This window comes from Glandiceps talaboti, chromosome 20 (genome assembly GCF_964340395.1).
Source record: "Glandiceps talaboti chromosome 20, keGlaTala1.1, whole genome shotgun sequence".
Classification (NCBI taxonomy): Eukaryota; Metazoa; Hemichordata; class Enteropneusta; family Spengelidae; genus Glandiceps; species Glandiceps talaboti.
In genome coordinates this window covers 17,241,348-17,496,775 of record NC_135568.1, presented here as the reverse complement: position 1 = coordinate 17,496,775, position 255,428 = coordinate 17,241,348, and the positions used below count along the sequence as shown (strand labels likewise).

The following is a 255,428-nucleotide window of genomic DNA, read 5'->3' as shown; positions in this document are numbered from 1 at the left end:
TTGTGTTGTGTTCTGTTGTGGTGTGTCGTGTCGTGTCGTGTCGTGTCGTGATGTGATGTGATGTGTTGTGTTGTGTTGTGTTGTGTTGTGTTTTGTTGTGTTGTGTTGTGTTGTGTTGAGGTGCGATGCGGTGCGGTGCGTTGCGATGCCTTGTGTTGTGTTACGATTTACTTTGTTGTATTGTATTGTATTGTGTTGTGTTGTGTTTTGCTGTGCTGTGGTGTGCTGTCATGTTTGTGTTGCGGTGAGTTGCGTTGTATTGTGTTGTGTTGGGATGTATTGTGATGTAAATTGCTGTTATATATATTGTTTATGTTATAACATCTATATCACATTGCTTCACTTCTTGGAAGCTGTTTCTAAAATCACCAATATCATTCATTTAGTGTTGTATTTTTAATTGTTTATTGAAAATAAACATTAGCATACCTTTGACTTGTCATTGTAAAATATGTTAATTGTTGTATGTTGTTCTTTTTTTGTGTTATTTTTATTGATTACTTTTTCGTTCCCTTGTTTGGCATGTGGGTATATTATATGTATACAGTTTGTATCCCGAATGTTTTAGTAACATGCCATGGACATAATTTATTCATAATTATGTTACTATCCTGGTTTATTTTTAGGAAAAAGAATAATTGTATGAGTTTAAGTAATATGTAGAATCTCGGATGTTTTGAAGGATGTTAAGTTTTATCAGGCACACCTTCAAAACATTTTAATCACAGAGCTGTACGTCTCTGCTGTCAGAAGCCAAACCGATTGTCTATCTGGGCTCCACATCAAACTATAATATCTGATTCAGAAACTGGAAAGAGTTCAGCAGAAGTTTATTAATCACCTGTGCTTTCATTCGTGAATAGATTACTCGAGGAAACTGTATCATGAGCGTTGTTGAGATTTCTGTTTCCTTCTCTTGAGAGCCGTCAAAAATCCCTCGACCTATTCTTTCTTTATGAAATTCTGAAATCAATGGCTGACATAATTTGCGTGTGTCAATTTTTTGCGTCCCCTCTATCAATCACCGTTGTGGTCAACTCTTTCGACCCACTTTCTGCTCGAACAAATACCTTAATATTTTCGTTTTTATCCACAATTCAGTCATTAATAACTCCCTGGGCAATTCTCAGAAGGGTGACCTGTTTTTTGAATTTTAATATTTTTATAACGGTTTTATAGAATTTGACAGTATTGTTGTTGTCCCTGTCCTACTTTTGTATTATTTTGATAATGTCAACAGTTGTTAAATTAAATCGTTTTACGAAACTGTAATTGTGGCAACCTGTTGGTTCGTACGTACGTACATACATACATACATACATACATACATACATACATACATACATACATACACACACACACACATACAGACTGACAGACAGACATTTCTGAATTCACAGCCCTTAGCATATAGACAAATCTTTATATTGCATATTTAAAGCAATAGTATGAATGGAAGTGATCACCTCTGCCTTATTCTGAGATTGAATCTAGTAGCCAATCATAATCCCGGTTACGTCTGATTGTTGGAAATACTCACGTGTCCACCATTTGCCAACCGACGTCAAGAAGCCATTCATTCTGCAGGAGACCTACTTTGGTGTTTAATAAATGGGGAAATACACTCCAGAACTCAAAGAGCTCGTTGTTGCTTTTCTGTTGAAATTTACAGTATACATGGTATCTGTCTCACGTACACATACGTGTACTCAATATGTTGAGTTGATTCATTACACGTGTGCATCCCTACCGAATGGATTAACAAAATATTCAATACAAGGACATTAATGACGATCTCCTGGGATCAAGATAATGTAAAGTTCAGATTGACAACAAATTAAGAACAGACAAGGTGATGTTGCATGTAGCTTTCATAAATCCTCCTTTTTCTCTCCTTATTCTAATCGTACTTGTCTGTTTAGTCAATCCTGGGTTTATTTTAAGGCTGACAGCCAGCATGCCGGCAACCTTACTAAAATGGCAGGTGAATAAGTATACGTCAGGACGCACATCAGACGAGAAACACAGACGGATAGAAAGTCAGCCATTGTGTCTGTCCTGTCCTGTCCTGTCTGTCTGTCTGTCTGTCTGTCTGTCTGTCTGTCTGTCTGTCTGTCTGTCTGTCTGTCTGTCTGTCTGTCTGTCTGTCTGTCTGTCTGTGCATATGTCTATCTGCCTTACGTTATATACCTGCTTTCGTGCCTGCCTGCTTCCCTGTCCGCTATACTGTCTGTCTGTCTGTCTGTCTGTCTGTCTGTCTGTATGTGTGTATGTATGTATGTATGTATGTATGTATGTACGTTCATTGTAACCTGTTCGTGTACCCATCATATAGTTCTCTTTACTGTATATCCTCCATCTCCTTGTTTCCTCTTACAATCCAACAAGAAACCTTTATTTCCATTGCATTGATATGTTGAATGTCCCCATTTTTTTCCGAGTTGAAATGGAGTGTATGAATTGACTTGTTTCAATTCGTCACGTTTTACAACCACTGTGTGAATAAAACACGACACGTATCATAGAGCAATAATGCTGAAATTTCTCCATATAATATTAGTATTATTATTTTTAAACTCTTTAAATTGATGGCGTGGTTTGATTTGCAAAATATGCTGGTTTTCTCAACACCGCGTCCTTTATTTATACTAAATTATTCTAAATTAGCATATCAATTTAATTTTATGAGGATGGAAGGTTATGACAAGGTCACATTTGAATTATTGTAACAAGTGTCCTCACAATAAAGCAATTAAGCACATGACTGTAAGCTGTTAAGGTCGAGCACGTCATTTTGATCGCAGCATGATTACAACATAGAGATTTAGGTGTTCTTATCTAGATACGAGGTCCTTTCAAATAATCGAAAGAAAACTGACAGCATGGCGATCACGTATTTGTCCTTCAGCTCTGTCTGTAATAATGCAAGTACGTCCATCGCTATTCAATGTTACTATGTGATCTGCGATGTCAATAGTTGAAAAAAGTTGTATGCCTAAAGGCAATGCAGACGGATTTTGTACCTTAGCGATGCAAAGTGCGTAGAAAGATACTCTTGTCAAATCATCACCATATTCTGTGTGGAAGTATATCTTCAATGTTATTTATTTTTTAGATATTTTATTTCATTATCCCCAATTACTTGAATACACATATTGATAAGCATCACCTCCTGCAATGTAATGTTATGTTGTCATACATATAATATTCCTTGCATATGAATAATATAGTTATTGGGATCTTAATTGATGTATTTAAAACCGACCTTTGACAATATTGTTTTTGGTTATGTGTTGAACAAATCATCACAGAAAGGTCATTTGGTTGTTTGAACCTCAAGTGGCTTTTTACACAAAAGGTCATGGCAACTGAATAAAGTAAGCATGGCTAAAACTCTCAAATATACATTAACACATGACTTACCGTACCGTACACACTGATCCTAAACAAAATAGCAAAATGACTTTGACGCACCAATGATCATCTGCAGACTTTAATTAAACATTACAAACCTTTCATGTTAAATACTTAATTTCCACTAGATTAACAATTGTACAACTGAAACTATAAAAAAAATGAGTGCAAAAAACAAAATAAATTTGTCAATGAGCAGGCGTAGAAATGAGGACAAAAATAGTTGACAAAACAAGTAATCAAGTTTGACCTCACTCAATGAAGAAAATTAGACAATATATACAAAGTTATAACAAGAGAAACTTACAAATAATAATAAAAAAATGACCAGGATACAGAAGTTATAATGTATGATGAAAAATAGTGAAATAATATTAAATAGAAATGGCATCCATTATTACTTTAGGAGGTAGTTTCTCACTTCGAGTGTCTATGTACTATAACAGTCCTCTTATGGTATATATATATATATATATATATATATATATAGTTTTGTACTTAATTTCCACTAGATATAATTATTACGCTCTGCCACTGCGGTATAGAGCACTGTCTTAGCAGATTGATACTCACCGAGTTATATATATATATATATATATATATATATATATATATATATATATATATATATATATATATATATATATATATATATGTGTGTGTGTGTGTGTGTGTGTGTGTGTGTGTGTGTGTGTGTGTGTGTGTGTGCGTGTGTCTGTGTCTGTCTGTGTCTGTGTCTGTGTGTATGTGTCTGTGTGTCTGTGTGTCTGTGTGTGTCTGTGTGTCTGCCTGTCTGTGTCTGTCTGTCTGTCTGTCTGTCTGTCTGTCTGTGTCTGTGTCTGTATATATCTGTGTCTGTGTCTGTGTCTGTGTCTGTGTCTGTGTCTGTGCCTGCGTCTGTGTCTACGTCTTTGTCTGTTTTATAATTCGAATTTTAAAAATAAGTTGACAGAAGGGTTACTACTTTTTTAATTACACGCAAGCCTTCTTGCTCACTTTCCATGTCGACTTTGTTTAGTTTACACAATGCCAATCTCATTGATGCAAGCTCACTGGGTTATTTGTTTAGGTTATCTTATTAACATAGAACTGGATATCTAATGAAAGAAAATTGGAAGCTATCGTCCACACCTGTAGATTTAATAGGTCACGTGACCCATAACTTAAATATATGCGACAAAAGAATGACCTACACCCTTATTGAGATAAGCTTTTAGACTTTATCACATGATGCCAATGATGTGTCACGTGACCAGCCAATAACTTTAGACGAGTGAATATGTCGATAGCTTCAGTTTTGCTTTCTCTAAAATATAATGTGTAGTGTTTCAAAAGTGTATGTTCTATGCTAATATATATATATATATTGGAGCCACAAGTCAGTAATTGGTTCTTATTGCGCTCTGCCACTGCGGTATAGAGCACTGTCTTAGCAGATTGATACTCACCGAGTATATATATATATATATATATATATATATATATATATATATATATATATATATATATATATATATATATATATATCGGTCTATCTGTCGATCTGTCTATCTGCCTGTCATATTGATGTGTGTGACTGAGTGTGAAAATGTATGTGTATGTGTATATGTGTGTGTGTGTGTGTGTGTGTGTATGTGTGTGTTTTGTGGGGGGGGGGGGTGGCGGGAACGGAGCGTGCATGTGCTAGCACGTGTCATTGAATTATGTTATCTTGTCCTCTGTACCATTCGTTTCATTTGTCTGTGAGGCCAGCGAACTATCTTGGGTGATACAATTGCTAATCTAGTCACTTATTAGACGTTACTTTGAGGAGGAATCTACTACAAACCATATCAAGGGCCCAAGGACTTAAAGGTTGGAGCCACAAGTCAGTAATTGGTTCTTAAAATAAATCCAATATGACGACAAGAACTGACATGGGGGTTCATTTTTTTCCCGACAGTTAGCGCAAATACGACAAGAGATGCTGACATTGATACAATTGACCTCAAAAACAGGGCAATGTTCCTCGAAATTTTAAGAGTTTGTTTACATCGTTAAGATATTTTTACGGCTTCACTTAGGTAGAGATATTTTTAGATTTTCTTGTAGGCAATGGACGAACCCCCAGGAGAGTCCTCTATCACGTCATTTGTCAAGGTGACGGTGCCACAATTACTGTATATAACTTATAAGAATATTTCGAAGGCGCACGCTGTCGCCTTGAATATAAAGCGGACGTGTAAAACGTGAAACTGTTTTCGTGTCTTCGCAGGAAAGAGGAACCATGTTTGCTGACAACCATACAGGGATATATACTCCATACAGCGTATCTATTGCCTCAAGCTGTTGAATCACCTACTTTCGGAAATTAGATTTCGAAGTTTAAATGTTGATTTAGTTTCCAGCTTTGCCTGCTTAATTAAACGTTGACCGTGCTTTAGATAGCGTAGTATGCGAAGCGGAACGTGTTCAAATATATGGTCGTGTAGAAAAGAAGAAATTCGTGCTTATTAATATTGCCAGTTTACACCCGACCTACTTGGATACTACTTAGTGACTAAGTTGACACCTGTCTCTACAAATATCAAGTTTTCCGCAGTAGAGGTGAATAACATACACGATTGTAGAAACAACTATCTTTCGCTATCCTTCATTTTACACATGATAGTTATGACTGTTTTCATTGGAGGGTTACTTGGTTTAACACACTTATAGATAGTGTATGTATGTATGTATGTATGTATGTATGTATGTATGTATGTATGTATGTATGTATGTATGTATGTGTGTGTGTATGTGTGTATGTGTGTATGTATGTATGTATGTATGTATGTATGTATGTATGTATGTATGTGTGTGTGTGTGTGTGTACATGTATGTATGTAGGCTGAAGTCTTTGTTTTTATATAACCTCTACAGAAAGTAAAAGCCATATCACGACCTTCTTGTTTTGTTGTCTTCGCGTTGCAATAAAACATTATCCAGTGTATTGTAGCTGAGTGTTTAATTAAACCTAAAAGTGATGATTTACTGTCATTAATGATTAATGATATACTGATTAGAAATGTCAACATTCCAGAGTTTTAGTCTATATTTATATAGTGTAATGGGTGCTGATTCAATGATGCGTGAATTGCGAAATGTCATTCAAGTAGCAGAAATGAGTTATGAAGTAGGACGAGGACGTGTAGGAGACAATATTGCCTTTGTAGTCATCTGGACGGTCGACCTTGTAAGTGTTCCCTCCACTCGTAAGGCTAGCAAGGTCGATCATCCAGCCTTATACCTCAGACCTGGTTGTCTAAGCTTATATGGAGAACTAGAGTCATAGTATACTGTGCAATGAGGGAATTATAATATACAGCTGTGTCAGCGCATTTCATTCTCTTCTCAGCATGTTCGATTCAATAACTGTAACAATAAAAGGCGCACCTAAAAAGAACACTGGACTCGACCAACCTTAAAATTTGAACAATATCACACTGTACTGGCTAAAGCCTCTAACAACCTTTGTATAAAACTCAACCCCGTGTTCTGATATCCTTACCCCAGCCGTTCATTTTCTAAAACGGGCTGTGGTATACACAGTACATATATTGGGTCCAGCGTTCATCAGTAATACCCAACAAACATTCGCTGCAAGAGGAAAATTAACACTATAGGTATTTAATCTATCAATTTGAAAAGTATTGCGATTTAGTCTTTGACTTGTTCATGGCATTCTGGGATGAAATTTAGAAGAAGAATGCTAAGATTATATCCTTACGTTTGTTCCATTGTATACTCTGTGCAAGTTATATTCATAGGCATGACCTTCTTGTGGGTCGACCATCGCATGCAGTAACTGTTGTTTTCACAATTTCGCGTTATTTGCTGCATAGGTATATATACAGAACCTTTTATTATTAACGTTACATTTCGTTTACGTATAACTAGTTACATTTACGGAAGGCTATGTACTCTGGCTTGATGTCCGTGTGTAAACAGTACGATGCAAGGTATACTTTACCGATTTGTCAACAGTATGGGTTACGGATTGGATTCTATAGTAGGCCACTATATATGTTTCAATGAATACAACAACATTAAGGAGCGAGATTTGTGATCAATGTCGGATAAAAAACCACATTCTTTTAGTTAGGCCTCAGACCCCCTAACTAAATTGGCCAAAATTGAAATGTTTCGGACAGCACAATCAATTTCAAATCAATATGTAGTAGTATGTAGTGCTATGAATACAAAAGTCGGTATGTAGTTTAAAAAATCGTTCTTTCGTTGACTCTTCATTACTTTATTTTAGTGCCATACATTTTTAATTTTACTGTAGCGAAACTTCTTCCATTTCTCAATTAGACATGCTTTTAGAAATATGGACATTTACGAATACAAACCGATCCATTCAAAGTAAAATCGATTTTGTAGGATGAGATCTGAAATGGCTCAACCTCCCTCCCCACCCCCATCCCCAAAGTAAAATAATTTAGTTTTTCATCCATTACATTGAACTATGTATCACGCCCCTAAGTACGTTAAAAAGAATGACAAAACAGTTTTTGTTGAAGGAAATAAATAAGAATAGCAGTCCCAGGAGGGATTTAAAACTATTTCAGGCCACGATAATAACGACTATAACATTATGTAGACAGATGGACGGACAGACAGACGGACAGACAGACAGATAGATAGACAGACAGACAGACAGACAGACAGACAGACAGACAGACAGACAGACAGACAGACAGACAGACAGACGCGTCGACAGACAGACATTGGTATGGCAAAAGCTTTCCCTACAGTTGGTGAATAGTTTTCAAGGAATTAGTCACGGTCTAACGGCTAATAAGACTATTTATCACGATAACCTAGGGAGGTAAACAACAAAATTAATGTAAAGGTTCACAGCGTGTTTTTCTCGAAATAACGTCGACCTAAATTGTCGGTAAATTAGAATGTTCAGTCCACTGTGTAAAGTACTAGTCTTGTGAATGCCAAAACTAATTAAGCAAAAAACTCCCTTGCGTCTTTGAAGACATTTTCTTGGAACGCTTCAAACTATTATATTCAAGGGTTGACGATTTGCCACTGAAATATGATACTGAACGCAGGTGGATGGGCGAAGTGGGGTGTAGAAAATTATCAAGCTTTATTTGCATGTTATTAATTTAATTTACGCCGGGTTACAAGTAGACTGGGGATTTTGATGAATAACACTGAACAATGGTCGAGGAAAATTTGTTACCTTACCAAGTCACACACAGCTTAAGATTTGAGTGGGCAAAGTATAACATAGGCGACGGGTTACAATTTGTTTGAAGTCGTTGTCATCATAAACGCGACATTTCGATGCATACGAACCATGTGGCCTAAATCTTTATTAGGTTATGTAAACTCACATACAAAAAATGTATATGTGTATCTCACTAACTTGATATATACAATAACTTTAAAGCTAAGTTATTGCTTCATTTGGTACGTTTTGTTAGGTACAATAACTTACTCCTCATACCGTACACCCTAAACAGTATTGCATCACCTGTGGGTAAACATATTTTTTGTAGCTGTATGTACGACAAAATCAAATCAAAATAATTTAGGTCCGCTCCCAAAATCGACACCCTCAATGGCAATCACGGTTCAAACCAGTTTCTATACTACTTATTGACAATATAGACCCCTGATTACTACAGTGTATACTTATTGGTATTTTAACAATTCTCAGTGAATATGTTGAGGTTGTCTGAACGATATTCCAGTAACAAGATTCAACATTTAAACCTGCTACTACACTACCTACAGATAATATTGACATCTAATTAACATATTTGGTGTCTTTTTAAGAAAATAATTGACCAATTTCAGTGAACCCCACCTAGTTTTTCACTGCCAACCTTAAATTGTTTTACGTACACGTATTCGAGAAAACAAATAAAATCGCGAAGATTGTGTGAAGTCTCGCGAGAAACAGTGGACGCGGAAACTGACATCACGTTTACCTTAAAAAGACAATAAAAATGTTCTTCCAATCTGTAATGGTTGTTTGTACGTCTGATGATAAGAAACCAATAACACAGAGACAATATGGAAAACAACGGAAAACATAACTACCTGAACTAGATACTAACACGTGAAAAGCAAACAAATCTACCTACCCCACCTATGCTATAATTGAGCGTAATCGGAACCACACAGTTTGTTTTAGGCCTAAGACACGTGTTACAATGAGCAGTACTTATTATCCAACATTTCTCACCCATGCATATGTCTAGCTAAACACTACATTTATAATTTATTTTGTAACTCCTTCCGCGAGAAATTTGAACTTTTAGAACTGCAATGTACATTTCAAAAATTATTCACTCCTACGTAGCAGTGAGGAAAATATACAACGTTACGTGATTGCAATGAAACTGACAACCAGTTTTGATTGAGCAGTATTTTTTCCGCTTATTCTTGCACGCATAGATAATCCTTCCATGACAACACTGACCTTTAAGGACTGCGCATGTGCTATGTGTGAAATACACACGATTTACACCTGTGTATTACAAATTTGATAAAACTATAGACTGCGTCTATACATTTCATTGTAAGCGTATTTTATTATAATACTAGTTTTGACAAAAGCTTAGCTTTAAGGATTTCATACATGTTACATTTCACACACGATTTACACCTGTGTTACAAATTTGATAAACAACAGAAGACTGCGTAATACATTTTATTTTTGGTGTAATTGAACACTTGTTTTCACAGAGCTGTATTTCTTACTTCTCTCCTTAGACACATAGCCAACAACTCCTTAAACCGTACTTCCCCCGGCAACACTTAACTAAGGATTGCCTACATGTTACATTTCACACATGATGTACACCTGTATAATAAATTTTATAAAAAGATAGACTGCGTAATAGATCTGATTGTTGGTTGTAATTGACAACTACTTCTTACACAGCTGTATTTTCTTCCGTCTCTTCTCGGAAGCATGGCTAACCCTTCCATAACAACATTAAAGTTATGATTGCGTATGTACATTTCAAACATTATCTACACCTGTGTAACAACTTTGACGAAAAGTAGACTACATAATACATTTCATTGTTGATGTAATTGACAACCCGTACTGACTGGATAATCAATCATCGAGTGAAACTATTTCTAATTTGATCCTCCCCTACCAGGAAATGAACAATACCTGACTATTTGTGATCAAACTATAGTCACTTCTGGCACCTAAAGTTAATTTGAAAAGATGATAAATTACAGTAATATTTGATTAAATTTGACTGTTAAATGCAATAGAAGAAGGCAAACAACAATGTCTATAAGAGAACGGCCGATTAATAAGTCACAAGTTTCCGTTTTCGCTGCGGTGGGTGTAGGTGTATTTGCACGTTAATAATAAGTGCGCCATATATTAATTGTGGATGTAAACCAACCGTTGTGACATACTTGGTTCTGAATCTAGTTATTAATTCAACTGATGTACCTACCACACTACCATCTCTTGAGCTTGTTTTCGCCGTCATAATTCTACTCATACAACCAGCGAAAAAACACCGGTGCGTTTGCTTGAATTAAGTGAGATAAGGATAGACTTCACACACGAACAAAATTGATATTATGTAAAAACAACAATACAACTGATACAAAAACAACATGGAGTGCCTTTGATGTAAGTTCATGCTTGTATCAGTTTGTTTACATCTGTTGAACTTATAATGTAACAGTGAGTTCTTGTCACTCGTCATAATATGTAGCATTTTATCAGTAAACAGAGTTAGAATCCTGGTACATGTGGTTTTTATGCTTTGATAAGTTACCAATACTAATAAGACTGTTTATTTTTGCATAAAACTTGACTCATTTTGTTTACGACAAGCAGGCAAACGCACCGGTGTTTTTCGCGGGTTGTAAATTTCTACCATTAATTCCGACTTTTTTTTTTATCAATATGGCTATACTTTTAACAAAACTATCTTTACAATGTCAACTTTTGTTCATAAAGTTTCGACCTAAGTCAATCCATGCCAATGTCATCACCATTTTTACGTTTTTATCAAAAACCACAAGACGTGTTACAACATATTTTGATACTTTATAGGATAAAACAAGACCATTATTAAAATGACAACGAAAAACCATAAAGTAATAGACCGTATCCATTGTGTGGCTAACATAGATAATAACTTTACTAAGGCCAAAAAAAAAGAATTGTTTCTAATGAAAGACAATGAAAAGGAGAATACCAAACAGTCTGTTTACATAGAAACCTTATCATGACGGCGGCCATTAGAGGAAACATGCACGGCGGCCCGGGGAATGGAGGAGTATTTTGGTGATAATAACAGGCCAACGGGAAGACAAGGACAGACGTGCGGGCATACCAACCTACATACATACCTACCTACCTAACTAACCACTCACCCATATACATACATACATACATACATACATACATACATACACACACGGACGGACGGACGAACAGACAGACAGACAGACAGACAGACAGACAGACAGACAGACAGACAGACAGACAGACAGACAGACATTTCACGTGACATGCCCATAACTCTAATTCTCCTTAGATGTACAGATAGCATTATGTCAACTTGGTATTCAGCCTTAAATATATAATATTACAAATTATCGATTCTTTACGTGCATGTCGCAATACAATGATTTATTGTGCATACTTTCATTATGCAAACATTGCTAGAATATTTGAAGTCGTTTATATCTGATTGAACCTTGCATTTAATGTACAATTAAGATGACTAAGTAAGTATATGCAGAATCAGAGCTTACGTCTCTTTGTTAAATGAACCATCCTGAGTTACCTTCGTCACTCTAAGGCAATAAATGTTTTAAAATGACGAAGATTCATACAAAGGTTAAACGCTCAATTCAGGTGAAAATGTCAAACGAGTAAAGCGTTTAAAGGCTGAAAAATAAGATGTTAAATTGTTCAGAAGTAATCGTCCATGTTTAAAAGAATGAACCAAAATTGGCCAATCCGACGAAAGCACATGAAAATACAACAATTTACAATTAACGGTTTATACATAGCCAACGGTCTGTTTATCTGTTTAGTGCCACACGATTGGGCTACACCCGTGACATTCTGAAGTGTTGATAATAGCCTGTGACAGTGCTGTGAGACCAGGAACGGAAGAGTAGAGAAATAAGGCAACGCACGCGCTGTAGTGTGTGCTGACAGTGAAGTAGTTACGGGAGGAGAGAGAGAGAGAGAGAGAGAGAGAGAGAGAGAGAGAGAGAGAGAGAGAGAGAGAGAGAGAGAGAGAGAGAGAGAGAGAGAGAGAGAGAGAGAGAGAGACAGAGACAGACAGACAGACAGACAGACAGACAGACAGACAGACAGACAAGTAAGAATAGTCAATTTTCCAGTTCCAAGATGCATTGCGCGAGATGACGTCACTTGTACTGTTACATTTAGTATTCTCGTATGTTTAGTATGTTTGAAATAACATTTTCATCAGGAAATGGTGGAAAGACATGCTGACCTCCTTGAGAATGAGTGATTTTATAGAACAATGACTATACCGTATACGTCGTCAATGACGGACATTTATTTCACAGGTGAACCCAGGGTACGGTCAGGTGACATCCATCCCCTGATAGCGCGTGCAAACCCCTCAGCGCGAACACAATACATGCCATTGTATGGAGAGACGCGCAATGCATCTTGAAACCGGCAACAGGTCTATTGAGATACTTTGAAAATTTAAGAATGGGCTTTCAGTGAACTGTCGTTACATATATCGAACAAACTGAAAGTCACTGGGGAAACGTGCACGTGTAAACAATAAAAAAGTTGAAATAAAACAAAAAAAAACTGTAACAAACAATAAACGAACGCTTCAATCTTTGGAATGGCAGTTGTAAGAAAAGTGAGTGGTACTAACTAATTACAACGACAAATTAAGGAACAGAAAGTAATGATCACTCTAGAGAGTGTAAACAAAGGCCTACATTGTGACTTTTGGATATCACATTGAAAGTATTATACTGTCAATTGGTTCTTGGTTCACCCTTATGTATTTTGTCTTTACTCTACACACAATGACTCTATTTGCATAATTTTCACACTTATCAATTAATTCCACACTTTTATGTATTTTAACTGCATCACTCCCACTTTGATTTCATTCTTTGACATTCGAAGATAGAGGCTACATTGCTCATGTATGTATGTATGTATGTATGTATGTATGTATGTATGTATGTACGTACGTACTTGTGTGTTTGCATGCGTGCGTGCATGCGTGTGTGTGTGTTTGTATGTATGTATGTATGTATGTATGTATGTATGTATGTATGTAACACCACTATACCTGAATGTTTTCTTTACACGTAGAATGAAATAAAGCAGTTGTCCCCAAGATTAATTTATTTCTCAAATGGAACAAAAGGAAATTCAAATAGTATGAAATAATGACAGCTTTGTGATGACAATATTATCCCATCCAATATTAGGTTTTGGGTAGTGGCGTCAAGGACGAAATTACAATGAAATTGTTTTTGAAATGTCTCTTGTCTTGATGGTTTGATCGATGACACATTATTTCTGCTACATAGTTTGTCTGTGTATAGAATTAAATTACAATGATACAAATGTATCGGATCGAAATCCCAAGTTCAGAATAGAAGTGCGTTCACCCGAAAAGCAAATTGATATACTAGTGACGCACACACGTATTTAACGTCTCCTAATAGTTTACGCAATATTCGAGTCATTGAGTCTGATACTTGTCATCTGTGAGGTGAAATTGGACAACAATATCAAAAAAGAAATCTACAATACATGTCAATTTCACAAGGGATTGCCGCAACTGCTGTAACCTGAGACGGAAACGCCTGACAATAATCCAGTCGATTTATGAACATGTAAATAGAAGGAATTTTCATTTCTATCCTGTTTTTTACCTACGCACTATGAAAGTATTAGCTTGAATTAGATTGATGATTCTGAGTGTTAAAATCTCCAATAAAATCAACATATCAGAACAACAAATATATTTTTTACAACCATTTTTACATGACCATGATACTAGATGAAATACTGACCATATCAAAACAAGTGACTTAATTGTTTGATAATTTCTCACAACACTGCCATTTTTTCCCTTGATAATTTGCACATTTCGTGTGAAACAATTGTCATATATTGTATGTATACGGTTGTAACACGATCAATATTGACAAGCTTACACAATAGTCATTTGAATGTAAATAACACCGTTATTACCGATCCTAGATGTTTCACAATTTTAATAACAAGGTTCAGATAAAGAGTTCATGTCAAATTACACCCAAAATCCTATTTCACTTGTTTCCACAGACACATTTTTTAAATGATAAATTCAGAGACATTATTTTCTCGGCAACATTCTTTCTCGAATATTCTCCAGCTCGGCCCCACGACAGAAAATGGTTCCTCACTTTAAAATTGTTATGCATATGCGTTAAAAAGTCCCACTTAAATTTCAAATATCACGTTTATTTGTTGGTTTGCCTTGACGTCGCATTCCTCCACTTTCACCGTTATTGATTTAGATTATGAGCCTTTATTCGCTAGTTTAATGTTAAATGTAATGTCTATGGTATTTTTTTATGTTTCCTGTTTCTCGCTGTGTTATTCATACTACATCATATAGCCAACCAATTTGAGCACCCTGGGGAGCCTTTCCCATTCTATATCCAATTTCCGTTTTATCCATGGATGTCTCCGTGTTATTACGCCTGGACAGTAAAAAAATCAATCGCATAAAATACACGTCACGATATCAAAATCTCTAACCTCTCATCAAACTGTCTTTACATTTCTCTTGTGACACGTGACATGTTCAAATATTATCACTCACATTCCAGCCACCCTTTTCAAGTTTCTTGATGAGATAAAAATTATGTTATCGGTCAAGGAAAAAAAAAAATAGCTAACGTTCGGGATTAAAATTACAAACCTTCAAAGATAAAAAAACCGTAAAGTCTTCACGCTTATTGAGTGCAAAGCTAAACCCCTCAGACAACTGTACAAAAAATGGTAAAATTCACGGTAAATTCACTTCTAAAAGTGTGTGGGATATGCAAGTTGCAACCGTCGTATACGTGAGAGTTTCCCCAATGCAATGTAAAACTAAGTTAAGGAGATAGTGCGCTGACAGAAGCCCCAGTTCGTGTAATACATTGAGGCAAGGTACAATCCAGTGAAATTATCAATAATATCCAATTTAAAAATAAAATATTCATGATGTGGGTGAAGTCAATATTGCGCATGTTCAGAGTGACTATTCACCCTTCCATATTTTTCACGGTAACTTATAAATCTTACTATGAACATTTATGATAAATGATTGCAGTAATGTGATGGTGGCCACGTTAAAAACGATAGTTCCCTTTTCATTCCATTACCGGGTGTTCACCTCTCTTATCAATTAAAAAAATATTGCCCTCGGCTCAGCCTTCGACTTTTGATTAAATTATCCGATAGGTTTTAGATATGGCTTTCCACGCTTTTAAGTGGCTTGCGTCAGTACTCATTATAAATGGCCTTTTCGATCGTAGGTTATCACCGTTGCTTTTAAAGTTTTAATTAAATCATTGTTTGTGACGATCTCTTTCGTGGTTTATTGTATTTCAAAACGTAATTGCCTGCTTAAAAGCCACAATAACATGAAGTGATCTGGAATGACATAGCATGACCGTATGTGATGAACGTGTGTACAAAGACTGCCTATCCCCGTCTCCCGTCTGTCTGTCTGTCTGTCTGTCTGTCTGTCTGTCTGTCTGTCTGTCTGTCTGTCTGTCTGTCTCTATCTATCTATCTATCTATCTATCTATCTATCTATCTATCTATCTATGTGTAGTTATGTGTAGCTGTATCTTCGTTCCTCCCTCGTCTGTCCGTCCGTCACGCCCCTCTGTATCTGACCGTCTGTCTGTCTATCTATCTGTCTGCCTGTCTGTCTGTCTCTCTCTAACAACAACAACAACAACAACAAGATATGAAATGGACACAAATGCGCATACAATAATAAGCAATAATAACAAAATGTCGTTGTCCTTGGTCTAACACAAACTGGTGAAGTTAATGAATTTTGGCATTACAAAATACCACGGGAAATTAGTAAACGTCTCTGCTGAATATTTTCCCCTGGGTTAAACCTGTAGATCGTTATTTCTAAAATATAGGCATTCACCTTTGAAATTATTACTACTCTGAGCACAGGTTTTTTTCATATCAACGGATTATCCTGAAATGGCAAATTCATGTTCTTCTCCTTATCTCAAAATAATAGTATTTATCATGTCAAGTCTGAGAAAATGGAAATCGTCCATGGAATACTCTATGGCTGATGTGCGATGATAATCTAAGCTGTCCAAACAATAGTCTGTCGAGAATTGAAATGCATCTATAGAAAGTCGTGACAGGCAAATCCATAAAAAATGACAAACTTCTTAAAAGCGCAAGGTATATCAATACTGGTAATAAATGAAGTGTTCATTCGTTTCTATTTTTCAACTTCCCAATTTGTTGAGCCGGGCGATTCGTAAAATCTATTACAGAACAATTCAGGATGTGCCCACCAGTCACGTGATTCAAATCTTGCAAAACTTCGCCACAGGAAAGGTTATTCCTGGTCCTTTCGAAAAAAGGCAAAGAAATGGAGAGTTGTCCATCTAGTTTTCATAGATGCCAACATTCTTTTAGTTTCCATTAGAGCCGACATAGTATGCCCGGGGAAATTTTGGATTCTGTTTTGAATTTTCAGATCTACTTTATAAATTGGCATCGTCGTGACCTCCCTTGATTTGTATTCTTGATTTAAACTGACATTGAATTAGAGTCTTCTGGTAAAACAAGTCAAAGTTTTTGGCTTATTTCTGAGGTGCATACTGCTTTAAAGGTATTGTAACTTGGCTGATAAGTCACTACATGTTCCAATTGGTAGTAACGCCATACAGCTCATACACAGGGTGTGGAGAGAGAGAGAGAGAGAGAGAGAGAGAGAGAGAGAGAGAGAGAGAGAGAGAGAGAGAGAGAGAGAGAGAGAGAGAGAGAGAGAGAGAGAGAGAGAGAGAGAGAGAGACAGACAGACAGACAGACAGACAGACAGACAGACAGACAGACAGACAGACAGACAGACAGAGAGACAGAGACAGACAGACAGACAGAGACAGACAGACAGACAGACAGACAGACAGACAGACAGACAGACAGGGACAGAGAGAGACAGCGAGACTGCCCTACAACAAGTACAATGAATAGTTTTACCAAGTCTACCATGTGTCTTTTGTAATAGATGAGTAGTGTGCCTACTGCTACTGTTTCCATCATTAACAAAATAAGGAGACCACACAGTGTAAGTGGTGTTTGTTTGTTATCTTTATGGTGTCTATCTCAACATGAAACCTTGAGATCCGTCCCATTGATCTCGATAGTTCATTTAATAGCTTTGGCTCGCTTCTGGGAAAAGAACTGTAAAGTCTACCATATTCCATCGTTCCCATTATGTCGTTCCGTGCATTTCACCCTGACTGACACCAGCGAAGACAACTTGAAGGAAAGTGGTTCCAAGACGGACGACGGACAGCTATGCTGTCACATGAGAGTTCCTCTGTCGATATGTTGACAGGATACGATGTTTTGATCTATGCAGTAATAAAAATCATTGCTGGTGGTCTAATTAAATTGTTTTCGATTTTCAATTTTTTGATATCGTTATTCTTATGAATAACATGTTATTAAGATCAGAAAAACAGGACATTAACACAGTTGTTTGAATCTGTTTTTAAAAATATGGATCGAAATAGTAAACATTTCCTTGCTATCATCATGATCAACATAAGAAAAGTCGAGCAGCTAGGCAATTTGCTCACGTGATATACACGTGACAGGATGTGTAGAAGGGATATAAATTGTCCAATTCATTTTCTGAGTAAACAAACCCATTATCACAACTAACAATACTATCACCAGAGTCCTCAAAGCCGAAGAATTCGCTAAAATTCACGTTCATGAACTGTACGACAATATTGTAAACTCTCCATCAAACTATCCCAAAGGGACATCAATATAGCCAGTGTATGTATGTATGTATGTATGTATGTATGTATGTATGTATGTACATTTATGCATGCTTATATGGGTATGCATGCATGCATGCATACATACATACATACATACATACATACATACATACATACATACATACATACATACATACATGTATGATGTATACATACATACATACATACATACATACATACATACATACATACATGTATGATGTATACATACATACATACATACATACATACATACATACATACATACATACATACATACATGTATATATATACATACATACATACATACATACATACATACATACATGTGGTATACAAGTTGAATAATGCTGTGAGTAAACAACGTCACTCAGCTGTGTTGTCAAATTACACTTACTAGAGGTTACTTGTGTGTCTTTAGTTATAAACGTTTTACCGCTATCTAAAAGATTTGATGCGAGTAAAGTTATCTGTTTTATGACTTATGACAAATTACCATGACAAAAACCGATGGTATATCATTGGCAGATCTTTAACGGTGAAACATGTCTTTAATATTGAAGTCTCAGTAAAAACTCTTTGATGGAATTGGTTTTGAAAATCTACTGGTTTATCTCACCGTTACTCGTTATACCATCTGTGCATAATCTACTACAGTAGTAGTATGCAGTCAATATTAGCCTTCCCGGTTTTTATAAAGTTGGATTAGCTGTACTGACTAAACCATTTTCTTGAAACTGTATTGTTTGACAAAATGACTTACAAAAATGTACACCTTGATGTGTAAAATCAATGCCTCCATCGACCAGAATATATTAATTTGCGCACACAACGTGATCATTCATTAATCAAGGGACCTCCACACTGTGAAAGAATACGTGGCGATCACTGCAAAATATATCCGGGCCAAGCTTGTGCCGCCATATTGAATATTTAATGAGCGCTACTATATATGGGTATCGAGGCAAGTCGTACTTAGATGGACCGGGTAAAGAACGAAGCTTTCACTCAAGATTGATACCTGTCACTACACTACAATCAAAACAAAAATTAAAAAGCTGAGGTCCAATGTCTTTTTAATAAATACGTTGTACAATTGTTAGAGAATATGTCTTTGGTTTCGGGATGTCAAAAAGATGTCCCATGTTGCAGCCAGTGCAGATTGCAATGTTAACAAACAATAATCTCCAATTTTCAGGGTATCTCTACAAAAAATCGATTAAGTCCGTAAAGACGTGAGCTACATTTATGAAAATACAATATGACAAACCAGGAAATCCGACTGCGGATACACCCGTTTTTCTGACATACAATTTCCAAGTATTAATGATTAACATAAAGATGAAACTTCGCCAACACCTGCGTCCGTACTACCCATTTTAATATAAAAGGACAACACTTCTCTTCTTTTTCTATACAGTATTTTGCGTTTTATGATATGACCTATTTGTTGAATAGCTATATAGTATATGTATACATTGAATTCAATAGAGTCTTAATATCTGTTTTAATTTCCTAACTTATTCACTAAGCTTGTTGCCGGTGTAGGTGTACATCTTTCATTTTCAATATAATAGAAAGCAGGTGTTAATATTCAAAAGAAAATGTATGTTGAACTGAAAGTTGTATTACATGAGGCTGACTGATTAATGACACGAGGATGGTGATCATTGTCATATAAAATTTGAATACAGCAACAATTTGCAGTTATATCATCAGTATTGGTATGATTAGACTCGCATTGCTTACTAACTGTTGAGAGAAAGTGTGACTTTGACATGTTACACACGAATGCAATTAACATAAATACATACTAATTAATCTCGCACTGTACATTAGGTGATAGAAAATATGACTTTCATTCTTAGATCTAATTAACATAAATGCATACTAATTATTCTCACATTGTACAATAGCTGATGGTAGAAAGTGTGACTTAAATTCATGAATGTAATTAACATGAATAAGTACAACTGCAGACGTGGACAACTTTAAATGGAACCTTATACAAACATAGAAAGTGAAGAATAGAATGGGATAAATAACACTTGGCTCAGCATTTTGGAACAGTATAGACTTATGTGTTCACACCATGGTTAGATAAGAATAGTTTTATGGCCTCTTTATGTGTACATGAAATGCCAGGTGAACTTGAAATGTGTTTGTGAACATGAACTATCATTGAAAATGGCCATGAAACTGTTCTTATCAAATTATGGAATGTAATAAAAGTCTCTGTACTTCCAACATGCTGTGCCAACATGCTGTGCCAAGTGTTATTAATCCAATTCATTTGTTTACTTTCTCTGTTTGTAACAGGTTCCGTTTGTCCACAGTCTGATTTCTGCAGTTGTACTACTAATTATTGGACACTGGCTGAAGGTGTTACTTTCATCAATGTAGTTAGCATGAATAACTAATTAACCCCACGCTGTGTATTATGTCAGACATATTTAGTTGTCTGAGGTAATAATATGTAGGGCATAGGTTCCAGTCAAATCGAATGGTCAATGTGATTTGCATATTCTCTATCTGGCATAGCGTGTCAGGTTTTTTTTTTTTTTTAGATTTACTTGTCTGACGTGGCAAATTTTACTCTCAGCATTATTTGACATTAAGTAATTATTGATGATTTTTCATTTGATTTACTGCATACCAATGGTGTCTGCTTTCATCTAGTAATTTACTGCAATATGTGTTAAAATGCCAATCGTATAACAACTTCTATCTCTGACGTCACAAGACAAATGAATATCCTATCGCATCGCATGCACAATCACAATGTTATGATTAAACAGTGGAATCTAAATGTCATGCTGGGGACTAACTTTCCTTGCAAATAGTCCCCAGTCGTGTTAGTGCATACGACCACTGAGGCTAAGCATCAAAACATATATCGGAGAAGGATTCAAATATGAGTTTTATATTTCCATTGCATATGTCGGGAGGGTGTGTGTGGGGGGGGGGGGCTCCGCACAACCTTCCTAACCCAAAGTGTTGTTTTACCGCATTTTACGAAAGAAGACCCTTGTTCATACCAAAGCCTAACGTCTGGTATATCCTGTCATGGTTTTGAACTTACTGTTGGTTGTGCCACAGACAAAAGACTTGCCTGTGGTTGTGCTATATAGTTTTGGCACTCTGCAGGCAAACATTGTTAAAGTAACTTTGACTACGTACACCCTAAAGCAAAAAATCTGCTGTAATCTATCAGACCTCACGGCAGTAAAAAAAGTACCTCTCCGCGTGGACCCCACCCCCATTTTTTCATATGTCGGCCGTGCCTTTGATGTCGATATACCGGGTATCAATTTAGCGCTATAAAAACCCCATCATTACTCTCCTCCCCTCTGCGACAATCCATTTATGGTCAATTTATATGTACTCTCTACGACGTCTACGGTTCGAGCTAAGGACAAATGAACTCGACTAAGTTTTGAATATTGCACTTTGTAGAGGTAGGTGGGTAGGTAGTTAGGTAGGTAGGCAGGTTGATAAGTAGGATAGATAGGTAGGTTTTTGACGTTTACGTATGTTCTTGTGTGGTGCGCTTTCAAGAATGCGTTTACTTGTGCCTATAAATATGCGGTGATTTTCGCAAATGTTACTTAAATGTCATGTGGGCCTGCTAGTATAAATGACAATGTTATTCGCGGCATATATAAGCGTATTAATAGGAGTACAAACTGAGTATGGAAGGTTTTTTTGGGTTAATTTCTGTTGCCTAAGAGATGCAATATATTTCTCCATACTTTCTGAAACATGCTAAAATTGTTTGATATTAGCAGAACCCACATCCGGTATTTAGGTAAAATGATCCATTGACGTATATTTGGTACGTACTAGCACCCCCCCCCCCCCACGTTGACCTGAGAACCAAATAAACGCGTACAAACAAAACTATATCAATACGAAAAAGTCATATTTGACCATGTCTTTCCACCAGGGTAAATCTTGGGTAGAGGATGTGTAAATGTGGTGAGTATGAGACGAAGTACCAACTTTGACTTAATTTACCCCCCGGTGATCTCTCCCCTGGGGTTTGTAGACAGTCAAAAACGGTGATACTGCGTCCCGTACTACCCCTGGATTGAGATGGTGGTTAGGTGGGTAACTGGTCGTGTAAAGGTGGTGAATAAATTAGACTTTTCGTGTAGTGATGTATATAGAAGCATTGACAATCGGTCTATTTTATTTATTATTCGAGGTTGCATTTCTAAATACCATCAAAATATACATTTCTGTTATTTACAAAATCGACAGGTGGGGAATGTTGTATTGCTTTTAAACTACTTGCTTGGCCAAGTCATTATAAATAAATGCCAATGTTAGTGGCGCTTCTTTATTTTAATCAAACCTATTACATGCTGCAAGTGGGAAACAATTTTATTTCAAAGTGTACCATAATGATGCCTTCAATTCACCGCACTTCAACACCTTGCTATCAATTAGTAATTACAGCAAATTTAACGATTGATGGTGGCTAAGACAAGAAGCTTGGTTGTGGTACAGGGATGCATGCTTCATTGCGTTTATTTGTCTCAACACACTCATTCATGTATGACATCTCTAGTTCTTCACGCATCGCTTTCCATGTTCATTTTTATCGATGTTGACGCTTCCCTTTGTTGTTGACAGTTTGTCAAATGCTATGGCGTATTGTTCAGACAAATCGCACCCTATCGACCTTCGTAGTTATGTTACTTTACAATTACCTCAAAAGAACATGTAACGTCATCTATACAAACGACTAAGATCATACTACTTACCTTGCGATAAATGAGTAATTCAAAGTGAAGGGACATTCAGTGTATTAACTTCGGCACAAATTGATCTCTGTGTTTGCGAAACATAAAGTTTAAATCACGTGTCTCGCTAAGTTTAATTTTCACTGCCCGCAGACGTACTACTAGTGTTTACAAAATCTGGCTCAATCCAGAAATCAACCTTGTTAACTACTAGTAAACGCAATGACCGTAATATAAAACATTGGTCTATATCGGTACACAACATAAATTACAGGGTTCATAATAATAGCAAATCCTAAACACGAGGCCGAGTAACAACTTCGCTATGACGTCATCCTCTGGCTGGGCAATTGACTTCTGAATGAAGAAAATGAGGACAGGCACTAGGCGATCTAAATTACCCATTCATTACTCGAATTTCGTCATCCATGTGAATATACGCCGTGAGGAAAATACTCGACTCAAAAACACAGCGAAGGCAGGGAAATATTCACCACCTTCAACATGTCCACGGACTATATGCAGTACACATCACAAATATCGTAGAATTGTAGGTACACAATATATTTTTTTTTAAATCGCATCGTACAAAGATAGAGGATGAAAAAATATCTGAAACGAATTTTTCACATCAAACGAAACAGAAAATGAAATTGGTCTTGATTTATCATTTACGACGAATTAATTAGCATGATTTATTGCAAGATATTTGGACTAGCAGTTGGCAGAAATGATAAACCGAATAAGCCAGTTTAATACGAACTTATATTATAATAAAACACAATATTAAAATCTCTGACGCTATGGGGCGTCCATGCAAATCATAGTGACTAATACCATAAAGTCGTATAGGAGATTATAAGTCATTATATTATAACCGTACTGCATGTTATCATACGCACATAACATACTGCCAAATCATCAAAGCACACGTTTCTGTTTTTCTAATGTACTCCCGGCACATTTGCTTTGAGACAAGTCTTCATTCTCAACGACTCCACGTATACACGGTAACATATCTGTCGAATCAAGACAGACACACAGGTTATCGCTTATCTAGTCTTACGGATATGAATATACCGTTGATCGCCATATTCATACGTATGTGCTACTATTGTCCAAATGCGCGTAATTTGAAGTTGAACAGTTTACCATATGTATACTGATTATAATAGTGTTCTCGTTTCTTTTGTATACTACACGTTTACCTATTTCGCAGGTCGTGCGATTGTTTAGACTAGAACAATTGCAAAAAAAAAATCTACCAAAAAATAACTTAAAATTGTTAGCGGGTGGCATACACTACCTATAGAGGTTTCTACCTCCATGCACTACCATATGCATATAAACTATGCATAAACTAAAGCACACACCCTATACAACAAGCATCGTAACTGAGCGCCTGAATGTGTGAGTAATACGTGTGTAGTGTGTGTGCATATATATATATATATATATATATATATATATATATATATATATATATATATATATACATTTATATATGAGAGAGAATACGTGTTTGTGCGTATATATATGAGATATGTATATATATGAGATAGTTATAGTTATATATACATTTATAAAAGAGAGAGAGAGAGAGAGAGAGAGAGAGAGAGAGAGAGAGAGAGAGAGAGAAAGAGAGAGAGAGAGAGAGAGAGAGAGAGAGAGAGAGAGAGAGAGAGAGAGAGAGAGAGAGAGAGAGAGAGAGAGAGAGAGAGAGAGAGAGAGAGAGAGAGATTACCACCTCTCTATATTCACAGAGCTGAAGGGTTTCATATTATCAGCGCTTTGAAGAGGGATCCTATTATCGCTGTTCCATTACACTACTAGGGGTGTGATTGTTAACGCAATATCATATTACCCATGCACCTTTACCTGACAAACGGTAAACTATTAAAAAGGAGCCAAAGCCAGACGATCATACGATCTGTCATTAGCAAAATATTAGTATTGAATAACCCTTTCAAGGTTTAGAAAAAATACGGGTTACATCCTTTTCAATAATCAATTATCCCCCTATTTATATTAAACCGTCTTAAATTTGCATATGAAAACGGCACACTTTTCTGTGTTGACTCTCGCGTTTGGCAATACTAGGCGAACGGTAAAAAACACACCAGAGTGTCTCACACGCGTCGCGAATTATCTTTCCCGCAAGCAGTTGTCGTCCGATACTTTGAGCGGATTTCTCGATATCTCTTCACTGGCCACGATTGCACATGGAGTAGAAAAGATCGTGGATTTGCACCTTATCTTTGCCGTATATGTTGCAGCTATTGACAACATGATGCTCGTATGGCTGGGATACAACACGGCATGATCGCTTGGCACTGCATCATCGCACAGGTTGGCTATAATAATGGAAATGTAGTAATAGTTCAAGAGCAGCGAACATCATTTTCCCCTAAACAAGATGCCAGCCCGGAAAGGACTATTAGCGCCACAGAACACTTTTCTCGATACCATTGCGACTAGGTTTGACGGAACACGTAAGTACCCGTCTCCCTGCCCTAGTTTTGAAGTGAAAACATTTTTGCATAAAAAAGGAAACAGATGAACAACACGCGCGTCGCATTTTGTTCATGATCGCGTACCGTGACAACAAGCAAAATGTCAACAAAGTACCCACATATAAAAGTATGCAAACTCTATCACTGCAGCTCAAAATATAATGGAAATATCTCGATCAATTATTTTGCAAAGTTGGAACTGTCTGTCCATATTTATCAAAATAGAGATGTATATTATCAGTGGATAGTGAACACAAGATGGATTTCCTTTTTTCAGTTTTCGATAAAGATGTATGGATTTATTTTTCGCTTCAGTTCACAAATTAGTTGGGTGAAAGCACGCCAAAAGCCCCAACGTAATCTGTCTTTCCGCTGCAGATGCAGATTTTTATATTAACATTAGTTATTTATTTGTTTAAACTAAGAACGAAATGTTCATCTTTTGTTTCCGTTGTGTTTTCCGGAAAAGTTATGTTTCTGGAAAAAATTGAGGTAAGCGATGATCTGTAGCCTATTTCCTGACCAATGTTTTATTTGAGTCAGAGCTATACACGCGATAACGATATGACACGCGAACTGTCTGGAAAACTTTATCTTTTCCAGATTAATTTCATGTAATACAGGCAAGCAAGCGTAAAGGTGCAAAGCGAAAACTTGTCTTCGCTTTGGAAATTTGCATGAGGCGTGAAATTGTAGCGAGACGGTGGCGCAAGTTCGCTAAGCAGATTGACGCGCCTTTGGAAATTATCAACTGCTAACGTAGTACTGTACTAGGAAGTAGGACTTGTGCAAATAGGCGAAGTAGCGGTCGACACTCACAACTGTGCATCGCGAAGCTGCTGTATTCCTTCAAATCGTGTAAACCCATAGTAGTTTAGTCAGCAATACTCTATGCAGAGATTAAATCGACTGAAGTTTTCAAACTACAATTTTTGTGTCGAGCAAGGGTTACAACAATCAATCAAACATATTCTTATCGAATTTTAAAAAAACAATTGATTGAGAACAATTAACTGGGACTGAATGATTTGGTCTCTTGACCCCATATCGATTTATATCGACTGGTACGACATAAAATGAAAAAAGTCATTTTCAAAGACAAATACATGTGACTTGTCAGAAAGAAAATGATAGCAAATTTGCATAATAATGGCTGACACATCATATAACTGTAACTGCTTGAGAAATCTGTGACCATTAGATTTTTAAAAGCCAGGACGTTATTTTAAAATTATGATATTAATGCTAATCAGATTATGCAATGACATTTTTGTTTACTTGATGTGTTTTAACTAGCAGCATAGCTATCACCTTTCATTTGAAAAACAAAGTGTCAATGTATTGGTGATGTGAAAGTGTTGGCAGGGACATGACAATCCGATAAACTGACAATTTATGTTTAAAAAAGAAACTTTTATAGAGAAAAATATATATAAAGTTAAGGTACTTTAATTTGGAATTGGAAAATAACATAGGGAATGTACTGAGTACATACAGTCTAAGGGATCAACACTTCTAAAGAGATCAGATGGGGTGCTTACATTTGTAAAGCAATCACAGGTTATTGTTACAGCTTTCACACATTTAGTCAGTGTCATTCATGTACAGAAAAAGATGTGATAATTTGGCACATTCACACATTGTGCCTAACTGCTGTGAATGATTTCCCACTTGTTATGTGTTGCTAGTCACTATCATAGTACATATAATAACCTTACTAGTATATACGGATGCAAATCATTAGTTTCAGATCAAGATTTCCACAGAGAGAGAGAGAGAGAGAGAGAGAGAGAGAGTAGATAGATATGTTACGTAAAAACATTCATAGTGCAATTACCCTATTAACTGTTTCCAATTAATGATTCTAATTAATCCCATGACATTTTACATTGTCTAATTAACTAGAAAATACCAACCTTTGCAAACTTGAGTGTATCCATCTTTTCTCTTGATTGGTTCAGCTTGAAATATTACCACAGTAATTAATTAGAGAAGGTACCAGAGGTAAACTGCATTAGTATATTTTATCTAAGGTTTAATTGCTATTGAGTGTGACCTGAGATTGATCATATGGATAATCCCCTAATGGCCTGAACTTTAGTTTGCAGATTGCAGCAATCACAAATGATGATGATGTCATAAGTATGCTAATGGGTGTCTTGAAAGTGAGTATCTTGTGAAATTTCATAGAAAATGATGTACTTAAAATACTTGATTGCCATAACCGGAACAGGGTAGGGTTGACATCATGTGGCAGTGAGGTTTCAAATGAATTTTTTATTTTTCTAATATTTTTGTCTTACGCTGTCTGCATATGTGGAAAAGTATTTTTGCTTAAAACTGCACCAACTGTAACAGGAGTATGGTATTCTTGATAAGACAACCAACATCCACTGAAAATTGGTTAAATACTAGTAATAAGACATGAAACACGATAATTACGAAAATGTAGAGGTTTCGGGCACTGATTTTAAGGTGCGGACCCTAAAATAAGTTTGATTGAATTTATTGTACCATATATTATGTGTACAGTTACACAAATACCCACATATGGTTCAATGTTGCCCAGAGTGTACAATATCAAGAGTAAGTCATTATCTAACAAAATAGTTCCAACAAATGCTCCAGTTGTACATCTATTGCAGGTTTATAATAACTAGTTAAATATGTACTCAGGAATTTAGTGTTTTATTGATTTTCACACAATATATTATTAGACCCACGCTGACAGATCAAAACTTGAATTTCATCGACTTTGTATGAAAATATGATGGTACATGTGTAGACTGATTGCATAGCTTTAACATTCCTAAATTTAACAAGTTCAGATTGTTAAGGATATTGCCTACAAGCTGTAAATTTTTTTTTTGAATAATGTGTTCCTGTTTTTTAAATTAAAATTTACATTCATTTTTATCACATATAGCTGAAAATGTTGGTAACTTTATGGTTACAGTATATTACAGAGTATATAAATACACACACAATGACAAATCTATAATGTCTGATGTGGTGTAATGTTTCCAAAAGTATAGCTGTTGTGAACCAAGAGGAGCTTCTGTGTTGGAGAACTTATGAAATATTCTACCAAATTTTCCCATATTTTTGTACGTATTCGAGAAAAAAACAAAGAAAATCATGAAAATTGTGAAATCTTGCAAGAAATAGTGGATGTGGAAACTGAGAACAACTTAATAACAATATAAAAATGTTCTTCCAATTTGTAATGGCTGTACATCTGATGGGAAGAAACCAATAACACAGAGACCATATGGAAAACAATGGAAAACATAACTACCAATAGCAAAATATGCAAAATCTACCTGTCCCACCTATTCAAAAACTGAGTGTAATGGAAACCACAGTTTTTGTAATTTTTTTAGAATGGAGATAGCGACTCAATAACAATAAATAAATATTAAATATTATTTACTAGGTTTTGAATTTATGAACGAAGAGAACATTTTGGTAAAACTCATTATATCATGCAAATGTTAACTATAATTTGGGAGAGGTTCAGGTAAAATCACTGGGAAATTCAGGAATTTTGGGAATTTTGACATACAGAAACCTCTCATATCTCTACTGGGACGTTTAAATGTCAAACATCCGTAAATTAGAAATACATGTATATTTTTTTCAGTTTTTTTGTGTCTAAATAAGGTGTAATAAATATCCCATGAAATTGATGGATTTGTCTATTAAAAGGGTAGTACACTACATGTAAAATCTATAAATATAATAATAATTTACAATATCGGAATTAAGCTATGGAACAATGTGTTGTTTGATCGTATTTGTTGATGACTTTCTTTCTACCAGCAACTTATCAACTGGAAAAACACGATATTATAAAATGTCAACTGGCTATTTTAAAATAAATGTTTTTTTTAAAATAGGTATGCAGTGGAGCATACAGACGCATATTTAAACAAAAATTTCAAAACAGAATGTAATGATACATTTGGAAAGAACAAAATGAAAAATTAAATTGAACAACAGAATATGAGGGAATTTAGCATACTGCAACTACATTATAACAACGTTAATTTGACATCTGTGACCCATTACGTCACAACATCAGTGTTCTCCCTGAACAAGGTAACAGGGGCGCCGCGCCCTCTTGTAAATTCTTGGCGCCCCCTTGTAAGTTTTGACGAAAAAAAAATGAATTGAATATTTTTTCAACAAACGGGGCAAAACGATTTACTTCTCTCGCGGTTTCGCTACGATCTCATGGTCGCCATTTTGGAAAGTCAAATATCTCGGTAAAGAGGCTACTGTCACTGATGTCAAACTTCGTGCGAATCACATTCACGCATACTTTCATCAAACTTGTCATTCATTCTATAGCTTTCAAACAGTCAACATGTCTTTCCTCCATCATTTAGCTCAATGAAGATCAGGAGGTACACGGAATATTTTACACGTCGGCCCTTTTCAGGGCGAACTTGAACTCAGATCGTGGGATTGTTTGCATGTAAACACACACTTTCTCGAGTTTACGGTACAAAAACAAAATGAAATGCGAAACTTTGAAAGGCATGTGTTGTTCACCGACACTACTTAGATGATACTAAATAATATGTCACTAAAATGAACAAAATGGTACATTCTAGTTCCTTAACTATTTATTGAATTGTAATCGAAACGAAAATGGGCTAATATTTTCGTACCCATCGAACCACGATCGAACTTACGGAGTTATCGGGTGAGATGCGATGGCCTCAACACAGATAAACACGTGGTGTCAATGTGGGCGATTCCATTGTTCATGGATAGGTGGGCCGTGACAAAAGTCTCGGAACGGTCTGTTTTTACGTGTACACTAAATGTACTACAAAATCTATGGTTTTCAGAGTCGCTGTGTCTATGAATTGCTTCTCTTAATATAAAAACACGCAAGTAAGATTTTCCATGGCTACGTCAGTATTGAAGTTGAACGCTAAGTTCCCCTCTGTCCCTTCCCTTTAGTTTAATAGTTCGGACGTTGCATGTGTCGTCATAGTACAATCTTTGACCTTTCAAAATCTTAGTGAGTCGTCGTAGCAGAAAGTTTTGTCGGATACCTGTCCCACTTGAAAACTATGTATTCCGATTCGTTTTATTTCATTTTCTTTTGATTGACTTCATTACCACCCATAGTGACACGAAGCGGTTTCGCCTTCTTTCAAAAAAGACCTGTGCTAACTGAAACTGCCATGCCGTATTGTCACCGACTATTTTTGTTTTCGTAAAAAAAACTGAACATGCTGAAGAGAACTATATCATGGCGAGGCATGTCTTACAGTGTGAGTTTTTTTTGACGTGGGAGCGTGACGTATTGAGTGTCCATTTGAACATGTGCAGCTGTGTTTGGCATGTACTATTAATTTTCCAGTTAGACACAACAATGGCAACAAAAATTGCAACATTAGTGTTGCGTCTTTTTTACATTGACTGTAACAGAGCCAGGGTACAAGTTCGTTAGTGGTCTATAATTATGTATCAAAATAAAAACAATCGACTCTCACTCAGTATAGTACGATCGTCAGTCGAGGGGTATGGCAAATGTAACAAAATTCGTTGCGTATAGGATACGGATCGTTCGATCAAATATGCATAAAAAATTAATTTCCATTGCGTACGGTATAATACGCATGGTTTTGCGTCACCGCAAATACTGGTCCGTCATTCTGAGCAGTTCTCAAGTCCGGGAATTAAATGATAAATTTAATGAGAAGTCAACTAGAAAAGAGTACATTTAGACGAATTGAATCACTATGGGAATATCAATAGATGGACCAAATCTGACACCGTTTACTTTGAACAAGCAGTCACCAATGGGGAAATTACAAAGACAGGAGAATTCTCACAGAAGTGAGACAAGTTACTCAGCTGTTATGCATAAAGGCAAAGTTATCTTCACCCTTGTGTTTGACTTTTGTTTGTTTTGGTAGTGGTATGGTGATGATGCAATGAAGCTCTTGAAAATGGATTTCGTTTTGTAGTAAACACTACAACTGTCCTGAAACATCTTGAAATTTGCTGCAATTTTTTACAGAAAGTTGAAGATTTTGTTTTGTTACACTCTTTCAGCATTTGTGTTAAAATGAGCTATTTGAGTAACTATTTAGGACAAACTATTAAAAAACTATTTTTTTTGACACAGGTAAATTTGGCTAAATTCTGTCACTATTTAAACATTAAGATATCAAAACTCACTTTGACACTTTGACACTTCACATGATTGAAGTGGGTTAAAATGGCTAAATAAAGTGCCACCAAAAGCCACCATTTCAAGATGCAAATTGCAAAAGTTCCTAGGCAGGAGGGGGGACACCCCCCTCCTGACCACCCCCCAGCGTGCGCAAAGCGCACGCAGTGCTTCGCTTCGCTCAGCAACAATTCCCCCCTCTTGTGACAAAATCCTGGGGAGAACACTGCAACATAATACAACACAACAAAATATAAACCAAAACAATTCAACACAACGCTGTAGACAACACAATGTATGTATAACATCACAACACAACATAGCACAACATAATACAACACAACACAGCATAATAGAACACAACACAATACATACAACAAAACACAACACAACATCACAACCAATTTATCATTCCAAATTTAACTATATTGTACTATCATAATAATTACTTAATACATTGTATAACACAATATAATACAACACAATAAGCACATGGTAATACAACAATACAACGTCACAAGACAACGTAACAACATAAAACAGCAAAACATGTAAGATAAAATATCTGCACAACAAATTATCAGAAATCAAACAAACAAGAAAATTAGGGACAATTAAAATTAATAAAAATATAGTAGCAAAATGGAATAAGTACTGGGTTTTAGTTTGTAGGAAATTTTATACTCTTATACATAAGTAGATTTTCTTATTAACTGAATATTGTATGACAATCATACAGATCATTTCAGTTGGATGAAGGAAGGCAGAAAAAACCACAGGTAAGACTAAATTATTCAACTGCATTAATCTACTGGAAGTTGCATGAAATCAATTTGTCAACCATTTACAGCTTACCTAGGTGTGCCTTTAAGTGATGAACGTGATACTTGCCTCGTATGTACAGCAGACAAATAGTACGTGCAGATAATAATGCTTGCAGCTATATTTAATCCTTTAATATGAAATGTAAACTATCCAAATTATCACTTAAGCTTATAATACATGCAGTATTCATCTCATCTCAACAAACGATGAAGTAATACGAAGTAAGCAATTGCCATATGTTTATAAAATTAGGACAGCATTAGTTTTCAAGCCCCCTAAGTCTGGCAAGATAGATAAGAAATATCTTTCCTCTGGTGATTTTAAGTTGTTGAATATTACAGGAGGGTTACTGCATATTAAATTTTGCTTGATATTTTATTCAATATACATCTACAAATGCAGACTATAGAATGGAGTGCAATAACAAGGATGAAAGCTCATTGCACCAGGTTCGATGCTCACCAGGTTCAAAGCTCACCTCAAACACCATCTTTAAAAAATGATGTGTAACTGTCAGTCAGTCGGTTAGTTAAGACTAAAATTAAAAGTAAATAATAAATAAGAGCATAAATACACATTGCTTATACTTTAAATTCATAATACAGTAAATAGACTCTGAAAGAAACTATGACACATTGTCACAAATTGAATGACAATTCTCATTCAGGTATACACATGTTGGCACACTATACACAATCATGAGTCGCATAATGATTTTTCTACTCCTGCATGGTGTGAATAATTTTTTAAAATATTATTTTCACCAGATTTAAGAAATGTAGGGTCAGACGGGATGTGATTAACATAGAAGTAATGAGGGATGTCCTTGTAGATTTCATCAGATTTCTGTGTTGTTTAAAAGTTAATGAGTTCTAAATTCACTGCTAAAACAGATTAAAGTGTATTATAACTGTAATCACAGAAAAAAAGGAAAATAAAATATCAATAAACAACCCACAAAACCCCAAGTAATTAACAAACAATAAACTGCAATGTGATATAAAAACATTTGTTTTAAAGCAAATATAACAATTAAAGATAGGTGAATAAATATTCATAGCAGGGTGAATAAATCATTTTGTGAACTGGTGGTCTCCGTACCATTGCCTTAAAAAATCCAGTAGTCCTGTTGAAAGAATTAGTGTTCCAGGTCCCGCTAATGTGAAACATTAAATCTTACCTATGAATCTGTATATTCAGATGACTTTTTAACATAGTTATTAACAGTACGGTACTGGTCTGATGGACCAGACAAGGTAAAATTTTTGTGGTCCGCCCGTGACTAGTCCCTGACCCAGGATCAGTTGATTTGTTCACCCCTGCATAGGTTGGGATACATTTCATTTGGTGAAAAATTTAAATTTTTAGGTGAAATAAGAAGTTTTAAATAGAAATAATGATATTTCTAGTTGTTTTATAATGCCCACTTACAGTGGGGCGACAAGCAATTCGTCGCATGTGCCGAAACTAGTAACTACAACTGAGGTTGTAAGTAATGCAGCTATATTGCTTGGTAATTCACAAAGCAAATTGTTGCATATGAGTATACATATGAACTTATAAATGTTGTATATATCAAATTTATAAAGGTCAAGTCTTTTAGCGGCAAGAAATGTATAAGCAAAGTTATGAAATTGCTATGCCAATTAAATGACTGAACAATTTGGAGTTCGTTTATGGCGATGTTAATCTTTCCAACGTCACTACCTGCATTATATAGTTAGAAATAAAATGATATTTGGCAGAAACCAATTCATAAATGTTGTATACCCGTGATAAAATTAAGCGGTAATTGTGGTGATAAATCGAAATTATATCAAAAATATTTGCCAAATTAGTATATTATACTAAATATATGGTGGCCATAACATTGAAAGTCATTTGACCCATGGATATATAGTTTACTGCTTGCGATGTGAAGAGGTGGTTATAACATAGGGCAATTCATCAGGCAACTTGAGAAGCAACTTGCAATGAGTTGCAGAAAATCCAACATGTCAGATTCCTTGCGATGCACCTAGCAATGTCGCAGTGCCATGCAATTATGTTTGTACATTAGGCAATTTGTTGCATGCGATAAATTGCTTGGTGCGTTGCTTATCGAGTTGCATCATGTAACTGGGTCTTAATGCTGAGTTTATACATCTTTAGGTGTAGTGTCACATTTTAATACTGCATATTTAAAAAGGTACTTGCATTATTGTACATACTGAAGCATGTACACTTAACTACCACTTGCAATTGACTGAACTCAAACCTAGTATTAAGATATCACTCATTAAAGACCCGATGATGTAATTTATGATACATTAAAAAAATGTTCAGGAAATTCCTACTCTGCAGTAACTGTTCTAACAATGCCAGGAGACCATCATAATGTCATACAAGACAATGCACTGATTGACATTAACATTATACTGGAATGTGGTTATTTTAAAATATTCTCACTTGAGTAAAAATCTTATAAATTCAGCTTGTGCCACATTCAGTTGGGGTAACTGTTATATGACTTATCTTCAGGTGAAATGCCTGACATTGTGCTCAAAGTAATGGGCCTTAAAGCATGAAATGAGATATTCTCTCTGCTCAAAATTTACAGCAATTATGTTTTCACTGATATAACAGCATGTCAAGAAGTCTAGTACTAGACATATAGCCCAGAGGAAATGCTGGAAATCAAGTGTGGTAACGTCCTTTTGTCGGACAGAAGGCTCGTTTAGATAATCCTGAATGTCTGCGATTATACTTTAATGTAATTGTGCACACCAAATAGCTAACAAGGACAGACTTAGCAATAAAACATACACGTCAGCTTCGTTTCTATTGCCCAATCTATCGTACTTACATTCAACGGTGTAAAATACACACACAAGTGTATTTTATACTGCGTAAAGTCAATAGAGTCCCAAAAGCAAGGAAATAGGTTCATTTTCATTCTGCATAGACCACCATTTGCTGTGATGCATGTGAAAAGCCTGCGGGGGGAGTGATTGATTGTTACTTCTGTGATGTTTTCACATTCAAGTGATACCACCATTTCGTTGCATGTATACACATTTATGTAATGCTGCGCCACAGTTTTATTAGCTGTCGCATTTTTTCACTGCTGGCTTGCGAGGAGATTAATGCCGGAGTCACTATAAATACATTTTTAAGCCTATTAAAGTCTCATGGTGTGTGATTGGTAATATGATTGTTTGTAAGAAAATAGAAGTTGAAGATCACAAAAACAAGAAACAGTGGTCCCCCTTTTTTCTAATTGTCAAATTTACATAAGCAATCAGGGCAATGACTTGTACGTATGAAGGATGTTGGTAAAGGTGTATGAGCTGTATTAAAACACTTGAATTATTTATAGCAAATCATTAAAGGCAGACTGATTTTATCTTAGCTGCATTTCTTTAAGCTCAGTGGACAAGAAAGTAATTTTCAATAACCCTGATTTGCAAGACTTCCTAGCTGCAAGAATTAACAAATCTGAGTCAGAAAAGGCCTGCTGTACACAGGGATGAGGCATTATGGGTTCTTTAAACAATATTGAGGAGCTTCTTGTACTGCAGGCTTCTTTTCAGCCACGTTGTCAATTCTTAAAACTGTGATTCACAGAAGGTGAACTGTACACAGGGTTGATGTAAATTGCTTTCTGAGTCCCCTAAGCATAAAAGAAATGCAGCTAAGATAAAATCAACTTTGCTTTTGTTCCTTTTCATATCCTTTAGCATGTCGTAATCTTCAGATTTCGCCGATCAAACATAGAACGCAGTCATCATCAAACATACACATAGCGATCCTATTCTCAAACCTTATATACATATTGATATAGTACACTTTGACAATTTGCTAGTTTTCAAGCAAAAATCTTTTGTTAAACTCAGTAATCTTTCAATTACAGTATTTTTATGAATATCACAAACATTCTGTAAAATATTGCAAGGTCTTTTTTTTAGTTTCATTTTAATTCAAATGTAGTTTTGCCAAGAATCATGTAATTTTAAGTGCTTCTGATTTGCTGATGCTACCCACTTACTACATTAAGAATACAATTTACATATGGCAATGGTATGTTTGTCAGGCTTTTCCCCAGTAATCTTATCTTCTGTTCACATGACTGTCATCTCTCTTTCAGAAGAAAGACGCTAGGCAAACAGATTGCAGGTTATACTCTAAACTTTAGGTTTAAAATGCTGGGAAGTTTGTGGGATGAAATCTAGTAAAACTTGTAGTCTGAATTCCAAGTTATATATTAATGGGAGAGAAACTCATTCATCAACAGTGGTCCCATGAGCATTTCAAGGGAAGTTTTTCATTTGTCTAAAATAAGCTATTAGCAGATTTTTAAATCAAGGAAATTGGGATTGAGAAATGAGGGGTAGTTGAAATTTATTTTAAGACTAGAAAAAGTCTGAAGTAGAAATAAAGTATTACTGTACTGGCAATGGATTTCTCTAAAGATGGCATATAAACAACCAATGATTCATTTTAGTTTTAGATCATTGGACAAGTGTTGTACTTTGGGAATGTGTTATAACACTATGTTACTTAAAGTACCATGTATACATGCAACTGAGCCCAACTGTCATTTGAAATGATGGCATCATTTTACTGTTGAAAGGATGCAATTTGAGCTTGCATTTGTGCGAAGAACTTAATTTAGCTGAAAGGTTTCAATTTGCCTTTCTTGACATCGTCTAAATTGTTGGTCACAATATTCCATTTCCATCAAAATATTTCACTCAAAAATATCAAACTGTTGTAAGACTTTAAGCATGTGAGTTGACGTCAGTATGACAGATCTATATATTTGTTATTTGTGTAATAATCACAAAGTATGTACATTTAGGTGAAGGACTTCATGTGGTGCCATTTATGCTTACCATGTAATTTTCAACAAATGGAAAGGTAAAACTGCAGTCTTTGAAATATTTTCACCTTGAGAAGCTCACTTTCTTAAACTCACCCCCCCCCTCGCCTACCCATCCATCAATTAACGTAAGTTAAGTGGTAGTATTAAAACTAAGAAATAAATAATTGTTCTAATTTAGTATATAATTTATTCATAGACCTATATCCCATGACTGTGAAAGTTTTTCAAAATTTAATCTAAAAAAATGCTCAAGAGAATACGATATAATGTAAATTCTAAACATCCAAATTTGATTATATTATATTAGATAAATCTTTTGTTATCTTTACAATGTGCATAATTTAAAGTATGTCAAAGTAAAATTTAGGCAAAAACTTTGGGAAAATATATTTTGAAGTTAAATAGTTAAGGTATTAGACCATACAAAAGGTACTAACAGTTGCATTCCATTTGATATATTTACACCAAATACCTTAAGTTAACTATACACTTTAGAAAGCTTTTCTCTACTGTATACATTGATGCTATTTAAGTGTCAAATTATTCAAGTGTAGTCGCATGACCTGCAAATAACCGGAAATAGTCCATTTTGAATTTTCAGTCAAACGTTTTCTGCAAATGGTGCATTGTTTGGTATAAATGACATTGATATGCTAAAACATTCACTCTGATGACCAGAGTGTACTGATCCTTTCCTGTCTCTTTTCTTAGCTTCTTTTGTTGCTTATACAATGGCAACATTAGATTTTGCAGTTCTAAAAATACACTGGCTTTCAGTTCAGTGGCCCGAGTTATACTTTAACTGCAGACTTTAAAGTGAGATGGACGTCTTGACAAACATGGAGGACATTTTAACGATGTACTGATCACTATCATTTGAAATAGCAAGGCCTAGAATTAGCAAATCTAGTCAGCAGTATAAGTCCTCTGAGTGTGGCACACACATTTTATTTGTTTATTTAACTTTGACAAAAGTCAGGTAGTCCACACAGGTGACTAACACCTATAAACATGAACCAAAAAACAAATACTGTGTACACAGAAATAAAAGACAACCTGCATAAACTACATTTACAATACCCAATAAACAGAAAAAAATATAAAATGACATTAAATGACATTTTGTACAAAGACAGACTGACACCCAGGTACAGGGATATTCATGATCAAAATTGTTCACAAGTAGCTCATGGTAATGGTTTGCAATCAAAGTATTTGAATTCTTCAACTGCTTGATTTGAATGACAAGTGAAATATCAATATATTTGTATAAACTACTGGCTACCAAAAATAAGGTGATAGTCTGTTAAAAAACCAAAGGAAAACTGTACCTGAAATATTCACTTTTTATTATTCCAACTACAAAGTGTACAACACTTACATTATTGCGAGCCTTCAACTGGTTACATTCAGGGTCTGTGATAAATTTTTTAAACATTCAATACATATTTTAACTCAGTAATGTGAATTGACTGTCAATTTTATGAAAACAATATCAGCTTGGAGTGAAAATACTAGATTAGTATGACAGTTTAAAAAAAAAATCAAATATGTATTAATGCAATGGTGTAGGTTTGATTGTCAATATTTGGAAATGTTTTCAGCTGTCTGCTTGGAGCAAAAAGACAGGAGAATAGTGGCACTAAATTATCCTTTAATATAAATGAATCATACTTTTTTCGGAAGGTTTTGCAGGTATTTAGATAAAATATTTCCCAACAGGTATATTTTGTATTAAATTGTAAAATTGGGAACATAGAATGTCAATTGAAATATTTCCTTTAGGGACTGGCTCACTGATTAATTCTTTCGGTTTTGACCTGAATGTCAGCCTTGTAGGATTATGACTGATTTCACATTTAGCTATTATGATCACTTTGCATGCATTTCTCATCAAATTTAGATTTAAAAAAGACTTTTTGTGCTAAATTGAGGCATATGTTTGATCTATATGGGGATCAGAATGCTTTATGATTAGTTTGACCTTTGACCCGTACACAGCGCCATGTAGATTTAGACAAGTGGTGATGTGATGTTTTTTTCAACCAGATGATAATATTGAACTGATTTCCTCTACAAACATTTTACCAAACACTTTTCTTTATTAAAAAAAAGAGAAGAATTTTGTGTTCTAGTGCTTTTCTGATTCAGAGAACAGTTGAAAGGGTAAGCTTATGATTCATTATATTTAATTAAATAAAAATGAATGTTAAACAAGATAAAATGCATTGGTTTCATTTACTTTAACTTTATTAGTATGAAGTTGGTATCTATCCAAACTTGGGTAGCAATGAAGGCTTTGCTAGGAACTTGCAATAAACATATTCTTGGCTGCTTGTATTGTTTATAGTTTCATTCACTGAGTAGAATTCTCAACTTCTCAACAAAACTTAATTACATTCATTCATTCAGATCTATACCTACCATTGCTACTGGAGGAGACCCAGAAAACTGGTTCTAACCATAACACCACCTGAGGCTTGAGGTCATGACCTTTTTTAGGTCATTGCCTCATTCCCAGATGAAGATGGCTGTGAGTCGTCAAAATATTGGAAGACTCTGATATTTCGTTGCATTGTTGATTGGGAAATTAAGTCTTTTTGTATTGTTATATAAATACAATAACAATAAAAACATTCAACAACACATTTATTATGATTTAACGAAAGTTGCCTGGTAAGGTTGGTACGTCACTTCTGCATAAGTTCATATTGATGCCAGCTCTGAACTGATAACTGAAAGTGAATGAAACCAATACATTTGTTCTCAATCAAGTCGTGAATGTTGAACTCTATGATTTATGGAAATATTTATATATAGTACTTTTGAATCTGCACTAGCTGTAACTGACATTTTTTCACTAAATTACCAAAGATATATTCACTAACTGTTGGTCAGTTACTTATGAAAAGACACTTTGTCTGTTAATTAATGGTCAGTATTATTTGTAGGTAGTGTAGAGGCAAGTTTAAACTTAGTTTTTGCATATGTCGCTGTGTTAAAACTAAGTATGTAGTTGTAACTGGAGTCTAATTTTTCGACATGAACAACATTTCATTGAAAATTGTTAAAATAGAAGTAATTAAACATTGTACATGTTAATTAGTGGTTGATATTATCCATAAGTAGAACACAAACAGGTTGAAATCATTATCACCACTGATGAGGCTGATATTTGGGTGCGAACCCAAAAATCAAGGTGATTTTTATTAATCGTTTATACAGCTACAAAAAATATGTTTACCAACTGGTGATGCAGTACTATTCACGGTGTACAATATATTATGAGAGTTATTGCATCTTCACAAAAACACATTCCAATTGTAGATAGTGCAGCTTTAAAAGAAGTAATTTGATAATATGACCTAAGTGTCAGACAATGTTGTTCTTGTATTGCTTATAACATTATTCATTTTATGAGTGATGATTCTGGTGAATCATTCATCACCGAGAAACATGTCAACTTTTTTTTCTGCTCAGTTTCTTATCGTGAGTGAATGAAGTAATGAATTAACAAAAGGTGAGGACCTTTTATCAGGGTGCCCATACTTAAATCTATGTTTCTTATCATAACACCTTAAAAATTATGGGCTGGTCGGTCCAAAATAGAAAATAAAATAATAATAAAATAAATGTACAAGTACATGTTGGTCATATTTTTTATTCCTAATTGTACTTTAACAGTCTGAATGACAAGGAATATTTGAAGGAAATTTTTAGCAATTTGTTTGATTAAATTACTGAATTCCACCAATAAATAATTTATGCTCAGGTACTGACAATCAGTGATGCTGTGATTTTTTCTAATATTGTCGAGGGTGTCAATTAAAAAAAAAATTCAACCGAATTGAAGAAAACAAGGTCAGTTGTGCCATGGCATACATTGTCATACAAAATAAAGTGAAGTCTCTCTTACAAGTGGTTCCTTTAAGATAGACTACACCTTGGGGAAAAATTTGACAAAGTTCTTAAAATCTCCCCAAATTTCACCATGTGGTCAAGCGTCCTTTTTGTCTTCTTGAAAGAAAAAAAGAATAAATTTAGGAATCCACTGTCTTGTTTTCAAGAAAGTCATCAATCTTATCATATTCCCTAAGAATTAACTCTAAATATTCGGCACACATTATGATTCTAACATGGCTTAATCTTAATAACAATGTGTTTCAAAATTTTATAAGTGATCCCTGATTTTTTTTCCATGATTCAGAGAACGGTTTTACGTTTTCTTGAACAAAGTAACAGCAAAAGATGAAAAAGTTTGATTTTGAGGCACATTGCATGCTATTTTATAGTCCTACAGAATCATTTGACATTATTCCCTTATATTTTACTTCATTCAGCCAAGGAAAATACAAGTGACCTAGGGGAGCTTTGTCACTATGAGTCGCTAGGTCATGAGTATTTTCCGGCTGAATGAACAAAAATATTGGAGAGTAACATAATTATAGCAGCGCCAGTAATATCAAAGGAAAGTAGGGAAAAGTAGTGACAAATTTTTAATTTTTAACATGTATTTCGAACACAGCAGAACCAGTGATGTAGACATGCGTGTCTGGACATAGACGCGAGTTGTTGTGATATAGAACGACCAGAGTATATATTCCATATTTTTGTTCAACTTGGTTCATGCAGGGTATAAATAGTTTATTTAGAAGCAGTCAAATCTTACTGAAAACTGACTGAAGTATAGTTATATATATAGACTTGTTTTTTTAATTATTGCAAGGAATAATTTATGTAATATTTAATGTCTTGTTTATATCACACGCATATAGACTACCTCGCACTAGACCTGACTCAGTATTTTTTAATTACATATTTCAATTTGAAACAAAAGACCAGAATGTTACAAAATTAATGTACAATTCAAATAACATAAGATTATATTAAAAAAATGAGAAAAGTCTGTAAAGTTACAAAATATATAGACAATTGACACAATAATGTAAAAAAAATGAAATTGAACAAAAGTACATAATTTTACAAATTGAAAATTGATAAAATGACATCAGAATATTTTTAAATGAAAAAAAAGTCCATAGCAAATTTAACAATATATCTTAGTAGATATAATAACTTGAGAATTCAAAATGAAACAAAAGTCCATAAGTTACAGATTGGATGACATGCATACGCTTGAATATTTCACTATGAAACAAAAGTCTACAATAAATTACAAATTGATGATAAAATCTTTAAATTGATTGGTAGATATAATGACTTGAGAATATCTTAAAATGAAGCAAAGCATTAATTGAGTTCTAAATTGGAATATCATGTCCACTACACGTAGTTCAAAATGAAGCAAAACCCCTATATGTTTCATGTAAGTCCTCATTAAAGCAATTGTGGAATTGGAAGATTTAATGCACACATGGTGAAATAAATCTTGAATACTTGATCTTAAGATTAGTTGATAGTTCAAACCTCTAACCATTTAATATGACATGAATGGTTTTGCTTCAGTCAGGACCTATGATTAGACCCTAGGCTATGAGTGCTATTAGCTTGTTCTCATAAAATACAGTACATATTAAACGTGTACGTGCTACAACATGAGTGTTGGGCATTATTCATCACTCAACATTCACCATGAACTTTACGAGGTAAAATGTAAATTTGAAGATTAACGTGTAAAATGGGATAAAACTTTACTGGTCTGAATTGGAAGCGCTTCTAAGATTAATTGGATATAGATATTTGAGTAATATTAATGTGTTGTTTGAATTCAAAGAGACACCGCCTAGACGTTAGCACGTTTTTCATATGTACTTGTGAAGACACAGTGATGATCCTAGGTTCTGGTGCTTGCTATATCTGTTCCACAGGGTGTCATATTCCAAAAAGTTGTTGTACTTTGTATAATTCTGTATGAATTGAGCTACGCTTTGTTTATTCTGTACACAGAGGCTTCTGTCAGTAATTGTTTGGCAAGTATTACTTCACATAAAGTGGCCATTATGAATAAGAATTGGGTATGAATTTTGGATTTTTTAATTTAGAAAACTATTCTACTATGTTCTCTATTTGAAAATGTGAAACAACACATGCAAAGTACTAAATGTTTGTAACATAATTAATAATTGGCAAAAGGTAAGTAGGTAAAACGTTTGTTATAACAAATGCACTCTAGCTTCTTGACTATTTGTAATTTATACACTTACAAACACAGACTGGTCTTGTGTAGTTTTTGTTCATTTTGTGTAAGGTTCTTTAATGAATTGAAAATCAATAAAATGAACACCTGGGTTGTCATCTATATGGCCACTTAAGAAATATCACAACAAATATGATGACAAACAGTCCTTTTTATTAAATCTAAATTAGGCTTGCTATTTGGGCATGTTTGATGAAAAAATGATGACTAAATTATACAAGGACAGTGAATGTATACTTGCATAAGATTGATGCCATTTTTTCTGCAGTGGTTGAGTGGTTAGCTAGCACATCTGTTACCAGTGTAAGTCAGGGTTTGGACCCACCCAGGCTGGCTGGGTATAGTTAAAAACTCAATAGAATCTGTTTGCAAGAAGGGTGATACCAGATGATCTAACTGATATCAGTGCAAGTTTCCCTCAGGTTCTACGGTTTCATTCTTCTTTTGACACTAGGGCATTTTAATAGTTACTACACAAGGGGCAACCACGTTTAAATTTCCAAACTTGATTTGAATTAATAAAGTTTATATTATGTTTTATTATTGATAAAGGTTATTAGCTGGGATGTTGTTTGACCTTTCTCTCTCATTAAGATTGAAATAACATTTATTTAATTGACCACAGTGACTATGAGTCAGGTGAAAGACATGAAAACTATTACAAAATAACTTTATCATATAAAACAATGATTTCAAGACCTGCCTTATGAAACTATAAGATTGATGAACAATTCTAAATGTTTAACATTTGATAAGGATTGCCATCAGTGAGACGTGAATGTTCATGCTAAACCTGTAAATGTAGTCTCTGAGCAATTAATCATACCCTGTCAAGATCGAAAACAAATTAAAAGACTATTATCAGTCTTATCTATATCCTTCTACTGATTGACCATGGTAATAGCTTTAATAGTCTGACAAGGTTGTGGGATGGACGCTATGAGGTTTCAAGGACTTCCAGTATTTTTACACGACCTCATCTAAAATCTCTTTGTATGACAAGATCAATCAGTACAAGTTGTCCTGAGATGTGATATAATGATAGCATTAATGACAATGAGAGTGATATTTTTTAGGCATGATGAGATAGGGCTAGCCTAAATTTCATGAAAGTTTTGCACTTTTCAGAAACATGTTCCTGGATATGTGACTGATGGTGCTTTTATGTTGACCATGAAAAAGTGATTGATCATGTATGGTTTTGACTAGCTGACAATAAGTGATTATATTTGTTGTTTTTAAAATGTGGTTAATGTATGCTCAGGATGTCTATGTGACCATGAAACATATTCATTCATGGTCAAGTGGTGAAAGTTGAATAACTGTCCTAACATTGACCATGGAAGATGCGGCATATGGTCATTTATCAGGGTGTGTACCCATGGAGGAATATCGGCTCCTCAGTGTTCTCCCTACAATTTGTTGACAAGAGAGACCCCCTCTGACTTTGCTCACAAACACTTGCCTAGAATTGTTTATAAGGAAGCTGCAACTGCCAAATTTATTCCCAAACTCATTGCGCAGACAAGTACATGTAAATGGGATAGAACCCCCTGATCTGTGACTGTAGTGCAAGTGTGGAGTACTTTGGGTATCAAATACTTGTAGTATTGCTTGTGGCAACAGTACTTTCACAAGCACAACTGAAACAATACATTTCCATCAAAATCATACCGGGTGCATGTGATACAATTTCATCTTTCAGGATCAATCACACTCTTTTGCATATTATCATTTGTTACACATATTCAATGATATTTTATGTATTGCACTAATGCACACACAGTATTGCAAACTAATTTGTACATATCACCGGTATATTTAATACATGTAATGTACTGTCATCTGCTACGTGTACATATTAAGTTGCCATTTGGTGATTGACTCAAGCATGTGGATATATTTTTGTGTTTTGATACCATATTTTGCATTAATTATGTGATTTAAAAGTGGTCATATGGATGAGGATTGGGTATTTCTTTTGGTGGATATTTTAATTTGTAAAAAAGTTTTATCATGGCTTCCTACTTCATAAATTAATTGGACACAACATATGCCAAGTCTATGTTTGTAACTCAATAAATTGCAAAACGTTACTAAATGTGTAAAATGCATGTAATTATTGTACATATATACAATAACAAAACATTTTTACGTGTTTTTTGGCTTTTTGCAATGTATTAAGTTACAAACACACACTTAGACAATGTTGTTTCACATTAATTTTTCAAGTAGGAAGACATGTTGAAATTGTTTTATGAATTAAAAGTCCAAATTAAATACTGCAATTCTCATCCATATGGTAACTTTAACTCTTTCAATGTCCCAAGGCCGATTGATTGGCCAACCCATTCATATGTAAATTGCCACGGGCTGATACATCGGCCCATTGCAGGTATCATATTTTGAAAGGTATATTCTGATTTGCTCATTTTGCAAAATACCTTATCATATAAAAATGTCCAATCAGTGATTTTGTTAACAAATATTCTTATTTCGTCATACTTCCATTAAAATGAGACTTGCACAGTAAGTTCAAGCACAGTTCAAATTGCCAAAGGTTGATTTTGTGTTTGTACTCCAGCATGGCATCGAGCAGTAGTTGACCTGTTGCAAAGTTCTACATGTAGGTTCAATTTTGAGAGTTCATCCTCAGATTTTGAATCTGACAGTGATCAAAGTGTACCTGAAGATGAAAGTGAAGCAATTCCAGCACCATGGTTTTGGATTTTTCCCCCAGAGGAAGAATGCCAACCACAATTACCACCAACGTTATTATGATATACAATTTCCCAATAGCCTGTAGCATTTCTATGGTTTGTATGGGGCAGTGAAAAGTTAATTTTATCAAAAGAGTCTTTGGAAATTACAAGAGGAGGGCACATCCGTATATTGTTCATGGAGAATGGTACAAGTTATAGGACAAGATTCATGGCATTGATACAAGGGATCTAAGTATATTAGCACTTCCTATACTGAGCTGACAGACATTGGCAAAATGGTGCAATTCAATTGGTAAATTTGTACTGAATATACATCATGCATTCTAGCCAACATTCCTGTGAAGAAATATTATACCTTTGATTTTTATCAGTGATCAGTGTTTTTGTTGTGATGTTATAGCCAGTGTCAATAAAACATCACATTTACACACACGTACACACACACACCATTTTTATTTTAGATTTCAATGTCATATTGTAAGATGTTATGAAATCAATGCAGCTCAGCAGCTCAAATTAATACCTGTTTTCGATCAGTATGGCTGGCAAATGATACTTATGGAAACATGAAAGTAACAGAAAGAGTAAGAAAACTTGAGTAGAATCAACAAGACTGACAATTTGCAGTCAAAAGCTCCTAGTTTATCAAGTGTGTTGTGCATATGATAATTTTCTTATTCTTACAGTTTTGAATATGTTCATAATGTTAGAACATATCATGGTTAAGATAATGAACCAGAAGAATCATCAATAAGATGTTACTGATGAACATCATGTACTTCCTGACCTTAAGAACAATAGACTCGAGGGCCTAAGTTGCATCCCATTTTTTTGCATTTATTGTACTAAGTGAAATGCCCGAGGCTATGTTTGCAACATCATACAGGAAAGGAAGTGAATCGTTATTCTGTGCTTGGGATATTCTTAGCAATAATGAGTGGGACTTACCACTGGAATATCCTGCCTGGACTCTGATAAATAAGTCATACCATGACATTGCTTTCAGATGGTATCAACAACTGATAACATCATCAAATTCAGCATAATTTTATGCAGTCTCAGGGGAAGCACAAAGTCTTGCTGGATATTTTCTGAACTAGGGCAGTTTAATTCCCAAAGGAAGTAATATGGGTATGAGGAGGAACCTTAGTTGATGAGATAGCTGATGATGAATTATGTTCCGATGTCAATGTGAATTGTAACGATCGATTCGATGTTCCCTAATGTAAAGTTGTATCAGAACGATGATTAAGCATTTCAGAGGTTACATTTATCCCTGTCATCTCTACGGACCTGTCACATTTGGAACAACATAAATTTTAACACCTAATTTACAGGCATGCAATCAAATTTCCTGAATAATTTGTAGGCAGCGATGAGATGATGAGACTGTGTTATGTAAGATGAATCAGATTGCAGAAACAACATAGAAAACGGGAAAATGATCAAAGAAATGGATAAGGCGAAGCAGGAAAATATAATAGATTTATGCTAGTATATGATAAATTGGATGGAACTCATTGGATGGAATATTTTCTATGTTGATTGAAACAAATATACAAACAAATTAAGGCAAAGGAAACAAAATAATTCAAAATTGTCTAAATTAGTAACAATCATTTGATTTGATTATTTTAAAATTTGGTGATATGTACTAATATGTTTCTGGTTGGATTGTAAAAGCCCCCTAACTGATTGAAAATTGGTTAAGCTTCACTAACCATGTTAGAACATTAGAATTTAGTTTAATTTGGATACAAATCCTACTACTCACTGTGGGATTAACACTTATCGTAATCAGAAAATAGCTTTATAATGTACAAATAAGCTAAATAACACACACTTCTTGTATTTATTTATTTATACTTTCTTTTAATTAATTAGATAAAGCTTGTAAAAGTATATTTTTAGCTCCACTGTCAGTGAAAGCTGCATCTGTCGTCTGCCATCTGTTGTCCATCCATCAACTTTTTCTACTTTCATCTTCTCCTCTAAAACTGCATGGTCAATTGACCAGACATTTGGTGTGTAGGTGTCACTTGATGAGCAGATTTTAGTTTGTTCAAGACAAGATGATTGAGTTATTTTTATGCAAATTAGATCTAAAAATAGAATTTGGGTACAAATGCTTGAAAATCTTCTCCAAAACTACTGGGCCAATTGAGTTGAAATGTGTTGTGTAGGTGTCTTGGGATGAGCAGATATACGTGAGTATTCAAGACAAGTTGATTGGGTTAGTAAGACCAAAAATTACAATGTAAGGGTGAAAACAGTTTTCCTGAGCAATCATTTGGAATTAATGATTTGAAATTTGTGCAGAGTTTTAGAGTGTTTGTGGAGTAATTTCTAAAACAGATTTGTTGATTAAAAACTCAAGTTCTAATTTCAAATGTAATGAGTTAGTTAGCTGCACACACACACACACACACTTGCAATATGTACAATATATATAGTGTATATATATACACACACAGATATATGTATATATATAATTATATATTTATATAAATTATACATGGCATATATAACACACACACACATACACATATATATGATTTATATAAATATTGAGTTGAGATTTATTGAGCCCGCCAAGTTTTAATAATAAAAATATCATAAAACTAAATCAAGTAAACATCTTCATCTTTTCTTGAGAGAGTATTGTTGGAAGGAAAGAAGACACCAATCATATAAAAGTGAAGTTGTAGAATGATTTATTTATATTTGAAAAAAAATGTTGAGACATTAGTACTGTGATGGAAAGGGAATATGTTGAAATTATTAAGTTTAGAAATGTAGGAGGTGATGGTAACATTGGGAAATAAAAATCTGAAAACCCCCCAGCTTTGTGAAATTGACGTATTCAGTTAGTTGATATATGAAATGTTATGATATTGAAATGTAAAGATGTTAATATTGGTATTAATGCTACTTATAGTGCAAATATGACATAGAAGAGCAACTAGATGAAAACATATTAAAAATCTGATATGAAATGAACATTTCAATGCGGTATTTGTAAAATGATGGTATTAATATTAGAATGATTGGAAGTTGATATTGTGCTGTAGGGTGAACAGTTTGATACAGTAAGCAAAGTGAGAAATTGGATTATGAAGGGCAAAAACTAAATTGAAATGTTGGGAACTTAATATGTTATTGAAAAAGAGACAGTTTAATTTTGAAGGGAGCATCCTGAATGTAAAGTGCAAATGTTGGGAACTTAATATGTTATTGAAAAAGAGACAGTTTAATTTTGAAGGGAGCATCCTGAATGTAAAGTGCAAAAAATATGATGATAAAGTTTGGAAATACTGAAAATGAATTGTTAATAACATGTTGAAAGGAGACACTGAGGTAGTATTGTGTGCATGGTTACTGAAATATTGTCATTATATTAAGTATATAACATAGCAGGATAGAGTATTATGCATATTAGTGATTCCAGACAGAATAATATTTGCAAACCCCTGGTGCGACTGAATTCAGGTATATAAGTATTGTAGGGCTATGGTAGGAATTTACCAACTAAAGTATAACATAAAAGGATAGAGTAACGCATGTCTGTGTTTCTAGGCAAAATAACAGTTGTAAACCCCTGGCGTGTGTGGTTTTCTGATGAGCCTGATCCCTACTGTACATAGAAATATTGATCTAATAAAAAACTAGTAAATGTTTGCATTTTCTAATTAACGAATCCGATGAATGCCTCCGTATCCTACTCAATGCTAAGTCAATTAGGAAAAACCATTTACAAAGTAGTAATGTTTACATCCATACTGCTCCACTCTAATAAAAATCTCTAACAAACATATGTGATGTACATGCATGCAATTCAAAATTATTGCTTTTAAGATTAGTTTGTCCTTCTTGGCTGTTTCATTTGTAATCCTGCCTATGTGTACATTTTATTGCTTTTAGAGAATGGCAACACTGATAATAAACATACAGTAGAAGCTGCTCAACATTTAACACACGTGCAGGTACACGTATACAATATGTGTTCATCTTCCCACTATACAACAAGCACACTTGCCACCTATAAGACAACCATGCTTGGCAGGTTTCTGTAGTGTTTCAAAAGTGTTCTACCATCCTTGAAGTTTGGTATTCTGTGAATGACAATACATGTATTATCAGTGATACATTCACATGAAGAGAAATGCTTGTGAATATAATGTCCATGTATAATGTATGTATGTGTTAAATACATGCACACACATTGAGTATGCAAAAGATGACATTGATATGCAAATTAATATGCAAATTAAGCATCATCCTTGCAATCTTTTCTGTGAAGAACACATGGACTACATGTATGCTAAGAATATTGTCCATCAGTTTTCAACATGGTATCTGCATATCATTGGTGCATGCAAGGCTTTTAGATAATGCCTGGATACTAAGAGTCGATAGACGAGTTCTGACAAACCCTTAGGTTACAAGTATATTCCACCTGAGTGAACAAAAATGTTGGGGAATAATGTAATCCTTAATAAATCTCGTCAATCTTAATTTATATTTATGGTAATTTTGAATATTTTGACTGACATTTCAAGTACCAGAGTTCCGATAATGTAGACATGTACTTTGTTGTGATGCAGAACAACTAGGTATAAACCCATATTTTTTGTTTGAATATGTTCAACATGGCTTGCATGTTGCATATTGTAACTTTATATACTTTGAATATATTATTACCATACATTAAAAAATACATTGTGCTTTAGCTATTGAGAGTGACAGACATGTTGGTAAAGCCATCTCTGACAAAAAATATATTTTTGTGTGAAAATGTAGTTCTTAATGTTTTTGAAGATGAATTGCATGTTTTGTTATGTTGTCCTTTATACCAGTCTCATAGAAAGGAACTAATACCAAATTATTTTATACAGTACCTAACATGAAAAAAAGCAATAACCATACCTGTACTTTCGACAATAAATCAAGTTACAATTTTTCATTTCTCTAATTTTTTGTATTCAGAACTTCATTATTTGGAAGAGAAAACACTATTTAGTATTATCTTTGTAAAGTTGATACTTTTATTTGTTCCAAAAGTTACTGTGTTATTTATTCTCATTATTGTCAAATGATGGGTGGTGGCCCTTATGAAAGGAAATCAGAATATTTAAAAATGAGCAACAACTAAAAACACGCATTTGACTAGTAAAAAACTATGAAATTTGATCTTACTGGAAGCATCCACAAATAAGAGCAGTTATACCTGAACCATCTTCAGGCAATTAAACAGTGTGTGCAATTTCCAGCTTTAAATTTCACATGACTTTCCTACGGCAATTTCCAAGAAAACAAAATGCACTTACCAGAGGGTTTTTTTGCTTTCTGTCTCTCTCCAAAATCATATAGAAAATAGAAAATATTATGAGTAATTGACAATAATTCTTAGTCTGATGTTTAATGTACAAATTTATTTCTGATAAAAACATGAAATCCAGAATTGGCTTTGAATCAGCTGTATACAGACAACACGAGCAATGTGATAAAATATTACTATTGCAAAATATAATTATAATATAAAACAACCCTCCGGCTAAAGACTTCTGTTAATTTATTTTAGTGCAGGATTATGTTGGTAATGTCTAGGTACATCTGCATTATTTTTTTCCCATAGATTTGTAAAAAATATATATATATTGATTAATTTATAGCAAATTAATCATTGAATTCTAGGGAAATTGTAGAATATAATTTAGAGAAAGTCACAATTTTTAAAAAGTTTCACAGGAAAAAGAACAGTAACAATAATCTACCTAATGCATTTGTATATTAATTGCTAACATACACAAACATACACACATGAAGACATATACACATACATGCCTTACAGACATACATGGTACACACTCATTCACACATGCACACACACATACATATCATATATATTTACATGCTTGTATACTCATACAGGCTAAAGGATGTGTGTATACATGTACGTACACACATTCTCACATGGAATTTGTATGTATGCACACACATGCTAACTATATACATGTACACTGTACCATATATATATGCATGCAAGGATGCATGCACACACGACACATAATGTATTCAATTACCTTTTTATAATCTGTACATATTTTGTAAATGCATACATGCACACGCACACACACATGTAACACACGTTACATTTATACATGTGCACATACATGTACACAATTACATAATATGCACACACACATTACATTTCCAATACATGTATTTACCTCAGTCTCTGCCTCAGAACACAATACATGTATGCATATATGCTACACACATATACACACACAGACTTAAACAAATTTTCATGTCAATTACCCATTGTCTATATTATTGGATATATATCCGTGGTCAGGGCAATCATAATAAATTGTTGCATTCCTTGTAACCCATAGCACTGACTTTAACGATCTCCTTGAACTTGCATTTGATGTTTGCCATATAATATAATGACCAGCTAATTTACAGCATGCACGATATTATTTGAGAGAAAAAATATAATGAGAATCCTTTGACAACCTCCAGATGATGCCTCACAGAATAGCATAATAAATTTGCTATTAATTGCATTGAATTACCTTGGACAACAAAGAGGATTGTAGGGTAGTGCAGCAATACATTGTATGGTACACAGATTAATCAAGGGATTGTTTTACAGAATGATGTGATTTAATATTCATCAGTGGCCACAGATGTCAGACTACATTTAGATGCATTGATGTTGAAACTGAGATATTTTTACATTGTTTACAGTTCTTATTGTGGTAATTAATGCTCAAAACAACTGAAGCATTGCTGGTTGTACACTTGCATGCTGCAGAATTAGATGTTTGATGTGATTATACCTCATTCATGTATAGGTAGATATAATTTCCAACATATGCAACTGCAGCTTAATGTTCTATGTTTATGTATGGTATAGAATAGAAAAAGAATGTTTTTGGTAACAAACTTGGAAATCCAATTCATTTGTTAGTTCTCAACAATAATTAAGATGTAATAATACTTTCAGATTATGTGAAAATACAGTATAATGTGTACCATATTCACGATAAATTTACTTGAATGTTTGAAAATAAAAGACATGACACAATTTGAGATGACAATTCTGTCAGCACAACTTCAGATGGTAAAGACTTAATTAAGACTTCAAATTGCAAATATCAATTGAAGACATACCCTGAAATGGTGAGACCAAATAATTACATCAGTGTAAGTGACGACATACAAATTAGGAACAGGTCAGTTTCTTTGGAGTGGGGGGGGGGGGGGGGGGCCTCTCCCCATATCATATTCATTGTGGTATTTCATTGTGACTCGGTAAGTTTACTCTTTGACTACCATGTATGTCTTCTATATGTATATCAAATACTTTCCAAGACAGCACCATCCTATAAGAAACTAATCCTTCTACACAGAGTTATGCAAATTGCTCCCCCCCCCCCGCATCTGACGAAACTGACCAGACCCTTATTTTTATTTTCAATTTTTCTAAGCATAAAGCTCAATGAGATTTGATATATGGATTAATTGCCAACTATATCTTTTGTTTAGCTAGATAACAGTTGGTTCTTGTGAAAAGTTAATGTAACATCTGGCCAATTTAAGATTCCCATTTTCAATCAAGCACAGAAACATTTTATATTGATATAAAACTATAAAGTACATTGTTACTTTTGTGTTAAGAATCGTGTAGCGACATCATGAATTTTTATCGTGAAATATAAAAACAGTGGCAGATGTTTATGATAAAAAACATAAAAATGGAACGTTGCAATTGTAAAGCTTCTATATGCATATACTGTGCCATAAAATAGTAACTGTTATTACTTTCTTTTGCCATCAGCAGCAGGCATTTTATTTCATGCATTAAATTTTCAAAAATATAGATTTTAGGAATTAAAGTAGTCAAGGAGGTGTTTGTGCATAAACAAAATACATTATTTTGTTGGATAACTTTAAAGATTTGATCGACAAATTTCTTCATTTATAAATCATATGAGAAGCAATACATGTGTATTCACGAAGATTATTATTGGGCATACCTGTATATTCACCCTGTAAAAGTTATGTACGTATCACAGTTATGCATTAAATTTGCACATGTGTGGTCTCTTAAATGCTAAGAACTTATACAAGTTAGCAGTTACAATAATGAACTAAATGTTAAGAACTATATACCTAGCAGTTCCAATACATGGCTTTAACCGTTCAATTCTCAGATACCTGTATATCACGAACTGCTGGTATAATTTGCCATTCAACTTTTAGTACTAACATTTTACATGCGAACTGCCAAGCTAGCATTTCTGTTTTGTCAGGGGTTATATACTCTTTGACTGGTCAAATATGGCTGCTGCTGATGACACCAATACATATTGGTATCAATGCATAATTCACTATATGAGTGGGCTATACAATGTAGTTGATGTTTGATGGACAGGATCTCAACCTTGCACCAGATGGTAAAAGGGATTGGTCTGTGTCTTCTGGAAGCAGCTTGTGGACAACAGGTGGTGTGATTTTTAACATATAAAATAAAGCTTAGAGTAAACAAACAAAATAATAACCAGCCTCTTTATCAATTATCAAGATATCAATTTATAGAAAGGGAAGTTTAAACGTAGTGGTTAAAGACAATTTTTTTGATGGGATGAGTTTAGGCAAACTTTATTAGTTTCTTCTTTCTCTAATGAAGTATTGTTAGATTATAGAAATATTGCGATGAAAGCAAGCTCTGCTTAAATGTGTAATCGTGCATTGCATACATCAAATAAATGTGTATTTATAAATCAGTGCTCCCTATTATTTTATCTATGTTAAGCTTTATGTCACTGGATCTGTTGATGTCTTCAAAGCATCCTTCCAGCTGGACTAAATGCCTTCTCCCTTTGCTGACCATATATACAAGTTATCTAGTCATTTGACATAAATTATTTATTTAGATACAGATACGGAACCATTACTATTGGCAATGCTTAAATGCTGAGTTTATTTGTAGTAATCACTGTATCATGTCTAGTCTGACCATACATCTGTTACGTCCCTCCGAAATGTTACCATGCATAAATATCTCAGGAAGTGACAGCCATATACACATACTAGGCATGACATAGTAATTGGATCATTTGTGGTCACACAGTTTATTTAACATTCAATTTCAGCACGTATATTAAAAATATTTTCAAACCCTTTTTACTTCTTTGCAATTCATTGAGTTGTAAACACAGTCTAGGTGTGTGATGCACTGTTTTTTTAAAGGAAAAAAAAACATTAGTAGAGTTGTTTTTCTAATCAAAACTAAAAAAAAGAAATACCCATTTCCCTTTTAAAGATAAAGATAATATCTGATTTCGGAATATTTTATTGTTTGCATTATTATGTCCAGACATGTTTTATCATTTAATATTTGCACTATAACACAAATACTATTAGTAAAATTTGTTATTTTAGTTTTAGGTTTCCAGTGACATAAAAAACAAAATCAATATTGTTTAATAACAGAAGTGAAATACAATATCGTTGTTTTCCAATAAACTAAAATATCAGACCAACAGAATTGTTTCCAAATATGAATAAGGGAAATTTCAAAATTACTTCTAAACATGTTATGCAGTGAACATCAACGTAACATTATACTGTAACTTCAAGCTTAATAGCTGTAATAGTTGAAAACATGTTTAAATTGTAACTCTATTTGAGGAAACAAAGACATTTGTGGAAACATACAGGATCTGGAGAGCCATTTCATCACTCAACAATCTTTGTTTTACGGTATGGTATGGTACAAAACCTGAAAAACAAAAATGTAACATACAAAGCTCACGTTTGATCAAGAAGTAAACAAGCAACTTGCTGCATTGAGCTACTGGAGTGTCAGCACATAGCAGTGTTTATTTTAATGTACATCACCTACAATTACTTTTGATTTCAGAGAAACATCAAATCGATCTTGTGCCTTTATAGGGTATCTTTGCTTTGGACTGTTATTAATATATTCATAGTTGTTCAATGAATATTCATGAGATATGCTTTACATGGAAGGGAACAAGCACTTAGAAGTCTTGAATATTCCCCTTGAATGAAAACTTGTATGTTAGATGAGATAAAATGCTTTGGTTTCATTCACCTCGATCTGAACACAGGCAAAAATTAAGTAATATATGGGCCTTGCTAGGCAGCTTCCATTAAATGTATTGTTGACTGCTTATGTTGTTAAACAATTACACTAATAGTAACAGTCCACAACACATTTAATGGAAGTTGCCTAGCAAGGCCTGTATGTCACTTCTGCCTAATTTCAGATCAATGCCAGCTCTGTACTGATAAGTTAAAGTGAATGACTCCAACTATTTTATGTCATGTAATATCCATATAAGTGCTATTTTGTAAGTAAATTAAATACTGAATAAAACATGACGGTGCTTACGTGTAAAAATGTTTACTCACAGTTATCGGAAAGGTTAAAAATGTAAAAGAAAATCTAATTATAAGCCATGTTGGACATGTTATCTGATGAATCAGCAGGTGGTATTGGTGACTCTGTCTCCCCCCCCCCACCCATGAGAAGAAATGTGTAAGGAATGGGGTATTGCATCATTATGTGTTTCTAAATCTTCTATAGCTTTGGCAGCTAGTGGTCTAACACAGGAAGAATGGCGGAAAATTACAGTTTCCTCTACAGCTTTGATAAGAAGTAACTAATATCTCATTAAAACTTTAGGGAACATGTTCTTATTCCTACTGTTGGCAAATTATTGTTAGTGTTTTTGCTAAGGTTTGGAAACCCTGGTAACAGAGGGGATATCTAGTCCAATCTAGTAGCCTTTGCTATACTACATCTTATTTGTGATAAGAAACCCAGGTAATGTACTTAGGGATTTAACTCTATCTACTTATGCCCTTAAAAAACTCTTGGTGATTACTTGTGCTGAAAAAATGACTTTTCCCTTTCAATGCCTGTCAATGACCATTCATTTGTTGCTCTGATTCATGTTACTACCATAATGATATTTGTATAATCACCTAGATTACAAAAATATGTGAAAATACTGAAATTTACATAGATTACAAAAATATGTCAAAATACTGAAATTTGCATAAATTACAAAAATACTACTGAAATTTGTACCTAAAAGTGTTCATTAATCATGCTTTTACAAATGATAAACTTTGCATTTACACAGTCCTAACAATAAAAAAATATACAAATTCATTTATACATTGTAACTTGTCATAAACAGCCCATTCTTAAAATGCTGAAATTTAATTAATTAAGAAATAGTATGATGTCATAGTTACAAAGTTACATGCTTACATTCTATGTACCAATGTAATTATTATATTTGAAAATAATATGATGTCATACAATCTTTCATCAATTAGATTTGATGTAACATTTACACATGAATACTTTATATGTAACATACATGTAGATCACGTGTTGTGATTACCGCCTTTTGAAAAGAATCGTTAGATTCTGAGCTAGACAGGTTAGAGATCCCTGCATGTCTGTTAACTGGTAAAATAACAAGACTGATTCCTAGTATTTCACATGAAGTGTATATCAATTGTCCTTTTAAAACGTTTGCCTGGGTGAAGCAAAAGAGGTCTTCTCATCATTCACAAAAAGACTTTATAGCTTCAGAAAGCAATGACATATTACCATGGCAACCACTGGGATTAGTTTTTACGGTTCAGTACGCTACGCATATTTTGAAAATAGTTTGCGACATCATTATACTTACTTGTCACTTTAGAACATCATATGGAACACTTATTTCACAATGATGAACATGTCTGAAAAATATTGCATTTAATACTTTACGATGTCTAAAGTTGTTTTGTGAGTAACATGCATAGCAAATATTAAAATGATATGATTTTGTATTACAGAAGAGTCAAACTGAATATCTTTTACTGATTTTATTGCAAATGAAAGTCTAATTCTGTTTATCAATTTGTTTTCGTGTATAAATGAAAACATGCCAACACTTTTCATTTTGTTTCAAGTAATTGTAATTGTGTTAGGATTTCTGGCAGAGAAAAAATAATGTTGCTTACATGGAATGTGACACTTCAATCAATTTGGTAAATGTGTGTCTGAAGGCATACAGCCTAGCTAGTTCATTCCCAAAACATGAAAATCTGTTTCTAGTAAATGAATTTGCTGTCAATCTTATTTAGTTATTTGAGACTTATTTCAGTAGTAATTACTGATATCAATTGAAACATGTATGGATGATTAAATAAACCAGCACCTTGGTAACTTACCCAAATTTGAAATGTTGTCAACAGAGAAACCCTACTGTACTACTTGACAATGTGTTTGGCCAGTTTGGGGATTTCCTGCAAGGGTTTATGGGAAAACCCATACTGTACTACTTGACAATGTGTTTGGCCAGTTTGGGGATTTCCTGCAAGGGTTTATGGGAAAACCTACTGTACTACTTGACAATGTGTTTGGCCAGTTTGGGGATTTCCTGCAAGGGTTTATGGGAAACCCTACTGTACTTGACAATGTGTTTGGCCAGTTTTGGGATTTCCTACAAGGGTTTATGGGAATACCCTACAGTACTTGACAATGTGTTTGGCCAGTTTGGGGATTTCCTGCAAGGGTTCATGGGAAACTGTCTAGTGATAATAATAGTAGTTATAATAATAATGATGTTGGTTTTTATATATCACTTTCCCACTCTGTGCTCAGCCCTTTTATGATTTGTTATTCCTGGCATGGATCTATAGCGGCACAACATCCCATAATACTTCCTCAACTCTCTTGGGAGAATACAATCCATTGCAGCCTTTATATGCACCGTATTTAGCCAGATACTCTAATCGTTTTCTTGATACTCTTTGTATTTGTCAACTTATCATATAATAACTTGAAAGAAAGTCATTGAAATGAAATGAAAGAAGAATATTAAACTAAGAATTTTGAAGTGAATGCAAAAATTAAGTAGTAGTTAAGATCATGGACAGATGCAAAAACTTGTTATGGTGAAATGTTTGGGGTCCAGTATAGTAGAAAATAGCTGACGTTTCAGAAATAACCCTTCTAAGAGCTGAAAGCACACACTTTGTACTAACAGTATTGTAAAGACATAATTAACAAATGGCAAAGCTCAACAAATATAGATATTACTTTTTGCTAAAATTCAAATAAAATTGAAATTTTGTTTGTAATTGAAAAAAAATGTCTAGAAACAGTTCAATTCTTCTTATCTTCCACTACATGTAATGTGTAATGCCTGGTACACTGACTTGATGTCTGTGTGTAAACAGGATAAATAAGATTATTTCAGTTGTTCAACAACAAATTATGAATTTGTGACTGCTGATAGCTTTCACTCACTAGGTAATAATATATACTTTATACAGCAATACAGCTTTTTAAAAATAAGTAAAAAGTATGGACAAATATGTCAATGAATGAAATAGTTGTAGGTACAGATACTGGGGCTTCCTAAACCACGGTGGTACTCATTAGTGGTCTGACACATACTAGTGTTACCATGGAAATAGAACCAGAAACAGATGAGAGACTGAAACATATAATTACAAAAAGTGCAAAGAAGAAATGAAATGAAAATTGTAATAGCTAAAACTGTCAGGTAATAGATGTATGACAGCCTGTCATTGTGGTTTGAGAGAAAACAATTTAGTATTTTCTTTTCTTCTTCTCTGAGTCAAATTGTGTAATTTTCTACTTTACTATTATTATATTATGAAAATAGTGAATGGTAATTTACGAAAATGCGTCATAATTTGTAAATTGTCAAAAATGGGTGATTACCGAATGAAATAATACCTGTGTTGTCAATATATGAAATTTCTGACCTATTAAATTGCTGGTGGATTTTGATAGGGTTATAATTATGTAAAATCTATGAAGGTTATACTTCATTTGGGCTGGTAATTTACAAACTTGTGGTATCATATAGAGTTGAAAAATTGTAGTTCGAAAGACTCTTTGAGATCTGCCAGATTGGTAGATTTATTAGCTCCTGCCCCCCTCTCCCATGTTCTTTTCAGCCATAATTCTAAGTTTGTCTGGTCTCTGAATGCAGGACTAAATTACAATAGGCTTTTAAATCATGTCACCATTCATCAATGGCATTAAGTAAAGGATTTTAGGGGTCTGTGTCTTGTACAAAGATTTGTCAAAATTCTTCTATAAACTGTTGTTTTAGTTGTCGAATCAAGATAGGATCACCAAGTGACCAAGTCTGATTAATATCACATAACTTTATAATTTGTTGACAAACAAGAAAATGGTCTGTACGTCTTTCAAGATTGTTTAAATATGAACATCAAACTAGTGTACACATTGGCAAAACAACTGGTAAAGACATACTTCATTTAATCAAAACCATTGAACCATTTAGTGTAAATTTTATTTTTTGAAGGAAGAATTTACAGAAATTGTGAAAAGAATATAGTGACCGAGCCTGAGAACATGTTTAGTGTTTACTGCTGATTTTAACTAATTAGCATACTCCTATTAGCATGTTAATTTTCATATTTCTGACAATACTGATAATTTAATTAGTGTTATAATCAATTTTAACCACAGAAACATGCTTTTAGTACCAGCTTTAATAGTAATGAAGGCTGACATCATTGCTACCTTGCCAAAAAAGTAACGTAGAGTTCAGAACCAAAAATGAAAACAAAAGTGCTGTCACATGATGTTTGTGTCTAACATGAAAGTTGTCTGCTGACTCACAAATGTGTCTATCAGATGCTATCGTGTTTTATGAGGGACGATAAGGTAAAATCTACCTGGGTTCCACAGTCTGGTTACCAGGGTTTCCCCTTTATGTGTTTTTAAAAGCTGGGGCTGCAAGTTCATAAAGCTGAATTGTGGCAATCAATGTACATCAATATGTTGTCTATCAATAAAATGTGTAATGGGATCCAATAAAAACTGTCTGTACATTGTACAATATGGTAATGTTCAATAAGAATGGCTTTCATATCAAATGAAATTGCCCAGGCAATGGTGAAAACTCTAAATGTTTAGTGAGTGTGTATGTCAGTTGACAATGAAAAAGACTGTAAAAGTGTATTGGGTATCAGGTCACTACATTAATAAAAGTTTCCAGACGATTGACAATATTGTAACAGTTTACTGAAAATGGCTGTACATCAATAAATGTGTCCAGACAGTTTACTGAGAATGGCTGTACATCAAGAGAAGTGTCAAGACAATTTACAACATTGTAACAGTTTACTGAGAATAGCTGTACATCAATAAATGTGTCCAAACAGTTTACTGAGAATGGCTGTACATCAATAAATGTGTCCAAACAATTTACTGAGAATGGCTGTACATCAATAAATGTGTCCAAACAGTTTACTGAGAATGGCTGTACATCAATAAATGTGTCCAAACAGTTTACTGAGAATGGCTGTACATCAATAAATGTGTCCAAACAGTTTACTGAGAATAGCTGTACATCAATAAATGTGTCCAAACAGTTTACTGAGAATGGCTGTACATCAATAAATGTGTCCAAACAGTTTACTGAGAATGGCTGTACATCAATAAATGTGTCCAAACAGTTTACTGAGAATGGCTGTACATCAATAAATGTGTCCAAACAGTTTACTGAGAATAGCTGTACATCAATAAATGTGTCCAAACAATTTACAACATTGTAACAGTTTACTGAGAATAGCTGTACATCAATAAATGTGTCCAAACAGTTTACTGAGAATGGCTGTACATCAATAAATGTGTCCAAACAATTTACTGAGAATGGCTCTACATCAATGGAAGTGTCCAGATAATTTACAACATTGTAACAGTTTACTGAGAATGGCTGTACATGTACATCAATGAATGTGTCCAGACAATTGTAAATTGTATTCAGTTTATTTAGAATGTTTGTACATGTACACCATTAAATATGTTCAGTCAAATTACTGTAACAGTTTACTGAGAATGGTTGTACAAAATGTACATCAATAATAGTGTCCTATGTAATTAAGCTAAACTAATAATTAGTCTGGACTCTTGGTAGTAACGCTTCAGTGAAAATTATAATCAAGTGTCTGGTGATGCATTGCTCATCAACAAGTACATTCTTGGCAGGTCTTGGGGTAACGCCAATTAATATATCTTGTCTGTTAATTAATTGCAAAGCTATCCTGCTCTACCTTAGCACCTAAGCTTCTATTCCATATATTCAAAAGTTAAATTTTCAAATTGTTGAGATCTCTATTGAAAGTTATATATATTAAACTAAATATTATTTCAAGTGTTCCTAAAGATATATTTTCTATGAAAATAATAGTATTTGTTCAATAACAACTATTACAATTCTGCTATTAGTTAAATATTTACAAATTCTAACTTTTCATCTGTTTTTAAATAAAATGTTATTTTTTCATATCAAATGTCCCAGAATTGGTAACTTTTTTATGTGAATATTGTATTACTTTTACTAATTAATCTGGGATAGATTTGATATATCTACCATATGTTTTCTGAAAACAACCAAATTCTTCGTAAACTTTATTGATGATAATGCAGCTAGGAGGTAAAATGTCCAGATTGCATCCCCTGTGTATTCTGTACATCTTCAAGGGGAAAAGATATCTTGTGAATTCATATTATTTGATAAAAACTAGGGAGGAAGTGGCATATGAGACTTGGAAGGCAGCTTTGTCAACTGCTTAATTTTAATGCAATTACAACGCATTTAATATATTCATACGTCACTTCTGCATAAATTCGGCTTGATGCCAACTCGGTACTGATAAATAAAAGTGAATGATTAACCAATGCATTTTATCTTGTTTAACATACGTTCAACATCCAAGTTTTTATCAAACAATGTGAATCCATAAATTTAGTATCCTTCCCTTCTGAGTGATTAGGCCTACTAAAAAAAAATTGTGTGGTTCTGGTTATGCTAAATATTAGAATATGTGGCGTAGGTAGATTTCTTATCTTATTTTATTATATTTTTTGTGTGTGTGAGTGTCTAGTTCAGGTTTTCCATTGTTTTCCAATAGTCTCTGTGTTGTTCCTTTCTTCCTATCAGATGTAAAGCCATTACTAGTTTGGAAGAACAGTTTTAGAGTGTCTTTCTAAGTTGATGGTTGTTTCTGCACCCACTATTTCTTGTGAGACTTCACAATTTTCCCGATTTTATTTATTTTTTCTTGAATATGTAAAAAAAGTTTAGTGTCGGCAGTGAAACGCTAGGTGGGGTTGGGTAACCGGAACCAAACAATTATTTTTTTAGGCCTTATCATAGATATAAAATTTAACAAGAGTGGGTTATAACTATGTTTTTAATAACAACTGAACAGTATCATCACTAACAAATAATGAGTATGATGTGGTAATAGTGAAGTTACCTCATTTGCAATCTAGTTTCTGAAGTGACTGCGTAGTTTTGTTGTACGATATATTTTGTTTTTGATGTGACTGCATTACTTTTAATTAATATTATGCATTAATCTATATATAAATTAATGATGCAGGATTATTTTGTTATAATTTTCAAATTAATATTCATGAGCTTATTACTGAAAATGAATACACTATGCATGATATTGTTGTCAAATTACTACAAATTACATAACATTTAAATTTACTAGTAGGTGCAATAATGTTTAGATTTAATAAAGTGTCATAGCCCAAATCCTGTATAATCAAGCAGGTCAGCCATCTTTAATACTTGCAATGTGTTATTTGTTGATTGGAGATAATTAAATTTAAACTACAGAAGTGTGCATTATACGACTACATGTTTCAGAGAGAGAGAGAGAGAGAGAGAGAGAGAGAGAGAGAGAGAGAGAGAGAGAGAGAGAGAGAGAGAGAGAGAGAGAGAGAGAGAGAGAGAGAGAGAGATAATGGGGATGGCCCAATCCTATGTAATCAATTGGTCGTTTTTAGCCATCTTTAAAATGGCAATGTGTCATTTGTTGATGAGAGATAATAAATTTTAAACTATAGATGTGTGCATTGTATGACTATTGTAATTTCACAGGGACAGTAACATCATAAATAGATTACAGACAGTAGCTGTCAACTATAGTTCAGACTAACTATGGATGGAATATAGGAATTTGCCATCTGTTACGTCCATATTTCAAAATAATATTTCTAGTAATTCCTCACATAATCGCAAATGACCATTAAAAGTTTGACAGTTGTGAAGGATTTAGTTGGTATTAATCTGTGAATGTCACAACTATTCAGTAATACTATATCACCAGCAAGTATTCTGTAGATCTTTAAATGTCAGAAAGGCCTGGAAATTTGTAAAAAAAACTTATAATGCGATGATTTATGGATATAATGAATAGGAGTCATTTATGTTCTTTGAATGTATCAGTAAATTTCCTGGAAATTCCCCTAATTGAATATAACTCCTAAAAAGTCCATGGAAATCCATGAAAAGAATAATTGGATCCTGTATATTCCTGACGAAGAAATATATAAGATGATTTAGAAATTGTCTGACAAGTAAATATACCACCACTGAAGTGAGCTGTCTGCCACCAGAATTGAGTGGTTCTTGGGTAACTCGATGTAATCTGGAAGACGACACCATTTTAAGCATGTAACAACAAAATGGACGTGTAATCCTGAAAAATAACACCATCTGGGAAAATGAACAGTTAACGCCTAGAATTTGCTCACAGAAATTTAATTGAATTGTAAAAAGGTAATGTAAATTTACCAATATTCAGCACTATGTATGTACTTCTGACAACATACAGGCACATGGGTGTTTATCTTGTATTTTAGAATGAAGTGAACACATACAAGTCATAATATTGTGTGCCAATAGTATACTGCAAGAATTATGAACACAGTTTTTTTTTAAACTTTGATGCAAGATAGTTTTAATTTAGATTAAAATGGCAGACATAATTTTACTATTAAATTTATCAACAGTGAATGTTCAGAATGAAAACATGTAGACAAGTCATAATATTGTGAGCCGATTAATTTAGTATACTGCCAAAATTATGGTTTTTTTTTCAACTTTGAGTTGTTATGGCAGATGACAGTTTTTATTAATGAATTTACATCAAATGTTTAGAATGAACACATGCATACATGTACAAGTAATATTAATAAAGTTGTGCGCTGGTTAATTTAGTATACTGCCAGAACTATGGTTATAGTTCATTTTTTGACTTTGATGCATCATAGTTTTATTAAGATTAAAATGACAGACATTTTTTCAATTAATGAATCTATATGAAATGTTTAGAATGAACATATACATGCAAGTAATATTAATATTATTGTGTGCTGATTAATTTAGTATACTGCCAGAATCATTGACATTTAAAAAAAAAAATTATGTATTATAGTTTCCTTTTAGCTTAAAATGGCAGATATGGTTTTAAATAATGAATCTACATTAAATATTTAATTGAAAAATGATCTCATTTATAAATATTTAACATATGAGAAAAAAATATTTTTCATTTTAACATATTGCCTCTAAGCAAAGGTTTATTGTAAACCTAGTTATAAAGACTATGCAAAAATATACTATATCCGGTATGCATACATTTATACAAAATGTAATTTGTTAACTCAGAAATTACTCATATTTAGATTTGCAAAATACATTTCTAATGCAAATCAATAATACTTACTAATAGGCTGACTCCATAAAGTTATGATGTAATTACATAAAATTTATTGTCAAATATGAAAATCAATAATTAAAATGTGTAAAAATGCTATCATAGATATAACATCATATTTTAACGTATTTTTAGATAATATTGTTTACTCTGGCCTTGGTAGCAATTCCCCTAATAATAAAATCTATATTTAGAGTTGTATAGTGTTAGTTTGTACTTACTGTGGAAGTCTGTGATGTCCGAATAGTAGAAAAATGCTGAATCATAAAGGGAACATACAAAGTTATTGATCTGTAAATTCAAATGTTAACATGTACAGTACATATCAGAAGTGAACTGATCAGTTTATGCAGCTTGGTATTGGGACGCTTTCTAAAACTAATATAATTTTGTAAACTTCTTTGTTCACATACTAATTTGCACCTACAATCAAATACATTGTTTTGTCCATTTGAATATGGAAAATTCCTATTGCTCGAAGTGCTTCCATTTGGAATTATGCATTTTTGCACTTCTTCCTAATATATGTATGTCATTGATTGATGGCAGAAGTCTGGCTCAGCCAACTCTAATACTTTGATCAGTGCCAAATGTGACTGGATTTCTCTGATGAGGATAATCCAAGATAAAAAGTGTTGCAGAAATAAATTAATGCATATTTAATTATAAAGCAGGAAAACAAGCAACCAGAGAATTTTGGGTGGGTAGAATTTATGAATTTGATTTTGATTAATAATTAAAAAAATATACTGTTGTTATTAGTAGGCTTGTTGTTGTTATAAGGAGAAATCATTGGGAGCCAGTTTTACAGGAACCATGAGTGCCAGAAGCAATCCTCAAAATGACTTATACCATGAATAGCTTGTATTGTCCTACAGTATATGTGACCATTAATTTATACAGCGTGTAAAAGAAATGTAAACACATACTTCACCTTTGGTGCAAATCAGTGCCTGGGGTTATATACATACGCCTACGTGTAAACAAGAGTATTGAGTCATGTTTTTTTTATGCAAACAGTCAGTGAACGGTAAATCAAATTCTCATTTTTTTTCCCAATTTGAACAAACAAGTTGCCACATTTTGTATGCTGTATACATGTGTTAGTTTCTAATCTAATCAATGCACATGCAGGTATTAAAAATATTTTAAATTTATAATTTCTTTGTCCTTTTTAATTAAAATGTGGAGGAAAAAATGACTGCAGGAGTAAGATGAGTGATGGATGGGAATGAGGGGTGAGAGGATGAGATGATCAATGCAAGGGGTTGAGGCAGACGGGTGATATGAGGATTGGGTCACAGAGGTATGGGGTGGGACGAGGGAATATTGGAGATGAATTGTCAATTTTGAAGTTTGAGATTTGATATGAGAAAGATTCAAAAAATTTTTAAAAATATTTCCAATTATAATGACTATAAATGATCATTAATCTGATCAAGTTGTGCGTATTTTCAATTTGAACTCATGTGATGGTGATCTAGTAAACATTTCTAGTGTGGAGAGTACTATTACCAGATGTACATGTGTTTTCTGTTTTCATTCACCAACCTTTTGATGTCCACTTTACCATCATTAGCCTTGTAATGCATTTCTGATCAATACCTCAAAAAAAAAAAAAAATCTTTTGACCTGGCTCTCTAGACCAGGGTTTAATTGTGTCATATGATATTTCAACCAATACAATGAACCCTTTCTCCCTGGCTCTGTAAAGTGCGTTTGACGTATGTATACAGTTTCAATACATTCATTGTAATTGGTAATCTATAGACTTTTAAAGACATTGTGAAAGGGAAATGCCAACATTATATATTTTGTATAATTATCTACCAAAGGGGTCAGCATATAATAACACTTAAATGTAAATGTCAACATCAAAAGTGTAATTACAGTATAAGAAAACCTTTTTGAGCACTGTGGGTTCTGTATTGTTGGCCAGACTAATGATCATTTTCTACTCTATTTATATAAATCTGTCTACAGGTATTCATCTGCTCAAATTCACTTTGACGTTACCATCTTTGTATAATTGTAGAATCCAAATCTAAAGAGTTGGACAGATATGTATATTTTAAAAATGTACATATGAGCAAAATAAATTTAGCTTTACACAAATTAGTTTTAGTCTACTATAAGAGAGACAGTTACATCACAATTCTGGCACTACACAGAAAAGAATTTGATTTTGCCTATCTATCCATGTGTGTGTTCGACAGTGTGTATGCATGTACATTGTATGTGTGTTACAGCACCTGGCCAGCAAAATCTGTGACATATATAGCACAGCTGTATTTCTTTCAAATCTTGCACAAAGGTGGCATAAAATATGTTACAATTTACACTGCAGGAAACACATTTTTGTTTTGTTAATGGGTGTGTGTGGGGGGGGGGGGTGGATGAGGTGGAATCTGGCTGACATACATGTTCTAAAAACTAAGTCAATGATTTATATAAACTTAAGATTACTTTATCACAAGTAGGAAATGCTACCTTGTCCAAATATTTCGTCTCGACTCAATGGACTTCTTCAATGGACTGAATGTTTTCACCAGGTGTTAATGGTGTCACATGATTATTGACCAATGCTTGGAAAACATGAATATTTAGACATGGTAACATTTCCTGCTTTTACCTTTAAATAGATGTCATGAAACCAATCTTATGAATCTCTGGAGATCTAAGTCAAATGAATAATTGAGAGTTGTATATATTTATGGAGTAAACATTGCATTGCGTTAAGGATTAAATCCCTCCTAGCTTATTAGACAGATACACGAGAGAAATAATAGGTATTAATTTTGATAAATTGCCATCTACAGAAAACCTCCTGAGCTCCTGTCATTAACTTTACACTCATTTAATGTGGTTTAGTTATAAAGCAGACACAATTTCATAAAAAGTTTACTGATCAATTAATTACCCTCAAATGTTCAATTCTTAGTACCTGCAATAGCATTTTACTTCAGGCTAAACGGTCAAAATAGAACAAAAAGGTTGACTTATTCTCAGTACCTTCAATAGCATTTGACTGTATGCTAGAGGGTCAAAATAGAACAAGAAGGTTGACATATTCCCTGTACCTTCAATAGCATTTTACTGTATGCTAGAGGGTCAAAATAGAACAAGATGGTTGACTTATTCTCAGTACCTTCAATAGCATTTTACTGTATGCTAGAGGGTCAAAATAGAACAAGATGGTTGACTTAATATTCTCAGTACCTTCAATAGCATTTTACTGTATGCTAGAGGGTCAAAATAGAACAAGATGGTTGACTTAATATTCTCAGTACCTTCAATAGCATTTTACTGTATGCTAGAGGGTCAAAATAGAACAAGATGGTTGACTTATTCTCATGTGTGCTTATAATAACTATTGTATGTGAAGCCCATGGAGAAAAACTTGACCAAGAAATCGAATGTTCGTTATTTTTATGATGTGCCTATAGACAGTAATGTTCTATTACAGGTACTGAGAATTATAAAACCAATCATGGTAATTATTACAAAAATAAATGTACAACGTAGTGTAACACAGTTTAAGTAATATCATAAATAGGCAAAGCCCATAAGCTCACACAGGGTAGATTCATTTGTGAACGGCTGCCTGGACCAGGGTTCGTACACTTGATTTGGGTCATTTTCCAGGGGTGTTGACCATCAAAATTTATTTTATTGAATGACATCTAATTTTCTGACATGGACGAGATCGAAGTAAAGAAAGTCAACACTCTATGCAGTTGTTGGTTTCAAAAACCATCATAGCCATTAGATTAATATCGTTCATATTCAATTCAGCTGTGCTATGTCATCAATGGTCCATATCGCGTCAAACTTCCAAATAGTGTACCAATTTCTTCTAGGGGTACAGTGATGCCTCGATACTCGTTACAATGTTACGATAATCATGCCAACAGGCCTACTGTTACAATATTGCAATGTATGGCGATGATCTTGTCACCTATATGAAGATACGGTAGCTCATGGAGAATGCACATAGTATATGGAAGGCACATGCATAGTCACTGCGCGCCGCAATTCATCCCTGGGAGAACCACCAATTTTTTTCACATAGTATATACGACGCGAATACGTACTAGTGGTTGAGGCGCTACGCGGCAGCTTCGCTTCCTGCTGCGCGAGCTATTACATGACCCCTACCAAATTCTGTCTCCCCTTGTAACCTCCATGATAAGATATTGGAATGTAAAAATAACAAAGTTGTAGCACATTAATTAGCTCGCCATACTGGTTCCAGAATTATAGTCTAGAAAGAAATATTCGTCAGTGATCACTTCATTAATCCTACATGCATAAAAACTAACGAGCATATTGGTTTCCTGTCTAATTAACACACTATTGTTTAAAGTAATTGACTTTGTTAGTTGTCAATGAATTTATAATTATATACATTATACAATCATGGAGGTTTTGGTTTTAATTACATACCCAGTTTTAACTACAAATACAACAAGCTTGTCATTTCCAATCTCATTTTCCTCCAGTTAATTTTGTTGATGTTTCATGATAAATTTTTAAAGTCTGCATACTAATTTTGGGACTCATCAAAAGCCTTTAAATTGTGTTGAGTTTAATGTGCCCTCAAATTTTGCTTCATTGCTTTTAAATGCTGCTCAAAATTAGACAAAATCCAGACAAAAAAATTATTTCTGTCACCTGATAATTGACTTTTTAAGCTACAACCAACATGTCAGACATTAAATGATTTAAAGAATTAGTTATCTTAAGCTTCAAAGGAAGCAGTCTCTTTGGTTGAACAAACGTCTCGAAACAGTCTGACATTGGAACGTCTTTTACAAACGTGTATGATAACCATCACATCCTGGCCAAGAGACGGCGGTGATTTAAATAAATTATGCATACAATTAAAACACACCCAAAATAAAATTTAATAGACAAATTTGTTGAAGAATTCTGATGAAGCAAATGCCATATGTATGGAGTGGATTTTTGATACAGATATGTAAATAAAAGTGTTTATATAGGGTTTACAATGTACAAGCCACATTTGATCTGTTACATGGTTTAATTTTCTGGTTCACTTGTCAGTGACAATGTAACCATGATGTACTCTCATCTCCTATTGATTCTGTTCTTCAGTATTAAATCAATCTTGTACATGTACAGGGGAAACATGCCCATGGCATGAGACTAACAAAATTCATACACGATATCAGAAAGCCTCATTAAATACAGGTTGTACATGTTTACACTACTGCATGCTATTTGTAATTTATGACTATATTCATAGCGTATGTTTCGGCCCTCGTTTAACTACTGTTAATTGTATCACTTAAATAATAACATTTCTGTCACTAAGTTGTTTACTTTTAATTTCTTCTTCACAATTACTTCACATACAGACACAATAAGACTAATATAAGAAAGAGTATAACAATGATTTAATAAAGATTTTTATGTTAGTTCGCCGTTTTATAATTTCCATGTTTTCCTGTTCCTAATATCCGGGAATAAAAATGAGATCAGCTAATCTCAACTTGTAATTTTGCATAAACCGACAAATCCGCACACGTATTTATTTATACACCCATAATTTGAAAACTGCTGGTTAACGTTACCATAACAACTTGCGTACATGTTTGTGAATTTACATTTAATAAGGAAGATGATGAGGTAACAATCTATATATGTGTGAATTCAGCTGTCCCTAATAATTGTAGTGGAACAGCTGTGCCAATGTTTTGTTATTTTTTTTTTATTTAATAAAATTTATTATCACATGTTGTTTCCTGAATTGTAGTGGTAATAGAGGAGAAATTGATTATTAAAAGTAACACACATACACACATACACATGCATGTACATAACATACATACCGATACATACCGGTACATACATACATACATACATACATACATATTTACATACATTGTATATTATCCATTATATACTAACATTGTGATGTCGTAAAAGGGTTCACAGTGTGCAGATGCACCGAACACCTCTATGCAAATTAACTAGAAAATGTTGATTCTTATTTGTTTCCATTAGAGGAACATTAACATTTTTCTATCAGGATTTGAAATGGCTTTTCATTATTTACAATACATTAGAATGGAATAATTTATTAGTATTCTGCTTACATGTGCAATTTAGAAAAATTAGGACAATAATGTCAATGAATGCAAAAAGGTGGGGTCATTTTCCCCAGGAGTGGGGTTAATCAGTGTGTCTTTAGGTTTAGGTTATACTGTTAGTGATTGCTGTCTACACAAAGATACCGGGCACTGCACTAGGTGTTTTAGATTTCAGCCATAAAGTAAAGTATGTCTGAAGTCCCATCACAAAACCAGTGACTTAATAGACACAGGATTTGTGGCATAGAATGACCAAGGTATATAAAGTATGTACCCATCAAGTTCATGATTAAAAATGGAAAATGTTTTTATTCATGTGCATGTAGTAACCATGGAAATGTGAGAAAAAATCAGAGCATCACTTTTGAAATTTTTTCTAAAATTTACCCTGGGATGTATTTGTCAAGTTTCTTGTGTCTGTTCACTGAATTATCACATGAAAAGAAATAGCATATTCAAGTCACTGCTTTGAACATAACTTATAAAAAATAATGTAACCACCTGCGTCCATATTATCACTTTCAGTTGAAGTATTAATATTCATAAAGTTGAGATCAATCATATATTTAAAATGAGACTTTCTTATTAAAAGCATTAATATCATATCTTGTAATCCAACATTTTAATCTTAAAATTATTTTGATTTATTATGGGATTTAATTTCAATTTATTTACAATCATTCAAGAAAAACTGGCATAGTAATATCTGACAAAAAAAACCCCCATCCGTATAAATAATTGGCAAGCATCAAGAAGATGGATTTGAAGACATTTAATGAATTTCCGGTTACTTTTTTTTTTTGTATGTTTTTTTCCACTTTCTATTAATCATCCTTATAGGCACTTAAAAACAAACATTTATTTTTGTGTACATGTATATAGCCTGGGTGTACTTTCAAAAAACAAATTAGTCAAATTCTTGGCAAGTTAATATAGAAAGTGCCTCAGAAATAATATCTGTAAACACTTGCATTTACTTAATATTTAAATAAGTTCTAGAAAACCCAAATCTATTCTCGGGGAAAAAACTTTTGGGTCACCATACAAATGTTTGAATAGAGGTCAAAATGATGTCAAAATTTTGTCATTACAGAGTCCAATATGACCACCAAATACTGTATGAACTCTGGGAAAATAAAAGAGTTATTTGTTCCTGGGTGTATTTCTACATATAAGTCAAAATAGACCAGAGAATGGTCTTATGGTTTGAAGAGATTTGCCACTCTCAAATTCAAATCAAAATACCTAGAATCAAGTACACTCTAAATGTTACAGTGGAGAGTTAGTATTGCAATTGGAATCGCCCCTACCTTAGATTGCCAAAGTGAATAATTTTTGAAAAATACTGTCTTTTATAGTCTTGTTTAATAAATTAACTTATTGTTGTTATAATATATTGTAATTTAAAAGATTGCTTCCAACAAATTCAGTCGTCATTCTTATTAATTTGTACCACTGTAACACATGGAAATGATGAAGGCATCTTAGGGGCAGTGCTTGCACATTTGTCATTGAACAAAAATATATATCATTTACTTTTATTATTAATGACCTTTCCTAAGAAGGAAGTTCTAGAGATCACTTTCCATGCAAGCCGTATCAAGCAAGACATAGTTCTTCGTTGTCTGATCTCCTCGCCAGACTCGGAAATGATAGCAGTGTTTTCATCTGATCTGAGCATCACTTGGCAATTGAGATGCATTTCTTTGTTATTTAATGTATTTGCCAGACTTTGAAAGATGATGATGTTATATATCCGTGTTCTTTGGACTTTGAAATATGATGATGTTATATATCCATGTTCTTTGTAATAACGTTTGAATGAGAATAAAGTTATAGAGTCTGAGATAAGTTTCCATCTGATCTGAGCATCACTTGGCAGCATGCATTTCTTTGTTATATGATGTCTTTGCTAGACATGGAAAAAATTGATGATGCTAAAAGCATAGGTTTTAAATTAGTCACCAGGCAATACATCATTATGGTATTTCCTTGTTCTATGTAACAATGTCTGTGGAAGAATAAAGTTTTAGAATGTGATATAAGTTTCCATCCAAGCATCACTCAGCACCAACATGCATTTCTGTGTTGTTAGAATGTTTGCCAAACTTTAAAAATATTATGAACATAGGTCTTGACCTTAAAGTCATCAGGCAGTTTTGAACATTTTGACTCATATTTTGAACACAGCAGAACCAGTGATGAATATCCCTTTTAGTTATATATCCATTTTAGTTTGTGGTTTTCCGAATATTTTCCGAAAATCAATCAACCTGTGATGTAGACACGCGTTGTCGTGATGTAGAATGACCAGGGTATATATTCCTTAAGGCTTATGTATGGTATAATTGAGGGATATCCTTGTTTTTATACATGTAATGTAATAAAATAGTATTTGCTTGCTTGAGAATAAAGTTATACAATGTGAGATAGTTTATCATGTTTCCATCTAGGCAATATTGAATACAGTACACATTTCCTTGCTGTTGAAAATGCCTTTGCTATTATGGCAATATTGAAGTCTGTTGTAAAGATACTAAGTTTCTGCCTGAGAGTCATCAGCATTATTAGGGCAACACATATTTCCTTGTTTGATGACCTTGTGTGACAGTTTGAAATGATGAAGTCATAAATGTAAATACATAGATCAGGTGAAGTGATATCATTTAATGGTGCAGTCATAGCAGGGTCTATTCCATTTTAATAGCATTTCAGCTTTTAATGATCCTGTTATTCAGGCATGGCACAACGGTAATAACTATTTGATGGCTCTGTGCTAGATAGTGTTGAAGGGTCATAGCTGATGGCTATTTATGATATGGCCTGAGCAAGCAGCGATTTTTACTGCCAAAACCATAATACATCTAGCGCACAGGCCTGTATGCTGGAAAAAAACAGTATGAGGGAGGGCAACACTGTATTCTTCTTTGGTTTCTCTTGTGCAAAGGGTCTATAATTTATGGTTCATTTAAAGTGCATACATTTTTCTAGCCCACATCCTTACAGGAAACAGTTAAGAGTACATGTACATGTATGTCAGTTTTGGCCCATATTTGCCATATTTTTACTGCTGCAGTTTTAATTGCTTTTTTCTTACTGTTGGACTTGCTATAAACTAAATGCTATACTAACCAAGTGGTCAAATAATCTGTACATTTATACATGTATGCAGGCTACCCTAGCTCACTGCAGGTACATTTTATCAAAAATGTTGTTCCAAATGATTACTTGTATCAATGTGTGCACACCATTGTTATTTGCACTGCAGCAGAATTAATACAAAAAACATGAACATACGATCATTCCATGTATGTGAAATAATGTGTTTGATCAACATAAATGCATATAATAAGTGATACTATAGCATAAACCATGATGTATATATATACTTGTATGGCACATGCCGATGTGAGTATGGAATTTGAACTTCTCCCTGTGGTGTTTCCTGTACGTGATACATTTCCTTAACTTTTAAAAATGAGTGCAGCAGCAGAGAATGCTTTAATTTGCAAATACACCAATTATGCCACACTGGCAGTTATATGTATAGTCTGGCTGATATTACCATAGAAATTTAAACTCTGAAAACACACAATTGATAGTTGGTAAAAGCAAAAGTGATTTAAGTTTTGTCCACATTAGACAGATAAACAAGTCCACAGGTGTGGATTAAAGCTTCCATTTTGCTTTCACTAAATATAAATTGTGTGTCGTATGAAAAAAAACTTTAAAATTTCTATGATAGTACAGTTACGTTAGAGAGATAAGCATGCAGCAGTTGGGTCATATTGTACAAAAAATAATATCAGGTCTTAGAGCTTTTTCACATGGACACTTAAAACTACACTTGAGTGAAAACTTCTTTATTTGAATCCCAACGTTTCAACTGTGCACAGACAGTCTATTTTAAGAGCTATCAAAAACAGGAGAGCCAATAAAGAGTAAAAATACACATTGGAGATTAGGAACATTATTTTTTAGTTCTTTATTTATTCAGCAGGTAACAGTAGAGATTTATAAACCAATTAAATACTATTTTTAGGACTATTCTTCTGCATTGGGACCATTTAATTTCACTGGTAGGAAATGTTTGAATTTATCTAGGGCAATAAATGGTGTCACCCATGAGTGTTCCCCAGTTGCATGTCTGTCACTGATATGCAATGCAAATTTTCATTTCTATATTAGACAGTTGATAATGAATAATTTTGTGCAATATTTTCAGTTTAAGCTAAAAAGAATAAAATTAAAATTTGAAACTTTTGCTCTTATTTCATTCAAGAAAACGTCAACCTATATTTTACAAAAAATTAGAATAGAATTCAAAATGTTTGTCAAATAATGGATGGCAATGTATGGGAAATTTGAATATTCTTTAAACTCTTTGAAGACAAATTTTCAACCCCTGAATGTCTTGTATTAATACAAAAGAAACAGACAAAAACCTTCTTATAGCAGCAATATTTGTTGAATAACATTCAATTGTAGGGGATTTTTTCCTGAGGTGGAGAAGTTCAAAATGTTCAAATCTATAAAGTGCTGCCATATGCAATACAGTTTGACTTAATTTATCCGGTGTTTGTCATACACTATTCTTACAACCATATGAATATGAATAAATTTGTTGAAATTTTGGGGAGTATTGAAGAATGTTATCATATTTTGGAAAGTTGTGACATCTCCTTTTTTGTCCAGAATGGTTTGATCTTCAATGTCTCCTTAGATTCATTTTCTTAAAAAGATATTAACATTATGTTACGGATAATCATATAATGATAGCTTCAGGAGCTTTCCGCAATCGGAAATGTACGTGGGTTGTTATATCCGTGGTGGCATGCAACGTTGAACATATGCCTGGAGGTATATATGCATGTGTTTTCCCTTACATTTCTAAGTTATAGAAAAGTAAAAATGAAGAAAATTTAGAAACTTGCATTTTTAAAAATTTGAAATTCATTCATGGAAAAAAGAAAGAATGAGAATATTTCCATATTATACAAATGTAGTTAGAGATAGCAGATGATTAAAAATGACAATGATTTAGAAATAATTATTTTGAAAACATCAACTTTTAAAAATAAATCAATGGAAAAATAGAAATTATGGAGCAATTCCACATTAGAGTACTATAAATCATAGTTAGAGATAGATAAAATGATTAAAAAAATGAGAAATCTGTATTTTATAATGCACATAAGTAATATTTAATAACAGCCTCTTACTCTACTTGAAAGTACCTATGCTGTAATTGGTATTGTAAATACTGAGTTCACCGTAGGATATAGGGTGACATTCATTGATAAAACAAACACACTCTTTCTCAAAACGACAGAAAATGGCATATTGAATATATACATGATAAATTTCCAGTAGGAGCCTATTGGCAAATCTACTTGAACGTACTAGTCTAAGTAACTGAGGTAAATGCTGGTAGATATGTAGTAGGTATATAGCAACCATGACTGAGTGGTTGTGTAGATATGAATATAAGTGGTATGTACTGAATGGAATTCATAAATAGTTCTTGGCTGATAAAGCCTAGTGTATGGTATGTTTGGTATGCATGTTCCTTAGCAACTTCAATGTGTAGTGAATATACAGCATGCTATTAATCAAGAAATGGACCAAAACACACACACATCATCATCACCCTCACAAAATTGAATTGCCTCAATTTAGTTTTACTTTCTTTGCATTTAATTTTAGTGTGAATGTTCTCTGTTATGGCCTGTAAGTTTTTAATAAGACTCGGGAATGATGAAGAATATTAATGTAGCTATATTCTGAAAAGTGAAGCTGTAGGCGCAGACATACATTTAATATTGCCCCTGATGGGTGTCACAGTGATATAGATCTACATGTACTAACAAGACCCTATTCACAATTTCCTGAGGAATATAAAACCATGCAGCCATGATCCACAGATGATTGAAGTTGTCTAGTCTCCTACCAGGTAGCCAGCTTCATTACCTAGGGCATGATTGTTATTCAAATCAAGTGTTTGATAGTTCAACCACATTTTAATGTCAGAATAGTTGACTTTGTGAACTTATCAACAAACCAGCTGGCAATGATAGATTGTTAAATAACAACAAGTTTAATTTTCATGTACCTAAATTTAGTTTTCTTCATGGCCTTTCGTACTCATTGAACTTTGCACTTAAAAACACAGACATACTGAGAATGATAAATACATTCTATTATTCCTATCAGTAGTTTTCAATTACTAATCTCAACATGAAGTCAGTAGAATACTCAAAGTATAACATATACAGTTACAAATTCATCATTATACATTGTGTGTCTATGATTACCATGTTTTTGCATACCACTGGTTTCTCAGATTTTATATGTTATATACATGCTATGAATTATGCAATTTTTGCAGGTTAGTTATACTCAGTTATATTTTTTCATTTATACTCATTTGATTAGAGTGTAGACTATTGCAAATATATTAATTACTTTCTGAAAGTATACCAAAATAAGCTATTCATGTAGAACTTTTAAAAAAAATATTAACAATTATGATTCATAGAATTAAGGTAGAAACAACTTTTTTATATATTTTTACCATGTCTGTTTCCAGAGATTCTAAATTTTCCAGCAAAACTTGTAAAGCTCTAGAATTAATAATCTTAATTGCACAATTGACCTTAAATTTAACTACAGACATAATTATTCATGAGTTTGAAGGCTCTTTAATACTTGAATTTGATTGGATGAAAGTTAGAAGGTACAAATACATGAGCTTTGTACCGTTGTATTTCTCATCATCTTAAGGGTAATGCACCATCTGTTAAGAAAAGTCTAATTGCTTGTGAGCATAAATAACATTGATAAAAGGACAATCTATTTTTGTTCATTTCACTGGGGATTCCTACTAAGTAATCAAATATCTGTTCAGGTGCTTCACCGTCTTTTGCCCTGAGGTGGAACAAATTTGTCAAAGTTTATAAGTGTGTTCATTAGGCATAGCCAAACTATATTGTATAGTGTATACAGCAATATTAATGAAGTAATTTAGCTCAGTTAACCATTCAAAAAACTGTTTCTGTTAGATTATGATTAATGACATTGGTTCTCATGACAGGCAATAAAATGTCTATAATTCAACCCATCAGGTTAATTGTGGCATACAATATTGTGACAAATCTTTCCTTTTCCTGTCTTAAATAGGAACAACACTACAGCAAATAAAAGTATTTTCATAAACTTTGAGTTGTGAAGTTATTTCATGATTTTACATTACATAATGTTTGTGTGATTACAAATACACACCAAATTAAAATGCTGTTTCACCTTTACTGTTCTAGCAGTGTCCCACCATTGCCTCATCATGGGACTTAGTAGACATACATATTATGTATTAGATGATAGTCAAGACTTCCCCCCACTTCTCCTCTTTTATCTCTCCTTGATTCAGTCCAGCATTTATCTTCTTTGCAGAGCCAAAAAGAGGCAGTGTTTATTAAGAAAAAACAAACATTTTCTATATGTCTGCCAGACAACTGTTTTTGACATGTACTCCTAAGCAGAACTTTGTCTTTAAAATCTATTCTTGTTCACCCCAAAGTGCTACATGACTTTCTTGAACCCCTATCAACTTGTCATGCATGTCTGCACATTGCTGCTAGCTTATATCCACTGAAATTGGCATGCCAACCTAGATTGTCCTAAAACCCTAAGTCAAGATTGTAGGCCTGGGGACTAGAACGACTATATTTTGGCAAGTAGTAGTAATGTATGATAGTTGAAACTGAGTTTTCAGCTAACTATAGACACAAACTAAATCTATTGTTGTGTGATGTGTTACATATTACACACACATTTCTAATAAGCTGTGTTTTTAGACATCCTGTAATCCAGATAGTTTAAATATCAGAGGCCATTAAAAATGTGTACTGTAAGATTATGGAAGTCATCAGAAATGCCATCCCAGTGTGAGTACAATAACCCCTTCAATACTGAAAACATTCCCGCCAAAATTGTTTGGACAAAATTCTTGTTTTATGTAAGTTTTTGGCATATATCAACTTCATTTTAAACTGGAATTAAAGAAATGTTACTTCCTAATAAAGTAATCTTATTGTAATTATGAAAATAGTCATATAAATTGGATCCCCATATTATTTAAAACTCGTCTCTAGTCATGAAAGGGTTAAACCTACATGTATGTCCATTCAATAGTTTATATCAGCATGTCACAACAATAGTTTTAGTTTGTGTCTATCTTAGTTAGTTGAAAGCTCATGTCATATCAAATTGTGCAGACAGGTACATTACGGATTAGTTGTTGTTGTTTTTTGTTGAGTAGAAGAAGAGTTGATTCTGTGTCCCTGACATTAGAATCAACAGGTGTTTGTAGTCTTTTCGTTATTCATGGGCATTACAATCGTCATGTACTATTCAATTTGTTTGATAATTATTAAATTAAATTTTGTTGTGTCTGAGTCATTCATTCCACAGAACAACTCCAGTGTATTTACTTGCTTGTAGTAACCGTTATTAATGAGTATATCCGTGTGTTAAACAGCAAGATTGTGTATTAAGAGTGTGTTTGCTGTAGGCAGTTAGGAATAGGATATCAAATCAGTGTAAAGGTCCTGAGTCATATTTCACCCATGTTCTCAAATAGAATTATAATGTCCATTGTAGTTGAGTTTTTAAGAGATTTACACCTTCCTGTTATTAGGATTTGCAAAACCTATAAAATGACTGATTAATTAGCATATATAAGTACTACACTATGACACAAAGTAGCAAACATTATCCTCTCATGCTAATATTAGCATTCAGATTTATATTGTATAATATATAATTTCTAAGTAATAACAGACACCCCACAGTGTGCAAATTTTAAACCACATTTATTATCAATCATTTATAGTATAACAGGAGACTCAGTGCATATTTTAAAATATTGGACCTGGTGTACATTAATTATTAGGTGATTGTTTATTGAGGGCAGTATCCATGTCTTGTGTGTATTATGCAAACTGTCTGTCTATACAGAGGATTTACTTATCAATCAATACATTTTGGTAGTGAGAATGGTATTTAATTATTCTTCAACACAACACAACACAACACAACACAACACAACACAACACAACACCACACCACACCACACCACACAAAACACAACAACACAAATACAACGCAATGCAATGCAATGTAACGCAACACAACACAACATAATACAATGCAATACAATAAAATACAATACGACACAATGCAACACAATACAACACACTACAATATAATACAATAAAATACAATACAACACAATGCAACACAATATAATATAACACAACACAATACAATACAATACAATACAACGCAATGCAATACATTTAAAACTGTATTAATCCTTCACAGGAAATGTCTGTTTAGTAAAAAAATTAAAATGAGTACATAAAATGCAAAACTTTTACAAACATATACAGAATAAAAGAACAACAACAACAACAACAACAACAACAACAACTTAAAAGGCATGAGCATTAAAAAAAAGAGTGTACATAGCCTAAAACATTTTAAATTTTAAATTAATAATTATCATTATTGTTAACAATTACCAAAATGTTCTCTTTGTTCTAGTTGTACAGTCAGAAGAATTTGTTGCAATTATTATGGTATACTGAATTATATAATGATTAAAGAAGAAACAAGAGTAGTCAGATTGTTTAAGTATAAAAAATGTGGTTTTAAAAATTACCATATCTCCAAATTAAAAGTACGACAATGACAAATTTAAGGATTTCTGATTACAATCTCCAAAATTTGAATAATATATAAAAATATAGTTGAGTACTGAGATGTGTGGTAGATTCTCTGACTTTCATCCTAACTTTGTAAAATATTATTCCATCATCTTATATATTAGATAATAATTCCTTCCGTCTTTCGTTTGTGTGTTTAAAGACAAATTTTGTTTACAATAGTATTTTGGATTTTGGTGCTACACAAAGTTTGCCTTTATACTATCTGTATTCTATTCTTTGTTCTAAATATTTAACAGGGAGAAAAATTTTCGAATCAAATCAGTTGATCTTGTTGTGGTATTTTGACCCTGTGGTTTGAAGCAAAATGTGTTTACTAATACTAAGAATTGCATGAGATGATGTTGTATCCTGATGTACATATGTATGACAATTAAAGTACTCTCCACTCTAGTCTGACATGCATTTTCATCTAAACTGTGACATTTTCTGGAGAAAATGACATAATAATATAACAAGGACATTATTCTAGAGTAAGTATCCTAATTGCTATCCCGAGACTCGACATCTGAGACATTACTAAAATTGGATAAACCAGTTCATCTTAAATGCATTAAGAAGCAATTACATGCAAAAGTTCATATGAAATGAGGAAATGACTAACCGTAGCAAGAATTATTATAAGACATCATTTATATAATTATAATTGTTGTAATGTTTACACGTATCCTTACAAAAAGTAAATCTTTGAGGAGATTATAGATTAAAGGATTTGAACAATTTATATAAACCCCATTATGAAAATACATCGTGTGTGCGTGTGTGGGTGTGTGTGTATATATATATATATATATATATATATATATATATATATATATATATATATATATATATATATAATATAATATATACATGTATACACACACACACAAGACATTTGAGCTTTTAAAAGATACCAACATATGCTATGTACCTATACAAGGTCAAGCAAGAAATTGTACATTTGTATTTTGTTGGTGCAGTTTTCATGTCCAAAGCCATAACTCAGACATGCTTGAACAGGTCCCCCGCCCCCGGCCCATCCTTTATTGTTGAATGGTTTATTCCATCACGTCATCTTGAAGAGAAGGCTTGTCCCATGCCCAACGAAGAGACACAACATGAGTAGGCGTGTTCCATGTCCAACGAGCAGACACAACATATCTAAGTCTGTTTGATTTAGGTTCACAAGTGTTGTTCTGTTATCAGAGTAGTGATATCAAGAAAATGACAACATATACTGCCAGTTCCTTAAAACCTGATCATAGCGGGGCTATGTCATTCACAATGACTTGTTACTATTATATTGAAGATTCTGAATTTCGAGATTATATAAAATGGGTACATTCACTATCTGTATGGTCCTTGAGTTGGATTTTTTTCATATGGTAGTACCTTTTTTTATTCCAAATCTTAGTGATGAATCTTCTTTGTTCATAGTTGACCAGATTTGTTGTTATGCTATAATTGAGTAACAAGTTGAACAGTTTGTGTGAGAGTTGACAGATGAAAAGAAATGTTTTATAGAGTAACAAGTTGAACAGTTTGTGTGAGAGTTGACAGATAAAAAGAAATGTTTTATAGAGTAACAAGTTGAACAGTTTGTGTGAGAGTTGACAGATAAAAAGAAATGTTTTATAGAGTAACAAGTTGAACAGTTTGTGTGAGAGTTGACAGATGAAAAGAAATGTTTTATAGAGTAACAAGTTGAACAGTTTGTGTGAGAGTTGACAGATGAAAAGAAATGTTTTATAGAGTAACAAGTTGAACAGTTTGTGTGAGAGTTGACAGATGAAAAGAAATGTTTTATAGAGTAACAAGTTGAACAGTTTGTGTGAGAGTTGACAGATAAAAAGAAATGTTTTATAGAGTAACAAGTTGAACAGTTTGTGTGAGAGTTGACAGATGAAAAGAAATGTTTTATAGAGTAACAAGTTGAACAGTTTGTGTGAGAGTTGACAGATGAAAAGAAATGTTTTATAGAGTAACAAGTTGAACAGTTTGTGTGAGAGTTGACAGATGAAAAGAAATGTTTTATAGAGTAACAAGTTGAACAGTTTGTGTGAGAGTTGACAGATGAAAAGAAATGTTTTATAGAGTAACAAGTTGAACAGTTTGTGTGAGAGTTGACAGATGAAAAGAAATGTTTTATAGAGTAACAAGTTGAACAGTTTGTGTGAGAGTTGACAGATGAAAAGAAATGTTTTATAGAGTAACAAGTTGAACAGTTTGTGTGAGAGTTGACAGATGAAAAGAAATGTTTTATAGAGTAACAAGTTGAACAGTTTGTGTGAGAGTTGACAGATGAAAAGAAATGTTTTATAGAGTAACAAGTTGAACAGTTTGTGTGAGAGTTGACAGATGAAAAGAAATGTTTTATAGAGTAACAAGTTGAACAGTTTGTGTGAGAGTTGACAGATGAAAAGAAATGTTTTATAGAGTAACAAGTTGAACAGTTTGTGTGAGAGTTGACAGATAAAAAGAAATGTTTTATAGAGTAACAAGTTGAACAGTTTGTGTGAGAGTTGACAGATGAGAAGAAATGTTTTATTGAGTCATATATCAATAAATCTAGATTGATTTTGAACATGTGCATTTTATTATTAATATTTTGGTATAGTTCAATAAATAATATGTATTATTTATACAGAAGAGGGTTTAAATTCACCTTTGAAAGATTGAAACATATTTTATGTATTTTGTCATTCAAGTCATGTGAAATGTATCATCAAATAAACCGTACTTAAAGTGAGCAGTTGTCCAGAGCACATGGACTGCAAAACATCATATCTCGACTATCAAATATATAAGGTGGTAGTCTATCAGAGTAATGGAAATCAATAGAATATTGTGGCTGAAACAATGCACATGGCTGAATCTGAAAATTCGATTACCAGGAATAGAAGTTAAATTCAAGTCCTGTGAGCAGCTTTCTCTCATCTCATCTCACCTTGTCATGTCTATTTTTAGTAACCATCAGATGCAAGGTAGGGTAACCGTTGACTTTCATATCCGACAGGACACAAGATCTATACTGCCTAAAGACATAGATCACTATACAACTCCCAGATCTGTGATGATCCTTAATTTAAGGGGCCCTTTCCAGAATTTAAGGTTTTTCCTCAAAGAAGCATGTTTTCATGACAAAACTACAACATACACAGCACCATCAGGTTATGACATAAAACAGTTTTATCATAGCCTATATCTGTATTTATAATGTACCTGGTATTAATGGTAGACAAAGTCTATAGCAATTAAGTTTGCATGCCTCGATTGATAGAGAATTGTTTAAGTTTGAAGACAAGCATGCAGAACGTTCATGAATGACAGTCCAAAAAAGATATTTCCATCAAAAGTATGGAGTTTAGAAAAATAGGAAAACTAGACCCCTAAAATGAACACAAATTGTATCGTCAAGAATTAATAGCTGCAGTTTCTCACTTGCCAGTGTGCATGTACAGTGAAAACATCATGAACTATGTCTGTTTTGTGGACTGCAACCTTTACAAAACTTACTCATATATCAACCAAAATGTCTGTTCATATAACTTGTGTATATCATTTTGTTATTGACACCACTTGCATCAGACATTCAGGCTCATGATGGTGCATGTATATTGTATAAATATAAAAATAACAGACTATACATTATAACTGTCCCTAGGGGAAGTTCTAAGAACCATAATATGATCCTAGTGTCAAGTTAAATTAGATGAATGACATTGAACTCTGACCTTGAAGAATCTCTTCAAAGATGCTTTTTATCTTACAAGGAAAATTAAGCTGAATCTACATATATAGTGCTTTAGTTGCAGTCAGTTACGTATCTATTTTGTAAGACAAACCTCAAGTGTTATATATAGTGCAAATTGATGTATCTGTTCACAGGTGCACTATTGTATGAATGTTTGCTATCCTGAAATATTATTTCTGTAAAAGCAATATGTTATACCAGGTGGACAGGAAGCATTTCAACAAATCATTATCATCGAGTCAAATACAAATTTGTGTTTTAGAGTCCAGGATTTATGCGATTCCTAGATCCTTGCACCGGTAGATTTCAACTAATGTCTCATCAATAGATGCCAAGATTTTCAATATAATTTACTTGAATGAAATATCAATATCAACAAAATTCTTACTGGGTTTTAAATCTACCAGCTGTGTTAAATGACTTCACTGCATGATGACATCACGTGATCTGAATATTAATGCATCTATGTTGGTAGGCAGGATCAGCCAGTCAAAGTGGGACAGATTCATGATAGACTTGGATGTATCTAGTCTAATTATACTTTTAACATAAACCTAAGCATCTGTGGAGGGGGATATCAATATTATTCACAATTTGCCATTGTGGAAAAAAGTTTGGTGACTGCAATGAACTTTAGACATATTTGTAAATCTTAGATTAGCATAACTTCATCAACTGGTGGTTGCAGGCTGATGTAGCCCATACAAACCTTTTACAGTTGACATTTTCTATGATAAGTATTCAATCAAAGTCTGTACTTAAATTAAAAAATTGTAGACATGTCTGGCAATGAATGCAAAACGGAAGTAGTTCAGGAACATTTAGAAATCGTAACTGTAATTGTACTGACTAATGAGAGATTAGTGGTGACATTTTGACAAGTTAAACAATTCCATCATTTTCAAAGAAGGTTTAGAGGAATTCTTTGTGGCAAAAAGTAATTCAAAATTTTAAGTGCGTACTGAAATTGAAGTTGAAATGTAGTGAAATGTTTAAATGGTGAAGTATAATGTAAAGAAGAGTGAAAAAATACAACATTCTTGTATTTTTCACTACACGAACAGTCCAATTTACCCACCTTTACCCAACCTTTACCCTACTTGTGACCCACCTAACCACCATGGCTGTCCAGGGGTAGTACGAGATACAGTACCACTTTTGACTGTCTACAGCCCCCAGAGGAGAGATCACCCTTGGTAAATCAAAGGTGGAACTTCATCTCATACTCACCACATTTATACATTCTCTGTTCAAGATTTACCCCGGTGGAAAGACATGGTAAAATATGACTTTTTGTATAGTGTATAGTATAGTATAAGTGTCAGATTTAAGATTAATAACAGTGTTACATAGAAGTCAATGTGAGGATTTACTGACACACACCAATACATTGTCATGCACCAAGACTTTGCATTCCCCTATACCCTCACTCCCTTTGCCAATTACATGGAAACCAAGTTTTTTATCATTTTGAACTGCAACAAAAAAAATGTCTTTTTATACTAGAGGGCACACTGACTGACAAACAGTGTTAAAAATACTAAGTACCTACTCTCTTCTTTGAGCTCACCTGTTTAGTTGCAGTGAAAACTCTTAATGTAAGATGTTTTACCACTCAAATTGGATTTTGTCTTGAAGGAGCAATAGACACAGAGTCTTTCACATTCATTTCTGTTTTGATGAAATAGAACATGCAAGATAATTCCCTAAGGTTTGCCAATTGATGAGTAAGTACAAACAGAAGAGTACATGTGAATGTTAGGTGTGAAGCCTTCTAAATTGTTCATTAAATTTTCCTCCGAGAGAAGTCCAATATGAGTCACTTTTTAATTGTCAGGAAGGAGGGTTGGGATTAAGTCTACTGTCAGATATCAACCGTCTAAAGTGTGTGATACAAGGTATGCTCACAAGTCGAGTGTGAAAACGAAATGTTTAAAGTGGTGTACACTTGCAACAAGATTAAAGTCAGAGTAAATGATTTATTGGTGAGGTGTCAGGGATTAATGGAAAAAGTACGATGATTTAGCTTTGCGGTGCATTAAATCCATATGTTAGCTGTCCAAAAATCTCTTTGTAGAGGAAAGATGAAGGGACTGTGGATGAATATATTTATTGCTTAACTGATTGCAATTCAAATGTACATGATTTTTATGCTTTAACATTTTTAACTTGCAACGCAATGATAGGGTTCAAAGATTTTCTTTAAAAAGAAAAAAATCACTTGAACACAGTTGAAACATGACTAATTGTAAGTGTGACTGAGTTTGAAGTTAAGGGGTATAAACTGAGTTAATATAGTTTGTGGCATAATGTTTACTGCATATTCAAAAGGTACTCACAGTATTCTACTTCCTGAAGGATGCTTAACCATCACTTGCAATGAGGATTCACCTCAAGCTTGGTATTACGCAAAGTCTTTAATATGATACAATGACGTTAAGATGTTATTCCCCAATATATTTCATCGTTCATGTAAGGAAAATACGAGTGACTGAGGTGCTAGATGAGTAGTGACAACCCTCAGGTCATGAGTATTTTCCAGCTGAAGGAAGGAAAGTATTTGAGAAATTACCAGCGCAAGTACTATCAAAGAAAAATGGGGGAAAGTAATGGCAATACTAAATGTTTTCACTGATATTTTGAACACAGCAGAACCTGAGTGACATAGAACTACCAATATTTCATATTCTTTGTTCAACTTGGTTCATGGATGGTGTAACAAATTATTTTCCGAAAAATAACATGATTTGGAAAACACCTAGTATGCAATCACCTGTTCTGACAATCACAGAAGACAATTGTAATGCTATAGAAGGACTGGACATAATCATCCATCTAAACATTATACTAGGATAATTCAGTCAATGTTTTATATATAGTATTTTCACTTGAGTAAAAGTGAATAAGAAAAACTACAACAAATTCAGCTTGTACTACTTGAAGTTGACATTGCAATGTAAAATATAGCAATGCTCTTTGATACACAACCAAGTTGCTTTTATTCATATTTACATTGCCAATTATCAAAGAACATTATAATAATAATATTATTAGTTCCAACCTTATGAACCTGTTTACTGACATTATAATGTCTGTTTTTGATAAGATCGGATTTTTGAAAAAATAAATTCTAAATATGTGATCATATGCCTTAGGTGGATTGAACAAAAAGTTCATTAAAGGAATAATATATGACCATGGTATATTTAATTGTAGAAATTTCCTTGTTCTTTGTAAATACACTGAAACAATGTTTACATAAAAATAAATCTACTTATTGATAATTTTTATGTTCATTGTAAAACTTAAAGTTGAAGATAACAATAATTTACATCTGATATATCCATTTACAATTTCCTTTCTATCACAGATCAATGTGAATTTGTTGACTTAAAAAGCAAAATTAACATTAACATTTTCAAAAAATTCACAATGTTTTAGAATATGCAGAGAAATACATAGGCAAAGAATGTACACTTATTACTTTAGTTCAGGATTTGAACATGTAACAAGTTCATCTTAGATGATTATTTCTGCAACAAAATAAATGACTTGTCATATGCAGGTGATATTTAACCCTGATTGATTACTCTTCATAAGCTTAATGTTGCCTAAAGTCATGCACAGAAGTGATATGTGATGGATGGGATGAGTAATAATGGTTTTGATAACATATTGAATGACAAACTGCCAAGACACAGAGGAACCTCTGTAATAATTATATTAACATTTATATTGCATTTTCCCCACACAGCTCAAAGTGATTTACAATTAGTACACCTGGCATGGACCTATAGTGGCACAACAACCCTGTATACGTCTTCAAATCCATAGGTCACGTCCAATCAATATTGGCCTCTTAAGCACATAGGATTTCATTTAATTCAGTCACAAATTACAACCTGTAATTATACAGCTGAGCTGACAATCTGGGTTCAAACCTTGTTCGAGCTAGTCATTCAGAGCAAAAACAGCAACAGCGAGGCTTGACTCAATTCCAAATTGGTCACGCTAACCATTTAACAGACAACTGTTTGATGTCCATGTGGAATAACGCATGTGTCTATGTACAATGAAAGCCCAAGTGACTAAGGTCTGAGTTCATTAAATGACCAGCATCATATATTGTACACAAACCTGTACACGGACCCAATAGCAATATGATTATATCAAATTGTACGTACCCCAGGAAGTGTGTCAAACAAAATTTCAAGTTGTGGTGCCTATAGCATTGCAAGCAATTGAAAAACATTAATATACAGATACAAACTACTTTACTACCGAGTCAAAGAAAGGAAAGCAAAAAGTTAGAAAGATATTCATTTAAAAAGGGTATGTATATTGTGTATGTATGTGTGTATGTATGTATGTATGTATGTGTATGTATGTATGTATGTATGTATGTATGTATGTATGTAAATTATTTCTTACCTGTCTGCTCAATATTTAAACATTTTGAAAACTAACTTCCTAAAGTACACTGATTAAAAAAAATAAATTAAAGTGCATTGCCTGCTACAAACATTCAAATAAGGATTTTAAAGCCCTGACAAATGTAGTCACTTGAAACTGGTTTTCAATTAAAGTCTTATCCACGTATATGTGGTGTTGTTATGCCTTATGAAATAAGTGATAGTACAATTGGAGGTTATACTGTAATACTTTGTAATAATCAAAGTTAGAAATGTCATTGTAGGTCAAATATGATAGCTACAGCTCATATTTTACAGAAGTATCGGATGTCACTAGTAGAATTTGACATGTACATAACGGTATATATCATCAGTTTGGAAGTAGATCAATAAATATTCTGCAGCGTGTCAGGGTAACCTTTATTTGTTGCAATTTACACTATGGAGATTCCTGTAGGATCCTGCAGGCACTGAGACACCTGATAGATTCAAATATGTCTGTGCTGCATATGTAATACTATAGCAGTATTCTGTACTTTAAACGTAGTACAGCTAACTATTGTGTCAATGCTTGCATCTTGAGCAAAAATGTATAATATTCATTCTCGCAAGCGAACGCAATTATCTTATCCACTAATGCAATGAAAAGTGTATAATGCTACTGAAAACAAAACTATTGGTTTATGAAGATGTATAATATTATGCAGTGAGTGCATGAGTCACTAAATTTGCATATGAGAACAAGTATATCTATTATTTACATAAATTAATATTGATTGCTCTAAGATGTGTACAAGAGATTAAAAAAGCAAATAATGTAAATACATAGTGTGTGATCGTAGCCAAAGCATATCATTGCTAATGAGTTCAAGTATTATCATAGTTTTATATTTGTATATGAAACAACAATATTGTATATAATTAGCATAAGTGAATACTGATTGCCCTCAGACTGTGCTTAAGAGATGTACAAAGCAAAATGGTAAGATATTAAAGTATTACACATGATCTCAGGAGTGGCCAAGAGATGTGCAAAAGCAAATATGTAATACTACATGCAGTGCTGATCCAAGGAAATGCATAGTCTCAAATACTAATGAATCATTATCATTAAATTTGTATATGAAAATAATACTTATAAATATAATTAGCATAAATGAATCTTGATTGTCCTTTGCTTTGCAACCATGCAGGATATTTGATTGTACTATAATGTATAAATGTATGTATGCCATGGCAGACATTACAGTGCTAAGATCTGCCACTTGTATTAATTAAAGTCACGCCACACTCTACTTATTTCACTCTTGTATTGAACTGCAGACATCAAACTCAATCAGTTCTGACAGTATTTTGTCATTAATTACTCTTTTGAGAGAGATGTTGTAATTAAGACTGACAAACTATTGAGTGAATTAATAATTAATGTGTACCTTAGAGAGGGCTGATTTAAAGCACAACACATTACTCATATAAAGTCGACGTCTGCTGAGAACACTTCACTTTTCAGATTTCAATGTGTTGAACCAAATTAAGCTTTACACTAACTTTCTTGCCTTAAAGCTCACCACTTCTGTTTCAGTAAGATTGTTAGGTCTCCAAGACCTTGCTGTCTTCACATTTGGCAAGGATGTGATAGATTTAGAGTTATTTGTAATTTAAGTAATATATGTCACTGTCAGTTTGCCCTGCTGTGCATGAGTCCATATGACAAGATCTGGGTTTTTCATAATTACTGGTTAGAATGTCATTTGAAAAAAACCACTAAATATTGGTCTGTCACAATTAGACATTAATTTATTTCAATTGCACATCAAATTCACCTAGAGGGCACGGTCTAAGTCTGTGCAATCCACTCAGAATGTTTGTAGGGATTCGAATTCAGTACAAATTACTCTTTATACCTTTATCAGTTAAATTTGAAATTCCAAGTGTGATGCCTGCTTATGCCGGCTTCAAGTCAAGGTTTAATTATGAAAATTTAATGATACATTGTATAATCTCAGAAAACCTCAAATCCTTTTTCATGAGGGGATCATCGCCTTTACCAGCAAAGTGCAATACTTGCACTTTCTTATCAATCCTATCAGCTCATTACCATAACTTAGTGTTTGCTTTTTGTAATTACATCTGATAAGCCTGAGTCGTCGCTTGTACAGGTACTAGGTCAAGACTGAAATGCTGTGACCGAATGTGTGCAAGTACTATCCGCCGCAAGGCACAACTGGCTTGGGTGAAAGGTCATGATCCAATCGCGATCATTTATTTATTTATTTAATTTATTTATTCAGGTAAACCAACGGGCATAAAGCCCATTTACAGGCACCTTTAGAAACAAATAAGGAAAAACAACCAATAAAAAGATAAAAACAAGGGGTACCAATAACAGAAAGAAGTGACATGACATAAAAGGCAAACACAGGAATAAAAACAACAAAACAGGTAAAATTATTAAAAACACGCAGCCTGAAGCAAGCGCTGAAAGGTGGAAACAGGACTAAATAAATCTATGTTTGGATTTGCAATGTATCATAACATTAGGATACATCGTGCACCGTACATTGACGATGTGACATGTGGTATATGGACATCAGATATGAGAATTTGCTATTAAGTATCTCTGTGCTTAATTTTTCAAAAAATTATTGATAATAACTAACTATGGAACAAGAAAAACTAGTTCCGAGTGCAAGGTTACTTTCAAGGTGTGAATCGTTTTGAGTCAAGGGACGTTATCAGCTGTTAAAACTTTTATAATCCTATTACAGTTGACATTGCAAACAGATTTAGAGATTGTCAACAACCCGACTTGCCTATTGATGAACTTAGGTTATCCATAGTTTGGCTTTACCGAGGTGTTTCCGACATGTGTATGTTAAAAAAATGTTTCATTCTGAATCACACTTTATAAATTCTAAATCTGAAAACTGAAACAAAAGTGGTGAGTTGTAGTGCAAGAGAGTTAGTGTAAAGCTTAATTTGGTTCAACACATTGAAATCTGAAAAGTCTGTCAGTCTTAAAAAATCAAAGAAAGTGAAAATTAGTCATAACATATATTTTTCTTATTTAAGAATAGTCAAAAAATATTTTGGTGGGGGGAGCCCTTGTAAAATCATAGGCAACTCTCCAGGTATATTTAACATCCTTTAACATAAACGCCATGAATGAATGGTTCTTGGCACCAAAAACACTATTGATGTTATAGAATGGTTCTAGGCATCATACCATGGCATGTTTATATTTAGAACACGTTATTGAAAGTAGTGATCAGAAATAAAAATATTCGATACGTGAAAACTGAAGGCCTGTGCCCAACAGCCCATATGTTTAAAAATAATAAAATACAATTTTTTTTTCATAACCATATATTCTCTCTCATTTTTGAGAAGCACCATATTGTCAATATATCTGGAACAGTATGGGGGTACTTATTACATGCACAAACTTTGTAGACATGTATTTTATTAGTTTTTGCAGACAAGTTTAGACTGAAGCAGTCTTGAAAAGTTTATCATAAAAAGGCATACAAAATAATAGTTATGGTTGTAATGACAAATAATGTTAACAGGCCCATTTTATGTAAATTAGACTAAATGTACAATCCTATAAAATGTAATGTTGTGATTTATTGTTAAAGTTTTTTTCAAAATTTGATTTGATATCAGAATTTACAGCTAAAATTATGTAGGCTTGGTGTATCACTCATGTGACATGACATTTAATAGACACCCTCTGACAACTTCTAATCCAAAAGAAACAATTACATGTTAGGTGCTGTGCACAGTGGAGATGTAGAAGTAGTCAAGTTGAAATGTTTATTATCAGTTAGAAAATAAACAATTGCAGCCACAAAAAAGTCCTAAAAATGTAATGTCCCATCAGTGAAACACCAAGCCTACTTCATTTTATCTGTAATGTCCCATCAGTGAAACACCAAGCCTACTTCATTTTAGCCGTGTGAATAAAATCATTTACTTTTGAGTTCATATACAGTAAATGCACTTTAGGAAATCAACAAACAATTCAAAGTGCGTGAACAAATATTTTGTTTCAGGAATGATGTTTAGCTAATGAGAAGATCAACCCATTCACAGTTAACCAAACTGATGACTAGAAAATATATGGTGATACATAATTTTGCTGATGAACGGTCCTGGTGAAATTTGCACTGTGATATTTGCACTATACATAATATATAACTTTACACTGGGGGTTCTGTATATACATAATACCATGAACCATTCATTTCTAACCCAATTATTTGGAGGAGACAGTCTCCTTCAAATATTTGGATTAGAAAGATATGGTTCACATAATTCTTTTATATTATATTATACTACATAATAAACATTTTCATTAGTTTTCAATTTGTAATTATTTGTAATGTTGTAGCACAACATTGAAATTGGTTCTTTTTATAACTTTGCATTTTGAAATACTCAGCTTAAAAAAATTGAAAATATGAAGATTACTGGCATTACTATTTTTGAAACAAAATGACAGAACTCATTTGTATATTTGAGGTTCTGTCAACTTAAAGTAATATATGGTAGACATACTAATATATTGCCACTCTAATGAAAATGAAGCAAACATAGATTAAAATACTGCATTAATCTAACTTTGTAGTTAAAATTTGCAATGTCCAAAAATAACCAATACCAGCAAATATATTAGCTTTTGTGTACATACACAATACTTGTCATGTTAAAGTATTGACAAGTGTTGACAGTTTAAGTTAAATTCCTTCCTTACAAACCATAGTAGTAGTAGTAGTAGTAGTTTATTTATTATTGAGTTGCCAAGCGCAATGGACCTGTAAGTCACCAATAAATACACAGTATATAGTTACAGTAGCATATGTACATAACTATGGTTTATGTTGTATTGCATTTGATGTCAAATATTCATGCCTATGGTTGAGCAGTTGCTGAGTTTATAGTTTTTTAAAAGATCTCATTTTCATGACCATTTTAGTAGTAGTTACTGAACTTCAGTTCAATTTTTTTTTAACATGAAAGGATAACTAACAGTAATGAGTATGAGTTAACATTTTATTTTGAAATTGAAATACACATAATTATTATTTTGGTGGTTATATAACTGTATGAAAGGGAAATGCAAGCCTGGTAGGAACTTTACATGTTGATCTAGTATTTTTAAAACTACTACACTAAACCTTATCAACGCCTACTCAGCAGCTGGATGAGGATTCTACTGATGAAGCATACATCTATGTTCTATGATCCAGTGTGTAATAATAAGATTCAAAGAGTTATCTTGGTTCAATGACATGCTTGAATTGCAGTAATGGAATCGGGTAGTTCGTCATCGTCTTTAATAGATAAATTTTGCCCATTTATAACATTTCATAACCCTTATCAAAATGCACTCCTATGTATTACAAGACTTTTTTTGAGTATATGCCTGCACAATCATATATGAGCCTAGTAATAATTTATTGCAACAAATCATAATCAAAATATTGCTTATGTTCATTTTGTCTTTTTAAATTCAAAACTTGGTCTGATAACAGCATATGCAAAATTTTCTTTGATATTGCCAATCATAAGTGATTTGTTAGAAGTTATAAACTGTATTTTATTTATCCATGTGTAAATGCAACTCTCTAATTAAAAAGCAACACCCTTTGATTACCAAATGTCTGAATGATTTGCAAGAAGTTGTAAATTATTCTTTTAAATTGATTTTTCCATAACTCAGTATGATGGCTGTGATTAATGCATTTTATCAGAAACCTTGACAGGCTATAAATAGTGATACCCATAATGCACCAAGAGACGGTAACTGTGGGTAATATATTACAAGTCATAAAAATCAATCAAACCGTAAAATGTTAAAAATGAAACAGGTTTTAGAGAATTTCATGCAAGGGGAAACATTTCTCTTGAAATATTAAAATTCAAGTTAACGCGTCTGTGCTGCTTTTTTGAACACTTTTGCATGTCTATGAGTATGATATCAAACACTAATTTATAAAAATATACGGTTTAGGTTGAATTTAAACATTGGCTAATCAGAATTTTTTTCATTGTGTTTCGCTACTAAAACCTTTATTTTAATATATGAGAGTGAGGTAGCATTGTAGCTGCTACGGTATATTTAATTTCACTATATCTTTGTTCATTTTGCTCATAGAAAAACATGCCAAACATGACTGGAACAAAGTCAAACTTTCTAATTAGCAGAATTATTTTATGGGATGTCTGTGTTTACCAGCAAGTGTGATTTGGAGTGCTTCATTATCACTGGCTTATATCACTCTTCTGTGATTTTTGCTATATTTGCAACTGTGATAAGGCAATCTTTAATAACAGAGAGTCAACAATTGCAAAGGCTACCAGTCACACTACTTCTGGACATTCCTGAGAATTTTGAACACAAATTTCAAACAAGAAAGTTTGAGTTGAATTCTACTTAAGTCAAAATTTCATCATATTTATTGTAATAAAGAAAGCAGGTCCAGTATTGTATAGCATGATATACCTTTTATTTTCCTTTGATCACTGTAACCAAAAGCTTTAATTCCAAGGTTATTTTCGTGTGAATAGACAATACAGGTTTTTTTTTATCTCCAAAACTTAACACAATAAATTTGTAATGACCTGTCTAGAAGTTACTGATGGGAGTGGCTTGTCCTTGTGTAAACAATACAGATATATATTTACCATATTTGCTATTCAATTGTCAACACATTGTAAATTTATGCAATGCTGACAGTGTTTCCAGACTATGCACCTCAGTAAGTATAAGAACATAGCTTAAAAGTAAGAATAAAATAAAACAGATGTAAGCTCTAACTATACATGTATTGTTAAGTTTATTAAGTCGTGGAAACTTGTTTCTTTGCATATTGTGTATGGTTTAATTTAAAATCAGCTTGCAAGAGATATATTCTGGAATAAGTTATTGTTAAACAAAATTTCAAGAACACGTGTATGCATGCCATTGAGCTGTGAGTTAGTATCCAAAACTGAACTGAGCAGATTTGTTTTTGTGGAATATATCACTGGGTCAAGTGCAAAATAATCTAATCAGCTTTTAATTTATCATTGTAATCCCATTCAATTCAAATTACCATTTTGATCTAACTGTAATGTCATTTGTCAAATTTGAAAAAATCACTTTGAGAATCCCTATACTTTCTTTAAGGAGACTTGATGATAAATCTAATCAGCCTTGACCTTACAATGCATTATATGTATAAAAAATGCCATGCAAATTATAATTACAGTGAACATCAATAATCAAATTAGGAAATGCAGCTCTTGCTTGCTTTAATTTGATTTTATGCTCAAAAAGTGAGATTGCAGGTATAATTGCCTTTTAAAACATGTGATGTCAATTTTAGTAAAGCTAAAGAGTATTGGGTTAAGCTGGATAATATTTCCCTAAAGAATTTTAGCTTAATTGTCCAGGTCTCAATGTGAATTTGTAGAGGAATGTACATAGCAAATTAGATCACTGGTTCTAAAGTCAAAGACAACAAAATTAATGTACTTTTGTTAACATACATGTATATCTTCCTCACCTTGGCATCAGGCATCACTTTATGTTGTTTTGTAATCATCTTTTATAAGATGGTACATCTGGCAGCGTTTATGTTTCGTACAGTTAGGTTAATGTAGATGTGCTTGCGGTGACAATTTTGCTGAAAATCATAGTTCATAAAATTGTCCCAAACCTTGCCATATGGTAGTTTGTGCCTGGTCCTTTTCAAATAATGAAAAGATATTTTCAAATTTCTTCATATTTTATTTCCCCATAGAGTCAATGCAGTTGTTGCTGGCCATACTGAGTTCTTCCATATGTGAAATGAATGCCTTCCATAAGGACAAAGCCTTCAGATTTTTGTTCCTACACACACTAAATTTTTTAATGCAAAGTTCTTAGCTATAGATAATCTTACATGATATACCCCTTAATTGGCACATTAATTATCCCAAACTTTAGGATATTTGAAGCTTGCATACTTAAGATATTGCCCAATTACCAAAATCATTTATGCAAATAAGCCATTAAGATAGCTACATCAACAAGGACTATCACTTTGTTATGATCCATGTACATACCAAATTACCAGTATATAACATTTGATGCTTGCGTTCCTAAGATTAAGTCAAAAATCATTAATTATACAAATAACATATTAAAACTGAAAGCTACATCTAAATGCTTTGTAGGATGTGTGTGCTTTGTTATGGTTTCAGTTTGTGATAGTGTTCTTGTTAGAAGTTTTGTAGCGCGTAAATGCCATGGGTCCAAATGAAACGTATGTCGTCAATGAAACGGCACCATCTTGATGGTTTCAAATTTGTATTTTGAAGAATCGTTTTCTCTACTTTACCTATGGCAAGGTTGCCATATGACAGGGCTACCTTAGAACCCATGGCGGTGCCATGTTTCTGTAGAAAGAATTTGTCTTTGAAAGTGAAGAAATTGTAGTCTAAAATAAACTAGCATTTCTATGATAAGGTCGGCGTTGTCAATATTGTTGTCAGAGAGATATTCCATGACAACTGTGATACTAAAATCATGGGGGATATTAGTATAGAGGGCTTTGACATCCATGGTGACGAGAATGGCGTTGTCAGGGATGTCAATCGTGTTAATATCTTGGAGGTGGTGATTAGTGTCTTTTATGTACGAGGGAAGGGATTTCACTATCAGCTGTGACGAAATCAACAAATGTGGAAAGTGGTGTGGTTAAAGCCTGGCATTGGGGGATTATGGGACGAAGGGGGGTATCTTTTTTATTTAACATTCTACATTCAGTCTCATGCAATGACATAATGTTTACTGAGATACAAACCTTAATGATCAGAGTTTATTTTTTTTAAGTGTATACTCTATGCATACATATACATAGAATGGTAGTTATTTAGATTTCAATGTATACATGAATATTTTGTTATTTTTGACAAACATCAATATTTTGTTTCCCTGGGGTTTATCCATTTTATTGAAAGCAAGACAACAGATTTTGATGTTTAACAACACATTCATCTAACCCATCATAAATGTACCGTGATTGTTGTCAGTACATACATATGTACCATAGCGTACTGTATTCTTTATTTTGCTGAGCTCGTATTAAAGCCTTTGGAATAACACAACAAGTGTTTGACACAACAGTCTTAACAAAGAACAGATCATTTCACAAGGTAGAGTGTGTTGACTTTAATGTGTTCATGATATAAAAGAAGATCTCATGTGAATGGGTTTACAACTTAAAGCAGTACACCATATGTGTTTGGTTTAAAAATTCAATCATCCCCACACAGTGATGATCCGGTACCATGCACTTTGGCCTTCATTACAGCTCAACCTCCAAAACACAAAACCTGTATGTTGTAACACAAAAAGAGTGTAAAACTCATTAATTTTCAGAATGAAACTGGAATATCAAATATGTCAGTGCTCACTGCAATTATAAAGTTATTGTTGGACCAGTTTTATATTGCATATGCCCTTATCATTGAATCAAAACCCCCTGGGGCTGTACAGAAAATGTAATCTCATAGCTGGAAAGATTATTGCATTGATATACATACAATTATTTTTACATGGATCAGTACATTTATGTTACTGATTATCTTAATTTTGACACCTATATCTTCAAAATACTAGATAAATACTATATAAAATTATATATGCATGTGTATAAACCGGATGTAGTATTATTCAAATACATTGATACAGGTGAGATGGGAAGTGGTAAGTTAAGGCTTCCTACTTCTAAAAGCAAATTGTCACTCAACATGGACAATGTCTGCGTATGTAACTCAATACTGTTTAAAAAGCTAAACAAATCTGTACAAAGTTTGTTATTGTACATACAATAAAACTTTTTTTGCCATTTATTGAGTTACAAACAAGTACTTGGCATCAAGTAGGAAGCCATGATAAAATTGCCTTTGAATTAAAATCCAAAATATAAATACCCAATCCTCATCCATATGGCCAAGTTCTAAAATAACTTTACTTTATTCAAATTATTTTTTTTAAACCAATAAATACTAATATTCCAATAAAGTGTACTATTTGATCTCCAATGTGAATTTCAATTGTGTTATGAGTATTGCATAATTTATGCTAAATAAATAAATACATGTACATGCACAGACATGAATGGCTACCACCTTTATAGTCACGTACATACTTTCTTTATATCAAGCAAACGTGTGTGTCATGTGTACTTATGTGAAGTCTGGTTCCCCTGTATCAACTATATCCACTTACATTAACAAACAAAACATTTAGACACATGTATCTAAAAATTGCATTTCCCACTAGTATTTAACTTGATGGTAGAGACCTATAAATGTCAACACTTATGATACATAGGAGAAATTGTAAAAGTAGGTCAGGTATAGAATCTCATGCACAAAGAGATGTAAATTGAGCCATGGAAACTTTATAGTACTGTATGCAGAGATAATGACTTACAATGTAGATTGAATTATGTATTTTATCGTAAACCAGGTGATGATGATGATGATGATGATGATGATGATATATAATATATGTAATGTTAATATATATATTTATCAGATGTTTATCATAAGTGAAAATAAATTGGGGCTCCTCAATAAACGTGTCTGTGCATATTTTTGACATGAGTAATCTTTACACTTGTCAATTCATTGATCACATGTCTGTTTCTCAATCAGAAGTGTATCTTGTGATTGATCACAATGTTTTCAATTGCCTGTTACACTGCCAAGGGTTTTCCATCTGCATCCCAAATATCTCAGAAAGCATAGTAATTGCAAGGGCTTGAGCAATTTTATTTGGGGAGAACAATGTTAGATATCCCCATACACTACTGTGAACAAAAAAATCGATCACATTTTTATTATATGTCAAACAAATGTTTTACAGTTAGAAATGAATCATGAAAATCAATATCTAAGTACATTGTATGTGTTTGTTGGAATCAGAAATTATTGAATTTTTTCAAAACATGCATTAACAAAGTATGAAATGCAACCATAAAATGCCTCATACCAACTGCCTTTGAACACATATTGTTGGTGAAATTGATGTTTTATTGATTTTTAGTAAAAATCATGGAAATGACATTTCAAATGTAATTAAATGTTGATGCAGTCAAACTCAAATTAGCCTTGGTTTATACTGATAAATTGCATTTGTCAATAATTTCATTTTACCATTCTTTTAAATTTGCTCTGTGTAAAATGATGGAATTAAAAATATGCCAGGTAACTTGATTTGCTATAAATGTCTCCTTTCACAATTTTTCTCTCTCACAAATTGTAGTTATTAATAATTTTATTTTGCTGTCATTTTACTCTTTACAAAGTGACTGAATCAAAAAGATAATAAGTAACAATGTACACTTTAAAAGGCCTCTTTCACATAAACTTTCATTTCTGTACAATGTATTAAATAACAAAAACTGTTGGCATAGTTCATTTTATGGCGGTCACTGATATTGCTAGGCCTACTGTACATGCATGTATGCTAGTAGAAATAGCTCAAACAACATAATAAATGGAAGAGTAAAGACTATATTTGAAGTATACTAATTTCTACTGAAAGTATACTTTTGCAATTTCAAGTACATTCCAAAGTTATACTTAAACTGTACTCGACTGTGTGTTTAATGATGTTACATAAATCAACACAGTTCATACATTCTGAAAATGAAATTTGTAACCTGAATCAGATAAATGTTGAAAATTCACAGTGACTGAGTCAAAAAAGCTTTCTGTCATGATAAAAATAATGAAAACTGGAAAGTTAAACATTTTATTAAGGATAAAACAAGATTGATGTATTATATTGTACAGATGTCACTGACAGTTGAATAAGTTTCTGAAATGTATGATTTTTTGTGTCATGTTTTATGTGATTTACTGTTTCTATTATAGAAAGTATGTCAGTATAATAAGTTAATTATTCTTAATTTTGTCAATATCACAGTTCTAGGAATAATCGAAAATCTTACTGGATAGTTCTTTAAGCATTATACACACTTGTCGCCCCAAAGAAGTTCAGTCCATGGGTTTCGGAGTTAGTACAGGAGGAAACCAAAGTGCCCCAGAGAAAACTTGTGTAAGTTTGGTTGAGTCAAATAGAACAACAATTTTCTTACCTACAACATGGCAAAGTTTATCAAATCCTAACCAGGGGCAGGCTGCAGTGGTAAAGAGGCAAGAGTGGTTTAACCACTTGGCCACCGACAACCCTAGACACAAGGGTTTATGTAATACTCTATATCATAAAAGCCACTCGTTAATCACATGTAACAAATGATTTATTTTGTGGAATGTTATAAGAGTGTGTGTAGTACATGTGATTAAATACAGAGCATCAATTGTAGCATTTAATAGATGTGTTGAACAGTTTGATATGTGTTTGCATAAAAGATAGGACCATGAAGGTAAACACTCCACATGTACGGTAATCTCTATTTAGTCTGGCAATGTTGAAAACACTTTGCCAATGATTTACACTTTACACTATATGAGTTCTAACATGCCTGATTTTGTGATGTTGTCATGGTTTTTACATTTTCTGGATGAAGTGGAAACCATTTAAATACTGCTTTCTATTTGGATATAGATTGTTATTTAAACCTGATTTAAAAATAGCATACTTCATAAGTACTATAACTGGCAGTTTAAGTATTTTACAACATTTCTCATACCCATTTGATTTATATGCTTGATATATATGATTTCAAAAGAAAATAATTTATATCCCACATTAAATCTCAATCAGACTTTATGCCTTTAGTCCAGCTGCAATAACTTCAGTTATCAACCAATATTTTTGTTAAGGGTGGTAAATAGGTAAAATCTACCTGATTTCCTCAGGCATTTCACTGCATTTCCTCACCAAAATCATGGTACATTCGAGCTGTGCATGATTTTGCATGCATGCATCTTCACTCTTCTCTTGAAATTTTCGAGCTGTAGAAAAGTCTGAATATCACCACTCAATGAGGTTAGGTTATGATATGTAATGACCTACCCCATTTGAAATGCTCCAGCCATCCTTTATTTGAACGATTGATCCGTGACTTCTTACTAGTATTGGGCCATGATGGCGCTAATTCATCAGTAAAATCTGGCCAACTGGCCACCAAAGAAACGGCAGAGGATTTGTCTGATTTTTTGGTGCTGTGTCTTTATTTGTGAGAATCACAATTATAATGGTTTAGACCAATTAGAAATGAGTTTAACAGTTTGAACAAATTGTTATTGGATACATTTATCTGATATCTGAGTAGTCATGCTGTTGTTACTGTTGTTGTTGTTGTTGTTGTTGTTGTTGTTGTTGTTGCTGTTGCTGCTGTAAATATCTCATGAGGCTACATCAATATACATGGAACACGCCATTAATTGTTTACTGGTCTCCTGTATTATTCATATTTTTCAATGGTCTGGTATAGCCGTTGCAAAGTTTAATAGTTTAGGGAAACAATTAGGGGCACTGATGAATGTCGCCTCACTAGATTATGCAACCCTGGCTGATATAATTACATTGTCACCCAGTTAAAATGGAATCAGTGCGATAGATTGAAATTTTCACCAGCTGATTTCCTTGTTATGTGGTTCTCAGAGCAATGCCTTTTCACGTGAACTTTGACCCCCGAAATGTACCGGTAATTGTAGAGATAGAAGAAGCAGATAATGATAGCAGTTCTAATAATGATGCTGTTTATCATAGTACAGTTCTTTCAAGGTTCACCTTGTTTTCATCAACATAATGCAATTATAAGGTGTGAACAGTATACAATGAATGTTTGCATTTATTTCATCTTTAAAAAGATTGAGGATTAAGTTAATGTGTATTTATTTAGCGTTAAGTGAAATACTCCCATCATGAACAGGATGCATGATCAGATCAATACTTGTAATTTGAACAAGTGATTTTGGCAATTAAAATTAAACATAAATTATGGCATTAATTGATCATCAACATATATCCAAGTCAATGGCTCAGTACAAGAGGAAGAAGTAATTAACCATCCTTGAAAACTGTAGTTACATATGTTCCTCTACTGAGTCATGATGTAATTTTCAGAATATTTGTTATCTGAAAGGATAAAATTGACATCACAGAAAGCTCAATTTGTGGGAATGAATACATTCTAGGAATATATGATATTCCAAGGTTGTGCTGGGAAGAATGTTGAGTGCATTGTACATAGTATACAAGATGACATAGACTATAAATAGCCTTGAGGTGCCTACAAGCAGAGAACGTAGGTCAACCGGAAATTACTAACATCTGAGACTCATCGAAGGTAAGACACAAGTTATGTATTCAATATAATTCTAATTATTCTTCTCTCTGTGAAGTACAAATCAAAGAAGCCTGGCTTGCTTATTGTCTACAGTCTACCAAATGAAAAATAAATTTGAAATAAACAAGTGAACTTATTAACTTTGAAGCAAAACAAAATATTGTTAATAATGTTATAATTTCTTGTAATTTGATACTGAAAACATATTTTTGAGTTTTTTAATATACATTTTTTAGAATATTTCACTGTAATAGAAGGTATTTTCTATATATTTGAGAACAATCAAAATAGTTTGAAAATGACTTCTTAGAAAAGGAGAACGTAGAATGATTGATTTACAAAAAGAACCCTGCATTTTAGTATGATTAATATGCAAAAAAAGAAAACTTTGTTATTAATATTCATCTTTAATATCAGAAGGTACATAAAATATTTCATAATTTATGATATGCGCCTGAGTGAGTCATTTCCCTTTTAAAGTGCATTGAGTTTACAGCTTCTCTGGCTATGTGGTTCACACCTATGCACAGTAACATTAAACTAAAAGTGCAGTTATCAACACATTAAATGCATGAGAGCACACATACTGATGAAATAGAAATTTCCTATTCTAAGGTGAGGGATCATGTCTTTGGAATCACTCTGATAAAGCTTAACCTACTGTAAAAAGTCAGGTTACGATTGAAAGGAAGTACAATCTGTTAGATAGATGATGTACCTGTAATACAGATTTTAAGCTTATATATTTCATCGTACAGCATATTTGAAGTACATCTTAGTTCTTCAAGTTGAAGCTTATTAATAGTACATTAACTTTGTACTTCCACTTTTGTGGGTCTTACCCATATGACTATTAGATACTATTAGCTTTTTGTGAACATTTTGCATCCAGAATAGGTATTAGCCGTATCTGTCAAACTTAGTCTTGGTATATAAAGTATATAAGTCAATATTTCCTGATTTGACATAAATGGTGCCTAATGGGTATATTGGATTTTAATCCTAAATATTTTCCGTCTTTCAAACAAGGAAAATACAAGTGACCTAAGGGGCCTTGTTTCTACTCATGTAAAGACGATTAGTGACACAACTTTTAGGTCATGAGTAATTTTCTGGCTAAGTGAAGAAAAATATTAAGGAATAATGTCTAATTATCATGATGTAGTGGTTTTATAAATGACAGCAAAAAGATTATCGTTTTAAAGCAAATGCCTTATTTAGAGTAGAATTGTGATTTGAAAAGCAAGTCACATTGAAATCTTTTCAATAGTAAATGCCACATAGCATTATTTCTATGCATTAGTTAGTCACAAGGATCGAGTCCTGTTAGTTTGAGAGGTAAATGTTGTGATAGGCATGTTATTATCAAATACACTGTAACAATATATTCATATATTATCATAAGCAGGCAATATCTCTGGGGCAGCCTTAATACATAATTTTATATTCCTCATTGTAATGCTTGAAAAATGATTGGTTGATTAGTCAAGTTGCTTGGTTGGTTGGTTGGTTGGTTGGTTGGTTGGTTGAAAAAAAAAGTACAAAAGGAAATGATGATACTTGTAAAATCATAATTTATTGTACTTTGTCAGTCTGGATGACTTAGAAATGAAAATTACAGTTAGAAGTAAAATTTGTCAGTGCCACTTAGTCCACAATTTTAGCAATAAATGATTATTCCATTCAAACATGTGTGTGTGGGATCATCATCTTACAATCAGTGATGTGATCATTTTACATAATTTCATTTTTGTCACCCTTAGCTACTTCACTCAAGGTTTTACAGTGGTATTATGCTGTTACTTTTTCTTTCCTACACAGTGGTGTTCTAGTTCTGTTGGGATTTTTTACTGGGAATTTGCCTGTCAAATTTTAATTCAACAGAGCTATACTTTCAAATCAGTATATTGCCAGTATCTTTTCAAAGACATTTAAAATATGTTACATGTTCCTTCTGTTGGCAATAAAGGCACAGTGACGATACAATATGCATGGTTCATGTGTAACAGCAAATAGTATAACATCTCACCAAAGGATATATGCAAATTAGATTATATTTGACATGGAACAGGTTGTAGACTAAATTATCATTTGATAATGTCATAATATTTGAAATTTGAAATTGACCCTAATTATGATGACCCACATATTAGATTGAATGATATTAATCATATCATTTTACAAATTAAATTACGGCTGATATATATATTATTTCTTGATTACATACCTTTTTGTCCAGTATGTATATTCTACAATCTAAAATGTAAACCGCTTATTTTTAAATGCTCCAGAGATAGAGGTTTACATGTACACCATCACATACTAAAATATATGCAAACATGCCAAGTGGCAGGTAGATAGTTTGATAGATGTGTTCTAAAAATACTGCTTACATGATGAATCCGGATTGGCACTACAGACGTGCCCTGTCAATCCCATGATTTAAAACACAGGATGTAATTTACCTTAAATAGACCCACTGCAGTGAAAGGTGATCCACTAAGTCTTAACTCAGGGTCAAACTAATTATCTGGAAAGCATCCTTTTGTTCTTGCTTTGTATTTGTTCACTATATTTAATAGCATCATTAAAGTTTGATAAGTAGAGATCAGACTATTTATTTTTAAAGCTCCTTGTTCCAGAATTACTTGGAAAGTACGATGCTTGCATTTTCTCAGACCACTCAACAACACTTTCAATAGAATGATGTGTACCACTGACATGGTATGATATTACTAACCAGACAGAAAGACAGACAATAAGATTTGTCTAATTCGTCCAATTGTGGTGCATTATCTTAATTATGGCTTTCTACTGTCACAAAGTCAGTTTTTTATATGAAACATCAAGATTGGCTGCATGTTTTTACAAAACAGGTGTGGATGGATTTGTCCAGGCACGTGCATTTGATATTGATGTATCATAACTTCAGTGAAGTCTACCCTGTCCAGTGGTATTACAAGTTCTCGTCTTTCATATTCATGGAAAATTGTTGACTAATCAGATGTTGAACTCTCTGTCACTGCAGATTAGGTCATCAACCACTTGTACAACATATTTGTGAAACGATCAGAAAAAATTGAAAAGTATAGTAATACGTTTCTGCTGTCACCATTCGATAATGCTGATGAAAGGTTATTAGCCCGGTAGTTTGGCACACATTGTTGTGATAATTTCTCTATTACAAATTGAAATTGAAATGTCACAAATTTTGGTTTTATATTAATAGTACAGATGAGCCACGTGTTGTATGCATATTTAGGTTCTTTCAGCCACATTATATTTCTGTGATTAACGGAAATGAGAAATCCACAAACATAACTTGAGGCATATATGTAATATGCTTCTCACTATGTGTACCATGTATAGCAGAATACATGACAAAGGAAAATCTATGAACCATACTGTGCTCAGATGGCATAGCAAATGATATTCACATTTGTATACTTTGATATCAACATTTGACATAATTTTAAGAAAAATGGTCTCTGCAGCATGAAGGGAACAGCATAATTTTGCCATGTGCAGCGTATGTTGTATAGAATATTGCAAAGGTTATATATGAATAAACTGAATAACTTGATGCCAAAATTGATGAGTGTGTGCTTTGCTTGATATTGAGTTAATTAATCCCAAGCTTGCTGAAAAGCATTTTGAATCTTCTTTCTAATGTTATTTAATGAAAATGGGATGGTATTTTCATCAAGAAAAACAGCATTTGTCCATGCAAGTGACCTTTGGGTGATAGACAGATTCTTCATCAATGACATCATTATTAGCAATTTGATTACCTGTCGATGATCAGTCTCACACTGACTGAAAATTGATGAGCAGGGAATGTAGAGACACATCTACAAGATGTATCAAATTCCTGACTCATCAAGAATGAAAATGTCTCTCTGTCAGCCATTTTCATTTTTACCAATAGAAAATTAACCATAAATTAACAGAAAAATGTTAAACTATGTATATATTTTTTTCATATGAAATTATGGCGCTTTTGATATTTTTCGCTTGGTGGTGAGATCACACATTGAATGTGTTTATGTAAATTAATCATATTTCGGTTAAAATATTTATCACCATATTGAAGTAATGGCCATTCAAAGAGTGATCAGAAAGCATCATGTGATATTTTAGGATTAAAGAGATAAAATTGATAATAATTAAAGCTCCAGTAACTGCTTTTAAAGTGGTGTTGTATTCAATATATTGTAGTTAAAACATCCAAGACAATGTCACACTCATCCTAAATACTATTTACAACTTCTGAGATTTAAAGAATTCTGAAATTTATAAAGTTTAATAAAAGATGAAGCCAATTTCTTTATTGTGCTGACTTTCAGTTCAGACTTAGCCAAGGTACTGTATATAATTTGAAAGTGATTCAGGACTATTGGCTTTGAATATTCAGTTATTCTAGGACTTTGTTTTTGTATAATCTTCTGTGAATGGCTTAGATTGTATCACATGGTATGGACTAGTGACCAATAGTAACCTCAATATGAACAAGCCCTAGTTGTATTATTTTTCCCTAGGCCTATAGTCATGTAGCATAGGAGTCTTTTCAGTTAGAGAATAAGTGCCTGAGATTGTGAGAATATGATGTCTTATTAAATATTTATTGTCTGGCCTTAATCTGGCACTAGTAAACGTTACATTATACCTTGTGCTGTTACGTAGCAACTATTTCCCTCAGCCTTCAGCCTTTTAAAATAGTTGCTGAATATATGTCTATTTGTCTGTAGTAACAATAATTATGAAACTGTACCACAAACTGTATAAAAACTTACAAAACTCAATTTATGGGATACTAATAATTAATAATGCAAAAATATAAAAATATAATGTCTTTTCTCACCAAAGAACATTGCAATTGTAAAAGTCAGTGAATGTAATTTCTATGGATAGTAATCAATATAGATTCATGATTTAGACAGTAGATTGTATGAGAACACATGTTTTGTTAATGTAGCATAAATTCATATCAAACAGAAGTGTTTTGCTTTGAATATTAATGATGTTGATGTGATTAGTTTGAATATTAATGACTTTGCATGATTAAAGACTCATTGGATGCAGAATATGAAAGTAAAGGTGAGCCACACACAATGCAGTAGTTGTTGTACACTTTGTCTATTCATTCCTCAATGTGTGTTAAAATTGTAAAGTTCATCAAGATTCTATAATTGGTGTCTTGCTAAAAATCTGGAGTCCTTTGACCAAACGTTAGAGGTTTTACAGTGTTTCATATGGGCTGTAGGAATGAAAAATTATCCAAGTTTTCCAGAATTTGTGCTAGTCTCATCCCACCAAAAGGTTGCAATTTGATGCAATGTTTGGAATTCTGAGGAAGCTTTTATCTTTTCAAGGAAATGATGTAATTTAATGTGGTGTATTAAATTGATGATATATTAAGTGAGTAAAGTAATAAGCAAGGACATTTTTTTTAAAAGTTTGGAAATTGTTTTGTAAGTTATTTAAGAAAGGCAGTTTGTTTTAACCAAATGTTACAAATTAGGAAATTGCTTAAGTTATAGGTAAAATACTTAATATATATAAGTTTCGCTAATTTCTTAAATTAAGCAAATTGTTTAAGCAATACATTTGTACTTTAATTGAAAAAGTTGCTCAACTTAGTGAAGTTATTTTGGCGAGGGAATTTACTGAAGTTATGAAATTTGATTAGTTAAGGAAAATTGATAATGTTAGGAAAGTTCCTTGAGTTAAGCAAATACTTCAACATGAAAATTCAAATCAGTTACATTAAAATCAAATTCAGATGGAGTCAATAAGTTCTAGTTAACATTAGTAAATAAGAGTGCTTCAAATATGGTGTATGAATAACATCAAGTGTTAAAGAATTGTGGATGATCACAGAAAAAATATTAAAATGCACAGTATAATTATTATTGTAATAGTTATGATTTAATTTACTTATAGTTTGAGATGACTATATCACAGATAATTAATAGAAATTAATATCCTGAAATGGAACAGTTATAAAGATGCAATTGATCCATGTTTTTATGTGTGAATATGGTACAATATTGAATAGTATACCTCAGAGTTAGTCATGAAACCATTAGTTTAGAATTAATTTCAATTTGTTGATTTTATGTAGATTTAAAAATTATTCACTGGGATGACTGTTATTGAATAAATTTATTTTGAGTGTGAAATTATTCATTGGAGAAAAAACAACAACAATTTTGTCACAGTATAACAACATGTGTGTCAGAGTTGGCAAGAGTCTGTCAGTTATATCAACAGGACAGCTGTGACCACCATTAAATGCTTGCAGCAGAATTTATGATTTTAAATTTTATGCATCATGACATCCTTTTGTCAATATCAAAAGAAAGGGTCACTAGTGTTCCTAACAATACCCATAATTCCATAGTAACAATAATGGAGATTAATTGTTGTCATGATAACATATGGGTTTCTTTGTGTTAGATTAATTTCAATAGTAATTTTGATTAAACATACAAATATAATGTATAATGTACATTATGCGCAGATGGTGATTGTTGTCAATGATCTGTAGTTGTTACTTGGCTATATACAGATATGACAATAATGGCATTTAAAATAAAAGTGGCACAAGCTAAGCTTGTAAACCTTCATTACTAAACACCAAAATTAAACCTTAATTAGATATTCTACTATAAATATAGATCAATTAATTATGCAGAAGGGATTTCATTGACATATTTGATAAGTGTAAGAGATGTCAAAGAATTGTTTATAAGTTATATCTTAGTACTAGATTCAATGAAGTGCAAGTCATGGTTAAGCTTACAATAGCATGAGTACCTTTTGAATGTGCACCAACAGTTATGCCCAAATTGTATAAACTTCTCTTCAAACTCTTGAAATAATTAAAAGGAATTTTTAAGGAAATCATCCACCTTTTTTTCCCCATAGAGTTGATTTAATTTTGATATCATATGTGAAGTCTTGATGGGTGAATGGTAAAAGTGACTGGCTTGGGATCTGCCATTTGTTTCTGAATGGCTAAAGTCTGTGGGCAAGATTTGAACCATGATTGTGCCTCAGTCAACCCAGCTTTATAACTGGGGACCTGGTACAATAGAGGTTGGAATGTGAATGCTTTAATCCTATGTGCTTATATAGAGGCTGCTGTTGATTGTATGCACCCTAGGGAGTTGAGAAAGTAAAAGGGCTGTTGTGCCACTTTAGCGCTATATAAAAAACTAACATTATTATTGTTCATTATTATTTTGACCTCAATTTCAAACATTCATATAACAACCTTCCAGATTTTGTTGTTATAGTTTGGATTTTTCTTGAACAAAGTAACAGCAAAGTTTAAAAAGTTTATTTCTAAGGTGTATTCTACATGTACACACATTTAGGCTATTTGCACTAGCGCTTGCAGTGTTCTCTTGCCTGAACTTTCAAGAGCCTAATGAGCAAAATTACAGCACAAAGCAATGCAAGTATGAGTGCAAATACCCATGCGTTTCCACACTGACATGCACATGGTATGAGGTTCTGTTATTATGTACAACTCTTTATCTGAAAAAGCAAATTTCATTTTAAAAAATCAGACTATGCAACCCTGCACTTTCATGAACAAAGCGCTATTGCATGCAAATAAAAAATATTAATTGCATACATGTGTACTGCAGTGCAATTACTACTAGTTAAAAATTATATATATATGTGACTTAAAGCTATGATTAATGTCATTAATTCATTTTTTCAACATGTTTAATATTGCTGAAATCTATTTAGCACACTTAGTCACGTACAAGCATTTTGGTAATCATGTACATTGATTGTGTAAGGCATACAACCAACTATTAACATATTGTACATGAAGACATGTGTACTATGGTCGCTACATGTATCGACTCGTGATTTACAACGCAAATGAAGAAACTATTGGCTTATCTAATGTGAAATGGTATTCAGGGGGACTGAATGATAATTTATCTGTGAAGGTTTTTCTGTTTTGATATAAAGGTCATATAGCAATTTCTTAAATTTGAGATACATGTATTGATGTAAATGAACTTTTATTTGGTTCATAGTAGGTTACATTACAAGGATAAAAGTCAATTTTCAGCTACACTTTCAATCACAGATGGTGTTATATAGGAAAGGCAGTTTCTATATTCAATATATATTTATTACAAGTAAATTGTGCCCAATTTAAATGTAAATAGGTATGATAGTGTTAATTCTGTATGTAGTATTTATTGAACACACTTTATATACAATGAAGTGATTATTTGAATTATTACAGCTGCAGAGATTTAGAACAATATGACATGGCTTGTCTGAACTTTGGTTGAACTGATATTCTTGGACAGTCTGTGAATGTCTTCCCAATTATTCCTAGAAAGAAGGAAAATATAAATAATTCATGACAGTTCTTTGGATATTTAATGAACACAAAATTATGTATAAGGCAGAAAATGTTAAAAAGTCTCATATCCAACTGCAACAAGTTTACTGACTTCACCCAATGAGATACAACATTTGATTAATTTAGCAACAAACTAGCAATCGTTGATACAATGTTATGTATGGATTCAGTACTGAATACAAATATTGAGTACATTTGTCTTGTAGTATGAGCTTCATTTCACATTTTGTTAAACAAAAGGCAGTAAAGTGAAATGAAGCTCATACTCAAGCAACAGATTTCTCAATCAAAGCGTCCCATAAGATTTGTATAGACTTCTTTTACTCTCATTACTCATTGATGATTACCAGACAGACAATCATCATACAAGAGAATCACCAAGGGAAGGTAAAAGAAATACATAGTCCAAGGTGGTGATGATCATGAATAATTCAAAATATTCTGTTTTAGGTGTTCTTTTGTAGAAAACATCCTATAAAATATTGAAGAAAATTACCCAAAAATGATCAATTCATCCTACCCACTACATCTATATTGTGAAAAATTATTATATGTAATGCATGAACCATTCTGATCTTTGTAGGTGTATGGTATTGTCAATACAAAATATTCTTTTTAATATATTATCACAGAAATTTCCTATAGACATATAAAAAGGTTGCCCATGAATAAATTAATCCTGCCAACTTCCATGAGTATCATGAATGGTTTTCATGTGACTAGATATGGTCAATGTAATAAGTGTTTTCCATTCTGACCTTTGTACATGTATGCTACATGTATTATTAATCCAACATGTTCAGTTTTTAATGTTTATCATAGCAGACACTAATACCAAATCAGAAACTTTATAGACTTTCAATTAGGTGACATTATATTTTTTTACATCTCACACAATGTTTTTTGTTATGACTTATGCCAAATACATTGATAGCACACATGCACATAAACTGTAACATTTTTTCTCACTGTGAACAAAAAAATATCAGTTTTGTATTTGAACTTTCCTTGTATCATCCGACAGTGACATTGATTTGTGTTGAGAGAGGGAGAAAGAGAGAGAGAGAGAGAGAGAGAGAGAGAGAGAGAGAGAGAGTGTCATCTAGCCTTCACATTCATTTGTCATAGGAGCTGAGAATTTTTTAACATAACATGATGGACGAATTGAGGTCACACAGGCACTGCAACTACATTGATGAAACAACTTTCTGAAAATAAATGAAGTTTGACATATTAATAACTTGAGGTAACACTTTTGTAGTACAAGGTTTTAGTAAGTAGGTACATGTTCTCACCAGTTACAGGACTGAAGTAATTAAATCTCCTTTTCATGAAGGGCAGTCAAGATTTATTAACGTGATGGTGGCATTGAAACATGAATACTACTTTGAACTGTATTAGAATGAGTTTGTTCACCTTTGTGAAATATTGTGTTGTTTCACAGTATAGATTGAATTATGTCAATTAAACACTTTCACTCAGAATAACAAGTCGACTACTTTTACTTTCACCATTTTGCCAAATATACAATATAATCATTATGGCATGTCATTGGAACATATTCAAAAAGATGTTGGGCTAGATTTGTTTTTTATGCTTTAGATGAGTTATATTATTTATAAGCATTTCATAATTAATATATAATCATATATAATATAAATCAATAATGATGTATTGTGTAGGATTCTGTAGAATATGAATATATTTTAAACTATATTGTTTTGCTGAGAACGTCATCCTTAATTAAACAGTGACTTTCATTGGTGATCATTTTCACTAAAGTATTATCAAATCTTTTACAAGAATGTAGAAAAAGTATATTCAATTTGGCATTTTATGGGAATGTCTTGAAGGCTACTAGAAGTAAAATATTTTGTTTGAAATCAATGTATGAAATGCTGTCAAATTACATACAGAAAGTGATCAGGAATCAAAGATATTTTGATATTACAAAATATGTTGTAAAATTTGTTATAAAATGACCATATAATGGGTGAGGATTAGGTATTTATTTTGGATTTTTAATTTATATTAAACAATTTTATCATGGCATCCAACATGAAAAATCAATGTGAAACAACATTGTCCATGCCTATGTTTGCAACTTAATACAATGCAAAAAGCCCAAAATGTGTAAAAATGTTTATTATTGTTCGTACAATAATAAACATTTTACACATTTATTATGCTTTTTGCAATTCATTGAACTACAAACAAGGACTTGGCATATGTTGTGTCATGTTGATTATTCAAGTAGGAAGTGATGATAAAATTATTTTGTAAATTAAAAATCCAAAATAAATACCCAATCCCACTTTAATTTATGTATAAGATTCTGTATATACAACCTAACTTCCCTAACTTCGTGAATTGATAAGTAAACTTTAATTATAGGCAAATAAGACAGCTGTAGAGGATGCACTCATCTCAATATATACATGTATTCCCAGTCCTTGAATTAGGGAGCCCCAAAATTTAAATAACCTAACAGCTTCCCTAACTTGGTGAATTTATCAAGAAGTTAAAACTTTGATCATATGTAAATATGAACTTAAGAGGCCGCACTTCTCTCAATAACTATTCTTTGTCCTTGAATTAGGGAACCCCAAAATATAAATAACATAACAGCTTCCCTAACTTTGTGAATTTATCAAGAAGTTAAAACTTTGATTGCATGTATATGTGACTGCTTTGGATGACGCATGTCTGCCAATCCGTATTGTTTGTCTTTGTATGAGGGAACCACAAAGTTAAATAATCTAACAGCTTCCTTTGTGAATCTGTGTGAATTCAACATTTTTTTTCCATTAGATCCTGCTAAATATGACAGATGAAATTTCATTACATATTTGCCAGGTGAGAATTATTGCCTTGTACTTGTTGTTCTGTTGCTGCTTTGATTGATCACCTTTGTTGATGTCCTACTTCCCAAAGAAGTGGATGAATGATGGGTGTGATTGATTGTAGACAGTGAGTTGTTGGCGAGCTGTTCTTTCATTTCTCATGTGAGTAATCGTAAATTTACAAACAAGCTACATGCCATATACACTTTACCATTTCATCAGACATCAATTAAGTTTGACAGATTTGTACCATCTTGAGATTCTTTGCCGATACTCAATACTTTTCCATCCATGACCAGTTGTGTGACCTCATCATTTATCTTGAACATGCAATCTCATGAGTATTGAAAGTACTTCATTACAGCTATTATGTCAAACATGTTTTCTATTTCAGAAGAGTTTCTAGTGACTATAGTAAATGCTCAGCAGATCCATTAGGTCTATAGTAGACTAAACTTAATATCTCTTGTCATTTTGAGGATATTAAAAATGTCAGACAAAACACAGGGTAAACATTTGTAATCAGATTCTCGGTTAGAAGCAGCTAACTTAGAGGTTCAGCAAGTTGAAAGACTGACTTGCATTGTAAGAAGTTTTGAACAGTAAAATTGTTTTGAATGTTCTTTAGCACAACAGAACTGATAAGGTTCAGTAGTGCTATAGGCATGACAAAGTGTCTGTCTGTCTGTGTATGTGCGGATGTGTGTGTAAACAGCTTAAAAGTCAAAAACCACTGGACCAATTGCCATGGTAGTTGATGGATATATTACCTTGGGGGTCTAGTTAGGAAATTTTTCAAATCAAAATGATTTATACCATCAGTGTGTAATTTGGGTCAAAAAATATGATTTTTGGTTTTAAAAAACACTCAAAAACTACTGGGCCGATCGGTCGGAAACATTGGTGGGAACATTCTTAGTTGTGTTTAGAATAAGAGTTGTTCATGACATGATGATACCACGGGTGATATGCCAGTTACGTGTAAAAATGTATCCTTTTGGTAAAAAATCTATAATTCCAAAATTACTTAGTAGATTGGGTTGAAATTTGATGGGAACATTTCTAGATTAAGAATTGTTCATAACATGATGGTCCCATGCGATATGCAAATTTAGGTCTAAAAAATGAGTCATTTTAGTCAAAAATATATAATGCCAATACTACCAAGCCGATTGGGCAGGAATTTTGTGAGATGTGTAGATGAAGCTGTATTCACAACGTGATGATCCCATCAGCAGTATGCAAATTAAGTCTAAATATCTCAATTAAGGTAAAAAAAAAACTGATATCTTGAAAACTGCATGGTCAATGGGGTTGAAACTTGGTGCGGGTGTTTTTGGATGTGTTATTCTACAGTCATTGTTGGAAAAATGTTGACACAATTGGTCCAAGTAACCATGACTATGCCCTTAGCAACAGTGAAATGATGATGCATATTGCAAAGATAACAACAGGGATGGGTAGGTAAGTGAATAAAGTTTTACAAAATGTATGCAAATATGTCTAGCAACAAGACCACGCCCATACCAAGAGACAACTACAGTTGTGCTAGAGCACCATTGGTGGTATTTTTTGATAATCTTGTAGCAGTTTGAAGTATGCAGCCACGTGACATGCTTTGTGTATAGACTTTATTTCAAAGTCAGTGAAATTCAGTTCACATCAAAGGATGTCATAAACTGAACCTGCATGCAGTGCTACATGCTGCCCAGTGATATGGCTTATATGTTAGAGTTGATTTGAAGGACAGCGAAATTCCGTTCACGTCAGAGGACATCATAAACAGCACCAAACATGTAGTGATAAACTTGTCAATGCACATGATGATGAGTTTGTCTCTAATAGACCACAGTCTGAGCATGATAAATTGGATGTTAGTGAGAGGCATTGATGAAGTGCTAAGCTTTATTCTAGGGAACGCACTCTACGAAGCAGCTCACTTTTGAGAATAATAAGTCAGCAGTGTGTTTAAAAACTTGCGTAGGTGCCCATGGTTTTGCTTTAAGCAATTATTAGCCTTAATCTTTAGGTTGTGGATTCCAATGACAGCATTTCAATCTCAGGTTGTTCGATAGCTCTTTGAATCAGCTATCACATCAGTTATTTCCTTACTAAGGAGAGACATCAATGAGAAATCACAAAGAATTAAGAGAGTAATACAAATATTAGGAAAGATCATAGCTATTTTGTGTACTCTAGATGCAGATATCAAGACAAATGCACAACTTATGTACTGCAAATGAGAACGATAAATCACATACATTTTATGTGAAAAGAATTCAGAGACAGTGAACATATTGAAATGTTAGAATTTACATGTTTGTTTTATAAGGAAAACAGATCTATCTCCTCCAAAGACAAATGCAAAACTGATGTACTGCAAATCAGAATAATAAATCACATATGTTTATATGGAAAGAATTTCTGAGACCTTGAACACATTTAAATGTTAGTGTGTGCGTGCATAATTTGCAAATAGTAAGGTGTGATGTTTGTTCAACTTTGAGTTGTAAATGTTATCTTTGTTGTAAATCACTCAACAGACACATACATACATACATACATACATACATACATACATACATACATACATGGTGTGTTTCTATATATGTATTTATTAAATAAAGTTAACATTTCAAGATGTGCATATTAAAATTTGCACATGAATATTCACATGTTGCACATGAATATTCACATATTGTTTGTGTGTGACATGCCACTGTTGTTTTAGGCCTGGAGAATGAAATAAGCACTTATGATTTAATAGGCAGGTTCACATTAATGAAAGGCCAGGTTTGGCAGTGTTCTACTTTTACATGTGTGTTGCTGGTTAACTCACTATATTTCCAATACATTACTGAGGGGATAAATATGGTAGAATTTCAAGTTATTGCTAGATCTGTCTCCTTTAATGTTGCTGCAGTGTCGAAATACTGAAAACCATCTTTCCGCTTTGTATCTCATACTCTAGCAACATATGTATGCGTTGGTACACTTTAGTTATTCATTGTCAAACAATGTGTCTACTCTATCAAAATTGACAGTTTTATCATAACTCGTTATGAATTCCTGCTATTCCAAGAATCAATGACAGTACATAAAGAACATCTGTCACTTGTGTAATGGTCCATTCAGGGATGCAACTATGCAAGCTGTTTAAGCTTTTCATACCACCATGCATCAAAGAATAGAATTATGATTCCAGCCCTGTTATGAAAAAGTATTATAAGGAGGTATTGTGATGATATATGCTAATTTAACTTATGAATAGTCAGCAGCTGCAAATGTTTGTAAAGGAAACATTCACCATTTGTAAGCTTATCACTCCATAAAATAGCTTACTTTACAAAGTACTCTGACTGTATCAACATATATCTTACATTCAATCATTTTGGTATGGTATTTTGTATTTATTTTAGCAATCTTTCTGATGAGATGAGATGAGAATACTGATGATATTTGAAGTGATCTAGGGTTTACCTAGTACAAATGTATGTGTTGTGATATAGGTTGTTGAGTAGTACAGATATTGTAAGCAAAATACAAAAGCTGATCTAACTACATTGTATTTTTCTGATGAGATGTATATGGATTGTTGACATTTTACATTCTAGGGTGAAGTAGTGCTTGTGTGATTTTCAACACCAGCATTTAAAATGGGAATGATCTAAAATATAGCAGATATTTGATACAAAAACAGTTTTAAGTGTCAATGAGTCAGAGTGCAAACTATTTTGTACTCACTGCAGTTTCAAACATTTACAAATTAGTATTACATATTCATTTTCGCCTCATATTAGTTAAGCATGTTCTTGGATTCTGATTTGCTTAGCTACCAAGAAACTTCTGGTAAGTATATGATTTTACTAGATGTGAAGGTAGGTTGGATGTTTGCCCTGATGGGGTGGTGTGAATGTTAAAGATTTATGGCAACGCAATGTATGATAAGTATTGATTGTTATGGATGTTTACATGTATACTTTGATACACATGCACATATATATGTATGTGTATTTTATATAGAGACAGACAGATTAAAAAACAGACAGACAGACAGATATATGTACTTGATAAGTGTTGATTATATTTAACACAATATTGGATGGTCATAGCTTAAATGTGACATCATCCTTGTGTTTGTGTTTTTCCATAAATCAAAGTATCAATCATATCACAAGGCCTTGCCATTAAAAGTACCAACCCCCAAGTATCACTGTCTATTTTCTTGTTCAAGCAAAACAAGTGAGCTTTTGTAGACAAATCACAAATCCAATGTTTTGTCTTGCTCTAGTTTTATGTTGTTGAGTAACATTTTAATTCATATTTTTTATATAAGACTTAGGATATTATTGCTGGAAAGGTTTTTTTTTATTAGCCCCAGTTACATGTTGCACTTTTGAAACGTGATGGACAAAGGGTCTGTTATACATGTGCACCTTGGGACTTAGTAGCCAACAGTCCACAAGGGGGATGAGGCCATTCATTTGAGGGTTCGACTGTAGTGATTTTGATATCCATAATTCTGATTGATTGGGGATAACAATATCAGACCTATTTAAAATGTATTATGTACTCTTCCCCCATTTTGGCGGTATAACACCATGTTGCCCTTGACAACCGACCGGCTTGCAAGCATAACATATACACGGTTTGCTTCGAGTTTACCTTGATGGGAATGCTTGTCAGCCACTAACACACCCATTGCATAAAAGGCTTCTAGCCACTTGTAAATGCTGTTTGCCCTGTGCAGTGATGTTATTATTGACCAGCAGGAATGGATTCTTTAATACTTTTGAAAAGTGTATTTGTAGGACTTTGAATGTTATATGGGATGTTTCTAAGAAAACATTGTGGTTTGCCTATGTTTGCTGAAGTAAATGGTACCTTTCAGTTTATCATTGTATGGTGGTAGAAGGCTAAGGTGAAGTTTAGTTTGTTCTGTGTAACCTATGTGTAGTGTACATGTGTGAGGTAAATGTGTATGGAAATGTATAAGTAGTATATTTTGAAGTGTTTGAATAGATTTTGACATGGTTGAGAGGTCAAGAAAAGGGAAACGTCATAATTTATGTATGAATACTACAGTTTGGTCATGTATACAAGAACCAGTTTCCCCTTCCATAACCTTCCAAGTCTGTGTATGCATCTATGCAAAATAGTGCAGGTCATTAGTACCTTGACATTAATTAGATTCCAACTGCAGATATTGCAGGTTATAAAAAAAACATCACCAGTTGGGTCCCAGTGTTATTGTGAGAGCAGGTGTATAAGGAAGAATTATAGATCAGGGTGTAGCGATAGAACATGATCATTGTCAGGTAATCACCACTAATGTCATGTGGTGTTAGAACACCGTAGAGTGAGGTGTCGTATAAGTATGATATATAACTCGGCACTCACATGTTCATTTTTCAAAAAGCCCCCAACCCCTGCGCTTGTATAGCAGGCGCGCACGTGCGTAGCGTGCACTTCTCCCCATTGAAACTTACTGAAACCCCTAGGTTTACAATTATATTAACTGCATTTCTAATATTGTACTTTATAATTAGCTGAATTAATCTATAATGGTAATAGTTCACTCATTAAGAGATATCCTAGAACTTGGGGTTACTAAACCATGAATATTGTGCATGTCCATTAACAGACAATCATATGGGCCGTCGCAGGCAGAAAGGGCCCTTATGTCGAAAATTTTCGATTTTGACTTTTTTGCATTTTTAGATAGTTTATATGGCTAATTTTCAGTGTTTGAAAGGATTCTGCTGAAAACGGCCTAAAACTACCATTTTGGCCCATCCAAAGATGTGACCTCTGACCTTTGTATTTTGACAAAAGCTTTTGCTATTGCCTTGTGTAAGCACTGTATAGTGAATGTATAGGAGTGTCAACTGATGATAATACTACAAGTTGAAATCATTCTTATGGATTATTTTATTTACAATGAGAAATATGTGGGCTGATAATTATTGTTTTTGTCTTTGGGTCATTCCATTACTTTATGGGGGGGAAGGATTCACTAGCACACATAGGAATACCAAAAAATTAGTTTATTGAATAATTACTAACGAAAACTGCACAATGTTTCCACTTGAAATAAATCACACCACTCCTATGTCGCCATGGCAATTAAATTGTTGCCATGGTAACCATATACATTGCACCTGAGTTCAAACATGTAAAGGAAACCTTATTAATACATTCTAATCATTACTTTTGTGTGTACATGTACATTGTATCATAAGTTTAAAAAAAAATTCATATGTACAAGGAATCTTAAATTTCATAAACTGTCTCAAACAAAATAAATCTACAATTGAAATGGGAAATTTATCTCATGGCTATATATTTGTGTATTGCAGTCAACATATGAGAATAGGTTGAGGGGGAAAGGTTAAATGATGATGACAATAAAAGTAACCCTGTCGTATAAATATTGAACGTCAAAATTAGATATCCTACTAATATCGTTCCTCACTTTTCAATTGTAAATGAACTAAATGGCTATATGGATTGAAAGTGACAATATATATTGAATGTTTATAAATGCTATGACTGTAATACAGAGTATACTTCATTTCTGAATAGGAGAACCACATGTACCTTATACTATAATGACCTGATATAACAATATACGTGAATATGTCTTGCATTGGACCATCTGTCTACAAATTATATCAAATATGATCTTTGGATTGAAACTAGTTTTTTTTAATGAAATGTGACACTTTGAGAACATACCTTATGCAAATTGTAATGTAAGAAAGACATACTGACATAATTTTCTTGTCCCTTGCTTCCAATACTGTACTGATAAATCATATGGTACTCAAGTTATACTTCCTTTTTGACACTGTTTTTGACTAAAATATTTTACTCCTCGGGGCAGAATACTTGTCTGTATGGCTCTCTTACATATGGAACTATTTGCTTTAGCAACTCTCTCAGTCTAGCTAGACTCAACCCACCTGCTGCCATCACTTCAGGTTTACAATCTGGAGATGGTGGCCATGTAATGCCTCTCCTGACAAGACAGATCCTCTCCTCACTGTCTGTCACTGTCTTCCTGACATACACATAACCAGGATCTTCCTTTGTAAACCTGAAGTGATGGTACTGTCTAATTCCCTTCAGTGGTGTCATGTATCTATTTAGAAACCTATCCCATTCATACCACTGAAAAGTTGGTACTGTGCCCTGACACATATAACACTTAACACTATTAATCTTAGCACTTTTACTGACTACATTACTCAACTGACTGACTGTATCTACATCACTTCTACGATAAAGTTGGCGCATCTTTCCAAAACATGCATCACATATACACTTAGTATGGCCTGGCTCTAGAAAGTGGTAATTAATTTCATCATGCAAACCTATACTAGTGCGATAACAGAAATAATGAACAACAGTTTTATTCTTATTCTGACCCCCACAGTTATCAGCATGACAGTGACAAACCCTTTCTCCTAAACCATGGTGATCAAAATAGTCATCTAACATACTTACTACATTATTGGCTCCATGACATTTTCCATTATCTATTCCTATTGTTTGGGACTCATCAAATAAATAATTCATCTGTGATTTCAAACCATCATTACATATTCCAAAACAATTAACACGTAGTGGATTCAAAAAATAAAGCTGACTGACCTGTCTAGACTGATGAGGTAACATAAAACTCTGGGCAAAATCAAAAGTGTAGTGGATAGAAAATAAATCTTGTGAACATGGACTTACATGTACAGGTGACAAAACCTCTCTATCACTTAACTCATCTTGTGCATGTTTTATACAAATATTCAAAAATTCTCTCTCTTTCTGGGCCTTCAAAATATGCTCAGAAAATGCTAAACTTGCTCCTAATTTATCATTTTCAGTAACAGCAAACCTAATACTATTTCTATATTGTTCACACTTCGCGCATACATCAGTACATGGTTCCATCTTCTATATATGGGGGACACATGATTGCCAAATGTTCCTGAATAAAGTCTCACCAACACATTCTCTAATAGGTTCACAGTCTCTACACGCTTCAACATACTTGTTGTACACATCCATCTTAGACTCGCTTGAAGGTAAGTATACAGGGGCCCTCCCATCCCTTCCACGTGGTGCTGCCGGCATTGGTAAACCATTTTCTTCGCCATATCGGATTAAAAACTGAACTACATCTTGTATTACCTGGAATACTCAGAAGAATAAATACAATATATTAGTATTTCAGAGTGAAAATTAAAGAATAGGATCATCAATGGTACGGTGCACATAGTACATGGTCACCTTTTGAAGTTAATGCTTTCAAATATATTGTTTCGATACTTAGATTTTACCTACAACTTAACCAAACCAATATGTTGAATCTAAATACTGTATTTTTCAAATAGCACTTTGCACACACCCCCTTGTGTTCTTTACATAAAGGTATGGGAAAAGTCAAAACATTGTTATATTTTGCCTGTGAGGAAAACAACAATCTAAAAATGTACCCCTATGGTTACACTTTAGTTATATTTTTGATATATATATATATATATATATATATATATATATATATATATATATATATATATATATATATATATATATATATATATATATAGTTTTGCAATAGCCAAATGATTGTATCACATTGACCTTTAAACATACGGTATGTTATGTTATAAAATACAATTTCAGGTTTACAAAAATTTCCCTCTCAACGTGAACAAAATGACACATCAAAACAACCAGGGGAGATGGTTACTTTTACACGATGACAAAACTTATAAAGTATACATATAATATTAGAAATGGGATTGCTTTACCTAGCAACAAGTGTTATATATAGATAAACCCAGCAATACTAACTAATGACTTACCTCAAATGAATATGCATTAACTGGTCTCTTGCCTTTCAGACCATGATTTCTTGGGACAACACCATACATCTTGTAATGACTCTTTATATTCTTAAATCTTTTTTCTCCTAATAGCAATGAAGAAAAGAGTAACTGATGTCACAATATATCTTAAAATACTGATACTTACTTATTACTATTATTAATAATAAGTTTAATACAGAGGTTTAACGAATATCAAAGACTAGTTGTAATGACCTTAACAAAAAACAATTTTGACAAAATCGACAAAATCATGGCAATTGTATACAAGTGATAGGGCTAGGTGAATGACTCAAACTACATAAGTAATTATACAATTGTATAAATTTGTAGTGAATTATCAATACAATAACAATAGCTTGAATGGCACTGTATAAGTTTTAACGTTACATCATATTGTTTCAGTCAGCCCAGTCAAATCAAACTTCCAGTAAGCAGACTGTAGATACAAATTGTTTCAGGTACGTGTTGACGCTGTATGGGTAGTAGCACTATTTACACAATTTGACCTATGGCATATTTTGTACTCGTCGATTACATTCGATTACCATGAACAGTTGTACAAGTTTTACAAAATAATGTATTCTCTGAAAAACGTAACCATCCCATTTCTGCCATCAATAATGATTTTTCCTCCCCTGTCCATAAATCGTTCAGTTTACAACATCCAGCATGAAAGTACCACCATGATCCCAGTTTAATACCAGTACCGCTAAAATAAAGGCGAGGTCACCGCGCCGACCGGGCGTTCATTACAACTGACACAAATAAATATCGACTCCAGCGTCGCCATCCCCCCCCCCCCCCCCTCTTCTATGCTTCGGGTTTATTTGACATCGATGTTTAAGGTATGATCATGAACATCTATTATTACTACGTCGGGCCATAGACCCTCCACCAGGCTTTCAGACTTTCATTTAAAACTGCAATTAGTGAATTTTAAAAGCAGCGACGACATGTCGACATAGGGAAAATCAACAATTAATAAAAGTACGAAAACACAAAAATACTCACCTATACTATGAATGTAACGCCACGCTTTTTCACAGACAGATTGTCCAGCAAAGGTGTAGTTGAAGTATTGTCGCTCCCTCTTGCCTCCACGAATAGTATCACCTAAGACTTCACTCTGTTCTAACTTTGATAATATAAGTACATCTGACTGGTCCCTTGGAAATTCTGCTACATTTAAACGGTATTCCCATACTCGGTCGACACTCAAACTGGTAAAACACTCATTCTTACATCCACATCCGTCTTTCATCGCTAACTCTACTGCACTCTTGGCTAAATCATCCCGGGGCCCTTCGTCTGCTGATAAGTCGTCTGATATTGAAAATAATCTTGCTATTTCTTCTGGGTCGAGTTGGTGGTCTTCGTCTTCGGAATTACCTTCTGCTTCGGCTGAATCTCGTTGGACAATAATATTAGTAGTAGTGGTATTTTCATCTTGGGAAATCTGCGAGTTGGATGTCGATTGCGGTGGGCTAAAGGTTTCGGCGATGTCATCCTGACGATTTTCAAGTAACGCGCGTAGTTCCGGGTCTATTTCACGACAAATTGGGATTTCTAAGGACATTGTAGTAGGTTAATATAATAAGAGCTGTGAAGAGGTTTGCTTACGCTTTGAAATGTTGAGTTGATTTCGGAAGTTAGTGGTCACGTGTGAGATCTGGCGGGAATGTGCAGCACGGAACTTCGTTTGGAGTCGGAAAAATATCGTAGAAACGCTAAAACCTTTATCAATTTAATTATTTTTATTCATTTTCATCGAAAATGAGCAACATTTTTTCGAGAAGAAAGAAATATTAACCCAAAACGATCAAACATCATGCCGAGAGTCATCAAGGTCATTCGCACTTTCGAACTCACGGGTAACGAAAAGTGATACAATGTTTGAACGCGTCTAACTTTTAACCTAAAATGTAGCAAAAATCGACATAAGGGCCCTTTCTGCCTGCGACGGCCCATATACTTCTCATAGGGTTCCTGTCTAAAGAGCTTTATACATGTGAAGCAATGGATTTGGGATAGCAATTTACCAGATACATTTAAAATTACAAATGTAACAAGTAAAATTAACCAATAGATGCAATGTGATGTATTGTGCTTAATCTAGTGTGTCTTTTGCCAGAACAAGAAGAATGTTTCTTGTCAACAGATGTCAGGGAGGGAGGGGGGGGGGGGTCAGTGTGTGTTTTTTATATGTCAGTAGGGGGGGTTGGGTTATTTTATGGATGAATCGCAGGGGGGGGCGTTCACTATTTTTAAGTACAACACGAACAAGAAGTCACAGGCCCACCCCGGCCGTAAAAACTGATCGCTCCCTTATGGAGACTAAGTTTCAAATGCAACAAGCAATTGAATTTGCGTTATAAGCATGGAGACAGTAAACTGTCCATCCTTTCCATCCTCATCAAAGTCGTTTTTTCGTAGCTTGGAGTACCTAAACACACTATGTCCTTATTATTTGCGAATCGTATTTCGATGTACAAACGATTGGCAAATTGGCTTTCATGCTGAACGCAACTTTTAGTGTGATTATTGTGATTTAGTTGCACGAAACGTCTTTATGTTCTACATTTGAGAAACAGTCCTTTATTAGTACCTACTACATGTATAGTGCAAGGTGTCTTTTCAATGAGTTACATAATAGAACAGTATATAGCAATGATTGAACTAGTACCTGGAGTTATTTCAAGACTGCAATCCCATTAGACGACACCTAAATCCATATCAATTAACCCTGCAATGCATTTCATTTAATCCTAACTTCCCCTCAACTAGAGACGTTATGAAGAACAGTGCGCACTTCAAGTGGCACGAAGTATTTTGCACGTATTGTATATTGATAGAATACATTCAGTTAATCTGTAACTTCACCTGTCACGGAGTATAAAATGACGCGACTTTTTCATGGATCAGTGGTTCGGCTATATGTTTTCTCTGTCTTCTTTACAGAGCAATTCAATGATTTCAAATGAGAAAAAAGGTCTTTTTGTGGCTCTTGGGTTTCTTTAGAAATGGACTGACTTGTAATTGACAGCTGTTCCGGCATATATCTCAATTTAAGCTTTACATTGATTTGTGCAGCTGCCACTTCATCAGATATTTGTCACCGTGTAAAAACAAAAAAAAGAAAACCGCAGCAAATACAAGCTTTAGGTTTCAGTGAAGAATCAACTAAAATTCACGGAAGGACTTCAAACATTCAAAGATAGTATTCTACTAGCCAACATGTCGCCAATGTTACCCTTACATTTAATAATGACTTCCCCCAGAAATCATTCTCGTGTTGTAGACGTACTCTATTGTATAGTCAACGCTAATTTGTGGTTACAGTTTCAAATATTGCACTCAACAGCTATGGCAGAATATGAGGATTTGTACATGAAATAAATTCGTAAAAATAAGTACACCAACAGAAGTAAATTGACAACTCCTTTCTTTCAAAGAACGTATTAAGAACAAGGTAAGGCATCAGCAAAGCGAAACTCTAGAATGAAGGCATTTCAAAATAGGCCTAAAAAATAGCATGGCTCCGATTATGCTCAATTTTAGCATAGATGGGGGTGGGTGGATTTTTTGGTGTGATTTTATTTGATGTGTGAGTTTCTAGTTCAGGTAGTTATGTTTTCCGTTGTTTTCCATATGGTCTCTGTGTTTTGGTTTCTTCCCATCAGATGTACAGCCATTACAGATTGGAAGAACAGTTTCATATTATCTTTTTTAAGTGGATGTCGGTTTCCGCATCCATTATTTCTTGCCTGACGTCACAGTTTTCGCGATTTTGTTATTTTTGTTCTCGTTAGGGTCGGAAGTGAAAAACTAGGTGGGGTTGGATAACTAGAACCAAACAATCGTTATGCATTATATACTGTCAGTGAACGTGGGTTGAGTAGATGGGATTTTAAGAGTCACATAGGTGGAAATATTTAATTAATTTAATATTCATGTTTCATGCATACAGCAATTTGAATCTATAATACGATACACTATCAAAGTTGTGTAACCACAGGGGATTTACTTGTAAAAGTTTAAGTCTTGTGACGGGGCTAAGGTATCCTTAGCACAACATAAGCTATTTCTCTAGCTTATCTCGTCTACATCAATTAATGTGTGGGGAAATTCCAAAGACACAAAAGTCGAATAAAACAATTTTGAAATTCAGCGTGCCAGGATGATATTTTATGATGTCGTGCTGATGAAATGCTGAATGTCTTCCCTCTAATGGAACCTACATGAAGGAAATTAACGATCTCAAAAAGCTTCGACTACTACGACTTTGTGACTGATCAATTAGTGTGAATTATATTGTAAGGTTGGTCAGAATTTCAACTCGCGTACTTAAATCATTTTGAATGGTATGGCATGTTTTCTTCCGACTCTGTTTCTCGACTGTAAAATCCAGCAATGAGACATTTGTACAATAAAACGTGTAAATCATTATTGAAGTGTTTGAACTATTCTTTGAGTACTGGTGATAGGTTGTTAAACCGCAGGTGGCGTGAAAGACCGGTTTCATTTATTATGGCTTTGAAGTGTCGGAGAAATCACAGCTCATTTGACAAAGATCATTTACATGATTGATGCATCTGGATGGCCTTTCTATTTAAAGACGACAGTGCAAATACATTACGGCTGTCCTTTATTGATCCCTGAATGTGCCATCAGGAAGATACTCTTTCGTTCTAGATGTGTGCAATGATTGCTTTATCCGCTGCCTGATGAATAACCCTACAAAGGAAATCGTTCGCCAAAGATTTTGGACAAACTGCTAGACTGCGAGAGAATGTGACTGGCTCTTATTTTCAAATTATAGATAATCTTTGCATATACGTGACTAATTAAAGCATACTTTGTCAACTACTGAATGCAAAGAGTATGCCGGAACGTGGATGCGCACAACAAATATACAATGTTCTTTTCACTTTAACAGTTGTTATTATCTTTGATTTCCGACTTGTTCTATGAAAGGCCAGTTCATTAATGTGAAGGTCACCATACAAAGTTGTCTTCCTTCCTTTACGAAGTCTAGTTTGACCGACCACGAACTGAAGTTATATCTCTTTGTATGTTCAACCGTTTTGAATGATTGCTCTCGGCTATTACAATCAGTTATACAAATTTTAAATGGGTTTTTATTTATCTTGTAATACATTAATGTGTCTCCAATTGCTTTACTATGTTTAGTTCTGTATAAAGTGCATGACGAGAAAGCTAGTCCTTGTGATAAGTCCAAACAGCAAAAATGAAATTAGAGTTTACTAATGGGTAGGTTTTGAACATATTTAACAATGGTATTCAAATGGATCAATTGTTTGTGTTCTTTTTTATTCGCCAGTAACTTTTCATAAAATGATTGATGTATATGCTACACTATAGTTTGCAGCATTTGAGGTGTATGACAGTTCTTTCTGTCAAGAATTCGACTCAAAAGTTACTAATACTACAAAAGTTCATTGGCGATGACGTCATTGTTAGTCTGATGTATAAAGGACAAAGAGTATGCCCCGGATGTTAAAGAACATAAAGCAATACGTGAACATAAAGCAATACGTGAAGTGGCATATATTGTGATGGTATCTGACAGCTAAACGTTGTGTATGAAGTACTTAAAAATCCAACAAGCGTTCAATTTGTAATAAATTTCTCGTTTCAAACGAAATTCAAAAGTAGTAATGAAATGATATTCATAATAAATGTATTGAATACTGTTCATGATTGTGCATAAGTTTATTTGCAAAGGCATTTCTGTGGTTTATTTCATATTTGAGTTTGTATGGAACTGTAACATTTAACGAGATTGGCTCTGATAAATACAAAGAGAATGGCAGTGGTACGAATTGGTGTACAGGGATTTCTCGTTGTAAGATATTTATGACAAAATGTCAAATTAGTGATGAAGAAAAGTACATTCCAGTGTTTAGAGTGGGAAGCTTGCCTTAAACTATGTAAGGGTTTATTTCTTCCACTACAGTGATATTTCCTGTTGAATACATTGAATTGGAAGTAGTTCTTGGTGATAAGACATGTAATTATTAACAGAGACGCCATCAAAGTGTGTGTGCTGAGGCAAACTAAGAGAAGTAGAAATCCAGCAAATATCGTGATATCTTGTATGACTTAGGGCTCAAAACCTTTCAGATGTAAATCGGATACAATATTGGAATACTTGCATTTGAGAAGAGAAGTGCTACAGTACATCACACCAACATATAAAATGCACACACACACTCGAGTACAGTGACACATTCTAAAACATTCTTGTAGACAGAAATATATATATATATATATATATATATATATATATATATATATATATATATATATATATATATATATATATATAACTCGGTGAGTATCAATCTGCTAAGACAGTGCTCTATACCGCAGTGGCAGAGAGCAAATATATATATATATATATATATATATATATATATATATATATATATATATATAGATATATAGATATATAGATAGATAGATAGATATACATAGACAGTCTTCGACATTCCCATTTTTAAAAAACAATCTATATTTTTTGGAATATGGACAGGCCTGTCATAGGATTTAGATTAAAGTTATTCATATAATCTTTAGGAATATATACTTAGTAGAGCTAGTAGCTAGCTTAGTAGAGTTTTTCTGTAATATATAATAACATACGTACAAACATGGCAATACCTGTGCAGTGGCATGCACCAAAAATAAAAAAGACTCCAGCAGTACCTAGATTAATCAAACTAGGTATAGTAATATGGAAACTCATATCAGCTTAAAAGCTTCCCCTATTAATGTCCAAATCAATAAGTTGGTATAAAACTTTCTTTGAAACGTCTTTTGGCATAATACCTCAATTTTCGTCTTTTTCTAAGGAGATTTATACGTTTCTGGTGCTGGCTAATGAAAAGCTATTGTGTGCATATCTGATATGCATGTAGCAATTACAAGGAGTTATTTAATTCGATAATCTCAACGTCTCCTCCAAATGCAATTCATCGGAAATAAGTCAGATGAAGTAGAATAGTTTCTAAGATATGTTATTAGCTGTAACTCATTCTCATTTTCTTCATGTTGTCATTTAAAGGTATTAGTTTTTCGGTTTTCAAAGCGGGTCATAAGCTAAGGTAAATGAAATTGTATTCATACGCTTTTGGATTATGTAGCTGTAGTGTATACTTTCAGAACATTACCCCTTGAAGTTTTCAATACTCTAGCTTTTGGTTATAACTTGTCTCAGTGCGTTTCGTCTTGTTTCTTCAAGGATCAATTTTTCAAGATTTTGTATCTAAGCGTTTCATTGTAGTTTCTTCAGGCCCACGAAACTTTTCAGTGACATAAAAGTTTCATTGATATTGTGAACTGAATATGAGGTGCATATAGTGCTTTGCCAACATTTCGTTTTTTTTTAAGGAGGGCCTTCATTCATAATTGGATTTGTTCGTGCTCTTTTGTAACATTGCGTAGCTAAAAATTAAGCCCTCAAAGCGTGTACTATTTGCAATGTTCTGACTTCGAGTATCCAAATCTGTCTTTTATTTTTTCCCAAGCGTGGTGTTGTGATTTGCTCAGTTCAACAAAGTTTGTCCGTGACCGGACGATTACCTTGCCTTCCCGGTACATACAAACCACGATTCTGATTTTCATCTTGTAAAATTAAAGGTTTTCCTGTAGGTTTGGATATCATGCATCTGCACGATATGCTCTTTAAATTTATAACATATCCCTGAAGTTGTAGAGAATATATTTCTTCTGGCCTTTGATCTAGTAAGAATTTAGAACTTCGAATCACACTACTAAGATTGTTTAATGAACTTGTCTATGACTGAACGATTTCTGTGTATATTCCATTTCGTTTCAGGCGTATATATTCTTTGAATCTCAGACTACTAGTTGTATATATAATAAATAGTACAGTGGTGAAAACTTGAATAAAAACAAGGTTTCGGCATTTTCATAGTTTTACTTCCGTGTATGGATTTTAATAGCTGTTATACACCCACTTAAGTGTATTACTGTATGACAAAATACTGACTTATGGGCGAATACTGACTAATTATTTTTTATAACATGTTTTTAAATCCATGAAACACGACTTATCTATTAACTGGTAGTGCGTCTTTTCAATAGCTATTTTAGTGCTAATACTATGTCTGATTGCACGTATTTGCCGATAACAAGAAAGCAGTGACTTTCAATATAATTTTAAAAAAAATATTTTATGAAAAGTTTAATAAACTGTGATTCAGACTGTAGTTTGCTAACGTAATTGTTAATTGTCAAAAGTATGTTTATTGCTTATTTCACATATTGCTTAAAAGGCGAAAACCAATTTCTGTTGAAAATCTTTTTTAAAAAATCACTCGGTTGTTCAAACTGGAATATTCAAACATAATTGTCAATTGGTGGAATGGGAAATGTACAGTTAGTACCGCGAGATTCACAGTGTGCTAGCGAGATTTACAGTTAGTGCTAGCGAGATTCACTCACTGCTGACGTATTTTCCCACTTTGTATCATTTCCTAGCATTAAGGGAATTTGATAATGAAATCTGATAAAACGCGAAGCTCAGACAAACCTACTGCTTTTTTTAGATGTTTGCGAGAGCGTGTGATAAAACTCTATCATATTCATGTAGTTTTGGAAAGAAAACATCCACAAAAATGATTGATTCTAGCATATAAATTGCAAGATCACGAAAACGTCTTCCACAGTGTTTAACTTACTAATTACATTTGAATTGTTCATAGGCATGTTGATACATCGGGCTCAATGTTTGGAGATTGAGGTTAGGGCCATATATGGCGATATTAGCTTTTATGTTCTTAGTATTCAACTATAATTAGGCGTACATGGACCATAAGTACAGTTTTGATATATCTCAACACATATGACTGCCTTATTTGCAAAAAATAACATTTTTATAAATGTATCTTCATTCCCAGTAAAGTAGTGATTTATTTATGACGCACCGGTTTAATTTGACCCCTTAGCGTCATTACGAAAGCATAACGAAGAATATACCTTCCTCTCAGAATGCCATGTATTACTCTACGTAGCTCTCTGCTTGAGTGAATATGTAATGAGGCACGACTGTAAGGTATTACAAATGATAATACATGAACTGATGTCTTCATGGCCATTTCGATTTAAGTATGATAGGTCAGTGCAAGATGATCAATAGAAGGAGAAATATGATAGACTCTTATGCTATTAATGTTAGCTTATGTGCGTACTTCAGTGCCCGACAAAGGATTCCCAAAATGTATTGTTGGTAAGGTGCATCACGTTTAAGTCATTAGCACTGTGTGATCTCTTTCCTCACTAACGTGCTTCTCCCTGACAATTCACATACTTAGAAATATGATATTCTTTAATTACTCATCCCTCCTGTTAAATGCGAGTGAATGTCAAATCCAAGTGTAGGTACAGCTTATACATTCATTATTTTGTAATTGTTAAGCAATTATTTTGAAGAGCTAGTAATTTTTGTCTGGGTTGACCAATATAAGCGTGACTGAGGATAGATAAGTACATACGAATGATTAAGAGCAAACAACAATCCCAACTGACACCATTGATCTATTTTTCAACATTCTTAGTTATTTTGCCATCTTAGATAGAATCTTTTAAGCAAAGGCTAGCTAATGTGAACTAAGTGAGCTCGTTCTAGGAATTAACATATGCTTATTGCCTATCTATGAGGACACTAGTAGATGTATATTACTCCGAGGGATGTTCTCCCGCAACTATTTCCGAGCCGAGGGAAATCGTTAGTGCATAACAGCACACACTACACGAAAAGCCTAATGTACTCACCTTTACCCCAGGGTACCTATGACTCATCTAACCACCATCTCAGTCTAGGGGTAGTACAAGACGCAGTACCACCTTTGACTGTCTACACCCACACCCCTACCCCGGGTTAAATCGCCGTGGGTAAATTAAGTAAAAGCACATTTCCACATCCTCTGCCCAAGCTTTACCATGGTCAAATATGACTTTTCGTATAGTAAGAGGGATAATATGACGTCTACTAGTACCCGAATAAAGCCAGGCAATAAGTATCGTATATACTCAAAGCAAATCGCTGAGAAGACTCCCTGCTTCAAGAGTATTGCCCTAGGGAAAATGGAAAACGACTAGCGCAACGCTGTATGCAAATGTATTTCACGATGGGTCACTAGTCCGTACCACCTAACACGATCTAAGCCAATCACAATAGGCCTTGTATGTAATATGATGACAATTTTGTGACTTGTAGTAACTGTATTATTCTATTTTTGAAAGTAACATACGACCAGTCTCATAAGATAACCTGTCCACTCCCCATATGAACTCTTTGTTTACTAGTATGTAGAATATACAACCACTTCTCATCGGCAAATCAGATCTCAAATGTAAACCACATCTTCTAAGGCAAATTAATCAAATTAACTGTTTTACCGTAATGCAATGTAATGTAATGTAATGTAATGCATTGTAATCTATTCTAATCTAATCTAATCTAATCTAAGCTGATAGTAGGTGGATTATGCAATGTGTACCCTTTTTATCATGAAAAACATACAGTGTATTCAATTTTATTTGGTTGCTGGAAATTACATTTAAAATGCTAAATTATATTACACTGATACAATACAATGCAAATGTATTGACTAAATAATCAGCTGTAACTGAAATATAATATGTAATTGATTCAACATATATCGTAATTTGTGCTCTTTTAGTACGTTTTTAATCGGGTGTTCATTATATCCAAAAGTAGTTATAATGATCAGGTGTGTATGTAGTGTAAAATAAACAGCCTTAGGCGTGAAGGTGATATTGACCAAAGTTCTGGTCAACTTACCTTCGAAGAGAGTTACTCAGGAAATTAATCTGCTGACACTAAGATGTTTATATACTTCTTATAGGAGCCCTCTTGCTCTCATTTAGCCAAATGCGGATATATCTTTGCCATGTCTGTTACATGTTCCTACTTAGTTCTGTTCTTTTTGAATTACGTAAACATTTGTAAAGAATCATCAACTCAATCCGCCATTTTGCTTTTAAATTTTGCAATTAAATGCTTTTAAAAGAAATTCAATACCCGGACAGTAATTGTTAAACATTTCAAAGGAAGGAAAGTAGATCTTACATGAAACTACGTTTTCTGTTATTAACTTCATCTTACGTTTGATACCTTGCACGACATCTTTTCAAAGTACTTGGTTTCTAGTAGGGATGATTGTTCTGAAGGGTTTACATCTGTTTAAAGCACGGTGTGAAGTGAAAGACGAAATAATCTCCGACGATCGAATGACGTTGATCGCTTGAAAAAAAAAGATAAGCGTGATTGGCACTTTTTCCCTTGTGACAGCTTTAATTCCCTATGGGTATACATTGTCGTGTCGGGTGATGCGATATTTCAAAGAAATCAATTTTAGAAGATCTTCACTTTATTAGTTCCCGATATCCTCACATAGGATTCGGAATGTAAGATGTCTAAAACTTGAAATCCGACTTGTTGGTTCAGGGACGCAGTGGGGGATATCCTGATAAGTGAGAAGGAAACACGGTATCTCAAATACAATGAATATCAATTGAAGTCTCATTTCTCTACATTATCTTCATCAAAATCAATAAGGTTGCTCTCCATCACATATACAATTGAACCGTTTTGTCAATAGAGAGAGAACAAATATAAAACTAGTTTTTATTAATGGGATTCATGTTAAAATTGTGCATTCAAAGGTAGCGAATATATAAGAGTAATACATATTACAGCCTTGAGACAAATCCTTTCCTCTCTAGCTATCTTCAATATATTCATGTGTGCACATGTTTTAGCTAATAACCAATCATGACTGACAATCTTTCTTAAAGACTTCAAACAGATTATAGAATCTCTTTCCATTCAAAGAATTCAAGAATGCAATATGAAATATATTCGCAAATGAATTGATAGAGAATACTTATGTTTAGTTCTTTTAAAAAAGTTTGTTGCCATTCAATTTTAAGCCAAAAGCTGTTCCATAATATGATATTGATTACTAGTCAATAGTCGTATTAAAGTTACCTCTCCACGTCAGGTTTCGCAATTTTATTCAGTTCATGCTTATACTCTGTCCTTAAGTAACTCTTATACGTCATTCTTCAAGTTACTTTATGCACTATATATGTCTTCTTTTTCAACCATTGTACTTCATTGATTAAATTACAGAGTGGCTAGTAATTCAAATTACTTTTACATTTTCAGGTTGTAACTTGAAGGTATATTTTTCTGTCCTTTTATGGAAATTCGTGTTCTTTGGCATTTTTTCTATAAAGGGATTCGTTCAGATTTGAAGGCTTACCAATGATGTCTTTCTCAGAAGAAGGATATAGGTCGTATTAAAAAATAAGTGTGTGTGTGTGAGAGAGAGAGAGAGAGAGAGAGAGAGAGAGAGAGAGAGAGAGAGAGAGAGAGAGAGAGAGAGAGAGAGAGAGAGAGAGAGAGAGAGAGACAGAGAGAGACAGAGACAGAGAGAGAGAGAGAGAGACAGAGAGAGAGACAGACAGACAGACAGACAGACAGACAGACAGACAGAGAATACGTGTGTGTGTGTGTTAATTTGGTAACACTAAGAAGTATTACTCCAAGTTCATGTGTCTTCGTGACTGCGCAGCTGTCAAACGTATCAGTGTTTGCTCCTGGTGAAAATATTTTGATAACGGTCGTTTTCAAGAACATAATTTGCATTGTAATTTCTGATTGTGCTTAAAAGGCCAAAAGTGCAATATTGCTAGCTTCGTTTGTACTACCTGAACCAAAGTTCATTGAACATTTAATTGGAAAATGTCGTCAAGAATAAACTCATTACTGTGACATTGAGGCAATGATGAAGATGATAACGATTAGAAACGACACTCGTTAATTTGACATTAGATCTATGAACTTCTTTTCAAACATGAGTACTAATGCATGCAATGCCACAAATGTACAGACTCGACGCTAAAATGGAAATTGAAGTTTCATGTAGACATAGCCTCCAATTAACATTTCAAATTCAACGGATGTGTGCTATATAAAGTCTATTTTTGTCTCCCAGTAACTAGGGAGATTATAGAATAGAGTACAGCCATGCACACTGTCTAAATAATTGAACAAACCAGTGTGTAGTATAAACATGTATAATAAAGTTCAATTCTGTTGTTCAGAAAGATCACAGTTGCCGACAAATAACCTCAGCGGGTAGGAATATTCACCGGAATACCGAGATACTTTTAAACATCATAAAATGCATGACACTGACAATATTTACTATGGAAACGTTGTTTAATTTAGTTATTAGTATACTCAACACGATCTTGTTGACGTCCTTCAACATTTGTTTGTTTGTTTGTTTTGTTTGCCTTTAAGATGATTCATAAACAAAACACAGACACTGGTGACAGAAAGGCATATAACAAATTTTACATTTTATCGCACTTCGAAACAAAAATATCACGTGAACAGACAACTCAAAATGTACCATTTCATGTGTGCATAACCATCAGTTTTTTCCACTGTGTGCATGTAACATATGATAAAAATCATCATCAGAGATTATTTTAAAAGGCGTCAACCTCTCGTATTGATATTCTAATCCTACCACGATTCCACAGTTTATCCAGTCGACAACTTATGTTAACCAACAATAAATTTCAGTTGGATACCTCATAAAGAATAACTAAAATCATGTATAATTGCACTTGAAAGTATGCACACACTAAGTATGGTTGGTTGCGGCAGTATACTATGCGAAAAGTCATATTCAAAAGTGTATTTCCACCGGGGTAAATCTTGAGCAGAGGATGTGTAAATGTGGTGAGTATGACTATGAGACGAAGTTCAACTTTGACATAATTTACCCCCCCCCCCCGTGATCTCACCCCTGGGGTTTGTAGACAGTCAAAAGTGGTACTGCGTCTCGTACTACCCCTGGACAGAGATGGTGATTAGGTGGGTCACGGGTAAGGTAAAGGTTGGGTAAATTGGACTTGGTGATATATAAAAACAAAGAGTTGGACATAATCATTCAAGTTTGGATAATAGTAAGGTAATTCACATACGATACAAAGACAAACAGATATGATAGAATATTATTAACACTGGCGGTGTGCAGGACATATAAGATTCAAAATAATACATCTTCAATACATCGACGGCGGAAAGTTGTTTTTCCTCTCTAAAAGAAATAATTCCTTGGTCATTAGTTTTGATCTGCAGAAAAGAATATAGACGAATGACAGAAGTGCACTTTTACCAACGCTGTACACGCATCTGTGATTGCACATTTATATATATGCAATTGCAATAGCATTTCCGGTCACGAGACATATTCGTGTCGTGATAATACTTATTGGGGGACGAGTCCCTGTTACAAACATGCTGATCGTCCGATTGCATTTCTTCTCATCATTAGCAATGTTTTTCTTTTTTTAAACATGCCTCTACAGAATAAAATTTTAGGTCAAAGTACCAATGTGTGTACCAACGCTGGAGTTAATAATGCAAACTTAAGATACATTTCCAGTTGCGTTTGCGGCAACATACAGAATATGAGATCTGACTTGAGGACACGAACATGCTTATTTTATAGCTGTGAAAGTAATTATACGGTGTTTTATGCGCTTTTTAGAAGGAGATTCGAACGATATTACACAACCAATCACTGTAGCCTTCCGATTGCAAGTAGCTGAAGTAGATTGGATCCGTTTTATCACGTCAATAAAAGAAAACAACACATAAGACCAGCTAGATTTATTTTCATCCAGTCCACGACCTCAAATGATTCTTGAACATCCTACAATTCCCTGATATATCCACATTTGTGTTTTTCTAAGTATATTTTGTATATATGCGTGTAACGAATCATATATATTCTCAGATGATCCCAAGTTCAATAATTACAGATTCATTTAATTCAAAATGTAAAATAGCCAGTGTTTCCTTAATTCACCTCTTGGAATTGTAGGTATTACTCATAATATTCGAGATGGGACCACGCTTTTTATAGTGGATTCACTGCTACAAGTTTGGAATAAGAATGACGTAACAGGCTATTAACGCAAAGCCTCTGAAACAATTAGCCGGTTAGTGTTCATTTTTTCATATAGTTTTTTCGACGTTAGTAGATAGCATTAAACTCACCTTGGTTGAGAACACTGTCGTAAAACGGTAATAACTATAAATTGACCATGATCAAGAACGACGTCGTATAACTATATAACCACCCTCACCATGGTCTAGAGTACTGTCGTCACGTAGCATGATAGCTCTAATTTCTCCATTATCAGGATCTCGTTATATATAGATTGTGCTTTGGGGATAACTTTTCCTCGATCTCAAAGTTCTTCTGAACAATAGTCTTCAATCTTCGCCATATGAAAGCTTTTCCTAGGTCCTTTTGAAATGATAAATGACATTTAGGGGTTCACCGTTTTGTTTGCAAGAAAATCGTCGATCGTTTTCTTTCCCATAGAGTTAACACTATTTGGCGGCCGTATTGGATTCTAAAATGACTTAATGATAATATAATTTTCACCCCTATTTCAAACATTTCTACGGTCAACCCAGATATGTTATTGGTTTTTACTGAAAATAAGTTGGCGGTTTTTTTGTATAAAGTAATAGAAAATTTCTTGGGATTATTTTTGAGAAATATTGAATTTCCAAATTTGAAGTTAAAACAGTACATAATCAACTTTACCAGCGTCGGGAACACTGTCACAAAACGATACAAGCAATCCTTTCATATCTATTACTGAAATTCTTTATCATTATCGAATCTCAGACCTATCTCTACCTTGTAGATATTGAACTTAGGCATACAAAAGAATTGTTTGGTTCCGGTTACACCGACCCCACCTAGCTTTTCACTGCCAACCTTAAACTTTTTTTAACGCTTTTGGAGAAAAAAATAATAAAATCGCGAAAATTGTGAAGTCTCGAGAAATAGTGGATGCGGAAAACTGACATCAACTTAAAAAGACAAAATAATACTCTTCTTCCAATCTGTAATGGCTGTATATCTGATAGGAAGAAATAAACAACACAGAGACATTTGGAAAAACAATTGAAAACCTGAACTAGACACTCACACAGAAAACAAAAATATAAAAATATAAAATAAAAATTGATATTCTATTATTGAGCGTAATCGGAACCAGTCAATTTTTTATTAGGCCTTATATATGTTGGGGGGTCCTAATTTGAATTTCCAGTATTGTCATAATTACAAGCCATAGACCATTTGAATTTCCAAACAAAATGTGACAAAAACAGATAAAAGGTGCCTTTCATCATTGAAAGACAAAAACATATTTTGTTGTTGTAAACTCCTTAACATGAATCATCAGAACGTTATTCATTCTTATGTCGAGAAAACGGGCGTATAGTAAATGTACTGTTTGCCAGTAGAGATCTCGAACACGTATATGTATTCCGAATTGAAAGATAACCATTATTTCAAATAGAAACTATTAATAAGCTTACGATTAGAGACGAAAACTAATGTAAATGTACGACAGCATTATTCAAAATTAAGGAATGATAGTGAACAGTATCACTTTGAAAAGTTACGCACGTGCTACAACAGGTCAGGGAGCTATCCTGACATCGTTCGTTATGTACCAATTTTTCTAATAACCTTTCCGTAGTTAACATGTAGACCACGACTTTTTCACGTAGGTATTGCGTCAACGAGAACTTGTGTCAGATGCCTCCAGCGTTCATTGAACGATGTAGCAGTTGCTGACGAGAGTATGGCTTTATCGATGGAGTGATAATGGCATTACTTTGCTACATGAATAAAGAACTATGAAGGCCCTCGAGCAATATGAGCATATGGAATGAACGGCTTGATTTACTTAGAAGGGTTCAAAAATAGAAGAAGCGGCTACCACATACTACGTTGTGAAAACTTCGGTGTGAACGTAAACAGTACAGAACATTAGATGATTGCCAACGAATACATGGTGTGATTCAAAGTTCTATATGAGACGCCTACACTGAAAGTCAGAAATCCCGACAAAGGCTTTTGAAGTTTTGATATTGAGACATCAAAGAACTTACCGAAAAATAGTTACTTAAGGTTAACAAAGTCTATTGAATACAAAGTTTAATAGCCAGATGTAAACAATATATATTGTTTTTTACCTTACGCGTTCTGTTATATGATTTCAGCAGTCCCAAAAACGTATTGGTTTTATGGACAGCGGCCACTTCTTATAAATTGCATGCCATATCGTTATTTACTTGTATGTGTATGTCAATGCAATGATTACATCGGAATGTATACGCTCCTTTCCAGGGATAGAGTTATAGCTATGCACTAAAGCAAACCACTATCGATAGTTCATTGTATAAAACATCCTGATGATTGGTTTTATACGTACTGATTTACATAACATTTTCTATCAGACGTTTTCCCTATCAATACACCTAGCTAATCATCTATGATTGCGATTGTATTTTCAATAGAAAGACTTGGAAAGTAGACAGCCATCGTGATAGATCATCTTTATTTAAACTAAAACACTATCGGTGCATGGGAATCAAATCCATCATGCAGGCATTCAGGCACTCGCTTTATAGCTTGTATCCATTCTAATCGATCACAGCACACCTCATAGACTAAAGGAATTTAAATATCAGCATTCACGTCACACTATGTTGTAAATTCTTTGACCCAAGTATAGTACTCGATGCATTTGCCGCCGATTGTTCTTTCATGATTTCTTGCCTGTTACATTATAACGATGATAAATAACGATAAATAAGATGTGATACAGTGGCGACGGTGAGTAATAAGTATGCACTTGAATATACATGTATAGGCGGAGCTACTCTATTCTTCAAAACGCTAACTGTAACTATATAAACACTTTTATCCACGTTGTCCAAATGCAACTATAACCTTTTGTCCATTTCACTGGCTAACACTAGTTTGGATATAAATGCTTAATTTATCTCGCGAGTCGTCTTAAAAGAGTTTGTTTATAAAGTTCACATTATTAATGTACGATATACCATGAAATAAGTTATCGTTTACGAATGAGGAGGGTTTACGAAGATAACCACATGAAGTCATACATCTTTGTAAGTTTTTCTTCAATAATTGGGGCTGTCAAGGTATGAAGTAGCAAGACATTCTGTAAGTTAAAAAGTTCTGTTAGTACAGCTAACAAATTAACTGGGTCGATTTCTTTTTAAAATCCCGCTTGTTTTGCCCAGGAGATGATCCATCTATAGTAAGGTTGCAATACAAATGAAAATGTAAATGACCCACGATTTAAAAATATAATTTCCATGCATAAAGTAAAACCATACATGTACTAATGTATGTACTAATGTATGTATGTATGTATGTATGTATGTATGTATGTATGTATGTGTGTGTGTAGGTAGGTAGGTACGTACGTACGTAGGTAGGTAGGCAGGCAGGCAGATAGGTAGGTAGGTATCTTTGCATCAGATAATGCACTATTTGATGTCGACATTGTTTCGTATATAAATTTAATCCGGAAAGTATATTCAATTTAAACGTCGAAAAACCCTGTAGGGGTGCTAAACTACTTAAAAATTCAAGCCGTTTACTGCTGAGTAAGCATTTAAGCTGATATGACGACACTATCTGGAAATTGTAACCTTAAGCATCAATCCATGAATTTGTGAATCACATGAGGTAAAGTACGATAGACAATATTAGGTACGAATTTATACTGAGAGCATGGGCAACACTATGTGTAGTGAGGATACGATAGGTGTCAGTGGAATTTTTTTACTATTGATATTCCTGCAATCTATCACACAGTGAACGATATGCAAGACTAGTCCTGTCTAGGGAGTCGATAGTGGAGCAGTTTATTCTCTGGCTGTTTTTAATTTTAGTAGTGCCTTGTTCTGTCTTGGGACTGTTTGAACAAACATCACAATCACAGCCCGACGTTTGCCGCCTCTTACCTAACTTTTACCAGGGTTATGATTTATCACATGTGTATACATATATACTGTTTGGGACTCATATTTTCTCATTGTCATAAGAGAAGTTAAGGAAACCGACCAACTTATCAATTCCCCCCACAATGTCCATGTAGTATAAATTGTACACACCAAATTCAAAATGGAGTAATAGTAGAGCATAGATACATACGGTAAACGTGCACATATAATCATATAAAAGTTACAATAGACATCATGCCGGCCAAATGGGCTTTTATGTCGCCATAAATAGTATGGTACAACGATTAATCACACTAGCTCAGTGATGTGTACTGGTGTGATACAAGACGTTAAACAAGTAATAGACAAGTTTGGAATGTTAAATGAAATATTCATATTTCATAGTGCTCATATTACAGTCAACGTTCGTCTATTTGAGTGAAACCTAATACTATGAGATTTTCCTTGTGTTTGGACCAAACCTTAACTACATACCAAACGATTACCAATGTTCTGATCCTATTGTGTGGTGTAGAGCTACCATATTCGATTAATTGAAGCTAAATCTGATTGTTGTGTAATTCCTTGGTAGTACATGGATAACCCCAACACCCAACATAACACGCCATTGATAGTGGATCATAACGTATTATAGATATACAATGTACTTTATGTAGGATAGCTTGGTAAATTCAACACTTTTGGTATGACTATGGAAAAAATAAAATACTAATGAAATAGTGCATAAATAAATGAACTTGAATATCACTGTAGAAAATGTAAGAACAAGTGGGTGGAAAAGGGTAAATATCAGTTACTGCAATCGCCATTACCCTATATGTCTTTCAAATCAGAAGCGCTTCTTTCAGTTTAATTTTGTAGAGTGTTCATTGGTTCGATTTAGGCGCCAGGCTATACAAAGGTTTGGCAGATTTTATTATCAAAGTAATTTCAAGCAGATATTTCTATTTTCAGCATATAATCTTTTTAACCTAGATGTACTGCTTCATGTCATAAGACTTAATACAACGTTGATTAAGATGTGCCAAGCTTGGCAAGTAGATTATTGATTTCAAAGGGTTAATGCTGTGTTCATCGTTTTATCTACCACTAATAATGAACCATTCATATCACATATTGAACCATGATTGTTCATGTTTGTAAACTTTAACGTGTTTTGGACGATTATTGTGGACTTTTTTCATTTTTCATATACTCGTACTTTGCTCAGAATGTTCCTGGCAGTCACATATTCAAGGTAACATTCGTTCGAGGTTGTTAAATTTGTTTGACTGACACAGGTTGGGATAAAACATGATAAAACCTTTATTATATTGTGTGTCTGTGTGTCTGTGAAGTGCAATATATAAATAAATAAATACATACATACATACATACATACATACATACATACATGGGGTACACAAACTTTACCGCACATTCGCTAACCTTGATAGCATTTAACGTCTGTACTGTGTATATTGTATTCGCTGGGTATATAAATTATAGAATGGTTTGAAGGAAAAGTAGATATAGAACAGAATGTGCCTGTCTTAGTATTGATTAATCGATGAGCGCCTAAGAAATCACATGTACAATTTGTATCCCTGCCACGCCATGTGCATGATAAATGAAGGGGTTCCTCACAAGAAGGCAGTCGATAACGAGCATTTCCAAAATGATCGCATTCACTGTGGGTGTATGAACGATATCAGTTCTGTACGTTCGTACTTCACATCGTAAGGCCTAAACAAAATTGTTTTGTTACCCGACCCCATCCAGTTTTTCACTACCGACCATAAACATGTGTTTGTACGTATTCGTGAAAAAAATAATAAAATCGCGAACATTATGAAGTCTCGTCAACTTAAAAAGACAATATAAAACTGTGTCTTCTAATCTGTAATGTATGAAAATCTGATAGGAAGAAACCATCAACACAGAGACCGTATGAAAAACAACATAAGTACCTCTAAGTTAACTAGAGACTCAAACATGTGGCCTAGAAAAAATGATTGTTTAGTTCCGGTTACCCGACCCCACCTAGCGAGGCTGTTTACGTATTCGAGAAAAAAATAATAAAATAGCGAAAATTATGAAGTCTCGCCAGAAATAGTGGATATGGAAACTGACATCAACGAAAAAAGACAATATAAAACTGTTCTTCCAATCTGTAATGGCTATACATCTGATAGGAAGAAATAAATAAGACAGAGATCATTTGGAAAACAATGGAAAACTTGAACTTGACACTCACACATGAAAAAAATAAAATAAAAAATCTACCTATACCACCTGTTTAAAAATTGAATATAATCGGAACCACACAATTTTTTTATTAGGCCTGACATGTTTTAAATCTCCCCCCTCCCCCCCCCTATTGTAAACGTAATCGGAACCACACAATATTATTTAGGCCTAAACTATAGCGTAGGATTGATAATTACTATAACTAATACATCAATCTATTTCAGTATTTACTTAAACTTCAATTATTGCATTAAAATCAACATCTTTTGTCCAAACCTGGTTGATGTTTGATTGAAATATATTATAATGTTCAAAAATGTTTGAATTTCATTACACTATGGTATTTGCTTATGAAGCAGTAACTATTTGAAGAGTCGGGGTCATACATATGTATGTAATATTATGAATAAGCGTTGTGGATATATTTTGCCCAGGTATGCATTACTCACGCTACGGTGTTATAAAATTGTATTCATCACCTCTAGGGTCTTTAAGATCATCATTAAACACGAACACCGTGACTTTGATATCCATAGCTCTGAATTACGTTAGCAATGTGAAGAGGTTTGATCAATAGTAATGGTAATAGTTACTATAAAATGAAATGACCCCAGTTAAACATGATTTCATTAAGTTGGATATTTGAACCAAATGTAGTGCAAGCCTAGAACCTGAGCAAAGTTTTCAAACCACCACTCAGTTGAAATGTATATCTCCATGTCATGTTTATCAGGTTGTGGTTGTATACAACTTTGAAAGAAGGTGAAGATGGCATATGCCTTAAAATGAAATCAATGGGAAGCTCCACGTGTATTCACAGAGAGTTGTTGGTCATTACGTATGCGGATTTAACGCTTTGGAAAAGAAATTAACAGTGTTCCAAGCTACGCATTACCTATTGATTACTTTTTTTCTGCTCAATTCATGACGTGTGTACAATGCCCTTTTAAGGAGACAATTAAGAATGTCGTGGACCCAATCACATGTAATGAGGTAGTATATAGCTGCCATCACGGTCTAATAGGAGAAGCGAGATCGTGCTATATTTATCACCTTTATCATGGTGAACCGATGAAGAAATATCAAGATGTAATTTCCAAGTCTGATATTTTCCAGAAGTGTAATTTAGCTCAAGGAGGAAAACACCTTGTTTTAATAAAATCACACTTGTTACTTTCTAACAGTACAGAGACGCCACTTGAGTTTTAACAATTTTCAATAAAATGAACGTTTGTCCCTTTACCATGCGGGCCCTATTCTGCTTCTTGTTATTGTACTGTACATTTATTATATTTACAAGTGTGTTGAGGGCAATATTGTATTTCGTTATATCCATACAGAGGTACATGTGAAAACATCTCGCATTATACATAATCCGCACGACTTTCTATATTTTTGTGCACCCTATGTGAAAACTATTATCAAGATCTTTGTTCTCCCGTATACACCTATGAACTGTACAATAACGCAGGTCTAGATGTTACCAATTTGAACCAAATCCATGCATCTTCGTGCATCAATGCCACTGTATTTTACAAGTTATATAGCATAAAGTGTTTAACTTGAGAATGGGTATCAAAGCTTTACTAAACTGTGTATAAACACTCTCGAAAGATAAAATGGATATTGATGTACTTAGTTCTTGCGTTGTCTCTTGATTAATATTCATGTCACGTAATTAACGCCAGACTGACGTTCAGTCTTAATAATCAAGACGGCCAATTGACAATACCGTTCAGCATGAGGTACCGAAGAGGTGGTCGTACGTACATACATACATACATACATACATACACACACATTCGTACACATACATACATACATACATACATACATACATACATACATACATAGAGAGAGTCGTCAATACATTTCTCACTATATAGTAAGACACTGCTGCTTGTGTTGTTATCTCAGTCCTCACAAAACAAACTGTTACAACCCAGTTTTTAATAAAACAATATTGATAAAATAACTTTATTGATTTCGAATGTGTGATTGTGGGTATGTAAATCGACTGTTTCGAGTTGTCAGGCTATTCCCATTTGTGTAAATATAATGTTGTTACATTCTCGTTCCTTCATTTAATATGCATGACAAATGAGACGCAAACGTCAATGCAAATCTTTCGAAACACGTGGCATATGTCAGTGGATGATATTTGTTCATTTCCATCAAATCTGTGTCAGCCAGACATGGGATACCTTAGAAATCAGTTGGCTTAATCTATATGAAAATAACCCGTTGAGTAATTTTAACACACTGTGTGTAAATTCGTAGGTGAACGTGTTAGCATTTCTTTGACAAACAGATTTTCAAGGTGATGGAATTAATGAAAAATTGCCATCGTATATATTGCGAATGAATACTTTAAAACCTCTATACGTGATGAAGTATTTAAAATGCGTTCCGGTTTCAGGCAGCGTGATTAAATTTTAAAACAAAGCAAATAAATTAAACATTCGGCTTTTGCCGTTTTTATGTATTAATAATATATAAATTGCAGGTATAGTAGCATTGTAGAATAATGCAAGAATGTTGATTGATCATTTCCGTGTGGTCATAATGCAGTCTCGAAATATTGCTCTGGGTATATCTTGTCGTAAAAGGTCGTATATCGAAGACTTATTCATCCGTAAAATGGGAATACTATCTGTGCTATTGATTGCATTTATGTGGGGGTAGGGATATAATTGATATGTTGTGGGAGAACTCACTCAAAGTTGAAATCAGTCTATGACCTTTGTTTCTTCACATGACATATGCTTCGTGTCCTTCAATCTATAAAATCCTCTAAGGGAAGACGACATTGACAAAAAGTACATATGTATCAATAAATCGATTTCGATTTCGTGATATTTACCTAACCCAATATCTTCAGCACTTAACACATTTTATTCAAAGAATCTAACAGAATGTATTGTTGTAAATTTAATATGGTCTTTTAAAGTATTCGAATGTCAGGTGTAGACTTAATACACAGAATAGATTGAAGTACTTATTACTGTCAAAGGAAAATAACAGCTTGAGAGATGTCGATACATAAGTTTGATCTAGTGCCACCGAATTCACTTGCGATTGTATCAACTTTCAAAAGACGCAAAGAAACTTACCGCAAATCGTTTTGGAGATGAATGACTGACAGTTTTACAGGTAGTTACCTGTGATGCTGTTCTCTTTGTAAGTGCAGCTGAAATAAGGTTTTATTTGAATTGAAATTGACTGATATAACGAGTGCAACTTAAAAATACTGCCATATTTCGAAAGCTAGCTTGTTCACTATGACAGGTTAATGTCCCTTTAGTTAGCAAATTGCGTGCGCCACCAGTGATGATAATCGTGGCATTTGTCGTTTTTCATATCGGATATTTCTTTCATATAGATGGTAACATATATTATGGCAATATTTCTATGTTATGACAGTGTCGCTATATATATAAACATTACAAAAAGAGACATAGTGGATTTCAACTGCAAGTAAATGTTGTCAGTTGTAATTTGTACGAAAGAGCTGCAACATAACTGTAATTCGTGTGTACATTATTGAAAGAAGTTTTGTACAACATAGAAAATATGCATAATTCATTGCCATTATAAAATAAAAGGATAACATACCTGCACCATTAGGCCTAAAGAAAATAAATGTTTGGTTCCGGTTACCCGACCACCTAGTTTTTTTCACTGCCGACCCTAAAAAAAAAATAAAATCGCGAAAATTGTCTATTGATAACTAGTCCAATTGGTAATGGCAGAACATATGGTGGGAAGAAACCAATAACACAGTCCATTTGGAGAACAAAAGAACAAATAAGTACCTGTTCTAGACACTCACATTTCAAAAAAAAAATGATTAGGCCTTACCCCGATGATACTCAGCAAGGAAGTAGATAAGAGCCGGAGGCCGGCGAAAACAACCTGCTACTTTTACAGATGTTTGTGTAAAAATTCGCTGTTTCAACCATTATATTTCCACGCCACTGCTTGGCATATTCATGGGTCTCGTACATAGTCACTTTTAGTCCTTGAGTTTCACTGAAAAAAACCCGCTGGAGGCCATTTGTACCTGCTTTTTGAAATGAGTTATCATAGCCTTACGTTTTGTGTCTTTCCTTTATTCCTTTGCAGATAGTAACTTTGTCCTTGGTAATGCACAAGTCGCAAACGGTTATCCTATCGTATATTGCTCCGATGGCTTCTGTGAACTTACTGGATTTACACGTGCAGAGGTCATGCAGAAGAGCTGTGCCTGTAAATTTTTGTATGGGGCGGATACAGCGGATGATAAAAAGGGGGAGATTGAAAATGCTTTAGAACACAGACAAGAACTGAAAACGGAATTGATATTCCAAAAGAAAAGTAGTAAGTACCTAGGAATGTTTTCTCACAAACCTGTACCATATACTGTATATTGCACTGCCAGAATTGAAGCCAGTGAATATTCACCATGGCTCACACTTGAACATTACTCATGTAAACATAACTAAATATTATTTGCCTTCTGATTGTGTACTACATATTGTAGAAGTAAGTCTGCACTAGAGAGTACTTTTTAGGATATTGTAAAGTGTTGGATTATAGGCAAATGGAAAGTTTATTTTCATGATCACATGAATGTCCCATTCGCAATCTTTGTTGAATTTTACCCAATGGTCATCAGTAATACAAACATTGCGGATATCCCTCAATAACTTGTCACAAGAATGCATTCTGGGATTATCGTGTGTCACTGAAAACTTGAGAGAAAAGTTACATCACTTTGAATACTGCAATTGTCTATGGTTGCCAATGTATTCTGTTTATTTCCACAGAAACGCCATTTTGGTGCTTATTAGATATTGTGCCCATCAAAAATGAAAAAGGAGAAGTAGTACTATTCTTAGCGTCCTTCAAGGATATAACAAAGTCTAAAGTGACAAGCATGGAAGAAGATAAAAGTGATGGTATAATAATTCATTTGTTCCTGTTTGTGTGAGTAGTACTAGTGGTAGAGTAATGGTGTGTAATATTGCGACGTGCATTACTGTCACCTGTTGATCAGCACATCATGTACATGTATATAAACTACAAATAGAACAATACAACATTATATGGTTTTCAGTTACACTTTAGACCACTGATACCTTTGTTTATTAGTTTATGTGTTTGGCATGTTCCTTACCATATGCACTGGTTCATACTTAATGTTAAAAACATCTGCAACACATACTTGTCTGTAATTATAACTGAAGTTGTTCATTCTCTCACGGGCGGCACAACTATTATGATGTTTAAAACAAGCTATACAAAGTGTTCAAATGTGTGTAAGCACTTTTTGTTTTCTTTCTCAATGATATACACACAGATACACAGTGTTGTCACTAATGATATATCGACATGGCTCTGAATGGAAATGTGGATATAGTTTATATGAGCTAAAGTAATATCACATGATTTGATTACAAAAGTTTACAGTTAATCTGTTATGCCAAACCTACTTTCACAAGGGATCATATTTAGGCATGCGCAGATACTAATATTGTAATGTGACATCGCTACTACCCCTAACATCATCAACGGTTTGAAATTCGCATATGATAGCATGTTAGAGTTTGCAAGTCTTAAGTTGAAATGTTAAGCGGCAACCAAATAAATAGCTAATCCATTGGATTTTAATTCAATGTACAATGTTTTGACCATCTGTCGATGTAAAATGTAACCCCTCAAAAGTTTGTATCCTAGGAATTTGCATATGAAATGGTTGATGGGAATTTCTGATTTTCAAGTTAAATGAAATTAAATTAAATTCATACCCACTTAAGATTACGTAAAGTGAAATGAAACCAATGTTACAGAATATTATTTTATTTAGCATTCCAGTCACTTAACTGGTCATTTTGATCATTATTTAGTTGAATTTAGCGACGAAGAAGAAGAGGCAATAAGGCAAAGGTACCTACAAAGTCGTGGTGGGAAAACGCCAAATGGTTCAGGTCAACAGTTCAATTACCACAGGAGGAGAAGCAGAGCAGTATTGTATCACCTGTCAGGTCATCTTCAAAAACAAGAGAAGAAGAAGAGGAAATTGAATCTCAGTAATGTAAGATTATCTTAAACTTTTATCTTTTTGTTTTCAAACTTACAAAAAATCAGCAACATGAATGAAAATCTACTTTAAAGCAAGGTTATACGTGACAGACTAAGTTATTCATAAAACCTGTTTTCTGACTTGTTCTATATGGACTTCCTTCTCTATTGGTTTGTATGTAACACTGCTTTTACTTGCATGTACGTAGATTCACATTGCAAAGTTTATCAACTTGTAGATGTCTAGTTTGTCATTGTTGAATGTATACACTAACTATATTTTACATATGAATTGATTAAGCAATTACTAATTTCTTTATAAGGCACATTGAAGCAACATTTAAGCAAACATTGTTAATGTATATAAATCCTCTTAACAACCAGTCTAATTGCCTGGCTTCATATATTTCTTTCTTACAATACGTCACAGCGGCGCAAAGTACAACAGAAGGTACACGGTTTTTAGTATGATTAACCACTATGTTTTCAAACAATCTCAATATATTGTCCGACCCCTATTTCAATTAACCCGACCCCTATTTCGATCAGAGCATGTCGTTTGCCGTGAATTGCCAAACTAACACCAATAGTAAATAATTCTGACTCGGCATAACTTGGGCGTGTGTCATTACTTTTTCTGGGGAGCATGATGGAAGTCAGGAGGTGTGTGCAGTTGTAACCCATTTGCTCGACCCTCTGACATGGTATACGTAGCGCTGTCGATCTAAGGGGAGTGACTTGTTTTTATAAAATGCCATGTAGCTGTTTGTTCAATGTCACAAATTGCTGAAATATTTACGTCTTAATCTTAACTCTATTGAATTGAAACTGGTTTAGTTGCTCGTTTTAAGCCTTCAAAGATAGTGTGACAATAAACAGTCACGCTGATCCTATTATTACGGGTAAATACATCAGTCATATTTTCAGACGCTTTTCAAGATAGGCTGGTATGAAGTGGAAACGTGTTAAATATTCAGAAATATTTACTATTATTGAGAACACTCAGCAATGTTCAAGCACACTTCTCAAAACGGTTACAAGTTGACACAAAGGCAAAAGTATGGTCACTGTACTACATCATGCCGCCATTCTTTAAAAATACATTTTGTTAATTGTTTTCTTATAGACTGTCCACACATTAATTTTTTTTAAAGGTTAACAAACTTACTCATTCAAAATGCACGGATAACATCAGGTTGTTTTTAATTTACTTACTCATTCAAAATTCTGAAATATGTATAAAAGAGTAACATGGTTTACAAGTTTTATTAGTTGGCAGGACACCTTAAATTCTTCTTTAAATGATCCTCCATGTTGTCAGTTCGTGTGTAGATGGTGGTTTATACTTTTAACTTTGATTAATACGTTTGAGGGAAAAGACTATTAAAACTTTAAACGTACACGTAATTAACTTTAGACAAACACCCACACTGTCGCCAAGTGTGCCGTCATCCCGGATAACACAATTAATAATGAAAAGTCTATAATCAATCTAACATCTACAAAGCCAAGCTTGTTTTCCACATATATTTGCAGACGTATATCACCAATACACAAATGGATTACTGGCGCATGCTTCATCGGGCACTAGCACACACATCTTTTCAATACTTAATAACCAATAATAATACCTTAATGTGATCATGAATTATTAGTAAAATAATCTCAATCTCATTCCCACAGAACCTTCTGGCACCAACCAAGAGATCTACTCTGCCAGAGTACAAGCTAGCAACAGTTAAGAAGCCAAGGTTTATACTTTTACACTATAGTACTTTCAAAACTGTTTGGGACTGGCTAATGCTGTTAGCTATGTTTTATGTTGCCATAGTTGTGCCATATAACGTGTCTTTCTTCACAACCAAGGACCCAGACAGTACTGCACTTGTCACAGACCTTATAGTAGAGTTCCTTTTTATATTTGGTAAGTACTACAACAATGTATAAATGCTATTGGCGTAAATCTCAAGAATCCAACAAAGGGGGGGGGGGGGGGGGTAATCACGTAAGTTCCATCAGAGCATGCGTGGCGTCTGCGTTCAAATTCATGTAGCCTGAGTATTCTCGGCGACGTGCACATTAATTATAGTTGCCTGTCCCCAAAAACGACATAAATGCCCCCTTTTCGCACAAATTGTATTTATTTGGAGAAATCAATCACGATATAAAATGGTAAAGGTTCAAATTTGAAGTCCAAATGTATCGTTGGTACAAATTAAAGATTCTATTAAGAGTATTAAAATTTGCCTTAACTACAGTTTCAATCGGGAATTTGATATCCCAGTTGCAGGAAGGATTTATAGAAAAACATTTATATCGAGGAAACATCAAAGGTGAACACTTTTAAAGTGAACCAACGATTGCCATGGAATACGTACCCTAAAATGAAATACTGTCGTTTTGGTATACACCCGGGTAAAATCTAAACCACGATGAAGAAGAAGAAGAAGATGATGATGATGACGATGATGATGATGATGATGATGATGATGATGATAATGATGATAACATAGACGGTGGTTACTACAGCGATAATAGTGATGGTGATCGCCAATACTGAAATATGCATTGTATCATTGACAATATCACGTATATATAACTTAATATTTCTTTGCTTTTCTCCTCCAGATATCGCTCTGAATTTTCGCACAACGTATGTAAGTCAATCAGGTCAAGTTATTTATAAACCAAGAGAAATTGCCTTACACTATGTAAAAAGTTGGTTTTTTATCGATCTCTTAGCTGCAATACCACTGGACCTCTTGTATCTATTTAACGTTAATACGGTACGTATTAATCTGATTTCGTTATTGTGTGCGTGATTTACAAAAAGAAAAACATTTTTCTATGCGTCTGTTACCATATTTTCGAACATGGTGCATTGTTCTATTTACACATGTAATCGTTGCGCAGTGTGTTCACTGCTATCTTGTCTCGCCTTGTTTAAAAAGTTGTATTCGAAACGTAGGTGATTTTACGAACTGTATTATCTGCAACTGTTGCTTCCATACTATTCATCTTGACGATGTGAGTATGGGTTATGTGGGCCAAGCATACAATGTGGACGATCACGATCTATGGGACCCATGTGGACATTACAACCATGGCCCACAAACCCCATAGTAGAATCACAAAACGATGTATATAATAATATTGTGTATAACCATTGGTAACTACAAAAACAATGCATTGCATTGTGTCTTGGTGAATATCGAGACTTTTCGCTTATCTTTCACTCGAAAATATCGAAATATCATAAAATAGATCGAGTTGGCGTTTTTGAAAGTACAAAACTATTCATTTAAAAGTGTGTCCAAAAGGATACGAAACACATTTGCATTATATTTGGTATTGACTGTTTATTATGCCATTACAAGAGAATTCGTAGCTTTTATGAAAAGCTACAATATAAATTGTATATACAACTCTAAAGGGCAAATTTGATGTCTGTATATATTTATTTTAGGAACGAACAGCTGTCTTTAGTAGCATTCAGAGTTTATCCAGAGAACCAGTTGAATATTAAATAGCATATCCTTCAATGGTAGATTGGAGAATATATGCAGTATTATTAGGTCAAATAAAAAAATTTGGTTTCGGTTACCCGACTCTACCTAGTTTTTAACGCCGACCCTAAACTGTTTTTAAGTATTCGAGAAAAATAATAATAAAATCGCGAAAATCGTGAAGTGTCGCAAAAGTAGTGGGTGCGGAAACTGATATCAACTTATAAAGACAATATGAAACTATTCTTCCAATCTGTAATGGCTGTACATTAGATAGGAAGAAATAAACACAACAGAGACCATTCGGAAAACAATGGAAATCCTGAACTAGACACTCACACTTGAACAAAATAGAATAAAATAAAACATCTACCTACCCCACCTATTTTAAAATTGAATGTAATCGGAACCACAATTTTTTTCCGTTTTCGCCTTAACTAACAACATTTATCATTGGATCGTGCAATAAGGGCGTGGTTTTCCCATGATTTTCATCAGCAGGGTAATGGTGCTATGTATTTACTCAAGCTTGTTCGGTTACTACGGGTGGCAAGACTTCTTCAAAAGATGGAAAGGTATTCCAACTACAGCGCAGTCGTCATATCTTTCCTAATGTGCATGTTTGCTTTGGTTGCTCACTGGTTGGCTTGTATTTGGTATGTCATTGGAAAACAAGAATCGGATAATCAGGAAAACCATTTTACAGCAGGTAAATCATCTCTTTGTGTATTTAACAACCTCATTAGTTGGTGCTTACCGGTAACTAACGATGCATGTCTTTAATAGCTTCAAATTGGAAGGATTGTGCATTGATTGGTGTATAGATCTGGCTCGCCATACTACAAAACATTGATATTTGATACAGCAGAACTACTAATTAAGTACGAGAGGGACATATAGTTACATGTTTGTATGTGTTAATATCAAAACCTTCTAACGAGATGCTACTCTGAACGGAATTTTCTTTTTAAAATTCACACACATAGAAATTTTGTAAAATATCATTTTGATACCCTTTGCGCACACAATGCACTTGAAATGCCATCTATGGTTAGCTCGTCTTCTGGGTTTCATCCTGCCAATAATCGTGATAACAATTTTAATTTGGTCATTTTCCTTTATCTTTTAGTTAGTATATGATACAAAGTAAGGTTTCAATAATGCTTCTGATTTTATTGTTGTGTACCAGCCGAGTCAGGAATATCACCAGTGATAAAATCTAGAGATATTGATACAAATTATCCTTTCCAGTCTCGCTTTCGTTGGAGAATCTCTATATCTGTTGTATAGCCACAGCAGTACTCGCCCCTATACGCCCCTATTCATTTGAAGGACATAAGCGTAGATCACAGGTATTTAAAGAACATTCACTTTCGTATATTCCAGGCTGGCTTCACGAGTTATATCATGATCTTGACCTAGACTTTCAAAATTTAACAACAACAGACACAATGTACATTACTTCATTATACTACACATTAAGTACTATCACCAGCGTGGGGTTCGGAAATGTCTCAGCCAATACAAACAGTGAGAAGATATTTACCATCGTCATAATGCTCATTGGTGGTGAGTACACAGATTTTGTACCTATTTATATTATCAGAAGAAGCACTGTTATATCATAGTGTCCCACGATTTGCCTCGTACTCCGATGAACCTTGTGAGACGTGGGTGGAGGTCTCAAATGGCTTCACTATGGGATATATCTAGATTGAAGATACGTCAATATTTTGTCAGTGCCCGTGTTTTCGACTTCTGGGACAGTTGACAAGAAAGAGCTTATGCCACTACACCAAATAACCATTTTAAGGAGTGTATGTGTTACCCCTTCAGAACAGTAATAAAAGTCTTTAAAATAATAATAGCAAAGAGAAAGACGATTATTGTACCTTGGAAAGTACTGCAGATTGTAATGAATAATCTTTTACTGGTAAAATGTGAGGTAATGCCGAAATTGTGCATGACATTCGGGGTTTAAAGTAAAAAAGGATGTCTTCGAAATGACACTAACTGTACTCAATCTCGCTTTCTGTTTGTTTTCTTGTTATTGATTTGTGTGCAGTGGTTTATTTATTAAACTAACGCTATAAAAGGCATTAGATTTATTACTTGAAATAATTCCTAATTTGTTAAATACTCTTGCAGCTTTAATGCATGCTGTAATCTTTGGTAATGTGACCGCTATCATTCAAAGAATGTATTCAAGGAGGGCGTTGTACCAGGCTAGAGAACGGGATCTCAAAGAGTTTGTTAGATCGCATAACATTCCAAAACCTTTGAAGCAAAGGATCATGGAGTATTTCATGACGTCATGGTCCATGACGAATGGGATTGATACACATGATGTAAGTAAAATAAAAGTACAGAACCCCCTTCCTGTACACAAGCGCCCCCAGCGATGTTTTATGGTAATTATGTAAGATACTCTTCACTTCAAAGCAATATGTTTTCAACCTTACATGGAACGTAACTTATTAAAGTGGACCCTCACGATATATAGTCACCAACACCATGTCCAGTATTACCTATAGCGACAATATTTGCTGTCATGGCAATGTAGCTATAAAGACCCCTCATCTCGACATCATTTTCATATTAACATATTGACATTTTCTTATTTATTTTTAATAAGCATTACTATCATGATTTAATAACAAACGCCAGCAAATGCAAATTATGCAAACTAACTAACAAACTAACTTTTCAATTATTTGAGTATTGGATATTGGCAATATTTGTTAAAATGCAAATTGTGATCGTCTCAGGAAAGGAGAGAACAAGTGACAAATATAGCCTAGTAGCGCAATAATAGCATATATAGTTATGCCCGTGGGGTATTTGTAGACGTATGTGGGTGTGTCTCTGCGCGCCCATTTGTAATATGTGTGTGTTTAAACTTCACTTAACACTTACTCCAAATGTATAGTATATGTGTGCGTGTTTTAACTCCTCTTAGCATTTACTTCAAATATACATTTCTTTTCGTTTTTCCTCAATTACAAAAGATGCTGAAAGATTTCCCTGAAGAACTACGGGCGGATATCTGCATGCACCTTCATAAAGAGATTTTATCGTTAACAATATTTGAACTGGCAAGCGCTGGTTGCTTGCGCTCACTTTCGCTCCATATCAAAACAAGTTTCTGCGCTCCCGGGGAGTACCTGATTCATAAAGGCGACCCATTAAATGGACTTTGGTTTCTTCTTAACGGGTCTATGGAGGTCCGGAGAGATGGCATGGTTGTGGCCATACTTGGTAAGCAAACACTGCATCAGCTGTATCTGGAGTAATACTTTTTTCCATCTGACAACCAATTTTGTATTCAATGGAAATTGTTAAACCACCAATAACTATACATTTTACATGTTCAGTAGAGTTTGATATCATCCATAAGTAGTACCGACTGAATCATGTTCTTGTTAGAATTTGGAATCTAGGTTTAGGGTGCACAAAACCATTTGATTGGATTTACTCTACCATACCATGTGTAAAGCTACACAAATACGTTTAGACACAGGTTATTCAATACTATTCAGGGTGTATGATATTACGAGTAAGTATATTTATAATATAACAAATATTTTCAAAAAATGTTTCAGTTGCAGCAACTACGTGTAGTGCAGCTTTAAAATCATAATGGAATGGCATGTATGTTACGTCATCATCATACTATTGGTTCCTACCTTCTTCGAGAAAGTTGACATGAACACAAATTAAAAGAGAATTCACAAGTCATAACTTTAGATATCTTAGTTCTATCCTGTCATAAAAATTGCAAGGTGTCAAATATAACAAATATGTTTATCATTCTGTTATATTCTGTTCGTCTTCATTTAAGTTGCCTTTTAACAAAGAAATCGTTTTCCATTGCAGGTAAGGGTGATCTTTTTGGCTGTGACCTTTCTGCGGAAATGGATCAGGTTGTGCAGTCGAATGGTGACGTACATGCACTAACATACTGTGACCTTCAATCACTTAGCAGGTAAGACTACTGTGGCAAAAAATGAATATTGCAAAAAAGGTTGGTCACAATGTATGCTACCTAGCTACAAGTTTGATTATTATGTCAGTGTTATTCATATATTTACATAATGGATAACAAGCAATAGCTTATAAAGATAAGGCCACAGTAAGGAAATTTCCCCAATTTTTTGCACACGCTTTGATGTTAAAATTGGTGTTAATATGTAATATATCTCGCCAATAAACATATTACACTGAATTTAATGAAGATGCATAATATGTGCATGACTTACAGCAGGTATTATATATTCATGTGTTGTCCCCAATTATCAAATGCAAACTTTCTAGATTACGGTATACGCCATACATGTACATTGTATGTGTATTACAGCTACGCTTCTTCGGGCCTTCAGTCGTTTGTGAGTTGTTGCCCAACAGGTAATACACTGAGCAGTAAGCAAATTGTTCAAATAGAAATGCAAGCGCGGTAGTCCTTTTAAACATAGTATATTGTGCCATGATTAGTAGACTCGTGTGTGAAGCGGTTAAGATGTAGACAATTAAGGCAACTACTTATGTACGTTCGTTCGTTCGTTTGCTTGTATTATATAGGCGAGGATTGTGAGCTTAATATCGAGATAGCCATTGTAACATCTTCAGGCTGTCCTTGATTAGTTACGATTCTTGACCTATGATGGCGGCCAAAGGTGGTAACGCCTAAGCTTACAAACAAATCATGCTTCGCTCGTAAACACATCGTTATCGAACGAAGGAGGGTAATTACCGTTCAACAACATAACGATCCAGCTGCCCAATCAAGATGTCTTTCAAGTATATATATTCATGCGTATATGCTGAAGGTCATAGACATGAAGGATGCGAGAGGAGAGGGTTGTAGTACGCATGTCAGGGAAGTGTGCGGGAGTAGAAAAGCGTAATTATGTGAATGTTTTCAAATAGAAGATAGTCAAACAGTCTAGCAACAAACGGTGAACGACTGTGAAAATATTACAATAAATATACCATCGCAACAACTCGCACTGCAATAGTTGAAATGATTTATGGTACATCATAATACGGTGATATTATTTTGATGACTTTCTTACATATGTAGCTTTCTATTAAGTGACAAACGTATGACCCTATTAAGGAAGACTGTGCCTCGGGGATGAATTTTACTGAAAAATCAAAGCTCTTAAACCTGTAGTAGCGGCAAGTAGGTTCTTTATCAAATAACCAAAACGTAAATTAATCAATAACTTAAAAAATGGAAAGCTACTAAACCCAATATTATCTGTATGTAGTAGTTACAAGTTTAAATCTGTAACCATAAACTGTACCAGTTGTAACTGGAGTATTAATTTTCGATCAAATACCCACAAGAAATTCACTGAAAATTGTTAAAATACCATCAAGTAGACAATGAACATATTACTCAGTGAGTGGTTGATATTGTCTGTACGCTGAACAGAAACTGTGAAATCGTTTTGGGTGCAGACCCAAAAGTCAATTTTATTTGATTTATCATGTATACAGCTACAAAAAAATACCCTTAGCCACATGTGATACAATATTGTTCACGGTGTACGATATTATGAGTAAATTAATGAACCTAATAAACAAATAGAAAAACGTTTTAGTTGATTGCTAGTGCAGCTGTGAAACCTCTCCAAAATATCACCTTGTTAGTCCCCACCGGACGAAGTCCGAGACGGGGACTTATGGGTTGGGTTGTGTCCGTCCGTCTGGAGCCGTTTCATGGAGATGCCTGGACCTATTTTTTATAACTTGGTACAGGGGCAACATACTATGGCATACATATGCACGTCAATTTGATGATACGATCCAATATGGCTGCCTAGCAGCCATTTTGTTTGCGAATTTTCCCTGTCCAAAGCCATAACTCAGACATGCTTGAACAGATCTCATTCAAAGTTGGTATTAGGACAGTGTTCTATGAGATACATGTGCATATTGTTGTTGTGATACGATCCGATATGGTTGCCTGGTAGCCATTTTGTTTGCGAATTTTCCATGTCCAAAGCCATAACTCAGACATGCTTGAACAGGTCCCCCCCCCCATACCCGACCCGTCCTTTATTGTTGAATAGTTTATTCCATGACGTCATCTTGAAGAGTAGGCATGTTCCATGTCCAACGAGCAGACACACCATATCTAAGTCTGTTTGATTTATGTTCACAAGTGTTGTTGCATGATCAGAGTAGTGATATCAAAAACAACCATATGAGGCCAAACAACATTAACCAGGTTTGAAAATGACAACATAAACTGACAGTTACTTAAAACCCAATCATAGTGGACACTATGTCATTCTCAATGACTTGTGAAAGTTTGTTCTTGGTATATTTGAAATATCTAAAAAGATGTAATTTGGGTCATGTTTAGCTTTACAGAAAATCGAATGGATAAATTTGGTTATCATATTGACATCTTCAAAACATTTTATTCCATGATTTGAAACAGAAAAAAACATTAAACTGTGTATTTCCGAGGTGTATTTCACGTTAATAAATATTCAAACGTATTGCATATACTTGTGACTGTGTGATCCAAAGTCACAACATTATGTTGACATTTCAAAGGGTTTGATGTATGGAAGTTAAAAGTTCAGTTTGTTGTGCTGTATGCATTTACTTGAGTACTTTTCGTTATATCGTAGGTCCGGCCTGTTGGAAGTGTTGGGCAATTATCCCGAATATGCATCCAAATTTACCCAGGAAATTCTACATGACCTGACGTATAATTTACAGGAGGGTTCGGAAGTAGATGTGAGTTCATGGCCAATAGTTCATATTTTTGAAAGCTAAAGAAACGTTCATTGCTGCCAGACACATATTCTTACTAGAAATAAAAAGTACTACTAGCTGACAGTATTTGGTCTATGTCGAGTACTTTTTTCGTATTACCATAACCTCATTTCTTCATATTACTGAATGTGTTACTTGAATTGAAACCTGTGTGTTTGTTGAATGTCTTTCCTCCGCCGATCAAATCAAGTGGACAATATATGCATGGTGTCTGAATATTAAATATGCCAATGAACTAACAAAAATAATGCTGGCATTTACAGCTGTGTACGTATGCAAAATAAACCCCGTCCTGTAACCGTACAGCTAGCAGGCAGAGCTGTACGTGTGCCTTTGCTAGTCCATTAAATTCAATGCTTACTCTCTGATTTCTATCCCTATATTCGTGTGTACCCGCTTCTAACAGAGGGATGAGGAGGATAATGATGAAAAACCTAGCGTAAGTATATTTAACAATGGCAGTAAAATAACCGTGGTATAATGAATTAATACCCGTGTTAACAACGCCTTACATCCCCATTCTGCACTTCTTGCTTTCACCTTCTCTTATACTCGGCAGAGTTTGGTCTTTCCCTTCAAATATTGGTACTGTTTTTGTTTTTGCTTTTTGCAACCATAAGTACCTGCACTGTGTTTTCTTCCACTCTTCTTGAACAATTCTTGACAAATTATTGTGCTCTTTACTCCCCTAAACTTCACACAGAGACATTATCGCAAAAGAGTAAGTACCGAAGCGACTTCAGCAAAATTCTTGTGGATATTTTTATCTATCTTTTTTTTTTGAAATTGTTTTGCAGTGACTTGATAAGATTCACTTTTGAATACTTAAAGTTGTTGATACCATCCATTCACAACGGGTGCTACCATGCATGTATGATTGGAATTGATGTTGTACACATGTTGCATGAGTTTCAACATCGTGTCATGTCATCAAAAAAGTTAAACCCATCGCAGTTGACAAACTGTTGTCTGTTGTTTGCTTCACCTCATTTCATCCTTTTCAGGGACTGCATAGTATTTTTTCTACTTTTTGAAATATATATTTTGTATTTCTAAAAATAACTCCCTTATTTTTAATTACCAGTGGTATTTCAATTCTCATCAAAGTTGTTGTTTTGTCACTAACTGCATGCTAAACTAGTTTTCATATTTAAGGAATGCGTTTTATATTAATCAATTTTTAAAATTGGTAAAAAAAAATAATTCGTTTCTTGATCCAACCTTTCGTGAAATGTGACGTCTATCTAAATTCATATTTTTGGCATAGCAATTACTTAAGCCCCAAAGGCGACCTCCCAGAGTAAGTAGTTTTCCTATATAGTGGTTTTAGGGATTCTGACCCTTCCCTTCTTCATATCAATTCATTTGTTTATAAACAACGAGAGATTTATTATATATGTCCAGATGTAATAAAATCTTACACCACTAACACTATCTTCCTAGACGCACCTTCCGCGCCACACTTACCAGTACTTACCCAACTCATAAGCTCATGGCTGACGCAATTAAAAGCTATAAGATTTGCAAGAGCACTGATAAATCATAAAGTAATGCTGCGCCTATCGTTATGATTAGAGGGTTTTTTCTCCTACAGTTCTTTTGTCTTTCTTTAACTTTTTTTTTTCTTCAATATTTAGGTGATATTTGTAACCTTATAGGCAGTAACAAAGTATCGAACAACTTCACTAAACACCATTTGGGCTTTGCAAATCTAGAAACAATGATTTACATGCAGTGAGAATGAGCTGGATTGATATCAACATCTATATACATTTTTGTGATTTTCCGATGTTTACGACAAAAGCAAGTGCAGAAATGGATGTCTGTCGCATTTTGTATAAACTAATTACACTAATAGACTAAGTGAATTTTATCCGATTATTGGTTGCTATGACAATGATTATTACATGTACATAACATCTCAAAGGTATTCTAAATCTTCTTTCCTTCAGACTGAAGCAGAAAATAATAGCCTACCAGTACATTTACCTTCAATATCTGAAGATGAAGAATACGATGAAGATGACGAAACTGACGCTGAAGATGATGAAGACAATGCAAAAGATTGTGTGAAGTCACCAGATGCAAAGAAAAAACGACACCCAGTCGCAAGATTGGAAATTCCTAAAAGTCCTTTCACGCCGTCGTCAGCCGGCGGAGGGGACCTTAGTCCTAGGTAGATATGGTTACTCTATGCTTTTTGTATTATCCATACCAAATGTCAGATATAAAAATACATTTTGTTTTACCGCATTTTCAGCATTACTTTAAAGATTGCCGTGATGAGAGTTGCCGAAGTTTCATTTAAATTCCTGAAGTTACAGATTACAGTAATTTTGTTGTGTTCTGATTTGTAATATTCAAACTTTACGAAATATGCTGAATTCTTCTAATTATATATTCTTACTTTTGGAGTAAATGAGCTTTTTTCTGACAAATCGTTTGCAGTTCTTGATTATATTTGTAGGGGAAATAGTACATCTATTGAAGGCGAAAATACTAGACGTATTCAAGCTACATAGCGATAAGATTAGCATACATGGCAACAGGGGAATGTCCGGAAATATAAGAAGACATTTCTAGTACTAGTTTTCGTGTATGAGTATAAGTAATGGTGTTGAATACATTTCTAGTATTGGCTTTCGTGCATTTCTAGTACTAGTGTTGAACAAAAAATAGCTGTAATCGTTTATGTAGTTGTGACAGAGAGTGGTCATTGCTTACACGCATAGCATAGTTTTCAGGTTTAGTTCCACATTGTTTTCGTAATCTAAGATGTTAAATTGACATTGGCAGTGTCTATTTTTCGTATTGTTGTTTTTTAAATGTCTTCTTCGTCAGTGTCAATATCTTGTTTATAGATTCCACTTGTTGATTGATTGATTGCCTGTTTGCAATTCATTCATCGGTCTGGTGGTTTTGGTTGATATATGGATGAGTGAATCGATGGTTGGTTAGTTTGTTCGTTGATTGATTGGTTGACATAGGATTATTCATGAAGCTACTGTGTATCAATCCACATGCACAATATCAAGTATCGTTTGTACTAATTGAGTATTTGATTACTTTGGCATGTTTATCCAGAATGTGAATGACTAATCCACGCTGGCGCCGTAACAAAGTATATCAAAAGAGGGCGCCATCACATGCTGTGGCTTAACTTTTTTGAAATCACATACTTTGGTAGATATATGGACAGTCCAATGTCAGTTTAAACGTAATCACTTATAAACGAGAACGTCTACAAATATAAATCAATGTTCTAGAACGATCAAGACACATCATGTGATTAATCTGACAGTAGGTTGGACTTACTACCAAACAGAGTGTCTATAGAGAATCAATTAAGCTGTACAATGTTGTTAACTTATCGCACAATGTTTTAGATATAAAACAAAATACAGGCACTGCTAGTGTGCAAGCGAACACAATCATACCTTTTGTCTCTCTGTGAGCACAAATCAACATCATTGTCGGATGAAATAAGGAAGATTCAAACCCAAAATTGTCAATTTGTGTTCACAGTGAGATTAAATGTAACCGTTCATGTGCATGTGCGCTACCAGTGCCTGTATGTTGTTTGTGCAAATCAAAACAAAAACGTGCGCGTCGAAACAATACCACACCACCCAATTGAAACGCTATAGTCTTTGTGGTGTGGCAGTAACCTACTATGTTTAATTAACTACATGCAATTTAAGTAGTATTTAAATTGAAGTCCACGTATTTGTATTTTCAGATTCGTTGATGGTGTTGAAGATGACAATAACCACTACAAGAATATATCATTCGATTTTCCATCTCCTAAACAATTGTACAGTCGAAATCGTAGCCCAGTATTAAGCCGTAGAGCTAGGTTACTCAATAATTATCAAGACAGCAACATGAGAACGAGTCATACCTCACCTCAACTCGGTCAAGGTAAGGACATTGAACGAAACTCCTCCAAGCATGAATGAAAGCGAAACTATTTAAAATACTGAGTGAACATTTACTTTGTTTAGAAATTGACAAAGTGAGAAGATGTTTCAGGTGTACTTTATAATAAAACTCAATAATGTCTATTGAGGTTTTGTGCTATAATTTTTCATTTAAAGAAACATAGTTTATGCAATATACAGATCATACATTTTGGTATCCCAATAGCCTGTTATGCATATAAGGAAACATACCTTATTTAATTCTGATCCACTTTATTATCAAGATATTTATTGTGTACACACACACACATATACATACATACATACATACATACATACATACATACATACATACATACATACATAGAGTTTCATTTTACTTTCGCCAAGTAGAGTGCTCGATCACCTTGGAGAGCTATCATACATAAAAATGAAAGAAGACTAGTCTGATATTACATTATGGATTTACACTACGGACCGTTTCATCAGAACGATCCTTCTGGTGAAACGGTCCGTAGTGTAAATCCATAATGTAATATCAGACTCGTCTTCATATATATATAGTTAAAGAATTGTTTTACGATATACGTCTTTTTTACCCTACAGTTACAATAACACAGGCACTGTGTCTGCAATAACGTAATGGATATGTAGATGTGAATGTGTGTGCATATACATAATTATATATATATGTGTGTGTGTGTGTGTGTGTGTGTGTGTGTGTGTGTGTGTGACGTTTGCACATATTTTAAAATAGCACATCACATTATGACCATTGACAATCACTGTGCTTATTATTAGCAACTAAATGTTAACAGAAAGACATGCACATTCCCTTCCAGGAGCTAGGTCTGACTCCTCAGAATCGATAGGAGCATCTGATTTAAAACAAGAAGTAGAGTATACTAGAACTAGTGTTGAACGATTAGACAAACAGGTATGTGAAATAACATAAATTGAGATAATATGAACTACTAGACAAACGGGTAAGTGAAATGACATTAATTGTGATAGTGTGAACTACTAGAGAAACAGGTAAGTGAAGATACACCAATTTAAATAGTATATATTGTATATATTGTATGAATCACCTTACGTTTAGAAACTGGTTATGTTTTACATCGACTTACTCTCCAGATATATGCCATATTAAATATTTTATTGAACGACTTGAAAAGAATGATTAGATTATTCATCTATATGTCTTAAATACACTTAGGCTGCAGAGTGTTATGACAATTAAAATAGTTTTGGAATATTTCACAGAGATGCAAACTCTTGCTGTTGTGATACTGTTCTCATTGGTTTTCTGTGGTATGGTATATTCCTATATGTTCATTTATTGACCTCTTATAATGAGCAATCAGTGTTTTTTGGAACATAGTTATCGCACTTGTGTGCAATCTTGATACAAGATGCAGCCTCACATCCCATCATACATGTAGTACTTCACGTATAAGCATTTTGTCTTAGATACACTTGTTAGTTGTATTTTGGTATCTATAGTTTTAGTGGAAAGATGCAACTGCAACAGTTTTTGAACATGTTTTGTTAGGTACAATAACTTGCTCGTAATATCGTACGCATGACCAGTATTGAATTAGTTATTGGTAAATGTATATTTTGTAGTTATATACACGATAAATAAAAAATATATCGACCACTGATGAACATTACAATGTTAAATTATTTGTATTTTAACAATTTACAGTAAATATAGTGTGATTTTTCTGATCGAAAAATAAATGATACCCCAGTTCAAACTAGTACAGTTTTAATATGGTGACAGATTCAAAACCAAGGTTTTGCTGCAGGTTTCAACTTGCTTATACTACATACAGATAATATTGACCACTAACTGACAGATACAATGTACAATATCATTTCATATGTAGTTGACCAATGTTTAGTGAATAAATCTTTAGTTATTTGATGAACAAAAATCTCAATGGCAGCTAGTACAGTGTTCCGAAAAGCCTGGAACATTTCATTATATATTCACTGGGGTAGCAGATTAATTATAATATATTCTAATAATCACAATAGGGTTCCTTGTCTTTAAAGTAGCCATATTGATGAGGATTGGATATTTATTTTTGATTTGTTAATTAACAAAACTAAAATCAATGTGAAACAGCATAGACCAGGTCTGTCTTTGTGTTTGTATTTTGGTATCTAAAAAAATTACGTACAATAACACACATTTTACATATTTATTAATCTTTTGTAAGTTATTGAGTTACAAACAAGGTCTTGGCATATTCACATTGATTTTTCAAGTAGGAAGCCATGATGAAATTGCTTTATGAATTAATAATCCAAACTAAATAGCCAATCCTCTGGCCTCTCTTTAACAATGATGATCGGCCGTCCACTCATGATCACTACATGGTTATAAACTCTTAAATGTCTTACAATTTCAAAACACTTTCGAAAAGAACTTCAAAATTCCAGAAGTTAATTCTTTTGATTTAACATTTTGAATTCTCTGTTACAGGTTTCACATCTAAGTAATGATGTTGCAAGTCTCAGCCAAGACTTAAGATCAGTAATACGTTTACTTCAATTGTCAACATCTCCTCCAGTTGGAGCGAGTGCTAACGAAGTAAACAACGTGCCAAACCCACCAAGAAACGCAGGAAACATCTCACAGAGACCAAGTGCACTTCAAGAAACCTCATTTCCAATACGTTCCCCTTCGTCCGATGACATAGGCGGGGCTAATTTTCCTAAACCTAGACAGTTTGTTGTTAGTCATCCATTAGCAACAACAACAACACCGCCAACTACTTCACTGCCAAAAAATCCTTGGCAACGGAGGGACTCATATGAGATGGCAGGAAATACGAAGAAACAAGCACTTAACACACCCTTAAAACCTGTTAAAAGTACAAACTTAGATGACAAAATGGAAGATATTAACCCGGAAGAGCAAACGTTGATTAACATGGACAGCACGGAGTATGACTCTGACTGCAGTGGAACGGATTTGTAGATGGTACTATAATGAAATACTTACTGTGAACAAGCTAAGATACTACGAAACCAGAGTGACTATAGAGTTTCAATTAGGCACCGCTATGTTGTTATCCTCTCACACAACGTTTTTTTGGTTACAAATTACATAAAGCAAAACACAGGCACTGATAGCGCGCAAGTGTACAAATGATACATTTTATCCCACTGTGAACACAAATTAATAACACTGTCGGATGAAATAAGAAAGATTCAAACACAAAACGGTTAATTTGCGTTCACAGTGCGATAATTAAATGGAACATTTCATGTGCATGCATTCTATCAGTGTATGTATCGTGTGAGATGTACCTTATTGAAACTGTAGTCTTTCTGGTTTGGTATGACTTATTCACTTCATCCATTATTGCATTAATGGACAAAGCATAATTATTACACATTACTTGATTTTGTGGGGGAAAGCCTCTATCACATCCGATGTTACAGTAGTCAGTGTGGTGTAACTAAAAAACCCACACCACCCTATTCTGATCTGTGAAGCAGTCTTTATCATTAGTATGATGTCACTATTCTCAACAACAGAAGACTATATACAGTTGTACAGATCCCTTGCCCAGACCATAGACCCTACACCAACGTAGGGTCTATGCCCAGACCTATAACAGCACAACATTCCTATGCTTCCTGAACCCCAACAGACCATACAGTGGATTAATGTGAATCCACATCATGTATTGATAGTTTTATAAAGTTGATCCAGACTTATCCTTCAAGCTAGTTTACAGTAACGTTTTCACTGTAATATTTATCTCGAATTAAAATAGTTATATTATTTTCATTTACATGTACATGAAATTCTCAGACAACCGTTTCTTACTTTGATACTCTGTATTATTGAAATTATTATTCCTTTTAGGGGAACATAACATTTCTTCCCAATGAGAAGAAGAAAAACTTTAAAAACTGTTTTCAGGACTTGTTGAAACTTGGAAGCTTTAACAATAGTATTTATTGCTGTATAGCATAGGTGTAAATTTTCGTTTATATCATGTGGGACGATTTTACTATCAAATCTAAATTATTGAATATTTATAATATAAAGTTTTAAAATTTTGATATTTATTTGAATGTGTAAATAAATTCATCCCTTTTACGGCTTCTTTGTAAACAAAAGACGTTATTAACTTGACATGGACATAATGTATATATGGCTGTAACGATATTTGTGTGAAACACTTTTAAATATTTCACTCTCTTTCAACAAAATGTAAGATGTATTTTGCATGATATATTACTTATAAATAGAGCTCCCAGTGATTTTTCCCCATGTTTTATCCATAGTAGTTGTAGGATATAAAAGAATATTGTATCACATCGCAGTGACTGCATTCAAAGCAAGTTTTATTGCATTTTTCATGGGGCCAGTACATATTGTTTTTTCAATTCAATTGATGTCGCTTTGTGACGTTTTTAACGATCTTTCACGATTTCTTTTCACTCAACATTTACAGTTCGATGAATTGATTCACCATAAAGTTCGTTAATCGAACATTTATTTATTGTCAGTTTACCGTAACAACTCCTACACTCACTGTTGCAACTTCAACCAGCATGGGCTGAGTTTATACTTTATCATTAGTTGTTTGTTTGCACAGGCCAATGCACACAAAAAGCGGTACTATACTTCATTAAGTCTCAAGTAGGGAGAAGGAAGAGGATAATTTTAGCATATTAAATGGTACATGTAGAGTTCTACTATCTTTTAACCGTAATGCTATTGATTGAACTCATTCAGACATAATACATTAACAATTGATGACACATTTTACTATAGGTATCCTAACATGAAGAGAAACCCCCTTATTTTGCCACCTGGTTTGTGCACTCAACATTTTGCTAACAACGCTCAAAAGGCGATTGCTAATTCCATCGAAGTCATTTATCGACATTATCATTATACTGAAATAGTGAAATCAGGTTTTATGTGATTATTTTCCTCTAAGTACAGAAGTGTGTAAACTCAGCTTGTGCCATTTTAAGTTTATTGCACAGTTTACCGCATTTTGACACAATCAACCACCCAGGCAGTTTTCTATCATTATTTCTTCAATTCACAAATAGACAGTGTGGAATTCTGATATTTGATTAATGGACTATATTACCAAATCATTAACATAATAGAAATGTGACAACAATTGTAATCATAATTATGTTCCCCAAAAACATTTTAACAGCACCCTAAATATTGTCAATTGCACAAGGAACGTGAGCTTAATCATTCATTATTTCAATTATATATATATATATATATATATATATATATATATATATATATATATATATATATATATATATATATATATATATATATATATATATATATATATATTTCACCATTGATACAATTTAAAATCGTGTATATTGTTAGATATATAATGAAGAAAAACACATCAATCATTGGTTTTATTGTTATGGTTGATGCCACCATTGAGGAAATTTGATAATATTTTAAAACTTTCAAAATGATCGTGTTACCTATTTCCTACACCATATTTCAGAGGCACGTATTTTAAAATACAATTGTACGTATGTGAGGTGACCATAAAGGCCTCATATTGAGGAATATTTCCATTATTTCATGGCACAAATGAACGGATGACCCATTGTACTATAGGCATGGCAAAGTGCATGTCTGTCTGTCTGTCTGTCTGTCTGTCTATGTTCATATATATATGTGTGTGTGTGTGTGTGTGTGTGTGTGTGTGTGTGTCAATGACTAAAGGTAAAAGAATTCGCATTTGCTTGGTGGTACTACCTTTACGCCATTTAATAAACAAAGTGAGTATGCAGTGATTGTACTTATAGGTCAAAAGATTTAAGTTACAAAAATATAGGAATATTTTCATTGATATTGTTGAAATGTTCATCATGCAAAACATCTACAAATGTAAATTTTGATCACCTTACAATAAAAATCATACTTCGAATTAGTTTAACATTATTGTGGACATGTACAGAAGAGTCTAGATGACGAATTTTTAATAGAGGTGATGTCGTCATCAAATAGGCACATAATATGCACTGATATGCAAATTAGAAGAAAAGAAATGAGATTTTGATTCTTCTCCTGAATTATTAAAGACATGACCTGTTCAAGGTTGTGCATACATCGATAGTGTAAATGTAAATTGTGATCAACCTAAAACGAGCTTGTTAAGGTGGTAAGTGGATTCATTATGTTCAGTTGTGCTACGGCGCCATTCGTGCTGTTTATTTTTAAATATCTCGTCAGATATACATCAAGTGTGATCATTTTCTGAAAAATAAATGCACTCATATATGTAGTCTATGTTATTTGTACATACTATACAGAGGCTGTATGGTCGACCAGGCAAGCATTCCCTCCACGGAGTCTGCGAACTTTTGTAAATAATATTTAGTATTTTCATGTTAATATTTCGTGTATGATGCCTGTATAATGTTGATTAAGGGAGTCTTCAGTAATTACAAGGGATAGGGCGGGGAAATCGAGTTCAGTCCTGTGGCATTAAATGTGAACCCCCCCCCCCGATCCGTTGTGCTAGAAAGTGACCCTCCCTCAATTTCTTTTCTCTAAAATGTGACCTTCCCCATGTTCAAATGTTTCAGTGACAAACAATTTTAACACCACCTCCACGTGGCGTAGCTGTTAGAGCTCAAGATTATTAGTCAGGAGGTCCTTGGGTCGAATCCCACTGGATACAGTTATTTTTTTCACATTTGTTGTTTTCCACCCATTACTACCAGTGAATTTGCACTTGTAAATCAATGCCTGTGTTTGGATGGATTGGCTGAGTTGAAGGCCAGAACTCCCAAAGACTAGTTGAGCACATAACTGACAACCTCAACTCCTGGGTCATCATCTCCTCTCCACCTCATTATCCCCAATATCTTGCCACGCTGTTCCCCTTTACTACTGTGAGACCTGCTCCTCTCCTCACACCACAACTAACAGTTAATTCACTGCATTTCACTGATGTCTTACGATATTACTAACAATGGTGGCATGTGGTAGCAGTAAGATTTGAAACTCGTGGCAGTGGTGGGATCGATCATGCCAAAATCACAAATTAATGCAAAGTTTAAAAAAAAATGATCCAATGCAAAATGTGACCCTCCCCTAATTTCCATTTTGTAAAACATAAAAACATTTTCCTCCCCCAAGGACCGATTTGTAAAAAGTGTAACCACCCCATTCCCTCTGCCCTCTCCTCTTGTAATTAATGAAGGCTCTCTGACTATATGCTGAATTGTGTGGATTGTTACAAGTTCCTTAGATTTGTTGTTTTTACATTTTACTGTAATCTTTGTTCAAAATAATACCTCAAACTTCAACAGATGACATGCTAATTTACGCAAATTCTAAATATAAATTGCCGAGTTCAGAGGCTCTGTGGAGAGGAATATATACTTGCCATGCTTACTATCCGGCCATCTGCAGTGGCTAATTGCACCATGCAGTCTTCGGGCAATTTATTTCAATTACTGATTGCTTTTCTGTGTTTGCACAAATTATCGGATCATTCCATTTCACGTTATTAGCTTCAGAAGATGTACAGTACACTGTAATGAAAATGTAATTAGTTCTTGCTATGTATTGATGTCACTCTAAGTGGCTTATGAAGAATATTCGATTTCAGTTCTAAATACTGCTTTGTTTCTTTTGGCAGCTTTAAAATGTGCTTCTATTGGTTTTTTTTATATTGTTTTATTTTTTTCACTTCTATGAATGTAATTCTTGATTTAAGTTATTGTCTCTCTTTCTTTCATTATTTCCACTGTTTTCAGGACACCTGAATAATAAAGATCATATAAATGTGATTAAAATTCGGATTTGTGCGTTTGATGGTTTTGAAGTTGAAGGTGAGAGATGATTCGTATGTGTATACTTCTTATAGTAAAATTGTCATTGGTTAAATAAATGAACAAACTCCCCTCCTGCCCACACCCAAACACCATGCATCGTGTCATTAACGGCATAGGTCGGCTAATTGTTCAGTTGGTAGGTTCCATGCGTTTCTTCTGATGTGAACTTTTCTTTTCTTGTGGCAGGTGAGAAGTCAACTCATGAATTGCTTGCCTATTAACCAAAGGATCAAATTACAATTGATTGACATTGTCGCGAGCTCTGCATCCGGGTCGCCAGCTTTTGAACTTGTATTGCTAAAGTAATGATGTGTATGATAACACAGTCGTGTCAGACATACGGACAGACTGACGGACGCACACACACACACACACACACACACACACACACACACACACACACACACACACACATGTTATGTGATGAATTTACCCCGAATCTGTATAGTAGTTTGTCCGTTTTCCACAGGATTTTACGAAATCAACGACTTTCCTTGCTGAAATATCTTGATAACATATTATATTTAAAACTATCAGTACGTTCTTGACGAAATTTCGTCAAAATAATACGTATTCGTTTTAGCGCTATAGAATTGCCAAAATTCAAATACAAGTACCGTACACTGGCCATAAAAAATTTCTGAATGACCATTTTTAGCACAACTGCACTGAAGTCCAATAGTGCTATAGCATGGTGAAATATCTGTGTGTATGTATTTATGTATGTTTTTATGTGTGTATGCGTGTGTGTGTATGCATGTATGGATGTATGTATGTATGTATGTATGTATGTATGTATGTATGTATGTATGTGTGTGTGTATGTATGTATGTATGTATGTATGTATGTGTGTATGTATGTATGTATGTACGTACGTACGTACGTACGTACGTACGTACGTACGCACGCATATATGTATGCATGCCTGTCTGTCTGTCTGTATGTATGTATGTATGTCTGTGTATGTATATATATATGTGTGTGTGTGTGTGTGTGTGTGTGTAATAAACAACTGAGAAGTCAAAATCCGCCAGACTGATTGCCATGATATTTGGTGGGAATATTATATTGTACTTAGGGCGTGTAGATGGAATATTTTTTATTTGATGGGAACGTTCTGAGGGGTGTGTAGAGTAGTAACATGCAAATTGGGTATAAAATTGGGTCTAAAAATTGTGATAGGGACATATTCAGAGATGTGTACATGAAGAACTTATTAAGCATGCAATATATGTGAATTTGGTTAAAGACTTGTATTTCCAAAAGTACTGGGTCTAGGGGTGTGTGATGAGAAATGTTATTCTGCAGATGTTGTTCAAAACATTTTGACCCGGCCAATTGGCCTTATTAACCATGACCACACTCAAAAACCAAATGCTAGTATATTTTGCAAAAGTCTTGTTCTTAGAGATACCTAATATACAATCAAGAAATATATTTCGGTATCCATAACAACAAGATGATACGTGGGCCAACCAAGGTACTAATCGTTAGGTTTCGGTTCAACGTCACAACATTCCTAAGTGTTTTTTCGATCGCCAACCCATAGGTGGGGTGGTACAAAATGTTACGGTTGCCCTCTCAAAACAAGTGAACTATTGCAGACTCTCGTTGAGGGCGTCGCACAAGCATCAAACTGGACCAATTCATTGTTCTCCAAATCGACCTTCTCACGCCCAGTTCTATTGTTTGTTTTTGGTTTCAATACCACAGACTAGTACTCCTATTTCTCGAAAACGTTGATGTTTTTTTTACCAAGGTGTCGGTTCTAAATGATAGATTGTGAAGCTTCTTACTTGATTCTAGGTAAAAAATGTACATGTGACTTGTTTTTTGTGTCTGTGTATGCCTCCGCTCATTCGCCACTGTACACCCATGATCGTATATGTACTCTTCCGATACCAAGCTTATATCATGATATCATTGCGGACTTGTATGATAATATAGGTGGTAGTATTAATCAAGTAATTGAACCTAATTTCATATTTAATAACCTGATTTTTTTTGTATCACTTTAACAACAGTTGACGTCATAATTGACATAGAAACAAGGTTACAAGGCACCAAACACATCATAATAATTGTAATACAACACAGAGCGAGACATAAGGACAGACCCCACCCAAAATATAGTAAACTAAACAACACAGAAAAACAGACCTCAACACACCACAACCCGACACTAAACAACAGATCTCAACACACCACAAATAGCATCGTGACAGTGAAAGGTAGGGGGTAAGCTTGGGAAGGGAATATGTACATGTCCTAGGGGGTAACCCCTAGAAGCCATGGAGGTTTTTTACTCTGAAAAGTCAATTTTGAGACTATTCAGACCATTTCAGACAATAATTTTACAAGACAGCACCAACATGTAAAAAGCAACTACATAGGGTTGAAATACTTTTGAAATATACTTGAAATAACTTTGATAACATCATGCCAGTAACAGGGAAAGAGCCTGAGACTGGGATATGTCCACCTCATGTGGGAGGGGGGGGGGGTCCACGGGGGTCTCCCTCTAGAAGCCCTGGAGGATTTTTACTCTTAAAGCCAGGCTTTAGGCTACTCAGACCCTTTCAAACAATAACTCTATCCATGTTTTACAAGACAGCACCATCAAGTATCAGAAACTTACACTAAGGGTTGAAATATGTTCTTAAACAGTTAAATGGCATCATTATATACATGTAGTAAAGGTCAGCACATCTGCTGGTAGTATCATTGGTAGGAGAGATTTGGAGTTTTAAGCAATTTTAGACTATCTTGGCAACATTTCACATCTTTAAAAGACTATCATCTCAAATTAGAATTGGGTGAAAATATTTAAGAAAAGTTTAATACCACTATGACAGTAAAAAGGTTGTTGGTGCATCTGATTGTTGGTTGAATGCATGAATGACCTCGGGGGTGGGGGAGTCCTTGGGGTTTCCCCCTGGCAGTTTTTGCTTCTATTAAGGCAATGTTTTGGTTATTCATAGCCTTTGAGGTAATATTTCCAAGCTTCGAAAAGCTAACGTAAATGTAAGTTTTAAATGAGTTTCCCATATCACATAAATATGGGCCCGTAACATTGATATATGGGCATTAACATTGCATGTATAGTAAAGTCACCGGTATGTCAGAGAACATTAGGTGGTCATACGTAGTGTATAATAGAAACTGGAATCTGATGAGATGTGGTGATTTGTAGTGTCAATAACATGGAGTGTCCAAAATAGAAAGTATATTAATCCCTTCTGACAAGTTCATAGTGATGAGTAGAACAATTTAGATTAACTTCTTTTATAAACTATCTATGAAGATTACCATTACGAAACCTTCAAGTTCACTTTTGCCCCAAAGTGCAATATAAGTGAAGCATTGATTGTGAACCAGCCAATCATTTACATGACGTGTTCTGTAACTAGTGTGGTAGCTAGGTAATACATATATATGTATAGGTAATATTAAAGAATTCGTGTAAGAAACAGGGACAATCCAAAACACAATGACCCCCCCCCCTCAACAATTTTCAAAACAGCATGACACCCCCATCTGCCAATTTCATAAATAGGGTGACACCCCCCTACAAATCCACCCCACCCCCGTCCCAAGGCCGAAGAAACTGACCGGCCCCTAAACAACACACCCCAACACACCCCAACCCGACACTAAACAACAGACCGAACACACCACAACCCGACACTAAACAACAGACCCAACACACCACAACCCGACACTAAACAACAGACCCAACACACCACAACCCGACACTAAACAACAGACCCAACACACCACAACCCGACACTAAACAACAGACCCAACACACCACAACCTGACACTAAACAACATACATCAACACACACCACAACCCGACACTAAACAACAGACCCAACACACCACAACCCGACACTAAACAACAGACCCAACACACCACAACCCGACACTACACAACAGACCCAACACACCACAACCTAACACTAAACAACAGACCTCAACACACCACAACCCGACACTAAACAACAGACCCAGCACACCACAACCCGACACTAAACAACAGACCTCAACACACCACAACCCGACACTAAACAACAGATCGCTAGAAGCCAGCACATAACCACACAAGGCACCACATACGGCACTAAACACAGAATACCATAACCTGGTACACATTAACACGGGACGGCAGGCCCAACACAAGACAACAAAACACTAAAGAACACAGAACGACAGACCCAACACATGACAACATACGACGGTACACAGCAACACACAGGGCGACATACATTATTCATAAATTATAACAAAGATGTCAGCTCCGTATTTTATTACTTTATTATTTTATTCGGTGATATTCTTATAACAAACACATATCAAAGATGGAATGCTAATTGCATGAATATTTAATTGAATTTCGAATATGTAGGAGTATGACGTCATAGCTTTCAAACAATGCAATATATAAATCAAAGAATGGACAATGCAAAACACAAAGAATTTATCATGAAAAGGAAAACTTGATAACAGATTCAGTTTTATCGATGAAATATTGGACGATGTCGCATCAAAACACAAAGCTGCACTAGCAGCAACTAAAATGAGTTTTTGAAAATATTTTGTTAGGTATAATAACGTATTCGTAATGTTGCACACATTGAACTGTATTACATCATCTATGGGTAAACAAATTTTTGGGTTCGCAGCCAAAACAGCGACCTCAACGGCAATCACGATCTCAACCTATTTCTTTACAGGCATGTATAATGTCTAATTATTGATACTTTAAAAATTTTCAGCGAACATATCGTGGTTGTCTAATCGAAAATGAAACTTCTATTTCATATTATTATTGAACTACTATAAATTAAGATAGAGTGTCTTTTTTATAAGTAATGGACTGATTTTTAGTGAATATAGCTTTGGTTTCTTGATTTACAAAAACCCGATAATGCAGGTGTAATGTGTGAAGGATGGGATGATTAAAATGTGTGTGTCACTTCACTCAGCAATCACTAGACTGGCTTACAAATCGTCCTTAGTGAAATTAGCACTATATACCTTTACAGAGGAATGATGATGATGATGATGATGATGATGATGATGATGATGATGATGGTGATGACGACGACGACGACGACGACGACAGGGTGATGAAGTTGATTGTTACAAGATGATATTAATTAATCACACCGTAATTAATTAGAAAATTAAAATTTTCATAACTCGAAAGATTCATGTCCTTATTTTCATGTCCTAATTTTGTCAATCAATTTCTGAACCTGAACACATGTACCTTATTTGACACCACACGTCCCCGTTGTACTAAACCTAAGCTATGACATGGAATAATATCATGGAGAATACATTCGAAACATTATATTCGACATAATTGCATTCAGTATTTCTATGTCAAGGTTTTCTTTTGACACGACCGTTCATTGTAAATAAAACTACTGATCATGTTCTCAGAGTTACTGTTCGACGACAAAAGTAACTTGAATAATTTATAAGCGACGATGAAAACTCGCTTCATTAATCAGGGAGTAATGAAATACATTTCTTAGTAAATAGTGAACGTCTTCACTAGAGCAAAACGTGATAAAAGTTGCCAAGGGAACGGAAAATTAATTCTGTTCGGACTGTTTTCGGGATGACATACGTGACAGATGAAACGAAACGTTATTTGCATATAGGCAACGGTGCAATTTACCTGAGTCTTCAAATATTGTGACCGTGGAACGAGGGAAGATGTTTGGATCGTCAATGTGTCCTCAGCTTTGGTTGAATCTTCTTATTATCCTTTGCAATTTGTCAGGTTAGTGTTTAAAAAAAACACCGTTAATCAGTCAGCCTACCCATATATTTACATGTGTAAAAACACAAAATGTATCGAAAAACGAGTTAAAATGTTTAAAATTTGTCGTACAAAATACACATGATACATACAAATAAGTTACAAAAAGACCACGATTAATAAGCAAGATGTCTTTCACTCGATTGATTTTGAAGCGATACTTCGTAACGTTATATTGTATTAATAGCGAAGAACCATGGGATGTTACAATGACCAACGCTTGTAATATTTATTCTGTAGTGGTAATTTTATTGCTGGTTTGAACTCATTTTGTTTACGTTACTGGCTGAAATTAGGAGACTACATGATAACATTGAAATGTCTAACCATTATGCCAAATCTACTTATTAGTCTATCAATCTTATGTTTGTAGGAATTTGCCAGAAATTTTACGTTTGAAGCTGATTCCAAGAAAATGTTGTAATGTATGTGTTTTGATATGCTCAGCGACAAATACAGCGATAGAATAGAACTGCAAGCAGTCAAGTTTAGCTCAGAATATCCTTATAATTTTAGAAATTACGCTTACAATGGTTAAAAATGATATTTCGTTTCTCAATAACAATATTATTTTGATCAGGATTTAGTTATTGTGGACTGTCGTCTGCATGCATTGTAGACTCGTACAATATTTACTTTGTGCGATATATACTTGATGTGGAAATATTTTCCTTTTTTGGGGTGTGGTATGACAAAGGTTTGAGTTTGGAGATGTCAGGGAGCTCCCTCCCTGTCTTGTTACATAGAACCCCCATCCCTACCCCGATCTGAACTACGTCGTCTCCTTTCACGGACAGAAGTCTGCCTCACTTTTTATTCGGTCGTTAAAATATCGTTTAACTCGTTCTCGATTGATGAAGTCAATACACTGCACTAAGAACTTCAATGTCGTCCTCCTCGATAGATGGTAATAATATTGCAATATTTAATCGGCTGGTTCAACAAAACTCTTGTTAACATTGCTATACTTTATTTGCTTGAGTGCGCTGATCGTTTATGAATCATTTCGACATTTAAAGTGAGGAATACTACCAAACCACAAAGTCTACATAGAGAGTTTCAATTAGGCTGCACGGTGTTTTTTACATCTCAGGTTACGTTTTTTGTTAGAATTACACGAACAAAATACATCCATAGATATAAATGTTATATTTTATCTCACCTTGAACCAAATAAACTGTTGTGTGTTTGATTCTTCTTATTTCCGACAGTGTTGTTCATCTGTGTTCACAGTGAGATAATATTTTTTTTAAACTGAGTGGTATGTAAGAACACCATGCTTCCTAGTTGAAACGCTATCGTCACTTTTGTTTGGAAGTAACGCGAAATGCAATGGCTTGCTTTTGGTGTATCCCATTTGCCACAACTAGACACACCGTGTTAATTGTTTAGTTTTAATTCTGGTCTGGTGAATTTTCCGCATTTTTGGCATCAAAATGGCACCACAGGACATCAAAACTTATGTAGTGGTATCAACAAAATAAGGTACTGCCAGTCAGTACTACATATTGCAATATTTTTTGACTAAAACCATGCCAGTGTATATGTATTTTTCTCCTGTGGTGACAGGTGGTTTTATACTATATTTTATTGTGTCAACCTGTTTTGTAAGTATCGTAATCGGGTTGTATCACCACCAAACTTTGCTTGGTCACCACCATTTACTAAAGACTCTGGATCAAATTGAAAATGTGCTAAGAAGAGCCACCAGACTGTTGACTAACATGCGTGACCTGAGCTACAATAAACGTTTGGAAACTTTAAATATTCCAAGTATGTCATACAGGAGAATCAGAGGTGACATGATCGCGGTATGGAAATATCTCCATGGGAAATATAGTGTGAACCAGCACCTGCTTCAACTTGAACATCACAGTGTTACAAGAGGGAATCCACTGAAACTAAAGAAATTTGTGTGCAAGAAATCGGCGAGGGCAAATTATTTTTCAAATCGAGTCATCAACATATGGAATAAACTGCCAGCATTAATTGTCATGTCAACTACTCTTGACTTTTTCAAGAATAGTTTGGATAGTCGGTGGGCAGACTATAAATATATACGTAACGTGACCTACGATCTACTAAGTCAAGAGACATGAAGCTTTTCAAAATTAACGTAATTTATTCGCGGTCTGTAATTATTATTTGTGTGTGTGTGTGTGTGTGTGTGTGTGTGTGTGTGTGTGTGTGTGTGTGTGCGTGTGTGTGTGTGTGTGTGTGTGTGTGTGTGTGTGTGTGTGTGTGTGTGTGTGTTTGTTTGTTTGTTTACCGCCAACTGAACTGATATTACAAACTGGGAACAATGCCGCTAATGTTCGATATTTTTTATTGAACTGTAGTGTTCTCTATTGTATCAGTTGTATTCACCAGTGTTTTCAATGGACTTTTAGTACGGATAACTTAAATGTATTTGGTCTTCATGAACATGCAGACTTTTACTATTTAACTGGAGTATTTATTTATTTACATATTAATTTATTAAGTTATTCTTTCACTTTATTTTTGTAATATGATAGTTGCATATGCGCATCCTGAGGACATGATGGACAGAGTTTATTTTCGCTATTGACATTTCGACCCGCTCATAGGCTTTTAGCCTTTATATAGCTGAATATGATATGATATGATATATGATATGATATGATAATAACCGCAATTTGTCAATTTCTAGCATACGGGACACTTGAAAGCAATCCATTGTATATTTTAAAGGATATAGACATTTCAATTTATAGAGTAACAATATTCTACGATTATTGCATCACAGACCAAGACAATGTTGCAATGTTTCTAAAATTGTGTGTGGAACTAGACGATACAAGGAACGAATACTAGTAAGAAACCAACTATATTTGTAATGTTTATCGTGTGTATATAATAATACATTATATATTTTGAGTCATTTTGAGTACCTTGTTGTGAAGTTATGTATACAAATATGTGAGGAGACAGGCCGAGACTAGCTGTAAACTGTTGTCTGACTTCCCATTTACCCATTGTTATATTTATTTGGGGTAGATAAACTGATTATTATATTACTATCGAATGTGCTGTAACTGGGGTAATATTTTATCGCTCAGACAACTAACAGTACATTTGCTGACAATTGTTAAAATACCAATAATGAACATTACACAATGTCAATTGGAGGTCTATTTTATCTATTAATTGCAAAGTAACAAGTCGAAATCGTGATTCTCGAGGACGTTAATTTTTGGTTGCAGACCCAAAAAAACAATTGATTGGATAAATTGCACCATTGTATGTGTACTGCTACGCACACTTTTTACCGACTGATTATCCAATACTGTTCAGGGTTTACGTTATGACGTCATTATATCGAACAAAGAAGTTTAAAAAGTTCCAGTAGCTTTAAGTTTCTTATTAAGTAAAGAGAATTATAATATCTGCAAAATATAGCAATCAATAATGATTTATGTATTTTCAATATTGCAAGTACGTCTTGTTTTTTTTAGATAAATAATCCCAATATCTCAATTCCCCCAAGGCTTTTAAGTTGTGTACATATTTTTATTTGTTTAGATTTAAATGCAAATTTAAATTTTTAAATATGATATTCGAATAAATTTAAAACATGCAATAAATCATTTATATAATTATCAGAGAGTGCACATTTTTGTGTATCTATAACAACATGTTGTTACTACTAGTAATTGAAATAATTCATCCATGCGTCTACTATATCGCGATTGATAGTGCAATTAGTATAATTGCATAGTTTTCTCTTAATGAACACACTTCTTTTGCAAAATGGAAAGTCTTACTTTAAGGGGCCCTTTATTCTACCACAGATGTTTATTTTTATCACCTAAAATGAATGAATATATCATAGTTTGATTATGAATTTGAAATTAGTGTAAAATGCAAGTACTGTATAATTGAGGTAGGGCTAGAGCGTCAGGTACCCCACCCCGCACGATGTTGTGTATTGTTATGAAAGCCTGGCTTTGTAAAGGTTAGGGTGGCCACCACAAGCATTGGAGAAAAAAGAAAACAATTAAAATAAAAATCGATGTAAGAGTCGATGAGTCGAAGCGTTGACTAAACACTACCAATAGCTACCACACAACATACAAATAGTAGATGACGTTATCGGTTGCCCACACTAATGACATGTTATTTCTACACATGGTCGAACACACAGTCCAGCTAAGATACTGAGCTTGCTAGCAAGAACAGCGTTCAGGGTTTCTTTATGTAGGACTTCAATAGCATACTAAAGCCCACTTATAGGTTCATAACATATTCAATTATGTAATTCCGCAGCGTATCATCATCGTTTCTTTTTAGACTAACAATTTTAGATCATTTGCCACCTCCAATGGTATGATAATTGTTGTCACCAGGTGTATTTAGTTGTGTATGCAAATTTAAGACTTGTTTACCACCAACTCAGTCACGTGGTAGTCTAATGTGTTATTTTACTACTAATGGGTTTAGTAAACAACATGACCGGGGTTAATCTAAAGTCAATGGCTAGGTTAATGTACTTCACTAAACATGTCATCATTTTGTGGCCTGTATCTTACATGTCAAAGTATAATTTTTTTATGATTTACGCATCGTTAATAAACACTGATACTAGTCATGACGCCAAGGTCCAAAAGGTGACTTAAGACAAGAGTTACCTTACATGATTTGAAGTACAATTTTGATATCATATTTGGTTATAAAGTAATATCTGGGCCATCATAAAACTGATGTTGCCCCTCTGGATACTCTTGCGCAAACTCACAGGAGGCAGTTTCCCTGGCAATTATTTTGAAGGATTCCAAGCATTAAAAAACGTCATATCTCAGGCTCCAGAAGTAATATGATCATAATCAAAGTATTTGTATATATGTTTAGGGAGACGGGCAACTAATTGATTATATGACCTTTCCGATCAAAGGTCAGAGTCATAGTCAAAATTCGAAGTCATCTTAATTTTTCTATATTTTTATTACAACTAAAATATTAATAACAACAATATATATATATATATATATATATATATATATATATATATATATATATATATATATATATATATATATATATATATATATATATATGTATGTATGTATGTATATATATTAATTAAAACTCTGGTGGAAATATTCAGTAAAAGCCTATTTAGAGATGCTTTATTATAAAATCCTGTTACCAAGACAACATATCAAGATCTGTAATTATGAAAGATATGACAATATTGCTTGGTAAAAGAAAACAAAATTAATATTAATAATATGATATAATAATATATAACTTGCATTGGAAATTGGCTTTCCACGTGCACTCATAAAAAAGAGGTGAATAAAATTGAAAACTGAAGATTAGAAGGAAAACAATGATTGAATAAAACATTGGAAGGAAAATGCAAGTGAAATATAAAAGCAAGATATAAAATTAATGTAACACATCAAATGATTTAAAATACACATGTTGCTAAAGATAAATGCAGTGACAAATAACATGAAACTAAAACAAATGGTAAAAAATCCTAGGACCGGTTTAAAATGCGAATCGCAGTTGGATAAAAGCTCTGTCGAAAACGTTCTGATTTCGTTTTGATACTCCTGTACCTCCTCCTACCCGAGGGTAGCAGTTCAACCAATGTATGTGCCGTATGACTGGCATCCTTAATGATGGATGTAGCTTTGCGAATAGATCTAGAATTATAGACTGATTGATTGATTGATTGATTGATTGTAAGGATAGTAATTCTGTACTGATGATTCTCTGTGCTGTCCGGACGACTCTCTCAAGTGCAGTCAACTCATCGTTGTTGATGTTGTTAGACCAGATGGTGATGGCATATGTTATTATACTCTCTATAGCAGTACGGTAAAAATTGACTAAAATACAAGCATGACTCATTCCAAATTTCCTAGAAAATAAAGACGCTGTTGTGCTTTCTTTACGAGGTGTTCAGTATTTTTTTACCAAGACAAACGATTTTAAAGTTGAATACCCAGGAATTTCAACTTAATTTCTACTATGGACATCCAAATTGTCAATAACATGTCGTCTTACCAATAATGAAATAGCTTTAATATGAAATAAAAGCACTTGGTAAAGGGTTGGCATTCATTCCCATATAAAAGTCCTCAACAAATAAAAAAAAATGTAACTAATCAGAAAGATGAATGATTTCTCGCACATAATCCGTCTGAAATATCTGTAGTAAGAAATAAAATATGAAAACAACGTCCTTTAATAGACTAAAATCGATGGACACCACAAATACTATCTAGAAGCAACAGAAGCATTGTCAAAAATCCTTTGACAGTATGTAACGCCTCAAAATGCTATCAGTGTCTGTATTCTGGTTTATGTAACAGTTCACGAAATTCGTTGTAGTAGCCATAAACACATTGTGCTATCTTCTCCACTGAATAAACTTGACACGTTTATATGTAGTACATCTTATTTTTTTTTATCTCTAGTTACAACAGAGAGCTCAGTAACAGACAACTCAAAAAATTGCAGTATTCCTATTGGTGGGAACAACGACCACCTTGCACATATTCGTGTTTTTGCACAAGTGCGTGTAAAAATATCCTGTGCCAAAGGATACACCATTAACAAAGGCGAATCTAACAGCGCTGAGCTAACCTGCGAGACAGTTGGAGAATGGAATCTGGAGATACCACATTGCGATGGTTAGTATAAATTCACAGTGTTCACATGTTGAAGGTGGGCAAGGGGCATATTCGTACTTCGTAATCGCACCATTTTATGTTGCACTAAAGCCCGTAAATCGTAGAGGTTGGCGTACTGTTCGTTTTCATTCTCATCTGTAAAAAAAGCACCAGTTTTCCGTACACGTAAAAGACAATAAATACATTTCACCGTAATTGTACGACGTTTGAAGGATTCCCTAAACGCCACACTACGTATACTAATAACACAAGTGTACAGCAGTACTGTCAATTACACATGTGCTACACATGACTTTGAAAAGAAATAGTTCAGAGGACAGAGGAAGTGACGCAGTAGAATGTTCTTTGGGGAAGGGGGGGGAGGGTCCAACCCCAAGCTCAAAGTGTGTCGGTGGAAATGATTGAATGGAGAAATCAACGTGATAAAAAGTGTTTGTTTTTAATTAATTTGAAACGTCAACAAAGCAACAGAGTGCACACCTTTCGTCCTAAAATGCAAAATGTCCAACACTCCCTTCCGGACCCCTTCCACCCACACAGGCACATATACACATCAACACGAACGTATACATACATACATACATACATACATACATACATACATACATACATACATACATACATACATACATACAGTCACTCCACTACCGCAATATTGAAGTTCCCGCCTATTTTTGTTCGTTCGTTTTAAATTTTCTCACAGGAATCATGGTTTGTCTGCAATTCCTATGTACAAACAGTCTGTTTAAAATTGCATATTTCTGTTATTCCACCACCTGTATGTTTGTTATCAATATATGGAGTTGTAGTGTTACTATTGAAAATATCGTATATTTAGGAATTTGGTTTAAAATTCAACTATTTTAGCGATATTGTGTAACGTCCACGTGATCTTACTGGTAGTAGCATGGCACGAATGCACACGATTATATAAGTGGGGAAAACATGATAATGAGAGAGAGAGAGAGAGAGAGAGAGAGAGAGAGAGAGAGAGAGAGAGAGAGAGAGAGAGAGAGAGGGAGAGAGAGAGAGAGAGAGAGAGAGAGAGAGATAGATGAGAGAGAGAGAGAGAGAGAGAGAGAGAGAGAGAGAGAGAGAGAGAGAGAGAGAGAGAGAGAGAGAGAGAGAGAGAGAGAGAGAGAGAGAGAGAGAGAGATGGCGATGACTATCGATCTTAGTGTGAGGTTTTCCCTGCCAGCGGACCAAGAACGATCCTGAGAGACTTGTATGGGAGTTTGCGTGGTGTGATACGACTGACTTGACTAACTCCCATCCGACCTTTACAAGGTGTCGTATTCATCATAACAATGGATGTATTCATATTAGTAAACGCCTCCTCCAATGACATCATCAATATTTCAGGTATAATTGCAAAATGTATAGTCATTTTCTTCGTTCTTCGTAAATTGTGGGTTTTTCACCGTAAATGTAAAAAATTGAAATATTTTTTATCTTCGTAATTTTTGTAATGTTAACACTTTTTATATTTCTGTAAACTGTACTGGGTAACCCCACCCCACCTCCACCCACCCCTTATTTCTGTATCATCGGAGTTGTTTTTTCCACTTCTGTCCGCATTTTCAATGACGCGTTACAGAATAGAAGTATCATTTTCTTCTCAGGTATGATCTAGGAAAATTACATTCTGGCACAATATGTCTCACATCAGTGACAATATTGTAGAAAAGCATCATTCTACTAATAAATCATTAAGCTAATTACATTAAGTGCTTTCATCATTGCGTCAGGCAGGAGTGAAAGGAATTGTAGTCCAACGGTGTTTCACGAGCAAACAGGAAAACGCTCCCAAGCTGAAACTACGTAGTCATGGTAATGCCCTTGTTTAGCGTGGATATCATTGGAATTCTGTGAAACCATTGCGGGCGAGTTCTTAGTATGACCAAGGGCATGAGGCAACACTTCTGGTGTCAATAACAATATTGAATAACATGAATAAAGACAACATCAACAAGTTCGTCAAGTTCTTGTTTATAATTATTTCAGTATCTTGAATAGATATTCAATATCTAAGTATAATATACAGAGAAATACATATATTTAACATTTAACTCGATCAAATCGCGCTGGAATATAAATAGAATACACTGCTGGACGCTGGACGCTGTGGAGTGTACCGATTGAGTAGCGCCCCCAACGGCCGTAGAATTTACTTGTCTGTCTTGTCGCGCGATCGACTACTGTTTAATGATTATTTTTACGTAATTTTATGAAAATAATATTATAGACCGGAATCAACTGTGTGTTCGAGCCTACCACAACTCTTCGGCACCAAATATTGATTAAAGTAAAATATTATCAATTGTGTTTTTGTTTTATTTCCCTCGCAAAAGACGCGACGTTTCGGAACTTCATTTCAAATAATATGCTGTTTCGGCAAACTCCACAATGTACTGCAACATGCAATATATATATCTCACCACAAGAGGGCCGCAGGTAGTATCAAGCTTTGAGAGAAAATTCATGGGTCACATGTTCGATTTGAAGCGTCCTGATTGGTTTATTCGATGCCGCATCCTACCCCTAGGGATGCGTTTGAGCTCGAGCATGGCAAGCAGCGCGTCAGCTGTCGCGAGCGCACTAAGCGTCGATTTTGCACCACGTCTCTCCATATACTTTCTTTTTCTTTTATTCTTTTTTGGAGTCTTTCATATTTATATAAAGTTTTCTGCGATTATTAAAAATGTTTCATTTTTTAAAAGACCAGAAAGTGTACATACATATACATATACATATAATATCAATTTTTAATCATCCCATTTTTGGCCTTATAACCAAAATAACAAATATGTGTAGACATTTATAATGAGTTTATTAAAATGTACTATAAATAAAGTAAGTATGTAAATGTGACTCATAGCTAACTTGAGCCTTTATTACATGGATATCATTATCATTTTCGGATTTCATCAGAATTGTTGCCTCATGCCCCTGGTATGACGAGACCGTAAAATTAGTTGACTAATAAAAGCTTCGTCACATTAATTCGTTTCTAAAAATGGCTAAAGGTCCTTGGGAAAAAATCTATATCGTAATTTTCCGTCCAATCTACCGGGCTGTATGAATGTGTTGTATTCTATGTTCAATGTGTTTATAGAGAGTACATGAATAGCATCGAAGATTGTATGACAGGGTCTTTATGAAGTCACAGAAATGTGCCAGGATGGTGATGTTATAGACAAACACACACACACACACACACACACACACACACACACACACACACACACACAAACACAAACACTCACACACAGAGACTGACGTGCGTACGTACGTACATACATACATACATACATACATACATACATACATACATACATACATACATACATACATACATACATACATACATACATACATACATACATACATACATACATACATACATACATACATATACTTAGCTGCAATAATTGTAGCTGTGTTTTTATTTTAAATACTTTTTAAAAATCTGTTTTATATTTTATTTTGTGTGATTCAACATTGTACGTTTTACTGTTCATTTTTGTACGTGCTTTGCAAAGAAAAACAAAGCTACAATTCTATTAGGCAAAAAAATTGTTTCTGGTCAGGACACTAAAATGGTGAGACGACGCGGATTTTTTTATAATTCTCAAGAAACATGTTACTCAGTCTACCAGTACAGTTACTGTTTTTTATATTTACTACTTTACAGCAAGTGTACGTATGTAGGGCAGATGTCATTTGCTTGTTCATAATTGGCTCTGCAGTTTTCTTCACTGAAGTGAGGAGGGTTATTTTTATGTTTCCCCATGGATCTGAACACTCACACACACACACACACACACACACACACACACACACACACACACACACACACACACAATACCGACGCGAGAGTATTGAAGTGATATTCGCGCGCTGACCAGAAAGAATTCTTTTTTTTTTCTTCATTTTTCCTGTTTGGCCTTATAGAACAAGGCCAATCTATAATCTCTCGGCAATTATATCCATGGTTTTCTCATAAAAATAGTCAATTCCCTAGGTTCAGTTAAAGTTTCAGTACCAAAAATCATTACGTAAATACTAAATACTCGAATCTGTTCATGTTCCGTTCAAAACGGCAATAAATACTCCGAACCATTACATCGGAGTACTTCTCGGCAGCCATTACGATGTCGTTCTAGTACATGAAGCACGAACGGTATTAGTCAACATGTCCGCCAAACGTTAAAACGTTCGCTGAAACGTCGACAATATGTATTTCCCTTGAAAATAACACTGAAGAAGCATTAATTCGATCGAGAGCAACACATTTATAGACAATGACATAGAATATGCTCAACTTTGAAAGAGGTGAGATATATTGTCTATAAAAAAAAACAGTTTGAATATATATGTTCAGGATCCCGAACACATTTTGATAGGAGCTTACACACAGTAGTGGTTTTAGTAGAGGAACAAGAGTGACGGAGAGAAACCTCTACATACATACATACATACATACATACATACATACATACACACACACATACATACACACACACATACATACATACATACATACATACATACATACATACATACATACATACATACATACATACATACATACACACATACATAACTTGTCACTTTCTGTTTGTTACAGACATTAATGAGTGTCTAGACCCAGGTTTATGTGATAAAGACTTAAAGAATGAAGAATGTGTGAACACAGTTGGTAATTACAGTTGTGAGTGCAAAGTTGGCTACTATAAGGACAGCCTGGGCGAATGTCGTCCAGGTGAAGCTCCAAATGATGATGCCACCAAAGAAGAAGACACATGTTCCATCAACTCTGAAGGTAACATGTTTAAGTAGAATTTGTCAAAATATCTCTAAACTTGCCAGATGAAATTTCCTTGCTGTTTCTGTTGAAATGATGTATTTTTAGTGTTAACACAGTATTAACGACCATTATATTGGATTCTAAATTGACTGAATTTTGACCTCTATTTTAGAAAATGTGATGGTCACCTTAATATTTCTTTTAATATTTTGACTGTGAGTGAGTTAGAGTTTCTTTTATTTCCAAGGTTCATACTTGCGTATATGTACTCACAAAAGTTACATCCAGTTTCTAATTAAGAAGCAACAATTTATTTTCATATATACAACCGTTGCACTAGTTGTCTAGAAATGCTGTTGATCAGAACGTCGTTTTGTCAGTAGTAACTAAAACTGGCTTTGAAGGTGCCAACAAGTCTTATCCCTATCACCCTAGTACACTATCAAACAGACACACTTTGATACAAAATAACATCGGGTGCTTCTGATGTAGCTATAGGTTCACGCCATGTTCTCATCAGTTTGTTTATGTCTGTGAATAATAGTCATATTGCCAAATACAATATGAGTAACTTTCCCAGACATAAACAAACTGATAACCACATGGCACGAATTCTACATCTGAGGCACCCGCTATTGTTTTTGTATCAATGAATGTTTTCAGTTTGATAAGGTGATAAAAAGGAGCCAGATTTAATAGTCTACGACTACTGATAAAAATATGGTCTGCTCAGTTGCATTTCTAGACAAGTTGTGCAATGGTTGTAACAATCCCAGGATACCTAAAGTTTGACTGAGGTACGACACAGGCTTTGTTATGTTATGTTGTCATGTTACGTTACGTTACGTTACGTTACGTTACGTTACGGTATGGTATGGGGTGGCATGTTACCATGGTTACGTTGTGTTGTGTTGTGTTGTGTTGTGTTGTGTCGTGCCATGTCATGTCATGAGGTCATCATGTCATGTCATGTCATGTCATGTCATGTCATGTCATGTTATTCGATGGGTTTCACATTATCGTTTTCTAGGCTCTCCCAGAATAACTTGTAAAGATGATAACGAACTCGACGTAACATGGAATGAGACAGTCGCCAACTGTTCAACGCCATGGATTCCATGCCCAAATATTGCATACGGTAATGACTTAATTAATAAACGTATCACAATTTCGCAAATATGGTTCCAAAATGTTGAGGTAGTCGATGTATGACGACGTATGACGTATATCACGGATGTGACTTGGAAGTAAAGTCAAACTGTTCAATTGTAAGATAGACAATAGACAGGTTTATTTACAATGAAAATCACCAACAAAGAGTCTCTGGGACGACAAAAAACTCGCTAACATTACTACATTTTATCGTCTTGCTCCACAAATATCTCCATTGGCAAGATTTGTGTTGAGTCAGGCGATAAAATGTAACCCTGTTGGTAAGAAAAAAAACTATTTTTAGTGGTCTGGGGAAAACCTTTCGGAGAGGCTTGCCCAAGCTTTTAAACAAACTATCAGGATGAGTGAGCCTGGTCAGAAAGTTTCATGTTGAGATTTATATTGAGACAAACAAGAAAGCATGCAAACATCACATACACAGTGTGGACACTTTATTTAGTTAATGTTGTAAACAGTAACTGCTTGAAAGAAACAGTTCAGTTGGCTGTACATGTTGACCATGTACTTTGTCTTCAAAAAATTATGTCTTGGTATATTGTAATTGCACATGTAGTAGTGTGCATGCTGTTACTGTTTATAGCAGTAACTAAATAAAGAGTTGACTCTGTGTATGCTATCTTTATGGTTTCTATCTCACTGATCTTAATAGTTTGTTTAATAGCTTTGGTAAGCTTCTTCGAAGACAGCCGTAAATCATATTCATTTCAACTAGCTATTGGTCTCTTCATGGTGTTACCTTGTACGATACAATCCAACGTAGCCATACCTCTCGTAGTAAGTTCTCATTAATTTCCTATTAACGAAATAACGAAGCGGAACTCGATAGCTACACGTTTTGTAATTATGTATAGAGTACGGGTTATTTTAGGTAAAAACGCTACAATATTGTCCTTTTTATGATTTTAGGTTCTATGAAACGAAAGTGTAATATTGATGGTACATGGCAGACTCCGGAAACGACTGAGTGTAAATCGTTGAAAGTTCTTGAGCTTTTGAAAGGTGTAAGTCATTATGGTATCGTGATTAAATATATTAGAAGTTAATACAATGCTATCGACAACGTGATTACCTGGAGTTATAGGGGAACGCCAGTCCAAAAATTAAAAGAGATGTATTCCAATAACTGTGTTGTTTTCAAAACTTCACATAAATTTAGCTCGATTGATTGCCAAGAAAGACCGAATTGAAACTATTTTTCACATCTATATTATCTAGCAGCAGTCTATTGTTTTCTGATTGGAATTAACATACATGTATTACGTGTGAACATTGAATATTCATGGCTTATACTATGACTGTAATAAGCAGTTAGGAGTCGTGAATATTCATTGTTCAACTATCATACATACATGTCTGCTAAACCCAAGGACGCAACTGTGAAACACTGCTAGAAAAATACAGGTCAAATAATGTTGCAATTTAGTGTTTCTTGGTAATCGTGCGAAATCTATGTGACGAGAAATCAATAACTCTCCTCAGAACCCAAAGTTATGAAAATTCCTTTATTTTGGAATCCTGGCGTGGTGTTTCTCTTTGACATGAAATGGTGTTAATAGTTAAGTACATATTGATCGCCATTACTTTTATTTGAAAGCGTTTGGTACCTTTGTATGTTCTTATTTTTGACTTTAAGTGTGCTGTTGAGAAATCTGAGGAACTACACTCATCTCCAGTGATCAACATCTCTCACATTTACAACTTCGACAACAACATTAAGATAGTGTTTACACAAGGACATCAAGTCAGTGTAAACGGTATCGCCGATGATAAGTATTTATGCGAATTGGACTGTTTCCAGTAAAAACGGCAAATAGTGAATATGTTACTTTTATTGTCACCTGTTCTTTTATTTCCATGCAGATGTCCGTGGTCAACTCTACGGAAAGTGCTAACAATAACGTGGATGGTGTTAGTGATTTTCTAGACAACGAAGATGGTGACGTCTTGTTCGGTGGTGACTTGGTTGTAACAGCAGAGGCTGTATCCGAAATCATTGACGCTAATCCACTAACGTTTAACGCTCCTGATGACGTCAAAGTGTACTACATTAAGGTATTCAAAAAACTTTTAAATAGAGACGAGAAATTTCTTTTAAGGCCTAAAAAATATTGTGTGATTCCGATTACGCTCAACTTTAGAATTGGTGGGGTAGGTAGATTTTTTATTTTATTTATTTATTTATTTATTTTACATTTTTGCGATTTTATTATTTTCCTCTCGAATACTTCAAAAAAAATTTCGGTTTCGGGTCGGCAGTGAAAAACTAGGTGGAGTCGGGTAACCGGAATCAAACATTGTTTAGGCCTAATTTACATAAGGGAAGAGATGACGAGGACCGGCTTTAAGTTTAGGCTGGTTTTAACTTTTTATCGTCGTCTTTTTTTAACGTTCCTGATATTTATAATTACAATAAAAGCTAGTTAACCTTAAGCAGAACGGCGTCTATCATAACAAATAGTAGTAGTAATAATGCTAATAACATTTCATTGGCTGGCTCGACAAAAATCTTACTAACATTGCTACATTTTATTGCCTGAGGAAATTATCTTTGCCGATCGTCGACAAATCAGTCACAGTGTATGATGTATTCTGCAATAAAGATCAAGAATAGGTACTAACATCCACGCCATCGGATTTATTACAATGTAACTATTATATTGTTACATTGTTGCCGAGCTATAGATGATGAAATGTAGCAATACTAGATTTTTGTGTTGCCAGACGATACAATGTGGCAATGTTTCTGTCTAGCCAGGCAACATTCAGTGGGTTATAAAATCATTGTCTATTGAAAATCGTCATCTTCACAAATGCTTTGCCATTTTTCTGCTAGAACGTGTTGGAAGTATTCAGCCGATTGCTAGATGAAGATAAAGAAGAGCACTGGAAACAAATAAACGAGGTAATATATTTATCCCACCTCTAAACCAAGTTTTGCTTCACAAAATTAAGTATACTGACACAATCAACTAAAAAAGGTGCAGACTTAGACGAGAGGGACAACTTAAAATGAGTGCCAGAGATCAAGATAGAATGATACGTATGGAGACAAAGATAGAGAGATATATGTGTATGTAGAGCCAACTTGTCACAGAGAAATAGATAGCATACATACACACACACACACACACACACACACACACATACATACATACATACATACATACATACATACATACATACACACACACACACACACACATACATACATACATACATACATACATACATACATACATACATACATACATACATACATACATACATACATAGAAAGGGACAGAGACAGAGACAGAGACAGAGGCAGAGACAAGAGAGATAATATGTGTGTTTATGTTCCTGTTGACTCTTTAACACTGTAAGTATATAACACCAAGTGTACGTATGAACGTGACTGCGCAGGTATCAAAGTGTGAGCTCGTCCAGCCATATATTCCAGATTTTACGACTTCGACGCCGTGGTACATATTGTACTAACAACACATTTTCCATTTCAGTGAACACAATCCTGGAACATTAATTCGTCAAATGAGTTATCTGTTATGATGAATTGGTAATGCATACACAGAATGATAGTTCAGTGATATGTACTTCCTATTTTGCCTGGTTAAATGTCTCTTTTCTGCATGGCTAACGATATCTCCGTATGGTGTTTTTCATATGTACGTAGGTGAAGGGAGCGTATCTCGGGGTCGTCCCTGTAGCAGAAGACTTGGAACGTTTTGGGAAGTCCGTTCACATGTCTGTTATTGATAACCAGGAGACTGTATCTGAATCTACGAAGAACATCAGTACGTTGTTTTATACCAGTTTATTTTCTAAATCAGCTACTTGTAACTGATTTTGCCTTTCTTCTAAGGCGTTACATGTCTAATACTAATACTGCGTAAGTAGAGTAGGTATAGAAGATGGTCAGACTAATGATATGGCGTTTTGTCACGTCGTCCACTAAGTCATAATTATGTGATGTGATGTGATGTGGTATGATGTGGTGTGGTGTGGTGTGATATGATGTGATGTGATGTGATGTGGTCTGGTCTGGTCTTGTGTTGTGTGATTTGGTGCGGTGCGGTGCGGTGCGGTGCGATGCGATGCGATGTGAGATTTGATATGACACGATATGATATGATAATATGTGGCATGATATTAGATATGAGATGAGATATGATATGATGAGATAAGTTATGTATATGATATGATATGATATGATATGATATGATATGATATGATAATTACGAAAGTTATGATATGATATGATATGATCAATGCAGGATAAGAGAGAGAGAGAGAGAGAGAGAGAGAGAGAGTGTGTGTGTGTGTGTGTGTGTGTGTGTATGTGTGTGTTTAGTTTCTTTTTATCCTACATTGAACTTTTCATCTCGCCCCATAGTAACGCAATTTAACATCATTTCCTACACAATCAAACATTCAGGATGGTTATGTCATGGGAACCCAACGCACTGTCAAAGACTACTATACATCGGATTTTAATCAGAATGATATGAGTTATCACAAACTGCAATGTGGGAGATAAAGACATCACGAGGCGTATTTGACTTTTAATGATATTGTGCTTTTGTCGTGATCCTGTTTTTTTTTTGGGGGGAGAGGTACTCCTGAAGTGATTGAATTTCCTACGATTTGTAAAAAAATGAATACCCCTCCTTGTAATTACTGAAGGCTCGACTCCCTATAATGACTTCACGAGCTGTGGCTTACGGACAACAGTATCTCGTATATTGTTTACTATTACCTACTTCATCTCTTCTTTTCAGAGCTGAAAGCTGAATTTGTATCATCCCGTCACCTCGTGAAGCGATCTGCTGTTAACAGTGACGACCAATGTGCACCCAATACAACCTGTGTCACCCTACCGTCCTACCTCCAAGATAATAATACTACAGGTATATACAAATAAGTATTGAATTCCTGATTAGTTTCAAAAAGGACTATTTTCCTTTCTTGCTTTTAAATTGTCGATTTTAATTTTTACTCAATATTGCTTCAGTAGCGTTTACATACATACATACATACATACATACATACATACATACATACATACATACATACATGTATCTATCTATCTATCTATCTATCTATCTATCTATCTATCTATCTATCTATCTATCTATCTATCTATCTATCTATCTATCTGTCTGTCTGTCATTGTGCGTTATTGTATTAACTGAATACTTGCAACAACATGTGTTACGATATACAAATGCATGCAGCGAATTCGTGATCATTGTTTTCTTAATTTTCAGACTCTCTTGTTATGATAACGATATTATATCATAACCCAGCTGATATTATACCACCGGATTTCGGATCCTCAAAGTAAGTTCAACACTAGTTGCAGCACTTTTTTGGATTTGGCCCTCCTTTGCAAGTAAAGTTATTGAAATCGGAAACATCGCTCTCTCGCATTTCACATGCCAAACAAGAAACTGCAATCAGCTTGTCTCACAGAACATATGCAGATACTAGACAAATTGAATATTACATGTAACTAATAAATCAATATTTCAATTGACTATTTCTACCTCCCTATTGCGCACGGCACCTATGGAACAGTTTATTTTGCATTAGAAGTTGTCTGCGGGTGTGCATTAAATGTCATTTTACTAGTACATGAGTGAAACACCAAGCCTACATGTAACCATGCCCTAATCAGAACAAATTAACCACAGTGTAATTAAGTCTCATAAGAAAATGGTGTCATATGCAGAAAACGTAACAATGCCACTAAGATTAATATTATATACCGAGCCTGACGATGAAATGTAGCAGTACGAGTGGTATTGTTTGCTGGCCAGACGACCATCAGTTCGGTTGGCTTGATTGACTCTTTATGCAATACATTTATATCAGGCTACTATTAACTTAGATTTATCCTGATCTATGTCACGTAGATCCAAGTTGAGAAGACCGGTGAAGACAATCACGGCAGCAGAGAAGGAAGAACGCGTCAATTCAGAAGTTTTATCAGTCAGCTTATTCCTGGATGGCGAAGAAATTGTCGACTTGGTGGAACCTCATACATCAGTATCTAGTCCCATCACGATGACTTTCCATGCCCAACAGGTTAATTGTTTTCCTTGTTTCGTCTTTCGTGCCCTCATGTTAATAAACATAGCCATCCGTTGTCTGGTCGTGCCTTCATTTTTATAAAACGCTATTTACAAACCATTCATCCAATTTCATATGTTTGTCATAACTTAATGAATGTAAGTACACAATAATTGATAAATCGGGAACCGTGCCTTTGTAAGAGTACACGTTTATTCTTGTCCGTAAACACATTTATACTGAATATCCGTATACATATTCTGCACTTAAAATGTAAGGACGTCACGAACGTCATTAGAAATCGCGTGCAATTGGGTCAGAATAACTTTATGCTCACTCTGCCTCACTCTATATAGTATCCCTGCAAATGGTTGAAGCATTCAGAAACACTGCCTCTGACAAGCTTAAGCTTTATATCCCTCGTCTCGCTGCCAGATAGACTCGTGACTATCGTCCCTTATTGTAAAACGCACGTAACCGTGAGAAGTGAGGGACTTCGCCGCTCTGGGCGCACTTCGTGAGCCTTACAAACAAAGCTGAGGGATGATAGCCACGAGTCTGGCAGCCGCGACTAGCTTAGCTCAGTGAAAGACTCAACAAAGTACATGTAATGTATTTATTTTTCTTACACATTCCAACGAGATAAACCTATCAACCTACCCCACCCCACCACCACCCCTCCCCTTTTATCAATCGTACCCCATCATGTCGTGTTGAGTAACGTTAACAAAACTAGTACTGTTATCATCAACACGTTTATTTCAAACTGTGACTATATGTATATGAATTAGGTTTGTCCTGGCGTTGAATCACAATGTTGACCACAGTTTGGATTTACGAAGGAAAGTTTGACTCAAATTCTATTGAACAGTTACTGCATACTGTTATACGCGTACGAAGTTCAACTTCTATTTTTACAAATGTTTGGATTATGCTTGTGTTGTTTTTTAGTTCTGTGTACCGTAACCGTTGTTAATTAAATGTAAAATTCATAGTTTTCGCAGACTAATTAATACATTCCCACTTTTAGTGTGATATTTTGGTATATTTATATTGTATCCCTTTTGATTGTCAGGTGTCATGCGTTAACCTGCAGATAATCACATTCGCAATTGTAGAGATTCCTTTTGTTCTGTGTATTTTTGATTAAAAAAAACCGAAGAGTCAAAACACGTCTTCGCTAAAATTTAAATGTTAATTCGATGCCCTTATCAGAATATATTTTTCCTTGAATTTCAGAAAGGCTATGATGAAAAATGTTCCTATATGAAATATGGCGACTCGACTGGGTATGTATATGATGACGTCATTCCATTGACCCCTTCCTCAATTACGTCACTTGTTCCCCTGCTGGTCCTATTTGATTACTCAACCAGGCTGGGGTATTTGAACTGAACTGCCTGTCGTAAAATTTCCCGTTTCTCCTCAGAGAGGGCGCACTTTGTCACAAATCCGGCCGATCAAAGCAGTTACACAATGCACCATGTAACTTTCAAACCGAGAAAAAATGAAGAACATTCAGTATTAAATGTCATGCAATTATCTCCGCCACGTAACACCATATACCACCACCACCACCACCACCACCACCACCATCACCACCACCACTATCACCACCATCGACACAACTACCACCTCTACCACCACCATCACCACCACCACCATCACCACCACCACAACTACCACCTCTACCACCACCGCCACCACCACCACCACCACCACCACCACCACTATCACTACCACCACCATCACCACCACCAGTATCACCACCACCACAACTACCACCTCTACCACCACCGCTACCACCACCACCACCACCATCGACACAACTACCACCACTACCACCACCACCATCACCACCACCACTACCACCTATACCACCACCACCATCACTACCACCACAACTACCACCTCTACCACCACCACCATCACCACCACCACCACCACCACAACTACCACCTCTACCACCATCACCACCATCGCCACCACCACCATCACCACCATCACCACCACCATCACCACCACCACTACCACCTATACCACCACCACCATCACTACCACCACAACTACCACCTCTACCACCACCACCACCATCACCACCACCACCACCACAACTACCACCTCTACCACCACCACCAACACCACCACCATCACCACCACCGCCACCACCACCACCACCATCACCACCACCACAACTACCGCCACCACCATCACCACCATGATCTTCGAAATCCCATTGACCTTCAAACTTTCCAATATTACTACGCCACCAACCTACCACTACTGTATCAAAACAGACAACTGAAAACGAAACCATCACCATCACCACCACCACTATCACCACCATCGACACAACTACCACCTCTACCACCACCATCACCACCACCACCATCACCACCACCACAACTACCACCTCTACCACCACCGCCACCACCACCACCACCACCATCGACACAACTACCACCACCACCACCACTATCACTACCACCACCATCACCACCACCACTATCACCACCACCACCTCTACCAACACCGCTACCACCACCACCACCACCATCGACACAACTACCACCACTACCACCACCACCATCACCACCACCACTACCACCTATACCACCACCACCATCACTACCACCACAACTACCACCTCTACCACCACCACCATCACCACCACCACCACCACAACTACCACCTCTACCACCATCACTACCATCGCCACCACCACCATCACCACCATCACCACCACCACCACTACCACCACCACCATCACCACCACCACTACCACCTATACCACCACCACCATCACTACCACCACAACTACCACCTCTACCACCACCACCACCATCACCACCACCACCACCACAACTACCACCTCTACCACCACCACCAACACCACCACCATCACCACCATCACCACCACCGCCACCACCACCACCACCATCACCACCACCACAACTACCGCCACCACCATCACCACCATGATCTTCGAAATCCCATTGACCTTCAAACTTTCCAATATTACTACGCCACCAACCTACCACTACTGTATCAAAACAGACAACTGAAAACGAAATGGTCCCTTTGAGACAAGGAGGGGGTTTTGAGAATTTTGCACTTTAAACTGAAAGAAATTCTCGTCTCTTTCATGTTATCTATGTCATTAGTGTTTGGAGTACCGACGGCTGTACAACCGAAGTGTCATCTAATATTATCACCTGTAAATGTACTCACTTGACTAACTTCGCAGTAGTGATGACCCTTGGTACAGAACCACTGGTGAGTCTAGACAAATACTTCCATATTCTTGGTTTTTATCAAATATAGTGAAGTATAGTATTTGATTTAGTGAGATGTATTGAAGCACCTTGTAGACCGAATATTGAGCATACCAATGTAACTTTATTTCTGTACACCGATAGCGCTGAGATAGGAAATAGCATGCAGCTAGAGCGACGTCGACGTCCGTCCTAAGCTAACACTCTCTTCCGTGTGTTGCCCAAATATCACAGTAGTGACGCTAAATATGTGTTATATTGTTTAATGTCATTACAACAAAAGAGTCTAGTATGTTAATATGTTGCAGTTTCTGTATATTTAAAAGTTAGCGTAATTCTACAATACACAGCGTGTCTAGCTATAACAGTAGACGCCACTCACTACACTCGAAATAGACAAATTGTCGGAAATACTTTTTACACGCTAAGTAGAATTGTAGATTCGTGACAGTTTAATGACATTAATGAAACGACAGACAGACAGACGGATAGACAGACTCTATTTGAAATCATTAATTTCTTCGCATTTCTTTTATTCCTCTTTTTATCTTATTTAAAACGTTCAGCCATTCTTTGAGCAAGCCGAAGCAGCATTTATAATGATTTTCAACTTTTTGGCGGCATTTCTGTTGATGGGTTCCTTCATATTGGTCTGCCTCTCAAGGTAAACGTGTCTTGTTTTGTTTGAGTTTGTGTTTGTTTGTTTGTTTGTTTGTTTGTTTGTTTGTTTGTTTGTGTTTGTGTTTGTGTTTGTTCGTTTTACTTCCTTAGGTTTGTTTTGTTTTTGGTGTGGTATGGTTTGTTTATGTTTGTTTGTTTGCTTTTTCTTTTTTGTTAGAGAGGGATAGATCCAAGCAACAGTGGCTTATAAACGTTATATAATACTCAATTTCCTACATGCATGATAGCATATGTTATTTTCGTTATTGTGTAGTTGCATAGTAAATATCGTATAATAGACGAATTGTAAAATAAAATGTAATAAACTGACAGGCGCTCAGGGCTGTATAAAATGTTGACAATAGAAATGGCAAACTTGCAATATATAATATGAATGGTAGATTCATTGGTCCTATCAATGATGAAAACGTGATAACATTTACTCATTGCACATTTTGTTTGTGATATTTTGTAACAGACTGTCGACCGACCGATACTTTGTCATTGGTAACATGATCATCTCGCTGCTGTTACTGCCAGCTTCGGTGTTGATGAACCTTACAGAATTCTGGAACATCGTAAGTATTTATCTGGTGTTGTAGTTACTGCCAGGACATGCTACGATGGTCGAACGTTTTACAATACAGACGTAGACAATGTTATCTTGGTGTTTCACTCATGGGACATGACATCTCAATTAACAATAACAAAGACACAACACACACAGAGTATGTCCCTTTACCCAATAATATGCACTAGATACAGGCGTTTGCTGAAAAACAAACATTTCACCATGGACTTGATGATTTTAATGACTTTGCTTACTTTCCTGCTGGTAATCAACATGGTAACTTGACTACTTCTAGGTCCCTACTGTGAGCATTTATAACTTTATTTTGTATTTTTGAAGCTCTATAAAGCCTAAAAAATGTTTGGTTCCGGTTACTCAACCCCTCCTAGATTTTTATTTTTACATATTCGAGAAAAAAATAATACAATCGTGACAATTGTGCAGTGACTGCCATCAACTTAAAAAGACAATGTACATGTAAAACTGTTCTTCCGATTTGTAATGTCTGTACATCTAATTAGACCAATAACACAGAGACCATATGGAAAAAACGGGAAAAAATAACTACCTGAACTAGACACTAGCATATGAAAAAAAATCTAAAAATAAATTACCCACCCTACCTATTGTAAAATTGAGCGTAATCGGAACCACAATATTTTAGGCCTATTAAAATGTTATGTCACATGATTGAAACGCCAAGACAACACCATTCGTATCGTTACTAGTAGAAAAGGACTCGGTGAGAAATTAATGAATGTAGCATTCTTGCGAGCCAGAGTACGTATTCTGCTGAAGCAACTAGTGCCGTGGTATATACGACGATACAACATAGCCGACAACTTACCTATCATGACCGAAGTGTCATCATGCTATGACATACCGTCGTTGGCGGCGCTTGTTATGCGAGCGACACCAACGCCGATATGTTTCAGTCTACTAGACCTAAATGTGAAGAAGATTCAATATTCACAATCAATCAAGTCGTGACATCTTTTTCTTTCACCTAAAGTAGTCCGGAGTGAAATTACAATGTCAAGTGTGTCATGAAAACAGCCATGCAGCTCTTCATTGGTAGCTTTTACGTATTAAAGGGGTCGACATTTGATTAATATTAGACTGCCACTAGTCCATTGAGAGATTTTTTATCTCATACATTTTCAAATCTGAGTATGTTTTATTTTTCTCGGTCGGTTTGACGTTCAACCGACTGTTTCGCCATCAACTTACACTAGTTATTATTTCATGAGAAAATGCATGGTTATATGTACTTTAATTTCATAAAGTTATGTTATTCAAATAAAGAATAGAAAAAGCTCGTTGACTTAATCAAGTTTAATTAGTTGAGTGTTTTAATTGGTTTCAAAGTCGGATTACGCACTATCGTGATTGTAAAAGAAGTAGAATCGGAGTATATTTCTTGTTTCGAGAGGTTCAAAGGTCGTCTCAGTGCTGCATGCTAACTCAAAATTGCCTAGCAACGAAATTAACTGACGACGCTTGCCTCTTCCTTTCACCGACGTGGCCAATGTGATGAAACGGAATTTGTCCCCAAGTTTTATCTACATAAACGTGATTTTACGAATTGTGTGATCCTGCGAAATAAAACGACATTGTTTTCAATCATTTTGTATAATATTTGGCTAATATCCAATATTTTACTCGTTGTATTCCTATAACATTGTCCCATCTCTTTATTTTTTTGTAGGCAAACTGTGACGTCATTCAGTTCGTATGGTACCTGGCAATTCTTAGCAACTTTGCTTGGATGTTAAATCACGCAAACGTCCAATTGTTCAAGCTGAAGTTTTACGTCTTAAGCAATAATATGTACAAGTAAGTATACATGGGTTGTGATTTCAAACAACTTACAGGGCCTCACATGTGACTGTTCACTCACTCTGTATCATACGGAAACCAATATATAAGAAACTGCCCATGCCATACATTAAGACAAAATCGCAATTCCTTGCTACATTTAGTTTAAACAATTTAAACATATTGCAACTAGACGCGGTCACGTGGACCCAATGTCTGCATAGTGATGCATTTCATTTATACAAGTTGTAGCAAGAACTGTATTCATTCAATTGTAGTATCTAAAAATGTAGTATTTGCAGTTTTCCACTGGATTCTGTGTGATTGTATGAAGCGGAGTGAGTGAACAGTAACATGCAAGGCGCTGTATAAATTGTGAAACAGCGTTATTGGGAATTGAATATGTTACAATCGTGTTCAATTGTTTCAGATCAATTATCCTCCAATGAAAGTACGATATTTTGAGCCAGTGATAACTACCACGTGATTTAGTAGAGAACATCATTCGGTATTCAAATACATGAGCTGCAGTACACTGATAAAGTCTGACGAGGTCAAATTGTTATACTAGAGTATTTTTTTTTAGCTTGAATGTGTTTTACATATATTTTTTATTGTCTGTCTTTTCAGAGGTATTTACTTTCTGTTCGGATGGTTATTTCCATTGATCGTTGCCGTGTTCTTTACGTTCGTTATGGATGGCGATGTTGAGAGTGACCAAAGGTATGATAATGACTTAAACATTTTGAAAATACCAACATGTTCGTTCATACAGCGAATTTCATAATACCGTGTAGCTTTTCTGTTTGATATAAACACGCAGGAACCAATAAGAAACTGGACATGCTACACTTTATGATAGCAAGATTGAATGAGTACAGTTTCTTGCTACATTTTGTCTAAAATGAACTACACATGACAACATACACAAATCAAATGAACACCACAAATGACATTTTACGCGCCCTTCATCAGTGGTTTCATACTAAGAAAAACATTGGCGCCCGAATGTCTGCATAGTTGCAATACATTTAAATTGTTCATTTTATGTGGAATAAATGTAGCAAAACAAATGCGATCTTGCTATTAAAGTGTCGCATGCACAGTTTCTTGTTGGTTTCTGTGTGGTTGTATGAAACAGAAAAACTGCACGGTATTGTGAAATTCACTGTAGGTAGACTTTAAACTGCAGCTTTATGCTACGTGAAATCAGAATCAAGTGTAAATTTAACGTTCCCAAACATACACAAACAAACAAACAAACAAACAAACAAACAAACAAACAAACAAACAAACAAACAATGACAGTGTGCATTCTAAATTACTTGTTATGTCTGATTTCCCATCATATTTAGCGTGCTATGGTTAATTATGTTAATGTTACAGCAATATGTTTAATCGATAACATAATAATGTATCTCTAATATTATTCTTGTTGTACGTAGCTGTTTAAATAGAATTGATAGCATGAACTTGTTCATAACCAGTGCACTCACCGCCATATTGGTTTTGGTAAGTACTGTTTCATGTACTACAAGATTTTGATATGCTGCTCAACTGGTGCATGACTGTCACCGGTAGTACACTTTGTCTTATGTTCAATATGTGAATATTGAAGTGTGTTGTGTTTTTTCCTTTTTTTGTTTTCATTTTAGCACAGTACTTATCTAAAGTCCATTTGCACGAATCGATAAAAGGAACATTCCAGTCAGACTTATTTCTGCCTTTGATTAGTATTGCACCTCGGTAACTTATTTCATTTTGAAATCTTGCAAAAGAAGCCTGACAGCACTTTCACGTGTTCTACTATTTTGGGGATTTCTGCAAGGACTTGTGGGAAACAATTACAGGAAGTGACATCATTTTACCTTCTAATCTCCTTTTATTGCCAGGTGATATGTTTTGCGCTGTGGTATGTCGATAGTTTCTATGCTAATGTTATTTTCAAGTACCATGACATCGAAGTTGTTCAGATATGGTAAGTAATTATAAGATTAGTTTCAATGGTACTACCGAATCAGAGTGACTATAGAGTTTTAATTAGGCAGGATGATGTTACTACCGAATCAGAGTGACTATAGAGTTTTAATTAGGCAGGATGATGTTACTACCGAATCAGAGTGACTATAGAGTTTTAATTAGGCAGGATGATGTTACTACCGAATCAGAGTGACTATAGAGTTTTAATTAGGCAGGATGATGTTACTACCAAATCAGAGTGACTATAGAGTTTTAATTAGGCAGCATGATGTTACTACCGAATCAGAGTGACTATAGAGTTTTAATTAGGCAGGATGATGTTACTACCGAATCAGAGTGACTATAGCGTTTTAACTAGGCAGGATGATGTTACTACCAAATCAGAGTGACTATAGAGTTTTAATTAGGCAGCATGATGTTACTACCAAACTAGAGTGACTATAGAGTTTTAATTAGGCAGCATGATGTTACTACCAAATCAGAGTGACTATAGAGTTTTAACTAGGCAGGATGATGTTACTACCAAATCAGAGTGACTATATAGTTTTAATTAGGCAGGATGATGTTACTACCGAATCAGAGTGACTATAGCGTTTTAACTAGGCAGGATGATGTTACTACCAAATCAGAGTGACTATAGAGTTTTAATTTGGCGGGGTGATGTTTTTAACGTCTCAGAGAATCTTCTTTGTTACGAATTACACAAACAAATGTACAGACACAGGTAAAACGCATGCGCATAAACTGCACTCATTGTGAACGAATCAACATCATTGTCGGATGGGAAAATGGAAATTCAAACATAAATAAATTGAACATTGGCAAATAATAATGATAAATAACCAAATGTTCAACTTATCGGGGCATTAAGTGATATAAAGTGATATGAATTATTTTTGCAAAATATCCAGTGAGTTAGAATGCTGTAAGACTAGTTTTTTACATGTATTTCATCTCTCATAAATGAATTTGCCAAATTCAAAGCAACCTATATCATAATTTTCTTGCCATGACGTCATCACCTATTAACGCTATCACCGTCATACTTGCTGTTGTTGTTGTTGTTGTTGTTGTTGTTATTATTATTATTGTTCTTGTTGTTGTTGATGATGCTGATGATGATGTTGATGATGATGATGATAATGGTGATGTTGACGATGATGATGATGTTGTTGCTGTTGTTGTTGTTGTTGTTGTTGTTGTTGTTGTTGTTGTTTTGGTTGGTGTTGTCGTTGTAGTCGTTGTCATCGTTTATGCACGATTTGATTTATATTAATGTATGACGAATACATGTATGAAATACATGGTTTAACACCTTACCATCCTCCTAAGGCGATGCTTACAGGTAGTAATTTGGTTTTATTATAGGGAAGAAATTCAGTGTGCAATTGTGGTTATGATATTTGTATCGATGGCTTGGGCATCACATTTGACATTGGTTGTCACAAATGGTTTAATCATTGGCTACTTATATGCCGCTGCTATAATGAGTGAGGTAAGGAAATCAGGCAAAAGTTGTCAAATGAAACTCAATTGTCGATCTGTTGGTGATAGGTAAGGGAAATCGCTATAAGTAACAGATATGTTGACTTAATAAAGGTTATGTCAATTAGGCTATGTTTATTGGTGTATGTTTATGTGCAACAATGATATACCGGTGAAAAGTTAATCAATATGTATGTATCAAAGTTAATCAATATGTATGTATGTATGTATGTATGTATGTATGTATGTATGTATGTATGCATGCATGCATGCATGCTTGTATGTATGTATGTATGTATGTATGTATGTATGTATGTGTATCCAAACTTTCACCGAAAACTTATCCCACACGTGTATGTATCATGTGCATAAACAATGATATCTTTCATATTTTCAGGGAGCTGCAGTATTCCTGAGTGTATGTGCAACAAATCATGAGGTATGTGGAATGTGATATTAAATACAACCATCCATCCATCCATCCATCCAGCCTACTGACACACAAATGGACTCACATATAGACCGACAGACAGATAGACAGACAGACACACAGACATATACTGACTGACACTATACTGAAGATACTACAGTTGCGCACCACATGTTCACTACGAGTATATCCTAATTTGCAGTTGTTGGAGTCCATTCGTATTCTGGTGTTTGGTAGTGATGAGTATAAAGATGCCCTGGATGAAAGACGGAGAATTGAAGCAATTCGACTCACCCTAAGGAAGGATATAGACGACGAAATCAGTTCAAGCAAAAAGAAAATGGACGAGAAACGTCGCGTTCAACAGCAGAGACAGAAACAAAAGAAAACGGTTATTGTCAACGCATTTACAGAGGTGTGTTGGATTTCCAATGATAAAGTTATTCATTCAAGGCATGCTTTATCCGAATACTACAACACAACATAACCAGAGTATAGAATTGTTAAATTAACAAACCATTTCTGTTCATACTACATATTACGCCAACGTAAGTGTAATAAGCCATTACTTCCGACCCGGCGTAATGCCATGACAACCCCCTTTAAAAACTCAATCACAGTTGACACAAATTAAATGTGGTGCAGTGTATGAATGAACCCTGATAGATGTATACACATCTAATACTGTCAATTCTACTGCATAATAAATGGAAAACTCATGTACCATGCATACCATTCAAAGTAAAACGGTTTAATAAACGGAACAATACCATCTTTTCCGTGCAACCACAACGTTTATAGCAGAGAATTCACAATGGAATAAACCATTAAAACGATGGGTAGGGGAAGTAGAATGCAGTTGTCGGTATGCGGGCTTTAATAGGCCAACAACAGCACAATATGATGTTCAGCTTAAAAGCTTGAAGTAGCAATTACAGAGATATGAATCATTTTGTTATCATTTATGTTATTTTGTAGTTTTTAATGATTCATTAATTCCTCTGTTTTATTACAGACTATACGGATGAGACCACGAAACACTGTTGCCCCGATAATAATCGAAGATATTGATTAAAAAATAACAAGCAATTCAAAAAGAACTGCACAGGGCAACGATCATCTTTACCAGGCTATGCCTACAAATCAATTAAGCGTTCAAAGAAATATTTAAGAACTTTATCTCGGTGTTATTTCACTTCATCACCTTTTTGGCTAGGCAGTTACAAAGTGATCACTCTTCAACTCTGTTTCCGCACGGAATACGATACTTGTTTAAAACAGTGATAAATTCATGTTGATCATTACTTTTGCCCATAATGCACTATTCAAGATGGCGGGTTAGCATGTTTCCTGTCACATAAACGTCACCTGGTTTCCTGATCAGATGTTAAAGCACACAAATAGTAACCTTTTGGGGATAAAATGTCTAAAAACCAACCTTCAACGTAGTATTGAGTGTCCAGTTATTTACCATTTTGAGTCGGATACATTTTAATTGTGTGAAGGTATTTATTCTACTATGATATACGTTAAAAATAAACAATTCATATAAATAGCAGTTAAGATATCACGATTTGTAAAAAAAAATAATATTTCTCACAGTGAATTTCACAATACCATGTAGCTTTTCTGTTTGATACAACATCCAGAAACCAACAAGAAACTGCATACGTCACACTTCATAGCAGGGTCGCATTTTCTTTTGCTACATTTAGTCTAAATGAAATAAACCATTTAAATGTAGTGCAACCGTGACTTCATGCAGACATTCCGGCTCCAGTATTTTTCTTAGTATCAAACACAATGAAGGGCGCGTAAAATGTCATTTGCGGTGTTCATTTGATGTCTATATGGTGGCATGTATAGTTCATTTCACTTAGACGAATTGTAGCCAGAAACTGTACTCATTCAATTTTGCTATCTTAAAGTGTAGCATGTCAAGTTTGTAATTTGTTTCTTCGTGATTGTGAAATTCACTGTATACGTAATCAAAGAGTGTTGGAATTTGCACAAAAGAACATTTATACACATCTTATTTGTTATAGGCTAAGAGTTGGTAATTTTAATCACAGATATGTAACTTATCTGTGTTTTACTTAATTAAGGGATCGTATACTAGACAACACAATACTGATATTTGTTATTATTGAATATTTTAAAATGTAGATAAAAAGGATTATTGGTATATCGTGTATTTGTAAATGTATTTGCTCGCTTAAAATTTGTTACAATAGTTGTTTTTTTCAATGAATTACAATTTCATATCGTAACTTTCAATGTAGTCGGATCAGTAGATGTTTACACACTGCACAATGTGTTGATTGGACAATTAGCCCGTGAGTTTATTCTAGGATTAGTAATCTACTAATTAATGCAAAGCTGGTAAACTCTGATAAGACAGAGATAACTGTAGGTTAAAAACAGTGAGAGGATACAATAGTTATGATGGCAATATTTAAAACTTTTTTTCTAATATAGAAACAAAATTATTGTCCTTTACCCTGTGGTGTTATTTGTGATTAGTTTGTAACGTATTTCACACTTTTCGTACTTTCTCTAATGTAAGAGAGTTGCTCGACTCCCCTGATTTTCAATCCATCCATTGATACATAAATAATTTGAAATATGTTCGTATTAATATAGTTAATGAGAATTTAACTCTACTAAATGTTGACATAATTTAATAGTAATAGTTTGTCATAACGTCCATACAAAACCAGGACCAGATATTATCAGGCAGACATTAGCCCAAATTAATTAGTTTCATAGCAACGTTTTGGAAGTGAAGAAGAAAATATAAATGCCTGAATATTACAGTTGTCCAGATGAAATGACACTTTGAATTTGGCAAAGTCAACGGCTACAATTTAAACTCATCATTTATTCAAACGAGTACATTATTATGCAAAACGAGTGACCATTATTATGCTAACGAGTACATTATTTATGGAAAACGGGTACATTATTTTTGCAGAACGAGAGTATCAAAAAATTAAATGGATTCTTTTCTAAATTGTAGTTCTTAATATGAGCAGAGTTTGTTTTTTGGGATTTTGTTGTGTAAAAGAGTAAAAGTAGCATTAATAGTCTTCTTATTGAACCATACTTAAAGGTCAGAAGTTGTCCGATGCGCATGTCCAAATAAATCGGGTTTTTTTTGTTTATTGATAAACATGATTGAATCGCACGGGGATCAATATATTTTAGACAAGTTCGAACATATGCATTGAATTTTGCTCATTTGCATGACGTCAGAGTAAAAAAAAGCATGTCTTAAACTATGTACACTTTTGCTGGGAAACAAAATGTTGTTTGTGTGCATCCCAAATTTTCGGCTACGTATTCGTAGCGTGGGACCCCGAGTGGCGGGTGTGTGAAATAGACGACTGCTGATTTTTAAATTTAATGTTTAAGTATATCGTTTCATGTATGAGTAGACACAATATATACTTATTTTGCTGCACGCAATTCTAAACTTGGATTTACACTGTTATGTGTTGTGTGTTTTTATGAATGAAGTGAATAAAGTTTTGTGTTGGAAATATCACAAACTGTAGCAACAGTCTTGAATGTATAATCATGCACAACATATATCCTGTAATGAGTCAGACAATGATTTTTTTTATCTTCTCTACTTTCAAAGATAAATAAGTTTGAAGGTATCTATAAATAAAATAGTAATAAAATGACCCCCTCTCTCAACAACTATATTTCGGGAACTTTATTTCGATTTAGTAAAAGCTACAGAACTAAGCTTAGCCTATAATCAAGACCTTTGATTTGGTTGGTACTCATCTCACAATTCAAGTCGTAGTAGTGAGAATGGTTTCCCCTCAAGTAATAGGTGGCTACTAAGGAAATTAAGAATTTTGGAAGATAAGTACAATATATATAATCAGTAGACTAGATCATTTACAAAGTTGTAAAGTGCTGGTAAAGTCGATGACAAAGGAGAACAGTGTAATGAAGCCATGTGAAATAGGTTATTTGACAAATAGACGTGAGAATAAGAGAAATAAATTTGGAAATCATAGCGTTAAAGTGGAATGCAACTATGACAAAATTTCCCTGATAATCAGACTTAAAACTCTGCAAACTTTGCCAAATTAAATCTTGTTTCTAGTCCATTTGAAATAATATAAGAAATTTGGGGATCACCTTCTTGTGTTTTATGAAATCGCTAAACTTTTATTTTTCTTTAAAAGTAAAACAGCATTCGGTGGCCACTGGTTCCTAAAATTCTTTAATTTTAACATCATTTCCATCTCTTTTTCAAAAGCGTTTATAGTAACCCCAGATTGTTTTAATGATTGTAACTGAAGATAGATTTAACGACATTATTTCATGAGAAGCATTATATTGTTAACACAATAATTCGTAAACAGAGATTATACCATGCACTAGCAGATCAACAAAAATATGGAATATATACTCTCGTCGTTCTACGTCACGACAACATGTGTCTACGTCACTGGTTCTGCTGTGTTCGAAATATCAAAACGTTCAACATGGCCACTACTGTCCCCGGTTTTTCTTTGATAGTACTGGCACTGTCACTGGTATGTTATTCTCCAATGTCGTTCTTCATTCAGCCGAGAAATATTCGAGACCTAAGGGTTGTCGACGTCACTAGTTACAAAGCTCCCCTAGGTCACTCGTACTTTCCTTGGCTGAACGAAGACAAATATTAGGAAACAACATCTAATTGTTACAAACATAAAAAACACAATCTCATCTTTCTTAATATGTTTGTTTTTCCCTTTTAAATTTTGCCTTACTATATTATATATTTCTCTGAAATGAGTACAAATACTTCAAATGGAAATGTAATCTTTTTCCCTTGGATTTAAACCTGAGTCGCAAATATTATATTAGTTACTGAGAAAAGCAAGCCACCCCTTTCATATATAGAAAATTATGTCGAATTTCTTCAAACGAAAATTTATCTGTTTTGACAATTTAATTCATTACATTTTGTTCTAACCCAAACTTGAACAATTGTACTTCATTTTATGCAAATTCCGACCTTTACAGTCTACTGTATGTGACAAACGACAGTAAAGTTTATATTACTAAATTTACATCTAAAATATTATGACAAAACTTGTTTCATAGACCTTACTGTATAACTATTACCATGGAATGCAGGCTATTGGGAAACGATTGTAGACACAAACTACATTTTGTTTGCAGCATGTTGATATATTTTCCAATCATAATTAATGTACTTTTACACTCACAGTAAAGGGTGGTGCCTCTGATAAAACGATATCGTCAAGTGGCCACATACTCGGTATTACTCAGTTTTGCACTATACTGTAGGACGGTAAGTATGTCCACATGTAACCAAGGCACAACTATTACAACACGTGCAACAAATAATAGTTTTAGTTTATGTTTATCTTAGTTTCCTGTTAACTTGTTTACCTTGGTAGTAAAACACAGATAGATAGATAGATAGAGAGAGAGAGAGAGAGAGAGAGAGAGAGAGAGAGAGAGAGAGAGAGAGAGAGAATTATTTCCGACTCGCATTCCATGTCAGCACAGAGCATATACATATTGTTAACATAATTAGTAAACAGAAATTATATATATATATATATATATATATATATATATATATATATATATATATATATATATATATATATATATATATATATATATTATTTTGAAATGATGAAATCTACATCATTTTCAGGGAGAATCACGTCATCACCTTCCCTATCACAACAATCTCGCATGTATTCTATCAACATTTTAGCTTTTTCTGGTGGAACATACTTTCGAAAATTCAAAATTCCGAATATCATATCCAGCATCTTGTTACCGTCTTCAGAATTCTCCAGAAAACATTCAGAAATGTTTATACGACCAGGGCGACGTTTTATTTGGATGTTGACCCCAGGGAGCACGTTCTGTAGACTCTTGTACAGGCTCTCTGACCCAAAGTACACTATGTTAGGATTCCTGTAGAATTCAGTGACTTTAGTGGAACACTTCTCCCATCCACCTACAGGTATGAGTTACATATAAACAAATTAAGTAACATATCGTTTCATCATTATTATACGAAAATGCTTATTTACCCATCTGCACCTGACCTTTATCACACCTATGACACATAACTGGCCTTCATGTGTGTCCAGGGTTATTAGGAGTCAAAGTGCTACTTTTACAGCCCCCCCCCCCCCCCCAGAAATCATTGTTGTTAAGTTATCATGTCAAAGGTGGAACTTTGTCTAACATTCACCACATTTACAGGCCGTCTGTGCATGCTGTACTTCGGGTGGAAGTGTTCAATGTGTTCAAATGTGATTTTTTTTTTGTGCGCTACATGGTGGATGGCAAACGACGCGTAAAAGCACCTTCAGCGTCAGTATACACGATACGTGTAATGTTAATACATTGCCGCAGGCATATTATATCAAATATCGCCTCCTATTAATCTTAGTTTCTTTCATTCCCCTCCAGAAACAATAAAAAACAAAACGCAATGATAGTATTGAAGTTAATATGTTGCCATTAATTCATCTTTAAGATATGAAAAATCGCAAGTACCACCAAACCATAAAGACTATAGAGTTTCAAGTAAGCGGTTCGGTGTTTGCTACATCGAACGCAACAGTTGTTGTTGTTGTTGTTGTTGTTGTTGTTGTTGTTGTTGTTGTTGTTGTTGTTGTTGTTAGAAATTACAAAAACAAAATACAGACACTGCTAGCGAGCGCGCACAAAACTGTTACATCTTATCTTATCTTACTGTGAACTGTGTTTTGATATCAACCTTATTTCGTCCGACCTGAGATAAAATATATCATTTTCACATGTGTTCGCGCTATCAGTGTCTGTATTTATGTTATTTATAGCGAAGATATTGTATGAGACTGAACACATATCATGCTGTCTAAATGAAACTCTATACTCACTCTGGTTTGGTAGTAACATATCAATACCGATAATGTACTATGTCTATAAGAGTACAGCTAGACACGGGCGATGGTGGGCATTTGTGTGGGGAAGGGACAACAAGGAACAAAACATTTAATTTTCAATTTCTCGAAAATGATGACGTCACTCATGATCGTTAACCGTGCATGCTAGACTGGGGCAAAGATAATACAAAAAAATGTGTATTTCCGATTACGCTAAAATATTTGAGGTGTAGCTAAATCTATTTTCTTTAAATATCTTTTTTCATATGTGAGTATCTAGTTCAGGTAGTTATGTTTTCCGTTATTTTCCATATGGTCTCTGTGTTATTGGTTTCTTCTCATCAGATAAACAGTAATTACAGATTAGAAGAACAGTTGTATTGTCTTTTTAAGTTGATGTCAGTTTCTGCATCCACTATTTCGTGCGAGACTTCACAATTTTCGCCATTTTATTTTTTTCTCCAATACGTAAAAAGGTTTAGGGCCGGCAGTGGAAAACAAGGTGGAGTCGGGTAACCGGACCCAAACAATTGTTTAGGCTTAAGGTAAAATTTTATGTACAGCAAGCATATACTAATTCAATGAATAATTGATGTCTAATACAGTTCAAATATCAAATTAATGATCAAACTTTAAAAACGAGTGGTGCTATACTGGCAGACGACAAGTATATATAACTTACCTGAACCAACTCTAACAAGAAGTATACCATCCTTCACCAACCAATCATACAACTGATGAATGGTGTCACCTTGACCTTTGAAGTGGTAGTCACTATGAAGTGCAACTATGGCGTCATAATTGACTCTTTCGTCCTCGTCCACGACGCTCTTTCTGGTCTCAGTGAACTTCTCAATAGTTTGGGCATTAGGTTTGTAGAAGACACCTTCCCATTCTGTGTTCTTGGATTGAAATAGTGATCTGAATTTATCAATTTGCTCTTGTGACGGCTCCACAGTTTCGTACACTATGTTTGGATATCGACGAACGAGTGCATTGATAATAGGTACTTCATTATGTCCTACACAGAATAGAAAAATTAAAAAAAATGTGTCTATCTATATAAAGCTTCTTGTATAAATGTACTGGCACCATTAAAATCCTTCCTTACTACTGTAGTCTTTTAAACAAAGTATTCAAACAGAGTATAACTAAATACTTTTTAAATAAAAATAAGAAAGCCTTCAGTATTTACAGGAGGGGAGGGCCGGCGGAATCGGGGGGGGGGGGTCACATTTTACAAATCTGTTCTTGGGGAAGGTCGTATTTTGCATTATAATGTTTTACAATCCGTAGTTTTTGTGACCAAATTGAAGATTCAATTATTGTCAATTTTTTTGTGTGTTTTGAGATGAGCACTTCACATGCCAAAATACAAAAATAAACATACATATATTGTAAGAAATTGTTTAATAAAACGATGCATTTTGTTGAGTGTACCATCTCACCTTATCATTCACACTCTCAGGGAACTTTTAGAAGTGAACAGATCAGGTAGAATATGCACAACATGGAAAGTACGTTTTAGATACCAACTAGATTGTGTATGATTATAAGAGAAGGATAACTAGCCAGTCTTTTATTGTTTGTCACTTTATATCTATAAATATTGCTTTCTAATACAGAGTCCAAATCATTTAATAAAATGGGACAAAGGGAAGGGTCTATTTCTACAAATGGAGAATGGGGGTGGGGGTCATGTTTTACTTAACAGACCATTTGTGATTTCCTCCGGCCCTCCCCCCTTGTAAATATTGAAGGCTCCCTAATTGCGATTAGGCATACAAACTGTTATGTGATTAACTGTATTTCTCGTACACAAACGTCTTTATATAACATTTGCTTTAGTTGTTCTCTACACGTGTACTGTGAAATAACAATATTTAAAGTGACCCTTAGGTATTTAGTGGTAGAAATTTGCCCACGACTAGTTGTGTTCCGTGTCCGCGTGTTCAGTAATGTCGTATGATTCAAGATATAGGTTATTTTAGGCGATGTAATAGAACGAAAAAGTGCCACCAAACATTAACCAAATTACGAAGTATAGCATTTATGTGTGAACGGATGAAACGTGACTGTTTACTTAAATTTTGGCCAAGTATATAAAGGTCAAGGTTAAGTATAAATATACTAGCAGAAGGTCACGTCTCATGATATAAGAGCAATAATTAAATATCCATTTGAAAATTGACAGCGAGGGCGCTGTATTTCCGTCTGTGTGTCCCATAGTGTATGCTACTAACCCCTCCCCACTACACACACACACTGGAAGAGGGCACTATATTCCTCATGTATTTTTATCCATAAGCAATGCATATGTACACATGATGGATTATTACACAGAATATGACCACCATTCTGTCTAAAGTGATATATACAATGTATACAGCAAAATGGTGCCTATATATGGCAATGCACATTATTCGGTATCACCTTTGTACAAGATTTGAAAGACATTGATTACACTTTATAATACTAATACGTACAAATAACACAATCTACATAATATGCCCTTACCATTGCCAGGTCCAATGGAAAGAACCCGTAATTTCTTCTTTGTGTCAATCGTCAGACCTCCAAAGACTTCATTCATGTCGTCCACACTGTTTTTACGAGATGTTGTGAGACCATTTTTCAGGAGAAGGTCATATCTTTCGTGATATTCTTCATGGTTCATGAAAGAGGCGAGTTCTCTCTGCATACTCATTTTTGCTGCAACGTTGTAATAGAAATTTAGATAGTAAAGATCGTCGTCACAAAATATCTTCAAACGTCATTTCCATGAAATAAATACAAATCTTAAACACACAACAAACGACAAGAACATAGACAGTGTGCTGAAGGTGATATATTTTTTGTCAGAGAAATTTTGGCGCGAAAATAATTAATGTGTTTCCGATAACATGGCATCAGAAAATAGGGTAAGTAGATCAGCAATTTATTTTACTTTATATTATCTGTTTAATAGTTGTTGTTTTTTTTGAAAAATTCTTCTTCGTCCCAAAACCAGACAAAATGTTGATCAGAATACCCCTTCTGTCATAGTTTCATTAAATGTGTACATACATCAATGGGGAAAGGGAACAGGGAACAGACGTGCATTAAGGTCAAGAAGACAAAGAACGTGTTGTCTCTTTGCTTTTAAATGTTTAAACGTCAGAGGTTTAAACTAGGGTCGGTCGATTTTTCGAAAACATATGCATTTTTTTTATTTGGTCTTAGCAACTTTAATCTGTTTTGATCAGCCAGGCTAGGCGATATTCTATTTCAGATATACTACCCTCGATTGTGTTAGCTTAAAGGAACGCTGAATTTATAAACAATATTTTATCTATGAGTTACTAATGTTGTTAGAACAAATATTTTATATACCTTTCCCCTAGTTTTTCTTTTGCGTGTGAATAAAATGCCGTTTTATACCCCTTCATAATGGGTGGCGACATCTTGGCTGTATAAACATATGTTGATAGGTTTAAAGTGACACATCAAGTCGAGTTTATCTCTTGATTCAAATGAAAATATTTACATAATAATCTCGTTTACAGTATTTTAAAGTGATTTTAGGGAAGCTTCAGTAATCACGAGGGGGTCGGGGAGGGTCATGCTTTATAAACCTGTCCAGGGGGGGGGGGATATTTTAGAAACCCGTCCAGGTGGGAGGGTCATATTTTACGTTGACTCATTTTATGACCTACCTAGATTGTAGTTGTTACCTTACAGTAATGAGAGAAACAACACACTTTCCTTCAAACTAATAAGGCTCGTATTTAGCTAAACTGCATGTAGTTACAATTTACTGTTTTTCACATGCCAAACAAGTCCTAATGACATCTTGTGTAGCTTGGCTGTTTGGGAATATGGCATGTGACAGAGGACAAGCTGCACATTACTCTTTGTTTTATAATGCCTTAGAAGGTTTCAAATACAACACCTGCCGAGGTATACGATAAAGTTAAGAAATATCAGTATAATATATTGGCGAGCCAGGTAAGTAACATATAAAAATGTATAAAAACTATTTTGTTTCCAGCTGGATATATTTCGTTGTGCTTTGACAAACGACATTCTGCTTCAATTGACGTGGCTTATATTCTGCAGCTCAAGTTGAGTCTATTTAAACACGGTATTGTCCATATTACTGACGGTCAATAAAATGAAGAATTAAGCTTTACATTGCATTAAATGGTACATATTCCAGGTCGAGAGAATTTCCAAAACGGATATCTTTCTTTGTGCTTTGGCAATTGTGTGTGTCGCCGCCTTCACTTTATGGGCTTTTACCGATACATTAAACATTCAAGGACTGTATTAAATGGTGCCATATTTCAAAAGAAAACACAGCCATTGTATTACCTTAAACAACATAAAATGTATGAAACAGAATAAAAGATTTTAGTAATGTAATGCAAATATCTATTTATGCTGAGAGGCAGTCTTCTTGACCTTCATGCACGTCTGTTTTCTTTCCCCATTGATGTATGTACACATTTAATGAAACTATCACAGAAGGGGTATTCTGACCTACATTTTGCTGGTTTTACAATGCAAAATGTGCATACGAGCCATATATTCGATTTCCATGCAAAATTTGACCCGTATCACATACATGCTGAAACCAGTCACCGGCTTCAATATCTTGTCTCATGAGAATATGTCCATCGAGCAGAAAATAGTGAAGAATATTTTATTTTCAAACATATTTTAGAATTTCACACGTAATTTATGTTGTACTCTGTCTTACTTAGTTGAATGAAAAGTGAAGGAAAAAAATAGTTTTCGCTTGAAATGAAGTTTCAGATAAAGTGTTTTCCAAACATAGCTAATTTGATGTAAATATTCTACACTACAGTCAATTCCAGCAAGAAAAGTCAAATACAATAAAGTTTCATATTTTACTAGAAAGTTGTTTTTTTTTACTACAGAACACATGATTAAACAACCAATGGGATCACAAGAACACAAATCAAAGATGGAAATTCAATTTCTCGGAAATGGTCCCTATCACTGTATCAGAAACATGTTCTTAGTAGCCTGAGTATGTGGGACAATCGAGTCAAAGGAAGAAATGGACAGAATATTTCATGACGCGGTGACTTTTGCCAGGCCACAGAGCGAGGTTGTGGTTGGTGATAAAAAGCACAAATGAAGGCAACACAGCAGGCACGGGGCCATCAACTAGTACTAGTACATCACAGACGTTGTCAGAGGAGTGGAGAAAAAAGTATGGCTTCATCCCATATGCAGGCCAAGGAAACAAATGAAAGCCAAGGGGAAGAAACAGACAGGTGGTGTTGTTGTTGTTGTTGTTGTTGTTGTTGTTGTTGTTGTCCTCAATGTACTGAATGACAGTGATAGTGACACTAAGGAAAGTGACAGTGAGAATAGTGAAAAAAGCAATGCACAGAGTGAAACTGAGATTTCAACGTTATTTCAGGTTACTCGACCTGGGAGAGTGTGTACCACATGGAAATCACGATATCAATTACAAACAACGAATAATGTACCAGTAAGTGTGGTGATATTTGTGCATGGCAGAAATATGTGTCGTATAATCAAATTCATTAAAGGGACAGTATCTGTAACTTGATGATCTTTTTTTCAATACTTTTGTTCTGTGTGTCAAGTACAGTTTCTTGTTCTACTCCTTAAAACATGTTGAAATACCCTGTATTTGGCTTGTCAACACAGCCTGTATATATGTAAAGTGCACTGTTATTGTTGATAATTTTAGTACAGACTAAAATTCACTTGTCAAAAATAACAATGCAGTGTGTACATCTACATGCTGAGTGTTTCAATATGCGTTAAGGAGTAGAACAAGAAACTAAAATCTGTAGTTGATACACAGAACACAACATACTGAAAACATTATCAAATGTTACAGTTACTGTCCCTTTAATCTGGCCACATAATTACCATCCATCTATCAGTGAATTTGTTATTTTGAGATGGGGGAGGGTCAGATGTTAGAATTTGGGATTGGGGGGGGGGGCACATTTTAGAAAATGGAGTAAGGTGAATGTCACGTTTTACAGCTCAGGCATACCCTAAATCCCCTCCCCCACCCCCACCCCACCCCACTCCTCGTAATTACTGAAGGCTCCCTTAATGTCTATACATGCTTTCTGACATTATTTTCTGGTGTTGTTGAAACAGTTGATTGAATACTAGGGATTGATACGTATGATAAATTACGTCATTTCATTTGTTTATAAATTGTATCTTGACACTAGGTTTGAGTTCAGTTAATTGCAAGTAGTGTCTAAGTGTGTTGCAATAAGTACAGTGCTGCCAGTGCCTAATATATATGCAGCATAAACCATGGCCAAACACGGGTGAACTCAGCTTGTGTCCCTTTAAAAGACGATAAAATTAGTGTAAACCTTGTCGATGCTAACATTTCATTGTCATAGTTACTTTGTGTTTTTTCTGTAGCACCTCAATCTTATTAAGTAGTTGACACATCTAGAATTCATTAGATGAAAGTGAACATTCTCACGTCTATCAATAGCATCTACTATGACGAAATGATTGACAGGCTAGGTGCACGGCAGATTGAATGATGTATGGATCAATGTACGTGTCATTCACATCATAGCAGCTGTCATATATCGTACCCTTTGTCAAGGACACTTAGCCCGCTTATTTTACACTGCCTCTCATCATAAATAGATATTTGCATTATATGACTAAAATCTTTTATTCTGTTTCATACATTTTATGTTGTTTAAGGTAATACAATGGCTGTGTTTTCTTTTGAAATATGGCACCATTTAATACAGTCCTTGAATGTTTAATGTATCTGTAAAAGCCCATAAAGTGAAGGCGGCGACACACACAATTGCCATCAAAGCACAAAGAAAGATATCCGTTTTGGAAATTCTCTCGACCTGGAATATGTACCATTTAATGCAATGTAAAGTTTAATTCTTCAGTTTATTGACCGTCAGTAATATGGGCAATACCGTGTTTAAATAGACTCAACTTGAGCTGCAGAATATAAGCCACGTCAATTGAAGCAGAATGTCGTTTGTCAAAGCACAGCGAAATATATCCAGCTGGAAACAAAATTGTTTTTATACATTTTACTTACCTGGCTCGCCAGTATATTATACTGACATTTCTTCACTTTATCGTATACCTTGGCAGGTGTTGCATTTGAAACCTTTTAAGGCAAGTGATAGCCAAAGTTGTATATGTATTCACCCCCTCCCCCCCAAAAAAAATGTAAATTTGTTGCGTCTGAAATATAGCAGTGGTATATTTGTCGATGCATGCGATTTTAAGTTTCAGATAAAAACATATAAGGTAATCAACACCTGATCTATTTTGGGTTTTCATTTTCATATTATATGTTAAAGTTTTACATCATAATCTTCAGGTTTTGGTTATCTCTTTCAAAACTTACACTTTACAAGTGACAATACTGCAAAACAATAATTGTTATCCAAAGGTTTTTGAAGTGTTGCACTTTTATCGGCAAAATATAAAAAAAACGCAAGAAAATGAAAAGCCAAAATAAATAAAAAGGTATTAAACTTAGATTTGGATACATATAAACCTGAATGTGTTTTAATCTGAATAACTGATCAAATAGTACCTTCCCGCCAATGTTCGAGGATATCGTGCAACTGCCAGCACCAGTAGGTGGTAATTATAAGTAATTATAGATAATAGTGACAAAGTCAGAGAACTACCCGTAAAAGCTTAACAGTATAAATCAAGAAAGTATTGACACTGGCAGGAAATTAAACGTCTTTACCAGTAAAATGAAAGTGTGTAAGCCTGAGGACAACTAAGTTTATATCCAAGTTACCATACATTCTTGTTTGTAAATCGTCGACAAAAAAGGGACCTTGGAAATGTTCATACGCGACGACAAATTCATACGATATCAAATCAAATACAGTGAATGTCACAATACCGTGCAGCTTTTCTGTTTGATACAACCAGACAGAAATAAAACCAATAAGAAACTGGACATGCTACACTTTAAGATAGCAAGATTGAATGAGTACAGTTTCTTGCTACATTTTATCTAAAGTGAAATGAACAACACATGCCACCATACAGACATCAAATGAACACCGCAAAGGAAATTTTACGCACCCTTCATCGGGTGTTTGATACTAAGAAAAACATTCGCGACCCAATGTCTGCAAGGAATTGCAATACATTTAAATGGTTTATATCATTTAGACTAAATGTAGCAAAACAAATGCGATCTTGCTATTAAAGTGTGGCATATGCAGTTTCTTGTTGGTTTCTGCGTGGTTGTATCAAACAGAAAAGCTGCACGGTATTTTGAAAGAGACTGTATTTGTAACAAAAATCATGCCTGCCTGGCTGGACAAAAACCTTTCTGACATTGCTACGTATATTTTATCGTCTGGCACGACCTACAGTCAATAAACAATTTTCACTTGATTTGCGAGAACAGTGAGCTACCATTATTACTTATATGTACATGGACGACAAGTCAAGGCAAACGCAATGTTAACGTTAGCGTTTTCATTCTGATATTTTTGAGACAGTCAATTGATAAAAATGTAACAATTGTATTTGTCATGCCAGACGACAGCATTTAGAGATTTTTGTCTCGCAAGACGATACCCTTAGCAACATCTCTGGAAAGTTTTGTTTAATGTTTCATGTGTCATGTTTTGTGATTTTCGAATCTTTGTTACATATATCATAACTTTGTTCTCACTTTGAACTTATATGTGTGTTTTAAGTTGTTTCGTGTATGATCACCCGACTCACGATAAACACGCCATAAACACGCCATCGAAAGCAAAATCCTAACCTAAATTATTAAAGTGGAGTGTACTTTCTAACAAATGGTAGCAGAATGTTAAAGATATTGCGGCTTTAATTTAATATGCATGAAACAAAGTAAGCTTACCTTAATGTCGCTGCGTGCTAAAAATCCAACGTTCTGTACAATACGAAGTTGACTGAACAGTCTGTCGAGTCACCTCATATTGCCAGTAACTAATCTAAATGGTATATACCACGTGTTTGATTGAACCAATCATAATACTTCGATGACAGTTAGGCTAGTAATTCAATAGTGTTCGGTTTTCTTTTCAAGCACTATCTGTAATTATTCAATAAATAGCCGTCTTTTAAGTTTGAACTCTTCAAGCATTTGCATTCATTTCACGTGGCTTTTTGCATCAAGTTTGAGCACTATTGATCGTTTTCTTTGTTTACTTTCTGAAAAGACGAATAATTAGATAAATATACTCTTACTTTCACATATGTCAGATCAATACTTATTTCCATTGATATATTATGTCACGCCATGTTTGGGTAATAATTATCCATACTATCATTTTCCCTGGCGTGGATCGATTTTTTACTAACCTTATCTAAGATTGATTTAATCTTTTGTCGCACCGATGTCAAAAAGAAATGGTACTCCTGGAAATAAAGGTATTTCCATAAACTTTGGGTTCTAATAGAGTCATTTCATGATTTCACATCATTTAAATATTACTCAGGTGCCAAGGAACATCAAATTGAAACTCCTTTTTTCACCACTTTCGTTTTTTTCAGACTGTTGGTTTATGGATCTTAGTAAACATGAATATGTATGAGATGAAAAATGAATACTCAAGAGTCATGATTATTTATCTGAAAGAAACAAGCACTTAGGATTCATGAATATTAAATGTTCATCTAACACATGTTCACGTCTGCTAACACCCATGATGCAACAGTGTACCACTGCAAAACGACAGAGTTGAAAACGGTTTCAATATGGTGTTTCTTGGCAATCGAACGAAATTTATGTGATGATAAATTATGAAATGACGATCAAGATTCCAAAGTTTGTAAAATTCGGTGGTTCACTATGACTATGTGATTGGCTAAAAGGTTTATTATTTTTCACATGTGTGTGTGTGTGTGTGAGTGTGTGTGTGTGTGTGTGTGTGTGTGTGTGTGTGTGTGTGTGTGTGTGTGTGTGTGAAAGGTGTTTAGTTCATTCATCCCTGTAGGATATGTTTTAATGTTATCAATACCTATATGCTTCTGAGATTCCTAAAAACGTGGTTACTTTGTGAAATCCTCTCAGTTGACATGCTGTAGGGTCATTGTATGAACTACATTTACTTTCTAAACGGCTACCTAACTCTTTAACAAATAAAACTCGGTCGAGTGATGTGGAGTTAAGCAAAAATACAATGCAATTGAATGATGTTGAGTTAGGCAAAAGTGAAACTCTGTAGAAAGATGGGGAGTTAGGCATATTACTAGGAGTAGGAGAGCAACAGTATACATTTGTTTCCTTGAGAGACTAATGGTAATCCGCAGATTTGAACGAAACTGACGTATCGTGCCTCTTTAAAAGAATTTCAAGTCCACTCCCAGTGAACTCAGGAATGTATTGCTTCATCTACATATATCTTGTCAGGTTCATACAGGTTGTCTCCTGAAGACTCTAATTTATACTGGACAGTAGATGGAAAAAAATGCATACTGATTGATATATCTGTACATGACAATTTACTGAGAGATTGAAAGTATTGTATTTGTTAGAATACCTCAACTCATGGTTTTCCCTTTAAAAATGAAATTGATCCTATTCAAACATAACTAAAGTGAGACTTTTTATGATGGCAATGAGGATTCATAGACCGGATTCGATTGCTGCACTATATCATGAAGAGACTTTAATTAGCAAATTAATCATCTAAAAATCCTCTTTACGTTGATTAATTTATATATTTAAATTACTCACCTGCTTATATATGCATGATTACTCGCTTCGTTTAACTGACATTGTTCAGTCTGTATTTAGACACATTGGACGCGACTCTAACGATGGCTGTGGACGTCGACGTTTTTAAGTTTTTGCTTGTGACAAGTATTATATTCCATGGGACGATCATTTTCAATGTTCATGCACAAACAGGTCAGTAACTAATATGTAAAAGGTATTTTCATATATATATATGTATATATATATATATATATATATATATATATATATATATATATATATATATATATATATATATATATATATATATATATATACTCAGTATATGCGAAATGTATATGCTGGAGTGAACAGTGCTCAATGCATGCATGTAGAGTGATGTAAATAAACGTATCAAGCAAGATACATCGGAGCCGTTACACAGTGTTTCAAGCTGTTGCCATCATCAGAAGACTAACGGTATAGTTCTATGAAGTTCAAAGTTCAAAAACTCTATTTCACATGATATGGGTGCCACAGTGGAAGTTGATCAATACATATCTATTTTGATATTGCACTTGTCTATCAATTCTGAACGTTTAGGCCTACACAATAGTTGTTTGATTACCCCAACCCATTTAATTGTTCACTGCCGATCCTAAACTTCTTTTTACGTATTCGAGAAAAAAATAATAAAATCGCAAAAAATTGTGAAGTCTCATATGAAATAGTGCATGCGGAAGCTGACATCAACTTAAAAAGACAAAATTAAAACCTGTTCTTTCAATCTGTAATGGCTGTACATCTGATAGGAAGAAATAAATAACATAGAGACCATTTGGAAAAGAATGGAAAACTTGAACTAGACACTGACTCACTCATGAAATTTTTTTTTAAATCTAAATACCCCCACCTATTCTAAAATTGAGCGTAATCAGAATCACACAATTTTTTTATTAGGCCTTACTTGATAATAAATTCAATTTGTCAGCATCGCTTTTCTGCCTGGTAAGGTCAAACCACTTCGATACATTTGAATAGGAAGCCGAATGTGTGATGACTGACCAGGCAATGCTATATTCTTGACCTTTCCCCTTTAAGTTCCAGACATGTTTTGACAGCTCAGTACAGCTGTGGTATCTTTTATTAGTGAGGGATTGTTCGTGGTTTGTATGTTGTCTGATGATCGCACTATGCGTGAAACTCCGAGTTACAACCAAGAAAGAGTTCCAGAACCACCAAAACTGTATATATATACATATATATATTGTTAGCATTTCGGTACGTTGTGAAATTACCGTCAATGTCTTGCGTGGTAAAGTTTGTCATTCACCATTCGAGGTGTAGGTGTGGTCCACATATATAGAACATCTGTAGATATTTATGAACATAATTTGAAACGAATATCTTTTCTTTTTTGGGGGGAGGGGGGTCTTATGATTTATTTTTGTTAAACGATTACCCTATGAAATGGACATGATCACAATATGGAGTCATAAATAGAAATATTAAATGATGGACGTATAAAAATGAATGGGCATAACGTAATATAGAAATATTACATGTACTAAGGTATTGAAATGAATACGTGTGAAAGAAACTGATACATAGTGCCGTGTGCATTCGGAAAAGAATTCCTCGGGCGTAAGCACTAGTGTAATTATGACGGTGAATATTATGTTTTGCACGTTCATACAAATTAGATGCTTCAATGTTATGTTTATTTTCACAATGTCCATCTAATTACTGAAAGTGGTTGTCATTTTGTTTTGTGTTAACGTTGCCGCTGTCTCCCGTAATATTGGGACCTATGACAACATTTCACAGGGAAACAGTATTCAGCTATATTTATTGAAATATATTAGCAGGGGAAGGGTCACGTTTGACAGAAATGATATTCAGAGAGGGCCATATTTTTAAACAACAGACCAGCTTGACTTCCACTGGTCCTCCCCTCCTGTAATAACTGAATACTTCCTAAGGATTCGACACGGTTTTGAATTAACGTTTGCTTCACCGGGGACTTAAGTTTAAATATATTAAAAACTGTAATACTGAGGACCGAAAATTATGGTAACTACAACAGTTTACACAGCAATATAAAAGTTGCAATTATGAGTACTGATATAAATTGGTCATGAATATAAATTAAGGGTAGAAAGGTAACTTTGTCACATTTTTTTCAGATTGTATAACAACACATGGAACTTCATGTTACATTGTAGTTTCAACTACGTTAGTATACAGTGACGCCAAAAAAATTTGTATTGTCGACCATGGAGGCTATTTAGCTAGTTTTGAAACTAATAAGGAATTCACCACTGTACAAAATATGTTATCCAGTCATAACGTCGATTACTGGGTAGGCGCCTACATCACAGGAATTGGAGAACCTTGGAATTGGGAGAGTGGTGGAGCCTTTGACGACACATCCATATGGTCAGCCGGATCTCCCGATAACGATATCGGCGACGAATTCTGTGCAAGATTACAGCCACCTTCGTACACCCTAAACGACAAAAGTTGTAGCTTTACTTACGGCTACATATGCGAAGTGACAAGTAAGTGAACCTTACCCCACACCACTATATCGTTATTTGTCTGGTAAGTGTACCTTACCCCACACCACTATAGAGTGAATTGTCTGATAAGTGTAACTTACCTCACACCACTATATAGTGAATTGTCTGGTACGTGTACTTTACTTCGCACCACCATATAGTTAGGGGTACCCGTCTGTCTTATATTTCATTGGCAGTTTCGACAAATGTTGCTGATAAGAATATAATTAGATACTATTTCCCAATATTTTCCTTCATTCAGCCAAGGAAAATACGAAAGACCTAGGGAGCATTTGTCACTACGAGTCGCTAGACAGGAAGTGACAAACCTTAGGTCACGTACGAGTATTTTCCAGCTGAATAAAGACAAATATTGGGGAATAACATAAAGACTTAGTTTACCATCGCCAGTATCAGTTTTTTTTTCAAAACTCAAGGGAATGTAATAGGAATTTCGAGTTTTTTTTACTCATATTTCGAACACAGTAGAACCTGTGACGTAGACGCACGCGATGTCATGACGTAGACACACGCGTTGTCGTGACGTAGACACACGCGTTGTCGTGACATTATTAGAACTACCAGAGTATATATTTAAGCAATAAACCACCCCCTGGGGATGGTATACCAAGAGGTTTTGACCAGTGAACGAAATATATGCACGAGCGATAGCGAGTGCATATATTGAGTTCACTGGTCAAAACCGAGTGGTATACCTTCCCCGGGGGGTGGTTTATCGCTATTATATTATACCAGTTTATTGAAAGTATCGGAAACAAGATAAGAACTAACGTTTTCTCGTTTCATATGCGCCCCTGTGACTAATTTGCATAACAATAACGCTGCTTTCAAGACAGCTGATCTTGGCCTCAACGTGAACGTCGTGCAGCGACTGGATTTATTTTATCTGCGAATCGTTTCTAGGGATAATCTGTACATTGATCGGCTCATTAAAAGTGGACAGTGATGAATAAACAACCTGTTTGACTCAAGGTATAAACTTGAAGTGGTTTATTGAATACAGCATGCTTCGATCGTTCCCGGCCGAATTCGCGACTCGGTGAAGTGATAGACAGGTTGATATTTACAATGTATTTATATTACTGGAAGTTACGTCAGTAGATTTTCGGGTTTGGGGATTTCCCTCTCGGATTGATGACTGATACTCTAGGACAGGATCCCAGACAAATTTCTATTTAGATTAATGGTAAGTCGGCCAGTGTAAGCTCTATCACTTGCTTCATTTTTATGACAGGACAGGGCAGCTCATGATCACCAATGTTTCCACCCCAGCTAGCCGCGCCGAGGCTGGGACCGATTTCGTGCATGCCTTGACCTTAGTACATGTAGTAGACGATGATTTGAACAAATACGCGATGACTTGGTTGCTTTCGAAATTTCCTTCAATAATTTCTCATAAAATATTGTCTCATTGAGAGAAAACCCTCCTCTGTCTGACAATTCGAAAGAGTTCACTATCAGTATCACAGCGAACTACAACTCAACGCTCGACCGTAAAACAAACAAAATTTGGACGTGTGCCAGCAGTGCATTATCGTACCAGCAGTGCATTATCACTCGTTTTAGACGCGCTAGTTCGATGTCTAGACCAATCAGATCCCTCGATTTCAACCATCAATATACTAGTATAATATAATACACATTTTTGTTGAACCAGTCTCATGCATGGTATACTAGAATGTTCCTTTCATCTGTATGTGGCACATTGTATAAAATTGTTTTAATACACGCAATTATTTTTAACAAAATAAGAAAATTAACATTTCATGTACATTAATTGTTTGTGCATGTGCCGTAAAAATCTACGTATTGTAAATTTTGCTTACTAAATCGCAACATTTATATTATAATAACGTTTTCGGTGACTTACACCATTATTATAGTTCCAACGACTCCACTGCAAACCACTCCACTGAAAACAACTCCACTGCAAACCACTCCACTGAAAACAACTCCACTGCAAACCACTCCACTGAAAACAACTCCATTGCAAACCACTCCACTGAAAACAACTCCACTGCAAACCACTCCACTGAAAACAACTCAACTGCAAACCACTCCACTGAAAACAACTCCACTGCAAACCACTCCACTGAAAACAACTCCACTGCAAACCACTCCACTGAAAACAACCCCACTGCAAACGACTCCACTGCAAACCACTCCACTGAAAACAACTCCACCGCAAACGTCGAGCGAAGCAACTACACATGAGAGTACAAGGAAGACATCGACCATTTCTGTCGAGCAGACGACAGAGCCCAAAATGACGTCAGCTGGTATGTAATTTTGTTAGCCATATCTGCTTTAATATCTTACTTGACAAGGTGTCAATATTTTCTTTTACATTTTGACTTCTACATTTTGACAAAATGAAATTAATTGTTCATGACCATTCCATAGTTTCCACCTTAATGTAGTCTCTATCATCTCTTCATGTGTGCTAAAACTGATAACGTAGCAGCCAGCCGATAACACAAATAATGTGAATTGATGCATTATTGGATGATACATTTGCGTTGATTACTACGTTATCAGTTGTAAAATGTAAACCCTATTCAAGTTCCACTGTGAGTGAGTGAGTGAGTGAGTGCGTGCGTGGGTTGTTGTTGTTGTTGTTGTTGTTGTTGTTGTTGTTGTTTCTTTATTCCTCCTCAAAGAGAAGTTACAACTCAGTTCACAAAGTGAGTGAGTGAGTGAGTGAGTGAGTGAGTGAGTGAGTGAGTGCGTGCGTGCGTGCGTGCGTGCGTGAGTGAGTGAGTGAGTGAGTGAGTGCGTTTGTGTGTGCATGCGTGCGGGCGTGCGCACTGCGTGTGTGAGGGAGGGAGGGAGGGAGGCTGGCTGGCTGGCGAGTGATTGGTTAGGCGAGTGAATGAGTGATTGGGTGGGTGGGTGGGTCAATAAGTTATATATTTGCCTCTGTCCACTTCATAAACCAGTAGTTATCTTCCCCATCAGGACAACACATTTGCACCTACATCCCTGGAGACGGTGGCGATAACAGTAACCTTAACGCTAAATTCACGTTTACTGAAGGAAGTGAAATAGAGATGAGATGTCCGACTGGTTATCGAATCAGTGGTACTGGATCCCTCTCATGTGGGCCAGGGACATGGAGTTCAGAAATTCCTGTATGCCAAGGTAATTAATCATAAAGTACTTAGTTATGTATAAATATGGTTTTGAAGTGATAACACGGAGGAGGAATTGGAATTAACTTTACTAAATGAAAAGCAACATAGACCAAGTCCATGTTTCCTAAATAATTATGGTAAATGATTAGTGAGACATATGTAATAAGGTCTACTAGGGATAAACTATAAATATGTGCAAACGTTTCCAAATGTGTGTGTATGTGTGTGTGTGTGTGTGTGTGTGTGTGTGTGTGTGTGTGTGTGAGTGCAATGAAGTGACTTGTAAACAAACTTGTTGAATACAAGTAATCATTACGTCACGTCCATTCTGAGCATACGTCTGTTGCTTCCTTTCATCAATGATGAATCACTACCGTGCATAAACAATCAGATTGCTTGTGATTACCAAGTTTATCAGCAAATATCTTCCACACAACCCCAAATGAAGAAAGGAATTGAGGAATAATGTAATAATACCTCATCAACCGAAGAAGATTTACATGTAATAAGGGTTTGATTGGTTGACTATTGAGATTATGATTGAAATTATGATTATTTTAGTTACATAAATGGATTTAATCATTTGGTTCGTAATCATACAACAAATTAACTTATTTTGAAAACAAATTACAGATTCTCTGAATATAAACACACACAAACCCAAATTGATTCCGTATCCCTAATGTCTTATAAATTCACAATAGAACTAAATTATGCATAAAACCTAAAAAAAAAATTGTCTAATTGTGGTTACCAGACTCCACCTAGTTTTTCAATACCGACCCTAAAACCTTTTTTAGGTGTTCCAGAAAAAAAATCACAAAAAATTGTGTCTCGCGAGAAATAGTGGATGCGGAAACTGAGATCAACTTAAAAAGACAAAATAAATGTGTTCTTCCAATCTGTAATGGCTGTACATCTGATAGGAAGAAATAATATCACAAAGACCATATAATATAGAAAACCTGAACTAGACACTCATATATGAAAAAAAATATATAATAAAATAAAAAAAATCTACCTACCCCACCTATTCTAAAATTGAGTGTAATTGGAACCACACTGGTTGGGTATTTTGTAAACTATACAAAGAAAGGTATTGAAAACCACGATTGCATTTCCTTTTTGGAATAAGTTTAACGACTTTGTATTTTCCAGACATTGACGAATGCGTTGAAAATTTGCATGAATGCAGTGTATTGATTACGTCAGACACTTGTGTTAATGAACAAGGGTCGTATTATTGTGACTGTGAAGATGGATACCTTAAAAATGTTGCTGGGATGTGTATACCAGATGCAGCTGAAGATAACGAAGAATGCAACGTAGACGCTATCAGTAAGTCGATCAAAACCAATTATTTGTCCGATCCTTCCCGATCTTTGCCGAAATGTAATGATCTTTACCGATCTTAGCCGAAAGGTCATGATCGTCCGATAGGCATGTTCGAATAACTGTATTTTTTGTTGACAATCACCTATGGTGGTGCACAGTGCACATGCCAGCCGAAGTTCTGGCCACAATGTTGAGAATTGTTTATTTGCGTGATGCCAGAGTTCCTTTGGGGCAGGGGGAGAAGTTGTGAATCGTGTAAAACAAGGGTTTCTTTGAGCGTCCCTAGTAACTGTTCAGACTTTAGTATCGTGGGTCCCCGACACACGTGTATATAAATCATGATATCTGCGTTTTAACTCAGAATGTTGGCACCATTTTATGGACAGGGCAAACTGGAGACTATTATAGTGTAGGAATCTAGGCATTACAAAGTAAATGGGAAGACAAATGTTACATGATCCAGTTCCAAAGGTTACCTGCCAATACAGCAGAGTGGGTGACTTTGAGTATTACTGTTGAATCTTTCACGGCAAACCAGTTCTACGCATCTGTGTAAAAGTCGAAGTGTACCAATTTTGTGTTTTGTGCATCGACCTTGGGAAACACTATGTGATTGGATGATCCACAGTCCCTCGAGGAAACAGACTCGAGATGTTGACCTTGCGATCAGTCAACGTATTATACATACTTTTGTACTTTGTCAGAGTAAATGGGGATATTCTTTTGACTTAATTTGACCTTCAAGCGTTTCTTATTTCTGACATCCACGAGAATAGAATACATATGGATAACACTTTAATATGACTTATGTGTTGTGTGAGACGCTTCTACCACTAGATCAATTCAGTTACGTCTTATGATATGAATTGTGTCTCCGACAATTTACGTGCTATCAGTTTTCCTAATGGAAAAGTAAATGAAAAAGTCAAGGATAGTCTTCGACGAGGCCTTTGTATAATGACATTTGAAAAGAAACACTTGAATACGTACATTTATCCATGAAGGAAATATAGCATAATAAAAAGAAAAAGTACTGGCATTTCAATACTAGCTAAATTGTTTATTATTATATAGAATACACAATTACGTTTCCAATTTGTTAAAATTTCTCGATTTTTCGACACAAATACGAGTTACATGTTATTATCAACACGTCAATCAACTTCGTTTATCCTTGAGGATTCACGCACCATTAACATACAAATTTATTTTAATTACTTGTGAGTGAGTTCATTGAAGCTTGTCAGCTTGTGTTTGAAAAACATTGAAGATTAATTAATTGATTAAACTACAATAATTAATTAAAATGGATGACATCTTTGTTAATGAGTATTGACCTTATAGATAGTACAACTCACCCTTGGTAGTCCGGATCTGAATTTGAACAGTTTAAGGACACATAATATTGTTATTATGAGCACTGAATCCATAGAGCACGTCCGTGCAATTCAGCGTTATTAGTTCATTGACCTAATTGTAACAATTTATATTAATGATGCATACGCTCAAATTAGATTGTTCGTTGTTTCTCTTAGGTGGAGAAACGGGTGGAGGGGGGGGGGCTAGTTGTTACTCCATATCTTGCAGTATTCTAACTACGATAAATAACCATTATTACTGTCTCTAACAATATATATACCAGCCTTACAAACTAATACTAGTATACTTTAACTATATATAACTGGTAATAGTCAAGTTACCAATTTCATTCTGTTAATGGAGATGTAAGCGGAAAAAAACGACCGATAGCGGCTTCTCCAAAGATATCTTTTTACCTGTAATTTCATACTTTTTAAACAATACCTATACATGTATACTGTTCTTTGTGATCAGCCAAAGTAAAAGGGACAATTGATATTCGTCTCTATTTTAAGGATTTTCAATTTTCACGACCTTGTATTTTTCATATTTAAGTGTTGTCAATGACCTTAAAAGCTAACCTTACTATATATATCTCACTTCCTCTAATCATGGTTCAATAGTCATTTGGAACAAAATGTTTGTTTTCGATAACATGACTTAAATATGGTAGGTGGGTCATAATTTTATTTTATTTTTAATTATTTTTAATTACTTCGACCCCAAGATAAGATACTTGTTGGTCACAATACTTCCGTGAGAGTTTGATGAGGTGTAAAAGAAGTAAATGAAAACAATAAGTTAAGTAGATGAACACGTTACACAGACTGTACTGTTATAGTCTAAAAAAAAGACCTGGGTTCTCTCTGGAATACGATTTTAAATATATGACCACAGATGAGGCAAAGGCATGAAGGTGTACACGGAAATAATGTTACGTATACCATTTTACCTTTTTGCGTGCATATTTATTAGACTGAGTCGCGTGCTTAAACTAGGGTTAATATCTATGAAGAGAATTCAAGTTCTCAAATTAACTTCTATGTCATTCTGGCAAACCAGAGCTGTTATTTCTTTCGCGACTTTGCGAATAGTCTATTGGCGGTGCGTCTTGGATGGTGCCGTAAAACAGGCTGTGGTTTACGACGATGTGTTGGCAAAACAACTAACCTTAAGTTTCTCATTCATACAGCTTTGGCTACGACTTACCTGTCTATCTTCTTGCAAACAGTTAATATTTAGACATTTCTTATATGGAACACGATCAATATACTCTTAATTTAACTAGTTTCCTAAATGTATTTCTAAGTACACGTGACCATCAGTTGTCTATATGGGGCACCTGGCTTGTACCTCAGTCTGTATGATATACAAAGTGATAGTATCGGTGACACGTGTCTTTCTCTACGCATATGAAATTATATCTAAAAGTCTTAGTTTAATTTGATAACTTTACAAAACACGTTTTCATTTGTTTTAGGTCCCTCTGATTTGACTTGTCCTAGAGAAAAGGACGACATCCATAGTACTGTTTGGGATCAAACTAAAGCAAACTGTTCCACAAATTGGCAAGATTGTCCAGACACAGCCTTTGGTAAGTATACCCTGAAAAAACAATAGTAACTCAGTTACCTTTTTGTCATTTTTGAACACACAAATTTCAAGACGTTTTCAAACCAAATTGCACATTTCTGTCTAAACACTAATAACAGAGTTATGAAAGGGCATTGTTGTAGTACAGGGTGGGGGTAAGGGGGGGGGGGGGTTAGTAGTACAGGGTGGAGGTGGGGTTAGGATTCCACTAAGTACTTAAATGGTGTCTAGTATAACTTGTTCTTGTTGTGTTTTCTGTTGTACTTTTACTTGCCTCGTACGTGAATTTACGGCCGCAGAGAACATCACACAAAAGCTGTTGCAAATACCCCAAGTACGCTACACTGGTACTCATGCACGATATCGTTCTAGTATGAAAAAGAAATCGTCCTACCTGCAAAACCTAACTTTCACAGTTGTTATTTTATCACATAGTTTGTTGTTTTAATGTCTGTACACCGCGATTTCCTCACCTCACCTCACCTCACCTCACCTCACCCCACCGAACCGAAACTCACCGAATCGAAACGAACCGAACCGAACCGGAACAGTGTAAGTCACCAATGTATTTTCACCTTAGATCACACAATATCGGTAGACAGAACAGCACCTTAGTATTGATTACAAAATGGCGTAATTTTGATATAATGAACAATGTAACAGCAGCAGAGGTTTAAATATTGGTACTTCCGAGGAGCATATTAACCTAACTACTACCTTAATTCCCTCATATTAATTTTATTCAGATAAATGCACAATATTTGACTATTTTATGATTTTACAACACTTTGTAATTTTACAATTACGTCATCGTGTTATTGATTCGTAGGTGTCATGCGACGAACTTGTAACATTGATGGTGATTGGCTACCCCCTGACACCGCAGACTGTAAATCGAAGGCCTTACTGGAGATTAGATCAAAGGTCAGTTTTAATTTTTGTAAAGTAACTTTTTTTGTTTTTACAACTGTTCTCATTGGTTCGTTACAACTCAATAAAAGTGTTGTTGTTTTTTAAAGGGAAGCACAATATGGGAACTAAAACTTTTCATGGAACTATAGTCTTCCAGAGTGAGTACGATTGTATCATTTATGTCAAATACTTTTATCAGAAAGAAATGTGAAGTTTAAATCTTGGGGAGCAAAAACTTGTTTTGAATCTGTCGCCATGTTAGAACTGACCTAGGTGTAAATGGAGTATCAGTCACCGAACACACATCCACAATATTGTCAATGAAAATTGTTAAAATACCAATAACTGGACATTGGACATATTAATCAATGGTCAATAAATGGTACACAAACAAGTTGACATCATGATCGCTGTTGAGGGTACGGACCCAAAAATCAATTCGATTTTATTTATATAGTGTATATAACTTCTCCTTTTTTCTTTCTTTTTTTAAATACCAACATGAGATGCAATACTGTTTAGGGTGTGCAATATTATGAGTAATTTATTTTACCTAACAAATCATTTTTTTTTAAAAAGAAAAAAAAAAGAACATTCCAGTTGCAGCTATTGCAGATTTAACACTAACTTGGACTGGGCATGCGTCGTTACGTACAATGTAGGCGTCATCTCAACTCTGACCTTAAACTAATTGGGTCGTTGTTTGACGTAATTAAACTATTTATGGAAATGTGATAGCCTATTTGTAACATGTCGCAAAGACAGTCGCACTTAGTGTTTACTTCAAATTGAGACTCTCAGTTGTAGTCGCATTTACCCAGTTGCGGGGGTTGTACATACCTGATGTATCTAAATAAAGGTGACTTCAGTACAGAAAAGACATTAGCTTGATTAACCCGTAAACTGTTGTTAAAAGTAATCACCGTTAACTAATTAGATTAAGGACCTAAGTAATTAAATATCCGACAATATCTAATAATATACCTTTATGTGATAAGGGCAGGCAAAAGGCGGTCACTCGGGAATGTGGGCACCCCCCCCCCCCCCATTGGCTTCCTGGAACTATGGCAACCGAACTGTATAATATCAAGAAAAATATATATGAACATTAAACCTATAAAATATAGCCAGTATTTAAATTAAGTAGTGGTTGAATGCACCTAGTTAAAGAGCTATAAACGGTGAGATAAAGGCGAAAGACTGGCTAAGCATTCACGACTTAAAGGGGAACACCATTCCAGGAAATAAAGACATTTTCATAAACTATAGGTTCACAGGAGAATCATTTCATGATTTTACATCACCTACAATTACTTGCGATTTTAGAGAAGCATCAAGTTGATATTGTGCTATTGTAGGGTATCTTTGCGATGGGCTGTTGCATCATGGGAGTCAGCAAAAAATAATATATTCATGGTTACACAATGAATATTCATGACTCATATATGCTTATTCCCATCATTGTAAAACATCTCTTAATAAATATTCATCGCTCATCCATGAATATTGTATTTCTGCTGGCTGCTAATCTGTAAGATTCTCCCTAAGCAAGTTAAAACAGGAATTCTAGCGATCACAGACTGTAATTTCTGGTTGGGGAGAGGGGGTATTCTTTTTACAAGTGGCGATGGATGTACACTCAGTCTGTTAACATACCCTATAAAGGCACAAAATCAACTTAGTGTTTCTCTAAGATCGCAAGTAGTTTAAGGTGATACAAATCATGACGCTCAATAACCCATAGTTTATCATAATATCTGTATTTCTTGGAGTGGTGTTTCCCTTTGTACACCTGCCATACCCGGCTGGCATATTACCTAAATACAGCGCTAGCCAGTTCACATATACTACATGTTTAAAATCTTTAATTTCGTGTAGGTCACTTGAATACTTCATTACTCTCCGTGGTCCACTCTGTTTCTTTTTTCAATTTTATTTTACCACGACTTCACGACCTTTAGATGTACTCAAATGTGACGATTGTGAAATATTTTCAAAAAACGAAACGGCATTTGAAAATGGCCGTCTGTAACTGAGGGCGCACTTTTCAATACGCTGATATAAAGCCCGCTAAAACGTATTCAGATTCAAATCCATCTTAAGATACTCCTATTATTCGTCAGGTGCCAGAAATAGATGAAACTCACAAAGCTAACGAACATCTTGATGATGTGAGTGATTACCTTGGTAACGGTGATGATGAAGAACAAACAAACACTGTGTTTGGTGGAGACTTACTCGTGGCCTCCTCAATTCTTTCACAAGTCAGTTTTATAGATCCGTTGATTTTTGATGCCACTCAAGGTGCAAAAAGTGATTATGTGGAGGTATGGTTTACGATTGTTATTCAATTAATGCAGAGATTCAAAAATGGAGATACGAACTTTCATTCACAAGAAATGGTCCCTTCATACTGAAACTTAATTCACGTGTATTGATTAGTACTGCCATGACACTTTCTGCTCTATCTGGGGTTTTTAATTCATTAGCAAATGCTATAAATGTTACATCATAAATCTTCAAGTTTTGATTTTCTCTCCCAAAACTCACAATTAAGTACTGCAAAACAATAATTGTTAATAAGATCCAAAGTTGTTGAAATGTTGCATTTGTACAACCAATATATATATCAAATAAAGTGTAAGGAAATAAAACCCCAAATAAAACAGAATGTGTTTTGCGTGGTTAAATATCACCATGGTAACTAATTCAACTTTAAAAGCGTGTACAGATGCTCAACTACACTTTAGTTCATCTATTTTTGTTACGACAAAGAAACTGTCATCGCATTTACCAGTAGACCCTGACAGCCTGAACAAATTCCCAAATTGGCTAAACACGTATAAGGTGTACTAGGGCTTCCTTGCAAGATTTCAATGATGGGCGATTTATTTAAATTTCATCGTCGAGTAAAATAATGTGCAACTTGATAGCAGTAATCAATGCAAATAAGTCTGATTGGTCCTTTGACACATCAAATTGAAGACATTATAGCACTGTACATGGAGACCATCGAAATATTTTACTTAACAATCTTCAAAATCATATACATGTATTTGTAATTTTATATGTACTTTTATCATTTTCCTTACAGTAAACTAAATTTTATTTTTAATTTTTGATTATCATGCATCAGAATTTTCTGGAGTTAGCCAGCAGATTACTTGATGCTGGCAACGAGTTGAAATGGAGTCAAGTTCACGGGGTAAGTGCCAAAACAAAATCTTGTGCACATCAGGTAGTTTTTGGTAGTCTCATGATCAGTTGCAAGACTTTGGACACATTCCTCCGACTCGATCAGATATTGAAAGTATCGTTCAAATTTGGGTTGTTTGTGCTGCCCCCAATGGTTAATCTGTGTAACCGTGGTTAGTAGTTCCTGTCTAAATGGTTTTATTACATATAGCTATTGTTTTAGAGATTATATTTTACTTACATTCTCATTTACATATTATGTAACAATACTAAATTTATCTTTTATCGATTCTCTATTAGAGGAAAGGAGCTTATAGGGGTATACTTGTGGTGTTCGAGACCTTGGAACGTTTCGGAAAGTCTGCGAGTAGCACAAACGAGAATAGAAACGTCGCCCTCTATAGAAATACAAAGAATATAGGTAGGATATGTGACACTTGTATTCTGCAATGAAATGGATAAGCGGATGCTTGTGTGTATAACACACGTCAAGATTTGTAACGATATGGTATTATGTCATTTTATGAGAGAGAGAGAGAGAGAGAGAGAGAGAGAGAGAGAGAGAGAGAGAGAGAGAGAGAGTCACAGAGAGAGAGTCACAGAGAGAGAGTCAGAGAGAGAGAGAGTCAGAGAGAGTGAGAGAGTCAGAGAGAGTCAGAGAGAGTCAGAGAGAGAGAGAGTCAGAGAGAGATTCAGAGAGAGTCAGAGAGAGAGTCAGAGAGAGAGAGTCAGAGAGCGAGAGAGTCAGAGAGAGAGAGACAAAGAGAGAAAGACAGACAGATAGAGACAGACAGACAGACAGACAGACAGACAGACAGACAGACAGACAGACAGACAGACAGACAGACAGACAGACAGACAGACAGACAGACAGACAGACAGTATATTCGTACTTGCACATTTTAAGAACGGCCAGATTAGACCCACCTATGCCACTGTACAATATAACTTGCATGTTTTATATGATGTTCATTGCTTTAATACTATATTCCAAATTAGAAATGGAAATCGACATCATTTCTTCTCACCAAGTTCAAAAACGATCAGTCGACAACCCTGAAATTGAATGCAACAAAACCTGCGTGAAACTACCTAACTATGTGACGGACAATAGTTCTTCAGGTACGTACTATAGTCGTGTTTATAGTGACTTTCTGTCTATCCTAACCTTATTATGACCAACGAGTCACAGTAATTTGTGTTGTGTGTGTGTGTGTGTGTGTGTGTGTGTGTGTGTGTGTGTGTGTGTCTGTCTGTCTGCCTGTCTGTCTGCCTGTCTGTCTGTCTGTCTGTCTGTCTGTATGTATGTCTATGTGTGTGTGTGTCTGTATGTATGTCTGTCTGTCTGTCTGTCTGTCTGTCTGTGTGTGTGTCTGTCTGTCTGTCTGTCTGTCTGTATCTCAGTGTGTGTGTCTGTATGTCTGTGTGTGTCTGCATCTGTCTGTCTGTCTGTCTGTCTGTCTGTCTGTCTGTCTGTGTCTGTGTGTCTCTGTCTGTCTGTGTCTGTCTGTGTCCATGTCTGTCTGTGTGTGTCCATGCCTGTCTGTCTGTCTGTCTGTCTGTCGGTCTGTCTGTCTGTCTGTCTGTCTGTCTGTCTGTCTGTCTGTCTGTCTGTATCTGTCTGTCTATGTGTGTCTCTGTCTGTGTGTCTGACTGTGTCTGTTTGTCTGTATGTGTGTCTATGTCTGTCTGTCTGTCTGTCTGTCTGTGTCTGTCTGTCTGTATGTGTGTGTCTGTGTCTGTCTGTCTGTCTGTCAGTCTGTGTCTATCAGTGTGTCTGTGTCTGTCTGTCTGTGTGTGAATCTGATGTTTTTCTTAGATTAACTTTTTATGAAAACATCCCCAACAAGTTTAACAATGACAATACATCAAATGTAAAAATAAATAATGTATCATTTTGATTTTACTTGATAAAATTGAAATATATCCTAGTACGAAAGAAAAGAATTATTTCATTCATCTTAAATGATTAGGCAATTCGCCCACATAATGTTTTGTATCTTCACAAGGATAATAAAATGTCATGTAGATGAATTTTTCGTGTTGAAATATTCACGAATGGTTCTATTTTAGATGTAATATCAGCGCATTTAAACCTGCAGTAGTTGCAACTGAGACATTTTTCCACCAAGTAACCAAAGATTTGTTCCCTAAAATTATTAATTACTAAAAGAAAGATATTGTATCTGCTACTTAGAGGTCAATAATATCCGTCCAGGTAGTGTGGTGACAAGTTTAAATCTAGAGCAAATGTTAAATCTCTGTAACTGGAGAATCATTTTTTGATCAGACAGCCACAATGTATTTACTGAAAATTGTTAAAATACCCATATTTAGACATTATACATGATAACCAGTGTCAATATAATATTCATTCAGTAGTAAAAACAAAAGTTGCAACCGTGGTCGCCGTTGAGGGCGCCAATATTTGCATGCCGATCGATCCGGCCATACCCAACCGGAATCGTGACAGCTACGAAAAATATGTTTATCAACAGCATAGGTGAACTAGTATTTATTACAAAACAAATACATGTCAATTGCAGCTAGTGAAGCTTAAAAACCACAATTAATTTGTTATTATTTGAATAATTCAATTACTCGACAAACTTTGTCTTTCAGAAACTGTAGTTGTAAAGTTTCTGTATCGTAATCCAGCTGATCTTATCCCATCTGAAATAATCGGTAGAAAGTGAGTATATATGTTATCATAGTTCGCTTGTCTCTGAAAGTTCAAGGCTCACGTGCACCTTATACGCATGTCAAGATTAAATGTTGTTGTTGTTGTTGTTGTTGTTGTTGTTGTTGTTGTCAAACACTCTAGCCACTCCTATCTCAGTAACCACCATAATGCATTTTTAATTTTGTCGTATTTAGTTTATTTATCAACTACGTAATTTGAATATGATGTAGGAATACGGCTGAATTGCTGTATTTACCTGAGTCTATTTCATATATGTGTGTCTGTGTGAGTGTATGTGTGTGTGTCTGTCTGTGTATGTGCACGTCTGTGTGTTTGTCTGTGTGTCATCACGTGACTTGCTTTCAACTAATTGACTGCGTATCACTTTCGCTTACGTGTTAATACAGAATTTTCTCGTTAAATCTTACATCTTAGGAAATTCGTCTGCCCCACCCCACCCACACCCCACCCCCACGATAAGTGACTAATTGATGTCATTCAGAAGTATTCGAAGTTTGAAAATTGAATAATGTATGCAATTTGTATTTAGGTCAAAACTGAAAACGCTGGTAACTTCGGTAACAGCTGTAGTACGAGAGAAGAAAGTTAACACAGAGGTTTTATCTGTCAACGTTTATAAAGACGAATCAAGTATTACAAGACTGGATGAACCTGCCACCTTCGAATTTTATCCCAAGGAGGTAATTCAATATCTAATATTACGAGAAACGGGTTTTTATAGGAGTTCACTCTTTGATGATTTTTTTAAATTCTCTACGATGGCTGAAGAGATTTAAAAATGCTTGTGGGACGAAACTTTATTATTTTGTCATTGCACAGATGTTAGTGTAAGACCAAATGCTCAACTGAAGTCTTGCAATAACCGCATGCATTTGAAGCCAGTGTTATCGCGATTAATACCACGTTGTCTCTGACAACCGATCAATATATATGACTTGGTTTGAGTGTGAATGATTATTATCAAATCATAATAACAAAAGGAGTTGTAGTCTTTAAGGTACGTCGTGACGGGCGCCCTCACACATCAGCAAACCCTTACGGGCCGGTGAAGGCGAAACGTCACGACGTATCTTACAGTCAAAAGGAGTTGCGGTATTAGTAAGATATACATCTCGGCGCTCACACAACTCGTGTCGACTCTATTTGATACATAATTGGTCACAAATTGGCGCATTTAAACCACTATTTTTTAACACTATGCAGTTGCTCTTCTTACGACCAAAGTATCCCCCTTACCCCTGTTCTGGTCCCCAAACTGTTCTGCACAAAGACATTCTGTAGCAGCTGGGGTCTAACCTGTCCTTCGTCCTGCTTATACCCCCCCCCCCCACCATCTATTCATGACTTCTATACGAGGACCATTCAACACATCTAGTTTGCCGTCAAATCTACATGTCGATAAACCCATTGGCACTGTATGACCCTACATTGTAATCTTTATTATTGAATGATTATTTCTAGATTGGATACAATCCTGTCTGTTCCTATATGAAATATGCTGACAAAACTGGGTAAGTTACATTCATCCTCATCCTCATTTTTCAATTTATTCAATCATCCTTTCGTAAATTCTTTACTCCACTGCCTCTCCATACGTCATCAACTCACCAAGTTTGAGTTCTACCAATAGCAAGTGCTAGTTGCATACGCTTAAAGACGTAAAATACCATGGTAACAGGTATCTTAAAGAATAATGCAAATTTGACAGTACAGCTATGATGAATTAATTTAAAGTAAAATCCTACCCTTTCTGCCCTTGCAATTACTGAAGGCTCCCTTATGTGTGATATCTGTCATAGAGGTTGCCATTGTTGAACAAAATAGTCAATGCATGAAACCGTAATGTCGATCGAAATATTCTAATTACAGATGAAATGAACACGAGTAAAATTGACTTCAATGCCTACACTGAGTGGTATCCATTAACGATTGTGTCCATTCATTTTGAAACTAGACTGTCACTCCGCCCTCACCGGCGATTAACCGATGTGTGAGGGCGCCCTATTACGGCGTACCTTTCAGACTATTTCGAATTCAGTTCTGTTTTTGTTAAGTTAATATTTGGATTTTATATATCGTGATTGTTTGCTCCTTTTTGGTTACACGCTGTATTGCCTTATCTCGTTGTTCAGTGTATGGGACACAGAGGGATGTTTGTATGAAGAGTTACCACTTGACAAGGACCAATCACCTTATGACGCTAAGATAGTATGCAAATGTGATCATCTAACAAACTTTGCTGTCGTCATGACAATGGGCAAACGACCAATTGTAAGTACTTAAGTGACGTGTTTTGAATCGAGACTAATATACGTCATTGATAAGTGTAGTGTTCTTGTAGAAGGTAGTATTCATCTGTTATTTTTTCTTACTTCCCAAATAAAATGATGATAGACCATATAGGGCAACTACATATATGTCAGTTGTAGTCGATATTCCCTTTTCCATGACCTTTCCCAATCTTGAAAAAAACAATGAAATATAATGCGTTCATCTCTCTGTAACCAGTTTAAAGAGAACACTGTGAATGAAGTAGAGAGTTGTTACTTAATGTAGGATGGATGAGTAACCATTCTACGGCAAATCTTGAGGGAAATACAAATAACAGGCAGAGAACAAAGTTTCTCCGTTCACTCAAGAAATAGTTTAATGGAATCTGCTGACGTAGCAAGACCCCACGCGTGGTTGTCCTCTCCCACCCTGTCACCTGGTGGCGTCACACAACCCTCCGTTACAGGCTTGTACTGAGCAATACTTGACACATGTATACTTAATAACAACTAAACCTTATACTCAAAAAGTGAAAAATGGAGTAGGTTACACCCTCCCCCTCTTAATGGAATGGCGTCCCGACATTCACTTACAATGGTGTACATCACATACAATGATTAGCCATTGGAAACAATACTAATGATAGCACTACAAACATTATGCTTTGACTCTTCACCTAAATCTTGTGTTAGAGATGACAAGTCTAGAGATGACAAGTAGTCTGCTTTCACCATCCAATCTGGTTTCACACAAATCTGGGTTAAATTAAGGCGATCAGGTGGTTTAATCGTTCTTTTTGATCGTCGTACGGGTTCTCTTTCTGGTTCCTTGTTGGGTTCTTCTTGTACTTCCTTTTCAACATAAACACTACAATCAGGTTGAGCTTCTTCCTGTGCATCTGGAATTGGAGACGTCACCACTTCTGCAGTAATATCCTGCACAGATGTTTCCACTGTAGACGTTGGAATCTCTTTCTCCACAACGAATGTCACAGAAGGTGTCTCAACATCTTCCATAGGAATGGTTTCATCAATGTGTCGGTGTCGTATAGATACATTACTAGGATTTACTTCACCTAAGATCTCGATCTTCTCTTCTTCACACAATTGCTTGTGTTTATGGGAACTCACATCATGTGGTTTACACTTAGTAGATACACGTACAAAATCAATATCTTCACAGCTATCAGAACTATCATCATCACTGCTGTTGTCACTTGCTTTGTAGCTTCTTGTCTTTATTCTTGATCTGGTTCCAACAGTTTCTTTGGAAATGGCTGGTTTCATGTCTGGTGGTCTGGGCAGAGAAAAGCATGGCAACAGCAAATTGCGATGGAGTGTCCTCTCTCGACCAGAACCTGTTTCAGGGCGAACTACATACACTGGTATGTCAGGATTAGGTTTGTTGATGACAGTGAATACATCTTTCTCCCATCGATCTGCTATCTTGTGCTTACCTCTGATGTTGACATTTTTCACTAGCACTCTATCACCTAGCTCTAGAACTGAATCACGAACCTTACAGTCATATCTTCGTTTGTTATCTTTAGACTTTCTAGTTGACTCCTCTGATGCCACACCATAGGCATAATCCAGACGATCCCTTAACAAGGCTGCATAGTCATGATGTGTGTTTTCTATACTGTCTGCAGGCTCCAATCCCAGATAAACATCTATGGGTAGTCTAGGGTGACGACCAAACATCAAGTAGTATGGTGAAAAATGTGTAGAGTCATTTCTAGTACAATTATAAGCATGTACAAGAGAACTCACATATGACTTCCAGTCCTTCTTCTGTTGTTCACTGAGTGTACCAAGCATATCCAGAAGCGTCCTGTTGAAACGTTCGGTCTGCCCATTACCCTGGGGATGATACGGGGTTGTTCTAGACTTCTGAACTCCAGTTATCTTACAAAGCTGCTGAATGACCTCTGATTCAAAATTACGACCCTGGTCAGAATGAAGTCTGGCTGGAAAACCGTAGTGAACCATGAAATTATCAAACAGATGCTTTGCTGTAGTCTGTGCTGTTTGGTTACTGGTGGGGATAGCAACCGCATAACGTGTAAAATGATCTGTTATGACCAAGATGTTTGATATACCACCTTTACTCTCCTCCAGTGTCAAATAATCCATGCACTAATGGTGTAACCTACTCCATTTTTGACAGCATCTTCCTCATTAGGATCTCCAACAATACGATCAAGGACGGACTGACTATGTACAATGATGTTGTTTTGGGCTTTCTTGACTCTAGTGCCTACCACTTGCCCACTAGTGGAGGCACTTGGGTGTTTAAAGATTCAGTACTGGCAGTACTGGCAGTAGTGGTTGACTGGTTGTTATCAGCTTTAAGATTTCTACAGCCTCTTGCTATGTGACCATCCTGACCACACTTGAAGCAGCGAATATTACCATGAACACGACCTGCTCCTTCAGGACTTCTCTGTTGTGCACGAGGTGACCGTTGTGAAGTTGTTCTGGTTCTTCCCCTTCCTCTACCACCATCTGTATACTCCAACAGCTGTTGTTGACCATCCACCGTAGTTGGTACCTCTCTTTTCTCTAACTCTGCCAATTTGGCTGTCAACAACTGTACACTCTGTTGTAATTCTTTTACCATGGGATCAGCTACCTTTGTCACATTAGACTGCTCAGGAACTGAAGACTGGTGAGTAATACCTGATCTGGGCGGCTTAGAATAAAGGGCAGATTCTCTTACTTCCTGTTCAGCTACTCTTGTGATGCGAAGTAATTCATCGAAAGTCTTGGCTTGGTCATACCTATGTCTTGCTACATTCTTAATCTGCTCACTAAATAAACCCTTCCAGAAGACAGTCTTTAATGCTTCATCTACAGCTGGTGCAGCTAATCCACCTCTTTCTCTGGCTTTATTGATAGCTACTTCCAAACGACAACCATATGCAGCTACACTTTCTCTTTCCTCTTGTTTGCTGTTGTAGAACTGCTGCAAGAGAGAAGCTCCAGATTCTACCACTCCATAGATACCAACTAGTTTCTCTACAATTGCCTCTATCGATGTATCAACACCCATATGCATGACTATTTTACTGGCCTCACCACGCAATGACTTTCTGACAGCCGTCGTAAGAATTTCTCTGCTATGGGATCCATCTCTCAGAAGACAGTCAACTTCATACTTCCATGCCTCAAAATCAGAATCACCCTTGTTTTTAGGATCACCCGAAAATGTGACAATCCGTGGTGGTTGAAACAATGATGCAGGTAACATAACACTTGACTGATCAGAAGACATTGGGCATGTCACTGATGGGCCACTGTATCCTGTTTTACTCGAAGTACCGATGGGATTGTGCAATGGAGTGACATCATGACCTGCTTTTCTTACAACAGATATCATATGATCGAGATCTGCTTGACTTACTACATTATCATAGTCTAATGTAGGTGTAGACATGCTAGGACCTATAACAGACTTGGTTTTACGTCTATAACTAGGCATCATGAGTGGGCTTGTAACATACATAGGAGACATACAATACCTAAGTTCATCCTTCATGTTTGATGGGACAACTGACACTTCGACTTGCTTATCCATAAACATTTTACCACTCAATATTCCAAGAGCAGTTTTCGCTGTTGCAATATCAATGAATTGACAAAATGCGTAATCTCTACTACATGATAACTCTGGGTCAAATGGTCTTTCTATTCTAACAACTTCACCAGCAGATGAACAAAAATCTCTCAGTTGCTGAGAGGTTGCACTAATAGCAATACCCTTAATGAAAACTGTACTGTCTATTGGGTTATGACTAGGTGTACATGGTGGTGTATCCATGTTTAGTTTCACTTATGATTGAAATGTTATACAAAAGGGTGAAATGTAGCAAAAAAAAATATTACACATCAAACTTCAACCAAAATTATTGTACATACACTGGATGACTAAGAAATCTATATCAATGTTCTAAATGCAGCAAGGGTTCAAATCTGTGTCACTATTTATCAGGGTCCTTTTTAAATTTGATAATATTAACACAGTATTCAGCTACAAACAGCTAAAAAGATACAGGACTTCTTGATCGCATCAGCTTTTGGTCTTCTAGCTCCAGTGTAGTGGTAATACAGCTCCACAAAATACAGCTCAACAAAATAGGAATCTGGGTTACCATGCAAGTATCACTTGGTCAGTAGCAGCAGGCTTTACACATCAGCAAAGGAGTACTGCTAATATAGACCATTCAAACTTCCAGTTCTCCAGTTAACTAACAACAGTCTGTATCGAGGCACCATCAGCTTAAGTATCTTGTCTATACTTTAGCATTAGGGCCCCACATTGGGCGCCAAATTATGTAACCAGTTTAAAGAGAACACTGTGAATGAAGTAGAGAGTTGTTACTTAATGTAGGATGGATGAGTAACCATTCTACGGCAAATCTTGAGGGAAATACAAATAACAGGCAGAGAACAAAGTTTCTCCGTTCACTCAAGAAATAGTTTAATGGAATCTGCTGACGTAGCAAGACCCCACGCGTGGTTGTCCTCTCCCACCCTGTCACCTGGTGGCGTCACACAACCCTCCGTTACAGGCTTGTACTGAGCAATACTTGACACATGTATACTTAATAACAACTAAACATTATACTCAAAAAGTGAAAAATGGAGTAGGTTACACCTCCATAAAACCGATATCGTTTTATTTAAAAACAAAATACTATTTTCTAACGTTCGGTACAATCAAACTATACTATGCTGTACAAATCACAATTTCAATAATTGTCACGACTTGTTTGAATATCGATTGAATAGCTGTAAATAACTATTTTGAGCATTAACTAGAAACTCGAGCCACGTGTATTCCTGTCATTGCTGGCGCATGCGCAATAACCGATTGTTGTTTTTATTCTGATTCTCATTTCAGCCATTCTATGTCGAGGCTAGTCAGACTATAATGCTTATTATGAGTTACCTATGTCTTACCCTATTGGTTATTGCATTCGTCATGGTTTGTCTATCAAGGTACGTCATCACTATCAAGAATTACTAAGCTTTATTGTCAGTGCACTACATGTAGGTCGAGTACTATAACATTTTTTCATCCAGATTTTTAGCGCGCTTTATACACACGCTGAGATTACGTATACTGCACTGGACACTAGCAAGTTCATCTACTAGAAAGAATGTTTGTGACTGTATTTTGTAGTGCAATATTACAAGTTTTGTTTTCGTTATTTAAAAATCCGAAATCTAATAAATAATGTTGAAATTGAAGCCTTCAGCTACAATAAACGGAGTAGAAGTATGTGTACTTTTGTCTCATTTGCATTTGGTTTGTTAGTTATGTAGTTATGGTAGCCTGGAATATCTAGTCCTGGAATTGTTGCGAATAGGTTTTGAATTCGTTATTTCGAATTTTGAAATAACGAATTCAAAACCCTATTCGTATGGATTCCATTGAGGGTAAGTTAGAGCGATTTCATAAGAAAATATAACTCTGCCATGCATATTATATATATTATGCATTGGAATACTGCAAATATTGTCGTAGAGGGCGCATCTCACTCCGTAGCAAAACACTTTATTGCCATCGTTTGGTCCAACTTTGTAACCATTATAACTACACAATTCCTGAAAAGACTTGATCATTTTTTACTCAATTCAAGTATGTCCAAATGGTTTTATTGATAAATTCAATCGATCTCTTAGTCCATGCAATAACCTTAAAGTGTTCCTATTGATTTTGTATCACTAATAAAATAAGTTGTTTGCTTTTTATCTATTTAAAAAGCGATGACCTAAATTTGTGCTTGTAACTCATGCTAAGTAAGATTGCAAATTAAAATAAGTGTAAAAGGTTTGTTATGGTACGTAAGGAAGTGATTTGTAAACAAACTTTGTAAACACAAGTGATCACTTGTAATCAAGCTACTAGTATTTATGCTCATGTACGTTGACGTTTAAATACAACAATGTTCGACCAACTGTACCTCTTAATTTGTGTCAAGCTGTGCCAAAACTACCTACTATAGCAGCAAGTTACTCTATTAATCACAGTGTAATCGTTCACTCCCTGATGTTTAATTAGTGTACATTTCTCCGATGGCGTTTTAAGTGGAGCCTTTGGGATAACAACACTTTGGGATATCTAATCTGGTATAATAAACAAAGTTGCAATGTTGTATTGTGTTATAGTTTAACATCAAATGTTGGACTTGTTTGTTTACTGTCCAAGTGAAGTGAGTGAGTGTATGTGTGTGTGTCATATTATCTGTGGAGTGACTAGCCAGCCTTGGTCTTATCAACAATTTGTTTACAATTAAACATGAATAAGTGAAAGCTTACACTGTGATCAATCATAGACCCTACACGTCTAGCGTTTATGGATCACTCGAGAAACTTGCCGCTAGTAGGTAGCTTCAGCACAGCTTAAGACAGGCTAAGAGGTACAGTTGGTCGAACACTGTTGTAATCAGGAAAAGCGACGATGTGTATAGACTGACAGTGATTATATGGGTTTACCCACTTTATTTACTATGTACATTTCCTGTATTTGTAGTAACAAACCTTTTACACATCTCTGCAATTTACAACTAGCGAAAAAGCACCGACGCGTTTGCTTGCAAAACCATCCAATGTAATTTGTATCAGTAACTTATCAAAGCATAAACACCACTTGAGTACGAGTGCCGCCTTTTCCAGGCTTTCCTGACCCCATAACTCTATTTACTGGTAGAACATTACACATTATGGAGTCCGACTGTTGCTGTTTACATATAACTTCCTCCAATATAAAATACTGATAGAAGCGACCTACACCTGTGAACCTACATCATAGACACCGTTCATTTTTGCATCAGTTGTATTTGTCGTTTTTTATCTGATTTTCAAGTTGTCGTTGCTTGAAGTCTTTCCTTGCAAACGCACTGGTATTTTTTCATGGGTTGTATTGAGTTACACGTCCAAGTAATTGGGCTATATAATTTCACATTATTTGTCTCTTATAGAAAATCATCCAAAAGTTGTGTTTCACTAATTGTAAAGCCAAAATTGATCGCCCATTTCTTAATCTGTAAGGTCGAAGTCACTTTACTGTTTACAAATATTAGAACTTGTGACACCCATCCTTGACTGAAATATTCTAAAATTTTGGTGAAATACCATCAATGACATAGATTTTCTGTTTATCTTACAGAGTTGGAACTGATCGATATTTTGTCATAGGGAATACGATCATTTCTTTTATCCTTTTTCCACTGACTGTGATTTTGAATCTCACCAAAGGACAGTCCAAGGTAAAGAGACATTGTGTGCTAACTTTGATAACGCCAAAAGACCTTAGTATCAGTTTAACCTAGAAAAACAGTGAAACTTTAAATATGAAAAATGACGATGAAGTTTACATGATGAAATAAAGATAGATAAGAGATTGGTAAAAGTTGTTTGTATACGAATTGCAGCAACATAATATCCATATGATTTATGTCGTATATACTCTCATCTATGCGTAAGCTTACGCATTCATTCAGTTCCAGAGACTCGACAAAATGAATGTGACCATCGGAAATAAAAATCCTCAAAACGTTTGCTGTTATTTTGAGTCGTTCAAGAAAACATAACTCTGTTATCAGTTCAAATTAAATACATGTAAAACATTGGCATTTTACTTGACGACAAGACGGTGAACACTAACATTTCTTTTTACTTCAAAAGGACCAGGAACAGACTTTCTTTAAGCTAAAGTTTGTAGAGATTATAAGAACTATAAAATCTCGGTCCATTACTTTGTGATATGTTCCTCTACTTATGTACATCATCGTAACACCCCTGGCCTTAAGCTTTTTACGGCACCATTCGAGATGCACGGTGAAGAGGCATCCTCGCAACCCATGGCCACATGCCTCTGTATGTACGGCACCGTCCGAGACACAATATGCTCTGATCTGCTGGTTTAATTTGTTGATACGCTCTGCATTGGTGATGGAACTCCGTGTTTCTAGTTTATTTTACTGAATGTTACTTTCAAATAAAGATCAAGTCTGCAGTGTTTGAATATTTTGACGACCGATTTTGTGTTTTGTATTTTTTCAGGTAAATTGCCAAATAATCCACAGTTTATGGTATATGGCATTTATGAGTAACTTTATCTGGCTGTTCATCAACAACATTCAATTGTTCTTCAAGTTAAAATACTACATAGTAACTCGAAGAATCAACAAGTATGGAATATTTAACTTATTTTTTTCCCCAAACCCAATATTGTCTCAAATGGTCAAAGGCATTAGTTACAATGTAATAGATAAGCTTTCGAGATTATTCTTGTTGCACATTGAAAGGTTTGTTACACTGATATCGTAGTAAACAACCGATAACGGTAGAAACCCGACGTATTTAATGACAATGAAAATGATCAATATCAGAAGATGTTACATTCACTGCGCATGCGCAATGTGTTAATTGGACAAATAACCCGTGAGTTTGTTCAAGGATTAGATTAGCAATCTCCTAATTTAAATGCAAAGTTGATCAACTCTGATAAGATTGCTAACAGTAGGAAATCGGAAAAAAACAGTGAGAGTGAACAATACTTATGATGGCAATATTCAAAACTTTATTTGAAATATAGAGAAAATAAGAAAATAATGTTAGAAATCCGGAAAATCGCGAGCAAAATTAACTATATATATTCCTGTGGTAACAGCTAAAACAGTCAGTGATCGCCAGAAGACTGTACATAACATACATTGTTAATGATCAAAGATACATGTATGACCATTTGGCAAGTTGAGACTGTTGTGAAGAGCACTTCTATTGCTGAACACAACACGATTATGAGTTTGTACAGTAATTTAGCTTTATAGGGTACCCTCAATAACAATCATGTTGTCCTCAAACCCCAACTTGCAATATGATCGTATGTTTATAATCATGGTAGTCCATGGTATAATATACATACAGTCTTCTGGCGAACCCATGAGGACTGGGGTCCATAGCCCATATGAGGAAACAAGGAGAAGTGAGATGCCGTACGGCAGACAGTTTCGAGGGTCTTCGTATAACAGTATGGAGTTTTGGTGAAGGAATGTGATCGATATGTCAGGCAACATAGTTTATGTGAGTTATTTCTACTGATATGATTATATATAACTGGTAGGGTGTATTCACTCGTGTGACGACGTCAAACACTTCTCTTTTGTTAAATGCTGTATTTAATTAACACTGTGTGATTAATTAAACTGTAATTAGCCATGACAGTTATGACATCTACGAGTGATTAATATCATAGTATGTCTAACAGATCTAGATCACTTGTCATCTCCAAATCAAAGTGAAAAAATAGTCATGGTAACTGACATAATACCATGCACAAGGCAAGATATTGTCTTTGAACAGAAAATATGGATTATATACCCTGGGCGTTCTACGTCATGACAAACCGTATCTACGTCACTGGTTCGAGACAAAACGTTCTAGATTGCAACTATCTTTCTCGATTTTTGAGGAGATATAATTATATAATTCCCCAATACTTTTCTTCATTCAACCGGAAAATACTCGTCTATCGACTCGTAGTGACAAAGCCCCCTTAGGTCACTCGTATTGTCCTTGGCTGAACGAAAAGAAATATTGGGGAATAATATCTGAGTAGATAAACCAGTACAATCATGACACGTCAAGTCAATTACATTGTATTAGTTTTATTTTTCACCAATGTGATTTTCACGAACTTACATTGTAATGTTATACATGTATCATCAAGGATAGAAATTAAGACAAACAAGTGACATACACGTGACATGGCTCGTTATAAATTTAAACATGTGCACTGGTCAATTTAAACATGTTCACTGGTCAATTTTAAAGTATTTCCTGTGAAAAAAGACACATTAGTAAACATAATTAAATTGTACATTTAGAAAAAGCCGCAGCGAGCATTTTGGGGATAAAATGATTG

The 255,428-nt window shown here is 34.7% G+C and overlaps 6 protein-coding genes across 6 annotated transcripts; 4 read left to right on the top strand and 2 right to left on the bottom strand.

The window, feature by feature from the left end:
- The first annotated feature begins 25,650 nt into the window (after positions 1 to 25,650).
- LOC144450741 (voltage-gated delayed rectifier potassium channel KCNH8-like) lies at positions 25,651 to 169,109 on the top strand. Its single transcript, XM_078141436.1, has 19 exons — positions 25,651 to 25,726; positions 149,956 to 150,189; positions 150,639 to 150,770; positions 151,719 to 151,906; positions 153,577 to 153,817; positions 154,522 to 154,679; positions 155,901 to 156,108; positions 156,786 to 156,968; positions 157,548 to 157,747; positions 158,408 to 158,657; positions 159,276 to 159,384; positions 162,047 to 162,149; positions 162,601 to 162,633; positions 162,898 to 162,915; positions 163,462 to 163,494; positions 164,147 to 164,370; positions 165,934 to 166,115; positions 166,957 to 167,051; positions 168,612 to 169,109. Exons 1-19 carry the CDS (start codon positions 25,651 to 25,653, stop codon positions 169,107 to 169,109), a joined length of 3,165 nt encoding a protein of 1,054 aa, XP_077997562.1.
- LOC144450928 (uncharacterized) lies at positions 123,694 to 126,207 on the bottom strand. The gene is made up of 3 exons (XM_078141689.1): positions 125,643 to 126,207; positions 124,608 to 124,714; positions 123,694 to 123,930 (listed from the first exon to the last, which is right to left on the bottom strand). Exons 1-3 carry the CDS (start codon positions 126,205 to 126,207, stop codon positions 123,694 to 123,696), a joined length of 909 nt encoding a protein of 302 aa, XP_077997815.1.
- Positions 169,110 to 179,681: 10,572 nt separating the features above from the next.
- Positions 179,682 to 205,659, top strand: LOC144450632 (latrophilin-like protein 1). Its single transcript, XM_078141276.1, has 17 exons — positions 179,682 to 179,792; positions 186,281 to 186,496; positions 191,127 to 191,321; positions 192,337 to 192,444; positions 193,386 to 193,480; positions 194,340 to 194,531; positions 195,313 to 195,381; positions 196,150 to 196,270; positions 197,255 to 197,383; positions 197,744 to 197,816; positions 198,392 to 198,563; positions 199,788 to 199,837; positions 201,713 to 201,824; positions 202,390 to 202,487; positions 202,962 to 203,061; positions 204,763 to 204,890; positions 205,503 to 205,659. Exons 1-17 carry the CDS (start codon positions 179,726 to 179,728, stop codon positions 205,657 to 205,659), a joined length of 2,082 nt encoding a protein of 693 aa, XP_077997402.1. The 5' UTR covers positions 179,682 to 179,725.
- A 662-nt stretch (positions 205,660 to 206,321) lies between these two features.
- Positions 206,322 to 212,226, top strand: LOC144450803 (uncharacterized). The gene is made up of 6 exons (XM_078141532.1): positions 206,322 to 206,384; positions 206,765 to 206,850; positions 208,221 to 208,347; positions 208,735 to 208,776; positions 208,970 to 209,182; positions 209,783 to 212,226. Exons 1-6 carry the CDS (start codon positions 206,340 to 206,342, stop codon positions 209,840 to 209,842), a joined length of 573 nt encoding a protein of 190 aa, XP_077997658.1. The 5' UTR covers positions 206,322 to 206,339; the 3' UTR covers positions 209,843 to 212,226.
- A 2,207-nt stretch (positions 212,227 to 214,433) lies between these two features.
- On the bottom strand, positions 214,434 to 218,406 carry LOC144450631 (histamine N-methyltransferase-like). The gene is made up of 3 exons (XM_078141275.1): positions 218,217 to 218,406; positions 216,382 to 216,720; positions 214,434 to 214,780 (listed from the first exon to the last, which is right to left on the bottom strand). The coding sequence occupies exons 1-3, from the start codon at positions 218,404 to 218,406 to the stop codon at positions 214,434 to 214,436; spliced, it is 876 nt and encodes a 291-aa protein (XP_077997401.1).
- A 24,595-nt stretch (positions 218,407 to 243,001) lies between these two features.
- Positions 243,002 to 245,504, top strand: LOC144450629 (adhesion G protein-coupled receptor L3-like). The gene is made up of 5 exons (XM_078141274.1): positions 243,002 to 243,020; positions 243,140 to 243,209; positions 243,751 to 243,901; positions 244,683 to 244,732; positions 245,354 to 245,504. Exons 1-5 carry the CDS (start codon positions 243,002 to 243,004, stop codon positions 245,502 to 245,504), a joined length of 441 nt encoding a protein of 146 aa, XP_077997400.1.
- The last annotated feature ends 9,924 nt before the right edge of the window (positions 245,505 to 255,428 follow it).

What these genes read in the sequence shown, in the direction of transcription:
- LOC144450741 (XM_078141436.1), top strand. Translation starts at nt 25,651, where the DNA reads ATGCCAGCCCGGAAAGGACTATTAGCGCCACAGAACACTTTTCTCGAT. An exon ending in ATTTACAGGAGGGTTCGGAA is followed by an intron (nt 162,150 to 162,600) that starts GTAGATGTGAGT and finishes CGCTTCTAACAG; the next exon opens with AGGGATGAGGAGGATAATGA. An exon ending in CCCAAAGGCGACCTCCCAGA is followed by an intron (nt 163,495 to 164,146) that starts GTAAGTAGTTTT and finishes TCTTTCCTTCAG; the next exon opens with ACTGAAGCAGAAAATAATAG.
- LOC144450928 (XM_078141689.1), bottom strand. Translation starts at nt 126,207, where the DNA reads ATGTCCTTAGAAATCCCAATTTGTCGTGAAATAGACCCGGAACTACGC. An exon ending in GCGTTACATTCATAGTATAG is followed by an intron (nt 124,715 to 125,642) that starts GTGAGTATTTTT and finishes CATTGCTATTAG; the next exon opens with GAGAAAAAAGATTTAAGAAT. An exon ending in TTAATGCATATTCATTTGAG is followed by an intron (nt 123,931 to 124,607) that starts GTAAGTCATTAG and finishes TGAGTATTCCAG; the next exon opens with GTAATACAAGATGTAGTTCA.
- LOC144450632 (XM_078141276.1), top strand. Translation starts at nt 179,726, where the DNA reads ATGTTTGGATCGTCAATGTGTCCTCAGCTTTGGTTGAATCTTCTTATT. An exon ending in TGACTTTCCATGCCCAACAG is followed by an intron (nt 198,564 to 199,787) that starts GTTAATTGTTTT and finishes CTTGAATTTCAG; the next exon opens with AAAGGCTATGATGAAAAATG. An exon ending in ATATTGGTCTGCCTCTCAAG is followed by an intron (nt 202,488 to 202,961) that starts GTAAACGTGTCT and finishes ATTTTGTAACAG; the next exon opens with ACTGTCGACCGACCGATACT.
- LOC144450803 (XM_078141532.1), top strand. Translation starts at nt 206,340, where the DNA reads ATGAACTTGTTCATAACCAGTGCACTCACCGCCATATTGGTTTTG. An exon ending in ATCGAAGTTGTTCAGATATG is followed by an intron (nt 206,851 to 208,220) that starts GTAAGTAATTAT and finishes GTTTTATTATAG; the next exon opens with GGAAGAAATTCAGTGTGCAA. An exon ending in TATGTGCAACAAATCATGAG is followed by an intron (nt 208,777 to 208,969) that starts GTATGTGGAATG and finishes CCTAATTTGCAG; the next exon opens with TTGTTGGAGTCCATTCGTAT.
- LOC144450631 (XM_078141275.1), bottom strand. Translation starts at nt 218,406, where the DNA reads ATGAGTATGCAGAGAGAACTCGCCTCTTTCATGAACCATGAAGAATAT. An exon ending in TTCCATTGGACCTGGCAATG is followed by an intron (nt 216,721 to 218,216) that starts GTAAGGGCATAT and finishes TATTCTGTGTAG; the next exon opens with GACATAATGAAGTACCTATT. An exon ending in TCTTGTTAGAGTTGGTTCAG is followed by an intron (nt 214,781 to 216,381) that starts GTAAGTTATATA and finishes TCATACCTGTAG; the next exon opens with GTGGATGGGAGAAGTGTTCC.
- LOC144450629 (XM_078141274.1), top strand. An exon ending in TCGAATTTTATCCCAAGGAG is followed by an intron (nt 243,902 to 244,682) that starts GTAATTCAATAT and finishes GATTATTTCTAG; the next exon opens with ATTGGATACAATCCTGTCTG. An exon ending in AAATATGCTGACAAAACTGG is followed by an intron (nt 244,733 to 245,353) that starts GTAAGTTACATT and finishes CTCGTTGTTCAG; the next exon opens with TGTATGGGACACAGAGGGAT.